The sequence below is a fragment of the Malaclemys terrapin genome, chromosome 6 (assembly GCF_027887155.1).
Source record: "Malaclemys terrapin pileata isolate rMalTer1 chromosome 6, rMalTer1.hap1, whole genome shotgun sequence".
Classification (NCBI taxonomy): Eukaryota; Metazoa; Chordata; order Testudines; family Emydidae; genus Malaclemys; species Malaclemys terrapin.
In genome coordinates, this window is record NC_071510.1 from 84886772 (window position 1) to 85150839 (window position 264068).

The following is a 264068-nucleotide window of genomic DNA, read 5'->3' on the forward strand; positions in this document are numbered from 1 at the left end:
CTGTACCCAGAACGGGGGGAACACTGAGTGACCGAGCTGGAGGGCTGAGTCATGAAGAGGGTGCTGTGGTTACTGGGATGAGAGAGGAGCTGCAAACCTGAGAAACAGACAGTGTGATGGCGTGCAACCACGGGAAGGGGTGTCGACCTCAAGAGTTAATCTCAAGAGTGACCAGAAGGAGGCGCCAGACAAGTTGTGAGTCTCCTGTGACATTCACCTTAAGATTGTAAATTAATTATAAAGAGGATTAATGATATCACCAGATCCCCAAGATGAAAATACAGCCTTGTGTGTATCATTTGAGTTTGTTAATTTGGGTACCAAGCAATTGGGTACCAAGTAAAAAATGGATCAGTAACATGAACTTTAAACATTTTTTCAGCAGTTGATACCAGTTACTGTCTTTCTAAACCTGTATGTGTACAGTCTAAATTCATTTAGCTATTTCTTTATCCAAAATAGTATATTTATGTAATTTTGCTGCAGCTAGGAAGCTGAAATGTTTTTGAAACACTGAGGGCCATGTGACATGGAGTCAGCTTTACACAGAACATCTTCTCATTTCACCTGACTGAAGATCTGGTGATATGCTTCCACCCTGCAGAATGTAAATATGCTTTCAGATTTTATTGTTACTAGTAAAGAAGACAACTTCTTTTCAGGTAAGAAAAGTGTAGGGTACAAGGACAAAGTTTTATTTGTTTTGTAATTCAAAATACCAACAAACAAGCTTCAGGGCAAGTTATTGTATGAACATCAACCATGTAAACTGTGAATCTGCAACCTTCTCCAAGAGCCATATCCATGAAGCTAGACCTGCATTTGTAACGAGCATGCTATTGCCCCCAATTTTACCTTAGATCTGCCAATTGTATGTGCTTGTGAATATCTAAGGAACGCAAAACATCTATGAGCCAGACTCAGCCCTCAGAGATAGACAAAAATGTATTTTTCTTCCAAATGGTAGCATCTGGCTCTTTGGGGTTTTAATATACCTACCAGCTCCTACCACAATGTTATAAATTGTCACAGTTCATTTTCTGTAATAGTTTATATAGTCTGTGGCAACATAATATAAAACACAAGACTATTGAAGCATATGCCTCAGCAGGCTACCTTAGGAATACTTGTATCATATACATATATTTAGGGTTTTGTTTATTTGTTTTACTTGGGCATAAGCTTTTGTGGGTAAAAAACCTCACTTCTTCAGATGCATGAAGAAGTGAGTTTTTTTTTACCCATAAAAGCCTATGCCCAAATAAATCTGTTAGTCTTTAAGGTGCCACCAGACTCCTTGTTGTTTTTGTGGATACAGTCTAACAAGGCTACCCCTCTGATACTTTGTTTTGTTTCTTTGTTTTTGTTTTCTTTAAGTAAACCTTATTGCCTAAAATCTCAACAGATAATTTGCCCACAGTTGTTAGTGCCTTCTGTTTAAAAAAAACAACACCACCACCACAACAGAAACATAGTCACCCATGTAATGCACCTTGTGCAATGGAATGCATTTCACAGCATTAATGCACTTAACCTGTTGTGATTGTGATGTGTGAAAAATCTTTAACCCTTGTATTTGGGAATCACTATCACTCTATTTTGTAAACATTAAGTAAAATATCTTTTAGATGCACCTTCTCCTCAGCTTCTGGGCCAAATTCTTGCCGGTAATACACATGTAGTATGCATACCAGAAAACCTGTATGTAGCAGTGGGAGAGAATGTTGGAGGTTGCCTGCCTCTGTGCAGGCTCCTCCCCAAAATTATAGAGACCGCTCAGCACGTCTGTAACTGAAATAGTGTATATGTGGGCATGAGTATAACAGGGCTTGGCTATGGGGAAGCTAGCATCAACCATATGTATTTGTGTGCCCATATGTATCAACACAGACCAGCGCAACCATGCCATGAAAAACTCTACTCTCAGCAGGAAAGAACTGTAGTCACAACTGGTAGAATATGGTTCATATTAGTGACACTTTTGCAGCATATTTGTGTCCATTAAGACTTTGTCTATTTTAGGAAAATTGCTATCAATTGTTCTGTACAGTTATTTTTTCCACTGAGTCTTCTGGGTTTACATGACATGGCTGTCAAAATGCCTGTGCCCAGTCTACAACACAATTTACATGGCTAGAAGCACCAGGGAAACTATACAGATGCAGGAAAATGGCTCAGAAATGTTATAGTGTATATGCACTGTTAGAGGTCAGTTTCATCACATTAGCCTGAATTTGGCATGCTCAATGTGTTTATTTGGACGTTTATTCATGTTAGAAACACATGGCTATATGAAATAGTTATAACAAGACAGGCAATATGGTCCATAATGAATAAGCAGGAGACACAGAATTTATTCTTGGTTTTGTCATTGATCTGCTCTGTAACCTTGGGCAAGTCACTTCACTTCTCTGTGCCTCTGTTTTCTCTCCCTCCTTCCTCTGTCTTGCTTACTTGGACTGTAAACTCACCTGGGCAAAGACTGTCTCTGTTTATACAGCGCCTAGCATAATGGAATCCTGATCTTGGTTGGGGCCTCTAGGCCCTACTCTAATACCAATAAATTATTATTACTATTATTATTATTAACACCTGAAATACTTGTTTGTTATAATGACTCCAGCGTGCTGTAAAAATAAAAACATACATTTTGGGAACACAGGAGTTGCTGCACTTCATGGTCCATTCAGCCGAGATTCCTGTGTTTGACAGTAGCCAGTGCCAACTGTTTCAGAGGAAAATACATTAAACCCTGCATGAAGTAGTAATGGGATAACCTCTACCCGGCTGAGAAGAAGCTTATCCTGTGGGCAGGTTATCTTTATACACTGGAGCATAAGAATTTACATCCCTTCCAAACTTATTGTAATTCTGGGTGTGTTCTTTCACAAGTCACTGGTGGAGCTCTGGCTCAAATTGTTTATGCAGGGACTGAGTTTTTTGTAGTCTATCCAAGGCATCATGGAAGGACCACATCTCAGGAGTGAATCCTATATCTACAGAGCACTGACTGTGTTAACAAAGGCCTTAGTTTCAGAGTGTTTGATTACAGTAATTGGTTTTAAAATAAAAAGACTAAAGGGAACATCTGAATTCTCCCTTGTAAAAACACACTACAGTATTCTATAGTAACTTCCCTAAGTTCTGCAGCAGTATTATGGTGCAATGCAGGAGTCTGGACAATTACTACTGTAGATTATGGCAGTACAGTACTTTTTATTATATGGGATATTATCTGTGTGAATGGAGATGGGACCTCAACCAAAATCCTCAGGGCAAGCATCCTCTTCCAGAAGGTGACCTGTGGCTCTGCACCTCATGACTGGCTCTATTTAAAATAGGTGAAACTGAAAGTTCATGCATGGAGGGGGGTGCGTATTTTGTGGCTAGGGTCCCTATGGAGTGGTGACTGTAGGGGCAAAAGAGGGTGCCCCGTGAAGGTACTGTTCCCATGCAGTTTTGGAGAGGAAAAGCCCTGTGCTACATGTCAGCTGAGGATGGGGGGGAGGAGGGTCAGGTTTGGCCTGAACTGTGCTCCTCCGCTGGCCTCTCTCTGGGGGCCTATGTGCTGAGGCAGGGGGTGGGGGTTGCACACCAAAGGCAGGGCGGTTTGCTGGGCCCCAGGCCCCCCACACCTTGCTCAGCCTTGGGCATTGTTTGCACACCTCGTCCCTTCTGCTTCCGGAGGCAGCGCCGGGGATGATTTGCTGCAGATGACATCAGCTGTGGATGCTGGAACAGCGGCAGCAGCAACGCGCCGGGATGTGCCGGGTCCCCCCTCCTCCCCGGGTCCCAGCCCTGCACCGTCTCGGTATAAAAGCGCCGCCGCCTCCCCGCCCGCCCTCACTCGCCTGCTGCCCGCAGCCCGGCACCACTCGGCAGCTCCGCGCCGAGGAGGGAGGCACCGCTGGAGATAATCCTTTCCCTCCCTCCCCCCAACCCCGAGCAGCAGCAAGAGGAGGAGAGGGGCTGGCAGGATGGCGACCGTGGTGGTGGAAGCGGAGCCGGACCCGTCTTGTAGCATCCCCAACCCCGCGTCCCCCTCGCCCAGCCTCTCGCACCGCTTCCTCGACAGCAAATTCTACCTGCTGGTGGTCATCGGCGAGCTCGTGACCGAGGAGCACCTGAAGCGAGCCATCGGCAACATCGAGCGAGGTAAGCTGCCCGGCCCGCCCCCGAGAACAGCCCTGCTGCTGCGGGTGGGGGTGGGAGGCACGGGGACAACCACAGGTTGCACAGAAGTCCTTGCTGTTGTCTCCTCTCCCCCTTTTATCGGCCATAAATGCCCCCGGCTCGGCACCCGCCCTTGGCTCCTCACCGCCTGCCACGAGCGGGGCTGCAGCTCGCAGCGTCCGGCGCCAGGAGTCAAGATGTTGCCTTCACTAACCCACAAGGAAAAAAGAATCTGATGCAACCACTCCCTTTGCTCGGAGGGGGAAAATCCTCTGCTCCGAGCTGCAGCGCAGCGCCAACAGTTGGCAACGGGGCTAGCCCAGCCCAACCCAGACTGGCTTCAGCCTCCTCGGCTGGCTGACACGCGCCTTGCAGGGGTCGGGAGGGTAGCCTGGGTTGGAACCGGCGGAGGGATGCAGCTGTGGTTCCTGAAGCGGTTTTGGTGGTTCAGTTTGGCGCATGGGAGGGAGAATTTTCCTCTTAGCTCAAGGAGCGCCCCACCTTGCGTGTCATCATTGCCCTTTTTACCGTTTCAGAAGGAAAACTGGGGAAAGCCAAACAGAAATCTCTGCCTGCTGGAGAGGGGGCTTCTTATTTTCTGCCCTTTTCCTTTACCCCCCTCGGACCTACAGCCTCCTAGGTGTCACTCCTAGGTGTCTATCGAGAATGTGCAGACATAAAGGACGGGGGACAAAGACTGCAGGAATCTGATCTTTGTGTTCAAGCCAATGTTAATCTAGTAGTTTAGGTGCAGTATCATAGGACATACATGGCTATTAAATCCATAAAGCAGCAACAGCAGCAGCGATGAAGGAGGAGACTCCTTCTATATCGCATTGGCTTCCCTCACACAAAGATCTGCAGTTGGCTTTTGCTGCACCCACGTAGCCTGAGACATAAGGAAGGAGAAGGTGAACGGGTGAGACAACAGACCTCTCCCTCCACTGCAACTGATCTGGGCCCTCCCCAACTATTCTTGCTTCTCTGTGTCCCCCCCGCCATTGTTACTGCGCTGTGCTAGTGTTTTTTTCTGCAGAGGTCGTTCCGGTCTTCTGCAGCAGCAGTAATGCCTCCCTCGCTTTCTCTATTCCCCTCTTGGTGCTGCTGGAGTCTGTCTGCCCAGAGATACCGGCTCGTGGGCGTGGTGCAGTCCGCACTGCGGTCCCTATGGCAGCCCATAGCGGACAAAGGGCGTTCACATAGCCAAGAAAAAATACATTTTAAACAGTTATTTTTAAAAAAACAAACTGCATTTCCTCACTGCAAAATAAAATCCAAGGGATTTGGGGAGTCGTAGTTCTGAATAGCAAGGAACCCCTGAGCAGGATCTCAGCTGCTTCTATTGTTTCTAACTTTTAGCAATAAGAATTTTTTTTGCTTTAGAGAATTTTACAGAAATAGATTTTATAGAAGAAAAACAACAAAGATTTAAGTGATTAAAATTTAAATATCTGAACATTCACTCTCATAATCCTTACATTATCCAGCTACAGGCTGCTGCTATGACTCAGAGTATTTTTGCTATATATATATTTTTAAAAGTCACAGCTCCATCAAAATATAAGTGAAAATCACGATTTTCTTAATCAGTCCTTGAGATTGTTTCTAAATAATAGATTTCAGTGAATTGGAAAATGCTGTGATTGCACAATATTGATATGCAGTACAAATAAAATCATTACTAGATGCATGGTTTATTAAGCTACATTACCAATGTTTTTGTAACAAATGTGATTTGTTTTATTTTTGGGGCTGATGAGGGTAGAGATTTCAGAAAATGTCCATTGTCAGAGAGAGATCTTTAAACAGTGAATTGGTTACCATTCCTGGCTTATAGGTGTGGTTCAGCAGTCCCAATAGGACTTCAATTGTCTCTTCCTATTGTTGCTTCAAAACCCACCATCTGTTTTACTTCATTATTTTTTTCCAAATTTATTTTTTACTCCTTTCTGATTAAGGATTAGCTAACCACCTTTTAAAATGACCTTTTTTATAGTTATAGCTGCCATTGTCTTCTAGTGAAAACTGCTAATGCTGTTGCTCTGCTCTGTAATTTAGAGTGACTTGGTCATTGTATTTTCCTAATTTTACCCAAGTTTTGATCGAGTTAAAGCTGCATTGGCTGCATTTTTAAATAAAATTATTAATAATTAATAGAGCAAACGGATGTGTCTTCTGCCCTCAAGACGTCTGATGTCATCCTTCCTCAAGAAATCCTCTTCAGGCTCTTGAAGCTTCTGCTGTGTAATTCCTGCTGTACAGTTTCCATTGCTGCCACCTAAACTCACCAAGCATAGCAGCTTTTAAAATTTTAGATATTTATAAGCAACCCTGTGGGCTGTCTACTCAAACTGTTGGATTAGAAGTCCCCTCTCTCCTGCAGGTGGCAGATGATCTGATTAGGAATTCAACTACTGGAGATATCACTGATCTGATATTCAGCTGCTTTGTTCTGGATTAACACACTGGGGGAGTCTGTAGCTATATATTTATGGAGTAAATATGGGCTTGATGAACCTCTTCTTTTCTGAGGAAAGCTCATTACTATCTGGAAAAAATAGTCCATTCCAAAACCATCCATTCTCAACAAGGCCTTCAAGAGTTCAGCGTCCCTGTTAACTCTTCTTCTTTGCTGTCTTATCTGGCATGTCTTTTGAGCATCATCATTGAAGATTGTGGATTCTTGTACAGTACTGAAGAGAAACAGAATCAGAGAAGATATTATCTGATAATTTACATCAGTGGTTTGGTCTTACCCAGCCTGGATGATTGCAGATTTAGTTGCCTTAAATTTTATGAAGAGAGGGTTTCTTGTTTTGAGTTTGCCAACTGTATTTTTAAATTCTGAAATATCTCTTTCTGTATAACTACTTGTTTTGAAATGGCAGTCTTCTAGTGGTCTAGGGTTGCCTTCTGATGTGTCAAAAAATGACTTCAAGATCTATCCACAGACTAAGGCTTGTGGGTGTGCCCATTCTGCTGTATAATTAGTCCAGGGGCTAGCGGCATCTGTATTCCTAATATCCCGGAAAGAAGTAATGATCCTAGTTCCATTGTACTTCCACTGACTGCATGCATAACAATACATATATTTATCTTTAAATTGTCCATGGTTTATAGTTCGAGATTTATCTCCATCTCACTTAAACCTGATATTATCACTTTTACTATTTGAAATATACTAATATCAGAAATGCTGAATCATGGACCTTCAAGTACAGAAAATGCTCTGTAAGATAAAGAAAATAATTAAGCTTATTTTCTTGAATCTTCTGTTTTGCACATTGACAGGCTGAGCGATCTGGCTCTGTTCCAGTATTGTATTGTAGAATGTCAATCTAGGCATAAATCTGCACTCTATACATTTGCATCAAAAGGATGTCCATGTACCGAATGATGGCAGGACAGACACTATGTACCTACAACATCACTGAATCAACGTCTGTGTTGCTTTAATAGGTCTACCAAATGCCTGTAGTCTATCCCTAAACAACACCATTGCTCATCATTCAGGGTTTGCTATTATAGGTCAATGAGCTGTTGTCTGGAGCTTGCCTGAGTTTAGAACTTGTTTAATCACCATTGTTTAGCTTCATGATCTATGGTCAGTGTACATTTACAAAAAGCATTTCTCTGGTGTGCTACTTATCTGGATGATGTTTGATGCTGGGTATAATATCTTTAAGATTATTCTTGATTTTAAGTATTTGACACATGGAAATAATTAAATATGAACACTGTTACTGTGGTATATTTAATTCCCAAATTCACTCACCAAAAAATGCACTGCATGACCAAGAAGTTTCTAGCAAATGAAGATAGGAAGACTCCTAGAAGAGGGTGACCTCTGATGCCTACATACAAAGATGTTACAATTCAAGTAGCGAGAGAGTCCCTCTATAGTTCAACTAAGTAATTTAGTTAGGGAATTATTTTAATAAACTATTATGAAATGTATGGAAAATTGTATATTTCTAAAACTTATCTTTTAAAAATGGTTTAAAAATTTCAGTTAATTAATAAAGTGACATACCCCAATATCAGGCACATTGATAGTCTGGCTGAAAAGTTATCATAAAGACACTTATGAAAAATCATCAAAAGTAGCTACTCTCTATGTGCCTTGTGGACCTGCTGCAGAATGAACATTCCTATTATGTCATTGGTGGCACAAAGTAGCTTTTGGATCAAAATAGCAAGCTAAGAGTTAAATCATCTCCTCCCCTGCAAAATCACATGGAAATGGGAGAAATAAACCTGTATTTCAACAGATTTGAAGCTGCCAAAAGCATTAGATGGATTTTCTCTCTATAGCAAAGGCCTCTGGAGTGGGCAGGGGGCAAGGCTCTTGAAATGCAGATCCTCAAACTTGTATGGGGAATCCAGTCATCAAACCTATTGATCTCAGGCCAACCATGCAGAGTGCTGAACTGTCTCTGTGACTTCTCTTTCTTTTCATCCCTACCATCCAGTGTGCCTCCCCAAGGAGTCAAGCTAGGACTAGTTTTTTTTTTTTTCTTTCCCCTTGAGGGAGAAGAAAGTGGGAAATAGTGCTGCTAGTTTGAGCATTAACTCCTAAGTCATGTTGGAATTTCCAGAGGAAATGCCAAGGGATGGTACCATATTGAGTGGCTGCCCTCACCCTTACTCTACCTCCTCCAACTGGATCCTCCCTCCCCAAATACTGCAGAGCCCCAAATCCACAGTTGCATGACAGGACATGTACAGAAAAGAAGGAAAAGCCAGAGAGACAAGTCAGCTTATGGGGAATGGGAAGAGGCAGATACCATTATAGGCTCTGCTGCTTTCCCTCTGCCCATCCACTTGCCATCCAGCTTGGCTAGTTTGTGCTTGTCTAATCACCACATCCCAGCAGAAGAGGATGAACATTTACATTTATTTTCAGAGTGGTGCGAGTGCCTGTACCTTATTGGAGAATAACTGCCTGCACACTTTTTCACTTTTTAAAAAATAAAGAATTTTTGAGTTGTAGAAAAATACAAAACATTCCAGACCATTTCATTCATTTCATATTTGGTTTTCTCATCCCTGTGATATTTAAACTGGTAACTTTATTCCCCCCTCCCAACTATAATCCTTTAAAAATATTTATTATGGAAACATAAGTTTCAGTGCCTTACATGTGTCAAGAATCTCCCTCTTTAAATAATTGAGAAAAGAAACTGGACAGCAAAGTAGTAGTACTGTTTCCAAGTTAAATTAAATTTAAGAGAGGAGATCAAGTAGTATATTTTATGTTTCAGAGAGACAGAATTTTGACACTTTTTGAACAAAAGGAATAAAGTAACAATTTATATTTTCACTTTAAGTGAGATGGCTCATTGCTAGCATAACAGCTCTTCATTAAGAGATCTGCCAATTTAATACTTAAAGTATTGGGACTATAATAAATGTAAGCTGATGTCATTTTTTCTCTCATGGGAGCAAACACAATGATCTTGTAATGTGTCTAAAATATTCCCCTGAATAATTTAGTTTTATGCAATTCAGTAGCTAATGATCAGTAAAAACTATGTATTATTATGTTGCAAGTCAGTTTGGGGGCATATAATATCAATAAATATGTCATGATGCTGCAGAATCAACAAGCAATTCTCAGATTGCAGGAGCCACCACGTTTTAGCACCAATGAACTGACTTCCCCTCATTTCTCACTGACCACTGTCTTCAGTGGTGTCGGAATGTTCAGTATCATACAAGATTGAGCTATACAGCGAGTGCAAATGAACAAAATAGCTGTCAAATGTGTGGATATGAGAGAGAGAAAGGATGGGACATAGGCAGGTTTTGGAATGGAGAAATATTTAACTCTGATGAATGAGAATCCAAAATATTCAGTTGAAAACTTTCAGACCACACATGTTAAATATGAATACATATTGTGTTTTGACTTGTAGGAATCCGATCATGGGACACAAATCTGATTGAATGCAACTTAGACCAAGAACTGAAACTTTTTGTGTCTCGCCATTCAGCTCGGTTTTCTCCTGAAGTTCGAGGTAAGTGTTCTTTTTAGTTTTGACCAGTGTTTGGCATAGCTTAAAAAAAAAAAAAATAAGTAGCCAAAAAAAACCCCAAATCTCCAAAATGGAAAAAACTACTGCATAACTCAGCTTAGATTTTAGTCTCTGACACAGGATGATTTTCTCTATTTAAAGAAAAAGCTTCAGACATTATATTCTTTTGTCAAAATATTCAAATATCTGATGTAATATATTTGATAGTACTTTGTAAGGTAAGCCAACTAAAACCTGTGCTTTAGTTATGTTGCATGTTCAACACTATGTTCAACTTCATTCCATATTGATATTTGGGTGCTACTAAAGTTTAGGCAATACTCATTATTTGAATGAGTGGTTGTTTTCCTTAAGGTAAAGTGACAGATAAACAGCTCTGGAGACTGGAGGTCTTTTATCAGAATAGGCACAGCACAATCCCAACAATGTGCCTTGATCCTGAATTGGATGGACTACTTCTAGAGAGGGAGGAGGGGTGGTTCATTCTCTAAAATCGTTCACTCATGGTTCTCTCTGAGAGTAAGTCTGTAACAAAAGGTGGAGGTTTGTGTCATGGAAATGTGTTCACAAGGAACTGAATTTAGCCTATCAACTCCTGCTGAACAGGTCACCAAAGAACTATTAAAAAGTAGTAACTTTTGGTCACTACTTACTTGGGCTGGAATTGAACTGATAACTGAAAGATGAAAAACTCTGTAGCCCTGTAACAGTTCTCTGCCCCATCCATTTCCTTACTTATGGCACATTTTGGGAAAGAAAGAGTAAGAAGTTTTTGCTTTCTCATGAAGTTCAAGTATTTCTTTGCATCAGAGCAGGCTCTGTTCAGCAAATTACTATCTTGGGGCACTTACTTTAAACAAGGTTACACCCCATCCCTCAGTTAATGAAAAGGGTTTTCAGCTGCCAGAAACCACAGATTCCCCTGAGATCTACATAAAACTCAGGGGAATCCAGTAGAAGACATGTGCCTCAGCACCAGTTCCACAGAATGGAATATTGTAATTTAAAGATTAATACAATTTTCAGCTGATTCCCCATAGTTGGTTGGGGAGGGGGCGAGGGCCCTGCTCCCCTTTAATCTCAAGTCCACCCCTTCTTCACACAGCACCTCAAACTGTTTTGGAGGGCCTTCTGTGGCATTTGGGTATGATGGAGGTGCACTGCTACAGAAATGACCCTTGGCCACCCCTTTGTTATACAGAAAGGGAGGACTATATATGGACGTGCAGGGGAATGCATGTGATCTGGCTTACTTTGGGATTCATTGTTCAGTCAAGTCAATTTCTTTTCCCTCTAAAAGTCAGTTTTTTCTTTTCCCCTATTTTGACTACACTATGACTACACCTGAACTGCTAATTTTGCAGTATGATAAAGCCCTTCAGAATTGGTATAATCCCTGTTCTGTGAACATGGCTTGTATAGTGTTGTGTTTGAGTGGCTCAGATAGAATTTTCCACTCCCCTGCTTTGAATGGTTGAGGGAATACTTTTCTTTCACTTTCATGGGAACTGTGGACTTTTATGGGAGGCATGAAACCTAAATCTTCTCTTCTGACTTCTCGGAAAGCCTGCTTTTCATATGAGGATTTGGTCCAATAAAAAATAATTTTACAGTTTGTTGTGAATCATACAGAATTAACTTCTGTCATTTCATGGGAATCTGATGATTGGTAAGTTTTCTAACTTTTTTTTTTTTTTTTTTTAAACAAATCTTGAGTTTAGGCATGTGCGCAATCAACCTTAGATGTTAATTAATACTATACAGTCTTCTCAAAGGAATGTAGGTTGTTTTCACTGGTGAAATATTTGGGATGTAAGTGTAACAACTAATGCAGCATAATATTGACTAAATAACATTAAAATTACTGGTCATGAGCATGGAGGGATGGTTATGAAATGCTGCTACTGCAGATTCCTAGAATCAATATCACAAATTGTAACAAAGAGATTCTGATGATTCTTGTCTTGCAGTATTCACTCTGTCATCTTTGATAACATACTGGAGCTTTTTCTGTAACTTCGTGCAGTATTAGTTACAACTGCATTTGTCTCTAATAAACAGACTGGTGACCAAATGTGCATAGACTTTGCCAGATTTAGAAAACCAAAATTTTTTGGACTTTTCCCCTTGGCCTGTAAAACAGCAGAATAAATTCAAAAAAATATGAACGTCTAGGTCCTGGTCTTGCCATCGTTGACTTTCATGGAAGCGGGATCAAATCCAAAGTACATATCTTGCAATTTGGTTTAAATTCATTGATCATGAACCAAATTCAGCTGCTTAGTCACACAAGTTTCCCTTTTGTTGCTTTGAGAGTACTTAGATGAGTAAGACTAGCAGGATTTGACCCTGAGGGTGGAACTATACATTACACCTAAATTTAATTTGTAAATGTCTAATTTAAGATTTCAGCTAAAAAATTCTATGCCTTTATTTTAGCAGAAACATGACCGTGCATTTCAGATTTTCAGCAAGTGCAGTTAAATGGCTTAACTTGGGACATTATTTTTGATAGGTTTACATGAATTAAAACCAAGCAAATCCTCTGATATCATTTAAATAAAAGAAATAAGATTACACACTCTATTTTTCAATGGAAAGATTATAAAATCATCTAGGAAATATTCTCTAGGAATTGTATTTTTAGCTGCCTTTTTTGTCTAGACAGCCTGTTTAGTCTGTCATTGTGTAGAATTACAGCTTAATTGTATGTGACTTGAATTCATCACCATCTCTATGACAAACAGTATAAATGTGTATTCTAGCACTGCTCAGTCTTTAAACAATAAGACACAAAAATCTATGTTCAAAGGCATTAAAGAATCTGTCTTAAACCTGAAAAAGTGAGGAAATTCAGAAGTGAAGCTGGCACTCTAGGTCAAATTCTACCCTCAGATGCTTGTATAAGACTCCCATTGACCTCAGTGAGATCCCGCTTCACAGAACTGAGGGCAAAATATTGGTCTCTATCCTCACTGCCTTGGTACTGAACCCATGTGAGACTCCATTGTGCTTTCCATTTTGTGCCATAAAAAGGAAGCCTTTTTTGGAGCCCTTTTTGCATAAAATGTCAAAGTAACTGATTTCTGTTGAAATTTCTGACCCTGGATTGAAATTTAAATTAACATTAATTTCACAACAGAGTTAACATTTTGTGTTAAGTGCAAAACCGAATAAATTTCTCCTCATCTTGAAAAATCCAGGTAGCTAAGACCCATGTTCAGTAAAACAAATATACAATAGTCATCATGGGGAAAAAAAAAATCAACCTGATGAGATTCCAGTAGGGCCCATCATATGTAAGATGGGGGTATAGTTAAATAACAAATGTCACCCTTAATTTTGAAATTCCCTGCTTTTGCCTGTTTAAAACCAAGCCCTTAGTGTGATCCAAACATAAAACCAGATAAACTTTTTGGGGTAGGCACTGTCTTTACTAATGTTTGCATAGAGCTTAGCATAATGGGGTCCTCCACCTGGTGGAGGCCCTCTAAGTGCTACCACAATATAAATGTGTAACAATAATTTTGTGCAGTCCCTGCATGGCTGCACAGTGACAGAGGCAAGAGAAATAAGTTTCTCCACATCTTTCACAGCAATTCAAGGGCTACGCAAAGCAACAATGCAAACAGGGTATGTTACTCCAAAAGAGGGTATGACAGAGGTGGGGTCACACTCAGAAGGTGCAAGGAGAGGCACTGAAGAGAATATGCCTCTCCTGAGCATCCTTACTTTTTACATTTGTATATCTGAGGAATGAGTTAATTTGAGGCCTAATTTTGCTCCCACTGCAGTGCATAACAAAACTCCCATTGATATCAATGGGAGTAGAATTAAGTCTCAACATAGTTTCTTAAATGTTATAAAAGAATAAATTCACTTGCTGGTGTTCTGTATGCTCAGGTACAGCCAGAATAGTACTTATAAAGACAATATATCATGCCCTCAAAATTGAGGTTTAGAATGGAAATGCTAACAGGCCCTTTCCTATGGCTTGTACAGTAGCTGAGTTAGCAGGCTTCTTAATAAAAAAAATCTTGCACTGATGTCAGGTCGTGATGAAAAATAAATAGCAAAGCTAATAAAATGGTTGCCAAGACAACAAGGAACACAACTTAAAATGAATACTCCAGTGCTTACTTCTTTGTTTTCTCCATCATGAACTGATGATAATTTCCATCGTATTTTGAAGTAAACTTCACAAGAAGAAAAAAATCTCTCTCACCCACACACCCACACATGCAACAATTTGTATCTCATGCTAAGATGAGGGTGGAAAACTACTGACTGGTGTTTTATTTTAAAATGGCGCTACTTTTAAACAATTTGTTAGTTCTTTTTAAATTAAAATTTATTTTGCAAGTGCATAATAGGTGAAATTCTTCTTCCACAAAACCAGAGTAAATAGGCTTTGTGTAGGGAATCAGTGTGGGATGAGTGTGATGGAATATATTCTCCTTCATTAGTCAGGCCCTCCACAGATGTTCTTCTGCCCCTCTCTGCCTCCTACACAGAGGCTTCCAGCCACTGGATCAGTGTGGATTCTAGGTCTTGTCCAAATAAAATCCATTTTAGCTAAACCAGCAAGGTTTTTGTGTAGACCAGTTCCTATTGTCTCCTTTCCTAGTTTGCCCCAAATGAACATGTCTTTGCCTATTCAGTACCAGGCAGGAGCTCACTGATGTGGAGAGGAAGTGGAGGCCCTGTTGGTGGCTATTTCATCCATATCTCCACCTACATCTTCAGACTTAAACAGTGAGGAGGGCTTGCTTTGGGCCTTCTGTAGTAGGGTGAATTCTACCCAAAATGCATTGTTTCTGTGATGGAGAAATTATTTGAATCGAGTAGCACATTTAGAAATAGAAAGACTAAAAGGTGATGTATCAGTTTAGTTTGCAGGTTCTCAGTGTGGTGGTTGTGAGTCCCAGTTAACTGACAAACATGTCCAGGGTGGGTTATCACCTTCCCTGCTGGTCCTGTCCTGGTTTTTTAATTCCTTCTTTCTCCTTTGTCTTTGTGGAGAAGTGTGTACACATACAAAATACGTAGCTATAGAGAGACATGCAACTACATGCATGCCAATTTGAATTCATCTGCTTTATTTTAATCTGTATTACTTTTGTAAGATGTTTGAAGAAACTTTCTTGAAGCAGATGTTGCTGCATAGGCATTGTTTGCACCACACTTTTAAATATAAACTTTCTGCTAAATGCCGTCTTTTAATACAACATGGCACAGATGCTTAATCAATAAAGGTCATTTTCAGAGATGTGCAGCTTTTCTTGTGTTAAAATACCCACAACATACCATACACACCTTTTTATTATTAATTATACTTGTTGAGTTGTTGCATAACAGTGCCGTCTGACTGAATACTATGTGTAGATTTTTAATTAAAATGACATAAGCACCTTTATTTGTCTTGTAATGGAGAATTTGTGCACTGCATTTTAGCCATTATTACTTGTATAGAAATATGTGACTTTATGTGAGAAATACAGTACTGACTCTCTTTATGTTAAATAAATCTCCAATACTGAGACCATATCTATGTTAGACAGAAATACAATGGGTCAGATCCTCAGCTAGTGTAAATAGCATAGCGCCCACTGACTTAATTGGAGCTATGCCAATTTATACCAGTTTAGAATCTGTTCTAATGCATTGTAAGATCAGATCCCCAAAATTACTGATAAAATGTGGTTATAAAGTTGTTTTTTAACTCTACTTTCAGCAAAGTTTATTTTTTTTAAAGTTAAAATATCCTGGCCTACATTTGGATCTCATTTACACCAGCATAAATAAGAGTAACTGGGATCATCATCTGGCACCAGGTGTGTCTATACTGCAATATCTGTCTAGTATATTGTGTTCTATGCAGAGAAATGGAGAGCACTGTCAATGTCTAAGCACTGAGCAACGTCTCTAAACACTTAGATACATTCATCTTCAAACGCAAGTAATCTGGCATGTTAACAAGCTCAGGGCTAGTCTATAAATATGATTCTCAACCTAGTAGAGACTTCTGTACCTTGAATAACTATCTGGGGAGAATCAGATGAGCTTGGAATATATTTGGAGAGTTTAGTTCCAGTTGGCTAAAAGATTTGTTTTTGTGCTATAAAGTGGTTGCTACTTGGAAGAAAGAAAATGGAGGCAGAGAGAGCTCGAGTGGAGAATTAAGCTGATTCATGCTGCTGGATCTGTGATTGGTGTTCCCTGTAGGGGTGTTGCTGCTAGCAACTTCACAGTAGAGTCACTGTCTCTCACTACAGAGTAGCGCTGAGGTAGGGGATTGCAGACAGCTTAGACGAAGGTGAAAAAGGATCCCTGAGATGGTGCTCACTCAGGAAAGAAATGCCATGATTTCAGAAAGTATAATTAGCTTTATTTTGTAGTGTACAAAGATTTCCATAGATCAGTAAAGGATTACAAGTAAAATACCTAATATGTCTGGCTACGGGAATAGATATGAATTACTTAATCTCTTCCTTTTAGTGGTAATCAAAATTCCAGAAGTGTACTACTAAGGGATTTTATTTGTTCAGTGAGTCAGTTGTTGCACTGACGTGACAATCATTCTTGAATAACTTGACACTTCTGTTTTTTTTTAGGAATGCTCTCAAAGACAATTAACATGAATTTACATTACTGCTAAAACACCAGTACATGCTGATATTAAGCTGCTAAAGTGAATCAGCAATAGTACTGAGAAGTTTATTTTTAAATGCCTTGCATCACAAGTAGATAAAATTAGCATGTTATTATAGAACTCTCCAGTTTCCATAGCAAAGGGTCTTGGCTTGTATGTGGAGGGTGGGCAGCAGTGAAGGGTTAGGTGAGCCTTAACTGAGAATTTCCTTTTAGATCAGCGGTTCTCAAACTGTGGGTTGCAACCCCATTTTAATGGGGTTGCCAGGGCTGACTTAGACTTGCTGGGCCCAGGGCTGAAGCCTGAGCCCCACTGTCGGGGGCCAAAGCTGAAGCCAAAGCCCAAGGGCTTTAGCCCTGTGTGGCGGGGCTCAGGTTACAGGTCCCCTACCCCTTGGGCTTCGGCTTTGCCCCTGGCGCTCCCAGACCTCCACCTGGGGCGGTGGGGCTCGGACAGGCTCAGGCTTTGGCCGCCCCCTCCTGGAATTGTGTAGTAATTTTTGTTGTCAGAAGGGGGTCACGGTGCAATGAAGTTTGAGAACTGCTGTTTTAGATCATTTAAATTCCCAATGTTAATATTTTTGTTGGAGGTTTTTGTTGTTGCTTTTGGAGGAGACGTGAACAATCTTAGCTGTGCATTCCCAAGATTTTTGCTGAGGGAATACAGTATTACTCTCCATATTTCTCTTCATTCAGTTGCTTCTTTCTAGACTCTTGGTTGTTTTTGGTTGCCACCTTTATTATGACTCACATTGATCTTTGTTTCGGTATTCATTTCCAATGTCCTCTAATTATTGGCCTTTGTTCTGTGTTATTAGCACATGACCTTTGTCTGATTTTTCATGTCTTCCTTTCTGGAATTGTTTTAAGTCTGTAACTAGGCTGACACTGCCATTTGTTATCTGCTTTCTGGTTGTCATACCTAGACTTTCTCCATCTAATTTCACCTACAATTTATCAACCTTTTGATGAGTAAGTTGCTGGGAAAGACTGAGCTGAATATTAATGGTTTCTGTTCAGTATCTATAATGATAAAGGGCTCGATCCAAAGTCCATTGAAATAAATGGAAAGATTCCCATTGGCTTTAATGGGCTTTGGATCAGGCCCTAACGGTGCAGAATTATTATAGACCAGTGGTCTCTCCAACCTTTTTATGCACAAGATCACTTTTTGAATTTAAGTGCAACCCAGGATCTACCCGTCCCGCTCACTCCATCCCTCCCTCCCTCCCTCCGTCATTCCCTCCCTCCCTCACTTTCACCGGGCTGGGATGGGTTTGGGTTTGGGGAGGGGGTGTGGGCTCTGGGGAGGGGCTGAGGGGTTCGGAGTGTGGGAGGGGCTCTGGGCTGAGCCTGGGGTAAGGGGTTGGGGTGCCAGAGGGGGGAGGGGTGCAAGCTCTGGGAGGGAGTTTGGGTGCAGGCTGGGGCAGAGTGTTCGGGTGCAGGAAGGGGTACAGGGTGCGAGCTCCGGGGGTCAGGGTGCGGGAGGGGGTTTGGGGTGTTGGCTCTGGGAAGGGGCTCAGGGCTGTGGTAGAGGCTTGGGGTGCAGGAGGAGGTATGGGGTCCTGGCTCCAGGAGAGGGCTCAGGGCTGTGGATTGGAGTGTGGGCTCCCATCGGGCGGCACTTACCTCAGGTGGCTCCCGGTCAGTGGCGCAGCGGGGCTAAGGCAGGCTCCCTGCCTGCCCTGGCCCCATGCCACTCCCGAAAGTGGCCAGTATGCCCCCGCACTGCTCCTGTCTACCAGCACCTCTTCCACCACCACCCCCCTTCCCCGCAGCTCCCATTGGCCACACTCCCCGTTCCCGGCCAATGGGGGCTGCGGGGGCGGTGCTTTCAGGCAGGAGCAGCGTGCGGCGATCCCTGACCCCCGCCAGGGGCCGCGGGGGCATGCTGGCTGCTTCCAGGAGGTGCATGGGGCAGGCAGGGAGCATGCGTTAGCCCCACTGCACCGCCGGACTTTTAGTGGCCGGAGATCAAGATCGACTGGCAGAGGCTCCAGGATCGACCAGTCAATCTTGATCTACAGGTTGGTGACCACTGTTATAAACCAAATATTTTCTACCATTTTTAGGGGTAAAATAAGTGCTTGATCTCATGGCTACCTGAAAGGAGGGGGAAAAGGAAATTATATTTCCCTATTATTGAAATGAAATGACACTTCGTTTCCAGTGAAAAACCTTCCTATGTATGTACAATAGTATAAAGAGAGCCAAATCTGCTACCATTGTAGTCAATAGGAGTTTTTCCATTGACTTCAGTAGGAGCAGGCGCAGAACCTATGTGGCTGTTAACTGTACAGGCAGAACTGGTATAGTTAGTTATGCGCAATGTTGACAACTCTCTCAATTCATTGAGAGAAATGCAATTTTGGCTGCTGCTGTTTTCAGTCTTGCAATGATGTGAAAAGCTCTAGCATCATATAATTTTGTGGAGGCAAAATCAGACAGAGCCTCCAGTGCCCTGTAGACTAGAGGAGGATGCACTAAACTGCAGGCCCATCAAGAGACTGTTGTTAATATTTCTGTGCACTTCGCAGACCTTATTATGAGCCAAGGTCTCATGTTGCTACCTTAAGGGGTAACTACCATTCACCCATTTCCCTGGTCAGGATTTAGACAATATAAATTCAAGCAAAGCTGGGACTAGAACTCAGTTCTGTAAGGGTACATCCACAGCAAAAAACTCTGCGGCTGCAAATCTCAGAGCCTGGGCCAACTGATTTGGGGTCATACTACAGAGCTAAAAATAGCTGTGTAGACATTCCTGCTCTGGCTGGAGCCTGGGCTCTGAAATCCAGGGATCTCATGTCACAACTCATCACTATGCTTTGCATTAGGTCAGGGGTCAGCAACCTTTCAGAAGTGATGTGCCGAGTCTTCATTTATTCACCCTAATTTAAGGTTTTGCGTGCCAGTAATACATTTTAATGTTTTTAGAAGGTCTCTTTCTAGAAGTCTATAACTATAGACTATAACTATAACTAAACTCTTATTGTATGTAAAGTAAATAAGGTTTTTAAAACGTTTAAGAAGCTTCATTTAAAATTAAATTAAAATGCAGAGCCCCCCGGACCGGTGACCAGGACTTGGGCAGTGTGAGTGCCACTGAAAATCAGCTTGTGTGCTTTTCAGGGCAGTGTGGCATGGGTGGTCTGACCTAATGGTTGGAGCAGGAGTTGGGAGTGAGGCTGGGTTATATACTAGTAGATCAGAGTCTGAGAGGAGGCAGAGGGCAAACTGAGAGTCAGGTGTCAGGAGGCAGCAGGATTGGGTTACCGGGAGATCAGAGTCAGGCAATAAGAGCAGGTAGTGCAAGGGAAGGAGCTCTAAACAGGGGAAAGAAACTTCTTGTTCCTGAGCTTGGTTAAAATACAAGCAGGGAAACCAATCAGGACCCACAGAATTCTGCTAGTCAGATCCCAGGACAGGAGTCCTTTGTCGGATTTCAGCTTCTAGTTCTGGCAACTTTTAGCAGGTCACTGTGTAACAGGTTGGAACTTACTGGCTCCTGATTTCCCTGTGGACCAAGATTTGAGAGCTGCAGACCCTGAAATATAGACCCTTTCTCTTTCTTACTGTGCTTGAACAGGATCTAGAACAAAGGGGCCCCAATCTTGATTGGGTCCTCAAGCAAGAGATCCTGCAGCAGAGGTTAAAATTGCCTCACACTCTTTAATTTAAGAGTTGCAACAATCTTAATTTTCACATCCATGGGGAGGGAGGGGGTGTTCAAAAAACAGAAGACAGACACAAAACCTCTGATTTAATCTTGTTTTAATTATAATTTTTTTTGAGGGGGGGGGGGTCTGACGCAAGTTATTTGAACTTTTGGGGTTGGCAATACTGGTGGTGTGAAAATTTGTCCCTGAGTAAAGCCTGACTATACAATATTTGTATAATACTATACCGTGCCCCAACCTGCCTGTTACTATCACACCTTTCAATAGCCCCTGATTATAGTAGCTATGCTGCAAGCCCTCCTTTATGCATAGTCAGTGGATCTATATAGTTCAGTGGTTCTCAAACTCTTGTACTGGTGACCCCCTTCACAGCCTCTGAGTGTGACCTCCCCCCCTTATAAATTAAAAACACTTTAAAATATATTTAACACCATTATAAATGCTGGAGGCAAAGTGGTGTTTGGGGTGGAGGCTGCCAGCTTGCGACCCCCCCCCCCATGTAATTACCTTGTGACCCCCTCAGGGGTCTCGACCCCAAGTTTGAGAACTCGTAGTGGATCCAATGGCTGTATTCCCAGAGCTTCCCTGGTACAATCATAACTCCCCCCTCTGCATTTCAGTAGAGACCACATGGTCTCTCTGATTCTGGCAACTGCCTCACACCCCACCCACACAGAAGAACCATCTCAGTTTTGCTTAATTTTTGGCATTCAGTAGCTTGCAGGATTCACACATTAGGAGCCAGCCGTCTGTTCTTATGCTGTGTAATTTTAGTGATATGTATCTGACCTGCTAAGTTTAAAAAAAAAAAAAAAGTACTAATTGTCTGTTTTCTCCATCTTTCTAATGGAGATAATTAGGTTGTATCTGACTAAAACTATGTATTCACTTTTTCAGTTGTTTGAAAGGTACATTAAAGAGAGAGGCTGTGTCCTCAAATGTGTCTGCAGACAGATTTAATACTTGTAGCAATCTACTAATCCAGTGGTGTTACTCATACTCATTTGTCTGGGTCTACTAAATTTTTTAAAGACATCATTACCACTCACCAGCTCAGATTCTGGAAGTTCATATGAGTTAAAAGATTTTAAATATTCTTCAATACCTAATATGGATTTTGAACAATAAACACATTCTAAAAAAATTGTTTTAATTTTTTATTTGTATTTTTGCTAATGATCCTACTGAAGCTGACAATTAAACTAAAAATATTTTCCAGTCACTGTTGTTTAAAAAAAAAAAAAAAAAAAACTTTAAATATATTATTTGCCATGGGCTCCAAGTCTACCTGCTGTATCTACTGAAAAAACAAATCTCTTATTTAAATGGAACACCAGGAAAAAATAGAGACGTCATTCAAAAACAATCAAAATGGAGCCTGTGTAGTACTCATGTGACCCTTTAAAATTCTTAGTTGTGATTCTTTGATTCCTGTCTCTTTTGAGTTGAATCACAGCATGATCCCTCAATTGCATAAACATTTTGTGACTGCACCATTTGTATCCCCAAAGAATTTCTGGTGGGAATAGTTGCTCTGCACCTAACCATCTCCTCTCTCCATTAAACCCTGTAATTACAACAGGAATTACAATTTGTCTCCAGCTTCAGTGGGATAATGTCATTGCATGTCAAGTAGGGGATTATCATGTGGAAGGAGACCCTGCCGACATTTTCATTTTATGTTAAATAGGAGAATGTGGTTATATTCATCTGTGAGAAGCAATTGTTGGCTTGCTGCAGTGGGGAAAACCCATTTACTGGCTCTATTAGTAGGCGCATGTGCTCCATAACCCTTTACTATCAGTTACAGAGGATATGGGACAAAAGCATTTCTCTAAAATCTGTATTTCCATAAACAGCAACATAAACTTGCTCTTCAGTATGCTGAACAATATAGGCAAACATACACTGTAGCAATAGTTGCTTAATGGGGCCTGATTCTGATCTTACACTAATTTTACATTTGTGTAACTCTATTCATGGCTTACACTGGAATAAACAAGAGCAGAATCTGGCCCACACATTGCTCTTGCAGCAAACCTGAAGGAAAATGTTCTGCAAGTGTTGGCAATTTCTTAATAGATCTCTACAGTTTTCCTATTTGCTATGTTGTACAACATGTTACAAACTTTTAGCTCTGGTCCTTTTATTTGAGTCCATTCCTTAGCTTTCATCTTTAGTCCTTCTGATGTCAGAGGAAACTTGTGTGGTACCTATAAAATAACCTGAATCCTCCAATTTTTTTTAGGCCTGCCTGAAACATCTGGTGTTAGAAATGTAATGGTATGGTGGAGGCATTTTCATTTTTAAAATCGAGACTCTTTTGCCTTGATTTTTTTTTTAATAGCAAAAGACACGGATTACTCTGATTTCTTTCTTCCATGGTAAAAGTGAAAGAAACTGAATGCTATTTCACTATGTGACCATGTAGTCCAACATTACCCCCTTTCTTTCTCTTTAGTTATGTTGTCTTCTCTTTCCCCTCTCCCTTTTCAAAGTAGAAGGTTATGCTTGAAGGAGACACATTGGAGAATATGATGTACTAATGTTGGTGGGTTTGATACTGCTGTTACGTTTTCAGAGTACAGTCTGACATGCACTTGTCTAAATTCCACTCATTGTTATTTTTCTCTCCTTATTTTATTCCTCCTTTATTCTTTTTTTATTTCAGAGGACGGCTAAATGAGATGTCAGTGTCCAGTGGCACCTTGTCAAGTGCTTCCGCCATTGCTGCCACCCATAGAGCTGCACTATTGTTAGCAGTAATGAGAATTTTTTCTAAAAAGACCCGAGTGTACAAAAAGCCATAGTGAAGATTCTTTGGGCTTACATTGATTTTTTGCTGTGTTAATACCATTCTAATACAGCAATTATTGCCTGCCAGTTAGGTGTTAATCCACTTAGAGGGCACCACTTATCCTCTCCCCATCCTTTTCTGCTCTTGATGATCAGAGAAAGAAAAAGTCAGTTTTGTCTATAATAGTGAAATTTTGAAAAATATCCCACCATTGCGATCACTGGTTCAGCTCCACCAGTGTTAGCAATTTGGGAGTCCTCATGTATAGATGGGTCATTGACTGCTGCCATCATTTTAGGGATGGTGTAATTAGATCTTTCCTGATCAGGTCAGATGGTACAGTGCTTAAAATTCATAGAACTACAATTCATAGAATATCAGGGTTGGAAGGGACCTCAGGAGGTCATCTAGTCCAACCCCCTGCTCAAAGCAGGACCAATCCCCAGAAAGATTTTTGCCCCATATCTCTAAATGGGACCCCTCAAGGATTGAGCTTACAACCCTGGGTTTAGCAGGCCACTGCTCAAACCACTGAGTCATGATGGTGGTATGTTTACACTAGAGCTTCCAAAGCTATTAACACTGGTGCTGCTGAACTACTGTAGACAGGCTTTAGGAGGGAAGAGAAAAGAGAAACCCTTGGTTCCCAGTCTTGCTGCATCTATGCTAGTGGAGACTGAGAAGAAGTAAGCCCAATATTGCTGTAGGATTGAAGAGCTGTTTGTTTCCTACAGCTGTCCTGCAATGTGAGTGATTATATGTCCTTCATGAAGGTATTTACGGATACAAATGGCTTCTGAAACTGCTGGGTTCTTAGTGGCAGTGAGAAGGAGGGTATCCTTTTCTCTGTAAAGGGTAAGCTCTTCAGAATAGAGATGATGACTTTTTTTGTGTTTGCTCTTCGCCATGTACATTGTGTATGCCATTGAAAACTACTATTGGTAATAAAGCTGCCCTCTTTATAATGAAATCCATGTTAGGGGAAATAAAATTCTTTGCTATAAGAGGATTATACCGTATTGTATGTCTTACGTATACAGCACGGTATCATACTGCTCCATCAAGTCCCTTCACTATTCCCGTCCTCTTCAGATTCAATCTCCTTAATGTCTGGTCCATTAGTTAGTCCTTACTTTTGCATTTGACCACAAAGAAGTGTTTATGTATATCCTTTATCTGCATTCAAACTCTAGCCTGTTTTCTCTCCATGGCACTACTCCTCCATGTTCCTTTCTTTTTCAGAAGATTTACGTGTTTAAGATGTGGAACAGATGGATCTATCCTTATTAAAGCTTAACTTCTACAGTTCTTACTTCTCTTGACATACGTCAGACCTGCCCTCAAGGTCCTCTTTGTCTTTCACCTTTGTCCAACATGAATCTAGAGGTAATCTGCTGGCTGAGGCCTAATAATTTTCTTGCTTAGATCTGTTCAGACATTGCCACTGATTTTGGCTTCACCTCTGCTACTCTAATCATAAGAAGTTAAAATGTCCACTTTACCTTTCCAAGCAACTTTCTTCAGATTTTCTTTCCTCCTGGGCACTCTTGGTCTCTCTGTCATTGAACATTCCCTTACATGCCATCTGTTGATACCCAGAACTCTAATTCTATCTGAGTCTCTTTGAACCCTACCAACTTCTATCACGTCCTGTATCACTTATTCAATCTAGTACATGACTCATCACCTGCAGGGCACTCCTCAGAGCATACTGCATGACCAGGGTCAAATATGAGTAGCTTTGTTCAGTTGTGATAATTTGTTTTAATTGCTGACTATGCTGTGCAGACTAGAGATGTTAAATACCCTGTGACAGGGCGCTAAGCAGAAAGCTGCTTAGCTAACCCTCTGTCACTCCAGCTCCAGTTCAGGGAGGTGAATTGGAGCTGGGTAGATCACCTGGCCCTGACTGGGGAAGCTGGAACAGCTGCTGCCTCATCAGGCTGGGGCTGGATAAAAGCCCCAGGGGAAGGAAGCCACGGGAGGAGCTGGGAAGAGGGGAAGCTGCACTAAGGGGAAGCAGGGAGGAGTAGTTGTCCCCTCTCCCCTGCTGGTAGACAAGCAGAAAGGGATTGTGTGTATTGTGGTGAAAAGGTGGTGGGAACACTACTTGTAAAATAAAGCACCAGGTGAGCACTGCAACAAAGGACTCTGAGTGACTTTCTCAGCCCAGCGGGGGCAGGAGCCAAGGGGCCCCAGCAGGACCCTGCTACACACTCCATATGTAACCGAGGCTAAGAATAAGATGAAGATAAATTTATTAAACTGATCAAACCATATGATATTCAGGATCCATCTACCATCATGGTGGGTTTAAATAAATTTGCACTGCTATTGTATTTGTGTCAAAAATAACTGTTTTAAGCTGTTTAGTGTACATATATTCTGCCACCAGTTGGCTATTTGTAGTCATAGCATGAATACATTCCAGGAGATTTGTGGTCATGGTTGCATAGTTAACAAACACATTCACAGTTGGACATTGCTGCTTTAAAGTGTTACAGATTTGTATGCCAAAGGTTTGCACTTCGAATATTAGCACAAAACATCCTAAGAACCCTTGTGTGTAGTTTGTTGAAATTTATTAATAAAGAAGAAACATGAACAAGAGGCTAACAAGCAAGCCTATACAAATTTTCTCACTAGTCTTCAAATATAATTCATATTACTTTCAAACTCCTATCTTATTCCAGCATTGTTTATATGGTAGCAGTAATTTTAAGGATCATGCATTTACTCCAAATAAAGTCTGCATAAGAAGTCCAACATTTAATTACACATTTTCAACTGTTTCAATCTTAAAATTGTTAACAGGAACAACTGAACGAAGACTATTAATTGTCATCCAGCCTATCCTTATTCAGAAATAGTGATTTGGAAAATTATGTTCATTTCTACAAAAACAACGAGGAATCCGGTGGCACCTTAAAGACTAGCAGATTTATTTGGGCCTAAGCTTTCGTGGGTAAAAAACCCACTTCTTCAGATGCATGCCCAAATAAGCCTGTTAATCTTTAAGGTGCCACCAGACTCCTCATTGTTGTTGTGGATACAGACTAACACGGCTACCCCTCTGATACTTGGTTCATTTCTGCTTTTTCACCAGTAGATGGCATTGGCAATTTCTGTATTTGTAACAATACAATAAACATACAGTAACAAATACCAGCTTTAATAATCAATTTTTATAAAATATGTAGCTTTTAGCACTTAATTTGATATGCATATGTCTGTAAAATATTTTGTACCAACATTTACCTGAACTTTAATTTCATATACTTTTACTTTGGAATGTTCTGTAGAATCTAAGGAACAAATCCTCCAGTTAGGAGTGGAGCAGTCCCCAAGTACATTGTAACCAATGTGGGAGAGGCAGGATATAGTTCATAGGTAGACTGTGCACCCCGGCCCCACATGTGCCTGGGAGCATAGGCCAATCTGTGAACTGTGAGCATGATGGAGATATCTGTTGGGTCTGTGATTGCTTGGATACACTGACTGGTCAAAAACTTTGTGTATCGCTACAACTTCATTAGTGGATGCAGAGAGTCTGGATTCAGCTCCCCTGTAACTTCTCCATGTAGTTCCCCTGCTCACTGCCCATTTACTTGGGTTATGAGTAGGGACCAGGATTTTCAAAAATGTTCAGAATTGTCCTAATTCTGTTCCATTAAAGAGCCAGTGGGAACAGAATAAGGCCAAAGGTGAGTGCTTCTGAAAATATTTTTGTGTGTGTGAATACAGATATCAGAGGGAATACATATTAAAAGTCTTACAAACATTATATTCTCTGTGTTGTAAGAATGCATCTTGAAAGATCTGAACTTTTCCCTGCTGAAGCTATACTATAACAACGTTAAAAAGGCATGAATTGCTGCTTCCTTCTCTCCCTCAGCTGAATTTAGAACACAGCATGAAATGGACTTGATGACCTCTCGAGGTCCCTTCCAGTCCTAGAATCTATGAATCTATGAAAGACCTGAGTCCTAAGCAAGTAGGCTCTGAATCACTTGTTGAGTTTAGTATAATTCATTTTTTTCCCCCATCTCAATGTGTGTTGTGCCTTTCTGAAAGAGACAGGAAAATGTCTGAGGCACCAGGGATACAGTACCATGTCACTTACTGAAGAGAATACTACTAGTTTGACTAAGCATTTTTAGAGCATTACAAGTAAAATACGTGTGTGTGTGTGTGTGTGTGTGTGTGTGTGTGTGTAAAAATAAAATTGTGTCAAAAGTTAAAATATATTTTTAGTGACCACAGTGCACATAAAACGTGCTATATTGATAGGCTTGGAATTTAGTTAGGATCCCCTCGAGTCCTAACTACCCACCAAATAGGTAGAAACTGCTGTCATGCTATGTTACCTTGCCAAATGGCATCAATCTTGACTTGGAAGGCCCATTTGTAAGGGTGAAAAGATTATTTATTCTTCATATCCTGCTTCAGTCTCACATTGTCATAACTATAAAGGGAAGGGTAACAGCCCTCCTGTGTACAATACTATAAAATCCCTCCGGGCCAGAGACTCCAAAATCCTTTTACCTGTAAAGGGTTAAGAAGCTCAGGTAACCTGGCTGACACCTAACCCAAAAGACCAATAAGGGGACAAGATACTTTCAAATCTTGGTGGGGGGAAGGCTTTTGTTTGTGCTCTTTGTTTTGGGGGGTTGTTCGCTCTTGGGACTAAGAGGGACCAGACCTCAATCCATGCTCTCCAAATCTTTCTGAACAAGTCTCTCATATTTCAGACTTGTAAGTACAGCCAGGCAAGGCGTGTTAGTTTTATCTTTGTTTTCTCAACTTGTAAATCTACTTTTTGCTATAGTGTTTACCTCTGTTTGCTGTAACTTTGAACCTAAGGCTAGAAGGGGGTTCCTCTGGGCTCTTTAAGTTTGATTACCCTGTAAAGTTACTTTCGATCCTGATTTTACAGAGATGATTTTACCTTTCTTTCTTTAATTAAAAGCCTTCTTTTTAAGATTGATTGATTTTTCCATGTTTTAAGATCCAAGGTGTTTTGGATCAGTGTTCACCAGGGAATTGGTGGAAGAGTCTCTCAAGGCTACCCAGGGAAGGGACTTAGCACATTGGGAGTGGTGGCAGCGGACCAGATCTAAGCTGGTAGTTAAGCTTAGAAGTTTTCATGCAGGCCCCCACATCTGTACCCTAAAGTTCAGAGTGGGGAAGGAGCTTTGACGCACATAATGGACTTTTCTGCTCAAAGGGCCAAGAATGAAGCCAGAGCAGGTGGTTTGTATTGTATGTTCTTAATTAAAACTCAGACTGAGACCACCAACTCTCTCTTTGCATAAGTCATCAACCAGCTGTCAGAAAGTAATGACTATAGGTCTCTACTTGGTTTGAAAAGAAACACAGAGATAAAAGACTCTGTATCTTATCATCTGAGTTACTCATTCCCTCAAGATATTAAGGGTGAGCTATTTCTAAGAGGTACGAACTGAGGTCCAGCACACTCAGTGTGCACCTACCCAGATTTGCATGGACAGATCTTTCGATCAGATGCAAAAATTGGAAGATGCACATGCAAATACCTACCTGTACATTCATTCAACTGATTTGCATGCACAGGTGCAGGCGCCTGTACAATTGTGCATGGATGTTTGCTTCTGCTTTAAAATCAGGTAGCCAGATGCTTATATTAGTTATATTCATGGAGCCAAATTTTGCTCCCATTTGCACAAATGTAAATTTTGAGTAATTTTACTGACTATAGTGGGATCATTCTGGATTTACACCAATGTAAATAAGAGCAGAACTTGGCCCACTATTGAAGAGTTCCAATTTATAAATCCCATATATGCATAATTTGGGGATTGGTTTTGGAGATAATTCTATATTTTGTTTGTAACATTTATTACATATAAAATATAATGCAGTGATATTGGGTTAAAGGTGCTCTGTTGAACAGAAAGTCCAATATGGTTTTCCCCCTGATTTTGGGCTTTGGTAGAGATAGCTATGAATCAGCAGATTTACATTAGATATAAACCTGTGAAGGTGAAATGTTTATGCAAAGCATAATACAAGCATACAGTGCAAGCTGGTGAAATATTGTCTGTCAGCTAACAAAGCTTTACTTCACATGAGAGTTAAATGCTTTGAACCACTGCCACGTGTCTCTGAAAATATGTTCGCTTTTTTCATTTCTGGAATGTATTGGCTATACTAAATTCAGAAGTGCTTACAGGATAAAAGTTAAAAAGCTGTGTGGAGATAAAATAAATGACATTTTGATCACCCCTCATATTTTGGTTTAGTTCCTAATGTGACCTTCAGCTCCTGCAGGGGGGAATGGTGGGATTGACTAGTTTATGCCTTTTATCATCTCTGGTGTGCCATCCCCCAGTCAGCATGACTGCTTATCTTCTGGCACAAGGTTAATTATAACACTTTTAAGATGAAGTTGTGGAGGGTAATTTAAATGCCACCTGTATGGATTATGATCTGGTCGAGTTTATTAGTATGCAGACAGAGTTCCAGTGCATATAAAGTGGCATATGACTTCAAGGCATTTTCTCACTGTCAGGTCTGTTGTGCCTTACAGGCCTGGCCCACATATTCATATTAGCACAGTTTATTTAGGCAAAGAGAGATATTGTAATATGAGAGATGAGTATTTTTTAAAATGTCTGTTTAGTTAGATAGGTTTGCCCTTTCAAAGATTCCAGGGCCATTGAAGGAACAATTAAATGTTAATTTCAAAAGAATATTAAAGAATTAAATTTGACAGACTAAGTAGTCTCTTTAATTCCCAGTATATTTTTGTCATACTATTTTATTTTAATATTTAGGCTTCATTAGATGCATTTGTTGCTCTTTCTTTTCAGAGTCTACTTATCACTGCTTGTCTCAGAATAAATTAATATAGGATTCAAAATATTTCTGGACAGTAGGCTAAAAGAAAGTGACTAACCTCAAACAGAAATATAGAACTATCAAGGAAGAGCTTAGGATTGTTTAGTTGCATTAGTTATCATAAGATAAGTATCATAGTCTAAGGTGCAAATTCAAATTGTGGAGCCTCCTAGATGCAAAGGCTTCAAAGGAACTATATTTAGGGATCAGTCTTGCAAACACTCATGTGAGTGGCCTTCTGAGCACAGTCACATAGGAGTCAACTCATGTGAATGAGGGTTTGTTATTTGTGATTTTGTGTTTCTTGCCTTTTATTTGTAAGGCAGCTCTATTGTTTAAAATCAGTTACAGTAGTGGTGTTTGCGGAGGACACATGTAACCACTGAGGAGCAAACAGGGGCAATGTGCAAGATGTAGTCGCTAGTGAGGATTCACAAAAGACCTGAAATAAAAACATAAACCAATAACCTTACAGAAAATGAAAGACCCATTCATATTAACTGATAATAAGAAATCATATGTGTATGGAAAACAACCAGTTGTCTTTCTCAGTTTTGCAGGACTTGATTTGATTAATATTATTACATTAGAGTGACTTTGCTATTTGTTTTTACTATATATTTAATTTGATCGTTTAATAAAATGTACAGTAATGTGTCTCTACTAAAATGTAGCCACTTATGAAAAATTTGGAGTGAGACAAAGAAAAGGCTTGGACAATAATCACTCAATTAAATGCTGTACCAAGGAATTTACATATTGATTTGCAAATATGGGTAATTTGACTAACCTAAAACAAAATCTTCCTTTCTACTGAACACCCAGAGCTTAAAGTGAATTTTGTACCTTTATAAATACATATAGTTATAATCTGTGTATCCAATACTGCTTCTGTTGAAGTCAGTGGGAATTTTGCCATTGATTTCAATGGGAGCAGGCTCAGACCCCATATTAGTGTTTGCCCCTATTCTGCATGTAAGTACCTTTTTCTTTAACTATGTCTCTGTATGCTCTTTAGAGCTATCATAAACTGTATCCTCATCAGTTTGCTAACTTTTTGCAAGAACTTCCCAGTTAATGTAAGTTTAGTCCATTAGGCTAGGTCTACACTACCCGCCTGAATCGGCGGGTAGAAATCGACCTCTCGGGGATCGATTGACGCAACAATCGATCCCCGAATCGACGCTCTTACTCCACCAGCGGAGGTGGGAGTAAGCGCCGTCGACAGAAAGCCGAAGAAGTCGATTTTGCCGCCGTCCTCACAGCGGGGTAAGTCGGCTGCGATACGTCGAATTCAGCTACGCTATTCACGTAGCTGAATTTGCGTATCTTAAATCGACTCCCCCCTGTAGTGTAGATGTACCCTTAGAGTGTTTAGTACACCAGCCTTTTAAATATTCTTGCTCTTAAAGAAAAAAATAACCATACCTACAACAAAAGATATGGGAAATTCCCAGTACAAATCTTGGAAGTCTCACATCAATCTTCTCATTTCTTTGCTGAAAGAAAATACTAAATCCCACAGGATCACAAAGAGGGGAAATTACATTAAATACAGAATGATTTTAATCTTTGGAAAGAGCATAAAGATATCCTGGTGAAATTAGCATGCACCTGTCATTCCTCTATTTTTTGACTGATGGTGATCTTAAAAGCTTGCTGTTCTTTTATTAGCTAGGTTAAATGTCTCACCAGCACTGACACTTTGTCACTCTAATGATGTATACTGGTAATTCATGAATCTGTAATTACACAATGTATGTGTAATCAGCAAGATTTCTAACTTTCACATCTAAAATAACATTTTCTGCATTCTGTGGTCTAATTTCATCTGACATTTTCCCAGTCGCATTACAAACTTTCTCCAAGAAGCAGTAGAGTATTGCAATCTCCCTTCAGGCACAAGGGATGGTGACTGAAAATATAAGCTGTTATAAATCTACTTCTAGTTATGCTAATGAAATATTACATCATGTACATCAAACTACTATAGATCTTGGATACTTTGTATTGTTTTAGTAATTTGCTCTATTTGTTATGCATGGAGAATTACTTTGATATCCCACGGAGATCTCTTTGGTATTGAACCAATGGCTACAGTTTTTACTTAACATAGGTCTCTATCATCTGTCAAAATGTTAGAGGGAGGACAGTGAATACATGTGATAGTTGAAGAGGCTGATTAAATTCAACATTGTTACACTCCTTGTTGCAGGAGTACAGGTCACAAATGCAGCCAATGGGAAGTACCAATATATTAAACATGTGGCAGTGAATCATACAATAAAAGCAATTCAGCCAACTTGTTTTAGAAGCACAAGTAATACAAAGTATTTTTCCATTGTAGAGATGGTATATTTTCATTAAATCATTTAAATCAATTTATTAGAACCCAGCATGACACTTAGTACTATGAATCTTAATAATGCCCAAAGGCTAAAATTCAGATTAATGCAGCTCATCTAATTTTAAATAGATTATTTTGTTCATTTTTTTTTTAATTAAAGCACACAGCTTTGCCTTTATAGATAGCACCTCAAATGCAGCATACATAATCCTGAAAGAAGTTTGTCTTTCCAGGTACAGCTTCAGGTTTTAAAGTCAGCTAAATATTTTAAGTATTTTCCTACAAAAAACCACATTTTTCTACTTTGATGAATAACTGCATGTGTCTTTCATGACATGAGAAGTACTTGTCAAATAAAGGACTAGGTCATCTTTTAAGCAAAACCTTTGCCAACCCTGGTAGTGAAAAGAAAATAACTTATTAAAATTGTGTTTATTATCTAACTCTGCAAAAAAAAAAAAAAAAAAAAAAAAAAAAAAAAAAAGGCGGTCCAGCACAATGTTCATTTCTATGTTGTTAGAAATTTAGTATATAAGAGACTTGCTTTGTCCGAAGAGGATGTGTGCTAGTGGAACTGCCTGTATGAGCATTCCCTGCTGGATGATTGATAGATCAGTGTTAATACAGCTTCCTTAAAGGGGACAAATTCCATGCTGTAAGGCAGAGGAGGGAATGAAGTATCAATGACAGCAGCTGTCTGGGGGAGTGGGGGTGGGGGGAAAGTCTGAGAACTATATCAAGGGGAACATAAGAGGTAAATAGATAGGATGGGTTTTCTCACGCTATTAAATCTCTGCTTGTCCCTGAGGGCAATAAAAGAATAAAATGGCAAAGATTTACTGTCATTGAATCATCATATGCTAAAAGAAGATGCTTTACCTGCCTGAAATAAGTGTATTAGCACTGAACAAGAACGTACATCTTTCTCTGTATCTTGATTTACTTAGAATGATTTGTCTACTTTACCAATTTCATAATCTCTGGACACTGTGGAAAAATATTAATTTCTATGGCTACTGGTAACAGAAGTTCTGAAATCTCAGAGACTGCTCCATTTTCTCATGTTTGTTGTTTTTGTCTCCAGTAGAATGCCAATAACCAGTCCATTTTTAGGAACAGAGTCTGTGATACGATTTAAGCTGCTTGAAGTATCTGATATTTGTATTCCTAGGGGGGATGTAAGTATGATCAGAGACTCCTTTGACATCCTGATGCATTTGACGTGAATTCTAAGGGATTGTGGCCCAAAGATATCAGAACGTTCATAGCTCACAACTGTTTTCACTGAAGGAGACACAAGGATCATACAACCGAAAGAATACACCCCTATCCTAAAAAATGGCATCAACCTTTCTCTCCCCGGACCCCCAAATTTTTTGAGGGAGAGTCCTGGCACAATGGTGAACTGAGAGAAGGAACTTGCTTGAAGAATTATTTGTTACAAGAGAGTAGGAACCATTTACCTATCCCTTCTCTAATTCTAGGTAACTATTAAATTAACATAATCCTTACCTCTAGTTCTGAGATATTCCTGCATCCTGCTGCAAGCCATATAAGAGTATTAGGTCAACCCTAGTTTGAGGGAAAGAAGAGCAGGCAATAAGATGCTATGGAGCTGGATCTTCTTCCCTGGGCAGCTGTCCAATACCCATGAAGCTTTTCTTTTTCTTTCTTTCTTTCTTTTACTCCTTCCATCCTGGGGTAGGGAGTGGGGGGTGATTTCTTGGCTATGTCAGGCTGCCATGTAACCCGTGTCTGCACCTTACTGTTGCTTGGAAAACCATAGAATATATTCTGCTGAATCTGGGCCTTCTGAAAAAAGGTTATTATGTCTTAGCAGATTTCCCTTGAGTTGCTTCTATTTCCAATCTAATATAGATTTTTCCCCCCCTAGAGGCAATATTTATTAGTAGCTTGCACTAAGACTTAGCCTGGGAAATTGCTTCCTACATTTTTCATGTAATAATTAGTGTAGTGTGTTGTATTTTGCATTTGCTTTTCACACATCTTCTCAGAAAAACATTGTTTAAAGACGAATTCTTACAGTCTAGACAACCTTTTTAACACGGCTGCTACTCTGAAATTTGTGAAGTAGTTAGCTTTTCAGTGAGGAGATATCTTCACATTGCTGTTCCCAGCCTATTGATAATCCAGATTCAAGATAATTTAATTAAAAGCGTTTTTTTTTAAAAAGTAATCTCCTGCATTTACCAATAATACAGTCACAGTATTGTTCTAACTTTACCAGTAAGCAGGAAGAATACAGAGTAAATCTTGACATGGGCAGATACTTCAGGAATTTAATTGCTTATTTTTACAATGAAGAAATCTGTTAACAAAAGGAAAAAATAAGAACCTAAATTTCACAAGTAAAATTAGGAATGTGCATCCAGATGGGAGACTGTTTTACCCATTTTGTGTACAGATGTCTATATGTTTTGTATGCACAATTACCTGTTGCATACATATTTTGATTTAAATGCTGGAATAGGAAAATTTGGCCCATAGTGTTATGAATTGTGTTTTAGTACTTAATTTCCTTTCTATGACTTTAATGGAAACATAGAGATTCCAGAAGACTGGAAAAGGGCAAATATAGTGCCCATCTATAAAAAGGGAAATAAAAACAACCCAGGAAACTACAGACCAGTTAGTTTAACTTCTGTGCCAGGGAAGATAATGTAGCAAGTAATTAAGGAAATCATCTGCAAACACTTGGAAGGTGGTAAGGTGATAGGGAACAGCCAGCATGGATTTGTGAAGAACAAATCCTTTCAAACCAATCTGATAGCTTTCTTTGATAGGATAACGAGCCTTGTGGATAAGGGTGAAGCTGTGGATGTGGTATACCTAGACTTTAGTAAGGCATTTGATACGGTCTCGCATGATATTCTTATCGATAAACTAGGCAAATACAGTTTAGATGGGGCTACTATAAGGTGGGTGCATAACTGGCTGGATAACCGTACTCAGAGAGTTGTTATTAATGGTTCCCAATCCTGCTGGAAAGGCATAACAAGTGGGGTACCGCAGGGGTCTGTTTTGGGACCAGCGCTGTTCAATATCTTCATCAACGACTTAGATATTGGCATAGAAAGTACGCTTATTAAGTTTGCGGATGATACCAAACTGGGAGGGATTGCAACTGCTTTGGAGGACAGGGTCATAATTCAAAATGATCTGGACAAATTGGAGAATTCGCTGAGTTAAACAGGATGAAGTTTAACAAAGACAGATGCAAAGTGCTCCACTTAGGAAGGAAAAATCAGTTTCACACATACAGAATGGGAAGAGACTGTCTAGGAAGGAGTACGGCAGAAAGGGATCTAGGGGTTATAGTGGACCACAAGCTAAATATGAGTCAACAGTGTGATGCTGTTGCAAAAAAAGCAAACATGATTCTGGGATGTATTAACAGGTGTGTTGTGAGCAAGACACAAGAAGTCATTCTTCCGCTCTACTCTGCTCTGGTTAGGCCTCAGCTGGAGTATTGTGTCCAGTTCTGGGCACCGCATTTTAAAAAAGATGTGGAGAAATTGGAAAGGGTCCAGAGAAGAGCAACAAGAATGATTAAAGGTCTTGAGAACATGACCTATGAAGAAAGGCTGAAAGAATTGGGTTTGTTTAGTTTGGAAAAGAGAAGACTTGAGAGGGGACATGATAGCAGTTTTCAGGTATTTAAAAGGGTGTCATAAGGAGGAGGGAGAAAACTTGTTCACCTTAGCCTCTAAGGATAGAACCAGAAGCAATGGGTTTAAACTGCAGCAAGGGAGGTCTAGGTTGGACATTAGGAAAAAGTTCCTAACTGTCAGGGTGGTTAAACACTGGAATAAATTGCCTAGGGAAGTTGTGGAATCTCTGTCTCTGGAGATATTTAAGATATTTAAGAGTAGGTTAAGATAAATGTCTATCAGGGATGGTCTAGACGGTATTTGGTCCTGCCATGCGGGCAGGGGACTGGACTCGATGACCTCTCGAGGTCCCTTCCAGGCCTAGAATCTATAAATCTATAGGGTAATCAATGATATTATACTCTCTTTAATAACTTTTTCTTCTGAAGTATACAATTAACAAAGGTACTATTATTTCACAGGCACATAATGAGCAGCTCTTTATATAATTCATGCATTATCAAATACTCAATTTTTTTTAACAATGTATATTACTGATGGTACAACTCTGTTAATCTGTATTGACCTCATACCAGTTAGACTGTAATATGGATCCCAACAAAATGCTGATAATATAATAAAAACAAAATTGTTATGGACCCATTCAGGGGAGTCTTATCCTCTCATGAAGTTTCCAGGTTTGCCCCTCTTTGTGACAGCAAGGGGTTTAGAAACCCTGAGATCTCTGCAGGTCACTGAGGATCTCCTGGAGACATGGGGCTAACCATTCAGAAGTCCTGTGCTTCTGCACTGGCTCTTGCTCCCTAGGGCTCTGTCTCAGTTCTCTGACAGCTAAGTTCCAATGAATTTCCCCCAAAACTCTCCTTTAAGGGAGTTTCTCCAGTGGAGAGTTTTTTCTGCATGTCCATTAATATAGTGTCTGGCTATGTTAATTTTATTAAGCACTTTCTGTGGGGTTGTTGAGGGACAAAGCATGGCCCCCTAATCTCAATCCTGGCTTTTCTTCCCTTTCCTTCCATTCACCACATAGTCCACATGGCACAGGAATATCATGCTATGGAGCTGACTGACTCCCTCAACAAAAGCGGGATGAAATCCATATGTGGAGTGTTTTTCCATTCACCGCCTATTTATGCAGGAGTGTTTAAAAAGCCTCCGAGCGAGGCACCACGCTTTATGAAAGATGTGGACAAAGTGGAGAGAGCAACAAAAATTATAAAAGGTTTAGAAAACCTGACCAATGAGGCATATTTAGTCTGGTCAAAAGAAGACTGAGTGGGGACCTGATAAGACTTCAAATATGTTAACGGCTGTTATAAAGAAGATGGTGATCAGTTGTTCTCCATGTTCACTGAAAGTAAGTCAGGAAGTAATTGGTTTAATCTGCAACAAGGGAGATTTAGATTATATATTCAGAAAAACTTTCTAACTATAAGGATAGTTAAATTCTGGAATAGGCTTCCAGGAGAGGCTGTGAAATCCAGATAATTTTTAAGAACAGGCTGGACAAACACCCATCAGGGATGGTCTATGTTTATTTGGTCCTGCCTAAGCGCACGGGACTTGATGACCTTCCAGCCATATATTTCTATGATTCTATTCAAATCCTTTCCCTTCTCCACCCCACAAAATGAATATATGAAATAAGAACAATAAACAAAATATTGGACTACAAGACTCTTGCTGGGCAACACTGCACTGTCATGTGTTCTTGTCTCATCCAATCCCCCCTTCCTTTGTATGTTTGTCATCTATTTAGATTGTAAAACCATCATCCTAGGGAGCGTAGGAATTTCCAAACTAGATGAGACCCTGGTCCATCTAGTTCAGTATCCTGTCTCCAAAGGTGGCTAGCACTAGATACTTCAGCACAAGGTCTATGAAATCCCAGTGAAAGTAGTCGTGGGTAATGTGCCTCCTATGATGATTTTATCCTAACAAAGATTGTTTTAGGCAGGGGCTTTCTTTATTTGTAAAGAAACACAGTTTGGGCATTCTGTAAATAACCTACCTAAAAAATGACACATTGTACTTCTATTTTTGCCCTTAAAAACAGTGAAACAGACTTGTAAAAATATTAGTTTAATAAAAGACTGTTCCCAGGCTTTGAATGCTTTTTTCAGAATCGAGCAAATTATTATAACTGAGGTATAAACCACTGAAAATAGAGGTTTATAAAGGAAGTGCTGACAGTGCATTAATGATAGCTGTACTAGCGGTTGCTGCTATAATAAGAGAGACCGTACAGAGGATATAATGTAGTTTTGACAGAAGTACCACAAAGAAACTGATACCGTCTGAAGTCTTGTGAGTAGAAACTTACCCAAGATCCCAAGGGGAAATGTAAAAAAACAAAATTTTGTCAGGAAATTGTATTATGGTTATGTCTGGTGTCTGGTTCTGTGAACTCTGACCAGACTAGATAAGCTTTTGCTGAGCTAGGAATAAAGTTTGCCTTATTTAGGAAAAAAAGATACTTTAATACAAGACCCAGACACATTCTTACATTCCTTCTTCTGCGCTGAATCTGAAAGCCTGAACAGGTGCTTGTAGTAGACATAATTATAGATTGAAAAAATTCTGTGCAGCAGTTTAATATTAAGCACTACCAGCATTCTGTCAAAAATCTGAGATATACCTTCTTGTATGCAAAGACCTAGGATAAGCATAGGATAATCATGCAATAAATTAAGGCCTTGATGCAGGAAGACACTTCCATATTTTAATCCATCCTTATTCAGGAAAGCTCTTAAGCATGAGTCTTAACTGTAAGCCTTAAGGTTTAAGTGCTTTCCTGATTCAACTTTTAAAGTCCAGATTTTTAGTCTTTTCTCTTCCTGTGTTCCCCTCAATTTGTAGGTACAACTGATATATTTTAGATGTTTAGATATCTGATCCAGGGGCACTATCACATGGAAGTTAGATACATATATGCCATTACTGTATCTGTAAAGAAACGCTGAAGCAAAACAGGAAGCCCGATTGAATGTGGGATTAAAGTGAGATACTAAATATTTAGAAGTGTAATAATGTGATTCATTACTTTGGTATTGGGTAATCACATATCTTGAGTGACTGTGTGGTGGGGCAGTTGCCCCACACAAGGAGGAAGGGTTAAAGCAGGCCAGGGGGAGCTTGCGCAGAACCCTCCAATTAGAGGCGGGCTCACTAAGCGAGCCAATCAGAAAGTGGCTTGTTGCAGCGGTCAATCAGGGCCAACAAGGCCATATATAAAGGGCTGCTCAACAGAGCAGAAGGAAGTCTCTCCCTGGCCTGCTAGGGAGAAGGATGGCTGCTTAGGAGCACCATGGCTGGGCAGGGTAGTAGTGCAGGAGGACCTTCTGGCTGCCAAACTGAGGCCCTGGAGGAAGGGCAGATAAGGTGCTAGGGCTGCCCTCACTTGCTCTGAGGGAAGTGGCCAACACAGACTGCAGTTTGTCCCTGGAGCAAGGGACTAGACTGGTGACTGCAGCAGGCCACTGAGGCGAGTGGCTGGACTATAGACTGCGGGTTCCCCCAATAGTGGGGGAGGCAGAAGAGCGGAGCACAGCTGGAGGGCTGTGCCCAGAAGAGGATGCCATGGTCCAGGGAGCAACACAGGTCACAGCGTGGTGGAGACAGCAAAGTGGGAGTAATGGCGAGGGAGACACCACCAGAGGAGGGCACCCTGCGGAAGGACTTGAGCTAATTTCAGAATGGCCAGCAGGAAATGCCACAGCAGTGAGTCTCGCACCGCTACAGACTGAAAATAACTGTCTAGCACAGAATATTGCTGGCTTATTCTTCATCAGTTAAAGAAATCAATGCAGATCTTATTTTCTGAAAACTCAGGACACGAGCTCATGTGATGGTGTATAAAAAGCTATCTGAATTAAACACTACAGCAGTTTTGAATAGGTGACTGAAAACTATTTTGTATGGATGAAAAGAGAACTATTTAGAATCTGATACACTTAAGATTGATACTTGTTTGTCCTGTGCCAGTGATGCAGGGTGGATTTGATTTAAATCGCTAGTCAGGAAAACTCGATTTAATGATGGATTTCAGCATAAAAGAGCATTCTTGTTGGTTGTTATAACCTTAATACATGTTCTTCACAACTCCGAGATAGATGTAGGTTTCATTTTTAAAAGGTACACACTATACATTTTTAAATTGATTTATTTTGAAAACTTTTCAGATTAGCTTTACAGCTATATCAGAAAATGAAGGATTGTTTGGTTATTTCATTTACCAAAGGTAATTGAAGCAGATATTTATGAAGTCATTGGGAGATGAATAATCTCCAATTCAACAGGTTAATCATTAATATTTGGAGGATTTTCTTCCAGGCTGTATTAGGAGGAGAATATCACCAGTCAGACATTTAAATTGTTTTATTTAACTAAAACAACAACGTTATGTATTCTGGATTTTTTTCTTTAACAACAAACATATAATATTTTAACAAAACAAGCATATGCATTTTTGAATTTAGTTAAACATTCACGTTTTTTAAAATGTGTTTGTTTTTGTTAAAATTGTTTTTAATTAAAATAGTTAAATGAAATATTAAAAAAAAATTAAATCAACTATGTCAGCCAGGTCAACATGAGAAACTTAAAATATTGGCTTCTGCAGCTAACTCAGTCGTCTTCACCTTCATTTTCCTGTTTGTTCATAATCTAGAAAAGAAAAACAAGCTTTCCTGCTTTTTCAGGTCCCAAACTATTTCTCAATTTGGAATGAATTAGTCCAAAGGAAGAAAATATTCTTTCTACACTGGCAGAAGAAGCTACTGCTGTTAAAAGTGAGATTACCACTTCAACAGTCTCTGAATCCAAGTGCTTAAGTGACTTCCACCAGTGTGACTTTCTTTAAAACATCATCAGCAAACATATATTTCTTGAATGGTTTACTCTTAGCTCTGAAGTTTATTATAGTTGGCATTATGGAGGGATGTCATAGCCAACTCCTCTTCTTCAGCAGTTAAGGTTTGACCCTGGTACTGGTACTGAGTATTCAGAATATTTGCAAGAAAATGAGCTGGAGATAGTGCTTGTCCCATTGTTTTTTTTCTAATGCTTGTAATTTAACTCTGTCATTGCATATTTCTCTTTTTAAGATCTCACTCAGTTCCTTCCAAATTTCAACAGCGTCAGCAATAAAACAGCTATTTCCCTGCATTTTGTTCAAGGCTACAGAAATAGGCTTCATGGTACTTAGCATGTGTTCAATATTTCTCTTAAGCCCAATGTTGAGAACTTTGGCTGTGACAGTGCCATCTATTTGTTCACGATTTTGTTCACAAACTGTCATCAGTTTAGGTCAGTTCTTGATATAGTCCTCAAAACAGTCCTCTACTGAGTTCCATCGCATGTCTTGTGGGAGAGTTACCTTGGTTCCTCCCACTTTTTTCAGAGCAGCTGCTGCAAAGTGGTTGTTACGGAAGTATTTTGCAATTTCAACAACATTAGCCTTTATTTCTGGAACACTGAAGTCTTTGGCTAGGAGGTGCATCAAATGAGCACTGCAACCGTATGTTATTAGCTTGGGACTCTCTTCACTCTCTTCTAAATTTGTTCTCATCTTGGATACATTTGCAGCATTGTCTGTGGCCAAGCTGCATACTAGACATTTGAATTTTTTTTCACAGTTTGTTACAGCTTTTACTGCTACTTCTTGTAAGTATTCTGCAGTGTGTGCATTTCCTGATGTATCAGTTGTTTCTGTAAGGAAGACATTCCCTTCTTCTGTTTTCACACAAGCACATACAACAGGATCATTGTGGATGTTGCTCCACCCACCACGACTCAGGTTAACAATTTCACCCTCTAGACCTTTTGCACACTGCTCAATTTCTCTTTCATACACTTTATCCAGCAATTTGCCTGAGACATCTGCTCTGTTGGATGGACTGTATCCTGGTCTTAATGACTGAATGTTAATGAAGTGTGGGTTCTCCATCATGCGGAAAGGAGAGTTTGTTGCATAAACAAACCGGGCAATTTTTTTTGTCAATTACCTCTTTTTGTAATCTGCTGGTTCTTATCACAAACTTATCTATGATTGTTTCTGGATGATGGAGATTTTTTTCTTCTTCTTGCTACAGGTGATATACTGGGGCTATGTGACATACACGATGTGACTGAAACACTATCATGGGCAGATAACTCAAACTATAGAAAATGATGGTGATCTTGAAGGTGGATAGTCTTCATTATCCTGTATGTTGAGGACGGATTCTCCTAAACAAAATAAGTCAATACAGTTATATAATTATTACCATACTGCTCATTTAGTATTACCCATTGCATTCACTGACACTCAGTACTACTTTAAAGGGGAAATTATAAAAGGAAGATCTGCCTATTTCAGCTATTTATTTTTTATCACAACTGCATCTAAAATGATAGTAACATAGAGTAACAACTATATTTTTTGCTCAAACATGAGAATTTAAGAATAGTCCAGAAGGAAGACAGGCAGTCCTTAAGAAAGAAGTATGAAATAAAAAAGTTTACCAACCTGAAGATCCTGCATGTTCAGACGTTCCTTTCATCATCTTCAACGCAGCATCCTCCTGAGAAGGAACACTTCTCATGATGTTGTTTCATTTGGGGAACCAGACCTTGCATTTCTTTGTTGCACTGTTTGCATTTTGCTCGCATGCCTGTCTTACCCACAGGTAGAGGAACTTCATTAAAATATACCCTTTTACGGCCTGCTGCTATTATAGATTTTCCTTTCTAGTGAGAGAATGGTATGATAGATCTCAAATCCATGAAGGCTACACTCAGAAAGACCTCAAAACTTCTGGAATATACTGCTCAAACAGTTTCACTTTTGTTTCTACTGCCTGTCCCTCCCTTCTCACATTTATCTCCAGACTTCTTTTCGTTGTCCAGATCTATTCCGCCCCCAACAATCTTCTATTCATTGAACTTTTTGAAACTTTGCACTTTTAGAGAGAGGTAAGGGATTGACTTTGTGTACACAAATTTGCAGAGGGACAATAGGGTTGAGGTCTGTTATTTTTCACCTCTATTTATTTGTTTGTTTAAAAACATTTTTGCTGTTAACTAGCAGGTTATCTCTGGAGATGCAAATCCACAGTTTGAGAACTGCAAAACTAAGCATCTCTGATGGAATCTTCTAGACTGAGCACTGAGTCCCATTGGGTAGATAGAAAGATTAACCTAAATAATTTATACAAAAGCCCCTGAAACCCCATAAGATTGGGTTCCTAATCCATGAACTATTGGAACTCATTTACAAAACTTTTCTTAAACGTTTCATGAATATATTGTCTCATACTTCAGAATTTATAATCCCTATTCCATGATGAAATATCTTTGAGCTATACTGTATCTTAATTAAAACTATCTTTAGATAGGTTTTTTCCTCAAAAAAATCAGATTTTTTTTTTAATCATTGATTTTTTCCCCCCACCCTGCACTGATGTTATTTTGTTTGTTTGTTCGTATCTTCCAGCAAGGACAGGTGATGAAATCACTTTTCCTTTGTTGAAGGACCCCTCCCCCCACCATGAGTTCTGAATGAATATGGAATGGGAATGGAAATTACTATAGTGACAGAGCACAAATCACTGCTGTGAAACCCAGCGGAAAGTACATTATCTGTGTACATTTATCCTGTTCATGCTGTGAAAAACAGAGTGTGCCCCATCCCATCTCATTGATTAGGGGCTTCATTCCCCATAACCTGTGGTTCCCTCCAGAGCCTCACAGATAATGAGAGCCATAAACGAGTTCAGGCCTCTGTAGAAGCCTTGTGCCTCCTCGCTGACTGTAGGGACCCTTTCCTACCCACTCTGTCTCCCAGACAACATGGCTCCAGTGGAATTGTATTGCTAGGGCTTCCTCAGCTGACAGCTGTGTGCACAAGGCATTGTAGAGTATGGAAAGTCAAGGCATCTAGAGATTGCTTTGACTCCTTCATGGATTCCCCATAGGCTTTGAGGGGTGAGGGTGAAACTATATGCTCCCTTAGATCTCTGACCCATACTGGGCCTCCACAGGTTTGAGTCAGTCTGTGGCAGATGGTACCAAGGAGATGGCTGATCCCCACATGCCTCTCTGTAAGTAAATGGAAAATTCCTTACATGGAGGGTCTCCTCTGCTTGCTCATCTCATGGCAACAAGCAGGCCTTAGGCATTTTAAAACAAATTCACTAAATGATATTTTATTCAAGCTTCAATTAAAATGGTTTGCTTTTATTTCTACATTCCTTTGCAGTTTGTAACTCATACCTTGCAGCACTGGGTTAGTGCTTAAGAACCAGATACTAACCATATGGGCAGTGAAACTGACTAATCCCTTTTCAGTGTCCAAACTGAGTGAAATGCAAAAAGTGAATACAGTGCATGCATGATGAAAAGTCAACTTAATTTTTTTTAAAATCAGCTTTAATATTCCAAAGTGGTGTTAGTAACCAATGTAAGGAAATCTTTTATTTAGTTAGTTTTTTTTTTTTTTAATATTCTGGGTAGTCAGCAATGCAAGTTATTTGCTTACGGCTTATAAGACGTAACAGAGAGGGTATGAGATACCAAGGTAAGAGAATGCAGCAGAGATGAAGGAGTTATAAGTTACAAGTACATGAACTGTTAATTAAAAATATTAATATGTTTTGAATCACTTCATCCTATTTGTTCTGTCTCTCCTCAAAGTGATTTTTATCCTGACAGCCACCTTTTAATCAGCAAAATGGTTTTGGTGACTTAAGAAACATGAGACGTGCTTGCCTATGCTATATAAATAATAATGTTTGTGTCAGCATTTGACCTTGTAAAACCTGATCACTCTAATGGAAAGAGAGGTTGCTGTTTCGAACAAAATAATTTGAAATATGCTGTCAGTGGGACACTCCCAATTCTGAAACCCAACAGATTGCTCCCTACTGGGATTAGATGAACCTGTGCTCCATTGCAAGTTTCACAGGAGGCAGTGTTGTGAGAACTGAATATGGAACTGTTGGAGTGGGATTGGATCCCTTTTTACTTCCACTGCATTCGACAGGTAATTTTGGAATGTGAGTTTATGCAGAGATTTAACCTGTTATGATCAGCCAGGCAAAAGAAGCCTGTGCCAAGTTTGTTAAATATACATAGAGAAAGGGAAAGTTGAACATGAGGAAATTAAGAATAAAATAAAAATTGACTCTGAAGAAATCCTGTTTTCCTATTTTTGTATTTAGAAAAGTTTTCTAAGTTTTAAAATTGCATTTAAAAACTTCCCTTTAGGTACAAGTGCCTTTTTAAGGTGGCAGGGAAAGGAAGAGTCACTTAAATGTTGAATTTTGTGATTTCAGCTCAGCATTCCGTGGACATTTTTAGATTAACCTTGCAGTTAGAACAGACATGAAAAATGGACATGAAAAAAGAATAGCTATTTCTGTTTATGATGTTTGTTTCTTTTCATGGACTACTACTTTCAGGACACAGAGACATGGCATTCTGTGGTCCTGGTTCAACCTCTCCTACTGGGGTCAGTATCAGGTTGGTTTGCTCTGATCTCCTACTGCCAGTTCTCTTCCAAACCTGGACAGAGTTGCTTGGATGTTTTGATCCCTACCAAGGTGCCTCTACAAGAGCAAAGTTATTTACAAAAAAATGAAATAATTTCTAATTATAGAAAAGAATGCATCAAAAAGAATAAATTGTAATAAAATATTAAACCTAGCACATCTGATGAAAACATGAGAAAACAAAAGAGATTATCTTCTGAAGTTTATTAGAACAGCATTGATATTACTTTGTATTAGCACAGCTACTGTAAGGGCCATATCCTGAACTTACTCAGTTTTTGCCCAGTCAAAATTTCCATTGAAAAGATCGAACTTCTCAATTTGACTCTCTGGTTCCAATTCTGCAGTGATTTAAGTGCACACTTATTTTTAATCACGGGTCATCATTTTATAGAGATTAAAAATAAACACTTTAAAAACTGGATTTTAAAATAACATAACCTTCTAGTTGCCACTCCCTTAGGACCAAATACACTAAAGGACAAATCTTACTTCAGTAAGACTACTCAAAATGCCTAAAATTTAGCATGTGTGTAAATCTTGGCAGGGACAAGACTAGGTTAGTAAAAATAAATTTTGGATTTGGATCATGTTTATTAGACTTGCAGGCTTCCAAAACTCTACTACTTGTTTTGTTCTTTCTACTGAAATGTTGATTTTTCTTTTTGCTATTGGTATAGATATTAATATTCCAATAGATGTGGCAGGGAGTCTATAGTGGCATAGCTGATGCAGACGTACTGTCCCAAGTCACACAGTCCACCTTCATTGATCAGAATTAATAAAGAAATGTTATATATAATTTCTTGGGTCCATTGCTGATATGCATGGTAAAGATAGAGGGCGAGGTTCTCATCTGGTGTAAATCCACATTTCCCCACTGATTTCACTGGACCCATCCCAATTTATACCAATTCAGAATCTGGGACCAGAAAGGACTTTCCAAGTAATTTGTAATTAGGGGATGACACTGCATGAGTGAGATACATGTTTTGTCATCCACGTTCACAACATCAGACAAAAAATTAGTCCAGAATCAGTCCATTCTTGGAAGCCATGGAAAAGTCAGGTTGTGTTGTTTGGCATATACTTTATTTATTGAAAATATTTCAATTATAATTTTAAAGGAAATTGTTAAACAGCAAATCATATCTGCCCCTTTCTAGGGATCCAGTCCAACTTCGTTGAAATCAATGGAAAAACTTCCATTGTGTTTAAAGGGAATTAGATCATACTATGTCTGCATAATTTAATAGGTCTCTTCTATCTCCAGCATCTATGGTAGATGGTAAATGAGAAGTCCACTGCTGATTTGGTATCTCTATATCTAATAATAATATCTTACATTGTAATATTGTTGTGACTAGAGGCCCTAATCAGGTCAGGGTTCCAATGCACTGGGTACAGCCATATATAAAATACAATCATAGAATATCAGGATTGGAAGGGACCTCAGGAGGTCATCTAGTCCAACCCTCTGCTCAAAGCAGGACCAATCCCCAACTAAATCATCCCAGCCAGGGTTTTGTGAAGCCTGATCTTAAAAACCTCTAAGGAAGGAGATTCCACTACATCCCTAGGTAACCCATTCCAGTGCTTCTCCACCCTCCTAGTGAAAAAGTTTTTCCTAATATCCAACCTAAACCTCCCTCACTCAACTTGAGACCATTACTCCTTGTTCAGTCATCTGGTACCACTGAGAACCGTCTAGACCCATCTTCTTTGGGATCCCCCTTTCAGGTAGTTGAAAGCAGCTATCAAATCCCCCCTCATTCTTCTCTTCTGCAGACTAAACAATTCCAGTTCCCTCAGCCTCTCCCATAAGTCATGTGTTCCAGCCCCCTATTCATTTTTGTTGCCTTCTGCTGGACTCTTTCCATTTTTCCACATCCTTCTTGTAGTGTGGGGCCCAAAACTGGACACACTACTCCAGATGAGGCCTCACCAATGTTGAATAGAGGGGAATGATCACATCCCTCGATCTGCTGGCAATACTCCTACTTAGACAGCCCAACATGCCGTTAGCCTTCTTGGCAACAAGGGCACACTGTTGACTCATATCCAGCTTCTCATCCACTGTAATCCGTAGGTCCTTTTCTACAGAACTGCTGCCTAGCCATTCAGTCCCTAGTCTGTAGCAGTGCATGGTATTCTTCCGTCCTAAGTGCAGGACTCTTCACTTGTCCTTGTTGAACCTCATCAGATTTATTTTGGCCCAATCCTCTAATTTTTCTAGGTCCCTCTGTACCCTCCAGTGTATCTACCACTCCTTCCAGTTTAGTGTCATCTGCAAACTTGCTGAGGGTGCAATCCATGCCATCCTCCAGATCATTAATGAAGATATTGAACAAAACCAGCCCCAGGATCGACCCTTGGGTCACTCCGCTTGATACCAGCTGCCAGCTAGACATGGAGCCATTGATCATTACCCATTGAGCCCGACGATCTAGCCAGCTTTCTATCCATCTTATAGTCCAATCTCTGCTCAAAAGAGCTTTTAGATTGAAACACAAAGATAGGGATTGCCTTATTCACTACTTGAAATTCAGCTGTAGCATGTAATGTTGCATCATTATTAAGGGTGCACTGCAACACTACACTGCAAGTTAGCACAGGAAGTGAAGAATATCTTATCCAATTGAAACGTCAAAGGAAATTTAGGTAGGCATAATGTAACTACCCAGATTGGAATTTGGTCAGGACACTGAGATTAACAACCCTACTTTTGTGGAAAAGTGCCATGGGATCTTTCATGATCAGGATTTTGGTTTTGTGTCCCATGGAAGATATGGCATCTGTATTTACTCTTTGCTCCTTTATTTCAGATTTGACATTAGTAGTTGGTCGTGGTAAAGATGGTATAGCACTTACCCATCCTGACAAGTATAAAACAGCACTGTAGCCTACGGACTTTCCGGCTCCCCAACAGTCACCTTTCTTGGGGGGAGACGTGCATTTCTCTCCCACCCGCTTGAGGTATTTCCAGGCTGCACAGTTCCCTGCCTACACCGAGATCCCTAGCAAGTCAGACTGCCTCAGCAGGCCTGGTTTACTCTCTCCTCAGAGGCTACAGTGTAATTGCTCACATGTACAAGTTACCCCACAGCTTTTTCTAAGCAAGCTTATTTATATTTATTCTTAAGGTAAAAATATGACTGGAAAACATTAAAACAATAACGAACCTGCACACGTTCTAATAAGCTTATGACAGATCACCCCAACTCCAGCAAGGACTTGTGAACAGTTCTTCAAACCCTATGCAGGGCTTTTTTTCTGTGATTACAAATTCATAACTCTTTTGTTTCTTTTTCCCCGTAACAGGAACCCCCATGAATAGGTCAAGTCTGTCCAACCCTTCCCAGGAAGAATTGGACAAAAGATCCATTTGATGGATCAGAAAGCAGGCCTTGAGTCAGTTTAAACTCAGACTATTTATCCAAAAGCCCTTTCTCTGTCTGCTGGTCTCTAGAGAATCTAGTTTGAGCCAGTATATATGCAGCCTCCCCAGGTGGTAGCAAGAGGTGTTACATATGTGCCAGGAGATTTTACAATCTAAGTAAATTTGCCTTAACACCTCCCTTAATTCTTGCAGAGCAGTGGTTTCCCTCCCACATGGAATTACATATACTCCCTGGCCCACAATTATACATAAATTTAATACAGTAAAATCTCCTAAAGATATTGCAAGAAATTGCCATATCTGTCACTGCATATCTTAAAACCATGTTGTCATAATGAAGTAATGACACTGGGTGGTTGTATTCCAAGAATAATTCTATAGAATGTTATTTATGTAGTTTTACAGGGATGTTGTAGTTTACTGTACAACTTTGCTCCATCAGCATGTTTTTTTGCTAAACTGTGAACTAATAATGTTGACTAGAATTGTGTCAATCATACATTAAACTAGTTTCCAGTGCATGTTTCCTTATTCATCGAAATTCAGGGTCAATACGGGAGAGAAATTACCTATGAGAGTGAGGTAGAAATAAGTAGGGGGCTTTTGAGAAACAAATCATGCTCATATCTAATAAATTCTATATTGTACAGCATTCCAAGTTACAATATTTTTATAAAGGGCAGGAGTGATAGTTTAAAGACAGACTTACTGGGCCTCAGTCTCTTCTCCATTGCACTGGTTTTATGCTTGTGTAATTCCATTTAACTCTATGGAGCTATATCAGCATGAAGTGGGGGCAACAGAGTAGAGAATCAGGCCCTTTATTAATTACAGAAAGCCTTTTTGGACACTCAGACACGTTCTTGGTTCTGCTGGGTAGTTTATTCAGAGTTAAGCATTGTCTAGTCCTGCCCAGACTGGCCATTATCATGGGTCTTGACAAGTTGTCCACATTTTGATACTTTTCCACAATACTGTAGCTGCTGAGCTCTGATAAATGAAAAGCTTCTGTTTTCTATGCAAATCTTCAATCTATTTTGTAGTTCATTGCTTCCACTGATTTTATTTGAAATGCAAATATCAGTAAAACACTAGGTCAACAGCTGCAGCTGTGGAAAGTGGAGAGCGCAGTCCAGGGCTCCAATGTAAATGTAGCACACCATCCAGGCTGCCCTCAGGCTTTGTCGGGGATAAGCCAAACAAGAACTCCAGTGACTATAGAAGGGAGTTTGTAGTTATTGAAAGGAAGCTGAAAGGAAGACTTGTATTTGGTCACTAAAAACAGATATAGTAGAACTGGCTGACATTTTTCTATCTAAATGTTTTTGATAGAAAATGGAAATTTTAATTTAAAAATGTCACTTTTTATATCAAAAATTTTCAGATTTTTGTAGAATAACATCACATTTGAGGGTTTGTCTTAAAAACCCGGAAAAAATCTAATTTTTTTGAGAAAAATAAAATATTCATTTTCATTGACATTTTTAATGGCAAAATCTCATTTCCTAATCAGCTCTAAGATAAATAATTACAAGTGAAATTCATGTAACTTGCACAAAACCTGATTAAATTGATTTTGCATGAGGGACAGTATTCTCCCCTCCTCCAAACTCGGACATAGGGTCTGAGAACCTGCACAGGTGGGATATGGCTACTGCTATAGCTTATAGGTAGTAATAACAGCTGTGGCCCATTATGCATAAGTAGCCCCATGTGGGATTTGTGACTAGTGGATCCTCTGGCTACCCAGATGTCACTCAGGCAGCCTGCTAATAATCTTCTGTTTGTTCCTGTGCAGAGTTACAGGATGCTCCTGCAAGACATCTCAATTCCTTGTTTATATGGGGCTGTTGGTGTGCGTTTCTTGTCCCAAATAAATTACAATATAATTAGACAAAATATAAGTGAGGGGTTGTGGAAAGGATGCAAACTCCAGGAACCTATTAGCCTGAAAATCATTAGATAAAACTTTCTACAGTCATTGGTACAAAGCAAACAGGATTTCACTGTGTGTAATATAAAGGACATTCCTTAGCTCAACAGTAGAGGAATGTAGAGGAAAGACCATGAGCCAAATCCTTAGAGGGACTGAGTACTTGCCACTTTCATTTAAGTCAAAGGGCAAGGCCACACAGAGGTTTTTGAGGGCCCAGGGCAAAATCTGAAACTGAGCTCTTCTCCCCCAGTATTCCAAAAAAATTACCCCCAACGGGGGAGAGGTAGGAGTATGTAGGTGTGGTTGTGGGCGGACCAGGGGGAGTTGGGCAGCAATTTGCATTGCACCCACATTGTGTCCCGTGGGCTGGGCCCGGCTCCCTACTTCAGGCACAGCGACCTGGCACACAGGATCACACTGTTACTCGGCTTTGGCCCAGCCACAGATTCGGGGCCAAATTTCAGTGAGTGGCGTTGCAACCCGGCATGCCGAATCACAGTGCCACTTGGTTGTTGGGCCCACTCAAATGTGTGGCCCAGGTTAAATTGGAATTACAGGAGGCCAGCACCTCCATGGATTTGGCCTCATAAATGCAAGTAGACATTAAGAAGATTAAAATGTAGATAGGCTAGTACTCATCTGTCAGAATGAGTGTGTCTAATATTCTTCTGTCTAAGCACTCAGTTCACATTAATAGGTGCTGTATAAGAACACAAATAGGAAAGAATAGAACCACAAATAAATAGTGCCTACAAAGTGCCAGAATTAGGACTCTGTTATGCATTTTGGATTTTATAAATTGAAGGAATAAAACCATGAAAATGCACTTTAATTAGGCTTACATAATTGAAGGATACATTTGATTTCACATAATATGTGATGCTGAGATAGACATAGAATATTGTTCCTGGAAGATTAAAGTGTCCGTCAGGAGAGAGCTATTTAGTCTTTGGGTATGCAAATGAATTTAGACAGGTGGTGTAGGGACTGTGTCTGACAACAATGGGATTAGCTGTGCTCAGGTGATAGGAGTTGGAAGGGAAAGTACAGGCTGAATAATGTTTGTATAAATTAATCAAATTGGCGAAAACTCAGAACCAAACCATCAGCTCCTCAGATGTTCTAATTTATGCAAGAAGTTGGGTGGGAAAAATCTCTGTTCTCCTAGAGTTTGCATACAACTATATTAATTTAATTAAAACTTGAAATTAAGCCTTAATGATTGATTTTATACTCTAGAACATATTCTTCCCTCAAATACAATCTGCATGCACATCTCTAATGAATATTGAACATGAGCTGTGTGTCTTCTTTTATATCTGAGGGTAGAATTGGGCCCTTAATATTTGTAAGGACTCCCTTGCCTATGTCTGAATGTTACTAAGTGCTGGTGTGTGCTGCATGCATAATACCAAGTATTGCAAAAAGCAAATGTGTGGTTTTTGGTATCCCCAAACAGTTCCCAGAAACATTTTGTGATATTCAAAGGAGACTGACAGGGACATTTTATAAATACATTAGAGCAAAAACAAACCATTGGGGCTTTATAATATATTATTTATAGAATATGAAGCCAAACGCTTTAACATGAGGGAACAGCAAAGGAGTGTTTGTGATTGTATACCAAAATAAAGTATTGACTAAAAGCAAACCACGTGAGATTTTAAATCCACTATTTACTGTTAGAGATGGGCCAATAAAGTTGGGTTTTAGTTTTGTAAAAGCAAAACCAGGGGTGATCCAGATATCATTTTGAGTGATCCAGATATCTTATCCCCTCAGAGTTCAGGGATTTTACCCCATAAATACATGTGTACTCTTCCATAGGCTTCTTTGTGATGACTAAAGACTATTCAATCTCTTGTTCTGTGGCGTGACAGAGAGCAAACATTTCCCTTTATTTGTAACTGGGGATTTGTTACAAATAATATTTGTCTGTGCAGTAGCATTCTTTAAGACACTCAAGTATATAAGCTATAGTAGACTCTAGTATCCATATTGGAGGATATTTGAGTCCTAATATTGGAATCTGCCTCTATTTCTGATGACTGAAAAACATTTGTGGGGCCTGGGTAAATTACGCATGGTGTTACTTAGGCTCTAGGGAAAGGAATGCCTCATGTCAATCAGCAGTGACTCCTCTGGCTTTTTCAGGACTCTGATGGATCCATATCAAGCTCCTTTCTGACAAAGGACAGCTGTCATGGCATGTGGCTTTGAGAGTGGGGAAAATAACAAAGGGGAAAACTGACAGAAATCCTGGAGACTCCATGAAGGTTTTAGGGGCCCTCCAATTTTGGATGTAGTGAGAGGAAACTGAGCATATTTGTATAACTTTAAAATATCCATCTTTATTTTTCTCTTAGCGATATGTCAAGAACAAAGTACCTTCTATATTTAGATTATATCATATAATCTACTGTACACTACAAACCTGGGTCTAGATCCTTGGGGTATTGTTCAGTTTTTATTCAGACAAACTCTCATTAAAACCAATGGGAATTTGCCCAGTGAGAAAGGATTTTAAAAAAAAATGAGTAAGAGCCCTTAGGATTTATTCCACTCTGAGGGCTTGTGTGGTGAAAAATGATATAACCAACAAAACCTTTGCAATAACCTGATATTTATTTTTACAAGCATTCAGAAAACAATCAAAGAACTATTTCTATGGCAGACCTTGGCAGGTCTGTTTTACATGGGGAAGGTAAGCACTTCTCAGGATTAAATGTTTCTTTTTTCACTCTAAATTGAATTTCGTGTGGTAATGAGAAGTTTGGGAATAAAGAAGATTCTGTGTCACTGTGGGCTATAAATTGAAAGGGTTATTTTAGATACAGGTTGGAAGTCAGAAGCGCTACTGTTACCATGAAGTTGTCTCCAGAAATGATCTTAAAAGGAAAAAATATATACTTAATGAGGAGTGTGCATATCCTTAGAAGAATGGACTCTTCTTATTTATTCTGAGGTAGGGCTACTCCATTGCTTGCAGCTCATTCAGAATGCAGTGGCATCACAGGCGCCGGCTTCTTCCATGTCCCAGGGATGCTCAATCCACTCTCTGCCCTAGGCCCTGCCCCTACTCCACCCCTTCCACCAAGGCTCCACCTCCACCTCACCCCACCTCTTCCTACCCAGTATCCCCTCCTCCACTGAGCATGCCCCCCCCATCTCAGCTCCTCCGCCTCCCCTCCCAGTGCCTCCTGCAGACCATGGAATATCTGATCACGGTGGGCGGGAGGTGCTGGGAGAGGAATTGATCTGTGGGGCTGCAGGTGGGTGGGAGGCACTGGGGGGAGAGGGAGTGGAGCTGGCTGCCAGTGGGTGATAAGCACCCATTAATTTTTTTCCATGTGTGCATCAGCCCTGGAGCACCCAGGGAGTTGACGCCTATGAGTGACATAACTCAGTAGTTTCCATTCATGCTCACCTGCATTCTTTACATTGGAAGCCTATAAAGATGCAGATTAATTTTAAATTGGCACTGCAGGTTTTAAAGCCCTTAACTATCTTGGCCCTGGTAACATTTGAGACCTTACCCATAAAAACAGAAAACAGGAGATCTGAGCTCTGACAAAAACCCACTCTTAAGGGAGAAGATGATTTTTCCTTGGTAGGCCTTATGGTCCTACAACACCTTAAAATCTTTCTCATTTTGTTCCTCGTCTATGCTACATAACACCTGGAAACTTTTCCACCAAGGTTTTTCACTAATCACTCTTGTCCCTATATTTATTACTTTATTTTCCCTTCCAATCTCTTCCTTTTGATATATTGTTTATATTACCATTAGACATGTCCGTTAGTTTATTTGTTTGTTATTTAACATAGTGAGGTTCTTTGTTTTTATTGCTGTATTTGCTTTGTGTTGTTGTGCAAACCTCCCTTTGACCCTGTTGTCTTATCTTCATTCCTGAGTAGCGAGTAAAAACAATGCAAAAAGATGGGCATTTAACTTCATATTAGGGTACAGACAAAACACTAAAGCTATTTAGCCACATAAGAACAGCCTACTTGGTCAGACCAAAGGTCCATTTAGCCCTATATCCTGTCTTCTGACAGTGGCCAATGCCAGGTGCTCCAGAGGGAATGAACAGAACAGGTAATCATCAAGAGGGGGCAAAAGACATTTCTGGCTTCAAGACTAAGCCTGATAAGTTTATGGAGGGGATGGTATGATGGGATAGCCTAATTTTGGCAATTAATTGATCTTTGATTATTAGCAGGTAAATATGCCCAATGGTCTGTGATGGGATGTTAGATGGGGTGGGATCTGAGTTACTACAGAGAATTCTTTCCTGGGTGCTGGCTGGTGAGTCTTGCCCACATGCTCAGGGTTTAACTGATCGCCATATTTGGGGTCGGGAAGGAATTTTCCTCCAGGGCGGATTGGCAGAGGCCCTGGAGGTTTTTCGCCTTCCTCTGCAGCGTGGGGCACAGGTCACTTGCTGGAGGATTCTCTGCACCTTGAGGTCTTTAAACCACAATTTGAGGACTTCAGTAACTCAGGCATAGGTTAGGAGTTTGTTACAGGAGTGGGTGGGTGAGATTCTGTGGCCTGCGTTGTGCAGGAGGTCAGACTAGATGATCATAATGGTCCCTTCTGACCTTAAAGTCTATGAGTCTAAGTGATCTATCCCTTGTCACCCATTCCCAGCTTCTGGCAAACAGATGCTAGGGACACCTTACCCGCCCATCCTGGCTATTAGCCATTGATGGACTTATCCTCCATGAATTTATCTAGTTCTTTTTTTAACCGTTCTAGTCTTGGCCTTCACAACATCCTCTGGCAAGGAGTTCCACAGGTTGACTGTGTGTTATATGAAAAAATACTTCCTTTTGTTTGTTGTAAACCTGCTGCCTAGTAATTTCATTTCGTGGCCCTAGTTCTTGTGTTATGAGAAGGAGTAAATAACACTTATTAACTTTCTTCACACCAGTCATGATTTTATAGACCTCTATCATATCCCCCCTCTTTTCCAAGCTGAAAAGTCCCAGTCTTATTAATCTCTCCTCAAATGGCAGCCGTTCCATACCCCAATCATTGTTGTTGCCGTTTTCTGAACCTATTCCAAGTCCAATATATTTTTTGAGATGGGGCGACCACATCTGCACACAGTATTCAAGATGAGAGCATACCGTGGATTTTTATAGAGGCAATATATTTTCTGTCTTATTATTTATCCCTTTCTTAATGATTTCCAACATTCTGTGTGCTTTTTTGGCTGCCGCTGCACATTGAGTGGATGTTTTCAGAGAACTATCCACAATGACTCCAAGATCTTTCTTGAGTGGTAACAGCTAATTTAGTCCCCCATGATTTTATATGTATAGTTGGGATTATGTTTTCCAATGTGCATTACTTTGCATTTATCAACACTGAATTTCACCTGCCATTTTGTTGCCCAGTCACCCAGTTTTGAGAGATCCTTTTGTAGCTCTTCGCAGACTTAATTATCTTGAGTAGTTTTGGATCATCTGCAAATCTTGCCACCTCACTGTTTACCCCTTTTTCCAGATTATTTATTTATTTATTAATTTATTTTCATCTCAGAATTCTGAGATGAAAATGGCCGCTAACCATAAGGCTTCTGGAAATCTGCAGGCAATGTTGACAATTTCTATAGGACCCCCATTCTGCCACCTGAGAGTCTGTGTAAATTTTTGGAAAATCTACAGGATTTTTTTAAAGCAAGTTAGCTCTAACCACACACGAAAGCACGAGCGATTTGTTTAGTAAATTATTTGCACTCTTTATTGAGTAGTTTTAACAAAGCTCTCCTTATTCTGTCTTTTGCCATCTTCCCCCATCTCCATCTATTTGAGATTTCTCTCTCTTGAGACGTTATTACCGGAGATCTTTTCTTTATCTCTTCCTATCACCTATCATCCAGAGATCTTCTAATCCCCCTGGATCTTCTTTCTTCTGCTCTCCTAGTCCCTTATTGTTTTTATCAAGGAAGCCTCAGAGTGTGGATTATTTCACTAGAGTAATCCCTGAGGACACAATTGAGAGCCTTTCAGACCTGAGGGCTCCACGACATGATTTCCAGGAGAAGGCAATTCACAAAGCACAGAAACACAGAGAAGGCAAATAGTCTGTTTGATGGGAGAAGCCACAAGTATGGAGAGGAGATTATGGTTACGGGGTAACTAGCCTCAAAGGGACAGTTTGGATGAAAAAAGAAAAAAAGCACCTAATCTAAACAGAACCTCTGAATCTTTTGAGGTTCACTCATCAATAATAGTACCCCAGAGCTATCAGTACAGAGAAAGTGTATCAGCTTAACAACTCATTATAAAATTTACAGCTGCAAATTATATACAGTACGTTCTTTAAAGAAAATCAGAATGTTGTATATTCCTTTTTGCTGCAGATTGTTCTATTTTGGCACATTATCCATATTTCCCTGTGTATATTTCAACATGTTAGTGCTCTTAAAAAAATTCTGCCAACACAACCCTATCATTTAAATTTAAGCAAATTTACAAGTGCATAGTCTACAGTAATTCTCTGTAAAGTCTCATCTCATAACTCATTGCTTCAGGCTACTAATGAAGGCATTAAAAATCAGTCTCTGTTGCCAAATATAATTGAAAAAAGGAAATCTATTAAAAGGAAAATTGATTACCTCTCCTCTCCTGTGTTCCACATTGGCAGACTTCAGAGATTCTTGCAGTTCACCCACTATAAGTGACACCAATTCACATATTTCATAATGGATGGGAGGCAAATTATGGTTCCCCTCCACATCTTGGCAGGGAACCTGTTCCAGTCCTCACTTGTTCCCCACCTCCCTTCTCCCAAAGACTCCAGTTTCCCTCAGCCCGGGAGTCTCCCTGCTCTCTTACCCACTCAGTGCATGAGCCGGTGCTGCCAGGAATCAAGTTCTCATCAGACTCCTCTGCTGTACTGAAATAGACTCCCCCTGCACCATGTCACAACACTATTTGGCTCAGCCGCCCCTCCATTTGAACACAGAAATCCAGCTGGAGGGGCGGCCGGGCCAAATTTCAGTGACATTGCAACCACTTGCACCCAGTCAGGCATGCACTGAAATTTAACCCAGCCACCCCTCTGTCTGTATGAAGGGGCAGCTTTGTCAATTTCAATGGCATTGTGACTATGTAGCTGGAGTGATGCTCTGGACCACTCTGGCACCAGCTGTATGGGTCGACTGCTTAAAGACAATTGGGCCATGTCCCGCTACCAGCTCCCCGGCCTATGGAATGTTAAGCAAGTGCATAAACCTTGGAGGTGGGTGCATTTGCCTCTCTCCACCCCTGTATTCCCACCAAGTTGGTGCCGTTTCCCACCATACTTTAGTTTGATTGAACAACCGCTCAGCACCATTGCTGGATGTAAACCTGGGAAAACTAGGAGGGGCCTGCCCCTTTTCCCTCCACTATTAAACTGGGGGAAATAGTCTCATATTATACACCTTGCTTTGTAATCTACATCATGGTAATATTGCAGCAGTAATACAGCAGACCACAGATCCTTTATGTAATGAAAGGAGTCTCCCCATTGTGATTTCCTATATGTTCTTTACCTACTTTGAAATATTAGTTGAAACATCTATATCAATATATCAATATACCAGACATATAGCTTTACTTTATTGGCCAAATTCTGTTTTCCCTTATGCCCTTTTGAATCCAGAGTAACTCCACTGGTTTAAATTGAGTTACTTTTGGATTTATACCAGTATAAGGGGCAAAATAAGAGCTCTATTAAGTGATGATGAGCAATGACCCATCTGCTTAGTTTAGAGTAGGAATGTGTAGAAATCATCTACAGCATAGTCAAAAGGTTCTTTTTGTTCACCGTGCTCTTCTTGTACAATGATACCTGCTTAAAGAAGCCATTCAATTGGCTGACTTAAACAGGTCTCTTAACTGAGGTGGTCGTCTATTGAAGATGGAGCAGAATTGCAATCAAGGGGCGAGATCATCAGCTGGTGTAAAACTGAGGGATTCCACTGACTTCAGTGGAGCTATGCTGAGGATCTGTCCCAATATCTTTCAGAATATTATGGGGCCTCCTGTAAAGACAAGGTTGGCTAATAACGGGGGTGGTTATGTAGTTTTCATTCTCATTATATCCTTTACAAGTTTCTGTATTTTCTGGAATGGCTATGTATTGATGATACAGTATTTAAAGCTAGTCTATGCAGCAGTTTTATTTTGGAGGGATATTAGTTGGGGTTGGTGATTATAGAAACTTAAAACATTCAGCCTTTGTAATGGTTCCACTGAAAAACATCACAGCATAACATGTTTTAAAATAATTTGTTTATAAATCCATGATTTCCATAATGTTGACTTGTTAAAAGGATCTTTATAGTTTAAATGCTTTAAAATATAATCCGTTGTTTAATTATAGATATTCAGACAAAATGAATATATGTTGTACTCAATGGGGGAGAAAGTGCTACAGAATCGAAACATAGTTGCTCACAGATTAATCTCCCAGACTGGAACTCGTCTGCATATGTATACATGTATTTGTAAAAGGGGTTTTCCAGTTGTAGGAAACCAGGTGGTGATGTATGGTTGATTTAAGGAACAAACACACATTTTGCTGACTCTCATAAATGCCGTTAGTGTGTAATGAGATTAACTCCCCATAGTTCTTGCAATATCTTTGAGGTTTGTCCAAAAGCAGCTCAGGACAGACCACCACATCTTAAACAATAAAGGAGTCTAAGCTTTCATTGTTGCATGCACATAACTTTTGTTGGCATTCATGGGACTTAAGCACACATTTAGAGAGAATAGACCCTAAAATTGGAAATCTTTGGTGTACCATGATTACAATTTCACAGAGGACTAGACCTGGATTGTATTACAGTTCCCATTGAGTAGTAATACATATTCTAAGAGACTTGTAGTTTGGAGGCAGAAGGAATGTTTAGCAGTTTTTATATTACAGCTAAGGCTTGGGAAAAGGCAGCCATGATATCAGTTGCAACAAACAAAATCTGAAGTAGAATCATACTTAACTAAATGCTTGTTCCTGCTTGTGATATGCTATTAGAACAGACCTTTGCATTTTAAAAACATGTTAGTTTTAATAAATACTGAAAACTTCTTCAGGTCACTTTTGATTTTCTCTGCGCATTAGGAATATTTATCTGGTTGAAAATTCAGCAACTCTCAATAGTCAAGGTTTTCTTGAACCGTATATGCAAGATTGGCGTATTTTTCTGGGCACAAAAGCAATTAAATTTGATGGTCATAATAGGACGGCTACCATCACCCTCCTTTGATGTGGGGAGGGGGAAAGAAAATATATCAAGGTAAACATAAAACTTTTGGAAGCAGTATCAGCCTCCCTTTTTGGTTGCAGTAGGTGCTGCTTCTTGCTGCCTTCCCTCTCACTGAGGTTGCCTGTTGTTGTGTCGTCAGCAGGGGGCACAACTTCTTCCTAGAAACAGGTTAGAGCAGGGGTGGGAAAACTATGGCCACGAGCCGCGTCCGGCCTGTCAGGCCTTTTAATCCGGCACATAAGCTCCCACCAGGGAGCGGGGTCAGGGGCTTGCCCTGCTCCAGCCTGGGTGCGGGGTCAGGGCCTTGTCCTGCTCCAGCTTGGGTGTGGGGTCAGGGGCTTGCTGTGCAGCTCCTGGAAGCAGCAGCATGTCCTACCTCCAGCTCCTATGTGTAGGGGCAGGCAGGGGTCTCTCTGCATGCTGCCTCTGCCCCAACTGCGGCCCCTGCAGCTCCCATTGGCCGGGAACTGCCTGCGGACAGGGCAGCGCGCAGAGCCACGCCTCCGCATAGGAGCCGTATGGGGGCATGCCACTGCTTCTGGGAGCTGCAGGGGTGGCGCCAGCAGACAGGGCAGTGCGCAGAGCTGCCTGGCTGTGCCTCCACATAGGACCAGAGGAGGGACATGCCGCTGCTTCTGGGAGCTGCTTGAGGGGTAAACGCTGAACCTGCACTCCTGAGCCCCCTCCATGCCCCAACCCTGATCCCCCTTCTGCCCTCTGAACCCCTTGGTACCATCCCACAACACCCTCCTACACCCCAAACCCCTCATCCCCAGCTCCACACCCCCAGCCAGAGCCCACACACACACCACACCCCAGCCCAGAGCCCCCTCCCACACCCTGAGCTCATTTCTGGCTGCACCCCAACCTCGAATTTTGTGAGCATTCATGGCCCGCCATACAATTTTTATACCCAGATGTGGGTATAAAAGTTTACCCACAACTGGGTTAGAGGGTGAGAAAATTAGATGATGATTACCAAAATGTGTTAACATTAAAGTAGATCTTTTTGGGGTAAAACCACTTTTTTTTTTTTAAGGGTGGGGGCAGAATGTCAGCAATTCAGACCTATACTCCACACTCAAAAGAGTCTGACCAATTTTGTCAAAGCAAGGAGCAGCTTTTGCTTTTACCTCTTGTCTTGCTGTCCCTCTGTTCCCACCCCCAACCGTAGTTTACATCTGTTATTCCTTCTGGGTGGGTTTAACACTTTCACATGCCAACGTCTTCAAAGCTAAAGTGCATTCAGTTTGTGACATCGTATTACTGTTCTGGAGGTGTGGAGAGACATCTTGCATGCCTGCATAGGTTGCACATCCTCAGAACTGTCTGTAATCCCATGTTCTCACTCTGTACAGTTCTGTTTCCTGTTGTGTTGCTTTGCATATAGTTGTATAAAAATTGCAATCGGGACTCATGGGTATATTTAAGGAGATACTCTCACAGAATATCTCTTGGAGGCACATTACTATTAATAGCAGATACTTTATAGACAATTCTGTCTGACTCATTAGCTGAGTAGAGAGCAAGGGTGCCAGAGCCATCCCAAAAGTGCGGGGGGAGGTCAGGGGGGCCCACCCCCTGAGGCTTTGCCCTGGCCAAGCTGGAGCAAGGGGGGAAGGGGCAAAAGCAGCCCCCTGCCCCTGTCCCCGGGCTCCTGCCCAGGGCAGGTGGAGGGACCCATGCTCCCCATGCGGTTGTCCCTGATCCGGATCAGAGCTGCAGCCCGGCCATGATAAGCATAGCACACACAGACCCACAACTGGCCCGAGCAGCCACAGGGCAGATGGACAGTTCTCAGCTCCCCACAGTTGCCTGCGGCAAGGCTCTTACCATGGCCACACTGTGGCTCTAAGGGACCTCTCCACCCTGCCCGGAGCCAGGTCGGGGAGAGCCACATGGGCAGCTGTAGGGAGCCAGCACGGAGTCACGGCAGACTCTCCACCTGCCCTGGACCAGAGGGGGAGGCCCCCTCCTGCATTGCAGGCAGGTGGAGAGTCTGCACGGCTCCCCGGCCAGGCTCCATGCTGGCCTGGCTGCGGGGTGGGACCTTGGGGGGGAAGAAGAGGGGAAGGGGATGGGGTCTGTCCCTGTGAAAAATGGGAGGGCCATGGCCCCCCGGGCCTCCCAGTTCCAGCACCACTGGTAGAGAGTAAAGTGTTTGGACATCATGCATAGCAAAACCCTTGTGTCATTCCAAGACCAGCTGTGGAGACAGTAGCCAAAGGATGCAGTCAGAGTGTTCCTGTGGGCAACGGGGTTAGTCACAGGTGTTGGTGCTGATGAAACATTACATGGATGTGTTTGAGAGAGATCTGTGAATCTGATTGTTTTTTTAATCTTCACTTATTGATAATTTTTAATTCTGTGCCTCTGTTAGGTTATATCAGATTATCCAGATTGTATCAAGTGTTTGCACTGGCACCATGTGGAAAATAATAGCTAATCCTCTAGTTTGAACAGAATAATTATTAGAGTTTGGATATTTTCAGGTGGGAGAGTTTGAAGGTAAAATTCTGCCCTCGCTGAAGTCAGTGGCAAAACTCCCATTGACGTCAGTGGAGCCAAAATTTTATTGCAGGTGTTTTACGGTGGTCAGATACTTTTCCAAGTGTCATTAGAATGAATTACGTAGGAATACCCAGTTTCTGGGGATTTGTTTGGGTTTCCATTTGGTTCTCCGCATAGCAGCAGAATCCTAAAAGGATAAGAATAGGCACCTAGAAGCAGGTACGTTGTTAGATACTTTTGTCCTATCATGACAATCAGGGGACAGAAAGTAGGGGTGGTGGTGGATGGGGCTGGGGTCCCCGGGGGGCCATCAGGGGGCGAGAAGCGGGGGCGGGGGGCGCGGATAGGGGGCGGGGGCCGGGCCACGCCTGGCTGTTTGGGGAGACACAGCATTCCCTAACCGGCCCTCCATACAATTTCTGAAACCCGATGCGGACCTCAGGCCAAAAAGTTTGCCCACCCCGATCTAGCAGCTGCACCTTCTGATTCCTTCCTTTTAAAATGTTTGCAGCTCCCTAGGTAATTTAGTTATAGTATGTATCTTTATTGTTAGTATGGGCACTTTTTCAAATTACATTTACCATTTTGGACAAAGACACCTTCTCAGCAGAGACTCCAATATTCAATAAAGAAACATAGAGCAAAGATGCTTCCAGGCTTTCAGCTAGGATTCCTCCCTTTTACAGCAAGCTTTCTGCCTTTGGGTAAAGCAGACAAGGTGGATGAGGTAATATTTTTTTATTGGACCAATGTCTGTTGGTGAGAAAGGCAAGCTTTCAAGCTTACACAGAGCTCTTCTTTGGGGTTCAGAAGTCACTTTGATGTCTCAAGTTAGCAAAGGTTTTGCTACTAGTGTATGACAGTGACTTCTATAAGTTAAGAAATTGATTATTAACACTTTATCTTAATATTTTTCACTGAGTGTTTATATAAACCAAAATGTAAGCTCTGGGCAATAGCTTCTGTAGAATTGGGAAGCTGGCTGGTTGCCAGGGAAAAAAATTAAGCCCAATTCTTAAAGGCTTACAAACAGAGCGTCTTGTTAGGTTTTACAGTGCTCATGAAGGCTCAAGGGGGGTTCCACAACTGGTAAATTGGAAGGTAATGATCACATACAGTATGCAGAGTGAGGAGTTCCTAAAAGGTTTATAAAGAAGTAAAAGCAAATGCTCAAAAATGTTTACAATACAAATCCTATAATTACATTTTGATTATGAAACAAAGCTAAAGCTCTGATGGTACTTGAAAAGAAGAGAAAATACATGTGCATGCAATAGGGTTAAAGTAGGACTGTGGCAAACAAATAATCAGGATGTGATGTTAAAGGATTTGGGTTTTTTTATTGTGTGTAATGAATTTTACAGTGGAGATTAAGTGGATAGGTTACAGAGATCCTAAGGAAGAATCTTTGTTGACTGGCAGACTAAATAAAAACTCAACCATGAATTATTTTATATACTATAAAGTTAACAGCTAAGCTGGAACCCAAGTCCAGTTGTAATATAGTTCACAGGAGATGCCAGCAAATCTTCTGTTATTCATTGGCTGTCAGAGGATTTTCTCTGTTTACTTGAGAGGAAGGAGAGACAGTCCATATAAACTGGAGCACTTTAATATTGGAATAAACCAGAGTCCATATAAAAGAATAGCAGTTTAAAGGAAAAGTGTATTTTTTGTTTACACCAAACTATATATGTATGTAACTCCCTGGAGACCTCCTATGGAGATGGCCGATGATCATATAACTACATTCCGATTTGCAGCATTGATTCCAGAATAGGAACTGCCTTCAAAACTTGTAATTGTAGCTCTGGGTTTGGCTCCAATTGCCATAGTGATGAGAGCCCAGCTCCTTAGAAATGTTACTGTAGACTAGAATTTGTGAAATAATCAAAATCTAGACACTTCCCCTGATGGAAAGTGAAGTAAAAGGCTGAAGTTAAAATCAGCCACAGATGTCTCTGAAGAACAGATATCTCAAACAGGTTTCCTAGAGTATTCTCTGCTGTCTCCAGTCTAAGTAATGCTGTAAGCAAAGACCTCAGGGAAAACTCTAGACCAGGGGTCGGCAACCTTTCAGAAGTGGTGTGCCGAATCTTCATTTATTCACTCTAATTTAAAGGTTTTGTGTGCCAGTAATACATTAATGTTTTTAGAAGATCTTTCTATAAGTCTATAATATATAACTAAACTATCGTATGTAAAGTAAATAAGGTTTTAAAATGTTTAAGAAACTTCATTTAAAATTAAAATGCAGAGCCCTCCGGACCAGTGGCCAGGACCTGGACAGCACGAGTGCCACTGAAAATTAGCTCGCGTGCCGCAGATTGCCTACCCCTGCTCTAGACAGACACAAAGTCTGAAGCAAGACCTTTATCAGGCCAGAGGCCTGGTCTTAACTTCCTCAGAAGTTCTTGTTTCTTCAGACACAAGATCTTGATGCAAAAGCAGAGAGACCCTTTGAGATACAAGGACTAGGTCCGGTTCTCAGAAGTGCCAGGGTCTCATTACAACCAAGAGCTAGGAAGCAGTCACTGAGTCTTGCAGCATATGCACATCTCAGTGCACCTGATCTTTTTTCTAGCACCCTGAGGTCCCTTCCAGCCCAACATTTCTGTGAGGTAGTATATTTTTCAGACTGATAGCAAACAGAGATCACTCAGAGACTGGGAGAATTGAAGAGTCTGTCAACCCTCAGATGAAATTTTCAAAACTCCATTGTTCTCCTGAAGAATTTATTGCTTTGCAACAGGTTCAAAAATTCAATTTTAAAAAATGATTAAGCCAAAATTTTCTCTGTTACATTAGTTTAAGTCTGGAGTAACTCTACTGAAATCAGTGCAATTACTCCAGATCTACTCCTGTGTTTGGTGTAACTGAGCAATCTTTGGCAGAGCAGTATTTTTGTGCTCAATCATCTTGCTTGCTTTTCCTCCATTGTGTGTGGTTTCTTCTCCCCTTCCCTCTTACAAAAGGGTTGTTCTCATCCTTCCTTTCAATTCAGTGTTTTATTCCCACTCCAGGAATTCTTTTGTGGCTTGCTTACTCCTGATGTTACTAGGCTGTGTTCCGTTTTCAGTGTATTGTGCTGGTAGTTATAGTGAAGTTCAGTGAAATCCTATATCCTGAAGCATTGGCACACAGTGGTGCAGAGGAAAGTACTCTGACAAATGTCACTTCGTTGACAGTCTGCACAGTGGGAGCGGAGCGCTGCACCACAGCTGGAAAGAGCAACACAAGAAGATAAATTGGAAAGTATAACATCCCACAAGATCAAAGCCTCTGAAGCCAACTCACCCTGGGCAGCTCCCTAGCATTAGAAGACCCTAAACCCTGAGTTAATGGAATCCGTGAACTAATGTCTGCATTCTGAGCTGTGAACCATCACTGAGAGTTACAATAAAAATGTTAAAAAAGAGAGAGAAATGATAATGTAAAATTAGCGGAGACTTTTACAAGTATATTAAGGGTCTTGAGCAATACTGTAGATTAAATTCCATTTAAGAGAAAGGAAATGTCAGTATTACCTATTTAGCTTTCATTTCAACAGTTAAGATATTTTACAGTCAGAGGGCCTGATCTAAAGCCTACTGAAGTCAGTGGAAATATTTCTATTGACTTCAAGGGGCTTTGGATCAGGCTCAGAATTAATTAATTATGATCCCAGCTATCACATGCTGTGATAAGGAATGGCCCTCATGCTTCTTTTCCATGTAAAACCACCCTTGAAATAAGCCCCAAGCATTGTTCCCCCCCCCCCCCCGATATTGAATTTGCTGAGCATCTTCATACAATCCACTAATAGTTTCCTTGCACCACTGAACAAGTATTGGCTGCCTAGTATAATAGGAGAATGCTTAAGCTACAAACCACTCCTGCTAACTATGGCATCAGATTCTTTTTTAAAAATACTGGCGTGTCAATTGTTGCATTTGTAGGTAATGATCCTGAAATAAGGCCCATAGAGATATTGAGCAAAGAGTTACCTATTTTTACAGAAAATGTTGTTTAGCTTTTCAGTGATTAGACCAATTTGAACTGTGAAAGATCTTTCATTTCTTGAATAATTACATGAGGTTAAAATATCAGATTATCTGAACAATTATAGAGGAGATTTCACTTGGAATTAGACTGCAACACTCATTTTAATTTCTGGGTCATAAATGTGTTCAGGTACTAACAGAAGAAATGTACTTTTTTGTCCTAGACAAGAGAGCATTTGACATTGCCACGTTACCTTTCCTTTCTCTAGTTGGTATTATTCCCAGTAAAGTTCCAGGCCTGGGACTTCAGTAACCTTCAGGATTGATGAGTCAGCTCCACATCACATCACACCACATGGTAGCCGCCAATTATGTGGGTAATAGGGCAATCTGCTGTGTAACTGAAAACCAACACTCCAAATTCACATTCACTTCTGCAGAAAAATCATAGTGTTAGAATGTTAGAGCTGTAGTATTCAGTGGAAATACTGAATACAGTTTCCCTGCCCTTGCCATTTTCTAGGGATTTAAAATTAGGGGGAATAGGGTTGGGGAAAGATTATTATGAGAACATGAAAGAATGATTGCATCCTTATAATGAAAGTTTGCTCATACAGTAAGATGAATTGACTGCAATAACCTCCTATGAGCATGATGCTTATAAAATGGAGGACTACAAAGCTTGATGACTATTTTAAAATGAAACATACCTTTCTGTCTATAAGAAGTTGATGAAAGATAAAGAGAGGATGAGATGGATTAGATTTGCTCCTGCTCTTGCAGTTTATGCAAAATATTAAATATTTAGCTGGTATTTATGCATAGGACAAAAATTCAGTGGGAGCAGGGTGAGGGTCTTGTTTCTGTTTTCAGCTGCCATTTTATTTAGAGTTTTAATATATTGAATAGTTAGGATATGTTTTAAAATGATGTATGTGTGTATAGTCAGGCACTCTGATAACTGCAATTTTTATTCCATGTATCTTGCCACTGACTGATCAGTGGACAGTAGCCAAAAAAGGTGACTTAGTAAGTGAATCTAAAAAGTGTCATTCATTGTTAGATTTTTAAATAGTCAACATTTTTTGATGCAAGAGATAGCGAATAAGACAGAGAATATCTTATTGCCTTTATATAAATCCATGGTACACCCACATCTTGAATACTGTGTACAGATGTGGTCTCCTCATCTCAAAAAAGATATATTGGCATTAGAAAAGGTTCAGAGAAGGGTAACTAAAATGATTAGGGGTTTGGAATGGGTCCCATATGAGGAGAGATTAAAGAGGCTAAGACTTTTTAGCTTAGAAAAGAGGAGACTAAAGGAGGATATAATAGAGGTATATAAAATCATGAGTTGTGTGGAGAAAGTGAATAAGGAAAAGTTATTTACAGTGGAGTTGCGGGGGTTAGGTTCTAAAGTCAGCGTGTAAGGTGAAAATCCCTTAAATCGCCCATAAAGTACAGTATACTGTACATGGTTGTGTATACAACCCTGTACAATAATATGTATGCAGTAATGTACAATATATAATAGAGTACATATGCAAAATTAAAAATACAGTACTGTAAAATTATATTAAGGGGGTAATTACAGGGGGTCGTCAGGGCTTGATGTTGATCCAGGAGATGGAGGTGACGGGGAGCTTGGGTGACAGAGAGCGAGTCGTAGACAAAGTGGTTGGCTCTGGTTCAGCTTGAGAAGTTGATTGCGTAGGTTCATCTGCTGCTGGTTGTTTCTTTGAAAAACATGGTGATCGGTAGCTGTCGCTGTTGTCTCTTGAGTGGCTCAAACATTTCTTGATACGGTCTCAAATAGTCCATAATACTACGTGTAATTTTGAGGCTTTGTTCCATAGAGGGATCATATTCAGAAATTAAATCATTCAAGTGTTTCGCTGCTTGGAACACTTCAGCAAATTTATGAAGATTCTAACTTGATGGCTCTTCCTGTTTGTCATCATCATCTTTGTCTTCTGTAGACTTTTATCAGTTCCTCTAACTTTGTTAGTCAATGTTTCTCTATGACTCAATTCTTCAATTTCTTCCTCAAGGATGTTGATTAAGCCATCACCACCCACTTGGCTGGCCACCTGAACAATGTGTTTCACTTCTTTGTCAATGGTCAGGAAGCACGTTCTTTCCAGAGGTTTCACCAACATGCATTAACTGCTTCAGGCTTGATTGCCTCCATTGCCTGTTTAATGTAAGTGATGCAATTGGTAATATTGAAGGATTTCCAACTCTATCACATTAAGATTGGGATCAGCATCCATAGCGCTATATATCCGTGAGAACGTAAGCCTCGTGTACGTGGCCTTGAAACAGCGAATCACGCCTTGGTCAAGAGGTTGGAGGTGGTATTTGGGGGGGGGGGGGGGAAAGAGACAACTTCAATGTCATGTGCAAACCAGAGTGCCACAGGGTGGCCAGGAGCATTGTCTATGATCAGCAACACTTTCAAGTCCTTTCTCTTTGAGGTACCGCTTGACCTCTGGAATGAAACACTTGTGGAACCTATCCAGAAATAATGCTGCCGTCACCCAGCAGGAGATTCCTGCCTGTGTTCTGGCAGATTTTTGTTCTTGCCTTTTAGGGCACGGTGATTTGCAGCCCTGTAGAGCAAGCCCAACTTTATTAAATGCCCAGCTGCATTGCCGCAAAACAACAGTCACATGGTCTTTAGCTGCTTTGAAGCCAGGGGCTTGTTTTTCTGACTTTGAAATGTAAGTGCGGTTGGGCATTTTTTCCAGAAGAGCCCAGTCTCATCAGCATTAAAAACTTGTTCCGGAAGATAGCCCTTTTCTTCTATGATTCTCTTTAATTGTTCAGGGTAGGCTTTTGCTGCCTCTTCATTGGCAGATGCAGCTTCACCAGTAGTCTGCACGTTTTTGAGGTTGAAGCGGTTCCTAAAATTGTTAGGCCAACCTTGGCTGGCTTTGAATTCCTTCTCATCAGAAGGCTGTCCCTCCTCTGCAGGCGGTTTGAACATCGCGTAGAGGCTAAGAGCCTTTTCTCGCAACGTGTTGCCATCAATAGGCATACGTTTGCAGTTCATGTCTTCCAGCAATAAATTTAATGCCTTTTCAGTCTTCACTAAAGTCTTATCACACACCTGGCTCGTCACCTTAGCATTTATTGGAGCACTTGATGCCACAGCTTGACAAATTTCTCTCTCGAATCTTGATGGCACAGATGCTAGATTCGTTGTAGCCATATTTATGCGCCACGTTGGAGACAGACATACTATCTCTCACTAAGTCCAACACAGCCAGATTTTCCTCCAGCATTGGAATAGATCATCTGGTGCTCAACCGAAGGAACAGTGAAGTAGTTGGCTTGCGTTTAGGGGCCATGTTGTATGAAAAATATGTATCTTTAAACACTAGAATCACACTCAGTGCGGTGAGAAGCTCACACTATGGGAGGCATGCGGGAACTAAGACGGACTGAGGGAACAGCAGATTCACGTCTCTCATCTCACGCTCACTCTGGGGCATACGCTCATTGCGTGGAATCGCCTGCACTATTTACAGGTATCTTGTTTCTTTTTTTTGCTGAGCGCGTATAGTTAAATGCACATATGATGCGACTCACCTGTACTTGTTCCCATAATACAAGAACTAAGGGCCACCAAATGAAATTAATGGGCAGCAGGTTTAAAACAAATAAAAGGAAGTTCTTCTTCACACAGTGCACAGTCAACGTGTGGAACTCCTTGCCTGAGGAAGTTGGGAAGGCTAGGACTATAACAGGGTTTAAAAGAGAACTAGATAAATTCATGGTGGTTAAGTCCATTAATGGCTATTAGCCAGGATGGTTAAGGAATGGTGTCCCTAGCCTCTGTTTGTTAGAGGGTGCAGATGGGTGGCAGGAGAGAGATCTCCTGTTACCTGTTAAGTTCACTCCCTCTGGGACACCTGGCATTGCTCACTGGCGGTAGACAGGATACTGGGCTGGATGGACCTTTGGTTTGCCCCAGTATGGCCATTCTTATGTTCTTATTGTGATGCTTCCATCAGATATACTTAACTTGTGGCTATGACACTGGACTTGGACTCAGGATTCTGTAGCCAGCTATGTCAGAGATGTCCTGTGTGACTATGGACATCTCAGTGCCTCAGTTTCCCAGCTATATAATATGGGGATAATCATATTTCCACACCTGAGATTCTAAAGATAAATTCATTAACATGTGAGTTGCTCAGATAATATATTGGCAAGTACAGTACTATTAAAATACATTACTACTAGTCTACAAAAAACAAGATGTAAGGACAATCCCAAACAAGATTAACTTGTTCCTTTTTAAGTAATCAACCACATACCTTTGAATGTTTTAAAGGAAAATCCAGAAAGACTTGTTTATATGGAACATAGACCTGCCATTTGTTACCATGAAACTGTTAGAAAAGAGCTTGCAGCACACAGAGAGCCAATAAGGGTTAAGATGCTTTTTAAGGATTAGGTGTCTACTTCTTATAGACTCCACCTAGCTTTCTTGCCTTCTCCCCTCCATGCTCTCACATTCCTTCAACAGGCACTCACACTCCCTCTCCTACGGACAGCCATGTATCCTCCCTTTTTTTCTGCCCAGATATGCTGGCTCTCTCTCTTTCCCCCCCATCCCTCTACTTACATGATCTTGCTGCTGCTTATATTGGGGTGTGCTCCTAATGCTGCGCTGACTTATTATACTGCCACTGTTACAACTTGCTGCTCGCAGTAGACAGCTGGTGGGCCTAGCTCTGCTAGTGCAGACTCTTTTCTTTGCTGGCCACTTCACCATTCAGTTTGCCACACTACTTAACAGTGGAATATGCGGCATCTGGGATCATGCCATATACTCTGTGGGCCATTTACCATTCATGCCAATCAATAAAGGAACAGCTGGCTGAAGAAGAGGTGGCACACTTGGACCCAGCAAAAAGACAGTTGTGACGTGACAGCAACCAGGAGAGAGCAGTGGCTAGCTAAAAAGAGGGGAAACAGGGTTGCCAGGTTATTGGCCACTTCCCAGTTTCACTACAACCAGCTGGGACATTGGGACTGTCCCGCATAATTGGGAAAAACTCAGTGAAAAGGGACAGCTGGTAAATCTGGTATGCATATGTAATCAGTTTGCATTAGAATTATTGATTTTTTTTTTTTTTAAGCGATTGCAAGCCCCTGGTGGCAGGGACGTTGTCTTTTAAACTCTCTAAAAGAGAGAGTATTTTAATGCTAGATAGAGAATAACTTGCAGTTGAATAAATAAATCAGTGCCTGATGACTGAAAATACTTTTTCCTTAAGCTGTGTCAAGAGTAAATTTATTTATCAGCAGAGTTAGAATTCCCACTCTTTGGAAAAGCAACATTTGTTGTATTTTGTTGTTGATCTTCATCTGTATATCTTTGTATTGGTTGTAAACTGCCACGCATCACCATAGTATCTGTAAAATTGAAAGCAAACTCTCTAGTATACTTCATGGAGATTCTGGTACTTCTCCATTTTGGGAATAAAATCTCTGCTTGAGGTAGGGTGTGTGTTTTTCTTTTATTTTTGATTTATTTTTTGTTTTTTTCTTTCTGGTTGATTTGTTTCATATTTGGCGGGGCGGGGAGTTTTAGGTTTTTAAATTTCTTTATTTCTTTGGTTGGGTTTTTTTGGCCTGAAGGGGTATCAGTGTTGTGAATGTCATTCTTATGGTGGAAAAAAGCTTAAAACTGAAATTTATGAGAAAAAGCTGTTTTTGAAGGTCAGAAATGCCTGTTGTGAGGGAGAATTTGCCCCTGACAGTAGCTAATGAGGTGAAAGGTCAAAAGTTTGCCTGTACTTGATATATGGCAGTAGTGTGACAGCAAGTTAAAGGTCACATAAAATTGGCAAATGATGCAGCAAATCAATATTTAGTGATAAAACAGTTGGTACAATTAGTTTGTTAATCAACAGTGTATGTGCAAAGAACTTGATTTAGTGCAGTCAATTTACTTCAAAAGATTTCACTGGGAATTTGTTGAAGTGGGTAAAAAAACACCAAAGTATTCAAGCAGTAGTGTGGTAATTATAGTAATCCACAGCATAGCTCATTTTATAAGGCAGAAAATGTTGTAGTTTAAATTTTGAGGCAGAAGATATCAATTCAATTTATGAAGAATTAGCAACAAACTGGTCAACTTGTTTTCTCTCACTGCTATTCAAGGGATTCAGAGAGAGGCCTGGAAACTTGGATCATGTGCAGTAAGTTTGTATGTTAGGGTGAACTATGCAGTTACTGTTCAATCTGCATCAAAATCTTTGCTTTAATCCTCTATTTTCAGGGCTTTATTACATGCAAGTGCAAGTCCAAATGAAATCTGCCTGATGAGGTGGCAGCTCAATGGTTAAAAGAAAAATCAGTTTGTCTGGTTTTGATTTTGGTTGTTAAAAATCATTTAAAAAAACTACAACACACTGCAGGGTATTACTGCTGAGGGATTTTTAGTTGACAAATTAGTCATAAGGGGAAGGACCTGAACCTCTAGCAAGTCACAAGACTGAGGCTGAACCATATGAAATTTGATTGTGTCCTCCATTTTGGGTGGGAGAGGGAGCTTAGAGAGACTATTTTGAGGGAGAATGAGTGCATCACAATAATTAGTTCAGAATAATAACAGTCCACACTTCTAAACAGAGAAACCATCAAACTGCAGGGCAGACTAACCCAAGATATTTAAAAGACAAAGACCTAACATACTGTGACAAAGTTCCTCTTCTATCTTGGTGGGTCCTGCGCTTATTGGCAGATTTTCTTGCCTCAGAGATTCACCATGTGGGTTGGGGAACAGCCCAGAGACCTTCCCCTCTGGAAGAACCCACAGTCCAGGTCAATTGAGAGGTTTGGGGGGAAACCCAGGCCCACCCTCTATTCCAGGTTCCAGCCCAGGGCCCTGTGGACTACAGCTGTCTATAGTGCCTCCTGTAACAGCTGCATGACAGCTCCAACTCCCTGGGCTACTTCCCCATGGCCTCCTCCAAACACCTTCCTTATTCTCACCACATGACCTTCCTCCTGGTGTCTGATAACGCTTGTGCTCCTCGGTCCTCCAGCAGCTCACCCTCCCACTCTCAGCTCCTTGCACCTCTTGCTCCCAGCTCCTCACACTCCCACCACAAACTGAAGTGAGCTCCTTTTTAAAACCCTGGTGCCCTGATTAGCCTGCCTTAATTGATTCTAGCAGCTTCTTCTTAATTGGCTCCAGGTGTTCTAATTAGCCTGCCTGCCTTAACTGGTTCTAGCAGGTTCCTGATTACTCTAGTGCAGCCCCTGCTCTGGTCACTCAGGGAACAGAAAACTACTCATCCAGTGACCAGTATATTTGCCCTCTACCAGACTCCTGTACCTCACTGGTCTGGGTCTGTTACAATACTTTTTCTTAGAGTTATACTGTAGCAACTGTGTACATATCAAAGTGATTTAAATTATGGCAGGGAAACAACACTTTGCAGTCAAATAACACTTTGCAGTCAATTTCAATCTTCCACATCTTTGTTGCTGTCACAGTTCTCAGTAATGCTTGCAGAGCTGACTTTTGTTCAAAGCTGTCTTGTCAACTCAGCATCCCAGTAAATATATATTTTGTTTTCATACAGAAGCCATATAAAGTAAAGTACTGCCACTCAGCTATTCAGATTTATTCCCATTGAAGAAAATTATTTTTTCCATCCATCGCTTAAGATTTGGGGAAACCATTGGCTCAAATTCAGCCCTGGAGGAAGTGGATGCATCTTTCCTTATTTAAATGGAGTTATGCATACCAGGGCTAAACTTAGCTTCATTTTCTCTTGTTCCTGTAATGCTGTTTCCTTTCTTTTGAAATTTCTGAAGACTCCTTTCCTTTTCACTATTCCCCAATCCCCAAAAGTTAAATTTTAGTATCACTGGAAGAGAGTACCCTTCGTCTGCCTCTGTGGGAGGGATTCTGTACTGCCCCTCAATGCAAAGAATGTTATCACAATCATCACATCCACTAGAATATTTTAAACTAATTTTTCCATCAAGTCTGCAGATCCTTTTCTCTCATTGCCAAATGGTTTGTCCCAAATTTTTAGGTACCCTGTTCTTGCTTGGGTCTCAACATAAAACCCAATGTATTTTTTTTAAACTTACCTATTTCCTCAGTTATTCTACCATTTTTTTTTAATCCTCAGTCTTTACATGCACCAGCCTGTGTTCCAGTTGGGCAATTTGGTTCTCCACTGCTGTCAGTCTTGCTGAAACATTTTTCATTCAGATTCTAATGAGGTTACTGATCAGTGTACAAAATCCAGTTTTTCACTCATGGACTCTCTAAGTACTCTCAGTGAGCTGTATTGTTGGTGGTAATGATGCAGTTTGGGTCACTAGAGGCCTGAAGTACTGTGTTCAGTCAGACCCTGGGGATGAGAGGGAAGGAGTGCTTCATGTCACTTACAAATGATTTCTACAGCTAATTAAGGATCTGCTGTAAAGAAGATCTTGATCCTTTCTTCTTCACCTGGAGGCGTTGTAGCTGTGGCGGGGGGCCTCAAGGATGCTGGCGCAGACGATTTTGGACTGTCTCACAATGTTAGCATTGCTTGATGGTGTGTGTTGTTTGGTTTTTGTGTTAAAAACACCAACAAATGCATTCTTTTACTCACTAAAAAATTCACTATTGGAAGATGAGCCTTCCAGAACTCATATTGTCTGCCTTGTGGATAATGGAAAGCAACTGTGTTAACCTAACACTGAGGTTTAAATGTCCTTTTGAGGGTCTCAATTTGAGATCCCCAACATCCAAAGAAGGTGGAAGAGTAAAAAGGTTCTATTTTCTGTTTGCTGTTTTAGGGACAATAGTTTGGAGCTATCCAAGGCCCAGGCCCCTGAAGATTTAAATATTTTTTAATGACTAAATAAAGATTCAAATTGGGGGAAAAAAAACACCATCGATCTTGGGGTTATGTTGCACTGTTGTTTTTAGGCCAAAATCCTCATTCTTTTCAAAGGGATCTCTTGCTTGGATCCTTGGAATCCATCCTCCTCACCTAAGGGTAGGGTAAAGCAAATTTTGCTGCAAGGATTCATGAGCTGGTTTCTAATGTAATAGTTGACATGTCCTGATATAGTCTCTTCTGCCAACTTCGTAGCTCAAATGTCCTAACTGATGTCATCTTTAACAGCTGAGATCTTTTGGGTAGACTTCAGAATATTTATTATTTCAATTTTTATTAAGGGAGTAGTTTGTCCTTTGGAATTTAACTATAAAGGAGGGTCTGAGTGTTCGCTGCCTGGCCCCTTTATGTACTTATTTACATGTGTGAAATGCTGTCACCTGTGTAAGTGTGTGTGTGTGTGTGTGTGTGTGTAATGTTGATTTAATAACATTTAAAACCATCATGCACTCACTCTGAGCAGGTGAAAATGACTATACATGGTGCAAGGCAGTAGAGAATCAAGCCCCTAATATCTGAATACATGTGTAATATCCATAAATAGGGCTTTTGTTTGTTCACAGTAACACTGAAAATATGTAGGGCCTTTTCCTTTGCTTGCATCCAAAGAAACTGAAAAGGGATTTACTGATTGCTGTTCTTCAAACATAGCACCATTCTGTTGGGGTGCATTGTTTTTCCCTGAAGTATTATTTTTATCTATAAAAATATTCTTCTGGGGGTTGGAGTGGGACACTTGAAATTAGTATGATTTGTGTTTTACTTTTTTCCTTAGTGTCTACAGCAATCCAGGAATGTTTCCGCAAGACAAAGGCATGTAGAGAGCTATGTGTATCAAAGCTAATTTTACAAGTACATAGAGGATTCTGAGAGTCTCTAGCTGCTGACAGTTTACTTTCTGTTCACTAGCAGTGTGGAAAAAAATCATTAGAGAGCTTTGCTCACTCTGTCATCTGTTAACCCTTTGTTGTGTAATGATGCCAGTAACATTTTATTCATGCCTTTGAAAGAGAAAAGAAACTTCAAAATTTTTCCGAATGAGAAATAGTTGTTTAAAAACTGCCAGGCAAAGACTGACTATTAATTATTACCTCATGTGTTGAACACTCCTTGTTTGCAAATGGATTGCATTCTTTCTCATCCCCTCTAGCCATATTTATCACTGGCTGTTTTTTATTACAGTTGTTTCTCCAGAGAATTTCACAGATGCTGCTTTTTAAAATTTCATTTGCGTAAGAAAGAGAATTGATTTACATGTGCAGCCAAGCATTGGTATTAATGATTGATGAGGTTAAGAGCTGATGGTAACATCTCTGCTGACCTGCTTGTTGGCAAAAACATGCATTCCTGATGGCTTAGTATTATGCAGCAAAGCTTGGTAATGATAAATACAGCAATAATTAGGCTCATAGCAGTGCCTCCTTACCCACACTTGCCTTTCATTTATAATTTTTATACGCAAATTTTATAAAATTAATTGTGATATAGCCATCCATAGAATAGGGACAATACGAATGCTAGCAGTTAAAGGGTTTCTGCCTAACTGACATGGTCAACCCTGACCTGGAGAGGTCAGTTCAGTGAGAGGGTACTTCAGTCAATTCTTTAACAAGCGCGACTACCTAACAATGCACCAGTAGTTGTAGTGGACCAAATCCTTCTCTCAGTTATACCAGTATAACTGAGATCAAGATTTGATCCAGTGGGTTTAATGATGTGGTTGCATGACCAGAACTGGACTGATACCAACTTAATTCATACACAGAGCAACTGTCACATGGTAATTACTTCTGATCACTATTGACTTGGTCCAGAATCAAACCAGCACCATATATGTGCAAGATTCTATATAATGATCTATATATATTTTAACCATATCTTTTATCTAATAAATTCAAAGATGATCCAAGACATAAAATATTTCTTCCAACACGATCAGTCTTACTTTCCTAATTTCTTTAAATAGAACATGAATCCATCTTCATCCATGGTGTCCAGTGACTAGAAGTAGGTAAAATGGCCAGTGTTTCCTCGCACTCACGCTGTGCAGTTGTAAATGATGCTTTCTTCCTCTTTTCTGACACTTTGGAAACAGGGGTAACTGTTCTATAAAATTAGTGGCCATTTGTTCTAAAAATCTAGTTGAGCTAATTTTTTAAAAATTAAACATTCAGAGTGGGCCACGTTCTCTTACATATATTGTTATTCACTTAGTGGCCTGAGATCTGTACCATGAAGTCGATTTCCAGCTTGACAAATGCCCATACTGCTTCTGCTCCTCTGCTGTCAATGATGTCAGTAGAGGAGCCCCTGCAAGATTTTAATGGCTTTTCTTCCTTCCTTCTAAACAAACATTATGAAAATTCTTGGCAAACCAGCACCAGCCCTCTTTAAGTCTGAACTGCTCTTTGAAAGTTTACATAGAAGCATATTAACAGCTGTAAGAGCAGTTATGATAGGGAGAAAGATTTTTGGAGTTTTACATGAACTGAAAGTTGGGAAAACCTTGTCAAGGATTATCCCATGACTGCAAAAAACTGGTTCATTTTTATATGCAGTTTTTTTTTTTTTCAGTCAACATCTTGGGCTGTAGGAATCCCCACAGCTTTTCATCAGTTTGAGGGCATTATGAAAAGAAAAAGCAGATAGTTTTTGTTTGCACAGGTACATCTAGTATAACCATGTAGGTCGGGACTCGGCCTGAGTTGTTGCAAAAACATCACTGAAAGCATTTTCCAAAGGTAGTAATAGCATTTAAAGAGGAACAGCTGCAGTGTTTTATAAAATTAGTGGCTATTTGCTCTAAAAATCTAGTTGAGCTAATTGTTTTTAAATGTTTTAAAATCTTGTGGGGCTGAAGGCATATAGACACTTGGCCCTCAACCTCGTGTACCTCACACCATATCCAAATCAGACATATTTTAGGTGTACCCATACCTCGGTCCCTAAATGTACAGTTGTATGAAATTTAATCAATAGGAGATGAGTTACTGCCTCATTTATCTCTCAGTATGTATATACAGCTGTTGTCGTTGTTTATATAGCATAGAGATTAAACATTTGTAGTGTGCTGACAGTCATCAGTGTTGATCAGCATTCTTTTAATTTACTTAGGGTATGTCTACACTACAAAATTAGGTCGAATTTATAGAAGCCGGTTTTATAGAAATCGGTTGTATACAGCTGATTGTGTGTGTCCCCACATAAAATGCATTAAGTCGGTGGACCGCGTCCACAGTACCGAGACTAGCGTCGACTTCTGGAGCGTTGCACTGTGGGTAGCTATCCCACAGTTCCCGCAGTCTCCGCCGCCCATTGGAATTCTGGGTTGAGATCCCAATGCCTGAATGATGTAAAACAGTGTTGCGGGGGGTTCTGGGTACATGTCGTCAGGCACCTCCCCCTCCGTCAGAGCAACAGCAGACAATCGATTCACGCCTTTTTACCTGTGTTACCTGTGCAGACAACATACCACGCCAAGCATGGAGCCCGCTCAGCTCAGCTCACCTCACCGTCACCATATGTCCTCTGGGTGCCGGAGACGTGGTACTGCATTGCTACACAGCAGCAGCTAATTGCCTTTTTGGCAGTATGACTGGTAGCCTTCATTAGCGATCTGGGTGCTGGCAGACGTGGGGCTGGCAGACGTGGGGCTGCATTGCACACAGCAGCAGCCCCTTGCCTTTTGGTAGAAGATGGTATATTACGACTGATATCCATCGTCGTTGTACTGCAGTGGCTGTCAATCATGAGCACCTGGGCAGACATGCTCAGTCCTATTGAACTGTCTCGACGATGATTGCTATCAGTTGTAGTATGCTATTTTCTGCCAAGCGCCCAGTATTTTCTGCCAAGCACCCAGAAGATGCCGAGGGCTATCAGTCATGCTGCACCGTCGTCTGCCAGCTTAAGATGTAAAAAATAGATTTGTTCTGTATTCATTTGCTTCCCCCTCCCTCCGTGAAATCAACGGCCTGCTAAACCCAGGGTTTTGAGTTCAAACTTTGGGGGGGGCCATTCTGTGTGACAGTTGTTTGTGTTTCTCCCTGATGCACAGCCACCTTTGTTGATTTTAATTCCCCGTACCTGTATGCCATGTCATCACTCGCCCCTCCCTCGCTCCCTCCCTCCGTCAGATACTAGTTTCGTGCCTTTTTTCAGACCAGACGCCATAGCACTGGGATCATGGAGCCCGCTTAGATCACTGCAGCAATTATGAGCACTATGAACACCACGCGCATTGTCCTGGAGTATATGCAGAGCCAGGACATGCCAAAGCAAAACCAGGACCAGCCGAGGAGGCGATTGCAGCGCGGCGACGAGAGTGATGAGGAAATCGACATGGACATAGACCTCTCACAAGGCACAGGCCCCAGCAATGTGCAAATCATGGTGTTACTGGGGCAGGTTCATGCCGTGGAACGCCGATTCTGGGCCCGGGAAACAAGCACAGACTGGTGGGACAGCATTGTGCTGCAGGTGTGGGATGATTCCCAGTGGCTGCGAAACTTTCACATGCGTAAGAGCACTTTCATGGAACTTTGTGACTTGCTTTCCCCTGCCCTGAATCGCCAGAATACCAGGATAAGAGTAGCCCTCACAGTTGAGAAGCGAGTGGCGATAGCCCTGTGGAAGCTTGCAACGCCAGACAGCTACCGGTCAGTCGGGAATCAATTTGGAGTGAGCAAATCTACTGTGGGGGTTGCTGTGACCAAGTTGCCAGGGCAATCAAAGACCTGGTGATATCAAGGGTAGTGACTCTGGGAAACGTGCAGGCCATAGTGGATGGCTTTGCTGCAATGGGATTCCCAAACTGTGGTGGGGCGATAGACGGAACCCATATCCCTATCTTGGCACCGAAGCACCAAGCCACCGAGTACATAAACCGCAAGGGGTACTTTTCAATGCTGCTGCAAGCCCTGGTGGATCACAAGGGACGTCTCACCAACATCAATGTGGGATGGCCGGGAAGGTACATGATGCTCGCGTCTTCAGGCACTCTGGTCTGTTTCGAAAGCTGGAGGAAGGGACTTTCTTCCCGGACCAGAAAATAACCGTTGGGGATGTTGAAATGCCTATCGTGATCCTTGGGGACCCAGCCTACCCCTTAATGCCATGGCTCATGAAGCCGTACACAGGCAGCCTGGACAGTAGTCAGGACCTGTTCAAATACAGGCTGAGCAAGTGCCGAATGGTGGTGGAATGTGCATTTGGATGTTTAAAAGCGCGCTGGCGCAGCTTACTGACTCGCTCAGACCTCAGCGAAAAGAATATCCCCATTGTTATTGCTGCTTGCTGTGCGCTCCACAATATCTGTGAGAGGAAGGGGGAGACATTTATGGCGGGGTTGGAGGTTGAGGCACATCGCCTGGCCACTGATTATGCGCAGCCAGACACCAGGGTGGTTAGAAGAGCACAGCAGGGCGCGGTGCGCATCAGAGGAGCTTTGAAAACGAGTTTTGTGACTGGCCAGGCTACGGTGTGAAACTTCTGTTTGTTTCTCCTTGATGAACCCTCCGCCCCCCACACCCGGTTCACTCTACTTCCCTGTAAAACCAACCACCCCACCCTCCCCTCCCCCCTTCGAGCACTGCTTGCAGAGGCAATAAAGTCATTATTACTTCACATTCATGCATTCTATATTAATTCATCACACAACTAGGGGGTTGTGTGCCAAGGTAGCCCGGGATGGGTGGGGGAGGAGGGAAGGAAAAGGACACACTGCAGTTTAAAACTTTAACTCTTATTGAAGGCCAGCCTTCTGATGCTCAGGCAATCATCTGGGGTGGAGTGACTGGGTGGCCGGAGGCCCCCCCCACCGTGTTCTTGGGCATCTGGGTGAGGAGGCTATGGAACTTGGGGAGGAGGGCTGTTGGTTACACAGGGGCTGTAGCGGCGGTCTCTGCTCCTGCTGCCTTTCCTGCAGCTCGACCATAGGCTGGAGCATATCAGTTTGATGCTCCAGCAGCCGGAGCATCGACTCTTGCCTTCTGTCTGCAAGCTGACACCACCTATCATCTTCAGCCCGCAACTTGCTCTGTTCATCCTGCGATTCAGCCCGCCACCTCTCCTCTCGTTCATACTGTGCTTTTCTGTAGTCTGACATTGACTGCCTCCACACATTCTGCTGTGCTCTTTCAGCGTGGGAGGACATCTGGAGCTCTGAGAACATGTCATCCCGAGTCCGCCGTTTTCTCCTTCTAATCTTCACTAGCCTCTGTGAAGGAGAAACATTTGCAGCTGGTGGAGGAGAAGGGAGAGGTGGTTAAAAAAGACACATTTTAGAGAACAATGGGTATACTTTTTCACGTTAAATTTTGCTGTTCACATTACACAGCACATGTGCTTTTGTTACAAGGTCGCATTTTTCCTCTTATATTGAGGGCCTGCCGGTTTGGTGTGAGAGATCACTCACGCAGTGCCAGGCAACAGATTTTGGCTTGCAGGCAGCCATGGTAAGCCACAGTCTTTTGGCTTTTTTAACCTTCTTAACATGTGGGAATGGTTTCAAACAGTAACACCCTCATTTCCCATTCCAAGCACCCGTTGGGTTGGCCATTTGAAATGGGTTTGCAATGTAAAAGGAGGGGCTGCGGTTTCTGGGTTAACATACAGCACAAACCCAACTAACCCTCCTCCCCCTCCACACCCAATTATTGGGGATGATCACTTCACCCCTCCCCCCACCGCATGGCTAACAGCGGGGAACATTTCTGTTCAGCAGAGCAGGAAGGGGCACCTCTGAATGTTCCCTTAATAAAATCGCCCCATTTCAACCAGGTGACTGTGAATGATATCACTCTCCTGAGGATAACAAAGAGCGATAAGGAATGGATGTTGTCTGCATGCCAGCAAACACCGGGACCATACGCTGCCACGCTTTGTTATGCAATGATTCCAGACTACGTGCTACTGGCCTGGCGTGGTAAAGTGTCCTACCATGGCGGACGGGATAAGGCAGCCCTCCCCAGAAACCTTTTGCAATGGCTTTGGGAGTACATGAAGGAGAGCTTTCTGGAGATGTCCCTGGAGGATTTCCGCTCCATCCCTATACACGTTAACAGACTTTTCCAGTAGCTGTACTGGCCGCGATTGCCAGGGCAAATTAATCATTAAACACATTTGCTTTTAAACCATGTGTAATATTTACAAAGGTACACTCACCAGAGGTCCCCTGTGTGCCCTCAGGGTCTGGGAGCACGCCTTGGATGAGTTCGGGGGTTACTGGCTCCAGGTCCAGGGTGATAAACATATCCTGGCTGTTGGGGGAAACCGGTTTCTCCGCTTCCTTGCTGCTGTGAGCTATCTACATTATCTTCATCCTCATCTTCCTCGTACCCCGAACCCGCTTCCCTGTGTATTTCTCCAGTGACGGAGTCATAGGACACGGTTGGGGTAGTGGTGGCTGCACCCCCTAGCATAGCATGCAGCGCCGCGTAGAAGCGGCATGTTTGCGGCTCTGCCCCGGACCTTCCGTTTGCCTCTCTGGCTTTGTGGTAGGCTTGCCTTAGCTCCTTAATTTTCACGCAGCACTGCTGTGCGTCCCTGTTATGGCCTCTGTCCTTCATGGCCTTGGAGACCTTTTCTAATATTTTGCCATTTTGTTTACTGCTACGGAGTTCAGCTAGCACTGATTCATCTCCCCATATGGCGAGCAGATCCTGTACCTCCCGTTCGGTCCATGATGGAGCTCTTTTGAGATCCTAGGACTCCATCACGGTTACCTGTGCTGATGAGCTCTGCATGGTCACCTGTGCTCTCCACGCTGGGCAAACAGGAAATGAAATTCAAAGGTTCGCGGGGCTTTTCCTGTCTACCTGGTCAGTGCATCTGAGTTGAGAGTGCTGTCCAGAGCGGTCACAATGAAGCACTGTGGGATAGCTCCCAGAGGCCAATAACGTCCACACTACCCCAATTCCGACCCGCTAAGGCCGATTTTATCGCTAATCCCCTCGTCGGAGGTGGAGTAAAGAAACCAGTTTAAAGGGCCCTTTAAGTCGAAAGAAAGGGCTTCGTCGTGTGAACGTGTCCAGGCTTAATTTGATTTAACGCAGCTAAAGTCGACCTAAACTCGTAGTGTAGACCAGGCCTTAGATACAAATCCAAATTGCAGTTACAGAAGTGTAAACTGGGGCAGTTTCACTGAAGTCAGAATTTGATTCTTTGTGTTAAACTGGAATTGTGCATCCTTACATATACTTTGGCATGAAACAGAAATTTCATTCATTGCCACCAAATTATCATATAGGAAATCTTTGCAGTAAGTGAAGGACAACCGTTTTTTTGTTCTCCTCCCAACACTAAAGGCCATATTCTATAGACTGGCTAATCTTTTCACTGAGGAAGCCAGCAGAATCCTTGACATATTACATTTTAGAGGGCCCTCTAAACTTTAGAGTCTAAAGCTTCTGTGGTAAAGGAATTAGATGGAGGTTTTATTGAAGTTAGGCCTAAATATGTGTTTCAGTTGGGGAGATACAGGTGAATGTATGAAAATCAAGTTACAGATTGGAATGCTAACCCTAAATCTTGCTGTCAAGGAGTGATGCCTGCCCCTCCCCCATTCACCAGTACATACTTTCATGCTCTCTTTCAAGTAACATAAATAGAAAAAAATAGCTGGCGCAATTACTGAGTTTCTTTAAGCTGTCCGTATTTGTGACAGGATCCCTGGGTACACCCTGGAACTGGGATACTGTTGTGCCTCCTTAACTTTCCAGCCTGGGCTGTCTCTCACGGTGCTTTGCTAGTGACAGGCAGCAAACCTCTCCGGGTGCTGCTCTCACTCAGCACAACAGCATGTGGAGCCACACATCCAACTAGATTGCAAAGATGGTCCCTGAGCCTCTCACAAATCACACACAGAAGGGCACCAGCAAATCTCCCAAGCCCCTTGCCTTGCATCCAAGAACTGAGCCATCTTGCCCTGGTCAGAAGCCTGACCAGGGTAAGTTCATTGCCCAGTCCACCCCTCGATGTGGAGAGGAGACACACGAACCTTTGTAAACTCAGCTGAGATTTCCCAAGCACTTCAAGCAAACCACACTGTTTTAGGTAAAATCTGAAACAGATTTATTAACTACAGAAAAGATAGATTTTAAGTGATTCTAAGTTTTAGGCACAAAAGGTCAAAGAAAATAAAATGTAAGCACCAGTCTAAATCTTAAACCTTATTAGACTAGGTATTTGGATCAAGCAGTTTTCTCGCCCCAGCAGATGTTACAGTTCTTAACACACAGGCTTCCCCTTTAAGCCTGGGACCAGTTTCCTCAGTTCAAGTCTTTGTCTTCTCAGCGTTAGCATAGGTAGGAGAAGAGAGAGGCCAAAGCATGATGCCACTGTCTCCTATTTTATATCTTCATTCCATGTGCCTGGAAGATACTAGCCTAGTGGGCTTTGCTTAGTCACAGGATTGAGCAATCCCCCTGGTGTGGTCTTGTGCAACTGAGTCATAAAGTTGAGCAGTCCCCATTGCGTGGTGCTTGCGCAACTGTCATTGAATTGTTAATCCCTTGTTTACTATTCTCCTGGTGGTCAATGGCTGGTGATAATCGTTCTATGCCCACCAGGGTGTTGGTCACCTCCTTTGTTGTTGTCACTGGAGAATTAGCATTGGGCGACTCCCAAACTCACAACATACTTCACTAACAACCATACAGCAAAATCTCATAACGTCATACACACTAACAATATACATATTTGGACAGAACAGTGGGTTTCAGCAGATCAGGATCTTTCACATGATATCTTACATGGCATGCTTTGTATGAAATATATCATAATTATATGACACAGGTGAATATGGGGTTTCCAGGATGCTGCTTCAAGGTACTTCCCCACAGTATTATTAGCCAAAAATCTTTAAATACAATCTCTCCTCTTAAATTATACTACCCATTTTGTATTTCTTTCCTTTTTTATTAGTTCTGTCCTCTTTTCATTGTGTGTCTTCATCTCCCCAGGATTTTGTATGTTTATTTTTTCCCTCCACAGCTTTTATTTCTGACACACATAGACTTTTTCTCTTTTCTCCTCTTTGTTTTTGGTTTTCTCTTTGCTTCAGTCTTCCATTGTAGTGGTCTGACAGGTTTCTCCTTTTACTACCCTTGTTCTAAAAATGATATTTCACAATCTGCCTCCCTCTAGCAGAGCTTCCTCCAGAGACTGTTGATACTACTCCATGACTCAACCTAAAAGGGCTACCAGACATGAAAGACATGGAAATGAGGATGAGACAGCCACATACTTATTCTCTCAGGGGCTGAATGCACTGCCTCTACAACACTCCTCACTTGCTGGCACAGAGAATGGAAGATCAAGCTCAGCCCTTAATTCTCCTGGTCTGCCACTAGCCTGATGCTCGAGTGTCTGTCCTCCTCCATTTGTATGCTTCATCCCTCTTCCATCAGCTGGTTGTATATTTCGGTTCACCTTTCTCTCATTCCTGTTTGTGCCTGTCTCATCCTCATTTCCATGTCTTTCCTCCCCTTCTGTGTCTCTTGTGTGGTCCCTCAGGATTGCTGCTTTTTCCCTAGAGGGGCCCACAAGAGAAACAGCAAAGTGTAACTCAGTTAAGTATTGTTAGTTTCATTCTTCTCTTCCTGCTGGGTCACAAGGATGGGAAGGATACGTGAAGAATCACCACAAACATGGTGATCCTCTGGTACTGCAGAAAGAGGAGCTTATGCTGGTAATGCTGAGGAAGTGCTATGTGCAGCACCAGTATATCAGTGGCACTCCTGTGCTGGATTCTCTTGCAAGGAAATCTTTAAAATGGGACGGTGAGGCTGCATGGGAAGCTACAGATGCCTGCAACCCAGGCTGAATCAACACCACCCTCTTAGGAAGTGTTTCCAGACATGCTGCTTGCTTCTGATTTATGTATTAATATTAAGGTTTTTAAGAGGAATTTTCCAACTTAGCCAATGGGCAGTTTACTCTGGGCTCCTTGCACATTTCTTTAAGCCATAATTAATTAATTAAATTGACACCAAGATGCTGCTTGCAAGAGACAGTTATTCTGGTTGTTGGACTAATTGCCAGTCAGGGTTTCTGGATGGCATTCCCTTCACAATAAGGCTGCTAATTAATCTTGCTGCAGTTCTCACAGAAAAAATGCTGATAAGCATATCACCAATTAACATAAGAAAGAAAATGTCAAGAGCCCTGTTGTGTTTTAGGGAACCCACTCCCAGGGAGATGAATATCACTATTAAATACGGAGACAGACTAACTACTAACTATGAAAGCCAATGTGCCATGACACAGCACCAAAACCACACAGACTTTATTCATTTAGGAACCTGCATATTGAATGTCTGTTCACTCTTATTTAATAACATTGACCGTTAGAAATTCTGTGTACAACCGAAAGATCAAGTAATATGGGACAGGAACATTGCAAGGATCCTGCATGTTTGATAAATAATTTCTCCCAGAAAATTATTCATAGAGTGTTCTTATTCATAGAGTGTATAGGTGAAGTAGCTTAAAAAACACATTAAAGACATGGGGACAGGTCCTCAGCTGGCCTGTAAAAGCTGGCCCACGATCCCCACTCAGAAGACCTTATAATTTAATTCAGACAGACCAACAGGTACACCAAGGAATAATTCAGTCAAAAAGGGAAGTTGGAAGAGACGGGTAGGTGCTACTGCCAGTTGGTGAAGACCTTCAGCAGTGGATCTGGCCCATCCAGGGGAACATTGGTGGCATCTCTGGATGCATGTAGGTGACACTGCCAGTGCCCTTGCTCTGGGTGCCATGAGAGATGGCCCACTGGAGGACATGTGCTTAGGTGAAATAAGTGTTGGTTTTAACTTACGAAGCTTTATGGTTCTTTATTCCTCTCCTGTGCTTACAGGTCAGAAAATCCTTCACCACAGAAGTGATGTCTTAGAAACAGTAGTCCTGATTAACCCTTCAGATGAAGCAGTTAGTACTGAGGTAAGTCAGCTGGAAATGTCTTATTGGATGTGTCATAAAAGCACCATAAGTGACTAAGAGGAAAGGGTATTCTGACTGTAGATAAATGAACATATGGGAGTGAATGTCAGTAAAAGTGTCAGCCTTCTCTTATCTCTTCCTCTTGTTTCCCTTTCCCATAATAGGATTTTAAAGAACATACAACAGGAATACTCATATCTCCTTTCTCAGGGTTACATTTCCAACAACCCACTAAAATCTGTTTTTGATCAAGTGGAGGCAACTGCGATGAGAGCTCTTGTGTTGCTGCTCCCGCACCCCTCCCTGGCTTGGTTCTGTATGTCTATTTTAAACTTGATATAAACCAGGTCCTCTGAGACCATTTTAGATCTTTGAGAAGGATTATCATGTATATAACATCTTTCCTCCAAGAAATCACATGCCGTGATCAACAGAGTTGGAGGCTATCACAGAACAAGAGATCTCCAAGTCCCGCATACTCTTTAGAAGAGAGTCAAAGCACCAGCCATGTATCTCAAGACCCCTCTTAGAGAGGCAAAGCAACATTCCATCCAGGAAGGTGTGGCAGATAAAAATAGGGATACTTATGCAGTTAACAAATAATTTTCAGTGAATATATGGATGATCCCCTCTGAACATATTAGAAGTATAAAACCTTCAAATGGGTATTTTGTTGCCAGGGATGTAGTTTTAATTGCTGTACACTACCAAAGAAGAGATTCTTACTAACATTGTGTAACATTAAACACACATAACTAAAAGGAGGATATGCTAATCAAAATGTTTAAACCTTTAAACGTCAAGTAAGTCATCTTTATTACAATTTCTCTTATTTCCTCTGCTGTTATAGAATCTCTTAAATTGCAGCACATTTATTTAATGAGAAAAGAGAGAGTCAGTTCAAGTGGCAGCTCTTAGGTTCTGCTGTTAAAGTCTGATCCCCTTTCTTCTTATAAAGGAAGAAAAACATCACGGGGGGGGGGCAAGAAAGAATGGCAAAAGGTAGGAAAATGCAGCTTCTGTCTCTGAGGCTTGCAGTTCAAATGATGGAAGATCACAGGAAAAGCAGTTGGCATGCAGGCCAGTTAGTAACTCCTGCACCCTGGCTTTACTGCCCTGGCTCTGGAAAATGTTTGGGTAGGTTATTCTTAATTTTCTCTAACCAGTCTGTGGGAGGAAAAGGTTTTTGTTGTTGTTTGTTTTTTCCTGAGATTTGGCTGTTCTTCAATGCTTTCATTCTGCCAAACTGGTAACAGCCAAAAGTTACAAGGTTAATTTTATCTTGGCTAGCTAAGCCAGACTCTCATTGGGCAAAAGTCAAAATGAGAATTAAGAAAGTGGAAGAAGGAAAAAAGTGGGAGTAGAAATTGCCATCTCACCCCACCATATGGCAATCAGGAACATTAAGTTCATATCGCAGGAGTAGCTCAGGACACAGCCAGGGAGGCGATGATGTCATTAGGTTCCATCTCCTTGTCTAGTCAGGATGATATATCTGTCAGAGTGGGAAAGAAGAAGGCTCATGGTGTGATTGTAAATCCTTGGGACCTGCCCTGTGGTAATGATGACCGATTAGTGATGCAGGTTTATGCATTGAGCAGGATGCTGCCTAAAAATCCTACCATGTTCAGTAAGCTGCAAATACTCCCTAGGAAAGAAGTGTCCAAAACAGGCAATATTCTTGTCCCATCAAAACTGCCAAAACAAAATACATTTCCTATAGTCTGTATATGGACAGTTTCTCTCATTTTAAGAAGATTCTGCTCTGTTGCTATAACAATTTTATAACTTTCTCACATCTGGAAAACTTCTGATTAGCTATTTCTTTGGGCCAGACAAACTCATTAAACACCATATATTTGACTTAATTCTGGGGTTTCTTTCAACAACATGCGACATCCTGATACTTTTCATCTACTTTGAACAATATAGGGCTTCAACCAAGGCTAGGGTTGAACACAACATATCTCGGTCCATTTTATACTACCTTATTACAATTTATTTTAAAAGTAATGGTCTTATATCAATGCACAGAATTCTGATAGTCCCCCATTAGGCCATCATTATACTCTTTTTATCTTTGTCTCTTCATTTTTTTCCATGCATGCTATGTATTATGTTCTAAAAACTGCAAGTATTTTTTGTTTTGTTTCTGTCATAGTTCTTTATCTCTGTAGAAACTCTTTAATTATCAGTTAATAAACAAAATTGAGGGGAATTATATGACAGTCATGTATCGGTGGTTCATGAGACAGGAAGTAATTTTGTGGCTGAAAAAGCTGGTGGTTTTATACATAAGCTGGCTGACTGCCCAGAACTGCTCCTGCAAAGAGAAAAAAAAATTAAAGAAGGAAGCCAGTTCTTTAATGAATTTTAATACAACTAAAACAGATGAGACTTGAGTGACATACATCAGCCAGCTGGGTGCACTTATCAATGTTCTCTTCTGAAACAGAAATCTTTGACCCACCAAGGATATTGTTGGATTTTATCATCCAACACAATTAGTGACAAGCCCGTATTAGGCCTGCTTTTAATTACGGGGTCCTTCTGCTGTTCAAACTTCGGGGCCATTTCTTTAATAAGATCAAAACGGAAGTCTTCCTGATCCATACTCTTCAGTGGCCCCTTTCAACACAATCTAAAAACAGAGTTGTTGAACAGAGATTTAGGTCAATACTGCATCCTTCCTGGCATGAGACAGAATAATTTAGGGCAATTGATCACTTAACAATCAATATATAAAGTTATAAAACTGGCTTGCTGGGAGTGCTGAGAGATGCTGTTTTGTGGCTTAGAAATATTTTGCAAAAAATGTATTCAAGAACACAGTTCTTTATACAAAACTCAGTTGGATTCCAGTCATATTTAGCCAGCAGACATCCCTCTAGCTCTACAAGCTTTACTTTGACAAAAGGCTGTCAAGTATTACAAGCAGTGACAGAGCAGTAGTAAAACTTAGGAATTATCAGATGTAGTGAAGGCTGTTTTGAAAGTGAAAATAATCTGTAAAGGTAAAGAGTATATATATATATATATAGAGAGAGAGAGTTTTAATATTCAGTATCTACTTTAAAACTTCAAAAACTTGTTCTACCAGTAGTAATCTCTTTGAACCAACAGGCATCCATACAATTTGCTAATGTCTATTCAGAATAATATACTGTGCCAGCACAGTACAAGTTCCAGTGTCCATTTTTTTCTGACTGTGAGCATCACTCAGATTGTGTACCTGACTATTTCCTATTGGTTAAAGTTAGGAATGGGTGAATATTGGAGCGCATAAGCGTTCATGAATTTGGCAGATTATTTTTAGTTCACAAACTAGTCCAAGTTTGTACAGTTTTTCATTAAATTTATACCTGTTTTTTTCTTCATGATAAATTTAGTTGTCAGTAAAGTTTTTCTAGCTACAGAGCAGGTAGTGCTATGCATTGCGGAAAGAAGAACATTGCTCCCATGTAGAGATGCATAGCTCCCGAATCGCCAGCCCATGGGCGCGGCAAACTGCTCCCATGGCTACGAGGCAGGAGTGACCTTCAATCCAGCGTTTGTGTTTGGGAAACTTATTTGGCTGATTTGATTGTACCCTCGCAGCTGGTGTTCACGCGCTCAAGAGATGGGTTCGTTATCTTATGTGCATGTATACTGCCTGGCTCTTCTATGCGCAAGAATGTAACCACTAAGAAGAGTTGTAAACAAAGTAAGGAGAGAAATAAAAACCCCAGGAAAAGTTTTCCTGGGAGGCTTTTTGCAAGAGGCTTGTAAAGCTCTCTAGCTACCACAGACCTGGCGTTCTGTTTCCTTTCCTGCGTCGTCACCACACTCCCAAAAAAATGGTAGGCGGATACAAATGTTTGACCTGTTACAGTGTAGAGGTCATGTTGGGCCAAAATTGTCCGTGATATAACTCCATTGACATCCAGAAGCAGTACACCAGGAATAAATTTGGTCCATTGTAACTTTTTTTTATTTTAATTTTTCACTGTCCTTTGCTCCTTTTTCAGTCTCTTCAGTTTTATTTGTTCATTGTACCTGTTCTCCACTCATTTTTATCCCCTCCCCTTTAATTTTTCCTTTACTGTTTTTTCTTTCTGCTTCTTTTTTAAGTGAGATAAGTTAGGTATTCTGTGTAACTCTCCCTGAGTGTCAATGGAATTACATTAGGGATGACTTTAGCACAACATGTTCTGTACACTATAACAGGTCAACCATTTGTCTGCCTACCTTTTTTGGGAGGAATCTTTCATTGGACTATCTTCTGTCAGTGGAAGACACAAGCCTTCAAGCTTTCCCAGACCTGAAGAAGAGCTTTGTGTAAGTGTGAAAGCTTGTGTCTCTCACCAACAGAAGTTGCTCCAATAAAAGATATTACCTCACATACCTTGTCTCTCTAATATTCTGGTACCAACACAGATACAACAACATCTTTTTTAAGTGTCCTTTATAAATAGAGTATGTGATGGGTTTGGTCACAGAGATCCCCTTGGGACTGTCACCTAATGTGCTGTAATGACCACTGAGCCCACGATTCCTGCCAGCTTGGGACTTCCAGAACCCTGTCTTGTTGAGCCAGACACACTAGCCTGCTGCAACACAGACCCAGGGTCTGGTCCACGCCCCCCAAAGCTACATCTTAACTGAAAACAGCTCAGCAGGTTACCTGTCTCCAGCACCCAGCCACCCAGTTCCCAATGGGATCCAAACCTCAAATAAATCCATTTTACTCTGTATAAAGGTTATACAGGATAAATTCATAAATTGTCCGCCTTCTATAACACTGATAGAAAGACATGCACTGTTGTTTGCTCCCCCAGCTATTTATCACTTACTCTGGTTTATTAATAAACAAGGGTGATTTTATTAAGTATACAAAGTAGGATGTAAGTGGTTTCAAGTAATAACAGACAGAACAAAGTAAGTCACCAAGCAAAATAAAGCAAAAACACACAAGTCTAAGCCTAATACATTAAGAAACTGATTACAGGTAATATCTCACCCTCAGAGATGTTCCAATAAGCTTCTTTCACAGACTAGACTCCTTCCTAGTCTGGGCCCAATCCTTTCCTCTGGTACAGTCCTTGTTAGTTCCAGCAGACATCTCAGGTGGTAAGCAGGGTTTTTCTCATGACTGGCAGCCCTGTTTGTCCTGCTCCACCCCCTTTTATAGCTTTGGCACAAGGTGGGAATCTTTTGTCTGTGCTTGTCCCCACCCCCCCATATCAATGGAAAAGAACAAGGATTAAGATGGATTCCAGTATCATGTGATATAATCACATGTCATGGTAAGACCCCTAGTCCATTCTTCCTGGGTTGGCCCATATGTAAACAGGAAGGTTTGCAGGTAAATAAACCATTTACAACCAATTGTCCTAGTCAATGGGAGCCATCAAGATTCTAAACCACCATTAATGGCCCATACTTTGCATAATTTCAAGAGGACCTCAGAGTTGTACTTCATATTTCTAGCTTCAGATACAAGAATGATACATGCATACCAATAGGAGGAATATATTCAATGGTTTATAACCTTTGTTATGATACTTTACAAGAGACCTTTTGCATAAAGCGTATTCCAGTTACATCATATTCACACTCATATGCATATTTCCATAAAACACATGGAGTGGAACATTACAGAGTAGAAACCCAGTAATGGGTGGGTGGGTTTGAAATTAGGCAAAGCAGGGTTTGGACCGAAGAGAGAGGCTGGAAATGTGGTAGCTGCATTTAATTTTTGTGCTTTTGTTCTTTACCTTAGGTGCGCTTAATGATCACAGATGCTGCAAGACACAAGCTTCTTGTACTAACTGGCCAGTGCTTTGAAAACACAGGAGAGCTCATCCTGCAATCAGGATCTTTCTCATTCCAGAACTTCATTGAGATCTTCACTGACCAAGAGGTTTGTCCTTAACAAAAAAATTTTCATAATGTTTTAGTATGATGACATATTTTTCGATGCATTGAAGATGGCCACCTTGATATACTTGAAACTAGAATTGATGCCTCAGTGTTGGTGTCCTTTGGCCCTCTGTACACAATTTTCTTCAAAATGTCTAATTCATTACTTTAGTTTTGATTTAACAACAAAATTAAATTTTAATTTGGCAAATTGCAATAATAACTTTACAAAATAAAAAAACAGGGAGCCTTTTAACAAATGGAAGGTAAAATTCCCATGTCTAAAATGTAAAGCTTATTTATTCAGTATACTTTTACAAGGCTTTTACTTTTACAAATAAGTTTGACACCTTGTTTACATCAGTTCTTGCCTGATAGCAACTACCTGGCAGATAACATTAAATAAGACACACAGCAATCTGTAGGATTAACAACTGATATGTTCAACACAAATCTGTTTATTTTTGCTGCATAGGGAAGGACAGAGTTCATAATATCTGAAACCAATGTGACATCTAAAAATTAGCATCATGTACAAGTGTGTGACAAGATATAAGCCACAATGTACTGCGTCCCTGTCTGATTAATAAAACAATGTGATTTTAAAAATGCATACAAAATTAGGGCCAAATCCTACCCTTACTTGTAGAAAACCAAACTGTGGGAAGGGGAATGGAGTAGTTAGTAATCTATTTTCAGTTGGGTAAATAAGTCATTCCTTTCTGGTGAGGAAATCTGTTGCTTAATCCAGTTCAGAAATCCAGATCTTTCCACAGGCAATGCTTGCCATATGATTTTCAACTTCTCCCTTACCAGATCACTGAAGACATCCAATTCCAGTGTCCTAACAGCAGCTCTTCACATTTTGAAATCATCATTACACATTGGCTGCCCCACGTATCTGATTCACTCTCCCTCTGAGCAACCACACTGATGCATTTTAACAAATCTATCGCTGTGTGAAAAGACAGTGTGAACAGACAGTGTTTTAAAAAACAGATATCTTTCCTTGGTATCAACTGTCATCTTGGATCTAAAAAGATAATAGGAAGTTACACCTTTGCAACATCTTCTGAGAGAGTGGGGTTGCACGAGGGTAGTTGTGAACAGAATTTGGTCCAACATCTCTCAACAGAGACTGTGGGCCAAATTCTGCTTTCATGGGCACCAGTGCAACTCCACTGAAGTTCATAGGTATTGTGATGGGTTAGATCACAGAAACCCCCTTGGGAGCTGTCAACTGATGTGCCAAGACTACTTCTGCCCCTGCTTTCCTGCCCTGTCAGCTTAGGACTTCAGTGCCCTACCTGGTTTGAGCCAAACTCGCTAGCCTGCTGCAAACCCAGACTCAGGTCTGAACCATGTCCCCTAACAGCTGTAGGCTTGACTGAAAGCAGCTTACAGAAATGTTCTCATCTTTAACACTCAGACGCCCAACTCCCAGTGGGATCTAAACCCCAAATAAATTCTTTTTACCCCGTATAAAGCTTATACAGGGTAAACTCATAAATTGTTCGCCCTCTGTAACACTGATACAGAGATATGCACAGCTATTTGCCCCCCCCCCAGATATTAATACGTACCCTGAGTTAATTAATAAGTAAAAAGTGATTTTATTAAATACAGAAAGTAGGATTTAAGTGTTTCCAAGTAGTAACAGACAGAACAAAGTGAATTACCAAGTGAAATAAAATAAAACACCAAATCTAAGCCTAATACAGTAATACAATTGAGTACAGATAAAATCTCACCCTAAGAGATGTTTCAATAAGTTTCTTTCACAGACTGGATGCCTTCCTAGTCTGGGCACAGTCCTTTCCCCTGGTACAGCCCTTGTTCCAGCTCAGGTGGTAGCTAGGGGATTTCTCATGATGGCTCTCCACTTTTCTCTGTTCCACCCACTTATATAACTTTTGCATAAGGTGGAAATCCTTTGTCCCTCTGGGTCCCCCCCCCATGGAAAAGCACCAGGTTAAAGATGGATTCCAGTTCAGGTAACATGATCACATGTCACTGTAAGACTTCATTACCCACTTGCCAGCACACATGTATACAGAAAAACTTAGAGGTAAAACAGAGCCATCTGCAGTCAATTGTCCTGGTTAATGGGAGTCATCAAGATTCCAAACCACCATTATTGGCCCACACTTTGCATAATTACAATAGGCCCTCAAAGTTATATTTCATATTTCTAGTTTCAGATACAAGAGTGGTACATTTATACAAATAGAATAATTACACTCAGTAGATTATAAGCTTTGTAATGATACCTTACAAGAGACCTTTTGCATGAAGCATATTCCAGTTATATTAGCATATTTTTATAAAATCATATAAAGTGCAACATCACAGGTATGCATTAACGTAACTGAGAGGAGAGTGCTGAAAACATACCAATGACATTAAAAAGTGGGAGAAACTGCCTATGCTCTTCATTAGCAAAGCTGTAATTCTGAAAGGAATAGAGTCTCCAGACTCTATACACCATACGCATGTTTCTTTTAAAGTTCTCAGCCTAATTTTTTCACAATTTATTTAGTGTGGCTAAAAGAACTCAAGAGTTTCCCATGAGATAGTTAAAAAAGGTCTTGGTAAAATGACAGACTAGGTCTATCTGATCTTCTGTTTTACTGTGTAGCCTACCATTTGAGAGACATGGTCAGATGGATTCCTAACATGTAAAGCACTTACTGGTACAATCCACTAGAGCTGTCAAGTAAGGAGGCTCTAATATGGCTCTCCCATTTTCCTCCTCTTACTCTTTCCTCTCTTTACTCCCTCCCTTTTTTGTCCTGTCTTTGCTCTCTTCCAAACAAAGCTATGTGTGATGTTTGGATAAGATTTATTTATACTCTTATATAAGTTGGTTTATATACTTAGTAAGGATGACATGTGAACATAAAACAGCTGTTCTGAGATTTTATTCCTTTCCTGCTTTTACTAGTTACCCATACACATTGGGTAGTGTGACAAAGTTCCTTCTCTATCTTGGTGGGTCCTGCGCTTTTTGGCGGATTTTCTTGCCTCATCACATATCCTCCCCCTCTGCTCAACACCATAGGGTTGGGCAACTTGGGATGCCAGGCAGTGTACCCGTGATAGACCATCAGTGTTGCCGTGGTGGCATCCAGCCCTGTGCCGTATGCGGAACTGGAATGGTTGGAGGAATAAGAACCACCTGGTGACCCTTGCATTCTTTTCCTTATTTCTCTGCATCCACTGGAGGGATGCATGGTCCGTCATGAGAGTAAATCGCCGGCCTAAGAGGTAATAACGCACTGTCTCCATGGCCCATTTGACAGCAAGGCATTCTCTCTCGACTACTGCATACTTCTGTTCTCTTGGGAGCAGCTTTCTGCTTAGGTAGAGGATCGGGTGTTCTTCTTCTCCAATCATTTAAGACAGAATCGCCCCCAACCACCTCGGAAGCATCTGTTTGTAAAATAAATTCCTTGTTAAAGTCCAGGGCTATGAGTATGGGGTCATTACACAGGGCCGTCCGAAGGTCTATGAATGCCCCCTCTGCTGCGTCGGTCCACTTCACCATGTCTGGATCTCGGGCCTTCACCAGGTCCGTTAGAGGACTTGCCCTACTGGCGAAGTGGAGAATAAAACGTCGGTAGTAGCCTACCCACACCTAGGAACACACGGACCTGCTTCTTTCGGGTCGGCTGGGGCCAGTTTTCAATCGCCTCTAGCTTATTAGTTTGGGGCTTTACTATACCCCTTTCTTCAATATATCCCAGGTACCTAGCCTCTGCTAGCCCTATGGCGCATTTAGCAGGATTAGCGGTGAGGCCAGCCCGCCTTAAGGTGCGTAGGACTGCCTCAACTTTCTCCAAGTGGGTTCCCCAGTCTGGCGTATGGATGATGACATCATCTAGGTATGCGGCTTCATAACGAGTATGGGGGCACAGCAGCTTATCCATGAGGTGCTGGAATGTGGCCGGGGCTCCATGTAGCCCAAAAGAGAGGACGGTATACTGGAATAACCCATCCGGGGTGGAGAACGCTGCCTTTTCTTTAGCTTCTTTGGTCAGGGGAATCTGCCAATACCCTTTTGTCAGATCCAGTGTAGTCAAGAATCGGGCACTACCCAGTCGGTCAATCAGTTCGTCGATGCGTGGTATGGGGTATGCATCGAATTGGGATACTTCATTCAGTCGGCAAAAGTCATTACAGAATCTCGTGGTACCGTCAGGTTTAGGCACTAGAACGATTGGACTGCACCACTGACTGTAAGATTCTTCAATAACCCCTAATTCTAACATTTTCTTTACTTCGGCCTTGATTTCTTCTCTTTTGGCCGCTGGGATTCGGTAGGGTCTCAGTGTTACCTTGGCTCTGGGGATCGTGCGGATATGGTGATAGGTCTCAGTCGTCCGCCCTGGTTTTGTAGAGAACACATCTTGGTTGCGATTAATCATGTCGGCTGCCTCAATCTTTTGGATTGGCGTCAAGTCGGGTGATATCCTCACTTGCTCATGTAAGTTATCCTCCTGGGGAAGGGTCTCCTGGGTGACTAAGCATGCCTCTCTATCATGCCAAGGTTTTAGAAGATTAATGTGGTAAATTTGCTCCGGTTTCCTGCGGCCCGGCTGCCGCACCTTATAGTTTACCTCTCCCACGGCTTCAATCACTTCATAGGGTCCCTGCCACTGGGCCCACAGCTTGCTTTCTGCTGTGGGCACCAGGACCATTACTCGATCCCCTGGTTGGAACCGTCGAAGCTTTGCTTGGTGGTTATAATGGGTTCATTGGGTCTCCTGTGCTTTCTCCAAGTGTTCCCGTACAATGGATGTAACTCGGGCTATCCGATCCCTCATCTGCAGTACATGCTCGACTATGTTCCTTCCGGGATTTGGCTCCTCTTCCCAGGCTTCTCTGGCTATATCCAATATGCCCCGGGGTGGTGCCCGTATAGTAATTCGAATGGAGAGAAACCTGTGGAGGCTTGTGGGACTTCCCGGATGATGAACATGAGGTAAGGCAATAGGGTATCCCAATCTTTCCCATCCCGGCTCACCACTTTCCTGATCATGGCCTTGAGGGTCCTATTGAACCTTTCCACAAGGCCATCTGTTTGTGGGTGGTATACAGAGCTCCATAGGGCTTGTACATGAAGCAATGCACAGAGATCTTTCATCAACTTGGACACGAAAGGTGTCCCTTGATCAGTCAGTATCTCCTTGGGTAGTCCAACCCGGGAAAAGATCTGTACTAGCTCCTTAGCTATTGTCTTGGAAGCTGTGTTGCGTAGGGGGACGGCTTCCGGGTACCGGGTTGCATAGTCTAGTACAACCAGCACATGTTGCTGGCCTCGAGTTGTCTTCTCTAGGGGCCCAATCAGATCCATGGCTATGCGTTCAAATGGTACCTCTATTATTGGAAGAGGTATCAAAGGGGCCTGCAAGTGTGGGCGAGGGCTATGTAGCTGACACTCTGGACAAGAGGTGCAGTATCGCCTGACATCTTCATGTACTCCTGGCCAGAAGAACCTCCACAGGATCCGTGCCTGGGTTTTCTCTACCCCTAGGTGTCCTCCAAACAGGTGACTGTGGGCGAGGCTCAATATGGCTTTTTGATGTTTTCGTGGCACCAGAAGTTGATGTATCTCCTGCATTTGCACCACACGGTACAGGAGATCTTTCTTCACTATAAAGTAGGGTCCTGGACCCCGGACCTTCCCCTCCACTGGTATCCCATCTATCTCAGCCACCTCTTTCCTGACGTTATCATATCTAGGGTCCTCTGCCTGGTCCTGCCTGAAATTCTCTCTCCCAGGACTAACCAGCCTGAGCTCCCAGGGGCCGGCTTCTGCTTCTTCCAATGGCTCGTCACCATCACGGCTGGGGCCAGCCTCCAACTCACCTTCCATGTTGGTAGTTTCTCTGTTGGCTGCTCGTGTCCATCTGCCTACTAGCGCGGTCTTCTGGCCCTGGGTCAGGATCCGGGTTCTCAAGGCCTTCGCGGCCTTCCTTTCTTTTTTTTTTCTTCCGGGCCTTTTGGGGGGTTGAGAATAGATCCTGAGAAAACTCAGAAAACATTGGGGGTTGACATTCCCCCAACGATGAATCGCTGCCAGCAGGGTCCTCACCTCCCTCCAGCCTCTCCGGGGGGGAGTAAATTATCAAATCCTGGATAGTCCCTCCCAATGACTACAGGATATGGGAGTTTAGGAACTACGCCCACTGTCACCTCAATGGGGTTCCCCTGAACCTCTATCTCCACTGGGATGGTGGGGGTAATGGCTCATGGCCCCATTCACGCATGTCACTGCTACGCGTTTGGCTTGTAGCAGCTGGCTACTTTTTACCAGCTTACCTGATACAAGGGTGATAGCACTCCCCGAGTCCACAAGCGCTGTAGTCTCTGCTCCATTTATCTTCACCGGCCTGGTGTAGTTATACGGGGCTAATGTGATGCCCGCAAGGTGGATAAGGGAGCACGGGACCTCCCAATCCCCCAAGTTGCATTGCATAGGCTCCTTGGTGCTGGGACACTGTGCTGCTATGTGTCCCCACTCCCCACATGCATAACATCTATAATTGTTTCCAATCATTCCCCTATCATGTGGGGGATTAGGGGGGTTAGTCCCAGGGTTCCCCCCACTCAGGCCAATCCCTTCCTTCTGGGGTCTCCACTGGTTTTCAGCCCCCCTCTTCCTCTACCTAGGACTCCCCAGGGGTTTGGCTGTCCCATCTTCCAGGGTTGGGATTGGGTGTTTGCTATGAAAGGGGCTTTCCTTGGGTAGTCGGGTCAATTGCATGACAGCCAGGGGTCTTTCTACCAGCGTGATCATCTCATCATAGGTGGACGGATCGTTCTGGCCTACCCATTTGCGGAAATCTGGTGGCAGTGCCCTCATGTATCGGTCGATGACCAGAACCTCTAGTATCTCTTCTGGACTCTGGGACTCTTTGCAACCACTTTCGTGCGAGATGGATGAAGTCATATAATTGGGACCGTAGGGTTTTGTCTTCCTGGTACCTCCACTCGTGATACCGCTGGGCCCGCAGTGCGGTCGTTACCCCAGATCTGGCCAGGATCTCTGCTTTCAGCTGGGGGTAGTCTGCTGCAGCCTCTTCAGGGAGATCATGGTAGGCCTTCTGGGCCTCCCCACACAGGAAATGGGGCAAGGATGCCAGACCACTGATCTCGAGGCCAGGCCTCCCGTAGGGCTGTCCTCTCAAAGGCCAGAAGGTATGCCTCTACATTATCCTCCCACGTCATTTTCTGCAGCCAATGGCTGGCCCGTATGAGCTGCAGCCCATCATGGCCACGGTTCAGCTCTGTAAGGGTCTTTACCTGGTTTACAAGTTCCTGCAACATAGCTCGGTCTTGAGCAGCCTAGTCCATCAGCAGGTGATTAGTCTCTTGTTGCAGCCGCTCTGCTTCTTGTTGGGCGGCTGCCTGGACACGGGTAGCCTCCTGCTGGGCTGCCGTGGCTTGTATCAGTGCCCGTACTACATCATCCATTGTGGTGGGAAAAAAAAATAAACCCTCTCCTTTTTTTTTTTTTTTTAAATCACCCTCCTTCTTCCGCCGCGCTGCGCACCCCAAAATCCCACTTCTGACACCAGCGTGACAAAGTTCCTCCTCTATCTTGGTGGGTCCTGTGCTTATTGGCGGATTTTCTTGCCTCATCACAGTAGATTATTTTTGTATGGCTAACATTCATCATCTCATTCTGTGTCTCTGTTGAATTTTACTTTCAGTAAATTCTGAAAATAAATTCCATAACAACAAAAATAGGAGAGCAAGACACAAATCTTCAGAGTTCCACTGAAATGAAACGTCTCCTAGACACACAACATTAATTATTATAGTACTCTCCATTCCTCTTGGTAATCCAGTTTATGGTCCAAAATTTTCAGTTTATTCAACTCTAATCTAGTCTAAATCATCTTTATCAAAGTCTTTCTTTTAGATGTAAATTACAATTGACTATCCCTGAAAAGTATTTTGTAATAGTTTGCAAGATGGTGAATATGCTTCAATTACATTTGCAGTGTTATTGTAGCCATGTTAGTCTCAGGATATGAGAGAGACAAGATGGGTGAGGTAATATATTTTATTGGACCAACTTATGTTGGTGGAAGAGACGAGCTTTTGAGCTCAACAGAGAAGAAGAGCTCTCTGGAAATCGAGAGCTTGTCTCTTGTACCAACATAAACTGGTCCAATAAAAGACATTATCTCACCGACCATGTCTCTCTCACAAATTACATTGACATTTGGTCTCCATATTCAGTTATTTGACTGAATTATTAAAAGAAAATGCTTGAACAGTTTTGTAATATCTTTGTCATGAGTGAGTTGAAGTCTCCTGCATATACTTTATTTACAATAAAACAAATAGAAACTGTGTATGCAGTGGGGATTACCCCATGACTGGGATTTAAATCTGGAGGCCCCACTGTGTATGTAAAAACCATTCTTGATTGTAGGGGGCAACTGTAATTCAGTCAGGTTCATGTAACTTATTGATCCTAGTGGGCAGGATTTTGTCAACTGCCAATGCAGAATACTAAGTACCAGGTTATTCAGGAGTTCTGAATCCCCCTTCTCTTCTGGTTACAGAGACAGTAGTGGGTGCAGTAACATTTTATTGCTGTTCTCCCAATAGGCCCCCAGTGGCGGCAAAGGAGAGACTTGCAGCACCAGGTCACCATTTAGCTGGCCTTTCCAGCCACAATTTGTTTTGGCTCACAAACAGAATATCTTGTGGTGTCTTTTAATAAATTATTAGTCACTATCAGATCCTAGTCTGGGAAAACCATTATCCACTTTCAAGATATAAGTTTTCTGTCTTTGCTAGATATGAGACTTTTGGAAGCCAAGGGAAACCTTTGATGCCAGATTCTATCTTCGGCTGCACATATGCAACTTCCATTGACAGCTTTGGGAGTTTTCATGTGTATCCAAGGGTAGAATTTGGCCCTGGTGTGTTTATTTCCATGCCAGTCCCCAGGACTCATTCAGTTTGGAGCCATTTCATAGCTGTGCTGATTTCTGAACTCTGAGAGCAAACTGAAAAGTGGAAATTTGTCAGTGAAGGGTTGAAATATTATGTGCTTTCTGTTTACTAATCTGAGACCACCAAACATATGTCTTTAATTCAGACTGGAACAGAATAATAGCTTTTAGTAGTGAACACAGGACTTTTTGTTCATAGAAGCCTTCAGTTCAGTGTCTATTTTGGGTCTCAGAATGTTATTCAACACTGGAGAAATCAGTGGAGTTATTCAGGATTTAAACTGGCAAAAGAACTCAGAATGTGGTCCATGATTTTTTTAATCAAAATGTTGTCAAAAGGATTTTTAGCCACAACACTCAGCTGTGGTTCTCTCTTTTGCTCTGGGTTTACATATATAAATTGATATTTAATGAATTATCTGTTATACAGAGATTAATTACTAAACATATGGTGTTAATACAACTGCCATTTAATAGCCTTTTAAATATCTAATTATATATAAATGCTATGAAGTCCATTGTTCCATTCAAAATGTGTATATTTGCAAAATTGCACACTAAGAATATGCAGATCTGCCTCTTTAATTCCCATATTTCAGAAACCTAATGATCTTACAAACGTTTTGTTCCCGACTCTTTTTTTAACTTTGAAGCAGTAAATCAGCTCCCAGAGGTGCTGGAACTGGTGGCGCTGCCGCACCCACTGGCTTGAAGTGGTTTTCATTATATACAGGGTTTACAGTTTGGTTCAGTGGCTCTGCGCACCTCCACTATACAACTTTTTCTAGCACTTGTCAGCTCCTCTTCTTGTCAAAAGCTGGCCAGCAGTTAAACTAGTTCTGGCATGATGCCTGCTATTTTTGGTGCCAGACCATTCAAAAGGCATTAAAATAATGAAAGAATTGTGGAATACAGCCCCATGTTGGGAATAATGTGCAGGCATCCCGCTCCAGCAAGAGCTCCAGGAAGTATTGTGGTTCAGATGCCTCCTGGAGCTTCTGTGGATGCTGCTGTATCACGACCCATAAAGAAGGTATAATGTGTGCTCCCCTAGGTGGGGCGCCAGCTCTACTGGCTGGTTAGGAGAAGTGGAGAAGTTCACAGTTCATTTGCATTGAGTAGCACTAATTGCAGCATCAGCACCATGGAATCCTCACATTATGCTCTGAGCATAAGGACTCCCATTGTACCCAACCTCTCTCTGTGAAGGATGCAAGAGGTGCCTTCAGCACCTAAGAAGGGACCAGGCACAGTCTGGTCCTTTGTATTTAAAAACAGTACAGCAATAATCTGATAATAACAGTTTCCTTTAGCACCTAGAATTGGCTACTGTCATGTGGAGAAAAAAATAAAAAGGAATGTTGTATCTTTAGTGTGAAGCTTGTACTGTAACCCAAGGACAGCCTTGCTATGTTATATTTTTATATGACATTTCTATTATAAAATATAAATTTACACCAACCTTTTGTCTTTTTGTTTTACAATGCTAGATTGGTGAATTATTGAGTACTACACACCCTGCCAACAAAGCCAGTTTAACTCTGTTTTGCCCTGAGGAAGGGGATTGGAAAAATTCAAACCTTGACAGACATAACCTTCAAGACTTCATCAACATTAAACTCAACTCAGCATCCATATTGCCTGAAATGGAAGGACTTTCTGAATTCACAGAGTATCTGTCAGAATCAGTAGAAGTGCCATCACCCTTTGACATTTTGGAACCGCCAACATCTGGAGGTTTCTTGAAACTCTCAAAACCCTGCTGTTATATTTTCCCAGGTGGAAGAGGGGACTCTGCATTGTTTGCAGTGAACGGATTCAATATGCTTATTAATGGGGGATCTGAAAGAAAATCTTGCTTCTGGAAACTTATCCGACATTTAGACAGAGTGGATTCCATTCTGCTCACCCACATTGGGGATGATAATCTACCAGGAATCAATAGCATGCTTCAACGAAAGATAGCTGAGTTAGAAGAGGAACAGTCACAAGGTTCTACTACCAACAGTGATTGGATGAAAAATCTGATCTCACCTGATTTAGGAGTTGTATTCCTCAATGTTCCTGAAAATCTGAAAAACCCTGATCCTAATTTTAGGGTAAAAAGAAGCATAGAAGAAGCTTGTTTCACTCTCCAGTATTTAAATAAGTTGTCTATGAAACCAGAACCTCTCTTTAGAAGCATAGGAAATACCGTTGACCCTATCATTCTATTTCAAAAAATGGGAGTAGGCAAACTTGAAATGTATGTGCTGAATCCAGTCAAAAACAGCAAAGAGATGCAGTATTTTATGCAGCAGTGGACTAGTACAAGTAAAGATAAAGCTGAATTATTGCTGCCAAATGGTCAGGAAGTAGATATTCCAGTATCCTATTTGACCTCAGTCTCATCACTGATCGTATGGCATCCAGCAAATCCTGCAGAAAAAATAATCAGAGTTTTGTTTCCAGGAAACAGTACCCAGTATAACATACTAGAAGGGCTGGAAAAACTGAAACATTTAGATTTCCTTAAACAACCAATGGTTACACAGAAAGACCTTACTGGTAACATACCTAGCCCAGCAGTGAAACAAGCAAAGCTGAAACAGCGAGCGGACAGCAAGGAAAGTCTCAAACCTGCCACAAAGACACTATCAACCAAGACTGTCAGAAAAGAATCTAAAGAAGAAGCATCTGAACCAGCAAAGCCTAGTCCTCCAGAAAAGCCTCAGAAAGTAGAAAGCAAGGAAAAGACTACAGTAAAAAAGGAAAAACCAGCAAAAGCAGAGACAAAATCTTCAGTAACAGAAAAAGATATGACAGCTAAGGAGGAGCAGCTAGTGAAATCCGAAATTGCTGAAAAACAAGCAGCAGATGTCAAACCAAAAGTTGCAAAGGAGAAGCATGTGAAAAAGGACGTGAAAGTAAAATCTGAAGAAAAGAGAGAGGAAAAAGAAAAACCAAAGAAAGAGGTTTCTAAGAAAGAGGAGAAAACACCTACCAAGAAAGAGGAAAAACCTAAAAAGGAAGAAATCAAGAAAGAAGCGAAAAAGGAAGTGAAAAAGGAAGAGAGAAAAGATTCTAAAAAAGAATTAAAAAAAGAAACTCCCCAAAAGGAAGCGAAAAAGGAAGCTAAAAAGGAAGAGAAAAAGGAAATTAAAAAGGAAGAAAAAGAATCCAAAAAAGACACCAAAAAGTTTCCAAAAGAAACAAAGAAAACACTTGCTCCTTCAACTGAAGCCCGAAAGCCTGTGACAAAACCTAAAGCACAAAAGAAAGAGGAATCTGTTAAAAAGGAAGCTGGGCCTGTTGGAAAACCAAAGGAAAAAGGCAAAATTAAGACAGTAAAGAAAGAGAGCAAGGTCAGTGAAACACAAGCTGCTGTGGCGGCAGTGGGAGCGGTTGCTGCAGCAGCAGCAGCTGCTGGAGTAGTAGCTAATGGAAAAGAGCTTGAAGCTGAGAGATCCCTTATGTCTTCACCAGAGGATTTAACAAAAGACTTTGAAGAATTAAAGGCTGAAGAAGTAGAAATAGTAAAGGAAACAAAGCCTCAGGTAGGGTTAATAGAAAGTGAAGGGAAACTAGCTGACTCAGAACAAAAGGAAGCACATGAAATCCAGAAAGAAAAAGTAGATACTGAAGGACCTGCTGACTCTCCTGATGAAGGCATAACGACCACTGAAGCTGAGGGTGAATGTGAACAGACACCTGAAGAGCTGGAGCCTGTAGAAAAGCACAGGGTTGATGACAATGAAAAATTTGAAGATGAAGGAACTGGTTTTGAGGAATCCTCTGAAGCAGGTGATTATGAAGAAAAGGCAGAGACTGAGGAGGCTGAGGAACAAGATGAAGATGAGGAAGAAAAAGCAACACTGGGCATCACAAAACGGGATATTGGCGTGGCAAGAGAAGTGGGAGAGACTGAAGCTGATAAACATGCTAAAACTAAAGATAAATATGTTGAAAAGGCAGAATCTGAGGCAGGGGATGAGCGAGCTGAAGAAGATATGGAAGAGACAGTTGAAAAGGCAGAAACTGAAGAGACTGAAGAAGAAGCTGAGGAAGAAGACAAAATGGAGGATGTCAGAGATGAAGAAGTGGAAACTGAAAAAGTTGAAGCTGAAGAAGACTATGTTATGGCTGTGGTAGACAAAGCTGCAGAGGCTGGTGAAGTTGAAGATAAATATGGCTTACTCATAATCACACCAACTAAACACTCTGAACCTCAGTCCCCAGCTGTTGAACCAGCATCTTCTATTCATGATGAGACTTTACCTGGGGGTTCAGAAAGTGAAGCAACTGTTTCTGATGAAGAAAATAGAGAAGACCAACATGAGGAATTCACTGCTACTTCAGGTTATACTCAGTCTACCATTGAAATTTCTAGTGAGCCAACACCAATGGATGAAATGTCAACTCCTCGGGATATCATGAGTGATGAAACGAACAACGAAGAAAGTGAATCACCTTCTCAAGAATTTGTAAACATTACTAAGTATGAGACATCACTGTATTCTCAAGAATATACTAGACCTAAACTCTCTCCACTTCATGATGCTTTCAATGGTTTATCTGAAGGATCAAAAACAGATGCCACAGAAGGTAAAGATTATAATGCTTCAGCTTCTACTCTCTCACCCCCTTCTTCATTAGAGGAAGACAGATTCTGCAAATCTTCCTTTCAAGAAGTGTACCATCAAAGAGAAAATGAAATCAAAAGTACTGCTAAATTACAAATCAAAGATACCTTTTCACAGGCATTTGATGAAAAGCATAGCTCAGCTAAGAGTCCAGTTCAGAGTCCATCACCTCCATCACCAGTTGCTAAAACACCACTAAGTGAACGTAGTGTGAACTTTTCCCTGACTCCCAATGAGATTAAGACATCAATTGAACCTGTAGTGCTCACTGCATTGCCTGATGAACATCCAGAAGTTATTGAAGAGCACGGTGTCAGCCCTGATGATAAAACATTAGAAGTGGCGTCTCCTGCGCAATCTGTTGCTGGTAGTGCAGGCCACACACCTTATTATCAGTCTCCCACTGATGAAAAGACCAGCCGACTTCCTTCTGAACTCATTGAAAAGGCAGCAGAGGCTCCGGTTAGTTTTGAATTTAGTGATGCCAAAGATGAGATTGCAAAACCCAGAATAAGCCCTATGGATGAGCCTGTGCCAGACTCAGAATCGCCTATTGAAAAAGTTCTCTCTCCTTTACGAAGTCCACCTTTGATAGGTTCAGAGTCTTCATATGATACATTTTTGACTGCCGATGTAAAGTCAACTGCCAGACTGACTGAGAGTCATTTTGAGGAGAAAAGTGAAAAAGAAGAGTCCCCTGTTCAGATAAGCCCAGTTTCTGAAGTCACCTCTGTGGATCTTTTCCAAGGACAGCAAGATGAAAAAAGTATGGCATTTATGCCAGCTAAAGGTTTTGGTCTAGAAAAGAATATGGAGGATATTGAAGCTACCAGTTCTCAGTCTCCACTGGTTTTGGATGAAAGGAAGCTAGCAGGAGATGTCTCTCCTACACAAATAGATGTTAGCCAGTTTGGATCCTTTAAAGAAGACACCAAAATGTCAATATCTGAAGGTACAGTCTCTGACAAATCTGCAACTCCTGTTGATGACGTTGTAGCAGAAGACACATATTCACATATAGAAGGAGTTGCTTCTGTCTCCACAGCCTCTGTTGCTACTAGTTCATTTCCAGAGCCAACTACGGATGATGTTTCTCCTTCTTTACATGCTGAGGTTGGATCACCACATTCTACAGAAGTTGATGATTCTCTTTCTGTATCTGTTGTACAAACACCAACAATTTTTCAGGAAACAGAAATGTCTCCATCTAAAGAAGAATGTCCAAGACCCATGTCAATTTCTCCACCAGATTTTTCACCTAAAACTGCAAAATCAAGAACACCAGTGCAAGAGCACAGATCTCCTGAGCAGTCAACTATGTCAGTAGAATTCAGTCAGGAGTCCCCTGAGCAGTCTTTGGCAATGGACTTTAGTAGACAATCTCCAGAACATCCCACAGTAGGCACTAGCATACACCATATATCTGAAAATGGACCAACTGAAGTAGATTATAGCCCTTCAGAGATACAGGAACCTACTTTTTCACATAAGATATCACCTGTGGAGCAGACATGTTATACTCAAGAAAAGGATCTTTCAGAGATTATTTCAGTATCTCAGATTGAAGCTTCACCCTCAACTTCATCAGAACATACACCTTCACAGATAGCTTCTCCACTGCAAGAGGAAACACTCTCAGGTGTCATGCCACCCAGAGATATGCCGCTGCATTCTTCATTTACCTCAGAAAAGATGCAGAGCCTAGGAGAAAAGCTTTCACCAAAGTCTGATTTATCTCCTTTAACTACAAGAGAATCCTCTCCTTTATACTCTCCTAGTTTTTCAGATTCACCTCCTGCGATCAAAGAAACAACTGCTGCTTGTCACTCACCATCACTATCACTTCATGTGTCCTCAGATAAAATATTTGGTTACCATACCTCAGTAACACATGACACAATACAAGACTCTCTAACAAAACATAGTCCAGAGCCTTTAGCCTCCACAGAAAAAGATGAAGCTGAAAAAATCACCAGGTCAGCTGAGGCCATTAGTTACTCCTATGAGACAACTGGGAAAATCACTAGATCACCAGAGGCCATTAGTTATTCCTATGAGACAACTGGGAAAATCACTAGATCACCAGAGGCCGATAGTTATTCCTATGAGACAACTGGGAAAATCACTAGATCACCAGAGGCCGATAGTTATTCCTATGAGACAACTGGGAAAACCACCAAGTCCCCTGAAGCTCCTAGTTATTCCTATGAGGCAGCAGAGAAAACCACTAGATCACCAGAGGCCATTAGTTACTCCTATGAGACAACAGAAAAAACCATCAGGTCACCTGAAGCCATGGATTATTTTTATGAGAGAACTGGAAAAACCACCAGGTCACCTGAGGCTAGTAGTTACTCCTACGAGCCAACAGAGAAAACCACCAGGTCACCTGAAGCCATGGATTATTCCTGTGAGAGAACTGGGAAAGCCACCAGGTCACCTGAAGTCGTAGAATACTCCTATGAACCAACAGAGAAAACCACCAGGACACCTGAAGCTGTGGAATACTCCTATGAGAGAACTGGGAAAACCACCAGGACACCTGAAGCTGTGGAATACTCCTATGAGAGAACTGGGAAAACCATCAGGTCACCTGAGGCTGTAAGTTACTCCTATAAGCCAACAGAGAAAACCACCAGGTCACCTGAAGCCATGGATTACTCCTTTGAAACAACTGGGAAATCAACAAGATCACCTGAGGTTGTTGGTTTTGCCTATGAGACACCTGGGAAAACCACGAGGTCACCTGAGGCTGTTAGTTACTCCTATAAGACAGATGTACATTTTGCTGCAGAAAAATCATCTCTAGCAGAAACCCGTCAAGATGTTGATTTATGCCTTGTGTCTTCCTGTGAATACAAGCATCCCAAAACTGAACTTTCACCCTCATTTATCAACCCGAATCCCCTGGAGTGGTTTGCCAGTGAAGAACAGTCTCAAGAACAAGAAAAGCCATTAACCCAGTCTGGAGGAGCCCAGCCACCTTCAGGAGGAAAACAGCAAGCACGCCAGTGTGACGAAACTCCTCCCACCTCAGTAAGCGAGTCTGCTCCGTCTCAGACCGATTCAGATGTTCCCCCAGAGACTGAAGAATGCCCTTCTATTACTGCAGACGCTAACATTGACTCAGAAGATGAATCTGAAACCATTCCAACTGATAAAACAATTACATACAAACATATTGACCCTCCACCAGTCCCAATGCAAGACCGCAGTCCTTCACCCCGGCACCCAGATGTCTCAATGGTAGACCCAGAAGCTTTGCCTGTTGATCAGAACTTAGGCAAACCTTTGAAGAAAGATCTGAAAGAAAAGACAAAAACTAAAAAGCAGGGTACTAAGACCAAGTCTTCCTCACCTGCCAAAAAAAGTGATGGTAAATCAAAGCAGGTGGCTTCACCAAAGCCAGGTGGCTTAAAGGAATCTTTAGACAAAGTTTCCAGAACAGCTTCTCCAAAGAAGAAAGAGTCTGTGGAGAAAGCAGCGAAAAATATCTCTATTCCAGAAGTAAAATCTTCCCGTGTTGAGGAAAAAGATAAGGAGGCCAAGAATGCAACAAATTCCACAACATCAAAGTCTGCAAAGACTGCAACTTCAGGTAAGGAAAGATCAGGACCTGTGTATATCAGGAAAAGATGTGGAGCCAGACTCTCAGCTGGTATAGTTGAACTATCTTGATATTTCATCATCTGATAATCTGGCCTGTGAGGTGTGCTTGAGGAAAATCCATGTTTATTAAAAAAATCTATAGTATAAGGTTTCACATTTAAATTAATTAAATTAACTGAATCAACTCTTTAATCTGGAAAAAGCTAATAATGATTTAGATGTGTTAATTGATATCAAACAATTAGAGAGGCAATGTATGAAATATAGAGTGCAATTATTATTTATCCAATTTGTTAGCCAGCTGGCTAAGCTGAAAATTGCTATATGAAAAGTTAAATGAACAGTAAGCAACTATTTTCTTCATTATAAACATAATTTAAACATAAAATTGTAAAGTGAACAAGCCCGTTAATTGGTTTGAGTTGTGTGAGTGTAATAGGAAATTAGATGTGCTTTACTGTTCCAGTGCATTATTCCTTATTAAGTATTCAGAAGGCTGGTAGTTATCTAAGCATGCACTTCCATGAAATCTGGCTACAATCTGATGGTGGTGGTTTACTAAACATATAGGGAGATCATTTCCTACAGACGTTCCTGTGCATTCAAAGAAGCTGGAAGTCCCATTTACAGGGTAGATAGTTGAAAAGGCACAGTTCCCCTGCAGACTTACCCTGAGGGCTTGTTGAACTTAGGGTGACCAGACGTCCCGATTTTATCGGGACTGTCCCGATATTTGCTTCTTTGTCCCGCGTCTCGACCAATGTTTGGTCGGGACACTGGACAAAGAAGAAATTTTCCCTTCCGCTCCGGCGCTCGGCCCCCCCCCCCCGCCCCGGCTCCGCTCCCTCCTTCCCCCATTGGCTCCCTCCCCAAATCCCCGCCCTGGCCCCGCCTCTTCCCCAGCATTCCTCCTCCCTCCCAGGCTTGCAGCATGGCGGTGCAAGCCTGGAGGGAGGGGGTGGCAGCGGCGGTGCCTGGATCCTGGAGCTGGTGAGTCAGCTCCAGCACCCGGGCACCGGGCGGGCAAGGGAGGGAGACAGGGGGGCTCAGCTGTGAGCCCCCCCGCCGCGCCAGAGGGCTTCTGCCCGGGCTGCTGCACCCGGGGCCGGGAGCGCAGCCTAAAGGCTGCTCCAGCCCTGCAGCCCGCGGGGCAGCGCGGTCAGTCCGGTCGGGGGGCAGCGCGGAGCAGGCAGGGGCCAGGTGGGCGGCGCGGGGGCCTGGGCCGAATCCCTGCTGCTGCCGGGGAGCCCCGCGCCTCTCCGTCCCGCTTGCGGCTGCGGCTCCTTCCCGGTGGGACGCGCCCCCCCGGCCTGCCCCGGCCACATGCGGCGCGCGTCCAGCTGCTCCTTCCCGGCGGGAGGGAGACTAGGCGCGGGGGACACGCGCCGCATGTGCCCGGGGCAGCGGGAGGCGCGTCCCGCCGGGAAGGAGCCACAGCCGCGAGCGGGAGGGAGAGGCGCGGGGCTCCCTGGCAGCAGCGGGGATTCGGCCCCTGCCGCCCCCCCCGGCTCCTGCCCGTTCCGCGCTGCCCCCGCCCAGACCCACTGCGCCCCGCATATGCCCGTGGCGGGCCAGGGGGCGGGAGGCTCTGCGGGGACTCGGGGAGGGCAGCGTGCGGGGCCTGCTAATGCCCCAGACCCCTTAAAACTTTTTTTTTGCTCTGTCCCCCCCCTTTTTTGCTCCGCCCCCCCTTTTTTGGCTCCGCCCCCGTCCCGATATTTTATAGTGGTAATCTGGTCACCCTAGTTGAACTCAAGGATAATCTGTAATACAATGTACTCTATCCTGCAGCTGGGAACCTGTAGACTCTGATATAAAATACTGTGGTTTTCAGTTGACAGTACAAAAATTATGGTTAAAATGGAAATCTCTCTGCATAGATATAGATAAAATTTAAAAATTCAGATATTGACCAATTTGTTGTATGTGGGATTTGATATGTTTTGTTTTATGGGTTAAGTAATTTTTTTCCTGGCTTGATCATGAATCCACGCTTAGCTTTATATTACTTGATTACATTAAAAAAACAAATCTTGAGTGGCTTATTATTATCACAACAGAAACAGAACATATTTCCACTAGACCATGTATTTCATCTCATATAGAGAAATTGCACCTTTTGAGCAAAATCTGTGCTATCTCAGGTGGAGAGAGGCGGGATAGAAAACCTTCTCCTTCCCGAGTTCACCTGTGCAGTAGCTGCAGGACGAGGATATGTCCCTAGCAAACCGGCACTCCTCCATCTCTAACCTTCCTATGCATATGCTGCTTCACTATCCCTGGCCTCCCACTGCAGATGAATAGTTGGTACATTCTTTTTTGAGCTGCAGTAAGAGGAAGTCCATAGCACACTTCATTCCCCACTGAACTTCTGCCTGGTGTCAAGTATGTTCTGAGAACAAAAAAAATCTACAGTGCATGTTGTAGTGCTGGAACAGAAACTAGATTTTTTTTTATGACATAAGATTATGAAATATCCAACTGCTACTGGAATATTGTGTCCAGTTCTGATGTCTGCACTTCAAGAAGGATGCTGAAAAATTGGAGTGGGTTCAGAGAAGAGGCATGAGTGATTAAAGAATTTGAAAACATGCTTTATATTGAAAGACTCAAGGGGCTCAATCTGCTCATTTTAACAAAGAGATGGTTAAGGGGTGACTTGATCACAGTCTATAAACACCTAAATGGGGAACAGAAATTTGATAACAGAAAGCTCTTTAGTCTAGCAGACAAAGGTGTGACAAGATCCAATGGCTGTAAATTGACGCTAGACAAATTTAGACTAGAAATAAGGTACAATTTTGTAACAGTAAGGATAATTGGCCTGGATTCTCCCTTACTAGAAATTTTTAAATCAAGTTTGGATGCTCTTCTAAAAATTATGCTCTAGTTCCAATGACAGTTATTGGACTTGAAGCAGAAATTAATTCAGGGAAATACTATGGCCTGTGTTCAGTAGGAGGTCTGGCTAGATGTTCACAGTGGGCCTCTCTTAAAAATCACTTAGTACTTTAACTGCACTCTTTGTAACACACTGAGATTAAAAGAACGGATTTTGTTATTGATCAAGTTATGATTCTGAGCTCATGCCATTATTCTGTGCATGATAATAGCAGTGTCTTTTATAATATTTTTGTTGGAATGTCAAGAATTTACACCTTTTTTCAATTAAAAACCTCTTTTTTGGGACATGTGCATCCTAAGACTTGGTAGCAAAATGAAGCTTTCCCCACACTTGTTAATATAGGGCCATTTTTTCAAATTTAGGCATACTTAATTGCATCGACCTAACATATGTGCATAAACGTTCAGTTGGGTAGCACAGATTAGATGTTTGTACGTGCATATAGTTATTTAGACATGTAACTGGCCCCATCTACACGAGAGCTGATTTTTGAGTATCTACACCTCCATCAAATCTTTGAGTACATAAATTGTTGGGTGCTCAAATGTATGGGCACAACTGTACATGCTGTCTTTGAAAATTAATTCTATATTTTATTTTGCATACTATTGCAGGAATTTAGAAAGATTACTTTTGACATGTATATATGCCAACTGTGTTCACTCCTTTCATAAGTCAGGAGCATATAGGGTTGGGCTGAGTTAGAATAAAGAAATGAAAACTAGAGGAAAATCTGTGCAGTTTCCTTTCCTCCACTCTCCATATAAAATAGTCTTTGAGAGGAGATGCTGTCCCTCATACTAACAATCCTCTCCAGTAGGCAACCCTCGGTCTTAAGTGACTACTTCAAAATGTCCCTGTGAGGTTTCTAGTACAAAGTAGTTCAGTGTTTTTAAAGACTATCTTTACTGTACAACTGATATTTTTTTCTGGTTCCCTTGGGTGTTCTCTTCAGAAGGTTTTAGTGTGCTCCAAGTTCCTCCCTCCCTTTCTTCTACCTTTGCGTCTATATAGTAGGCTCCTGCAAGATACCCCTAGGATATCAACAGTTATCTCCCATCCTTGTCATAATGATGCCTCAAGAGTCCCAAGACAGGTTCCAAACCTGCATACCATAACTGAGTGCCAAATGCTGTTTCCTTTCACACTCAGATAGTCCCGTTGAAGTAAATGGGACAGTTTGCATGAGTAAAGCAAGCAGAATTGGCCTTGAGTTACAACACTGATGTCTTGAAAAGAAAAAGTGTCAAAGAGTTGTGTTATCAGGCATGCAAGATAATTCCAAAGTCTAGAAAAAATAATCTTATTAATTGAATGGTAATTCAGTAATCACAGTGACTGGATAATTCTTGAATACTTAATAATGATCATTCTTGAATACAGTTCAAATGATTGCCCATACCTGTAATGAATTTTTGTTCTATCAGATAGCTAGTTAAGTTTATTCTGTTCTTTTTCTCCCAATAAAACATATATATGGGATATAAACAAATTAGAGCATGCCATTAGATATAATAGGATAACAACATAAGGGCATCAGAGTGCACTGGAATACAGCAATGGCTGTGTGACGCAGGTACTAACTCTAATCCTCTCAAAAAAGAATGTCATCTTTAATGGTATAATGGTAGCTATACAAATAAATGTGTGTTTCCACCAATAAGTGACAAGCTTTTATGCTTATTTTAAAAGGATCTGGAAATAGCAAACCAGCAAAATCCACAGCTGTGCCTCCAGGACCTCCAGTGTACTTGGACCTGGTATATATTCCCAACCACAGTAATAGCAAGAATGTCGATGTAGAGTTTTTCAAGAGGGTGAGGTCATCCTACTACGTGGTGAGTGGGAATGATCCTGCAGCTGAAGAACCAAGCAGGGCTGTTCTGGACTCCCTGCTGGAGGGCAAGGCTCAGTGGGGAAGTAACATGCAGGTAGGCTCTCTAACAATATTTCTGTTTGTGAATTAAAATCGTTATGAAAAGCAACCACAGGAAGCAAGAGAAGCTACTAAGCTCTGGCTGTTGTTTAGAAGAGTGTCCTTTTGTGTACTATAGATGAACTCTCCCTCATTTCTCTTTTAATAAGAGCGACATATGTGAGGATCAGGTTTTGGAATCCACCTAGCCTAGAGGCATGATGAAAGGTAGCCAAGCCAAAGTGATCTTCACAACAAGAGCAGGCTCAAGGGAGTTGGCCAATTTGAGCACCTAAATGTGGATCTAGGTTCTTTAACATAGACACCCAAGTTTTTAAAAATGAAGAAATACCATGGTAATATTATATATTCAAAAATCAAATGTGACATGCTGTGTGTATATGCAAGCACAGCAGCAGATTTTTCAAGGTACATAATGGAACAAGGCTTGCATTAGTATCTGATCCATAAAAACAGTGTGCTAACTCAATTAATTAAAATCCATTTGATACCTAATGTTATATTAAATTCTGTGGTATCTTCAGGTGTCCTTTGTGCAGAGTAGAATATAATTTATTCATCTTCAGCTTTGGTATTTTCCATTTAGCAGCAGCATGGTGACATGTGTAATACAGTAGAACCTCAGAGTTACGAACACCAACGTTACGAAATGAACAGTCAACCACACACCTCATTTGGAACCGGAAATATGCAATCAGGCTGCAGCGGGCGTGCGCGCACACACACACACACGCACACACACACACATAAGAAAACACAGTACAATACTGTGTTAAATGTAAACTACAAAAAAAAATGGGAAAAATTTTTCTTTTGCATAGTAAAGTTTCAAAGCTGTATTAAGTCAACAGTCTGTGTCTTTGTAACTCTGAGTTTCTACTGTATAAAAGGTGTTTGAAGAGCCATTTCAATGATGCAAGAATTCCCCTAAAGACTAACAAACAAACTGTCCTGTTTTGTAAAATTTTCCACAATAGCTGGTGTAATAAACATTCAGTTACAATGTTAATAACATTCTTATTTACAGTAAGCCTAAATAGGTTATTTATTTATACCAATTCCTTGTAATTGAGTAGCACAGTTTAGATAAAAGCAGTTTTATTTTTCTTTGTCCAGTTAATTTGATATCCAGATTCCTTTCCATAATTATTATTTCTAGTGTGACTGATATGGTCATATCCAGTTCTTTCTTTCTTTCTTTCTTTCAATATTGGCTCATTTTCTGAGTGCCAAAGCTGTGTCACCAAAATAAATATCAGAGAGGACCGGGACCTTTTTGTGCTCTTCATGTGGGGAAAACGTTGAGGAATAGTGGTCATGCATTGGGCAGCTCAAATGAATAAAAATATTAAACACAGTTTTATTAAAATGTTGCCTCCAGTGCCATCCTGTTAAACTTCTCCTTTCCTACAGAAAAGGAGAGTCTTTCCAGCTTTTTTATAAAACAGCAACTCAACATTATTTAATGGAATTTACTCAGCATATCAGGAGATCCATGAAGAGAAGGATAAATTTTAAGGAACAAGATTGTACTCATTGGAATTATTATTAATATTAGTCATATTTATTGCAGTATTTCTTAAGGGCCAACCAAAATAGGGCCCCATTGTGCTAGGCGCTGTACAAATACTGAGTAGTAGATGCTCCCTACCCCGAAGAGCTTACAATGTAAATAGAGAAGATAGACATTGGATGAGGGAAGAGGTTTAACATACAAACAGCGGGAACAATGTGATGGCAAAAAAAGTCATGTTAGTTTATTAGTTCCATGGGTACTAACGGTTTTGTTTGTTTAGTTTTTTAGGGTGGGTTTACTTAGAAGGGGATCAGCTAAATGGAAAGCAAAGGGAAGGGGAGGGGGCAGAGCAGGGGAGAAGATGGGTAGGTATGGAGTGAAGCTGAGGGGGAAGACTATGAAGGAGAGGTCTGGAGCAAACAGCACAAGGCAGAGAAAGTACAGTCAAAACTGTAGAAAGTTTTCGGAATGGCCAAAGGTCCCTGCTTTGGCTGCTTCCATCCCTACTAGCTGGAGTCTCTGGCTGGCTCCACCCTGCAGTTTTCTCCTAAGGTCACATGGGGAGTTGGGGGACAGAAGGGGAGGTACTACCTGATCCTAGTGCCCTCTTAGTGAGGGTGTCTCCCCTACATAGTTCTGGGTCCTGCCGAGCACTGGAGAGAGGGATGTCTTTGGCTGGTCCCCATTTGACACCCATCCTGTCCCAATGCAGCAATCTCTGCTTTGGCTGCTTCTGCCCTGCCCCTGCTTGCTGGAGTCAGTGGCTGCCTGACTGCACTCTGCAGTTTTTTCCCAAGTAGTCTAGCACAGGAACAGTCACATTTAGAAATACCTGTATTAAACTTGTGTTGCTTTTTTTGTCTTTTTCCAGGAGTTATTTGTTGTATATACAAAAGCTTTAGAAATTTGTTATTGTACAGTATTACTGTATGTGTACAAATTGTGATGTAGAAAAGATTTTGAAAAGTGTCTCATAATAATAATAATAACAGGTTTCAGAGTAGCAGCCGTGTTAGTCTGTATCCTCAAAAAGAACAGGAGTACTTGTGGCACCTTAGAGACTAACAAATTTATTAGAGCATAAGCTTTCGTGGGCTACAACCCACTTATGCATCCGAAGAAGTGGGTTGTAGCCCACGAAAGCTTATGCTCTAATAAATTTGTTAGTCTCTAAGGTGCCACAAGTACTCCTGTTCTTTTTGATGATAATAATAATAATAATAATTTCAAAATGCCCTAATTGTACTTCTTGCAAGATCTGGACCTAAGTGTTCTTAGCTATTGAAGCTGTGAATGCTGCCTGAATTTATGTAGCAAACATGTAATTCTAGGGCACCTCATTTGCCTTTCAGACATGATAAATAAAACACTAAACATGCTGCTTTAGTCCCAAAGGTCCCTCTGCAGTCTACAGAATTGTAGTGTGATGGCTGTCATTTTGGCCAACACATGGGGTTTGAAGTTAGGGACCTTCTGAGGTAAAAGCAGGAGCTGCTACAGTTTAAGTTAAAAGCACAAAGGTTCTGTGACTGGGACTATAGCTACTCATATCCTCTGTGGATCAGCACAGAAGGGGACATGAAACACGCTTACCGGTGGGTTATAGCAGCACTGTAAGTGCAATCTTCAGTTAGTTTTTTCATTTAGAGACCATTCATTTAGCTTCCATGCAACACAATACCTTGCAGACTCAAGCTTTTCTTTTGGTAAATTATTTCTTTTCCGTTATTATATCCTGCCTATTTTCTTGCTTAAAATATCCATTTGCTTCCAAAAAGAAAATCTACTTGTTGACTACGACTTTAGCATGAAGACTCTGTTCTCACATCAGTTGTTTTTTCTGTCCATTCCTAAAGAGTTTTCCTATTCCATATTGTAGGTGACCTTAATCCCAACCCATGATTCAGAAGTGATGAGGGAATGGTACCAAGAGACCCATGAGAAACAGCAGGACCTCAACATCATGGTTTTGGCAAGCAGCAGCACTGTTGTTATGCAAGATGAATCTTTCCCTGCATGCAAGATTGAACTGTAGAAACAAGGCCATACACCACAACATTAAACTTTATTTCCAGAAATTCTTCAGTTTGAAAATACCTTTTCTAAAAATTCAACCCATCTAATTCAACTGCTGAACTATATACCTGCCAAATGCTATACTGTGTCACAGTGATGCAAGTCACTAATATTTTTCAGTCTTTGCTGATTGCTAAGGGAAATAACGGTATTCCCAAAGTAGGGTTCAGATTACTGCAAAATTACAGATCCTGGTTCATCTCCGCTGAACATTTGGAAACCATGCACTAGCAAACCCAACTGACTTCTGCCAGGTAGAGGCATTTGCCCTCGAAAGAAACACAGAGAGAGAGAGAGAAATAGAGAGAGAGGTAGGAGGAGAAAGTATAAATAATTGGGTCTGCATTAGTCTCACGGCAATAGATGTATTGCTTACTGCAGTCTGCTTATGCTCTCACATGAAAAGAAAGTTTTAAATTTGTATCAGTCTGAGTTATAGGATAGGGGGCCTTAGTTTACAAAATTATGTGAACTAATAATAAAAGGAAACTGAATGTGGCTTTGAAGGGACATAAGATCTAAACACTCATTAGCCATTAACTAATTTGAACTCTGCATACTAACATAACATAATTATCATAGACTAAATATGCAAGTAGTTTGAACCCCATTCAGAACTCTAAAATTTTTCTTTTAACATGCAAATATGTTGGTCTAAGGCATGCTCCCAGTGAATATCTATTTAGTCCACTCAGAATCGACAAACCTGCATGCTTAAACACCTAAGTCAACAGCCAATTTACTGAAGCAAAATACCAAAGCAGTTGGGGAGTATATACAGTAGACAAATTGCCTTAGAAAGTGACTTGAATGTACAAAGATACTTAATGCACTTATTTTTTAATGTGAGACAGCAAGTTTATAAAACATCTGTTTAGGATTATAGTTACACCAGTAAAGAAGTATGAGTGTGCATGTGTGGTACTAGAAGCCTATCTGATTGGTCAAACAGCTTGGTACTATGAATTATGTATGTTGGCTGAACACTTCATTGGTACACCTGGACAGCTCAAAAAAACAAGACAAGCATTTTTGAAAGCTGCTTTTGTACTGCGGAAGCAAGATTGAAGTGGTGTCCAGTATCAGAAATGCAAAACTTAGTGAAACACAGTATATTGAAAAAGGTTCTCAGCGAGTCTGTACAGTATTTTACCTTCCTTTGTCTTACGTTATTTTATTTGTTAATTTAAGAGTGAATATGGGAACAAATGTATAGAAGAATTTTTTTTAGCTCTGTGTGAACTTTTAATAGATGACTTTTTAACAAAAGTTTTTGTTTACAGGAAAATGCAAAGAAAAAAATTTCAGGTGAAGGCAATTTTTTTTAATAGTTTTGTAAGAAATACATAATGTTGTTTGAGGTTCTGGTGAGAATGAAGTATGATATTGCAGTAACATATTTATTGAAAACATTTAACTGCCAAGAATTTTTGGGGAAAATCCCTAATGATTAAATTAATCTATTAGTGCTCACAAAAAATAGGAGCAGAAATGCCAGTTGACTGCTTTTTACAAAGTGGTAGTTAGACTCACAGTTCTCCCAAGATCTTTAAAAAGATTGAAAAAAGCAACGATTACCATAAATAAGCCAAGCAGGGTTTTTTTGGGGGGGGGGGGGTTGTTTTTTGGGGGATGAGAGGGAGGGGTGTTGGTTTTCTTTATGTGTGTGTGTGTGTGTGGTTTTTTTTTCTGTAAAGTGTTCCCAGTGTCTACACAGCATACAGATCAGTTCCACTATTAAAGAAAGTTTGGACTCTTAAGTCTTGGAAGATTTACCACTATAGAAAATATTGTTACATTTTCAGTTTGCAGACTTGTACATCAGAATTTAAATAAGGTAAAGAAAGGCCTCCTAAATGGAGATTTGTGCTGGTCTGTACAATTCACCTTTATGATAGGCTTTGAGTTCCACTAGGTAGTTAACAATGACCTCATTTTATTTTCTTTACATATTATGTATTTTAAATGTTAACATTGTTAGTTTATTTTTGTTTGATAGGTGTATGTTGCACTGCTAATTTTTTTTTTTTTTTTAAATCTGGGCCCTTGTAGCCCATTTAATGCTGTGAATTACTGTTTGTCATATGTGGGTGGGGGTTATTTTAATATTTTTGTTAGATATCATTAGCAATGCTATTATTTATTGGTCTACCTTTTAGATCCTTGAAAATAACTCAGAATGATTTTGATACAAAAGACAAAGGGAAATGTATTGTATTGTGAAAACAAGCGGAATTTGCTGAGCTCATAATCATTTACTTAACATTTATTTTGTCTTTGAAGTGAAAGGCAAAATATTTTATTAGTTAGCTGATTTGGCAGAATATTGTATTATTTCTACCACAATTCTTTCTGATTTGTCTACTCTCTCATGTATGTAAGATTTCAAACTTTTTGGGTTCGGGGAGCAAATTCCAGACGCTCCCAAAACTGGAAGTAGTTTGTTTCTCCACTTTGATAGAAAATCTAATGAGCAATGATCTCGAGACTGATCTTATACCAATGTAAATCAGGAGTAGCTTCATTGAAATTGAGGGTAAATTAGTATAAATTAAATCAGAAACAAGCTTTAAATTTCTAACACCCCAAGTAAATTTGTAACAGCTCAAATAATTGTTTTACTTAAAAAAAAAAAAAAAGCCAGTTTCAGCCAATCTTAAATTGTACATTGATTTTTTGCTGCTACAGAATTTTTTTTTTAAAGTCAGCTGTTTTGAATCAGCTGGCATTGTTCCTATAAGATATTGTAATACTTGTTCCATCCACTCTTCTAAATGACAACCAAGGCTGAGAGTTATTAACTTCCCAATTAGCTCCTCTTGCCCTTAATGCCTTTCCTGCCTGTGTAACTAATCTAATTGTGCTAGTCATAGTCATACACAATTAGTTTAGTAACAGTCATCAAAATGTACCATGTACGTTAATGGTGAGTGCTGTTGATCAGCACAGATTTCTAGGAGCATGGTTTGATATTGATTACTCTAATTATAAAGGTTCAATATTTGAGTGTAAAGAACACTCTACTTAAATGATGTTGTTACCCATGACAACATTCCCAATCATGACCTTTATGGTAGTACTGCACTGCTGAATAAAATTCAATGAAGAATTAACATTGGAGATCACATCCATTTCCAAGCCTAAACATCCCCTTGCATGCCTTCTCAAAGTCTCATGCTGGGGCTGACTACATTGTCTCTTTCCTTTAATTCCATCTCCCATAGAGTTCACTCTGGTGAATGGATCCAATTGTGTATATGGGTTTTTTTAAAATTGTCTCCAATAGCTTATATGGTTTAGGAGCCTTCCAGTACTCATTTGCTAAGATCTAATAGTTTTGTTAATGGAATTTTCCACCCTTCCCACTGCAAGAAATTCAGCTGCGAGGAACAATTACTGTGCATTTTTGAAATTTCTGTCATGTGCCTCTTTATTCATCTGTCACCGGAGGTACTTGCTTAGTGATGACATTTTGAGAGAAATGGTAATTTTTTTGGTCTGGATTTATTAGAAAAGGAAAAACTATAATGTTTACACTTGAAAGAAACTGTAAGCTTTCATCTTTTCATTTAATAATTGAACAAAAACACAAAGCAACCTAGTGACAAGCATTTCTTTGAATGCAATTATGTTATTCACCTGATTAAAAATGTTTGCTATTTAAACAAAAATCTGTTTGTTGTGACTTTACAAAAAAAATCAAATAACTAAATAAAAAGGCAGCATAAAAATATTGAAAAGGAAGAAAAAAGGGAAAAAAAGCTTCTCTGCACTTAGCTAGCTAGGCGCTCCAGAAGACAGGAGCTATCCATAAAATTCATTCAAGACTGGGCTGTAATCACAACAGTAGAAGAGCGATTATGAAGTACAATGTGCTTTCACATGTTTGCATGCAGCCATATATCTTCCAAACTATGGAAAGAAACAGTCTTGTTGCCAGCTGAGAAGCACCTCACACACTCCTCTCTCTTGTTCTGAATGGTGTTTGTATCAGTCTGCAGCTGTGTATGGTAATATGTCTTATAATCCTGCATCACTTCTATTCTATCCAGTCATATCTAATGTAGAAAAATAGTTTCCAGTGAAAGTAATATGTAGTGCTTTTATGATATTTGTGTGCAATATCCCCTCTTCCATTGAGGATATTTGATGTAAAGGAAACAAACTCAGTTCCACAATAAAATACAAAAGTGATGAAGTGGTGTTGGTATGTTTCTTGTCTTTGTATTGTGTGAATTTATGAATTTGCCAGGCTACCCGTTAGATTTTACAGCCAAAAATCTAACAAACGTGATTATAATTATTTCCATTTTACAGATGGGGAAATTGAGGCAGAGTGAAGTCACTTGCCCAAGATCACCCCTCAGGCCTGTGACAGAGATGAAAATAGACCCGAGGTCTCTTATGTCCCAGTCCAGTGCCCTACCTACTAGGCCATATTACATTATAAAAAACTATGTATTAGAATCCAATATTTTATTGAGTCCAGGGACTGTTAGCTTACTAGTTTAATGCTGGGATCTTTTCAGGTAAACTTTTAACTTAAACGGTATTTCTCAGATAGGACAGTTGCTTATTCTTAACCAAACAATTTGTTAATTAATCCAGAACCACATTAATGTATAACCAATAGTTCACCACTCAAATACAGACACAACCTGTTTGGAACCTAAAAAAGAATGAGACATTTTCCACATATAGAAGTATATAGATCTGACTCACAAGGCAGACAAATGTGCAGATTTTAATTAGGGGTGAAGAATAGATTATTCACAGTATATTTGATTTACAAGAAAACAGTGTATAGTTTGTAATTGGAGTGAAAATGTGGTTTGGATTTCTTGGGGTAACAGTTTGCCCAATTTGACCTTCAATCTTATAGGCTCACTTCTAGTTTGTTTAACTTGCAACTTACCCACCCATTTCTTCTTGATCCACTCAAAGTGCAATGGGTCACTTGCAGAGAAAAGTGGGGTATCACTCTTGTTTCATAACTTGGAGTTTTTTAGCTAGGCTGGGAGGAAGAAAAGGGTTTATACATATGCAGATAATGAAAGGATCTTGCCTAGCTGATAATGCCCCCATTTAGCCATTTTAGTTTCTATAGTTGGGCAGGGGAATGCACAACCTTGGCTGATCTGTGGCTCCTTAGACAAAGTGGCTCATGTGATATGTGATAAGTGCTGTGAACCATTTTCCTGTTGTTTTCATAGGAGGATCCTATTTTGGGCTATACAGGTGTGATAGCTTTTCTAATTTTTGAAGGCCAGAAGGCATCATTAGTTGTAAATCATTCAAGGCATATTAGTCCCATACAGTGTACATCTGTATTTGTAAGTTTTCCCTTTTCTTGAATCACACTCATCTAATACATGGGTTTGTTGTCAACATATGGGTGTCAGTGTTTGAATTTGAGATGTTTGTTCCTTTTACATATTAAAAAAAATGAGAATCTTATCTCTACTTAGAAATCAAAAAATATATACAGATATTACTTTTATACTGAACTATAAAACAGTTCTATATTATACTACAATGTGGTTTTTCTTGCTTCCATTGCAATCCATAAGAGTTTTCCATTATTGGGTACAGCATATGATAAAATACATTTTAAAATTACCGTATCAGGTAGCAAATTATGCTATATCTGTTTTAGCTCTTGCTGATTTGAAAAGAGGTGATCTTTTCAAAACCAGTTAGTTGTCTCCTAGACCAACAAAATAGTGTTTTAAAACTCTATGATAACTAAATTGATTGTTCAGAAGTCTCAATGAGAATTAATGGAGTCAATTACAATGACATTTTTGGGGAAACTAGAACTCAAGATGACAGTATCTCAAAAGAATCAAGATTATTTTTTCTGGCCCAACCCTTGTAAATGGTTGAGTGGTCCTCAACACCGAGGAGGATCAGGCCCTCCACTTTTAGAATATGTTTGCATTTTGCCAGTGTTATTTGCTATTGTAGTATGGAGTGCAACAGCAAAGGGGGACATGATAACCCTCTGTTTATTTGAAGGGTGTTCCACCACAGATGGAGTGGTAGAAGGGATGGGTAAGGTAAGTAGAAGTAATGGGCTGAAATGAATGAAAACTAACAAAGAAAATGTTCCTGATGGAGAGATCTATCAGACTGTGAAGTAATCTCCCATAGGAAGAGGAGGAAACTCCATTGCTTGAGACATTTAAATAAGACAAGACAAAGCTCTAGAAAATACACTATAGGGAACAATCCTCACTCTGTCTCAAGGGGATGCACTGGGTGTCCTAACAGGTCCTTTCTAGCTCTAACTTCTATGATTTCACCATTAAGCTATTATGTTCATAAAATATACAAATACATTTTCTGTAGCATGAGCTGGCTTGAGCATGGCAGCGTGAGAGCAAAATGAAGTCAATACAAGGAAAGTCAAATAATATAAATCTTGAACTTGAACCTCTAGAATGATATGCTTATATGTTCTTTGACCTATAGAAGTTTTTTTCATGTTACTGAGGTGGACTAGCCTGATGTTAACACATGTACACTGAAGAAGATGCAGGACCAAATTCAATTCCCAGTTTCACTGGTGTAAATCCAAAATAAGAGCACTGATTAAAGTGGCATTACTCTGGATTTATACTGGTGTTTCTGAGCCTAACGTTTGACCCAGAGTGTTTTGCTTGGTGATGCCTGAGGCCAAGTGAATCCATTTTCCACCCCGCTGCAGACCTCATGTTGTGTTTCATAGATTATAAAGCAGCTTTTACATTTTTACTGATGTTAACTAACACATTTCTCTTCGTTGTAAAGTATTTTAAAATGCCATTGAATAGTAATAGACTGGGGTTTTCATCTCCAGATACATCTACGATTGCTTGGGTGCAGCTGAAATGGGGAAGCCATTTGCGGCTTCTCAATCCTGCAGCCAGCCCAGGGCCAGTGTGGCTACTATAAATTAGAGTGGTCCTGCTCTAATCCATGTCCAGTTGTCTATGCCCCTTAAGGGGGGATGAAAAGTGCCATATGCTCTCTCCTAGGGAATGTCCTACTTTGACGATTATGGGGGGAGGCAGCATAGAAGTCGTCCATATGCATTCTAGGCCAGCTAGAGACTACCCCAAGTCAAGGGTTTCCCGAGGCTGTAAAATTTCAACTTATTGTCATAGGGTGGCTATAGAGATAAGGAGCCTGTTTTCATTGTTACCACACCATACACACTCTTGAAAAGAGAGCTCAATTAAAGTGCTATGCCAAGCACGAGCCTGCTGCTAACAGCCTGGCTGCTGACGCACAAATATGGAAAGAAACAAGGCAAAGCTGTACAGTGAGGCCTGTCTCTAAACATATTTTAAAGATTCAGAGGCAAGCCTGGATATTTTGTTGTCTTTCTGCTTTAGCTCAGCAAACATCTAAGGAGTGGTTAAAACTCGGTAGTGAATATACGATACTGGATTTTAATTTTTTTTCTAGTCCTAAGGAAAATATTTTTCACGTGGCCCAGTACTGCTTGAGCCTCCCTTAATGGGGTAAAGCCTCCTGTGAAGAGCTCCAGTCTGCCCCTTTGAGAAATACTGTCACAGAAAGAGAGACATTTTGTTATTGGTGAGAACCATAGTCCCACCTAGCCCCTCTTCTGCAGCTCAGCAGGCAGTTATACTGTATTTTTACTACCTGAGTAGCTTCCATAGTCTTCCTTCATGGTGATGATCTTCGGCCATGTTCTGCCCTCAATTCCTAACTCCAACTCCCCTGGAGTATGGCGTCCTTAGTGAAAAGCAGCCCCTAACCTCTACCCTAAACATCTGCCTCCATTTTGACATGCACATTTTTCTCAAACCCAATGTCTGCTAAAACAAAGCTGAACGCCCTCAACTTGCCTTGGCTTCACTGGAAACTTTTGACTGCAATGGGAATGCAGAGCACTAGGCAATTTGTAAGATCTGAACAGACCTTGGCTTCAGCATTTTAAGTATTTCTAAACCGTGATATGATTTTGTATTTCTCTTTTTTAAATGTTGAGAAGATGTGCTCTTGAACCGATAAATAATGCACAACTATATCAACAATCCAGAAAAGTGGCTCATTGGTTTGCTTGGTCTTGGTTCCTCACTGGTGTGCGAATAGTTTTCATAGGTTAATACCCCAAGGCAGCTGCTTCTGTAAAACCTTAACAATCACACACTGATACGCATGGAGTCAGAGTGTGCTTGTGTGTCTGCTATAACTTCACTAGCAGAAGGGTCACACAAATCATGGTTTACACCTGGCTCACACTGAGGAGCAATGATTGAGCAGATTGCAGCCCAATCCATCACCTGTATTCACAAAATATGCAGAAAGGATACCTGAAACAGGTGGAATTAATAATCCCAATAGCTCACTGTAAATACCTAACAATTGAGGTATGTGCTGTTTTTATGTCTCATATACCTGTTTAGATTCATAAACTGATTGCAACTCGGCTTTTATCCATTTGGTATTATCTCAAGCCAGCTGTGCTATTTATAACAAACAGCTGAAGGTAAACTGAAGCAGCCCTCCTAAATACTTTAATATTAACCTCATGCACCCACAAGTCAGGATTTCCAACAGGAGTTTATGGTTCCAAGCACTCACTAATTGTATTAGAGATGAGCTGGTCTCAATGGTTCCATTCCAAATTCAACTTAAGGCAGACACTTGACAAGAAGCTGAATAAACAAGCTATGCTGAAAGCTAAATTTTGTTTTGACGTTCAGAAATGTATAGCTGGAGGTTTGAGATATTGTTGCTGGCGGGGAAGAGGGCATCTGTATGTTAAAGCAGGATTTTTTAAATGAAATATTGAACTACAGTTTATATTTTTATAGCAATTTTCAAATTGGCTATTATGAATATACCTATTAGAGCTGTATGAATAATTTGTAATTACTGGAATGTTGTATATTTTTCTGTGGGCAGATTGTCCAATTCTCTTTGATCGATTCCCTATTTGAAATTATTCCCTGAGCTATTTTCTGTGAATAATTTTTGCTCTGTAGCTCACTCACAAGCAACTTATTGAAAATATTCCAATTCAGGCTGTGCCTCAGCTAAGTCAGAGGTAGGTGGTTGTTTTTTTTCCTCAGTGGGGGAGGTTAATTCTCACAATCAGGTTTCCTGTGTAAATGCTCGTGACAAATACATTTAAATTCACTTTCTGAAAATCTACTCAAATATTCACCTAGGGCTAGATTTGTCACTCTCAGTAGCACCTTACTACTCAGAAAGTCCCGCTGAAACCAATGGGCCTACTCGCAGAATAAGCTACTCTTCAGGGTGTGTGATCTTGCACCCATTGAAGTCAATGGCAAACCTCTCATTGACTTCAATGGTGCAGGATCAGACCCAGTGTGAGTACAAGGGGATCGATGGCTCTCAATATGTGCCCTTCCCTGTCAGTAAACTCCTTTGCTAGAATATTCACACACATAAGTGGGGCAAACACAGCCAAAGCAAAATCACTAAAATATTTGAACTACCGCTGGTGGAAATGTACGTAGGCTTTGCCCAGCTCTCATACCTACTTTTCATATACACAGGGCTGCCCAGAGGATTCAGGGGGCCTGGGGCAAAGCGGGGGAGCAGACATAAAAAAAGGCGCCACCCGCTGCGGCGCTTGTACTCACCGGGCAGCGCTCCGAATCTGCGGCGGCAGTGGGTCCTTCACTTGCTCCGCATCTTCAGCAGCACTGAAGGACCCGTCACCAAAATGCCGCCGAAGACCTGGAGCGACTGATGGGCCCGCTGCCGAAGTGCCACCGAAGACCCAGACCGCCGCCGGGTGAGTAGCCAGGGAAGGGATTCTCGGCCAGGGCTCGCGGGGCCCCTGCGGGGCCCAGGGCCTGGGGCAAATTGCCCCACTTGCCCCCCCCCTCTGGGTGGCCCTGCATATACAACTGTCATTACTAGATTGATCTTCAGGGTAAGGGTTCCCTTCACTGTAAACTGAGAAGTATTGTTTAAGTTGCCATGACCTGGGCCCAGGGTTCTGTGATTCCCTTTTAAACTGGTGACTTCAGAAGCACCTGTAAATTACCTGAAAATAGGGGAGAGGGTCTTGTTTAATGGATCAGCTTCCCTGCAAACCTCTGAGACTCTGGAGAGATGGCTCCAGCCCTTCAGGAAGGCTGATCCATAGTTTAATTGTTTCTTTACCTCCACCATAGCATCTGCTGCAGTCGACTCAGAGGAACTCTTTGGGTTCACAGCTGGTGACAGACAGTGGCGGATTAACTCGCAGGTCCCCAGGCTCTGTGCACAGGGGGTCCCAGAAAATTTGGGGACCCCTGGGGCATGGGGGGCCCAAATGTTCTTTGTGACCAGGGCCCCAATAAATCTTAATCTGCCTCGGGTGACAGGGTTAGCTGAGTGTTTCTCATGGAAAGGAATGTTAGCACTACTTTGTGTTGCAGATTAAGCGAGCTGTAGCAGGGGGAGCAGAGCTACGCTTGGTGGGAGCAAATGGAGTCTTCTCTGATGGCGCTTTGGCCAGGCTTGCTAGCTGAAGTGCTGCATGTGCACACAGGTTACGACTGGTGGGTGAGCTACCTGCCCATTGTGGCTAATGAATGCAAGTGCGGGCACACTTGGGCCATTGCTGGAGCTGATTATTAGTATCTCCCTTCAGGAAGAAAAGATGCCAGCTGCTTTTAAGAAACATTTATTAGATTCTTGCCCAAGAACCTTTCTCTTGACATTGACAGTCTCTCCAGTTCTCAGCTTGTTGCTATCACCTTCACCGGTTATTACCCGTTGGTGGTGGTGAAGTATTATTGAGAAGGTTATTGGAAAGCAGTGCAGGTAACATCTGCAGTTCTTGGGGCTCCTCAACCAGAGCCAGTTTAATTTTCGGCTTGGGTGCCAGTTGTACAAATTAATGATCCTGGCAATGGCTGAAGCTCAGGTAGCTACAGGGATTCATTTAGATCTGTCAGGTTGCCTTCATTACCATTGGCCATGAAGAGTTGTTAACTGACTTTAACCCCTGACCATGATCTACAGGGTCCGTTTCTTTCTTTCTGAGCGATCCCAGCACGTAGTATTGGGCAATGGCTTGTCAGCCCTGGCTGGGGATAAACAGGGTTTTCTTCTCTCTTTCCTTTTTGTCAACATGCATATGAGTCTTTTAGGATGATTAGTGAGGTGGTATTGGCAGCAGTTTCTCTTAGTCTTTGGACTAAAGACACCCAGCTTTATATGGCCTGATCTTCACCTCTTTTGACCCAGCTAGCCTGGCTGAGCGTTTAGTACAGGTGAGGGGTTGAGGACTGTTACCTGGCTGAGATCAGTCCAGATAAGACTGAACTGAGGTTTGCAGTTCATAAACTAGTAACTATGCTAGAGTTTATATCAACTCCCCCCAGTGTGGAAATGTTCCCACAGTTTGTATGTAGGCTCACAGCCTGGGTGGAGGGAGGGGGCTTCTTGGAGCCCCTTGCCAGCAGATATCCAGGTAACAGCAGTTGCCAAAAACGCTTTTCATTTCATGTGTTGCAGAAGGCAGCAGCATTTTCCTTCAGGTACAGAACTTGCCAGTTATCCCTGCCTTTGTCACTTTGAGGTTGGATTACTGCAGTGTGTGCTACATAGGCCCATAATTTAAGCCTATTCAGAAACTGCAGCTAGCATAGAAGGTGACTGATGCTTATTAAGTATCCTGGACTTTACACCTGTGCTAAATAATCTGCACTGGACACCAATTGATTTCCAGGTGATGTATAATGTGCTGGTTTTACCACATAAAGCTTTGAAAGGTTTGGGCTCTGCCTACCTTTGAGATTGCTACTTCCCTGACATGGTTTCATGGCAGGGCACTAGGGTTGGTAGAGTGCCCTACACAGGGCATACTCCATGAAGGGTCCTCAGTGCAGGAGCTCACTTTTTCCCCTTGGTCCTCCAGAACCAGTTTTGATTACTTTCAAGGACATAGTTCCCTAATCCTTGGATTTGGCCAGGCTGCACTCAGTGCGGATCCATCCACAAGTCAGAGCAGCTTCAGGCCTGTTCTGGTTTGCACTGGCTGATAAAGGCCACAGGGGCTTCATCCACGTTTCCTCTTGCCCTGATTCCTCTCCCCCTACACTGGGGATTGTGTGACACCAAGCAAATCCTCATTTTGGCTCGTTAAGACAGCTTTATGGTGCCAGAAAGGCACAAAGAGGCGGCAGAGGCGGTGAAGATCTAGGCACGAGTATGAGGTAAGGATGGGGTATTTTGTCACATTAAGTTACAGCCTAAGAGGAGGATCATTCTCCACTTTCTGTGTGGGGTATTAAGCGCATACATTTCTGGTCACCAGATGCACGTTTACATATTAATCTTACTTTAACAGGTTTATGTGTTACGGTAAGTCAGTTCCATGATGGAGTGATGCAGAGCAACATTTATCTGAGCTGCAAGGGAATCAATCTATAATTTTCCTCTTGTGAATAATGGATATTGCCCTTTAGTGTTAGGGTGCAAATGGTCTGTCAGTAAACGAGGCAGGGAGAGCTACAGATTTGCTTACCTAATAGCAAAAGTATTTGGTGTCTGCCATGAATTTGAATCAGTGCTCTGTGTTTCAAATTAAAGAAAACTTAACTTTAACCCTCAGAATGCTGGTATTTTCCAAACACTAGCCAAACTAATGCAGTTAGACATGAAGGACTAAGTTTTATTTTATTTTTTTAGAGGAAAGGTGCCAAGTCTTGTGTAACTATGTGTGTGCAATTAAATGCCTAGACATATACACAAACTTATCACAACTCTGCCTGTGAACTAGGTGATTGTGCTTGCAGTGTCTACTGAGGCTGGCTGGTTCCCTATTTGCATGCATGATTCAATGACTGTGCATTCAAATACAGTTCGTGCTATTGTGATGTTTTCTATACTGAGTGGCTTTGGCTGATCTGTATGTTTTGTCACTGGGCACAATAATTATTTTATAAGCCTTTACAATGAAGGCTAAATCAGCATGATTTAGAAACATACTGGCAAGGGAGAAAATGTGAACGTTAGGTTAGAAAAATCTCTAATTCATTCTGCAGCTGCAGTTAAGAAGAAAACAGGATGTGAGCATGCATGGCTAGAGAGAGACAGCAGTCATAAGCAGCAGTACAATTAGTGTCAAGAAAGACATAGGTCTGGCTTCACTAAAAAACTGTTTTCAGCCTTCTAACCCACTCGTAGTAGCTTCCATAGAATGTTTTTCAAATGGGGCAGCCTGGAGCAATGAGACTTTTTAAGCTTTGAAATGAGGCGGTCAGCTTGAGAACTTCATTTTATCACTGGGGAAGAGCTGACTACAATGTGACCACTATGCAACCCTTTGTAACTGATGAGGTGCTGAATTCATTCAATTAACAAACTTCATATTCATAAAGCGCACCCAGGGCTGTATTTTTTAAAAAGCAGCCTTGAGTTGACCAGGCCCACTTTTTAAGCAGGAGTAGCTGGTAAAATTTGCATACACAAAACCCATTTTATCCCTTGCCTAGATGCCGCGTACAGGTGCTGTCAGCTGCCGGTACGTGGCCATTGTCAGACATGGAGATGCAAATGTTTGTGCACACAGAAGAAGGCAGCGGTGAGACCATTTGAAAACCTGGGCCAAAATAGCTTATTTTGCAGTTGTTGAGCAGGCAAAGCTCCTGCTGATGTTACTAGGAATCACGTATCCAGATGCTAGAAAACTGACTGCAAAATCTATCATCTGGGACATGAGCGAGGAGTAGGAGGAAGTAAATTTTAACCTAGGGAAGCAAGGGCCACACAGAGTAAGTGGCTGCTGATACTCATCTTGTTTGCCAGCTTTACACAAAGGCAGTTATTAGACCTCTGGCCCTTGAGCCATCCATCAAGAGGACTCACTTCACACTGTATTGAGCAATGTAACTGTCCTTAGATCTCTGAATATTTTTTTATTCCGCCTCACAGTTTACCCACCCTACGAGGGATGGGAGAAAAGACACAGAAGCGTGTCTTTTGTGGCATAGTAGAATGTGTCAAAAACTATTTCTTTCCTAGAACAGGTACTGATTGCTATTTCCAAGAGAAGGGGTGAGACATTTAGGCAGGCTGCAGCCTTTAGCCGTAAATCTGTTTTAGATTCTCTGTGCTGTAGTTCACGGAGCAGGTGGTACATTAGAGATAGTGATAAGGCCTTGGGAGCGGGGGGGTAGCGACTGAGGGCAATAAGAGGTGCGGGGGGCCATGAAGGGAGATTGTTGGGTTGAGGAAACATGGGGGGCACTGGTTGGGGGAAAACATAGGGCGGGTCTGTGGGTTGGAGGCACTGAAGTTGGCAGGACAGGTTGCTGAGGGATTGGGGAAGAGATGGATGGGACACTGATTTGAGGATGACAAGGGGTTTGCTGGGATTAGGGGCATGAGGGGTTGGCAGGTGCTGGTTGCTACTTAGTGTGAGAGAGCTTGATGGGCTCACTGGGTTGGGAAAGCTGGACTAAACGTGAGTGGGGTTGTTAGAATGTCAGAGAGTTTTGGTGGTAACAGAAGAGGTTGGGGGGATTCCTTGGGTGAGGCGATTGTGGCTGGCAGGAGGGGGTTGTTGGATCAGTGTGGGACTGTGGGGAGATATATTTGGGTGGGGATTGGTGGAAACATGGGGCTCCAGATGGCGATTAAGTGGTTGGTTATGACTGCTAAAGCCCTAATGCCATGGCCCTGCCTTTGTGAGGGACCATCTTCCCCCATGCCTTACTGCCACAACTACGACTGGCAAATGTGCTCAAGCGGGAGCCCCCTCCTTATAGAAGAGGGACTAGCCTTAGGGCATCATTCCAGGTGATGGCTCCAGGACCATGGACCATAGTCCAAAACAGCCCAAATTGGGCGATCTTCCAGGGATGCTGCACAAGATCATTAATTTGATAGGGTTTAGTGGAGGATAGCGAGTTGGGGAATGGAGGTGGAAAGCACATTTCGTTGTAGCTGGCTGCATTATTTGTTCTTTGAGAGTTAGTTTTTTTTTTTTTTTAGATGATGCTTGTTATAATATTAACTAACTAGCTGGACACCTAGAGGTCTCAGCGAGGTCTTTTTTAAATATTTAACTCTAAATAAATGGAAGGCTGCTTAGTTGTGAGGGAAATGAGGAGTGGTCTTGAGCTAGGGACACTTGGGAAAGGCACTGGTCTGGCAGGCGATCAGAGTTGGAAGGAGGTGATGCTACTGATCTGTGGTGGGGGAAAGGGGGAGAATACCTGAGCCTAGAGGAGCCAGCACTGAAGTAGGGAAGGAGCACAGCTAGGCTTGCCAGGTGTCGAGTTTTCGACTGGAACGCCTGGTTGAAAAGGGATCCTGGCAGCTCCGGTCAGCACTGCTGACCGGGCTGTTAGAAGTCCAGTTGGTGGCGCTGGCAAGCTCCCTACCTGGGTCCGTGTGGCTCCCCAGAAGTGGCAACATGACCCTCAGCTCCTAGGCGGAGGCGTGGCCAGAGGAACTCAGCGCGCTGCCTGACACTCCAAGTGCTGGCTCTTCAGCTCCCATTGGCCAGGAACCATGGTCAATGGGAGCTGCGGGGCAGCACCTCTGGCTGCATCGCCACCAAGGAGACGAGGAACATGTAGCTTCAGGAGAGCCCCTGAGGTAGATGTCGCCCAGAGCCCACACCCCAAAACCCCACCCGCATCCCTGCCCCAGCCTAAGCCCCTAATTTCTGGCCCCATCCTAGAACCCACACCCCCAACCACACCCCTGCCTCAGCCTGGAGCCACTGCCCACACTCCAAACCCCTCATCCCTGGCCCACCTGAGAGCCTGCACCCCAGCCCTCCCCACCCTAGCACATCCTCCCACTCCCTGGCCCCACCCCAGAGCCCGCACCCACAGTCAGAGCCCTCACCCCCTCCCATACGCCAACCCCCTGCCCCAGCCCGGTGAAAATGAGTGAGGGAGTGAGGGTGGGAGAGAGTGCCCGACAGAGTGAGGGGGGATGGCATGAGCAGGGGCAGGGCCTCAGAAATGGGGTGGGGGTGGGGTGGCCAGGGTGTTCGGTTTTGTGCGATTAGAAAGTTTGTAACACTTAGCATGACAGGCTCCAGATAATTGGAGAATCACGGTGATGTATGGCAGTATCCATTGTGGCCCAGCTCAGCTTCAGCATGGCCTGTGTCCTGCTGTTATAGTGCCTGGGGGCGGGGGTGGGTGGTCACATGACAGTCATGTGATGGCAGGACTATAACAGCTGCCTAGGGCTCAAACCATTGGGATGTTGTCTTCTCACAGTGGTATAGGGGAGAGCCTAGGCCTCAGGGATGGCTAGGAAAGTCAAAGGGCTGGGAAAGCACCTCAAGGAAGGGAAGGTGGTTGAGCTGGTGTGGATGGTAGATGTGGCTGTCTACCAAGAGGCTGTGGAAGAAGTCCAGGGATAAGGGACTGTTTGTGAGCCCCAGGCCCAAGAGGCCCTGTGCTGAGGAGTGAAGGATTGGGTTTTTTTGTGAAGATTAAAACCTGTGGGGAACAGGACTGTTTGGCCTGAAATGGGAGCGGTGGTGCAGGCCTAAGGCCCGGTCTGTGCCACTGCTCTTAAGGAGGCTCAGTCTGGAGCTTCCAGAAGGGGTTGGGAGAAGGGTCCCTGGCTCCTTTGCTTCCCTGCAGCCAGAAGGAAAGACTTAGCCCAAGGAGAGACATGAACTCTAAGGAAAGGGACTGTGCACAGGAGAGTGAGGGACTACTTGGTTTTTATCTTGCATGGGCCGGGAAAGACTCATTGGTTTGGCCCTGGGACTAAACTCCAAATCATCTGCCAACTTGGGAGAGATTGTCTTCAGTGAGGGGAAATGGAGGTGTGGCTCTGCAACTTGATGCCGAGACTAGGTGAGTGACCTTATTACAATCTTATTGAACCTGAGAGAGAATTCAGGGCTGATTCTGAGCTGATGCGCTGGGAATAGGAAGGGTTTAATTTTCAATATACACCTTACTTAGAACCCTTTGCACATCTAAAATTTCACTGCACAGACAACTGAAGCAAATTTTTTAGGTTCTCATGCTGACTTCACGACAGGAGTTTTATGTCCAGACAACTGCACGCTAAAGCAGAAGATACTTATCAAACACTGTTAAAAAATAGTCAGGTGTAAATGCTATGGTAGATTGCTGTAGTCCACCAAGCCACGACGCACCAGGGCCCTCATCTGGGATTCCCTATTTCTAAGGAGGCAACTCCTGCCCTGCCATGAAGGAAGGAGGTTCTCTGGCAGTAGGTGCTCAGCTACTAGAGTGAGGGGAACATAAGTAGATAAGAGTCCTGACCCAGCCGCATCTTAGAAGAGTCCCTATCTGCCATGATTCCCTTGGCCCTAATCTTCTGCTCTGTGCTCACAACATGCCCCACTATCTGCTTATTAACCTGTTCAAAGACTGGCACCAGTGTGTGAGGAGCAGATGATATAAGCAGCTGAGGCCAGGGCAGAACTGGGACTAAAAAAAGGGCAGTAGTGCCCAGAAACTGAGGGGAAGTGGGCACACTCCCCGCCACCTTTTCTGGTGTGATTGCAAGTGCCTCTTCACTGATCTTGGTGGTGAGGTAGAGGGGGGCTAGTGAAGCTGGAGGGGGCTAACAATTTATTTATCGTACCAGTACAAATAGTAAACATACAGGGTAAGATTTGCAAACAAGGCGTCTCAAGTTAGGCTCCTAAATCTATATTTAGTGGCCCAATTTTTCCAAACCAGGAGTTGCTGGGTGATTAATATATTAATACTGATGGTTCTCAGGTTTAAAAGTAGCCACAGGTTTTCCTTTCTCTCATGGAGATGATCCAAATGCATCTTAATAAAAACAAAGGACAGGGAAGAAAAGACTGGACAAGCCCTGGGTGTTTTGGATTTGGTTTTTTTCAAACTTGCTCCAGTGTCAAAGCCCTATACAAATGACAAGCTGCTTTCTGCTTCACTGTTTCCGCCTTTGCCATGAGCACCCCATCCCCCTCATACACTCATTCTCCTTCTACCCTCTGTAAGGAGAGCTCATTCTAGGCAGGATCATAATTTTTAAACTGCACATGTACTCCAGGAAACAGGCAAGATGGATGGAAACGATCAGTTAGTTTAATTTGCATACAGCAAATGTCACATTTACAGCAAGGTTGCATTGCAGTATTAATAATGACATGTGCTTAAGTTTATTACCAGAAGAATAAGTAGCATAACAGCAGTCTCTGAGTTGCAATATTAAACAGATGCTTTAGCGAATTCCCTAGCTGCTTGCTCCTGCTTAGCCTTCTCTCTCATCTCTTTTTCTCTCTCCATCAGAAGCGCGTGCTCCTGCTCCCATTCTTTTAGCTTCTGCTCATATTTTGCAATGTCTTCCACTTCACATGCTGGCAGCTTTTCCTTGACAAGTTGGGTGGTCAGGGTCAACAGGCTTTCAGATTCAACCTTGCCAAGCGAATGCAGTTTAGAATACAGATCCTGTCAAAAAAAAAGTTTTGTTTTTTTTTAAAAATCCAGTCAGTCCCAAATGTCCACATTATTTCCCGGCCTGAAAAAAATGGCTGTTTTTATTTAACTGTTGACTGTGCCATTCTTAGGGGATAATTTAACTTATGCATTTATCTTGGCAAAGTGATTTCATTATAGTAACTGTCCATTTTTGCCATTCTTCCCAAACACACAACATCTAAATTAGTTTTCATTTGGCAATAACTAAGCTGAGACAATCAATTTTGAATTCAGTTAAGTGCTGGAGTTGACTGAACTCACAAAACTAAAGAGAAACACCATAAATAAAACTCTTACGTATCAAATGATAGATGACCAGCCAACTAAGATAAATGTAAACTAAACACCTCACTGGTGTGTTTAAGCCAAGGCTGATATAAGGCTTTGCCTTGGATTCCCTCTATTAGAATCCCTTTCAACAGATGCAAATTATTTAAATAGTCTCTTAGTAATGGCTTACTAAATAGCTCCCATGAGTCCTTGCAGCAATTGTGAACTACCGAATTCCATTACAGACGTTTTCCAACTAATGCGATCTGAAGCTCAGCTATGCTTATACAGACTTTGCAATAGTTCTTGCTTTAGCGCCGTTTATTCAGTGTAGTTACAGCAGAACTTGGTCAGGAAGCCATGCAGTATTTTTTTCTGAGCTTTGTTATATATCTAGTGCGGTATTTCTTGTGGAGTACCCTGCTGAAGCACACAAATGTTAATTTGCTTCAGTGCTTCAAGACTTAGATAATTCAACAGGGCCATTTGTGGCTTTCTGGAAGCTGAAGGTGTAGTATGATGTTGCATCATTAAGGCAGTAAAATGCCATTGTCAGTGCAACCTTCCAGAGAACAGGAGGAGAGGTTCTTCCTGGAGGAGGAAGATGACATGGCATCAAGCAGCTTAAAAAGCAAATGTTTACCCTTTGCTCACTCTTCTGATAGGATCTCATTTTCTCACACTGTGGTGGTCTAAATAAAATTCTAATATCTATTTCATAGAGTTGACCTCTATTAGGAGATCATGGAATAATGTCTCCTCTTCAGAGTGTGCAGCTATGTTTCTACCATAGCCCCCTGCACAAAAGCTGCAGTGTCTCTGTGTAATTCATCCCCAAACAAGAAGGCAGATATGGGGTACCTAGACAGCTGGGCTAGGGCTCCTGTTGCAAGCTGAAGCCCATGCCCCAATCTGTACTGTGTTCTATACAGTTCGCAGACCCACTGACCACATTCCTTCTTCTCCTCTGTCTGCTCAAAATCTTTCCCCCCTCAGCTCCTGCAGGGAGAGTTGCCATGGAGCTCAGCTCTGCAGTGCCCAGAAGACTGCACTGTTCCTTTAGCAGCCTCTGCACTTCTTAGACTGCCTGACCCTGATGGATGCTGGGGGGCAGGGGAGTGGGGTTGAACGCTACATACTCTGGTCCGATGGAAGTTTTTTTAAATGGTTGAGATAGTGGATTCTGTAAAATTCTGATAGATCAACAACTGTTTTGAAGTCACCAGACCATGCAAATATGTGCTCATAGCTGGACATACAGCTCTCTTATTTTGTTTGAAATATTGTTAGTAGACATACTGGCATGTCAGTGAGAAATGTGACGAGTTAGTACGTATCTGGTTGTGGGGGATGGCATTCCTGATAGCTACTTTCACACTGCCAAATTAGTTTTTTTTGGTTTAAATATAACTGCTAAAAATCACTCCAAAACTTTTCCTACTGCATACCAGGAGGAGGGGAGTGCAGAGAGATGAGGAGAGGGACACCGACATGCCAAGACATTAAACAAAAATAAATACAAAAGAATGAGGAACTAGATGATCTTCCGTCACCTATAACAACTGAACTTTTGGACTCTCCGGAAATACTCTAATACGTAAATGAAACTCATTTAGGAAAATAACAGGCTGTAGATGCCAGAAGGCATTTGTAAATAGCTAAATCATTGATTTGTTTTTTTTTTTAAAGCAATTCCCCTGGGCTCCACATGCAGACAGTCCAAAAAGGAACACTGCTTTTAGACAGAATGGTTTGTGTGTGGCTTGGTGCCTCACATGAGCTGTCTGTAGAGCCTTTATGTAACAAAAGCCCTGCCCACTGATCATTTAAACAGCTGGAAAGAGTTACTAGAGGAAAGTTGTACTGAACTGTAGGCCTTGGTGTGGTATCAGAGGACAGGTAATTATTACAATGACAAAGTCAGATACAGTCTAAATTATAACTCTAAGGGCCTGATCCTGGAAGGTGGTGAGTATCCTCTACTCCCAGTCTCTTTAGCAGAGATGGAGAGCACTCAGCACCTCTAAGGAGGCACTCTGCCAAACATCTTCCTTATTAGTCAGTCTGCAAAGGATCATTCATGCTGTTTCCAAAAACAGCCCCTTTGAATACAAAGTACAGAAATGAATCCAAAAGCATGTGTAGAAAAGCCAGGCAGAGCAAGCCCAAGCATGAAACAAACAGTCCTAGTAATTTCTTGAAGTAAACATGGAATGAAAATGTAGCACAGAGACACCATTGTCATCAGCTACCCCTATACAAACAGTATGAACAACAGAACTAACCAATTTCAGCTGGAAAAACACAAGCCAATATCATCTGAGCAAAAGGAGAAACTCTACTACCTGTGAGTAGTGTTAAGGCAGACATTGCCCAGACATTGCCAGACTGAGGGCAATCTGATAGAAGCCTAAGTCTGCAATACATTTGCATATAATTTCATACAATTTAAATTTTAAAAAAATCCACGCAGCCTTAATATGTGTATGTGAATCTTCTTTGTGGACACCAGTCTAATAATTTGTACTGTGCACATTAGTAGTAGTTTAAAGGCCAAAAAAAGGGGGGTGGGCCTGTAACTTCCTAGACTGAAGTTAGAAGCTATAACAGTCATATTTAATGATAACATACCTAATTGGCAACAAATCCTGGACAATGTCAGACCAATGGCATTTGTTTTTAACAAGCAAGAGCCCACATATGGTCAAATAATGGATCTGTAATGACACACCATTTTAGCTAACAGGATTTTGATTTATCAGTCTGACGTTATGAAAAGAGAAGATAAAATCCCAGCAGACAGACAAAATAGACAAGTGGCCTTGAGCATTTGTTTCTCTGAAGGCAATTTCCTGTGTGAGGCAGTAAAAATGTAATTCAGTGTCAGTTTTAAAAATGCCAGCTAGCGTTACTGATGCAGGTGGGGCTATCAGTCCATCAGCATAAAAGGCAAACATATTTATTTGCTGCTGTACATAGTGGAAACCTATTATAGCTTGGTTAAAACTGTAAAAAAGAAAATCTTACCTTAAATTGGGTAAGGTACTCAGGCAGTTTAGACTGCTCTGTTTCTTCAGATTCTATTTGCTTTGGCTTGTGTTCTGATACCTTGACTTCTTCTGATGGTTCTGGATCCGTTTTTACCTCAGGGACAGACTGCAAAATTGTCTCCAGAACATCAATCTGAACAAGAAATCAGAATTGTTACCATGTAGTTTGCAAACACAATCCAACATCATTTCATGAAGGTGTTCTAAGTATAAACATTGATTTTGAGATGGCTGTACTGTAAGTTGAATTAAAAAAAATTCCACAAGGAACACGATTTACTGTTTCAAGAATTAATGCTGTCTAATGTGTTTGGGAGTGTTAAGGTTGGAATTTTCATAAGTGTTGAAACTCTGTTCCCATTCAAGTAAATGGTAAAACTACCACTGACTTCATTAGGAGCAGAGTTAGGCCAATGCTTGTTGTAGGGAGGCAGTGGGATACCCCACAGCCCCGCTGAGGGACGAACCTCCCGAAATACCAATGTGGGTGGAGCCACTGAGTCCTGCGCCTGCCCCTCAGAGGTCACAGCGCAGACCTGGAAGTATAAAAGCCCGCCTGCAGAGCTCAGGTGAGAACCAGCTGCCGGAGAGACCAGACGTCTGTGCCCGAGCTCCCACTTGGGAGATGGCAGCAGGCCACGGCTGGCCTGAGGTCGCACCGGGCCAGCCGAGCCTACCCCTCGCTCGCTACCCCGAGGACTGCCCCTTTCCAGCTACCCCGAGGAGGAGCTGAGCCTACCCTTCGCTACCTACCTGGAGGAACCGATGCTGTTAGAGACCGCCAAGGACACTAGCATGACCCAGGTACCCTACAAGGGGGAGTGTGGAAGTAGCCCGGGGGCAGCAGACTCCAGTCTGGCTGCAGCACTGTCAGAGCCTATGTTGGTGTGTTGCGGCAGGATCCCCACTGACAGCAGCGAGTTTCCGCTGCTGCTAGGGCCCCGGGCTGGGACACAGTGGAGTGGGAGGCTGCGTCCCCCCTGCCACCCACTCCTTGGGTGGCAGACTCCCCCTTTCCCTGGCCTGGAGAGGCTGGGACCTCTTGCTTATTGACTCAGCCCCTGCTTAAGGGCCTGAGTTCCTGACTGTTTGGTTGCTGCCCCGCCCTGACCTAGGACCTGGGTGTCCTGTATAGAACTATTGGCTCAGCCCCGGCCTAAAGGGCCTGAGCCCCTAATCGTGTGTTTGCTGTCCCACACTACCGCAGGGCCAGGACTGACAGTGAACTAGAGCGAGGCGGTGGGATACCCCACAGCCCTGCTGAGGGACGAACCTCGGTCAAGCCCCATTACACTTGGTCTTTCTGAAAAATCCCACCCGGCCATTACTCTAATTTCTGGCTATAAATATTTCATGGTGAAAATAGTACAGACACAATATACCACAGCATTTATATACTGGGAGCTATTTCGGAATGCTTCTGTAATAGAATCTTCATAGGACATCTCAATTCATCTTTGGCTAAAGTGCACTGGGAACTCATGATCTGTTTAACTGGCAGAAAAAACATCTTTAGTTCAGCAATTCGATAATTTAATAGGAGGAACAGAAAGAAAACACATTAGCACATAGCATCCATAGTACAGACTTGGTTTTAATCTATGCGAGATCCTGGTTCTCTTTGTACTGCTTTCAGCTAGATGTACTTTGGCTCTCTGAGAGAACTGCCCTGTCTCATAATCTAATTGTAGCAGAACCAAAAGGAATGCATTAGGTTAATGAACTAACCCTATAAACAATTTTTGTATGTATGATCAATGCAAAGGATGGTACTGCTATCTTGATGCTGTTGTGGTATTCGGGGAAAATTCCAGATTCTTGTAAAAGTTAAAATTCTGTCTAGTGTGAATTTTTTCAGGTTCAACTGTTACAAATGCAAAGAGCCGTTATCCTACTGTGAATCTTAATTCTGCATGCATGCCACTAGGATGAAGTGGATCTATAAATAACCACTGAACATTCTAAGCTTCTGATACTTTCCACAAAGCAAAAGTGATCTTGATGCCTGCAGTTTGTTTATTTTTAAAGATCATTTTCCTACTGCCTGCATTTGTATAACACTTAATGAACCAACATCAGGCTAATTTGAAATAGAACATTTCTCAATTGCTGTTTCTTGAGACTGCAATCTAATGGGACCATAAACCAGCTTGAAACTACCAATAATGAAACAACAAGATGAGATAAGTGGCAAGAACAAAAATGCATGCTTAGAAATATGTGTACTCTCATTTGTGGAATTCCTTACAGTATCCAGAGATTTGTTAAGAGCACGTGTATCTTTTTTTGTGCACAGCAGCAGTCAAATAATAGTTACAGTATTTATAATGATAACAAAAAGGACACTGAGTTCTTAGAAGAATAAGCTCAGCAGGGAAACAAAGGTCTAGCTAGTCAAAGATTAATGGAAGCTTTAAACCTTAGTAGGAAATTAAATATCTTTCTAGACCACTCTAGAGTTTGTAAAAGCAGACAACCATATAGAACCAGTAGTTTATGACTTATTTATCAAGTTATACTATTGAGAGAGTTATTTTGAAGTTTCTCTTTAGATAACAAAATACCTCCAACCAGAAATACACTGCACACACTAAAAATGCATGGGACTAGGTTGTGGAATGAATTAGTGGATCTCTCAAACAACTGTACTAACTGGGGTCACAGAAGTGTGGGTGAATTTAGTGGTTTTGATATGGCCCCTATTTATTCACATCCCCGAACCACCCCACAATCAATGTAATTCTGCATGTCGGACAGTCTCACTCAAGGGAGCCAGGGCACTGTGGGAAAGAAGGTTTTACAGCACTTGATCCAGCTTCCAGTGGACTCGCTTGAAGATTTTCTGCTGATTTCAACAGCAGCAGGACTAGCCCCAGTGTCTCATCTGGTCAATGCTATTAGTTTCTCTCTTTTATGAACACTACATTCACTCAGAGATAATGATTAAAAATATCTAAAAGGAGCTAGCTCTTAAAATGAGCCTTTAAATGGAGATGGCCAGATCCTCTGCTGGAGTAAGTCAGCATAGCTCAGTTGGGTTTGAATATGGCCCAATATTTTGATGTATAGTGTCATGTTTATGATAATAAGTCACTGGTAACTGAGAGCAGAATTACTCCTCAGCAGAAATGAAATTTCTTGGTACTGAGTACATATACCTCATGGGTTCTACTAGTTCAGCCCTTGAGAATACTAGTCATGAGTCTACAGACGAGTGTCTCCGATTATGGCTGTGGTTAACAATCAGCACCAACTTTAATTTGTTAACCTAGGGGCTTGAGCAGCTATACTCATATGTAATCCCAGGTTAGGAATTGGTGAACCCTGGGTCCAGCATCTACATTATTCGGGCCTGAGTTCAGCCTCCCAAAATGAAGCTGTTCTAGCCCTTTGTTCATTGTGCAGTGGGAAAATTTGACTGTCCACCAAGATTGACTGTCCAGAGGACACACAGTTGGCTTGTGGGATGGTGGAACACTTTTGGTGGACTCCCTCAACACAAATCCAGTGGAGCTTCGTCTACACTGCAAAACAATAGGGCTTGAACTCTGGATCTGGCTCATGGAATCCTGGGACCCTGGGTTAGTGTGATTTGTGTGGAGACAAGGAGGGTTAGGCTTGAGCCTGAGTTTGAACTCTGGACCTACAGTGCAGTGTAGACATATCCTAAGTCACTTAAGTGCGCTTGAAAATTTTAATAACCACCCTGATGGTTCATTCACTAAAATCTGCACAAAGAGGGCTCTGCTAGATCAGGCCACGATCGTTATTTCATATGCAGATAAAAGAAATACAAATTTAGAAGTGACTAGATCAGATCTGAAGTTCTTAAACAGAGACAAAAGCTGGTTTCAGGGTTGTGGCATCAAGGGCCATGTTGTCATTGCCCAAAGCAGGCTGAATGGGTGCTTATTTACTGTGTGATTATAAATCTAAAGAAACAAACTTGCCAGGACCTACAAGGCTTCATACTTCAGGCTTGAAAATCAAAACCAAATGCACGCACCGCAATAACCGACCCTTTGTGGGGTTTGTTGGGTTTTTTATATTCCTTAATGACTCAGATCAGTGGTGTCCAAACTGTGACCAAAGGGCCATCTGTGGTCCTTGGGGCTCTGAGTTGTGTCTCTAAATGGTATTTGATTAGGAATTGGAAATGCGTCCCTCGAGCTGCACCCTGCAGTTTCCAAAAATAGCCTCAAACTGAGTCCCACCTCCTCACTGCTTCCTCGGCAGCCCCAGAAGCTGCTCTGCGGTGAGCCTGTGGGGTGCTTTGAGAAGCTGCTCAGCAACTCCCCAGCTGGCCATCTGCTACATGGCAGGGGCAGGTAAAGAGACGTTCTGGTTGTCATCTCCTGTTCCCGTCAGGCTGTGAGAGCACTGGGGAGAGCAGGACAGGAGCTTGGCTGGCTCTGCCTGTGCCTAAAGGAACTCCTAGCACAGGGAAGTTTCCCTCCCCCAGACAGCCATCCAGGGGAGGGTATAAAAAGAATAAGCTGAAAACCAACAGCCAGCTAAGGATTCCCTGCCCCAGCCCAGGCTGCTCTGATTTTCATCAGCTGCCAATGGTCCCCTTGAGGCCATTGGGAATAGACTGAATGCAGTGCACTCCAACCCATTCCCCCTTCCAGTCCCCTGAGCTGTGGGCTCTTAGAAGGGAGACATAAGAGTCGGCTCTGCTGGCTTTGTGCCCATTGTTGACTCTCTCACACCAGGGGAATCCTTAGCAGATGGCTTGGGACCAGAGCAGAGAATCTGTCCCTAAGTACTGACTGTGGACCCATGACCTCGTAATATGTCTGGCTCTCAGGCTGTGCACCGAAGGCTGCACTGAACAGACATTGCTTGCTGTCAAGGACTCATCAGAAACCTGTGGTGAGTCAGCTTTGTTCCCACTTTGCAGTTACCAAAAGAGGGAGTCCATGGATCACAGTTCAGGATTCCATGGGCTGCGTGTGACCCTCAAGGCTACATATTGTTCACAACTATGCCATGCTAAACTCTCTTTTACACTTACAGCTTCTTTGCAGAGCTTTATATCCCCTGGGAGCGAGGCCACATTGTCCATCACTTGCAAAGCTCTGTTCAGGTATCCCGGTGTCCACATCAGTGGCATTTGATGGTACACAGCTTGCAGTCCTTTGTGCAACTCCACTTTTCCTGTTGTACAATAATATCTAAGCGTTAATACTTTACTGTTTGAGCCCTGAGATAAGGAATGACAAAGGGCTGCACTAAAAAAGTGAAAGCAACTCTCGTGGTGTCTAAGGAAATAATAACTTGCTCCAGAGCCTTACAAACATTTACTAATTTGGCCTTACCATAGCCTAGTGAGCTAGGTAAGGATTAACATCTGTCTTGCAGATGGAGAAACTAAGACAGCTGTTAGGCCAAACTTTTCAGCAGAGGCCTCATGTTGGGTGCCCAACTTGACACGTTAAGCCTCATTTCTGGGAATGTTGAGCACCACAACTCCCAGTGACTTTCATTGGTGTTGTAGGTGCTCAGCACCTCTAGAAATCTGGCCCATTTACCAAGAGTTAATACATTATAAAACATGAAACACCTATGCTACATATAGAGAAATGAAGATCAACACTCCACAGCGTGGTAACATATTGGTAAATGCTGACCTACAATGGTAACCAGTCTAAGCTCTTGACTGTCATCGTTGTAACTAATGGTGTATTTTTGCTATACCCTTTTGATCCAGCCTTACCTTTCTTACTGCAGTTCATATAACCTTTAATTATACAACTTAGTTAGAATTATGGCTCTGACAATGCAAGCTATTAAAACACAGATTTTTCTTCCATGGAGGAGGATGATTGAGGAAAAGCACAGTAACAAATGCAAAGACAAAGCTTATTGGACTATGGCTAAATTTAAATTGCTAAAGTGCTCCAGGTCAGGCTATGCCTAGAGACATCTTTCACTCTTGCAGAGGTCTGTTCTGTTAGTGTTGGCAAGATTGTAGAATACGTGACATTGCAGTAAATTGCTTTTGATCCACTGAATGTCAATGTCATCGGATGAGGACTATTGCTTACAGACAACAGTAAAGTACATTTTCTAAATAGAACCACTTCCCAGCCAATCTATATGGCGTAACAAATCTGAATGTCAACCAAACAGCAAAAATCTACCTGTAACAATATCTCAAAGGTAAACTAACAGCCCCATGGAAAACTTGCTTTCAAATTTACTTACAACTTTTATCTCCCTTTTGATTGAGAGTGCAATTTTTTCTTACAGTCAGGTTAAATCAGAATCAATATCCTTATTCTGCCACTACGCATTTTACTTTGAAGTTATATTTTCAAAACATGTCTAGTTTTTATTACCTTTGATAGATTTCTAAAATAAACTGATACAGTGATGGAGCAATCATGTAAAGCTTGCTGCTAAAATAGGTGTTTACCCAGAGGTAAATGGCAGTTTTGCAGTGGAGAGGGAAGAAAATCACTATGCATTTTATAGTCTTCAGTGAAACACAGGAATTATGAAAGTTAAAAGAAATACAGAGGTGAAATTTCAAGAGAATTCAGATCGATCACTATTTATTTAAATAAAACATTGCCTAGCACATCACACCTAGTGCTACTTACACACATCCAGCATACTCGGTATACTGCAGAAAATGCACTTCCAATATCAGCATTCTAATGAAACGCAATCATTTAAAAGAATACTCTACTCTTCCATTGTAGCAGGGCAACCTGAAGGGGAAGCCCACAGGGAAGGGAAGGTGTGAAACTGACAGCAATTTTAGGCACAATTTTCAAAGTTAAATCTGTTACTCCATTCTTAGTTTGCATCATGGTGACCTCCCCACCCTGACTGATGCAAGCTAAAGATGGACTGAAAATCACTCAGATCTGGTTTGTCTTTGTATCAAAACTTTCACTTTATTTAAGCCTAATTCTATTGTCTGTGAATGATGATGACATTTTAATTTAGCAAAGAAATAATTTAATGGAACTATTTTTAATTAAATCAATAAGTACAGTGGAGGAAAAAAATATTGGTATGTAAGGAACTTAAAAACTTACCAAGGAATGTATAGCCATAAAGCTGGGAGCTAAAACCCACAGTGTTTGTCTGTTTTAGGCCTGTAAGCAGAAGAGAGGCTCCAAGATTTCTCTCCTCTTCCCACTGTAAACAATTCAAACCAGATAAGTCTTGCTTGTATAAAACATTAACTTACAATGGCAACAGTCAAACATAGCATGTCTTTGCCTTATATCGTACAACATGGGGAGGTAAAAAATCCTTAAATAGGTCAGTAATTCTGGAAATCACCCCCTATCAAAAACTCAAAGTTACAGTCTTAGCTTGCATTTAAGAGGATTTGCATCTTCTTGGAACAGAGTATTAAAACAAAGTTAGTAGCCCAGATCCTTAATTGGTATAATTAAGCATAACTCTATTGAAATCAACAAAGCTACCTTCATTTACCAGTTGAAGATCTGAACCTGTGTTCTGAAATTCATAGTATTCAGGATAATGTTATTAAAAACAAAATTGCACAGATCTGTGCACCGAAGCAGTCACTCCCAACCCACAAAAAAGGGGGTGGGGACAGGCCAAGGGATCAGAAATTAAAATGTATGAGTCTTGCAACCACAGTGAAGAGAATGCCAACAGGGTAGTAAATCACTGGGCAGAGAGAATGCCGCATCAACAATTGTGAAAGGAATATTAGGGCAAAACCAAACAAAATGCATCGCACCAACACACTTGTCTAGTTAGCAGTGCCCTAGGACTCACTGGAGACATGGCTCTGCTGTTAGGAAGAAGCACTGTATGAGCTTCCCTAAAGATCCAGACCACCCGTGAGGCTAGGAGACTGGGGCCAAATTAGTAAGTATATTAAAACCACACAAGTAGTATGACCTTGGGAAACATAGAGTATTCTCCTTCAGCAGATCAAAAACAAAGATGCAGACTTAAAGAGTTAAGGGAAAGAGGATGAACAGTTGACAGCCACAGACTGCTTTCAATTTGCTTCAGTTGTCTCTAAAAAAAGTTAATTGTAAGTGGATGCTTACAATATTTACAAGAGGAAGGAACACAAGCACTTAGAGGAGAGGAAGGTGATCAGGAACAGTCAACATGAATTCACCAAGGGCAAGTCATGCCTGACCAACCTGATTGCCTTCTATAATGAGATAACTGGCTCTGTGGATATGGGGAAAGCGGTGGATGTGATATATCTTGACTTTAGCAAAGCTTTTGATATGGTCTCTCACAGTATTCTTGCCAACAAATTAAAGAAGTATGGATTGGATGAATGGACTATAAGGTCAGGGCTGGCTCCAGGGTTTTTGCCGCCCCAAGCGGCGGGGGGAAAAAAAAAAAAAAAAAAGTTGTGATTGGCAGCGCCACCGCGCCGCTTTCTTCTTTGGCGGCAATTTGGTGGCAGATCCTTCCCTTGGAGAGGGACCGAGGGACCCGCCGCCGAAGAGCCCGACATGCCGCCCCTTCCCCTTGGCCACCCCAAGCACCTGCTTGCTGGGCTGGTGCCTGGAGCCGGCCCTGTATAAGGTGGATAGAAAGCTGGCTAGATTGTTGGACTCAATGGGTAGTCATCAATGGCTCGATGTCTAGTTGGCAGCCGGTATCAGGCAGAGTGCCCCAGGGGTTGGTTCTGGGGCCAGTTTTGTTCAACATCTTTATTAATGATGATGGGATGAATTGCATCCTCAGCAAGTTCGCAGATTACACTAAGCTTGGGGGAGAGGTAGATACGCTGGAGGGTAGCGATAGGGTCCAAAGTGACCTAGACAAATTGGAAGATTGGGGCAAAAGAAATCTGATGAGGTTCAACAAGTGCAGAGTCCTGCACTTAGGAAGGAAGAATCCCATGCTCCACTACAGGCTGGGGACCGACAGGCTAAGCAGCAGTTCTGCAGAAAAGGACCTGGGGATTACAGTGGATGAGAAGCTGGATATGAGTCAGCAGTGTGCCCTTGTTGCCAAGAAGGCCAATGGCATATTGGGCTGTATTAGTAGAAGCACTGCCAGCAGATTGGGGGAAGTGATTATTCCCCTCTATTCAGCACTGGTGAGACCACACCTGGAGTATTGTGTCCTGTTTTGGTCCCCCCACCTACAGAAGGGATGTGGACAAATTGGAGAGAGTCCAGCAGAGGGCAATGAAAATGATTAGGGGGCTGGGGCACCTGACTTATGAGGAGAGGCTGAGGGAACTGGGGTTATTTAATCTGCAGAAGAGAAGAGTGAGGGGGGATTTGATAGCAGCCTTCAACTACCTGAAGAGGATGGAACTAGGCTGTTCTCAGTGGTGGAAGATGACAGAACAAGGAGCAATGGTCTCAAGTTGCAGTGGGGGAGGTCTAGGTTGGATATTAGGAAACACAATTTCACTAGGAGGGTGGTGAAGCACTGGAATGGGTTACCGAGGGAGTTGGTGGAATCTCCATCCTTAGAGGTTTTTAAGGCCCGGCTTGAGAAAGCCCTGGCTGGGATGACTTAGTTGGTGCAGGTCCTGCTTTGAGCAGGGCATTGGACTAGATGACCTCCTGAGGTCTCTTCCAACCCTAATATTCTATGATTCTAAGCTACAACAGGAAAAGAACAGGTTAAAGAATATTTAGATAAGTTCGATATATTCAAGTCAGCAGGGCCTGATTAAATTTATCCTAGCCTAGGTAAGGAATTAGCTGATGCAATCTTGGCACCATTAGCAATTATCTTTGAGAACTCATGGAGGGTTGGTGAGGTCACAGAAGACTGGAAAAAGGCAAACACAATACCTATCTTTAAAAAGAGAAACAAAAAGGACCCAAAAAATTATAGACCACTCAGCCTAACTTTGATCCTGGAACAAATTATTAAACAATCAATTTGTAGGGACCTAGAGTATTATAGGGTGATGAGCAATAACCAACATGTATTTGTCAAGAACAAATAAAGCCAAAGCAACCTACTTTCCTTCTTTGACAGAGTTACTGGCTTAATGGATGGGAGTGAAGCAGTAGATGTGATATATCTTGATTTTAGTGAAAGTTTTGACAGTCCCTCATGACAGTCTCACAAGCAAACTAGGTAAATATGATCTAGATGAAATTATTACAAAGTGGATACACAACTGGTTGAAAAATTAGTTATCAATGGTTCGCTGTCAAACTGAGAGGGCATATTTAATGGGGCCTGACGGGGTCTGTCCTGGGTACAGTACTATTCCATTTTTTCATTAATGCTTGGATTAAGGAGAAGAGAGTATGCCAATAAAATTTGTGGATGACACCAATCTGAGGGGGGTTGCAAGTACATTGGAGTATAAGATTAGAAATCAAAATGATCTTGATAAATTAGAGATTTGATCTGAAATCAACAAGATGAGTGCAAAGTACTTCCCTTAGGAAGGAAAATTCAAATGCACAAATACAAAATGGGGAATAACTGGGTAGACAGTAGTACTACATAATAGGATCTAGGGGGTTATAGTGGTTCACAAATTGAATATGAGTCAACAATCTGATGCAGCTGCAAAAAAGATTAATACAACACTCACATTACTCAGAATTATGTCTAAGGCAAAGGAGGTAATTGTCTCACTCTACTCAGCATTGGTGAGGTCTCAGCTGGACTACTATGTCCAGTTTTGGGCAACTCACTTTAGGAAAAATGTGGACAAACTAGAGAGAGTCCACATGAAAGCAAGAAAAAATGATAGAAGGTTTAGAAAACTTGACCTGTGAGGAAAGGCTAGGCATATTTAGTATTGATAAAAGAAGATTGAAGGGGCAGGAACAGGACCTGATAACCGTCTTCAAATATGTTAAAGGCTGTTCTAAAAAGGACAGTGATTTACTGTTCTTCATGTTCACTGATGGTAAGTCAAGAAGTAATTGGCTTAATCTGCTGCAAAGGAGTTTTAAGTTAGATATTAGGAAAATCTTTCTAACAATAAGGACGGGTCAGTTTTGAAATAAGCTTCCAAGGGAGGCCATAGAACCATCACTGAAGGTTTTTAAGTACAGGTTAGACAAACACCTGTCAGGGACAGTCTAGGCATACTTGGTCCTGCCTCCATGCATGAGGGGTTGGACTAAATGACCTCTCTAGGTCCCTTCCAACCCTACATTTTTATTATTTCTATAAACACAAAAGAGAATGAAAGTAAAAGACAGTGAATTGAAGGGGCCCTAAACTCTTCAATAACTCTGTTTTATTGCATTGCACTCCAGTATCTTGGTGTGTGTCCCCCCCCCCCCCAACCCTTGAAAAAATATTAAACAAATTAATATCCTCATGAGGGGGAAAAAATTGAGCCAAGAGACTCCTGAAATACATGGGCTTTCAATAGCAGAGGGATTCAGCATCCTGTATTAACAAGTCATCTAGGAGCACATTTTCAAGACATGGCATTTGGGTGTGAATATTCTATCACCTGATGGTGTCTGAATATGCATATCAAACACACAATGGATTCTGTCATGTCGACTAGGATTTGTGGTCATGGTAACAGTGCAAGCGATGTATGTAGGTGATTTGCATATACCCAAATAGAGGATAGGATTTTTGTTCCCCTAGATTCATGATCATGCAATTAGGAAAGACAACTCAAATGACTGACTTTTATGGACGAGAGGGAGGAAAGGAGAATATGGCAATTAAACAAACAGTTATCATCAATGAAAAACATATGAAATGACTAACCAATTGATGAAAACCTTATGACATCTGTGGTTTGTTTTAATATGTTACTGAATATGTTTCAAGTAACAAAAATGGGGTCTTTAAGCACTCTTCTTATAGAAGAAGTGCTCCGCCCAGGAGCTGAGCGAGGGGGATGTCGCCGCTTCCGGAGAGACCCCCAGGTAAGCACCGCCCAGAGCCTGCCTCACCCCGTCCCATGTCCCAACCTCCTGCCCCCTCCCATACCCAAAATCTGCTGCTGGGAGGGTGTGGGGGGGGCGCAGTGGCCCGAGACTGCCCCAAAAGTGGTTGGTGCAACTGGCACAGGGGTTGCCTGAGCTGCCCCTGAGCCAGGCGCACCAGCCGCTGCAGAAGTCACGGAGGTCACGGAATCCGGGACCGCCGTGACAAACTCGCAGCCTTAGTGATAAGAGACTAACCTAATTAAAAAAACCTGAGTATTGTATATTGAATCCAATATTTCCAAAACCCAATAGGTGGCAGAAATCCTAGTGAAAAAACTTCACAGCATTAGACCCTTACCGCCATCATTGCCACTGAATAACATCCCTAACTGTGAGTAACACTTACATTCTTTTTCTGCGGTGCTTCCCAGACTGCATTGTTTAGCTAATAAATAGTAAATGTATCTTTTTATAGCTTTTCTTTATTTGCACTTATAAAACTTTTCAAACGGATTGGAGCCCAGTACTAGTCAATCCTGCAGATAAGAAAGAAACGATGCCTAATCTGCACCATAAACTCTCGTTCATCTTCATTTAATCTCCTAAACATCTAGAAATACCCAGCCTCCTTTTGAGAGACAGAGATAAAAGGGACACAGATTTTGCTTTTCCTATGCTGTTAAAATCAGCTGAAACGTTGTTACTAGATCACTTCATTTTCTAAGTTAACTTGGATGGGCTTTACCTAGCTTAGCGACCCCCTGGGGATGCAGTAACCCTTTGAACCAGAGGCACTGTAGATAGTTTTAATGTGCAGCGAACTTACTGTAAATTCTGATTTGGTTGCCAGGTATTGGTATAAGACATGGAGGGAGAGAAGTTGTGTTGAGAATTCATCAAAACTTTCCTGCAGCATGATCTCAGTAACTACTGACACAGCATCTAGGGAGGAAAATAAAATAACAATTTACAGGTTGAAAACACTGGCAAAACTCAGAGTGACTTCAATGGATGCAGAATCAGAGTCATAATGAGATAAGAGAAAAAACGAGCCTCCTTATGCCTAGTACTAGAGAACTACTATATACCATTCAGGCTACTCTGAGCCCTGGAATACACTACAATCTTATGTTGGTATAACTACATCGCCCTGAGGCACGTAGTAATACAACTTAACCCCTGGTGTAGACAACTACTATGTCTGTGGGAGGTGGAGAACCTGCACATACCTACCAGCAAACTGTGACTTCGTGATTAAGCTGTTTGCAATAAATCTGCTATTAAATGAGTATTCTGTCTCAGATATCTAATTAACACTCCCTATCCTCACCCCACCACATAATATACAATATGCTTGACTTCAAAAACATCGGACAAGATAATTTAGATTGAAGAGGAGTTAAAGATGGTAGAAAGCTGATGACTCCTAAGTGTTATGCAAAGACACCAAAGGAAACAGAGGAACCAAATGTAATCATGTGGAAAAGTCGATTGGGGGCAGGGGAGAAGATGTGTTAAACTCCAGAGGGGAAAAAAAGGGCTTTAAGAAAAACAATTTTGGATTTAATTCACTATGACTTTTAAAAATCCAATGTACCATTGTTATGAAAAACATAAAATTGATGACATAACTGATATTTGGTTTCTTACCTTCATAATTTTCATTCTTTATAAAATAATCCAACAATATATTGAAGGTAAAGTTATCTGGGAAAATTCCATATTGTACCTAAAAAGGAGAGAGAAAAAAAACACTGAAAAATATCATGAGTGTTCCATGTTTTGAATTGTGATTTTAATAAGTGCTAGAGGCATCTTGTATAATGTGGTGTTTATTTGTTTAAATTTAAACAACAAAGAACTAAAATCCATGGCCCAAGTCTGCAAACACTTATGCACCTGCGTAACGTTAAAGCATGTGTGTAAGTGTACGGAATCAGAGCCCATGTGCTTATAACCCTGATAACTAGGCTTCTATGACATGTCTTTTCCTCCACCCATTGGTGGTTTTCTATCCTCTTTAGATTTCTTCAGGACTGGGTAGGAACTGTCTTCCCAAATGTCTGTATAATGGCCAGCACTTTTTGGACACTACCACTGTGCATGCGGGGGGGTCAGGAGAAAAGACAACAAGTGGGGGAAAAAAAAAAAAAAAAAGCTGGGAAGAGCTTTATTTCAAGCTCTGTTCCATCTATATTTTTAAATCCAACAAAAGTATGTAATCCTGGACTGCAGTCTATGGAGAGACATTGTTTATGATAGGAATTCAGAATGAGCTACACTTGTCTAATGCTGATCAAATAAAATCTTGCCTTTTCTCTTAAAAACCTGACCTTGTTTTTTAATGTGTACAAGGCTTTGTCCTGTGCACCATATTTGAAGCACTGTCTGATCCAGCTGTGGATGGTCCAGTCTCTCAGGTACCAGCAGTTTGGACTATGCCGAAACCTAAAGGACAAAACAGAAGAGTCTTAAGTTACAATTAATTTCTTCCCAGAAGTCTCACAGGTGCAAGGGGCATAATTTAAAACAATCAGCAGTATTTAAGAACACCACCATCACCTGACCCCACAAAAAAAGGTGTATCTTTTTGTAGCTGCAGCAGTATGAAAGCTCTGCCTATACTTTGATGCCTTACGCTCAACTTATTAATATTAGAATAGTAAATATATGCAAATCTTTTATAAATTTATCTGGCCTACCTGAGTTTTGAAGTGTCAGATACTATGGGACCTGTCCCCCCCCATGATTTTGTAGTATTAGAAAGCATTGTCTGTGCTCATCAAAGAAAGGATCTAGCCAGTCCTTCCATTCTCCTAGGACCTAGAGGAATCTAACTTTATCATGTTATGAAGGGAACAGAAAGAAACTGAAAAGGATTACTTAATTTTAAAATTAGTTCATCTAGTTTGAGTTCTTGTATAACACACAGGACTTCCCCCAAATAATTCCTAGAGCAGATCTTTTAGAAAAACATCCAAACTTGTTTTAAAAATGGTCAGTGGGGGAGAATCCACCACAACCGTTAGTAAGTTGTTCCAATGGTTAATTAGTCTTACCATTAAAAATGTGTCTTATTTCCAGTCAGAAAATATTTTTGAGGTGCCTGGGCCTGATTCACATATCCCACCTCACATACCCCTGAGTACCTCAATTGTTTTCAGTAGCATTACACTGATTTACACCAATGTCAGTCTGATTAGTCTCGGACCCATAGAAGTGCCCACTGAATAAAAACAAACATTAAATTTAAACAAGTTAATTAATTCTTCCTGTATTTACTTTTTGTTACAATCATAACTTCAAATGAATTTCCTCTGGGGAGAAAACCTCACAAGCCAAGTTGCAACCCAGAACAAATCTCTGTGCCTCTATCAGTAGGGGGAGGTAGAGGAAAGCAGGATTTATAATGAAAGTGTTGAGACAACCTTAAATCCTGAGGTTTTAGAACTAAACGTATTTTCCAATGAAAGCCAATTCTTCCCCATCTCCCTCCCCACAAAAAAAGAGTAGCTGAAAATAATATTTTGCACCAGAGAATGAAAAACCTAGAACTCATGCTCCAGCTTATATAGTAGCTCCAATTGGTCTTCATAAAACTCAGAGCCAGCTTCCTGCTGCTAAATTTGTTAGTCTCTAAGGTGCCACAAGTACTCCTGTTCTTCTTTTTGCTGCTGCTGGTCATTTTCACAAAGGGCATCAGCCCATGATGAACAGCTGAGGTTGGGGGATGGTGCAGACCCAAAGTTGCAAGATTAAATGCTGGCAGGTTCATCCTTATTCACCCAAATATGTCTCACAATTTGTTCAGAAAATTAATGACCAAAACCTGCAGAGTCTTGCAGTAGTTGTAGTCTGTAAAATAAACTAAAAGCCCTGTATGGCAGGGTCCGTCTTGTTCTCGGGTTGAATTTCATATCTAAGTGTCAAGAGATACCTGAACCCTTTAATGTTTTAACTGTGCATCAAGAAAAGGTTTTATGCCTAAAGTACAAAAGCTACAGTTCCTGCAGAAAACTGCGATGGCTGAGTTGTACTAATGTGCAGCTGCTAGCAGCCTGGAGCCATGCTATATCACCATTTAGTTGCAGGATTGGCTCTTCCATCTGAATGAGCATGCTTTCCGGAACATTTATCAGATTATTGTAGCCACCAACCCTCTTCCCCCACCCTCCCCGTGAATTCCTACGAATGGTATCCTAAGGCTAAAGGCTATACAGATCACCAAGCTTGGAAACAGGGAGAAAATGTTCAAGTCTATAGAATCTGCAGAGTTGCTGGAGACTGGACTGCCAAAAGCAGTGGTTTTGAGACGTAAACAACTGAATGAGGTCTAAGTATAAAGTTATTTACGTGGCGCATGAGAGCACACTTTTTAAATAGATATAACATGCATTCTGTTGATCTACTTGCTTTCTACTCTTCTCCCTCTTTTCCCCCCAGCTCTGACTACCAGTAAGATCCTATATTTGTTTTAATGAAAGTCCTGCTTCACTAATGCTTACAAAAAGCATCAATTACAGACATTCAGACTTAATCATATCTCGATGAAACAATTATGTAATTGCTAAAGACTATTTCACCAGTCATTTAAAAAAAGAGGTCAGAATGAAAGCTTGACATCCACTGCCAGCATCATTCAAAGTTGCTTCATTTAACAGCTAACACCCTTTCCTAAGTGAAAAACTACAGTCCTGCACTACAAAGACATGACAGTAATACTTTCAGATACACTAAAAATATCCCACTGACATCTATTTGGTCTTTAATATCTTTTTCCAATCGGGTGGTAGTAAAGGATCAAAGGGAACATTAAAAAAATTGAAGACTAATAATGGATCTGAACATTCATCTTTAAGCAGAGCTGTGTTTCTCTTCTAAAAGATACCAGACACCGCGATGCCTCCATTATTTCTTCCTGCATGCTAGAAGCACTACAGCATATTGTAATGCTGACATTTTTCTTGATTCAAAAGTTAAATTGCAAGTGAACGGTAAAGGGCTTTAGCAGGAAATGGTATGTTGTCTGAAAACTGGAGTCAGCCTGAAATTAATCTCATTAGTTAAAGTTTCTGAAAATGAGTTGACCATCAAAGTCCTTGGAGGGTATACAATAAAGATGACTAAAACACTGGTAATTGTGAGCTGGGACTGGTTTTCCTTTGTGGGTGAACAGCACCCAGTAGGCTGTGGGCACCACCAGTGTACAAATAATTATTATTTGTATTACTGTAGCACATCGGAGCTCCGGTCATGGACCAGGACCCCCTTGTGTTTAACCCTGTACAAACACAGAACAAAGATTGTCCCTGCCCCAAAGAGCTTACTATCTAAGAAATAAATAATTACTAAACAGTTGTGCATGGGAAGGGGAGGCAGGGAGCAGTGCCAAATTTACTCACTTTGTCTCCACATCAGCAAGACTACACGTGTGTGTGCCTGCGCTATGCATGTGTGTGCAAGTATAGACCCCTTTGCACCAGCACATTTTTCCTGGCAGGGGGATGAGGGAATCAGTTATGAAAGGAAAATATATCAGATCTGTCTTTTCATCATTTCTGACTCCTACTGTGCTTGGGTAGGTTACTGTATTAGTTGGGGACCGAAGCCGATAGACCATTCAATTTTTATAACTAACCCAGATGAAATATCCAAATGTTGTAGCAGATGCTTTTGTCTGAAATGGAAGAGGGAAAAATACTGGTCATTTGGACAAGTATCAACATCCCCCTCTTCTCTGAAACACACAACAGGATATAATTAGGGAATGCAATATGTGCAGGGACAGACAAAAAGATAGGTGGTGGATAAACTACAGAAAGCAGGTTACGGCAAACCAGAGGATACATACTGAATTTAAAGAAGCCTCTAGCAATTCCTATATGTTCAGTGGAAAGACGAGGAGGTTATCATCCAGATGTCAGCTAAACAGATTCATTCCTTGCAGGTCTAATAAAACTTCAAGAAATATCAGATTCTTATGACACACTCAGAAAAGACAAGGAGAAGAATCTATACCAGTATTAGTGTAGCTCAGTGTTGGAATAGTTTAGTGTTAATGGCGGATAAATCAATATGGCGATTCTCATGGCCACTGAACTGAGAACATCTCTCCCTACAGAGAAACCAGACAGGAATATCTTTAAGACAAGGAGTCAGTGAACTAGAGAGATCATTGTGAAACTAAACATGTAGAATGCAATAATATACTATGATTCTACTACCAAAAGTAGAATGTCTCCTCCTCCCCCTGTGTGGACAAATGCTCAAATAACCTACTTTAGTAAGGTGACTGATTCAAACTATTGCTTAATTCTTGCAGAAACTAGTTATTAATATATCTTGGAGTTGGCAGCTATGAGGTACAGGACATATTCAGCACAACTGACATGACTTCAGCTGAGAATCTCCCTACTATCACTGATATGCAGATAAAGCCTGCATATTACACTGAGAATATAGTCCTAAACTACTGATTTCCTGCATCAGGACTTTGTTATTTATAGTAATACTGAAATATTTCAGTGTTTTAGATTAGAAGACAGTGAATAATGAAGAAATTTATCAGATGCTGAAAATGCATTAGGGCTGGCTTTTCTGCTCAAAACTGTAGGAAGTGTGGTGTAAATTGATTCTTTCCAGCACTGCAGAACCAGCTGAGTTGGTTCCTTTTTTAAAAATAAGAATTGCCCTTTTCAAATTTGTTTTGGTGCCACCAAGTGGTGAAATTATGTATTACCACATTCATATACAGTTTTTCACAGAAATTATAGTAGTCCTGAAGCTGACAACAGAATGGCAAAGAAGGCAGCAAATTCTCTTCAGTTTTTTTAAAAAAAGGTCAGACGCCAGAAAGAACTTGCATGCTCCAAAACCAGTTCACATAATCCGAGCAGCGGCAGATGGAACAGATCAATTGAGCTGTCTAGTCCTCTCTGCCCTCCAAACCATTCAAGATGGTTCCCTAGATAAAATTTCTAATTTTTTAATTCTACTTTAAAATGTCCGGTTGTTGATGGGGCTTCTGTCACTGCTTCCCTTGGGAGATTATTTCAGGATGGCCTTATGGTTAAGGCACTGGACTTGGACACTCAGGTGTGGATTCAATTCCCAGCTCTGCTAGAGACTTACTTCCTGTGTGCAATCTCTCTGTTTCCCATCTGTAAAATGGGAACAACAACTTCCTTGGTCTTGTCTATTTAGACAGCAAGCTCATCAAAGTGGGGACTGTCTCTTATGAAGTGTATGTGCAGTGTATAAGACAATGGGATCTCCGAGGCCTCTAGGTGCTTTTGTAGTAATCGCATTTTGTAGAAGATTTTTACTGAATTTCACCTGAAATTTCCCTTTTTTAAATGTCATCTTGTTACACCTAAATAACTTTGAACTACCCTAAATAATTTTTTCTCTCTCTCTGGCAATGACAGTCTTCACATATTTGGAAGATTTCTATCATACCTCCTATCTCTACCCATAATTGATGCTCATATCTTTCACTCATCTTAACTTTCCTCATAATAGTTAACCTATCAGCTTGGTGTATGTTTATCTCCCTTTCATAACATGGATCCTGTCTTATGTTAAATTCTTCCATTTAACTTTTAAAATGTCTTTTAGCTCTCTAGAACTAGAGCGAGGGATGGATCTGGATGCTTATCTGTTTTAATCAGGAAAAGGAACAGAGTCAGGCTTCTTCTCATCCACTTCAGAGTCTAAAAGGTCTTGGAGCAAAATAGAAATGGAATTAACAAGATGAAAAATGCCTCAACTCCTAAGAAACATCTCTAATTGCCAGAAAGAAGCTGCCTCTCTGGAATTAATCCAAAGCCACTCCACTTTCTAAATGCAAGTCATATGGAGATGCAAAGCTCCTTGGCAATGCCATGTTTTTTTCTTCCAAGGCACATTTTTCAAGCTACAGTGCATAATGATCCAATAGATTCCAGGCAGACTTAGCTTGGAAACGAACATGTTAAGAAAAACGTCACCTAAATGTCTCCTTTGTTTGTCATGTCAAGCTGTATATTCTGGGAGAAACTCGCCGTTTGAAATGTCCCAGAGGCAGTGATCATGTGTCAATGTCAAGACAATTGCCCTGCAAAACTTTGTGGTTTGGAAATTTCCTTTTAAACATGAGTGAGTGAAGGAAGCGTCAGTTTTCTCTCTCTTCAGCTATATCCATGTATGCGTTTGTCTGCACGAGTGTGTGTATACTCTGTTTAAAATCCAGTACAGTACGTAGTCATACCATTCATGCAAGAAATACACAAGTCATTTCTTAACATAATGACTCATTAACTTCTGGTAGGAGCAGAGGGAACATTTTTTTTTAAAACTTTTGAAGTAAAATAAAAACATTACATAGGATTAAGGTAGAATACCTTTGCTACAAAGTATAATAAATCAATTAGCAAGAGCAGTAATAGGAACAGGCTTTTAAAAACAGATTGATCAAGTCAGTGGGGGTGTGGGAGGAGAGCAGAATATTTGTAAGTGGTGGGGAGCAGAATAATTGCCAGGCACATCTGCTCTCTCCTACAAGTAGGCCACTATAGAAAAGCCTCACCGCACTCCCTGAAAATGGTCATGTGTTTAGGTTATCAACCATTATGTTTTAATTTTTTATCAACTTTCTCTAACGGAGTTTAAACTGGTTATCCTTTACCTATTCTAAGCATTTGTATTCTACCCACTGCCATAGCATCTATACGGTTGGCTTTTTTTTCTTCCCCAAGTAATACTTTGTAATTTCTGTAGCACCTTCCTTCTTAGCATAACAAAGAGCTTTCCAAGCGCTGATGAATTTAGTCTCACAATAAGACTTTCAGGTAGGGGGAAATTATTAATGTCTTTTAGAGATGGGAAACTGAGGCACAGAAGCATAGTTAAGTCACCCAGCAAGCCTGTGGCTGAACTGGGAATAGAACCCAGAACTCAAAACCCTATGGCCAGCCTTCACCACTTAATCATACTTACTGCTCCCTTCTCTACCCTTCCCATTCCACTGCCCTTTTATTTTTATCTTGTCCAAGGTGTGGTTGGTTGGTTGGTTTTTGTTTTTCACCCCCACGTGCAGTAATAATCATGTTTGGTAAAAGCACTTAGGGTGACCAGACGTCCCGATTTTATCGGGACTGTCCCGATATTTCCTTGTTTGTCCCGCGTCCCTGCGGTCGGGACACTGGACAAACAAGGAAATGCCCCGGAGCCTAGAGCCCGGAAGTGCTCGCACCCCCCCCCCGCCCGACTCCGCCCCCTCCTCCCCCGATTGGCTCCCTCCCCGAATCCCCGCCTCTTCCCCGGGCTCACCATTCCCCCTCCCTCCGCAAGCGCTGGAGGGAGGCCCGGGAGACGCAGGGGAAGCGCGGGGCCGGGGTGAGTAACAGTCCGGCTTGGCCCCGAGCAGGCAGGACTCAGTTGGGTGGTAGGGCGAGGAGGGGGGCGGCCCGCGGGGCCAGGTGGCGGCTGTTGTTGTCCCCCCGGGCAGTGGGACTCGGGAGCAGCCGCTGCTGCAGCTCCCACTGCCGCGGGGGAGGAAGCGGCTATGGCGCTCCGCGGCTGCGGCGCCTCCGAACCCCCCGAGCCGGGGCCTGCTGCAGGGACCCAGCAGCGCGTACGCTGCGCCCAGCCCCTGGCCAGTCGCGTCTGGGCTGCTGCCCAGCTGGTGCTATCCCGCGGCGGCCCCGGGGCGGAGGCATCGGCAGCCCAGCCCCGTTCGTTCCCCTGCGGGACAGGGTGTCTGGGGCCTGCTGCCCCCACTCCGGGGCCGCCGCGGGATTGCACCAGCTGGGCAGCAGCCCAGACGCGACTGGCCAGGGGCTGGGCTGGGCGCAGCGTGCGCGCTGCTGGGTCCCCGCAGCAGGCCCCGGCTCTTGGGGTTCGGGGGCGCCAGAGCTGCAGCCGCGGAGCGCCATGGCCGCTTCCTCCCCCCGTGGCAGTGGGAGCTGCAGCAGCGGCTGTTCCCGAGTCCCGCTGGCCGGGGGGGAGAACAGCCGCCGCCTGGCCCCGCAGGCCGCCCCCCTCCTCGCCCTACCACCCAACTGAGTCCTGCCTGCAAGGGACCAGGCCGGACTGTTACTCACCCCGGCCCCGCGCTTCCCCTGCGTCTCCCGGGCCTCCCTCCAGCGCTTGCGGAGGAAGGGTTTTTTGTTTTTGTTTTTTTTTTGGCCCCGCCCCCCGCCACGCCCCCCCCGCATCACCCCTCCCCGCGTCCCGATATTTGTCTTGGGTGATCTGGTCACCCTAAAAGCACTAGACACATTTGGTGTGGATTTTTGTTGGGAGAAGCACACTTGCATATACTGTCATTTAGGAGGAGTTTAGATGTGCATGGGTTTGCATGAGAATCTCATATGATCATGGAAAACAATCTCTTAACAGTATAAGCAATGGTATTTACCAGTCAACAATCCTGAAAAGGCTAACATTTTGCTCAAAACTATTCTGCTGCATAGAAAGAACAGCTTCAAAAGGTCTCTTTCTACCAGTGACTGAGGGGCAATCAAGCCATATGCTGGCAAGATCTGGTCTATCCATTAGTGACCCATTTAGTATATTTGACAGTCACTTATGTGAATTGCCTTACAAATGACTGACAAGCTGAATTTTTGATACAACAAGCACTTATGCCCAATGTTGTCAATCTCTAGCCTTATGTCATTTCAAATGCTCCTCTTTCTTTTGATAGATACAATGCAGCTCTCTGAACAAAACAGAAAAGAACAATCTTATGTTTAGAGAGAAAAACAGGATTGTCAAGCAGTTGCAAAAAATCATAAGAGTTGCTACTCATTTCATAACAATATATTAATGGAGACTACACAAAGACAAAGGAAATACTGTGTTTTCATAGAAACACACAAAAGAAGCATTAGGAAAGAAATAGTAACAGCAGCAGTTCTAGAATCTGCAGCAAAGCCCAAAGGACCATCGTGGCTCTGAAATTCTTGGCTCTGAAAAGTATATTACAAATTTAGCCATCCATCCACTGGCAGTGAACTTGATGGAAGTCGAGCAAGACAGGTCCTCCAACTTGTAAAACCAAGAGAGGGAACACATAAGGTGCCCCCTTCAGGATTTGATACTTTCTCAATCCATGGAAAACTCCCCTGGCTGTTACTGCAGTTCCTCCAGAATCTTCTAATGGCCACATCTCTTCAAAACAATATGAAACAATACAGTAGTGATCAGTCTTAAGATGTATCGACAAAAGTTTGGTTTTCAAAACAAGGTTCTCAGCATGCCTCAAGCCCTCCTCAACATGATTTTGATTAAGGGACTGTGGGTGTTTTTCATTCCCAGAATAACAGTTCCTCAGTCTCAGGCCATGTCTAGACCAGGATTTAAAGGTGCTAACTAACATGCCTTAAAAAGTCTAGAACAGACAAGACATATTGCCTTTAACGCAGATAAGTGACTGAATTAAAGCTAAGTCTCCCAGCTGTTTGCTGTGCAGTTTATATTGCACTTTGGGAGCCTACAGGAGAAAAGCACTGTGGAAATGTAAATACAGTACTACTAATAAACTCAGAAGATCATTTAGCCTTATTTCCTGTAGAATGTAAGCCAATTATTTTAGCAGTGTTTTAATTTTTTTTTTTTTTTAATTTAAACACAAACTAATCAACAAATATCTTTTGGATTTTACTTTTTCAGATTCTCTTCATGACAGAAAGATGCGTTAGAGAGAGATTAGTTTCACTCCTTGTTGCTCAGGGATAAACCCCTGATGAAAGACAGAGACCCAAATTTTAAAATACGGTCCCTATTGTCCCTGTCCTTAGGATGAACAGAATATCTGATTATCCATATCCTTCTCTCTCAATCCTAACGGAATACGGATAGGAGGAGAGAAGAAATCAGAATTTCTTGTCACAGGTATGAAGAACCTAAACTACTTTAGGTATAAAGCTGAAACTCCTTTGAGGTGCAGCAGTTAAGAAACTAAATGGAAAAAACCTTTTCTTAACATAAAAAAAATCTTACTGACAGTTAAGGACACAGCTCCTAGGAATTCTGCTTCTTAAAAATACATCTGGGCTTTTACAGTTGAAAATGAACAGATTTGAATACAAATGCAACTAATAATCTAGTGTTAAGATGCAGAGTACGATAGGCTCAGGAAAACATGGAGTATGATGGGGTGAGCTGTTGCTATAGTGACTCTATGAGAAGATATTCTCTAGTGCCTTTCTTAGTCCCAGTACAACCATAATAAAGTCTAATTTACAACCAACACTTGCATTAATTATACCTTCCCCTGGTATACTAGCATGGAAATACAGGTTATAAAATGATGAACTGAGCAACACTTTAGATTTCTTGCTTTTGGGAGGTTTTTGAATCTCAGCAATTGCAAAGTGTCAGGCTAAAACTTATTTGTATTAAGGTTTGACAAAAGGGCAGTTGTATGGAGCTATTGCTTATCTGTGTATCTCTGAAAATTAATTAGACACAAAGGCTATAAAACTACAGCAAATGTAAGTAAAATACTTTTTCCTTCTGCCCTTTTAATCATTCAACCTGTCTGGATGCTTGTTCCCATCCTGACTGATTCTCCATCTGTCTGAAACTTGGCACACAAGTTATCAGCCAGATACATTTTTCAAAAACAAGTAAACATGTTGTTGAAAATGTACTTAAATTTCTATTGCAGTCATCACCTTCCCATCTGGGCTCATTATACAATTAAAGAGAGAGAGAGAGAGGAAGCCTTCCAAAGCTGCCAACAAGCCAACTAAATCCACTCCCTGCCCCGCTAATCGCGTATTGCAAGTTATTGTTAATTTACAGAGTGTTAAAAAGGTATGTTTCAAACTCTATTTTACTCAATCACTAGCTATCAAAGGATCTCATTTTTAGAGGATGACAGCTTTATTTTTCAGTTCCTTGCTTGTCATTTGCTCAGATTGCCAATATTTAGGCCTATGGCCAACCCTCCATACTTAGCTGCTTTGAAAAGTTTTAATCTTAAAAAATGAGTTTTACAAGTGATGGCCTACTTTTTACTTTGTGGTAACAAAAGCTGTGCTGCCTAGCAGGAGGAAAGGAAGACCTAAGGGCTATGTCTACATGGTCCCACAGTTTAGACTACAGGGTGTGAACTGTAGCGCACACTACCATGCTGTGCTTTAACTCCCCTTTGTGGACACTGCTGGGGTGAACTAAAAGGTACTTAGTTTGCTTTAACTTAGGAATGGTCTATACCTAAAAAATTTAAGCTGAGAGGACCATTAAATAATTTGCTTAAGGCCAAAGAAAGAATCTGTGTTAGAGTTAGGATTAAAACTCAGGGGTTCCAGGATTCCAGTCCTGTGTTCAGACCACTACTGCATGCCTTTCTATTTCACATTATAAAGTAATACACTATAGATGCCATTAAAAAGTAAATATTGCCAACAAATACTGCATTGCACCATGACCTTCTATTCCAAGAACAGAAAAAACTGCAATAAATTACTGTGGGAAGCGCTTGTAAATACTGACTTTTGATGGTGGCTAATGTAAGACTAAACTTAGTCTGAGAGGGAGAAATGACCAATTTTGTCACCTGGAAAGCCTTCACGTTGTAATAGACGTGTTGCAAAATCTGCTTATTCTATTCAAATTACCAGTACTTCACATAATTTCTTTTTGGCACAGACTGGATGCTAGTTTAAAACTGTGCCACTTGCCACAACTGCTTACACATTAGAATATCACAGGGGCCAAAGTTGAATCCGTGCAGATTATGCAGTAACCTTTTCTTCTGGCTTCTGTACCAGAAACTTGAATTAGCGTGTTGAGACCAAGCCATTTATTCTGCAGTGTCATTCACTTTCACACCAGATGCTCCAGAGGCAGGCGCGCACACGCACACACACACACACACACACAAAGGCAGTGCTGCAACAACATAACTACTGAACAGATTTTATAAGATGATTTAACCTTTCAAAGGTGAACTTCACAGTTGCTGCCAAAAAAATTTAAGTGACACTGGATGAACCAATTTCCAAATTTAAAAATTCACTATGTTTATTCACTTCAAAATGTTTTAATCCAAAGTGGGTGATACCATTTCCCTGTCCATGCTCCCCATCTCATAACAAGAGTCCATGTGGCAGATGAACATGGTTTTTACTTTACTATTCTGTACTCACAATTCTTCACTATGACAATCTGATTCCACTATGCATTGCTACCCGAACTCAACATTAACAGCGTGGTGTCAGAGCTAGAATGAATGAGATGAACTGCTAAGGAATACAAATGAGATTTTCATATTAAACACACACGTAACATTGACCAATTGATTCAGGCTCATTTGATGTTTTGGCCACAAATTGCAGCTATTTCCAAAATGTTAGTGTAATGTTAGTAGATGCCTTAGCCTTCCCACCTAGGGGAATGCAGAGAAAAATTCACTCATAGGAGACAAAATCCTTATCTGACCACTCTCTCTGAAGGCTGCTACTGGGCTGTTTACCTTGAATCAGTGCTGTATCTCAACATTACAGTCATGTCTAAAGTTTATCATGTATAGTAAGTGAAGTAGAATAGCCTTATTGTACTATTAACTGAACAATATTACATTTCACAATATTGTCAAGGCCATATTGTATTATAGCTCCAGGTAATGGGTTCACCTCTCTCCTCTTCCTTCTTTGATACTGTTAACGTTACCACCTACCCTCACGTCGCTCAGGTCTATAATCTGGCAAACATCTTTAACTCGTTCCTCTCATTCGCTTCCCGCATCCAGGATGTACTCACTCTTGCTGGTTCTCCACATTTTGAAGATCCAGCCTTTCTGTCCGGCTTACAAAAAAATCTCATCCATGTTCCAATCAGCTCCCCACTTACTGTGCAACCCCCTCTTTTCCAGCCTCCCCAGCATCCACACTGTCTGCCTCTCTCCAGTCCATCCAGAATGCAGCTGCTAAAATTATCTTCCTAAAACATTCCTCTGACCTCACTAACCCCAATGAATCTCTCCACTAGCCCTCCCCTTTTCCTTGGTATAAATTGTAACTTCTTGTCCTTGCCTTCAAGGCCGTATATAATTTTGCCACTCCCCTACTTATCCAGCCTTATCTCTTACCATCTTGCTCCCACTCCCTCCACTCTGCCCATGGAGAGCACTCCTTTAATCCAATTCTCCCCCTAACACCTCCGTGCTTTTTTTTCCATGCCAGCTTCTAGTACCGAGCACCCTTTGTGAGCTGGTCTGACAGGCAATTAGCATTTCCTCATTTAAATCCTTCTGAAAACTCCCATTTTTTGTGATACTGCCAATAAGTGAGTCAATAACATTCATCACAGTCTTTATTTTAAAATTAGATCAACCTCAGCAACTGCCCGATTTTACTGTACTAACTCATCTTTCCACCCCCATCTCCTTCCTGCTGTTTGTCACACCACTTTTTGTGACAGGTATGATGTCCAGGTGTCAGCTCTGAGAGACTCAGACCATCTGTTTCTTATACAGCACCTACCACCCTATTGGGTGCTATGAAGTAAAAAACGGTTACTACCTTCTGTAACTGTTGTTCTTCGAGATGTGTTGTTCACGTCCATTACACATTAGGTGTATGCGCGCCGCGTGCACGGACGTCGGAAACTTTTTCCCTTAGCGGCTCCCGTCGGGCCGGCAGGGCCCCCCCTCCCGCCAGAGCGGTGCCCCGCTCTAGGGTATATATATCCCTGCAGGCCCAACCCCCTTCGGTTCCTTCTTGCCGGTGACTCCGACAGAGGGGAAGGAGGGTGGGAAGTGTAATGGATGTGAACAACACATCTCGAAGAACAACAGTTACAGAAGGTAAGTAACCGTTTTTCTTCTTCGAGTGATTGTTCACGTCCATTACACATTAGGTGACTCACAAGCTTACCATTGGAGACGGGTAGGAGTCAAGGTACAATTGATTGAAGCACAGCCCTTCCGACCACCGCGTCCTCTCTGGTCTGGTGATGGATCGCGTAGTGGGCTGTGAACGTATGCACGGACGACCAGGTGGCTGCTTTACAGATCTCCTGGATCGGAACCCATGCCAAGAAAGCTGCCGAGGACGCTTGGGCCCTAGTCGAGTGAGCCCGGATCTCTGGGGCTGGTACGTTGGCTAGCTCATAGCACGTGCGTATGCAATGCACAATCCATGCTGACAAGCGTTGCATCGAGATAGGTAGGCCTCTCATTCGTTCTGCAATGGCAATGAACAGCTGAGGTGTTTTGCGGAATGACCTGGTCCGTTCCAGATAAAAAGCCAAGGCCCTACGGACATCGAGGGTATGCAGGCTGCGGTGGCTAGGGTCCGTATGGGGCTTAGGGAAGAACACCGGTAGACAAATGTCTTGCCCCATGTGAAAATGTGAGACCACTTTTGGAAAGAATTTAGGGTGTGGCCTTAGTTGCCCCTTGTCCTTATGAAATAGTATAAGGGGGTTCCGAAGTGAGGGCTCTCAATTCCAAAACCCTCCTGGCCGATGTGATGGTCACGAAAAATGCCACCTTCCATGACAGGTGCATGAGGGAGCAAGAGGCTAGGGGCTCGAAGGGGGGGCCCCATGAGCTGAGTTAGGACCAGGTTGAGATTCCACGCAGGGACCGGTGTGTGCGAATAGGGAAACTCCCTCTCCAGCCCTTTGAGGAATCGGGCTACTGTGGGGTTGGAGAACACTGACACTCCCAATTCCCCCGGATGGAACGCCGATATGGCAGCCAGATGCACCTTAATTGAGGTGGGGGCGAGCCCTTGATGCTTGAGGTGCAGTAAGTAATCCAGAATTGATGGGACTGAGGCCTGCAGAGGCTGTATGTGATGAGGCTCGCACCAGTGGGAGAACCTCTTCCACTTGGCCAGGTAGGTCGCTCTCGTGGAGGGTTTCCTACTACCAAGGAGGATTTGCTGGACCTGGTGGGAGCACCTGTGCTCCGCATCGTTCAGCCAGAGAGATACCACGCCGTGAGATGTAGTGATGGTAGGTTCGGGTGAAGCAGGTGACCCCTGTCCTGTGTGACGAGGTCGCGATGGAGGGGGAGGGCAATCGGGTCTGCTATGGACAATTCCAGCAGGGTTGTGAACCAATGTTGTCGTGGCCACGCCGGGGCGATGAGGATAATCGTCGCCTTGTCCCTGCGGGTCTTGAGGAGGACTTTGTGGATGAGTGGGAACGGAGGGAAGGCATACCTCAGGCTCCCTCCCCACGGAATCGCGAAGGCATCTGCCAACGATCCCAGGCTGAGGTTCTGGAAAGAGCAAAATTGAGGGCATTGTCTGTTGTCCTTGGTGGCGAAGAGATCCACCCGGGGAAACCGTCTCCTCAGCCTGCAAGCCCAGATTGAGGGCTACCCGGCGGAGCAGGTCCTGGTGCGCCTGAAGATCAATCGGGGGAGGACCAGACACAGTTGTACCCGCTACGGCTTCGTCCGGTGAGTCCAGAATGGCCATTGACCCTGCTGGTCCCATTGAGGATGCCAAGAGGCTTCATAGTCTCTACTGGCCGGTGCCCTGTGGGCATATCCGCCGTACTGGCCCGTCAGTCTCCGACACTACGGACGGTGATCTGGAAGGCCACGGCGGTGCCGTGGAACGGTGCTGGTCCGGGGTTGGAGAGTAGTGCCTCCGCGACCGGGACCTGGAGTATCGCCTCGCCGATCTGGACCTGGATCGGTACTGGTGACCACGGGACCGGGAACGACTACGTGTGGTCGGTCTCCGGGATTGTGTAACCGACACGTCCCGGTGCCGACTCGAGCACGGCTGCTGGGTCGGTGCCTGCCTCTTATTGAGGCCCGACGGCTGTGGAGCTCTCTGCGCGGAGGGCAACCGGGAGTCCATTGAGGCGGAGCTCGACCGGGACCGATGCCGTGAACGGTGCCGAGATGGCGACCGTGATGGGCGCACCATCGCCGGCTTGCCTCTGGATGGCAGTTGCGGCAGAGCGTCCTTAGTCCAGGGAGGGCTCTCAACGGACAATTCAATTAGGTCCTTTGCTGCCTCAAATGTGTCCGGAGTGGAGGGCTGTTCCAAGAGCTCCTCCAGCCCTTCCTCCCCACTCGACGCGCCTATCCCGGGGCTCGACGGGCCTTTCGGTGCCGGAGCCACTGACACCGGGACCTGTGCCGGGGCCGTAACGGCCTTAGGCGCACTCGAGGTCTTCGCGGGCGCTGCCCTCTTATGCGGGGAGCGTCCTCGGGCCTTGGGTTGGCCCTTAGATTTCGGCGGCGAAGACGACCGATGCCGGAGGTGCCCTCGCTGAATCGGTGCCGTGGGCTTCGGGTGTCCCGCCAGCGCCGGGTCCCTGACCGATGCCGGGGCACTCCGCACCGAGGCAGACGGTGCCGTCGAAGTGGAGGGCTGTAACGCCGTCTTCATGAGCAGCTGCTTAAGGCGAAAGTCTCTTTCTTTCTTAGTACTGGGCTTAAAGGCCTTACAGATCTTTCAGCGCTCCTTTTGGTGTGTTTCCCCCAGGCAACGGAGACACGAGTCGTGAGGGTCGCTTAATGGCATAGGCTTACGGCATGTGGCACAAGCCTTGAAGCCTTGGGCGTGCGGCATGCCCCGCCGCCCAGGGCCAGTGCCGGGGTTGACCAAACACCTACTATTGAAGAACTTAAGCACTCTAAAGAACTGTTAACGGCTAAGCTTAACACTAACAACTAAAATCTGATAACTGTGCAGATAACACTAATGACTATGCTAAGGGACACTCTCAGATGAGAGACAGAGTTGTTCCAACGCCGCCATGGACGGTAAGAAGGAACTGAAGGGGGTCGGGCCTGCAGGGATATATATACCCTAGAGTGGGGCGCCGCTCTGGCGGGAGGGGGGGGCCCTGCTGGCCCAACGGGAGCCACTAAGGGGAAAAGTTTCCTACGTCCATGCATGCGGCGCGCGTACACCTAATGTGTAATGGACGTGAACAATCACTCAAAGAAGAATATAAGTAATGCAATCTAGTTAAGGATTTGATCATAGAACTGGACAGCAATCTATTTGTATCTCCTTCTTTACAAACCACTCATCTATTTAACTCTTTTGTTCAGTTACCAAACAAAACCCAAATCTTGAGTTCATCAAAAACCAAAACAGACAAATAAACAATCCAACCCCACATCCAAACTAAGTTATCCAGTAGATTTCCCAGTACATCCTGTCTTCTATGTGCCTAGCCTTTTCTTAAATTTTTTTGGGACAGGGGCTGTCTTTATTACTGTACTGTGCTGTGCCAAACTTATTGTGAATACCAAACAATTAATAATGATAGAGCTGGTCCAAGCATTTTGCCAAAAGAATAGGGTGTGTGTGGAGGGGAAATAAAGGTAAAAGCCCGAAAGTCAATATTAAGTCACAGTTAATACAACTTACAGATATGTATTGTTACTAATTTACTAATGGTGGGGTGGGGAAACACTACATTCTTGAATTTACAGCAACTGCTTAATATTCTGGTATTTCCTTATCAAATATTGAATTTAATCTAACAAGCATACTTACACAAGGAATATGGCTAGTTTTGCATTTTACACAGTTCTTTAAAAAAAAAGTCAAGGCTTTTATTTAAAAAGAGACAGTAAGAACCTAACTTGAAGTTCTGTATATATTACTGGATAAATGTTCAGAGTTGTCGGTTTTTGCAAGCTGTATAATTCCCATGAACATTCAATTAGACTGTGTGACTCAAAGAGCAGACAAATGACTTGAAAATGCAGGGGGATATTTTATTGTCCTTTCCTTTCCCATCTGAAAAGGAACACTGTCAAGTTTGGTAGTCAGAAAATATGACACGCTTGTTGGGTTTGTGATTGCTGATGAGCCTCAGAACATGGTGCAAGTGTGTGTATGCAAAGTTATTCCTCCCCACTGTGCTGGCTTCCTCAGCTCTTGTATTCAGACAGTGAACTGACATTTACAAGCATCCAGCTCTCTGAAGCATTCATAGTGCATAAGGCTTATAAATGTCATGTTATCCATTGCATACAAAAACAGAGCAGACAGGCAGAATGGGCGAAAGTACTACATGTGTTCATATCACATTCATGTGCCTGTGATCACAGCTAAAATATTATGCACTGGTGAGTCAAAACAGTTACTAGCACTGATTTATTTTCCAGGCAGGCTTTTTAAAACCTCCTAAGAACCATGGCTTTCCAAACAGATTAATAAAATCCTAAAATTAAGTTAGTAGCTACAATCTTTGGCCTGGATAAAGGAAACCATCTGGGTATGTGTGACCATTGCAAAATAGTAGCTTCAGTGGAGCATGAAGAGGTGTGGTCTTCCTTTTTAAAGCAATAACACTGTATTCCAGTGGATACTCAGGTGAACATTTTAAGATGTTCATGGCAGGCACCATGTCTTTCTAAGTGTATGTATGACCTTTAAATACTGTGAAGATCTAGATAGAGAGCACAATGGGGCCCTAGCCCTGACTGGGGCCTATGGACATTATTATTTATTTCTACTATAGTAACTTGAAAAGTGCAACAAAAATCAGTTAGATGTCTGAACTGGCTTCTGGACACATCTCTGCCTCTTAACAAGATTTTTCTGAATCTCATATTATGCTCATTTATATTCATCTGAACTACTTGCTCTCTACGTTTTTTGGCTGCAACTTTATTTTGTCTATGGCTAATCTCTTAAATTTTCTAAAATATAATTCACAACCCGTCTCCAGTAGGGCTTTTTGCTATTGTGGGTCCGAGCTCTAAAATAACCTTCAGACTGATATTGAATGCACTCCAGTTTAACTTTGGGAAGAATAAGAGCCAAGTCCTGAGACGTGCTGCAGCAACTCACAGACTCCAAAGCCAAAAGGTAACATTGTGATCATCTAGTCTGTCCTCCTGTGTAATACAGGATACAAAACTTCCCCAAAATAAGTCCTAGAGCAGATCTTTTAGAAAAGCATCCCATCTTCATTTTAAAACTGACAGTGATAGAAAATCCACCACAACCCTTGGCAAATTATTTTGTAATGGGGTGTCCATGCCACGCAAGGCAGAGCTGGTTAAAAGAGGCCAATTTACTTTATAGGCTGCACCTGGAGGAAAGCTTGGGCCTTATCAGGCCTAACGGCTTAGGAAGCCTAGCTGGGATAAGCTTATAAAGAGAGGAAACTGGTAATAAGAGAAGGCTATAAGAAGGAGCTCTGCAGTCACTCCTTAGAGAAAAAGGAAGGCAGCTAGATACAAGGAAGAGGTCTAGAAGGAGAGTAAACCCTGGGATCCCTCTGGCAAGAGCCCAGGGGGATGAAGTAACCACATGGAGAAGAAGCAGCCCCAGTGGTAACTCAGAGGGCCAGAAGATAGGGAAGAAAAGTAGGAAAAGGCCCAGGAAAACAGCAACAAGGTTAGAACTTGCACAGACGTTGGTTGCTAGGCAAAGAGTCCCTGGGCTGGAACCCAGAGTAGTGGACAGGCCCAGGTTCCCCTATTGGCCACTGGGCAAGTGGCACAGACTGGGCAGTGGATAGGAAGGCTGGGATTTTGGTACCCTGGAACAGAAGGACTATAGTGACCTGGCTGGAGAGCTGTTACCAAGAGGGAGCAACGGAGTCAAAAGTGAGAGAAATTGACTATGGGGCAAACAAGCAAAGGAGGGGGGGCATCAGACTCATGGAGAGCTAATCCCTAGATGAGCCAGAAGGAGGCACGCTTCTATGGTGAGTGAGCCTGTTACATATTTCAATGGTTAATTACCCTCAATGTCAAAACTGTATGTCTATTTCAAGTCTGAATTCATCTACTTTCAACTTCCAGCCATTGAATCATGTTATACCTTTCTTTGCTAGACTGAAGAACCCATCATTAAATATTTGTTCTCCACGTAGGTACTTACAGACTGTAATCAAGTCACCCCTTAAGCTTATCTTTGTTAGACTCAAGGAGCTCAATCTATTTAGCTTATCACTGTATAGCATACTTTCTAATCCTTTACTCCTGAAGCCTAGCCAATTTATCAACATGTTTCTTGAATTATCAACAGCAGAACTGGACATGGTATTGCAGCAATGCCAAATACAGAGGTAAAATATCCTCCCTCTTCCTACTTAAGGGTCTCCTGTTCATGCATCCCAGGATCACATTTTGGCCATAGTGTCCCTAGGAGCTCATGTTCAACTGATTATCTGATATGAGCCCCAAATCTTTTCAGTCACTGATTCCCAGGATAGTTGTATACATTTATCCAGTTTATCAAGTGATCCAAATCGCTCTGAATCAGTGACTTGTCCTCTTCATTATTTACTACTTTCACAATTTTTGTGTCATCTACAAACTTTATCATGATTTTATGTTTTCTTCTAGCTCACTGATGATAATGTTAAATAGCATAAAGTCAAGAATTGGGACCCTTAGGGAAACACACCCTCAGTGATGAGTCCCTGTTTAGTTACATAATGGGATCTATCCGTTAGGCAATCTTTAATACATTTAATATGTGCCGTGTTAATCTTATCATTCTAGGATTTTTTTAAATCAAAATGTCATGTGGTATGAAGTCAAACACCTTACATAAGTCCAAGACTATTACATTAACACTATTACCTTATCAACCAAACTTTTAATCTCATAAAAAAAAAAGCAAGCTAGTTTGACAGGATCTATTTTCCATAAACCCATGTTGATTTGCATTAATTATATTACCCTGTTAATTCTTTATTAATATAGTCCTGTATCAATTGCTTCATTATCTTGCCCAGAATTGATGCCCGGCAGACAAGCTTATTATTACCTGGGTCATCCTATTTACCCTTTTCCCCAATGATCCAAGATTTATTGACAATCAACATGAGCAGTCCAGCAATCTCCTCAGCCAGCTCTTTAAAAACTCTTGGATTCAAGTTATCTGGACCTGTTGATTTTAAAAATATCTAACTTTAGTAGCTACTATTTACCATCCTCTAGAGCAGGGGTCCCCAATGCGGTGCCCGCGGGCACCATGGCGCCCGCCAGGACGTCTAAGTGCCCCCACGTACTGGCCGGCGGACGAGCATCCACCAAAATGCTGCAGAGAAGCCAGCGGCATTTCGGCGGCGACACCTCTGGATGACGCTGCTTGTCGTCAGCATTTTGGCGGCTACGCCTATTGACGTTGCCACCTGTCGTCGGCATTTCGGCGGATGCTCGTCTGCCGCCACAGTCCTCCGTGGCTCGTAGGTTGGGGACCACTGCTCTAGAGATACTAGTGAAAGGGAAAGAGTGTTATCACCATATGATGAGACTATTTCATCTGCTTTCCCCCCTCAAATATAGACCAAACATTTATTGAACACTTCTGCCTTTTCTGTATTATTAGTAATAATTCTAGTTGCATCTAGTAATTGATCAATACCATTGTCATGATTATTTTGTTTCTAATATTTAAAATATGCCTTCTTATAGTCTTAACTCTGCTGGCCATAGACTTCGTGTCCCTTTACTTCCCTTATCAATTTTCTATAACTCGTAATTTCTAATCTTATGTTCATTACTATCAACTTACCCTTTTCTTCCATTTGTTTTTATTTATTTTTACAGCTGCCTTAACTTCCCCTCTAAATCAAGTCTATTTTTTAATCAGTACAGCCTTCTTCCTTGATATGTGGCTTTTGGGACATCTAGTAAGGAGTTCTTAAAGGATTCCCAATAATCATTCACATTTTTCTGATTAAATTCTTCCTTCCAACCGATCTGGCTCAGTTATTTTGAAACTGGACCTATTAAAGTGTCAAGGATATATATTCGTCTGGACTATATTCTGCTTGCACAATGTAAATGTGATTAAGTCATGATTACTTGTACCTGAGCTACCATTAATTTTTAATTCTGTGATCAGTTCCTCTATCTGTTAGGATGAGGTCTAATATAGAATTCCCTGGGTTGGCTGCAATACTTTTTGAATTAGGAAATTGTCATCTAAAATGGCTAGTAATTCCCAACGACTTCCACATGCATCAGAAGTAATCAGCACATCTCAAGATTTGACTGTAAAATGCCTCTTACGTTGCATTTCAACCTGTTACTGATTTCATCTAATATATAAAATGTTTTGGGATGCTGGCAGGAAAAAGATGTTTTGTTATTTGTTTTTGCAAGTATGGCAACAAATAGCTAGCAGAGTACGTGACAAGAAAATGTACCTAACCTATTCTATATTGAGTATTTCCCCTCTGGTATAAAACCAGCCTCTTTTCTCAGTCACTATGATGATTCAAGACACTTAAGGCCAGATCCATAGTTGGTGTAATCAGGCATTGCTCAGTTAATTTCAATGGAGCTATGCTAATTTACACTGAGGATCTGGTCCTTAATTTTCAACTCACTCTTCGGTCCCTCATTGGGAGTGACCATATTTATCCAATACTCTCCATTACCCAGTATTGGCATGAGGTGAAATCTTGGCCTTACTGAAGTCAATAGCAGTATGGCCATTGACTTCAACAGGGCAAGGATTTCATCCCTACTTTTTGGCTACATTTCTCATGTGGTTGAACAGCTCTGGAGTCTGTGAAATGACTGCTCAATTAACAAGGTGAGAGTCTTTCCTTTTATTAAGCTAAGTGACGCTTCCCCAGTAAAGGGTTTTTTCCACCTGAAGTTTGCATGAGCTCTCCTAGCCAATTATTATATACACACACAGTTTTAACCATTTGCAGGTCTTCAACTGTTAACCTCAAAACTTTACTTCCTAAAAAGCAACTAGTCTACCTTTTTTGGCCATTGTACATGTAATCTAGAAACTCCAAATTCAGTACATTCACCAGGTCTGAGGGAGAACTAATGTACAGGGCTAGACTGAGTTGATCAGATAATTGAAAAACTATGTGCTACAGGAAAAGAGAACTTTTCAATGCTGTTAAAGATTCTTCTGTGAGGGGGGTCTTGCACCTCTTACTTATGCAAACCGCTCCAGTGATTTAAGTGCAGCTACTCAGGTGAGTAGGGGCTGTAGCATTTGGTTCTTAGTGAGCACTGAAGATTGTGAGATTTGTAGACCCTGTGATTGAAGTGCTCAGGGTCCTGAAGGTTAGAGGCTGGTTACCATCTACAATGATTCCTGCAGAGTTTATGAACTCAGGAATGCAATGTACAAACTCTGAAAGACCATAGATGGTTGGGACCATGGCTCCTATGATGTTGCTATGACCCTGACTGGAGTCTATCGGAGGTGTGGCTTCATGGCATCTCAAGGAAGAATTAAGCATCTCACAATACTAGGTCCCTAGTTTGCATGGTAATACGTTGCAATAATGTTATGAAATACCACTATGTGCATACACTACAAAGTGAAACTATCATAGTAGTACAAAAATAATACACCTAGACAAAGTGCAGGAGCAAAATTTTTATTTAGTGCATGGTGATCATTTTATTAAGTAACATTCTGGGTGGCTCCAACTAACCTTCAGCTGCTTGACTTGCAGAAAAGTGTCTAACCTAATCTGTGGCAGCAAATACAGAGGCATGCATGCATGCTCACTTCAGATGAAATTTGTTTTGTAACATGTAATATTAGATCAGATCAATACTTTGGCACTGTGAGAAACAAAGTTAATTTCATGCATCTGTAGACTTTTGTGGTCCCGAAATGGTTTGAGAGCTGAAATTAAGCTTTAAAAAATGTAATTTGCTACCAGCAGAGCTATAAGAATAGAATACATAAAAAGCTCTATAGCTTGATATTGCATTATTTTGCAATTATAATCAGTTTTTTGTTTTTTGTTTTTTTAATCTTGTAATACACAGTCAAATCCATGGAAGTACCTGCATTTTTCAAAGGACAAAGTTTCATATCCCCACAGAGATATCAGACCAGCAGGGCCAATAAAACGCTCCACAAAAATTGTATTCTTACACAGTATATTCATGTTCCTGCTGCTTTAAGTCTCAGACATATCGTATCAACATTGTTCTTAATTTTAAACCAAAGCTGACTCATCTACAGTAGATGTAGGATGTTGGATTGGTACCTTTTTATATATCACATTTTCAACCTCAACATTATGGTTGTGTGCTTAATACAAACAAACAGCCTATAAAGTAAAAATTCCATGTTACTTCTCTGATACACTAAGACTCATTCTCTGCTAGCATAAAGCCTTAAATCAATGAAGTTATGACAGCAAAAAATTCAGCCCCAATATACTACTATTTACATCATCTGAAAACCGTCATTAACTGAGGAAAAGTGACATTTCAGTAAGACAGGACAAAGTGGGGCAAACAGTCTGCCTTTGATGCAGACAGAAAGTGTTTTGAATTCTGATTAGAACTTATGTTGGGATGCTAGGCGATGAAAGGATTTTAAGTCAGACAGTAACAAGAAAATAGGTATTCAAAAGAGAACAAAAAGAGGAGCACTGCAAGCCGCTGATGTCATGCTTAAAAATGGGATATTTTTGTTACTGACATTCCCCACCATGCAGCATAGTCTTTTCCACACAGCTATACTTGAGAGCGCAGGATATCGTGGTATGGCTAGAGACCCACAGTTCTAAAGCAGGTAGTTACGTAGGTCTAAATACATTAAGCATATTGTATTTCAGTACACTAAATATATTAACCAATGCTCTGGAATGTACCTATATTTACTGCATGTGCACTGTTTTGGCAATGTACAAAAAGTCCCTGTCTATGCAGTTTACAATTTAAAGGTCCAGTACTCCCATATGTAGGAATAACCACAGAATGGGAGTGAAAACTCTGTATATTTCCTTCTGATTCTTGCTCCAAAGACCTCTGCCTCTCTGCAAAAGGGACAGGGCTCCACACCCTAAACCTGCAGCCCCTTTGCAATCAAGGTCGGTCTTAGCGGATCGATGCACTGGCCAAGGGCATCTGAATGGCTTGCCACTGCGGGAGCTATGCTCCCTGGGCCTCAACTTTCCCTTATTGAGGGCAGTGTTCTGCAGCATGGAGGAGGCAGTGTTAATTATTGCAGACTCCATTGCTGTAACTTATGCTGCTGTGCCACTGGGATTTTTTGGATTTTGGGGGTGGGGGGGGGTAGGAAAATCCAATGGAGACCAGGTTGGTGCCCCATGCCCTTCACACTCCAGAGCCTCTGACAGGGTTGAGGGGGGCACTGAGGAGGCTCTCTTCCCTTCTGTGTCCCCATGGCCACATCCACAAATAGTCTTCCTTTATGTACATAAAGGAAGGGGAGCATGGGACACGAACTTAAGCATAGGCAGTAAAACCAAGCACAACTTCATATAAATGGTTCATCCTCTATCTAAAGTAAGCTCTATATGTAACATCAAGAGTGAGAGATGGTGGGTTCCTTGTATAAATCTACAGCAAATACACAGTGGGTTATTAATGAAAGGTCATGCAGAAGAAATGCAGAGGAAGGCGGGTGCTTGGCAAACAAGGAAAGGAAGATAATTCCAAGCATAGGAAATGGAACAGAAGAAGGTGCAAAGATTAGTACGATAAGGTGATGAAGGGTCAGGAAGGAGGTGAAAAAAGTGGAAAATGAGAACTGGAATATAGGAATTGTACCTGAGGGTCATTTTGCGTTTTTATTTCAAAGCTGCTCAGCTTCCTTTTTGAGAGTTAAAATATTAGTCATAAAAATTCTGGCTCAAGTATTGTCAGCCTGGCTGTATTTTATTTCCCCCCCAAAACGCTGAGAGATTAATAATAGTAAATTGTGTTTTGAAGTGCCACAAAAATGTTGAATTAGCATGGTTAAATGTTGGCATTAAACCCAAACACTGTCTACCTTGTTCTAGCTCCTTAATTCTCTTGTTTTCCCTTGTTGTGCTGGTTCTAAACATTTTTTTTTTTTGACAATGTGGTGTGTCCTGCCCCCTCCAGTTCTTCCCATTCCACCTTATCACTCCTGTTTTCCATCTCCCTCTACACACACACTTGTCCCCGATACATGCCACATCTATCCACATGATTCAACACACAATCCCCTTATATTAGCACTCCTAATTTGCACACACTTAATGCAATTATGTGCACAAATCAGCTAACAACACACAAACTGCTTCAAAGAAAGAGCACTGAGTCTTACTGAACGCAATAGCAAATCTAATAAGTTAAGGTTTAGTTATTAATGAGCCATGTTCTACCATCATCTTTGCATGTGAGATTTGCTGTGGATAAGCGATATGGTCTTTGTACCATTAACCCATGAATTGAAGTGTAATATGGTCCTTTCCACAGAATGAGTTTGACAGCCCTGTGTTGTGGGATATCAGCCATCCCTTTGGAAGTGCCACCTCCTCCTGGAAGTGGGCCCAGGGCGAGTGCCACACGAAGTGGCACTCCATGGAAAAGGATCCCCATTACTGATACAGGTTTAGACTCTAGTGAAAGGAATAGAGCTGTAGGGTAGGTGGTTTGGGAGCCCTCTGTTTACTTGCATTCATCCAGTGACACAAACAGATTAGTTATAATGAAATTTACAAGCCATTTACTCATAAATAGGTCCCAATCTGTAAATCTTATAAAGCACCAAAGAAAAATATTTTCCATTCCTTCCCTTTTTAAACATTTCCACTAATTTTTAAACAAAAGGAAAATTAAATGCACAGAGTTATTTTACAACATTACGGATGTGACTACCCAAAAAGAGAGAGTGCTAGTTAAAGTTGCTATTCCTCCTTTAACTCCCCTGCTCCCTTTATGCCTGATGGCAATGGCTGGCTGAACACTGTGCAATGTGCAGGCGCCTTCTAACAACCTCCCAGCTGCGAAGAGATCTCTTTATAAATGTGTCCTTTATGTGAACTCTAGCCTAAGTGAGAAATGTGCAGAACAATAAAGCGGATCCCGCCAATATCACTTCTCTACTTTCCTCAAGCTAGTGCATTTATTTTAATTTAAAAGGGAAAGTGATGTTATAATTGAGTTTTATTTACAATTTCACATGGATTACGACTTCTTTACTGTTGGGCTTCTTGTTTATTAATGGATTTTGAGAACAAATCATGTGACAAAACAATACAATTCTATTATCTTCTCAAAAGGTTAATCATACTAAAGTCTGAAACAGTGATAACCAATCAAACTGCATATGCAAATAACTACATCCCAGTTGATGTGATTTTTTTTTTTTCAAATAAGTAGCAAATACCTGTAACTGTTGTTCTGGACTGCTAATCTCTTCTTTAGAATGTAATCTGAAAAGATGTGGGTTTTTTTGTTTAATACAGGATCCTAGTTAGACCTGGGTGAGTAATAGGGGAAAATGGGATGACTTAGTTCATAAATGATCTATTCTCTCTCCTTTGCTATGGAAGCTTTTCCATGCTTCTAATCATTCTTGTCACCCATCTGTGAACCTCCTATTTCTTACAAGGAGGAAAAACCATAAGATGTCATCCACAGATGAACACTCCATTCTGGATATCCTGATTTCATCTGTATCATTCTGTGACTGCATAGTCTGCCCCACATCATTATTAGGATTATTATAATACCCTGCAACCTCTATCAGGACTGGGGAGCCCCCGCTCACAGGCATCCCCTAAGCTTCAACTCAACCAGTTTTGCAAGTGTTGAAGTCTACACTAGACTTTTTAGAACATGTTAGCTAACACATTCTCACACAACACCATTTAAATCCTAGTCCGGGCCAGACATTGTTCTCTTATATCATCTTCTATTCAAGTCACTTTTCAGAGAGCAAAACTGAATTCTGCTTAGCATGCAGTACCTCGCAGAGCAGGACAGAGCTCTAGTCTCCAGATTATACTACAGGATTACCAGCAGATCTCAAAGTCTCTTGGGGGGAGAGGGACTAAAGGTCCTTGTCAGGGGAAGCAAGCTTTATTAGCATGTTCTTTGTGTCCCAATTTTCCCCCTGCCCTTCTTATTTTCTTTACAGAAGTAGGGTGGGTAAGTATTATTGAATAAGATTTTTAATAAACTTTGAATCCATACATCTTTATGCTAGAAGCTCTGTACTCCTGCTGACCCGTCTCATAACAGAGATAGTAAGTATCAAATGTTCAAAATTTAAGACCTGAAGGCTTCATGTAATTGTGCACTTACAGCAACTGTGTGTACAGTTATTTGCTAAAATGACCATTAGCACTTCCAGATATCTAATTATCAATCATGGTAAAGGAACATGCAAATACAGACCTATATATTTGCCCAGGAATCTCTCCTCTCTACTTTTGAAAATGTAGGTATCAGAATGTATATAGCAATACATACATAGTACTGACTTCTTTATTTCAGTGATCATTAAGATTTATTTCCCCCTCAACATGAAGAGCAAGCTGTATTAACCTAAGGAGGCCAAATCTGCTTACTAGACACCTGATTTCTCTTGAACTAGCAAAGTAGTATGTTACTTTTTTTCACTTGAATGTTCACTGTATGTTAACCACACAGCTTATTCAGAACAATGAAAGTTGAAAGGGGATAAATAACTTATCTCCTATAGGCTGACTCAATCATTACCACAGCACCCTATTTCTTGACTCTTTTGATTGAGGAAGTAGACCGAGAAGCTGCCCTGAATCCTATATTTACACATGCAAACACAAAAATGGCAGATTTAATTATGACCTAGAGAAAGTCAACAGAAGGAAAAATCTGAGAGAAATATTTCCTTCATTTTATCATCTCTTACTTAAGGCATAACCAGTGGTATATATTAGTTGCTCAGTTGCACAAAATCAGCATGCTTGACTGGAGCCAGTGCCAGAGGATGGGAAACAGGTTATCCATACCAGCACCAAGAATATCAAAACGTCCCTCAATTAAGTTATAAGAACAACCGATACATGCTTTAAAACACAGAAATCCGAGTCAATGAGTGGGAAAGTGTCATTCCTATAAAGGGAAGGGATTTGATGTAAAGGTCAGGTTGGGCAAAAAAATGCTTACTTGTAAAGGTAATACTCAGCTTGATCGACCTCTTCTCGTGAAGAAATGTTGTCAATAAACTGATTTAAAAATAAAAAAAACTTTAGTGTACAGCAGTCACAATGCATATTAGAACATTAAAGCATTTGTTTTGGTTCACATTTAAGTATCTAGCCACAAAAAAATAAAAAATCTTCACTTTGTTTAGTAACTGACTTCATTTTTGCAGTGTTTTCTTAAATGCAAACACAAGTAAAACATCCAAGAGATGCTGTATAACCTGATGGTCTCCATCTGTGTCTCCTACAGTCCAGAAAGACTGAGAATGGTGTGGTGGTGAAGGCCCTGGACCAGAAATTAGGAGACCTGGATTCCATTCCTGGCTCCATCCTCTGACTTAGGTCAAGTCCCTTAATCTCTCTGTGCTTCCATTCCCTATCTTTAAAAATCATCCTTTTCTTCCACTTTGTCTGTTGTCTGTATTTATATTGCAAGATCTTACCGTGTTTATATACACTGCCAAAAACAACAGGGACCAGTCTTAGCTAGTCTCTAGGCATTAATAACAACAACAACAACGAGTCCTTGTGACACCTTAGAGACTAACAAATTTATTTGGGCATAAGCTTTCGTGGGCTAGAGTCCACTTCATCAGATGCATGAAGTGAAAAATACAGGGGCCGGTATAAATACATGAAAGGATGGGGGTTGCTTTACCATGTGTAAGGTCAGTCTAACGAGCTAAATCAATTAACAGCAGGATGCCAAGGGCGGAAGAATCTTTTTGAAGTAGTAAGAGTGGCCCATTACAGACAATTGACAAGAAGGTGTGAGTAACAGTAGGGAGAAATTAGTAATGGGGAAATTATGTTTAGGTTTTGTAATGACCCAACCACTCCCAGTCTTTATTCAGGCCTAATCTGATGGTATCCAGTTTGCAAATTAATTCCAGTTCTGCAGTTTCACGTTGGGGTCTGTTTTTGAAGTTTTTGTTGAAGAATTGCCACTTTTAGGTCTGTTGTTGAGTGACCAGAGAGATTGAAGTGTTCTACTGGTTTTTGAATGTTATGATTCCTGATGTGAGATTTGTCCATTTATTCTTGTGTAGAGACTGTCTGGTTTGGCCAACGTACATGGCAGAGGGGCATTGCTGACATGATGGCATACATCACATTGATAGAGGTGCAGGTGAATGAGCCCCAGATAGTGTGACTGATGTGGTTAGGTCCTATGATGGTGTCCCTGGAATAGATGTGTCCTTTCATGCATTTATACCTGCTCCTGCATTTTTCACTTCATGCATCTGATGAAGTGGGCTGTAGCCCATGAAAGCTTATGCCCCAATAAATGTTAGTGTCTAAGGTGCCACAAGGACTCCTCGTTGTTTTGCTGATACAGACTAACATGGCTACCACTCTGAAACCTGTCATTAGGCATTAATAGTTTAAAAAAGGGGGAGGGGGGGAGCTAGCGGGCCAAATTTTGCTCTTATTTATACCAGTGTAACTCCATGAAGCTATGCTGACCTATGCCAATGGAAAACTCTCTAATTTAGACAATCTTACAAAAAAGTCTTAAAATTAAATTCAGACAACAGGAGTGGAGAACAGGAGGAGTTGTGGGAATCTGTTACACTGAGTGGTTTCAATGCAATACACAATTTTCCAGCCTGAATTCATAGAATCAAAAATTGACAAACACTGTTTTTGTTCCCCAACCCCCAGTAATGATCTCAGAACTTATCTGCTTCTCGCAAGTTTGATATTGGGTCAGAAAGTAAAGCTCAACCCAAAGAAAGGCAAAGCTGTCTGATCCAAACGCCACTCAAGTCAATGAGAGTCTTTTCACTGACTTCTTCAACAGGCTTTCGATCAAGACCATACTATGCTGCAAAACTGTTTACAGGTTCTCCCAGTGGAAGCAGCTATAAGCAAGAGAACTACCAGAACTGAGGCCACAGAAAGTGTTCAGTAACTGAATGAAGTGTTTTTCTGAATGAAGTGGTATGAAAGCCCCACTGGTCATTCCAGTGATCGCTAATGGGTGAGAATAGTACTGCTGAGTTTCCAATATATCCAGTCAGCTTTTTCATTCTGACCTAGTTCTGTGCTTTGAAATTCTTTTAAAAGCAAGTGTCATATGTGCTACACTTACTAGCACTTGGTGGATTTTAAAGCTTTACTGCCACAGACGAAACACAAAAGCACAGGCAACAGCAGCTTTGCCGGCACTCCACTGGGATGAGTCTTCTCACCTCTGGTGCACAGGGCCAGGCTGGCACCGGGGATTGTAAGTTACACCCTTCTGTGCCAGTTTCAGAGAATCTGATCCAATATATAGATCTGTATTGTGGAATTATCTAGGGACCCCAATAGTGGGTCAGGGACCCCATGTGTTAGGTACTGTACAAATACACAATAAAGAGTTTTTGCCCTAAAAAGCTTACAATCCAAGTATAATAAGTAGTTAAAGCAGGTGGATATAGCAGACAGTTTTTAAAAAGCTAAGGCTTCAATTTAGCAATATAACAAGATGTTTACAATTTGAACTCTCAGCACAAATAATAATCCTTTAGGAGTTCACTTGATTTCTTAAGTATTCTCAGGTCACTCCCATCTTTGTTAATAGTGGAGTTTTTTCTTACCCGTGATATTGTCAAAGAGCTGACAGGAAGCTTTCTTTCATAGGTTCTGTCCATTAATGTGGCCAATTCAGCTGTAGAAACACATGAAAAATTATTTTCCACTAATCAAAGTTACTGAGAAACTGACAGTAAAAGATTAACTCTTATGCAAACTGGAACAGGGCATGCAGTCATGAAATTAAACACCAGTTCTTAGCAATGTATTTTATTTTCATTTGAAGTTAGAACAAAATTCATGGAGGATTTTTCAAAATGTTTAATAGTGGGAAAAGACCTAAAGCATTAGGTGAAATTAATAAGCGCCTGAACAAGCTGGACAGATGCCTTGAAAGTTCACTGTTGGTTTCAAGTTTGGTGTTTACTGGACAGTGCATCTGTTTTGTTTCTTCTTATTTTATAATAAATAAGTCAAACAACCAACAACTCCTAGAGGCCAAAACAGGAAGATAAACATGAAGTCAAATATAAACTGGGCTATATGTGAGTATTTTATTACCATCCCAGTAGCCCAACATGGTAATTTTTTTAACGGTCTGCACAGTGGTTTTAAACTTTGGGGCTAAATACTGAATTTGATAAATCTAAGTTGGTATTTTTTATTTTTTGCATTTTTCTTGAATAACCATGTCTTGGAAAAAGCTCTATTTCAGCATCTCTGATATGTGTCAAGGGTATCCCATCCATGATAAGACAGATTTACTGTCTCTCTATTCTCTTGTGTATCAACTCCATTGCAGAGTCAGGGATGCCAAATGCCTCTGTGGTTCTGGCAGCAGCCCCTTCCTGTCTCCCAGGTCTGGTAACTCGCAAGTACTCTCCTCAAGCCCCCTTTCCAAAAAGCTCTACTCACTGACCCCTTTGCAACTCACTTAGGGCCTGATCCAAAGCCTATTAAGCAATCAATGAGTCTTTCTATGGATATCAATGGGCTTTCGATCAGGCTCTTGCAGTGCAATCGAGAGAAGGAGTGCGTTGATTATTTTTAAATTTGTTTTCCACCGGTCATAATATACATTGGCCATAATTTCCAGCACAAGGGATGTTAAGTTCTATACTTCAGCAGAGCAGGAGGGGAGGTGGGCCACAGCTAGGACAGGGAGGAAGAATGGCTCCACTACACCTGATCCTCCAATGGTATAAGTATTGTATTTGAGGGCCCTACCACCAGAGGCATAAATCAGTCTGTACCTATGCAGCCTCCACTTACCCTAGGAAGCCCTGAATCAGAGCTACAGCTGGCTTCCTGTAGATCCCGTTTCCATTCCACCTGAGTTCAAGCTCTTACAGCTGGATTTTTAAAGGTATTTAGACACCTGATGATGCAGATGGGCTCCTAGGCATCTAGTGGGATTTTCAGAAATGCCAATCCACATCTTTAGAAATCTAAATACCTTTGAAAATCTAGCTCTATCTACCATTGTAGAAAGGAACTTTTGCCAAATTTTCTAAAAAAGATGGCTAAAGCCACACACCTAAATCTGTATTCTGGTATATAAGTAAGCAGCTTGACTTCACAAGAGCTAAGAAGGTGCAGCTCTCTCAGACTGTTCAACATCTCTGAAAATCAGGCCACTTATTTAGGTACTTAAATGTGGATTTAGGTGTCTAAACACAAGATATCTAAGTAGGAAAATTTAGGCCTTTCAACTCAAGACCATCTCTGAATGACTACACCCAGTGAAATGCTGTAGTTACCACAATTATTGTTAACTTCAACTATCTTTCTCAAGGGTTTGATCTAAGGGGGGTGGGGGGAAATGTTATACAAGATTCTTCTAGGGAAAGCATGGAAAACTGTCAACAACCTATTGCCTTGAGTCACTAAGCTTAAGGAATAAATGTATCTGCTGTACTTTTTTTAAAAAAAACTCCTTTGAAAATGTGTAGAAAAGGGAATGGAAGAAGGGACTGAATAATTCAATTCTCCTGCAGCTGATCAATTGATCTAGGTCTAGACAACTGATAACAGTTGAAGAGGCCATTTCAATTCTTCACAGCAGTGATAAAATTCAAACTGGAATGAACTACTCTTCAAGGGCAACAGATATAGCAGCAACATCAGGTTGACAGCAATTAGCAAAAGGCTAGTTACAGAAAGATGCTTATCTGAGCATAAGACTATCTAGAGTTCTTAATCTACACAGTGAATAAGACAGGAAAGTATACAATAAGAATATAGTCAGTATTTAAACAAACAATAACACAACATGGTTCTGTGGTGAATGAATATACAGCTTGGGAAACACATTTGTAGCTGTCATTTTTCAGACTTCATTGAGTTGTTGAGGATTTAATGCATCTCTGTCTGAAACTTAAAGATGTCTAGGATAGCTTTGAGTGTTGGTGTCCAATCCTGAAAGGCAAGTATTTGATGAGAGTTGCACACCCAGGACTTGCAGGATTAGTCCTTTGATCTGTCAATACTTTACCATAGAAAGTAAAGTTGCACCACTGACACAGCTCCCTCAGCCCCAGTATAAAAATCACACTAAAATTAAAGCTTAACGTATAGGTAACAGAAATCAGGTTAACTGAAAATTTAACTACATTGCCAGCCAAACTGCAGCTTCTACTGTAGTTACTAGAGATGAATGAATATTTTGCAGTGAACATATTCCAGCTTTGCTTCTGTCTGTAGAGCGTGAGAGCAGATTGAATAATTTAAAATAATGAATTTCAGAAAAATTAATGTTTTTTGTTTGTAAATTTAATTCTGTGGATTGCTATTTAATAAAAAAATAATGTAGCTGTGTTGCAAATTATAAATGTGTTGTGTGTAGGTGTGGCAAGCTGATCAATTGGCTGGTCAAATAATGTCCGTTAACCATGAATATTTGACCACTGTCAAATATTCCAGCAAGAAAGCCCTGAAGTAGGTAGCGGCCTACCTTTTTAGATTGCATCATAGTACCATTCTTTCATTCTTTAGAACTTCATTTCATTATGTTTTGCATTTTTTTAAGTTAAAGTAATTCAATTAAGTAACTTGTTTCTTGTAATTAGGCATAAGTATCTAAGGCTAAGCCTACTGGAGACCAAAAATTCTTACTCTTTTATTAGTCATCTAATGAATTAGTGCTTAAAGTATTTTTACCATTTTTTACACTGTTTGACAATATCTTACTGGTCAAATGCTCAACCCTATTTGTGGGATATCTGAATGCAAGTGCATGATTTACATTTCTTAGCTTTCATGGCAGTAAAACCTTACCATGTGTGTAAGGTTTTACTGCCATGAAACACAAACGGGGTGTTTACATGGCCAAGTGAATTTGTATTTAAATTCTAACATATCCACCAAAAATGTTTTTACACTATTTGTCCAGCAGTGGTAATTATCAAATAGGAGATTAATATGGTCATCTCTCATCCAAGGTTAATTTTTACTGAATTATCTTTCATAAAAAGGTAGTTTTTCACAGACTACAGAAGACAGTACAACCAGATAGTATGTCTTTTATCTTTTAAAAAAAAAAAAAGTGTAGGTCACTTAAATTCAAGGCATCACCTTCCCCCCCTTAGTCATGGGAATAACGGGCTCTTCGACATCCTGTTTATTTTTAAATCTGTTCGTGGAAACTAAAATTCCTGCTTCCTACTAGTGGGTGGCTCAGGGAAACTATTAATGAAAGTCTTTCTCCTCCCAAGTTACTGATTTCAAATACAATTCAGGTCAACAGTGGCTAACATCTGATTGCTGTTTGGTGGCCTGTGTGATATGAATGTGGTCTCAAAAACAAGGAGTCCGGTGGCACCTTAAAGACTAAAAGATTTATGTGGGCATAAGCTTTTGTGGGTAAAAAACCCACTTCTTCAGATGCAACATCAATGTGGTCTCAGTTCAGTTCCTAGTAGACATCTGTCCATCATACAAACCACTCTTACAACTGGAACCCTTATGGCAAACATATAATTGGCATAGAGTTTGAACTATTATCTCACTCACAGTGGTGATCATCAAGAACAAGGTTGAAGCCCACTGATGAGGCAACTTTGGGAAGCTGGTACCTATGACATACCTGTCCTGTGAATGAAGACCTACTTCAGTGCAGAATTGTCAAGTGCTAAAGTTTAGTTTTTATAAAAACAAAACGTTTTGGAGGAAAAAATGCTGTCCTGTGCTGGGAGACTGAATGACTGCTTGAGTCAAGAGCTCCCCCTACAACTTTAGTATTACATCAAATGCGTCTCTGCTCTCAACTGCCAATATGCAAATGATATGCAGCACACACAACTGGCCCTGGCCTCCACATTCCTGAATCCATCAGGAAAGGACTGATTTGTATAACAAAGGCCTTGAGTCACTGAAGTCTACAAAGAGAGCACTGCCATCTACTGTTCTGATAGGTCAGTTTTGATAACTAAAACACCAATGTTTTTTCAAACAAAATGAAAAAAAACCTAATTAATTAATGCTGCCCCATTAGTGCGGTCTCTACTTGCCATCAATCTACTGTCCGTTAACTTCATCTTTTTTGTTGATAAAGCAACTGAAATTTTAGAGAATGTAGGTCCATCCAATCCTCCTCCTTTTTGAACATCTAATTTTCAGAAGAAAGGGAAAAATCTGTTTAATAATAATAGACTATCAGTAGGCTATTTGAAAACCATAACCAGAACATGTCAATCTCCTCTTTTAAAAACCCGCTGTTCTTTGGTTAGTTTTGGATGTGGAACAAATGCTAATGTTCTCCTCTGCAATACTTGGATGTCTCAAAATCCTATCAGTCCAGGGATGTCTCAAAATCCTATCAGTCCAGGAACATTAACTTTAGGCTATAATCCTCATTATTTTTATGGAGTCAAGTTTGTAGCAATACACCATATAGATAACACAGTAAAGGAACAAGCCTGAAACACAACCATGTCATCAGAGCAGTGGAATAGAGGGAATCTGTGTAAGAACATTTCTCATTTCTTTATATCAAAAATACTACTTTCTTTAAATCATCATGAGATGTGCCAGATTGACAACTGTGGAGATTATAGGCTTCTACCAGCAGTACAGATACAGAAGGGGTAAGTGCCAATTTAATCTTCTTTCTCATAGTGTTCTGTGGGAGATGAAGAGGTTTTTTTTGGTTTTATAAAAACTAAAACAAAAGTCTTCTTAATATGAATAATTCATCCTAGTAGTAATTCTTTTTGTTCTTACACACACACGATTAAATATGCAGCAACACAATTAACAAAGACAGGCTACAGTCCAGATGTCTGCTGTCCTCTCCCCCAACATACTATTAGAAATGACATGGTTTTACTAACTTCTTTTGTTCCTTCCAGGAACAAGACACCAAAACACAAACCAAATGAATGAATTTGTTCTGATAACCCTGAGAAAGGGGAAGCAGTCTTGACTTTCAGAGGCAGCCAGGAGTAAGGTAACTGCTTTGGTCCAAGGTCTCAGGCAGAAAAGAGGTTGCAGTCTCCCTCCCCAAAAAGGGTCATAAAAGAGCTATATGATCAGGGCTATAGTCATTGCTATCCAAAAACTTTGGTAGCCTATGTACAGTAAAATGAGTTCGTATCAGTCCAGTTATTTATGAACAGATGAAAAAGTTATGTACTATAGAGAGCAGTTCATAGATCCATAAACATTAATGCTACAAGGGATCATGGTAATCATGACCTCCTGCACCACACAAGCCAGACACTTTCACCCAGTAATCCTGCATCTAGCCTATAACTTCTGGTTGAGCTACACCATATCTTTTATAAAGACCTCCAGTCTTGATTTGAGACATCCTCTTGCACTGGCAAGGAAATTAATAGGATACTTCAGTACATTTCCTCTCACCCTCTCCCCCCTAAACTTCTACAGTTGCAAAACCCTCACAAAAAAGAAAAGAAGAAAAATCACAACTGGCACTAATGGCTCCTCTGAGCCAATCATCTGGATTTATCAAGCATAATCGAGATCAGATTACAGCCTCATATTCATGGCTATTAAAATCCCTTTGCCCAAAGGAAGCCGAAAGCTTTCCATGAAACTACTATATGTCATGCAGGTCAGTCAGAGTAGATGCTGTGGTGCACGATGGGTAGGGCCCTACCACATTCACGGCCATGAAAAACATGTAGTGGACTGTGAAATCTGGTTTCTTATGTGCTTTTACCCTATACTAGACCAATTTCACAGGGAAGACCAGAGTTTCTCAAATGGGGGGTCCTGACCCAAAAAGCAGTTGAAGGGGGAGAGGGAGGGTGTCACAAGGTTATTTGGGGGGGGGGGGGTCATGGTATTGCCCCCCTTACTTCTGTGCTGTCTTCAGAGCTGGGTGACCGCAGAGCGGCAGCTGTTAGCCAAGCACCCAACTCTGCAGGCAGCAGCGCAGAACTAAGGGTAGCAAGACCATACCATGACATCCTTACTTCTGCGCTGTTGGCGGCAGCTCTGCTTTTCAGAGCTGGGCTCCCGGCCAGCAGCCACAGCTCTCCAGCTGCCTAACTGAAGGCAGCACTGCCGCCTGCAGTAGCACAGAAGTAAGCGTAGCAGTACCACAACCACCCCCCCCCAATAAACTTGCAATTCCCCCCACAACTCCTTTGTGGGGTCAGGACCCCTACAATTACAACACCATGAAATTTCAGATTTAACTAGCTGAAATCATGAAATTTACTATTTTTAAAATCCTATGACTGTGACATTGACCAAAATAGACTGTGAATTTGGTAGGGCCCTAACAATGGGAGATGTAGTCCAGCCCAGAAGCTCAGCCCAAAGGAGATAATACAAGTGCACAGACTACAACTCCCATGAAACATCATAGCAGATGGTTTAATGTTGAACCAACCCAAAACTAAGTTTCAATTTTCCTGACAGAAAATTAAAAAATCTCAGCAAAAACTTTAGCAGACACTGCGATTTCAGTCCGTCTTTTTGAAAGTGAAAATTATCCTCCAATAGTTTACAAAATGACATCTTGCACATCTAACACTTCTTACTCTTCATTGTAAGTAACAGACTGCCTTTTAATTTTTGATCTCAAAACTTAGAATGGGCACTTGAACTTTTTAGATTTAAAAAAAAAAAAAATCACATCCATAGAATGTGTATTTTGTGAAAGAAACAATTTACAGAAAAGACTTTTTCTAATTTTAACAAAAGATATAAAGTCTACCCTTGGGAGAAAGTATCTGCATATTTTTGTTTTGGATCAATAGTACAAACAGGCAAGACATTTCTAACTTACAGGATTGGATTCTGATCCTCTTACTCAATCTTAGTAGCACTTTACTCCACAAATACTCAGTATAAAGTCCTACAAAATGTGAGTAATGATATTAACTGTTCCATAATGATTTTAGGTTTTTCGGTTAGTCAAGATGAGTAAATGTAAAAACTCTTTCCTTACCCAAGTTGTGCACCTCTTTTTCTCTTTCTTCCCATTTTGAACTGTCCACGTAAGCTGCAGAAAGAATAGATCTTCTGCCTAATTAAAAAAAAAAAAAATCATTGTCTAAGTCAGATCACTTAATGTTCATTTAGTTAAACTGACACCTTTATTAGAACAAATGTTTATATTTTCCATTCATTGAATTAACTGTAACTGTTTTGTGAGCACTCCATATTTCAAGCAGTTAATTCATCATATATGCATTCAAACAATAGTAAAACAAGACATTGCCATGGTCACTTTCTTTTTCCTAGAAGCCTCTGTAGTCCCCTGCAACATGAAATTAACTTCCACAACACTTAACTTGATTTCAGCATTTGACAGAAAGCTTTGGTGCATTAAAACATGTATTGTTCACACACTTCTTCTTTTCTCTACACCTCTAATAAAAGCTTAAGGCCCGGAAACATTCATGAACCAAAGCAAGAAGTACAAACCCACATGGCATCAAACATGTACTTTGCTCCACATACTTCTCCGTTCATGCACATTTGTGATTAGGGCTTTAATTTTTCAACTGAAACTTTTTGGCAAAAAAAAAAAAAAAAATTGCAAATTGATGTCCGTTTCCCCAAATTGTTTGTTTCAGAAAATAAATCTGAAACTCAAAACATTTTGTTTCGATATTTTCCAAACGATGTTACAATTTTTCGGTTTGAAATGACTTTGGGTTTTGAAATGTCATTCAATTTTATTCAACAAATTCAAAAATGTTAAAGCTCAAAATTTAAAGGAAAAGTTTAGTTAAAAGTAAAAAAAAAAAATCCATTGGAGGTTGAACAATATATTTTGTTTATTTGCCTAACATTTTCATTTTAGAACCAACTCAAAAGGATTTTTTTTAAATTGCCAATAAGCCAAATAAACAATGGTTACTCTCCAAGCTCTATTTAAGAGACACTGGCAGCCCTGTGGAACATGAGCAAGACTGTCTTCCAGAAGTTATGAACAATGGTAAGTGCTGAATCCTGGAGGACAGGGAACACCATTGTGCAAAGGAATACATGAGAGGTGCAAGGGGCAGCATGTCATGTGTTGCTGAAGGGGAAAGAGGTACAGATATGGATGTAAAATGTTTTGAAAGACTTGGATGAAATATATATTGTAAATACAAATTACTATTATGGTTCCACATACTACATAGAACTTGTTTTCAAGTCCTCATCTGAAAGCACTAACAAACGTCATGAAATTTAAAGTCATCGTTTTTCATTTTACTCCTAGTTATTTTCCTGCTATAGTTGGAAGCTAGAAAATGAACCTCTTTCACTTCACCATCCTTCTTTTTAAAGATGTCCAGTTCTGCATTTCTTTGCAAATGTATGTCAAAAGATTTGGTGGCCTGGAGTCCTGTGGTCAAAATACATTATTGTATGTATTCAGCTGTACAAAAAGGTTTCAAATCACAAGCAGCATTTAATATCCTCCATTCTTCAATATAAGTGGTAGGTGTGTTAAACTGTGAATTTTAATTAGACATTTTAGAACAATTTTTCTTTGTCTGTGTGCATAGTTAGAGTTGGTTAAGAATACCAGTCCTAGAGGCTGAAATGTGATGTCTCCACAGAACACACAGTATAGACCCCATAATGCAGGGACATTATGCAAAAGGAAGTTGCTGGGGGGTGGGGGTCACAAGTATGCTCCTTGACAAAACAAAGAGCAATGGTCTCAAGTTGCAGTGGGGGAGGTCCAGGTCGGATATTAGGAAACACTATTTCACTAGGAGGGTGGTGAAGCACTGGAATGCATTACCTAGGGAGGTGGTGGAGTCTCCTTCCTTGGAGGTTTTTAAGGGCCGGCTTGACAAAGCTCTTGCTGGGATGATTTAGTTGGGAATTGGTCCTGCTTTGAGCAGGGGGTTGGACTAGATGACCTCTTGAGGTCCCTTCCAACCCTGATATTCTATGATTCTAAGGTTATTTTAGGGGGGGATCATGGCTAATCCTACTTTTGTGCTACCTTCAGAGCTTCAACCCTAACTGTGAGGGTAGTTCAGTCTCCATGCTACTTTACTTTTGTCACAAGGATACCCGTTAGTGCCAAATGAAAAGGTGGTGATTTTTGTGACATGGACACTGACCTACTATGAAGCAACAAGGAGAGATTTCAAATCAGTGAAATTGTAAACACACCCACAAACTCCATTAGCAGAGGCGTTTATGTACACTGTTTTAAGGGGAACTCTGGTTCAATTTTACCCAAAATTTTGCTTTTGTAAAAACAAGCTTTAATAAAAAATTCTTGAGTTGGATTGCTGTAGGTCAGTAGTCTACAACCTTTTTATGCCCAAGATCACTTTTTGAATCTAAGGGCAACCTAGGATCTACCTCACCCCTTCCCCGAAGCCCTGCCCTGCTCACTTCATTCCCCCATCTCTCTGTCGCTTGCTCTCCCCCACCCTCACTCACTTTCACCAGGCTGGGACAGGATGTTGTGGTTCAGGAGGGGGTGCAGGCTCTGGACTGGGGCCGAGGGGTTTGCAGTGTGGGAGGGGGCTCTGGGCTGAGCCTGGGGCAGGGGGTTGGGGTGTAGGAGGTGACCCTGCCAGCAGGCAGGGGATCTTGGGGGACAACTACTGCACTGGTGGGGTGTAAAATAAACTTTATTAAGAAAATGCAAAAACAGGGAAAATTTAAGTGAGGGGTATGGGGTTTAAGGTAGACAATTGGGGAGGGGTTTCTTCTACCCTGTTTCCCCGAAAATAAGACAGTGTCTTATATTAATTTTTGCTCCCAAAGATGCGCTAGGTCTTATTTTCAGGGGATGTCTTATTTTTCAGAAATGAAAAATGCCTTATTATCGGTGGATGCCTTATTATCGGGGAGGTCTTATTATCGGGGGGATGCCTTATATTACAACGAGAGGCAAAACTGTAAGTAGGCCTTATTTTCGGAGGATGTCTTATTTTCGGGGAAACAGGGTAGTAAATAGGGTAGGGGGTTTCAATGGTGGGGTACAATACAGTCGGGTACAATACAGTTGGTAACCAATTAACACTGAAGTATAAATGTAACAGGTAGCTAACAATTTCTATGTAAAGAGTGTGTCACAGCAGCATATAATCAACTAACAGTATGGGTAAAATGTGTTAAATAACCAACAACTTTATGTAAAAAATGTGTCAGTGGTGTAAATGTAAAATGTGAGGTGTGTTAGAGAGAAAAGGGGTAACCAATGGGGTTTTATGCTAGACTTCAGTAATACAATTGAGGTTTGGCAGCAGTGGGAATGGGGTGAGCATGTGAGGGAAGGGATTAAAAGAGAGAGAGAGAGAAAGAAAGTGGTAAAGAAGTGAGGTTGGGGGATGGGGGAAGAGGAGCACGTAGTAGAGCAGAGGCCAAAGGCAGAGGGAGATTTAAACTCAGGGAGACACAGAGAGCAGACAGGCTGCAAGTTTAAACAGCAGAGAGACAATTATACAGAACACAGTAAAATCTTATCTATGATTTAACTTAACCAAGACCATACAAATTAGCAAGTAACAAAACACAATGCAACAATTCTTTAAGCCTAACTTACAGAGTACAATGCAAGCAATTTCCTAAACTTAACTTAACCACAGCCATGCAAAATGAAATTACAACTTATCTAGACTAAAAGCTAAATCTAACCTAATGGGTGCACCTTATACTAGGGGTAGTTCCAGAGGGTAGACTGGTGTGTGCCTAGGATACAACTCCAAGGGGGGGGGGGGGGAGATTAACTAGTGGTGGCTGCAGCAGTGGGGTGACTGCAAGCTGGCAGCCCAGGATACAATCCAGGAAGGCACAGGCTTATTTCTAGCAGCAAAGGCACTGTGGAGCAAGAACCAGATTACAGATACGGACCAAGGAGTTAGCTTGTGTCTGCCTGCTGGGGAAAGAAAGCCAGCAGGTAAAACAAGGGGGGTGTTTTCCTTACCAATCCCCAAAGCAGCAGCAGGAACAGCAGTTTCAACATCAGAGGACACAGAGAGGACTCAATTCGCTTACAATAATCAGGAGATCTCCAGGCATAAATTGGTTGTTCGTGGGAGGGGAGTTTAAAAACGGGGGTACGCTCAAAAACAAACAAGAGCGGGGAGAGGGCCCCCCAAAGACCCCTAGCTGATCAGACCAGGTGGCAAAGCAAGGACCTTCTCTGGGGGTCTGATCGGAAAATGTCTGGTTTTAAGGGCAAACTCAGGCAGTTTCCCGCCAGTAACTTTGATTGGTTCCCCTTAATCCAGGGGAGGAGAGAAGGCAGGGAAACTGCAGGTAGGCACAGGACATGCCTGCGCAAGTTATGTCACAGGTGTGACTCATATGCTCAGCTATGTGGCCACTTTAGGTCTTGCATACCTGGGCAGACCACCTACACCGAGCCGGGTCCGAACAAAGAAGCTAGACAAAGGAGCGAAAAGCCCCCCCTCCCTGAGCAGAAAAATGGCTCCAGTCAGTCTGCACAAGCCATTTCCATGAACAGGGCCAGGCTGTGACTTTGGTTAGTTCCATGTCCGGGGGGGTGGGGGCGCCACACTGCACAAACAGAACAGCAGGGGGACAGCTGTAACAGACAGGAGGGGGTGAGGGGTGTAAGCTCTGGGAGGGAGTTTGGGTGCAGGAGGGGGCTCCAGGCTCAGGCAGTGTGTTGGGGTACAGGAACGGGTACAGGTGCTGGCTCTGGGAGGGGTCAGAGCTTGTGGTGCAGGAGTGGGTTTGGAGTGCACAAAGGGGAATGGGGTTCTGGTTCCAGGAGGGGGCTCAGGGCTGGGGTGCAGGAGGGGGTTTGGGGTGCTGGCTCTGAGAGGGGGCTCAGGGTGGGGCAGTTACACAGATCTCCTTGGGACTGTTGCCTGATGTGCTGAAATTACCTCTGACCCCATTTTCCCAGCCAGCTTGGGACTCTAGAACCCTGCCTTGTTGAGCCAGACATGATAGCCTGCTGCAACACAGACCCAGGGTCTGGGCCATGTCCTCAAAAGCTGCAGACTAACTAAAAACAATTCAGCAAGTTACCTGTCTCCAGCACCCAATAGGATCCAAACCCCAAATAAATCAGTTTTACTCTGTATAAGGCTTATACACAGTAAATTCATAAGTTGTTCGCCCTCTATATCACTGATAGAAAGAGATGAACAGCTGTTTCCTTCCCCGGGCATTAATCACTTACTCTGGGTTTATTAATAAATAAAAGTGATTTTATTAAGTATAAAAAGTAGGATTTAAGTGGTTTCAAGTAATAATAGCCAGGACAAAGTAAGTCACAAAAGCGAAATAAAACAAACTCACAAGTCTAAGCCTAATACATTAAGAAATTGATTACAGGTAATATCTCACCCTCAAAGATGTTCTAATAAGCTTTTTTCACAGACTAGACCCCTTCCTAGTCTGGGCCCAATCCTTTCCCCGGTACAGTCTTTGTTAGCTCCAGCAGACATCTCAGGTGGTAAGCAGGGGTTTTCTCACAATTGTCAGCCCCTTTTGTCCTGCTCCACCCCCTTTTATAGCTTTGGCACAAGGCGGGAATCTTTGTCTGTGCTTGTCCCCACCCCCGCCTCACCAATGGAAAAGTACAAGGATTAAGATGGATTCCAATATCACGTGACATGGTCACATGTCACTGCAAGACCCCTAGGGCTTGCCTACAGTGGCAATTTATAGCAATGCAACTTTCTCGCTCAGGGGGGTGAAAAAACACCCCCCTGAGCGCAGCAAGTTTCAGTGCTGTAACGTGCCAGTGTAAACAGTGCACCAGTGCTGGTAACTACACCTTTCGTGGAGATGGGTTTTTTAGAGCGCTGGGAGAGCTTTCTCCCAGCACTCTGCCATGACTACACAAGCCACGTTAAAGTGCTGCCAGTGTAGACTAGCCCCAGTCTCCATTCTTCCTGGGTTGGCCCACCCTACAGAGGAAGGCTTGCAGGTAAATAAACCATTTACAACCAATTGTCCTAGTCAATGGGAGCCAGCAAGAGTCTAAACTGCCATTAATGGCCCACACTTTCCATAATTACAATAGGACCTCAGTTATACTTCATAGGTCTAGCTTCAGATACAAGAATGATACATGCATACAAATAGGAGAAATATATTCAGTAGTTTATAACCTTTGTTATATCTTACAAGAGACCTTTTGCATAAAGCATATTCCAGTTACATCATATTCACACTCATAAGCATATTTCCATAAAACATATAGAGTGCAATGTCACAGTGCTGGCTCCAGGAGGAGGGTCCAGAGTGTTGGGGTGCAGGAGGGGGTACAGGGTGCTGCCTCTGGGAGAGGAGCCAGGGTCTGGGGTGTAGGAGGGGGTTTGAGGTACAGAAGGGTGTATGGGATGCTGGTTCCATGAGGGGGCTCAGGGCTGGGGTGCAGGATGTTTGGGGTGCTGGCTCAGAGGGGGCTCAGGGATGGGGTGCAGCCGCCCACCAGGCAGCACTTATCTCCAGTGACTCAGGGAGGCTAAGGCAGGCTCCCTGCCTACCCCGACCCTATACCGCTCCCAGAAGGGGCCAACGTGCCCCTGCAGCCCGGGAGGGCGGGGGGGGGGGGGGAAGACATGTGGCTCTGCACGCTGCCCCTCTCTGCAAGCACCACCCCCGCAGCTCTCCCAGCCCATGGGAACTACGGGAGCAGCGCTTGCAGGCAGGAGCAGCACACTGAGGGAGACGCCTGCCCCCTGGGGTCACGCTGGCGGCTTCCGAGAGCGGCATGGGATCAGTTAGGCAGGGAGTCAGCCTTAGAGGCAGCCACACTATGCCCCAAGAGATCACAATTGCCCAGTCGATCATGATTGACAGATTGGTGACCACTGGTGTACGTGGTGTTGTTATAGCCACGTTGGTCTCAGGCTATTGTAGAGACAAAGGAGGGTGAGGTACTATTATCTCACCCACCTGACTTCTCTAACTTTTGTTGCTGGATGGATAATGTCTAAGTGTTTATCCCTGCAGATTTTACAGTCCCAACATTACAGCAGGGTGCTAGTTCATCTTAGCCTGAAAAGCAGGTGACTGGGTACATGATAGTATGGTGGTGAATGTGGAATAAATCTGACTACATTGCCAAGCTGTAGTCAGAGCTGGTGCTAGGTATAAGCAGACTCAACAATTGCTTAAGGCCCTGAGCAGCTCAAGAAGGCTCCCTATTAATAATTAGAAGAACAGGAGTACTTGTGGCACCTTAGAGACTAACAAATGTATTAGAGCATAAGCTTTCGTGGACTACAGCCCACTTATGCTCTAATACATTTGTTAGTCTCTAAGGTGCCACAAGTACTCCTGTTCTTCTTTTTGCGGATACAGACTAACACGGCTGTTACTCTGAAACGTATTAATAATTAGTATGTAGTGTGGGCCCCCAAATTTCTGCTTAGAGCCCCTAGTGGGCTAGCATGGGCACTGGCTTTAGTAACCCCTTTATTCTGGGTGCAGGAGCCACAGGAGGCCATTCAGCTCTGACTCGTTCTTTGCACGCAGAGCTCCCAGAGCACTTTACACTGGCGGGGAGGGGCATGATTCTCCCCATTTTACAGGTCGCCCCAGCAGTGCGCTTCGGAGCCAGGAGCAGATCCCAGCTCTCCTGCATTGGCCTATGGCGCCTGGGCCATACAGGAGCCCTGCGCGGGCGGCGAGCTCGGGCCCGCTCTGGCTCAGCGCCCCGAGGGGCTCCTCCTACCCCGGGGCGCGCGGGAGGCGATAGGATCTAGCGGTGCCCGACAGCCTGATTCCCCCCAGGAGTCCGCACCCCTCAACGAGCCCCAGGGCAGGTGGAGCCTGCGAGCTGCTCCGGACCGTCACCCACCTGCCACGGTGCGGGCCACTCTCGCACCCCCAGCCCTGCCCCAGAAAAGCACGGCTCGCCGGAGCACGGGGGCCGCCATCTCGGAATGTACCAACTCCTGAAGCGAAGAGGGGAGACCCGAACAGCCACAGAGAGAGTACTCCCCTGACCTAGCTATTTAGCTACTGAGGACTCGTGCCCCTCCCTTCCCCTGGAGAGACACCGGTACTAGCAAGCGGGGGGAGGACGGGGTGAAGTCCATTTACAGGTGGCGTCTTTCCCACCCGCCTGCCTCTGGGCGCAGATGGTACGTTCCGAGGACAGAATGGCCGCCGCGGTAGCCGGAGGTTCTAATCAAATCCTGCGGGAGACAATCAAACGTTCCATACTGCGCTCAGCTGTCGCGGCGCCCGGCTGCTGGAGCTGCCCGCACGGAGGTACTCGCGGGTGCCTGGCCCAGGCTCGGGAGATGAGCGGGGGTTGGGGTGTCCTGTGGGCTATAGAGACGGCCAGCTGCGTACTCCAGCGACGGCCTCATGGCCTAGGAGGACTACACTTCCCAGCATGCACTGCAACGCCTTGGATTTAGTGGACTCGGCAAACTGGCGCTGGGGCTGCTGGGACGTGTAGTCCCTGCTGAGCTCCAGCTGTTCACTGCTGGGCTGGCGTGGAGCGGCCCCTTGGCCTGTCAGCGGCGTGCTTCGCAGCGTGTGCGCCCGTTGTGTTTGGGGTTAGGTTCCGCTGGTGGGAGCGGCTGCGGGGCTGTCGGAGCTGTCTGCCTGCCTGCCCGCCCTGCCCCCAGCAGTACAGGGGGCTAGAGAGCCGCTTGTGTTAGCAGCTAACAGCGCTCAGCAGGATCAAGCCCAAAGATAGAAGTGCCTGAGTTGAAACCACAGTTCTAACACGGGGCTTTATAGCCTCAGTTGTAACTAGTGGTAGGATACACTAGTAACTTCTTAGTAGTAATCACTGATTCTGGGTGGACGCAATGAAGGAACAAAAGACATTGTTTCACATGAAGAAATCTAAAACAGGAAGTGTTCTGTCAGCTCCAGAATTAGGCCTTTCATGGTGATTGGTCCAGTCCTATTGTTTCCCACTACACTTTATACAGTCACGACTACCAGGGCCTCTGTCTGCATTGTCATCTAAATGTTTCTAATTACCTAATGAAGAACTACCTTACACTCTTTGAACCCCTTGCTAATTTGTGTAGCTTTGAAAATCTGTGTATTTAGTGCCCCTTTACTTAACTTTTTACTGGGTTTTATGGTTAGGCTTTTCTATATTTGTCTATTTCTGCTGTGTCTGCCAACATGATATCTGGGTGCCATATATAAAGTAGACGTCTTGACTCTTCCTGTTTTGGATACTGAATCCTGGAGTACCATGGGGACTACTTTGTAAGGGTTTCAGAGTTTCTAGCATCTGGCTGTATAATCCTCTATTTTCAAATTATCTGCAATCTTGCATCTTTCCTTTGCAATCAATGTACATATCAGGTTGCCATGTACAGTTTGTTATTCCCCATTAAAATCAATTAAGAAAATGACAAAGCAAAGAAAACAATTTGGACTAGTTTTTGTGCTGTGGAGTTTGTTCTAGGTGAGTTTTATATCCAGAAGAAATTTGAAAACGAAGGGTAGTCAGAAATAATATTATTTATTATTTGTGTTGCAGTAACGCCTAGGAGCCCCTGTCAGGGACCGGGACCCCAACTCCGTTGTGCAAGGCTCTATCCAAACACCGAACCAAAAAAAAAAGTCTCAGCCCCCAAAGAGCTTACAGTCTAAGTGTATAACAAGAGAGAACAGGTGGAGGCAAGCAGGGAGATGGGGGAGAGAAAGGACAAAAAGTGACTAAAAATGGTATTGTGGAGTTCCGTACTTTTTTTTCCCTCCCTCTCTCTCCCTGATTTTCAAATCAAACCTGTGCAATTTACAAGTCAAAAGATGAGTTTTCTAAATGTGAGGGCTAAACTCAGCCAGGGATCTGGTAATCTAAATGTGTTCTTTCTGCCTTTCAACAGAGAAGTAAAGTTTAATGTGCAGCCCTGGGACACTATTGCCTCCTAGCTGACTGCACTCCATGCTTTGGACAGCTGTGGATATTAACATCGCTTGCTGTGGTGCAGTTTCTCACCTTCAGAAATTTTGTTAGTGAAAATCCCTAAATAAAACCTCAGATGCCTTAATTTCTCCAAATCAGAGGATGATACTTAATAAATAAGGCTACAATTTTGTCACGGAATCCGTGACTTCCAAAGACCGCCAGCAAGTGGCTGGGAGCTACAAGGTCCTGGCGGCTGGGGGATACCCCACAGCTCCTTGCCGTTGCAGGTGCTGGTAGCCTCTGAGCCACTGCTGAGGGGATCCCACAGCTCCAAGCCACAGGGGGAGGAGGACCCTGGAGCTCCGAGCTCCCCCATGTGATGATGGGGGGCCCCCAGCCAGCCCCCGCAGTGACTCCTCATTTTGTCATGGATATTTTCAGTGAAAGTCACGGACTGGTCACGGGCTTCCATGAATTTTTCTTTATTGCCCGTGACCGGTCTATGTCTTTTACTAAAAATATCTGTGACAAAATCTTAGCCTTATTAATAAGACTACCTCAAAATAAAGAATGTGTTGTAAGTTATTAAACTGATGATCTCTTGATGAGATGTTAGAAATGGCACATTTCAGGGGTGGAAGGAGGAATGAATATACCAATTTTCAACTTTCTAGTTCAGTGGGAACAGAAGAATTGTCATTTAGTCACCCAGTTATAACAGGTTAACATGAGACAAGACACATTTGAAAGAAATGAGGTGCGTTTATTTCAACCGTGTTAGGATGGTTTGCATTGGTGTATATTTTAATATGTATAGGTGGGCCTTTATTTTGTTATGTAAATAGAAATCTTAGGATTTTCTTTATTTTTTTGGTTCCTTAGAATTTTTGGTTTGTGTGTATATATAAATAAAAGCGTCCTTTTTTCCTACCGATATGAGCTGCTCCATTAGTTAGGCTACTTATTTCCTTTTTGTATTCCCCTAACTTATGATTAAGCCAACACACAAAAAGGATTAGAATGATTCCATAAGCAACCTAGACGAGTGGACTGTATCAGTTTAAACTATTACAATAACCATGTTAAAATTGCTTTGTTGCAGATAGTTTCTGTTACTGAAGAGATGTCTGTGATGGTAAAGATTTTGCAAACAGAATTTAGCTGACAATTAGCTGAAAAAGATGAGATGCAAAAAAAAATTGAGTTCAGCATCAAAGTCTTGAGCTTGTAAACCCTTTGAGGCAGGAACCATGTCTTCCTATGTATTTGAACAGAACCTAACACGAAGGCGCTCCAAACTTGATTGGGAAGTTTGGGTGCTATTGTGATGCATATAATAATACATGCTCATCTTTCAATTTTTTTCCCCCTTTTACAAAATTCTTTTGGTACTTCCTGGCTTACTCAAGAGATCCCAGAATGCATCATTCTATGACAGCACAAATATCAAAATCTCTTCTCAGCCGCTATTTGTCCTGTCATAGAATGGTGCATTCTATGGTCCACTCTTGAGAAAGCCAGAAAGGAACACTACTAAAGGATTTCACAAAGGGGGGAGCTTTTTTCCTCCTTTCTGCTTTGACTGCTCTCACTGATTAGTTAGTGGGGAAACACACATCTCAATTTTAATTATTTTTTTGCAGTTTACTTTAATTATGCATGAAGCAAAACTATTATACTGCTCACGCCTCCTTGTCTATATTTGCCCTGCAAAGCTGTAGGAGTAAATACTTATTTTTGTCAGTAAAGTAAGCAACTATGACTCAGAGACTCACAGTTGAGAAAGAAGGTGCCATGTTTACAGTCATATTTTGACTATGATGCACTTTAAGAGCCTGTTTTTTAAAGGCACTGAACACCCACAGCTTCCATTGACTAAGCTGCAGATGCCCAGCACTTCTGAAAACCAGGCCCTAAATCTTCTTGTGGTCCCGGATTACATGCTAAATAATAGCAGCAATTCCTAAATGCAAACTTCAATGTTGTCAAACAGTACATCTAATATTATGCTGAATCTTCCTTTTCCTTTCTCCCCATTTTTAGCAAAGCGATATCTGCTAACCGATAATATTATACAATTGCGAGAATTTCAAGAGAAGAAGATATTAACGGAACGTCGTCTTTATTGCAGTAAAGGTACAAGTATTTATTTTATTGAGCAATACCATCAATATTAAAATTAGCATTTCTGTTTGTTCCAGTCAGGGCCACCAAACCACAATGCAGCTTTGAAACTTTTTAGAACAGGTAACTGTTTTCTTCTACAGGGAAACTTAGTACACCTCTACCTCGATATAACACGACCCTATATAACACGAATTTGGATATAACGCGGTAAAGCAGCGCTCCGTGTGGGCGGGGCTGCGCACTCTGGCGGATCAAAGCAAGTGCGATATAATGCGGTTTCATCTATAACGCGGTAAGATTTTTTGGGCTCCCGAGGACAGCGTTGTATCGGGGTAGAGGTGTATAAAATTTAGTAAATGCTTAGGTATCCAGAAGAGGGTTATGCCAATAATTCTGTCTTAATCCACTTTGTAAATTAGCAATTTTGTGCTATTCAGCTATTTCCTTTCTCCAAACCTCTCAACTTGTATCTCCTCTGATTCCAGTGACACCTGTAAATGAGAAATATGAAAGATGAGTTCAGGATCTCCAAAATGAGTGTGGAGTAAAGTCTTGGATTGTTATTGTTAATAGACAAAGTCCTATTAAGGAAAATCTGTAGAGGTTCCTGGAGTTCATAAAGGTTATGCAAGACTTATCTTCATGAAGCTGTCTGATTATACACAGATTTTGTTTCTGTTAATCAACGTTTTATATTCACAAATGCAAGATTATCCCAAAGAACAAATGAGGTTTGTTGGGGGGGGTAGGATGTTCTGTGAAGATGTAAAACCCAATCTTTGTGGGGGGACAGAGTGGGAGCTGAGAGTTATTTCCTGAGATAAAAGATAGAAACAAGTGTTAAAAAATTTAATTGGCAGTATAGTGTTATAATGCAAAATAGGATAAGAGTGAGATACTCATAATTTAAACATGGGATGAATGGCATGAAACTGTGTCACATTAGCGCCCTGGGGGAGGGAGAGAAAAAGCAATGCAGGCGAGACATAATCTGCGGTTGGCCATTTGACCGATCCTAAAAAGAATCAATCAATTGACTGGTCATACATTGGTCAAATATTTTAAAGTAAAAAGAACTTTTATATATATATGTTCCACTCTATATGCATCCGAAGAAGTGGGCTGTAGTCCACGAAAGCTTATGCTCGAATAAATTTGTTAGTCTCTAAGGTGCCACAAGTACTCCTGTTCTTTTTGCGGATACAGACTAACACGGCTGCTACTCTGAAACCTATTTTAAAGTAGTGATTTATTAGAACACTAACAAAAAAAAAAAAAAAAAAAGGTAAAACTTTATGGTCCCCAATAGGCTTAGCCTTAGGTAGATAGTTATGACCAATTACAAAAAACAAGTTACTTAACAGTTATTTTAACTCAGAAAATTGCAAAATGCAATGAAATGAAGTTGTAAAAAATGAAAGAATGGCACCAGGATGCAGTCAAAAAGGTAGGCTCCCACCTACATTAGGCCATTCATGCTGGAATATTTGGGAACATTTGACTTTGGTCAAATAAATAGGTGACAAATGACATTATTTGAGCAGTCAGTTGACTGGCTTGCCAAGCCTAACATAATCACAAATCTGCTGTGGAAATTTGCTTTCTTTCAAAGCAGCATAATAAGTTTCTTCATACTTATTCATTTTTCTGGTACTTTGTGTAGATATACCATTATTTAAATGGTATTCTTTAAAAATATTAGGCAACATGGCAATTCTTAAAAGCTTTTCATGTTGAAAAAATAGTGCTGCTTCTTAAAACATCAAATGCTTGTTTTGTGTCTGATTTAATAGCGTTTATCAGATGAATTCTCCCTAGAATGTGGTTTTACACTCTGTGATGTTTACTTCGGGTTGCGCAAATTTGGACTAGTAGTCCCACAGTCGATCAGGGTTTCGCCACAAGGAAAGCAAAGGATTGGTGGACTAATTACAATACTACTAGTATTGATTTGCACAGATCTGTTAAAAGTACATGTTTGTTTTTTATGTTTAAAAGGGCTCTCTTCCCTTTCCATTTCCACTGCTTGGTTCACTCATAAGATCCCTGCTATGGTGGTGGAATTTCAGTATGCGGAGGATGTGGAATAAGATTCATAAGATATATATTGAATTTATTAATGTGGGTCAGGCACTGTTGCTAAATGTAGGAACTAAGCTTTATAGGGATTCAGATCATACTTCACTTCGTTTGTCTACTTAGCTGAGTTATATTATCCCCTGGGGACTAATGGATCTATAATATGTCAAATTCCTAGTTTATGGTGCATATGTTGGGTGTGTTCTTATTTCCTGCACCCACCATAGTATTTGAGAGACCAAGAGAAGTAATTACATTTTTTACCAAGTGTCACGGAGTGCGGGCGAGTCAGGGCCCTGCACCCCTCTCTTCCTGAGATTCATCGTGACTCTCAGGCTAGGTCTACACTACCTGCCTGAATCGGCGGGTAGAAATCGATCTCTCGGGGATCGAATTATCGCGTCTCGTCGGGAATGCGACAATCGATCCCTGAATCGACGCTCTTACTCCACCAGCAGAGGTGGGAGTAAGCGCCGTCGACAGGGAGCCGCGGAGGTCAATTTTGCCACTGTCCTCACAGCGGGGTAAGTTGGCTCCGATAGGTCGAATTCAGCTACGCTATTCGCATAGCTGAATTTGCGTATCTTAAATCGACACCCCGCCCCCCCCGTAGGGAAGACCTGCCCTCAGCCAGCCAGTAAAACAGAAAGTTTATTAGATGACCGGAACACAGTCCCAAGCAGAGCATGTAGGTACAACCAGAACCCCTCAATCAAGTCCTTCTGGGGGGTTTAGGGAGCTTAGCCCCAGCTTGGGGTTCCCTGCGTTGCACCACCCAGCCCAAAACTGAAACCCAACCAAAAACTCCTCCCGCAGCTCCTCTCTTCCCCCTCCCCCCAGCTCCTCCTCCTCCTTTGTTCAGTCTCCCTGGCAGAAGGTGTTATTTCTCCCAACCCCCCTCCTGGCTCAGGTTACAGCTCAGGTAGCTTCCTTCAAGGGAAGTCCCCCATCCCCAATGCAACCCCCCTGCAACATTCCCAAGTCAAATCTGTCCTGCTCCCTGCTCCGTCACACCAAGATCCTGTGGTTATAGCCTGTGCATTTCTGTTCTAGCTTTAGAAGAGTATGAGACATCGCTTCTCCTTGCTTCTTTCACTTATCCAGGACTATGAATCCCCCAGGCCAATACTGTTATCTGGTGATTGGTGTAGTCCCATGCCTGTTTGAGTCTACAACTGGGACTGGAAGAAAAAAAGAGGAGTGTCAAAGCTCTTGGGGGGTTTTTACTTTTATATCCCATACAGTACACGGTGCAGAAGAGTCTAGAAAAGCTTTAGATTTGGAGCCCTTTTTAAACTTGCTAAGTCCCCCTCTCTTTCAGACATTCGAATTTTCAAGGAAAACCCCGATATGTACTTCTCTGTGGGCAGTATTATACCTATTACTGGGGAAATCCTTTTAATGATATGACCTTGTCTACACTACAGGTTACTTTGGTATAACTTACGTCGCTCAGGGGTGTGGATTATAAGTGCCAGTGTAGATAGCAGTATGTCAGCAGGAGAACTTCTCCCACCGACATAGCTATCCCCTCTTGCAGAGGCAGGAGTTATTAAGCCAATGGGAGAGCTGTCTCCTGTCAGCTTAGAGCATCTCCACCACAAGCAATGAGAGAGAGAGAGAGAGAGCTATACCTATCTCATAGAACTAGAAGGGACCCCGAAAGGTCATCGAGTCCAGCTCCCTGCCTTCACGAGCAGGACCAAGTACTGATTTTTGCCCCAGATCCCTAAGTGGCCCCTTCAAAGACTGAACTCACAACCCTGGGTTTAGCAGGCCAATGCTCAGACCACTGAGCTATCCCTCCCCCAGTTGCATTGGTGCTGTAGTGTAGATGTAGCCTATGAAATTGTCATACTTCTGGTCAGAGTATAGTATACTGACTGAAGGAGCTGTGTCCAATAGACTACTGCAACAATTTGTTTACTTTCAGATTTATATTTTAGAAATATCAAAGAAAAATTGAAGAAAAATAGAATGATCCGCAGAGATGAATTAAAAGCATTGCTTCATTTGTGCCAGACACCAGACGATGTGGAAATAGCTAAAAATGTTATTTACAGGTAATTTAGAACAAAATCCAAAGCAAATTGTTTTCTCTGTCTCCTTGTATTTTTCATTTATGGTAATTTTATTTGTAATGTATGTCTCTAGCAACGATGAAACGTTGAGCTCAGTAAAAGGAAAAAAAGTTATGGAGAGTGAAAAAGCCGCTTGCACCTGGATGTTGCCCTGCAGAAAAAGATGGAAGCATGCTGGCATGAAAATAGCCCTGCTACTGCCTGTGCTGCTTTTGCTTTGTAAATAGAGGACTAGAGTATTTAGGGCTGTCAATCCAACACATTTTACAAGTAACATGTGTACTAAAAAAATAATGCAACAAAAATCAATACAAATAAATGCTGTAGGCCCACTCTATTGCTAAACTGATAGAGATTAGTTTGTGGGCAAAAGAAGTGAACAGTAATGATGTCATCTCTTCATTATTTACTAATTGGATGGAGCTGACAATGTTCTTTCCATGCAATGATCTTACTGTTGTTCTAAATGCCATTGACTGTATACAGACAGAACAGTCTGCCTAAGCCATTTCACATGCAGATTTCATTGCCTCTTGAAAGTCATAATTAGTTGCAATTTTCCACTCCTGATGTATTTACATTTTAAAAATCTTTTCTAATCAGGTACCATGCAGAAAACAGAAATGTAACCTTTGGTGAGTTTAAATTTGGACCCCTTTTTATGAGGCTGTGTTATGAGCTGGACCTTGAAGTACCTGCAATAGAGCTCATCAAAGATCAGGTAGTTTCCCTTTATATATATAATTTTAAAAAAAAATTATTTTCCACTTCAATTCTAATTTTGGTTAGCAATATGTTGCATGTCCTGACCTCCCGTGAGCTCAAAGTTATAGTAAAGTGGAAGATTTGTAGAAATAATGGGAATTTATTTTCTAAGATGCAGAGGCATGTGGGCTGATTAGCCAGTGCTGACTTTCCAGTCTCTGCTTTTCTCGATTAGGAACAACAATTGAAAACATTGAACCAAACTGGCATTTCTGTTGTAATTGGAAGGTTAGCTGGATTTCAGAATAATTACAACATTTTCTATAAAATGCATTGAATAGAAGTAGTTCTTCACTCTACCAAACTTACCTAACATTGGTAAACATATTTCACTGATGCATCGTTTGTTGTTCTCTATCATCATCTTTGGGCCCCACTCAGCCCCCCCGCCCACCGCTCTCCCCTGCGGGGGCAGGAGGCAGAAGCTTGGTCCTGCGGCAGCCAAGCTTCCTCCCCTCCCGCCCCCCGTTTCTTCCCACAACGTGGTGCATTCCGGCCCCTCCTCCTTCTCCTCCTCCCCCGTCTCCCTGCCGGCAACGGCCCTTGCGAGGGGGAGCAGAGCCGAGCCGAGTGGCAGCGTGCTCCCTGCTCCGTAGAGGAGGCAGAGAGAGGTAGGGACGGGCCTTGGGGAAGGGGGTGGAACAGGGCATATCCCTCCCAGCCCCCTGCCATGAGCCGCTCAGGGCAGGGGGCTGGGAGCACCACCACGAGCTGAGCACCCCAGCCCTCTGCCCTGCACCCCCCGCACCCTCCAAGCCTTCTGCCCTGAACCCCCCACACACCCAGCCCTGTGCCCTGACCTCCCCCCAACACCCAGCCTTATGTCCTGCACCCCCCACACACCCTCCAGCCCTCTGCCCTGACCTCCCCCCAACACCCAGCCCTCTGCCCTGATCCTCCCCCACACCCAGCCTTGTGCCCTGCACCTCCACACCCCCCCCAGCCCTCTGCCCTGATCCTCCCCACACACACCCAGCCTTCTACCCTGCACCTCCACACACACCCAGCCCTCTGCCCTGACCTTGAGTCGCCCCCAACACCCAGCCATCTGCCCTGCACCCCCACACTCCCTCCAGCCCTCTGCCCTGACCTCCCCCCAGCCTTCTGCCCTGCACCTCCACACCTCCCCAGCCCTCTGCCTTGACCTCCCCCCAACACCCAGCCTTCTGCCCTGCATCTCCACACATACCCCAGCCCTCTGCCCTGCATGCCCCCACACACCCAGCCTTCTGCCCTGCACCTTCACACACACCCCAGCCCTCTGCCCTGACCTCGTGTTGCCCCCAACATCCAGCCTTCTGCCCTGCACCTCCCCCACACTCCCCCCAACCCTCTGCCCTGACCTCCCGCCAACACCCAGCCTTCTGCCCTGCACCTCCACACACACACCCCAGCCCTCTGCCCTGACCTCGAGTCGCCCCGCTCAGCCCGCTGCAGGCCTAGGTGAACAGAACCCCAGGCTGGAAGCAGGCCGAGCAGGCTGGTGGTATAAGATCAGCATTTTAATTTCATTTTAAAGGAAGCTTCTTAAACATTTTGAAAACCTTGTTTACTTTACATACAACAATAGTTTAGTTATATAATGTAGACTTATAGAGAGAGGCCTTCTAAAAAACGTTAACATGTATTACTGGCATGCGAAACCTTAAATTAAAGTGAATAAATGAAGACTCGGCACAGCACTTCTGAAAGGTTGCCTACCCCTGATGTAGAGAGAGGATATTATCAGCCTGTTCCAAAGCCCACTGAAGTTGATGGAAAGACTCCCTTTGACTTCACTGGGATTTGGATCAAGCATTAATTTAGTAACATGGTTGAGCACATGCCTAGCTTTAAGCATGTAAGAAATCCCTTGAAATAACTGAGGCTGCTCACATGCTTATTCAGGCATGTCTTTAAATAAACATCTCTTCGAATTAGGACCTATGTAAGAAAGGCCCTGAGTTCTTGCAGTACTGATGAATGATATTAGATCATGGAAGGCAGATGTCACAGTTACCGGGCCAGCCACATCTTAAATAGCTTTGTGTCTTTCTCAAGTGCACCCCTCAGGTGACAGGCCTGGCTTCCTGCACCTCACTCTTGGTGGAACCATGTGATCCAACCACTCCTAGATTGAGTCTTGAGGCTGTAGCACACCTGTTTACCCAACCATGTTAATCCAATAGGCCCAACCAAGTTTGGCACCTGTAAGCCCCTTTTTCTCCAGGCACCGGTGCCAGCTGATTAAAGTGACTCAAAAACAGCATCTTCAAAACAAAGGAGCATTTAATTGCCAAAGGGAACACAGAGTTTAGGCAAATGGATCAACACAACAAAGAGTTGAATATATTCCCTTACATAAGATTAACCTCCCTATTCATAGCTCAGGTAGGTCTGACTTATTCCCATCTGTGGGCTGAGAGCCAGCTTGCTTGCTGCAGTCCCTGTGTATGTCTCCGTCAGTTTGGGTGTCCGCCTCAGGGTATGTCTACACAACAAAAGTGCACAGGCTAGCCTACTCAAACAACCTTGTCCGGCTCAAGCTAGGGTGGTAAAGATAGCAGTGTGGACATTATAGCATGGGTGGCTGCATGGGCCAACGACCTGAGCTCAGACCCACCATGACCACCTGGGTCTGAGCTCAGGGTGGTTAGCCTTTGCTGCCACACATGCCATAACATCCATGCTGCTATTTTTAAGATGCAAGCTTAGGTGAAACTAAGGAATGTCTGTCTACTTGGGCTGGTAGGCATGATCCCAGCCGCAGTGTAGACATACCCTGACAGACCAGCTAGCTCAAGCCTAAAGCACCGCTTAACTCAAGCTAGAGATTTGTGTGTGTAGATGGGAGTCATATTAAGGTGTAACACTCAAATTGTAACTCAAGCTGACTGTACTGTAAAGACATACCCTACGTTTTTGGAACAGCTTGATCCTAGGTTTTGGTTTGGGAACAATATACCTTGCCAGACCATCTGGAGCCAGGCAAGGGCTATTCCCAATCCATAGGTTCCCCATTGTTTCTCCCTTAACAACCTCCTTTGATTTAACTTCTGGCAGTCAAGCAGGTTAATGTGGAACAGATAACCAGAGGGACATGCCATATTTATAAAAAAACCTACATGTAATAAAGGCTATAATTTTTTTCACAGAAATTTTTTAAAATGTAATGGCAGAGGTGTGTGAAAACGAGGCCATCTCACGGAAAGGGGAAGAGCAGGGGGCCTATAGGAGAGATTGGAGAGTGAGCCCATCTCAGTGAGAAGGGAAGAACCTGAGGAAAAAGCGGGGCTGGAGAGGAAGCCTGCCTTGGACTCACCCCGCAGCAGCAGCTCCTGTTGTGTAGGGCTGGGCCTGGCTCCCTGCTCCAGGCATTGGTACTTGGCTCACTTGGACACAGCGCCACTAAGGTATGGCTCGTCTGTCCCTCCGTAGATGGAGGAGAGGAGGGCCAAATTGGATTGTCATTGTGACCTAGTCCATGGGTCGCAATGCCACTCAGGTTTGGTGTCTCCGCCCCTCTATCCCCATCTGCAGAGTGGCGGACACACCAAACCTGAGTGGCCCTGCGACCACGTGGGCCAGGTCACAACTCCCAGAAGGGAAAGGAGCTGTTGCTGTGACGATCAAGGATTTTATTCAGATTCATGATTATCAGAAACACTGATCTCCCCGCCAAAGTCGTAGCCTTGCATGTAACCTCTTTATTCTCCACAGTAGCATTCAGCTGTCACTAGTGCAGCCTCTGTGGATAGAAATTCAAACTTAATATACCTCTAGCATTGTGTTGTCTCTCACACATTCATTTCCCTGAATGCTCCATGTTCAGTATAATTTCAGTGAGGGAAAATACGCTCATTTTTCATTCTAAGGCGCGCTCTCTCGTTAAATTTTCTGCTCTTGATAATTACAGCCTTAGTCCTGGTCAGCTCACCACTTTTGTTCTGTGTTCAGCAAAAAAAACTCCTTCAGTTTGATGGTGCTGGCATTTTTTCCCTCAAAGACATCATTAATCAGTGTTCAGCTACAGGAAAACACAAACCTGAATTTATAACTGTTAAGCTTTCAAAGTAGCCTGTACCCAGTCAGTTCTGTTTGTACTAACTTAAAGGGCATATCCTGCCATCAATTTTTTTTGAAGTAGAACTCAGTGGGAATTTCTTCTTCAAAAATCAGTGACACAATATGATCTAAAGTTCAATGGAAAATTAAAGATTACTCCACTGGGGGACACAAGCAGAACATTGAGAGCCAAATGTATCACTTATGGGGACATGGCCAGTTCACAGCTGGAGGACATGCTGTATGTGGTAAGGAAAGACCTAATAGCAATTTTGTTTAAAACTGGCTCTGTTTATATGTTTCTTCACCAGACTCTGCACAGCTTCTTCTCTGATGGAACATCATTCAATATTTTGATGGATATGTTGTTTAAAAAAGGTCGTTATGAAAGTAAGTACTAAAATAAATGTGTCAAAGCAAATGCATTTTGAGCAAGGTACATGTCTTAAATATAACCATGAATCTATTTTAAAGCTATCGATAACACTGAACAGTGTGCTCCTTTTGGCTAGCTGAGCCATATGTGATCACTCTTGGATTTGAAAGCTGCACAGCAGTATGCAGCAGCATTTGAAGGGCTCCAGCCTCCCATTAGCAATACTGTACAATTATGGTTGAGGAAAGAGCCTTTTGTTTTAGACTCCTATTTTCCAAGGGGCTTAACTTCTCTAAAAATGTCCTTTAGACTGAAATGTCTCATGCTTTTTTCCCCTATACTGTTTTGTTTGTGGTATGGGGAAGGTTGAAGAAAATTTATTCAGGCATTTTTGTGGGCGTTAGAGCACGTGGAAAAAAATGTTTGTAAGAAAATTGTTCAGAGGCCCTGTTTGTTTGTTCTGAAAACACATACAATCAGAGTGTCTTCCCCACATCACTGCCATTGTCTTAAAACCACAATCTCACCCTTTATGAAGACCTGGGAAGCTCTCTCATGTGGCCTAGAAAGGTTTTTCTGACATGAAAATCTAAAGCACAATGTAAAGTAAGGTTGAGCCAAATCCCTTTTTTTGAATTTGAAGAATATCCAGCACAATGTCCTGGCATTTGGCAAATCTGATTTCAAATATTGCCAGGGTCAGTAGGTCAGGAAGGCAAGCTACCCTGGAAATGAGCATATTAGAGACTGGATACAGGGCCAGCATGAAGAGAAGCAACTGGGAGCTTGTGGGAATTCTGTATGGCGTTAGTGAAGGGAGTTTGGCCATATTTGTAAATGGCCACTGCGTGGTGTCTCTTGGGATCTGGGAGGATGATAAAGAGGCATATGATTTGAGAATCACATTTGTATGAATATAGATCTGACAATAAGACAGGATTTTCATACAAATTGAATCCAAATCAAGTATTCATCACATCCCTTTGGTAAAGTAACCGCTATTTCTACCTGGCACTGATGCAAGGTTTTTGAAAAGGTATCATTTATATGTAAATTCTCTTTTTAGACTAATAGTTCTTAATCTGCAACATTATTTTAATTGTATATTTTTTTGGGCTCACATACTGTAATCTTGTTTTTTTGGTAGTAGATGGGTTATGCATTAAGTATAAGAACCCAATTAGTGAAGTACTTAACTACTGAATGAATATCTGTTTTTTGGCAGGTGCCTTGGAAGTGCTGGGAGAAATGAAAAAACAACATGTAAAATTCATCAAAACCACCTATTTACTTGCATTTGCAATATACTACAAACTGGTAAAATGTTTCATTATTTCCATGAAGAAGTTTTGTGGTATTTTATTTTAATTAGATTTATCTTTAAAATTTCTATTTGATACCCTGCCGTTGTTTCTCATCTGCTGCAAACACTTCAGTTGGAAACCTAAGTCAATCATAGATCGCTTCTTTGTCAAGTGTACAATATATATTGCACACACCAAAAAAAAAATTAAGTTTGCAAAATTGAGCACTCATAAATTAGGAAATGCCAGAATTAAGATTTCCTGTGCAACTGTAATTCATCCCCCTTGTGCACATATATTATGATGCAGTCTATAATTGTATGATTACATACTATTTTTTCCACAGGACTCCTGCCTCATTCAGTGGCAGTTCTGCTATTATAATACACTCCAAACTTGGCATTCAGCACTTGTTATTTCCTGGAATATCTGCTCCTTGCAGAAATGTCTGTGTATGCTCAAATCATTCACTAATTTTGCATTATAGCAAACATTATCTAGGGACTAGACTGAGGCACCCAAATTGGTGTCACTTATGATCTCTGTTTCTCTAAATTTGAACCCAGTTCTGCAAAAATGAAATGTTAAGGATATTAACACAATATTTTTTCTGCTATTTGTGCCACCCTAGAAAAGATTTCCTCCTTTAGTTATAACTCTGTAGGAAATCCATACTTACAGTTTTCTATCATGCTCTTTGGGAATACAGCCACTGGCTCAGAATAATAACTGAATTCCATGGTGAACTCAGTTTCCAGAATTTTTCAGCTAAATGTAGGAGATATTTTTTATTTTCACTAAAGAAAAAGAGTTGGCCTAAAACACTATTGTGGTAGTGAGTTTTACAGTCAATCATTCTCAAACTCCAGTGGCCTGAGGAGTACCTTCAGGCGGTCCCATGGAGAGCTGGCTGGTCACATGGTGACATTATTTGATGGCATATAGGATGGGAGGTGGAAAGTGTTCAAGAATGGGAGAGGAGATTGTCCACTATGTAAAAAAGGTGGGTCCCTCTGCCTACAGGCAGATTGGAAGCCCAGACCTAATAATTTAAATGTAGAAAGTTAATATTTGGGAAGTTATGAGCACGTAAAAACTTGGGTTATAATCAAACTGTTTTGTAATCTAAATTATAGAGATTGCTACCAGGTATCTACTGTAATAAGAGTAATAATATAGGGCCAGATCATGGCCCAAGGAGCAACCCCCCATTAAAGGGCTTTGATCTTCACTCCTACCAGTCCAGCATCTCTAAGGCATCCTTAGCCCCTACCTGCAGTAGCTGGCATGCAACAGGTTGTGAGGAGTATCAGCAGCACATACAGTCCACTGCTTTGACACCCCTCCCCCAACAGATCAACATACGTATTTTTGGGCTAGAGGATCATGGACCTCTGCTGTACATACCCCTAAAATTCTGATTAATATCCTTGTATAGTCTGCTGCAGAGAGCTGCTGAAGAATTTAGTTTCATTGCACACAAAAGTGTGTAGCATCCTGCAAAGGTTCAGTGGAAATGCTTGGTTTCTACTGCCATTGACCCTAGTCATGATTTTAGGAGAACCTGGGCCATCCTCACTTATTGAACATAGCTGCTAAAGGAGGGTGAGCTGAGCAGTGGTTTCAAACAATTACCCAGTTAAAATTTAACAGCAATAATAGATTTCCCATTTCATTCAAGACAAGGTGCCTTTGATAAGGGGATATGCCAGGATAGCTCTTTATGCACTAAAGACGATTGAAAGGAGATTATTTGAAATTTTAGTCTTTCATTGGTTCTGCCACCCATCTTTTAAAGTGGTACATACCAAAATGATGGCTTGGGGTAAGCATATTACAGAAGCTCTATAGAAATGCAAAATATTATTGTTACTATTGCAATATAGGAAGCCTTAGGAAAGTAATAAGCACACTCTTACAAGGAGAATCTCTCTAAAGTTGACTGTCTTCGGATGTAAAATTATGATACTACTATAAGTAATAGTAATGTGTAATTATAGCTGTATAGATTTATTTTGAATAGCAATATGCGGAGCCTGCTCAGAGAGAGAGAGAGGATTTAAAGATGGGATTATTGCTCGTGGAATTATTGTTTAATCTTTGCACAGAAGTATTTTTAAGGTCAGACAACTGAATATTTCAAATCATTGTAAGGGATGGCTATCATCTGACTTCAGCAGGTGGTCTTTTCTGCTGCTGCCATGAAGGGCAGTACCTCTCTTATGGAGAACAAAACCTTTAGATAATAAGTCTGTCTGCTAATCATTGGAATAAGTCTCCAAAAACATACTTTTAAATAAAATTGTAAATAAAATAATACATGAAGGGTCATTAACAGTAGTGAAGACTGACTATCATAATAATAAAATAACAGCCTTAAACACTGAAAGACACTAATCATAAAACAGTCAGCAGGTACATCGCAGGTGTAATTCTTGACGCCATGGCAACAGAAAGCAGGAACAAATATTAGAAAAAAAAATTAAAGGTGATTAACAAAGCAGAAAATACATGGACAAACTCATCACACTTTATTATATGATCCCATTAAAAATAGTGATGTAATATCAATGAGTGCATTTGGCACATCGATCTGCACAGTAAGACCCTGATCCTGCTGACTTCAATGGGACTACTTGTGTGCATAAAGTTAAGTGTATGTGTGTAAGTCTTAGTTGCAGCTGGCCCTAATAGAGTACAGGTTTAAGGAATTAGTGGAACATCTATGTGATTATTTATTTCCAAGAAATAATGCAAGTTATCCATACTGAAGAACTAGCAAAAATCTAAACTATATTAGAATTCCTCCTACAGAACTATCTTTCAAAATGTATTCTGTAATAATTCTTATGGAAACAAATGAATTCTCAAGGGCCTGGGTACAGACTTCTCTTAGATGAATGCTATCTAGAAAGCACATGGGTTTCTGTTGAGATCCAATGCAGCTCACAAAGCAATGTAATGATGAAAAGTCAGTTTGTTTAGAAAGCATGCTGGGGGTGGAAGGGGAAGTGTCCATAATGCTAAGCACAATGGTTCATGGGGCCGTTTTAGCACTCTGAGCAGCCCACAATCAGGGCAATGCAAAGGTGGTTTAAAGTCACCTTTGCTCCCATAATCCTACCTCCCCTTGATTATACCTTTGGTGCTGTCCTTCTCAGGAATTGCTGCACAGAATTTGTCCTGTAGAATAGTGTAGTTTGGTTCAGGTGAAATGACCATTTGAAAAGATGTTTGTCTTGTTAGTCTGATGTATGAATTTTTATATGCAATAAATCTAGCAAATAAAATTCTGAAATCATGTGAAGCATTTGCTGCTTCTCTAAATTGACAATCACGATGTGGATTTAAATGTTTACACAGAACAGCCCAGAGTCTTGCAAAATGTGCACAAAGTTACTTGAAGAGGCTCAGTTACAAGGAGATAGCATACCAAGACGAGCATACTGCTTTGCTGTAGCATGTGCTCTGAAACAGGTACTGGGGTTTTATTTTTATTTAATCTTTGATTCTGTTGACTTTCTGTGCAATGTGGTAGCAAGCAGATGGAAAAGAAAAAGGTATGTCTGTCTTCCACTGTGATTAGGCCTCTGAAAAAAGAGAATAATATAATTGCCATTTAAAATGTGTGGGAATTTTGAAATCCTAGAATACATATTCAGTCCGGTGCACAGTTATTTGGCCCTTTTAATGCAAAATCCCAACACAGTATGAATTGAGATGGCTGCTAACAACAGTAGTGCCCAGAGGCCAAAGACGTTAACATGGACCCTGTCCTGAACACGTTGGTGAGGGTGTTAATGATGGCTTAACTCATGACTTCCTTGGTAAGGGGTTGGAGGGGTGTAAGAGAGAGAGAAAGAACTGTAAGTTAAATGTTGCTCTAGGAAATATTTTGGAGAAGTTCTATAGCCCTTGTTACATGGCAGGTCAGACTAGATGAATCAATGAAAAAGTTAACAAAGCTCTTTGGTAATAACTAAATACGCAGGAAAATAGTAACATAAATACAAAGACTGCTGTAAATTAGTTGCCTACTATCAGCTTTCAAAACTGAAAAAGAATACCACAAAATAGGAACATCACATACAGAGGCAGTGCAAATATCTCTACGCTGCCCTGACAGCATGCTCCAAACCTGACATAGAAGGGACCACCTTCAGTTTCTGAGGCAGCATAGTCTGGAGGATTGAGCAGAGGAATGGGGATTAGAAAATTCTGAGTTCTAATCCAAGTTCTGACACTAAATGGTTACGCAATCTTGAGCAATTCATTAACCCTCTGTGTCATTTTGTGTAAAATGGGGATGATACTTTCTGCCTCACCAGAGTATACTAAGGACTAATTAGTTGGTGTGTATATAGTGATTTGAATGTGTAAAGTGGTATTTAAATATTCAGTCTCCATGCTCATTCAATCCTTGGCCCCTCTGGTGCATCTCTGTGAGCATAGAGACCGAATAATAACAAGTGTACTTTATTAGTATCTGTTGTGGTGGTAGTTCTTGTGATGTGGACTTCTTTCCACAGTTTTTAGGTTAAAACCAAAATCTCATTCCATATACAAATATGGAGTCTCATTCTTTTGTATTCGTAATGCCTTTATTTTGCCTACTAAAATATTCCAAATTCCTGTTTTACAAATGGAACAGCACCCTTGGATGTACCTGTGTATTACTGAAGATATGGGGACTTTGACATCATGTCTCATTATGTGCTTAAGAAGCGTATGTAGTGACTTGATCACACATCTAGTGCTGCCGTATAATAGAACTGTAACATTGTATTGTATGATAAATTAGCTGATTTATATAGCATAGTAAATGTGCCTGGCTATGTCCACAATGTAAAAGCACTGAACCAGTTTCCCCCTAGTTCAGCAAGGTAATTAAGGAGGTGAGAGTTCTATTGTCTCCAAGCTACACACCCTTCAGAACATTTCTGGACTGGGGCCTTAAAGTCTAAAGGCTCCAGATGCTACCATAGGGCTTGTCTACACTACGAAATTAGGTCGAATTTATTAAGGTCGACCTGTAGCCTCCAATTTTACAAAATCGACGGTGTATGTCTCCACTATGCACATTCTGTCAGCGGAGCGCATCCCCACTATCATGGGTAGCATCGACTCAATGGAGAGATGCACTGTGGGCAGCTATCCCACAGTTGCTGCTGCCGATTGGAATTCTGGGTTAGGCTCCCAATACCTGATGGGACAAAAAAAATTTCGTGAGGTGTTTTGGGTACATATCGTCAGCCTTCCATGATGCACTTGGCTCCTATCTCCCTCCCTGAAAGCAATGGCAAACAATCACTTTTGTGCCTAAGCTGGGTTACTTGTGCAGATGCTATAGCATATCAAGCATGGACCCCGCTCAGCTGTACGCTGTTATTGTGAGCGTCACAAACATCTCGTGCATCGTCCTGCGGTATTTGCAGCGCTTAGCCAGGACCAGCTGCATGGAAGAATGTGATGCCATGCAAATAGCTGTGCTGGAAGCCATGGAACGGAGCGATTTGCACATTCTGGTAGCAGCAGCCGGACTTGTTGACACAGTGGAACAAGCTTCTGGGCCAGGGAAACAAGCACAGACTGGTGGGACCACATCGTGATCCAGGTATGGGATGAGGAGCAGTGGCTGCATAACTTTCGAATGCGTAAGGCCACTTTCATGGAACTTTGCTTTCCCGAGCCCTGAAGCGGAGAAATATCAAAATGAGACCTAACCTGACAGTTGAGAAGTGAGTGGTGATAGCCCTGTGGAAGCTTGCAATGCCAGATTGCTACCCGTCTGTCAGGAATCAATTTGGAGTGGGTAAATTTACCGTGGGGACTGCTGTGATCTAAGTAGCCAGGGAAATCAATTCACTTCTGCTAAGAAGAGTAGTAACTCTGGGAAACGTGCAGGACATAGTGGATGGCTTTGTCATGATGGGGTTCCCTAACTGTGGTGGGGTGATAGATGGAATGCATATCCCTATCTTGGCACCAAAACACCTTGCCAAAGAGTACATAAACCGCAAGAGGTACTTCTCAATGGTGTTGCAAGTGCTAATGGATCACAGGGGCTGTTTCACCGACATCAACGTGGGATGGTTGGGAAAGATACATGACACACGTATCTTTAGGAACTCCGGTCTCTTCAGAAAGTTGCAAGAAGAAACTTTCTTCCCAGACTGGAAAATTACCGTTGGTGATGTTGAAATGCCAGTAGTTATCCTTGGAGACCAGCCTACCCCTTGCTCCCGTGGCTCATGAAGCCATACCCAGGCAGCCTGAACAGCAGTAAGGAGCAGTTCAACCATAGGCTGAGCAAGTGCAGAATGGTGGTAGAATGCCCCTTTGGATGGCTAAAGGGGCACTGGTGCAGCTTGCTCGCTAGGTTAGATCTCAGCGAAAGCAATATTCCTATTGTTGCTGCTTGCTGTGTTCTACATAATATCTGTGAAAGTAAGGGGGAAAAGTTTCTGGCGGGTTGGGGGGTTGAGGCAGATAGCAGCCAGACACCAGGGCAATAGGAAGAGCACATCAAGGCACACTGCGCCTCCAAGAGGCTTTGAAAAACAGTTTCATGAATGATCCAACACTGATGTGTGACCGTTGTGTGTATTGGTCCTTACCAGGCTGCCCCCTTTTATGCATATACTGCCCTGTAAACTAAACCCCCACCAACCACAGTGTGCACAGTGAATAAAGAGCCTCTTGTCCTCAATTCATGCATTTTTATTATGCTAACAAACACTGAGCAGAGACAGCAATGAATAGCAATGATAACCAGGTAAGGGCCTGATAATACAGGGAGGGAGGGGCAAGAACGCATAGCTTATTACACTGCTCTACAACCAAAATGCTTCTGAAATAAATGTAGTCAAACTTTACTAATTCTGGGTCACTGAGAACGAAAATGATGCTTAAAATTATTGATTGGCTCTAGTTTTCAAGATATGCTATTGGGTCAGTATATACGACCCTTGACTTGGGAATGGCGGAGGATAAGTAAGTTATAAAGGGAAGGGATCTCAATTTAAACCAGAAATGACTAAAATACATCTTTGACTGGATCTATGAATAAATCTATGACTGGGTTTGGACAGTACTTGCTTTTTAGGCAAAACAATGAATGATGCAATCTGAAGCTGGTATTGCGTCGTACATGGTATGAATTGCATCATGTTATTCCTAGAAGTCATGGATGATGCAGTCATAACGAAGCTTACATCACTCTGCTGAACAAATTGCCCTATATCAGCTCTAGAAATCATACAGTGTCGTGCTCTTATTTGTCAGGGTTTGATTTTGCAAAGGGACACATTTCTGTTTAGCCAAAGTGGGTAGAGATGACTCGTACTTGTGTGAACAGTGCAGATAACTTCTGCTATGTTTGTGGTGAAGTGACCTTTGCATCACAAAAGCGCAGTATAACCACTATGGTTAAGAAAGCCTATCACCTTTATTTTGGCTGCAAAATTGGAGATCAGGACAAGAGGTGGGCCCCACACATATGCTGCAACACTTGTGCAACAAATCTTTGCCAGTGGTTGAACAGGAAAAGGAAATCTATGCCTTTTGCAGTGCCAATGATTTGGAGAGAGCCAACAGATCATACCAGCAATTGTTACTTCTGCATGGTGCCTCCAGTTGAGAAAGGTGTGTCAAAGAAGAAAAAGTGGACTGTGCATTTTCCAAACATTCCATCAGCTATACGCCCAGTACCCCACGGAGAAGGACTGACGGTTCCTGATGCACCAGAATCATTCTCACTTGAGTCAGACGAGGAAGAGGATGAAACTTCTGGTCCTGAACCATCAATGTCACAGGACCCACATTTTCTCCCATCCTCCTCCTCTGAACCACCCCTCATAACACAAGGTGAACTGAATGACCTTGTCAGGGATTTGGAACTACCCAAGAATAAGGCAGAGCTGTTGGGCTCCAGACTACAGCAGTGGAATCTCCTGGCAGGTGGTTAGGGTTTCCATGTTCCGTGACCATCAAAAGGATCTTGTCCCATTCTTCTTCATGGAAGGTGATCTTGTAGCCTTCAACAACATCGATGGTGTGATGGCAGCCCTCAACATCGTTCATGATCCAGATGAGTGGAGACTGTTCATTGATTCATCGAAGAAGAGTCTTAAAGCTGTTTTACTGCATAATGGCAATGTTTTGCCATCAATTCCAGTTGGTCATGCAGTCCATATGAAGGAAACCTATGACAACATGAAACAACTTTTGAGGCGCATAAACTATGACCAACATCAGTGGCAGCTTTGTGGTGATTTGAAGGTTGTTGCTCTCTTGCTTGGTCTGCAGACTGGATACACAAAGTACTGCTGTTTTCTCTGCGAATGGGATAGCCGTGCAAGAGATTCCCACTACATCAAGAAAGATTGGCCACTCTGACAGTCATTGGAGCCTGGGAGGAAAAGTGTTCAGCATCCACCACTTGTTGAATCAAGGAAGATTTTGTTACCACCCTTACACATCAAGCTGGGTCTGATGAAGAACTTTGTCAAGGCCATTGACAAAACACAAGCAGCTTTCAAGTACCTCCGTGGAAAATTTCCAAGGTTAAGTGAAGCTAAGATAAAGGAAGGTGTCTTTGTTGGTCCTCAGATTCGTGAACTTCTTCGAGATGATGCATTTGACCATGCACTGCGTGGCAAGGAAAAGACGGCATGGAAAGCCTTCCAGTTAGTGGCAATACATTTTCTCGGAAACAACAAGGCAGACAACTACAGGTTGTTGGTGGAAAACCTCCTCGAGTCATAAAAAAGCCTTGGTTGCAACATGTCACTAAAGATACATTTTTTGCACTCTCATCCAGATTTTTTTCCACCAAACTGCGGAGCAGTGAGCGACGAGCACGGCGAGCGATTTCACCAGGACATTGCAACAATTGAGAAATGCTATCAGGGCAAATGGAGCCCATCAATGCTTGCAGACTATTGCTGGACAGTGACAAGAGATGCTCCATTTAATGAATACAAGAGACAAGCCAAGAAGCGCCCAGTAGACACTGAATAGGACTAAACTATGTACATAATAGTTTTTTGCCTTTTGTTTCATAATAAATTTTATTTATATAAGCCTTTTGCTGATTTTTAAAGTGTTACATAAACAGGACAGGTGAAATCTTATCATGTAAAGCAACCATAAACACATGAAAAGAAAGACCTAGGTTTACAATTTATGATTAAAATTCTACTATCTACACAATATACATAGACATAAAATGTAAAAACTTAAATATCTTAGAAACAGTAGCCAATCAGTTGTTTTAATTGTCATATTTGAATTCAGCACATCAAAATATATAATAAATAGCACATTTTATCTCTGAAGCGAACAACTTCTCAAAAATTGTAGACCAGTGTTACAATTGCACTGTCTAGCAATCACAATTGTGGGAATGAGAGCTTTCTGCTCCATGAACCAACCCCTGGAGTTGAGTTCAAGGGATAACTGAGCTCTCTTCTCCTCCTCCTCTCCCCCCGTCCTCCCATTCTAGAATGTCTGGGAGAGGCGGATATGGAACTTGGTGAGGAGGGCGGCTGGTTCATCATTGGGTGCAGTGGGACTCTAAGGTCTAGCTGCCTTTCCTGCACCTCAACCAGAGGCCTCAACATGTCTGTTTGCTCCCCCATAAGCCGCAATATCTCTTGCATGTTACGCTCTTGTTCTCTGCTTGCTTTCCTGTCCTCTTGGTTGGTGCGCATGCTCTCAGACAGTCTGAGCCTCCACGCATTCAGCTGCGCCCTGTCAGCCTCGGAGGAACACATCAAATCACAAAACATATCTTCCCTTGTCCACTTCTTTCACCTTCTAATCTGGGACAGCCTTTGTGCTGGAGTGGAGGAAGCACTCGGAGAAAATGTTGCAGCTGCAAGGAAAAGCATACATTGTTGAAAACAAAAGGTTAACTGTTGCAATGAATGAAACAATTCACAGCAGTAAATACATTCCCTGAGGTACTTGGCCAAATTTTGTGTTTTAAAAGAAGAGCCTGCCAGTAAGGTACAACAAATGGCAGAGCACTGGGCAGCAGATTTCGGTTGCAGGCAGGCATGGTAAGCACACACGAAAGGGTAGGCGGTGTGAGGGCACACCTGGAGATATTTTTTGGTGTGGAAACTATTGGCACATAAAGAGGCTTTTCCGGGGAGCATCCTTTGCATGGCTGCACTGGCCGCCACTGTATCCCAATTGTTTACCTCAAATTAAACGTTAACCACAATTGCATTTAACCCCTGTAATGTTATTACAAGTGTGCACTCACCAGAGGTGCCTTCCCCACCATCACAGTCCTGCACCAGTGGATCCTGTGAGGGGATTGGCTCCAGAGTTATGAAAAGGTCCTGGCTGTCGGGGAGAATGGATCCTTCGCTTGTCTGCTGCGCATTCTCCTCCTCCTCCTCCTTCCTCATTAACAATGTCCTCCTCGTTGTTGCCCGGGTCCCCCGGGAGGTTTCCAGGGAGAGTGTTGGGGTACTGGTGGGGTCCCCGCCTAGAATCGCATGCAGCTGCTCATAGAAGCAGCATGTCTGTGGCTCAACACCAGAGCGACTGTTCACCTCCCTTGTCTTCTGGTACGCTTGCCTGAGCTTCTTTATTTTCACACGGCACTGCTATGTGTAGCCTTTTTCTCCCATGCCCATTGCGATTTTGGCATAGATGTCAGCATTTCTTCTGCTGGTTCGGAGCTCTGCCTGCACAGACTCTTCTCCCCACACAGCAATCAGATCCAGTGTCTCTTGTATGCTCCACACTGGAGCACATTTGCATACCTGGGCAGCTGTGATGGTGAGCTCTCCATGGTGATCAAACAGGAAATGAAATTCAAAAGTTCCTGGGGCTTTTCCTGTTTACTTGGCTGAAGTGCAGTGGAGTTGAAAGCGCTGTCCAGAGCAGACACATTGGAGCACTCTGGGATGCCTCCCGGAGGCCAAACAAGTCAAAATACACTGTGCTGTGTCTACACTATCCCTAATTTGACCTGGGAAGGTTGAATCTAGCACTACTCCTCTCGTTGAGATGGAGTACAGGCGTTGATTTTAAAAGCCCTTTAGGTTGGCGGGAAGGGCTCAGTAGTGTAGACACGCACATTATAAATTCGACCTAATGTGGGGTATGTCGATCTAACAACATGGTGTAGACCAGCCCATAGAGAGCTTCATGACACGAGAAACACTGTGCATGGTGTGTTTCTTACAGAGTGAATACTACATAGAATGAGTGGGTCTTTTGGAATATTTTGAAAGAGCATGGGTGGGGGAGTGTGGATGTTTAATTGGGAGGGTTTTAGGTTTTTTTAATAAAATTTGGTTTAGTACAAGCATAACTTGATTGGTTTGGTTTGGTTTGTTTTTTCTTCCTTCTAGAATGATGTGGTAAAAGCCCAGTCCTTTTATTCTCTGATCGGGCACTCACAGAGCAGACTATGCAGTAATCTTAATGTAAGTGTGGTTATTTTGCACGTTCACATAGGCTTGTGCAGAGAAATACACTAAAGGAGTTATGTATGCATTTAGACCCTGACTTTCTCTTGCATCTTGTGTAATCATAGAAGTGTAGGACTGGAAGGGACCTTGAGAGGTCATCTAGTCCAGTCCCCTGCACTCAAGGCAGGAGTATGTAATAATTATCGATGTCTATGTATGATAGCACTTTTAGTACCTTTAGCTGAAAGAGCTCAGAGGAATGTGGCACGTGGATTTAGGAATGTGGAAAACATGAGTGATTTTGAGATTGCAGATAGATCACATATATTTGTGCAAAATGAGCACAGTCTGGATGTAAAATGCCACCCCTCTGATTTGGTACTTATTATTTTTCTTTACTATTTGTAATACTGTAGCCTATAGGAGCCCAAGTTATGGATCAGGACCCCATTGTGCTAGGCACTGTAGTGCTTGCGGTGGAGAGGCTCTAAGCTAATGGGAGAGAGCTTAATAACTTCTGCCTCTGAGAGAGGTGGTAGCTATGTCGGTGGGAGAAGTTGTCTACATAGTGCTGTCTACACTGGCGCTTAGGTCGGGAGAACTTATGTTGCTCAGGGGTGTTGATTTTTCACACTCCTGAGTGAGATAAACTATACCAAAGTAACCTGTAGTATAGACAAGGTCCAAGAGAAGTAAAACAGTGTTGTCTTTACTTTGCCCTTGCATTGTTCAAGTGTGAATGACTACACAAGGTGCAAGGCAGTGGAGAAGAATCTGGTTTTTAGGACCCGATAAGTATTTTAATGATGCAATGGGCTGCTCCAAAAATGGGCTCAGCTATTTGTCAGGGTCACTTTTAAAAATAAGTCACATTCTGAATTGTTACAAAAATAGTTTGTTTTTATTGAATATTTGTAGTAACAGAGAGAGGGGCTGCATGACCTAGTTTGGTGAGGGTAGAGCTGGGACCCTATTCTCATACGGCCATTGCTTTTACTCTGGGCCGTTGGGCAAGGTACTTTAATAAAGCTGTTTTCTCCCATTTAAAACTGCAATTTTAAAACACCACCATTTAGACAAACAAAAACTCTTAAGTAAACTTTACAGCTAGCTCTGCCTAGTTCCACCCAAGCTCTGCCTCAGCTCAGTGCACATGTCCATGCAGTGTATCTTTCTTTAGCTGCACATTTTACCAGCTTAGTGAGGAAAATCCTTTGTATGTGATTTTTCAGAAGCTAATAATTCAGTAAAATCAAAACCAGTTTCCCCCCAGAGCAACAAACACAGCTGTCTGTGAAGACCACTGTCTCCATGACACGGTTCATCTTCCAAGGTCCAATTGTTACACTGTAAAGGCGCTTCTGGTTAGTCCTCCCCCCATGATTGGTAGAGGATCAATAGAGCATTTAAAAATGTAAACCTTTACAGTTAGCTTGTATTTAGTCCTGTCATCCTTGCCAGTGTCCTCCTTTTAACACCTTTAAAGCATGCTTTTTGGTGGTGTGTATGATTTTCTATTTTTTCCTTTTAAAAAGATTCTTGTCCTGGCCAAGTCTGGGGCACTAGAAGACCTTATGTGGACACTGGAGGACGCATTGGATATGGGTGCTTCAAAATTGGTGAAAAGAGCTGAGTTTTCTGAGCAGGTGGTGAGTACTCCATAATTTGGTTAATTAAAAATCATGGAATCATTAACACTGAGGGTGAGACTTATTAGGTCAGGGGTAGGCAACCTTTCAGAAATGGTGTGCCGAGTCTTCATTTATTCACTTTAATTTAAGGTTTCGTGTGCTGGTAATACATTTTAACATTTTTTTAGAAGGAGTCTCTCTCTAAGTGTATATTATATAACTAAACTATTGTTGTATGTAAAGTAAACAAGGTTTTCAAAATGTTTAAAAAGCTTAATTTAAAATTAAATTAAAATGCTGATCTTACGCCGCCAGCCTGCTCAGTCCGCTGGGTGGAGGTTCAGGGCAGAGGGCTGGGTGTTTGGGGGAGGGGGGACTCGAGGTCAGGGCAGAAGGCTGGGTGTGGGGGGGTTCAGGGCAGAGGGCTGGGTGTGGGGGGGGGGGGGGACGTCTCCAGGTCAGGGCAAAGGGCTGGGGGGTGTGTGGAGGTGCAGGGCACAAGGTTGGGGGGGGTTCAGGGCAGAGGCCTGGGGTGTGGGGGGGTTCAGGGCAGAGGGCTGGGTGTTGGGGGAGACTCGAGGTCAGGGCAGAGGGCTGGGGTGTGTGGAGGTGCAGGGCACAAAGCTGGGTGTGAGGGGCGTTCAGGGCAGGGCGTCCCGGTCCCCCGCCCCACTCAGCCCCCCCGCCCACCGTTGTCCCCTGTGGGGGCAGGAGGCAGAAGCTTGATCCTGCGGCAGCCAAGCTTCCCCTTCCCCCCCTTTCTTCGCACAACATGGTGCATTCCGGCCCCTCCGCCCCTGCCCCTCCTCCTCCTCCTCCTCTCAGCGGGCAGCAGCGTGCCACTCAGAATTGTCTCACGTACCGCGTTTGGCACGCGTGCCCTAGGTTGCCGACCCCTGTATTAGGTGATCATCTAGTCGATCCCTTTCCCCTGCCGGAGCAGGTTTTCTTTTCCTCCATCATGTTTTCTAGTGCTTCGGCTTATTTAAGTTATTCTTTTGGCATAGTTTGCAGATATTGAACAAAATAAGTGAAAGAACAAAGATTACTTTAAAAACCTCATTATTATCATCAGTGCTGTTCATTTATCTAGTTTATCATCCTTTCTCTATTATATTATAATTATTGTATTTAATGTTCTAGATAGCTTAAGGTACCATAACCAAGTAAGTGAACAAACTTGATGATCACTTTTCTGCTTCTGTTCAAACATAAAAGCTCTGTGGAATAGGAATGGGGATGAAGAATGATCTTGTTTAAAAACAGGACTGGTCATCATGAGACCTGTCTTATATTCATAGCTCTGGTAAAACCTTCCTTTATGACCTTAAGCTACTAACTTGCTCTCTCTGGGTAAAATTTTCAAAGTGCCTAAATAACTTAGGAGCCTAAATTCCATTTTCAGAAGTGACTTAGGCCCAGATCCACAAAGCAAGTTAGGCATTGCGATGCACAGTGTCACAATGCTGAAGTTTTAGGCTCCTACAAAATCATAACAACAACACTGTGGTCCACAAAGCCTGAGTTAGGCACCTGTGCTCCCCATACAATGAATGGGCAGAGATAGGCACCTTCGAATGCAATCCACATGCTAGGCAGGGAGTTACCTAAGGGTATGTCTATACTACCCGCCAGATCTTCAGGCAGCCATCGATCCAGCGGGCGTCGATTTATTGCGTCTGGTCTAGACGCAATCAGTGGACCCCCGAGCGCTCTCCTGTCAACTCCTGTACTCTACTGGGCCGAGAGGCGCAGGAGTCGTCGACCGTAGAGCGTCAGCAGTCGACTCACCACAGTGAAGACACTGTAGTGAGTTATTCATGTAGCTGAAGTTGCGTAACTTAGATTGATTACCCCCCCACACCCCACTGTAGACCAGGGCTAAGTTAGCCAGTGGGAGATGGCAATGGGAAAGGTGTGTGCTATGCCCCGCCCCTCTCAGGGAGATAAGCACCTAAGTCTGAGCTGCAGGGAAGCACCTGTCTCTGTAGGCGATCCACAACTCGGGGAGATAAGTGCTCCTCCGCCTAACTCGAATGCAGGGCCTGATCTGGTAGGAATGCTTAGAGGCCACCTGTCTCCACACAAAACAGCCGGAGGAAGAGGAACTTTTACAACCTTTATCCCAGTGGTTAGGGTACTCACCTGGGATGGGGGAGACCACAGGTTCAAGTCCCCACTTCATCTGAGCAGGGGTGGGGGCAGAGATTTGAACAGGGACTGGCCACCTCTCAAGTGGATTATCTAACCACGGGACTATAGGATATTCGTGTGGGTCTCCTTCAGTCTGTCCTATTGAAGTTGTTTTACTTTAATTGAATAATTAAATATTAATTGGGCCAAAGAAAAAGTGAGACTCACTCTATAGTCCAGTGGTTAGGACACTCACCTGAGAGGTGGCAGACAGCAGTTTGACACATCCCGGATGAGTACCCATAACCTTTTGCCCAGTGGTTAAAGGAAGCTGCTCCTCTCTCTCCTCCTCCCCTTGGCTGTTTTGTGAGGAGTTAGGCAGCCTGTGAGCACACTTGCTGGTTCATGCGAGTTGGGAAGAGGAATGCCTATATTCCTCTTGCTTATGGATCCCTCTGGAGCTGAGGCAGAAGAGAGGCATCTGGATACCTAGAGCAAGGTAGCAGTGTGCATGCCTAGAGACAGAACCTAGGTGCCTAGGGAACTTCTTACTGCAAAAACATAGATATCTACAGGGTCAGGTGGCAGCCAACTAGGGGTTTTGTGGATCGCAGTAGCATCTAAAACCAGGACTTAGGCTAGTAAGGCCTGAATCCACAAAAGTACTTAGGCGTCTAAGTCTTGTTTAACATGAGTGGAATTTAGTGTCCTAAGTCATGTAAGTGGATTTGAAAACACCCTGTGTCTTACCTTCCCCATCAGGATGCTGTGAGGCTTATTAATGTTTGTAAAGTATTTTGAGATTTCCTACAGAAAAAGTATTATCATTCCATTACTATATTAATCAGTAGGTAGAATATGTTCAAGGAGAACGCTGATCTAGTTGGGTTTGGCAGCACGGCTTTTTCTTTTTCTGCAAATGTTTAGCAGCATGTTGAACTTGTTCACTTTGAACACATTTACTGACTGAGCCATTGTAAGAATATAAAAATGCCTGCTTAACCACTTACCTGTAGAATTAATGGGGTGGTGGAGAAAGAGAGTGGGTATCAAACACAATTGTTGGTAGAAAGATGATTATGTAGTATATGTATCTTTTAAACTACTACAAACAATAAGATACATAAAATAAGGTTTTTAAAAAGCAGCATCCTGGTTTTGTAATTTGAGGTTTGGTCATGAAAACAATTGACTCCATGGGTTTTTTCCCCCCTCCATTTTCTTTACAAGGTTACAAATGTTGTTTTGTTTTTTAAATAAAGGTTTATAAACTTGTCAAAGACCAAACACAAATCTTACCCCTTTCCTGTGCAGAGTGCATTATTCATCAAGTCCATATAAAGCAGATTTTCTTCTGAGTTCATCTCTTTGTACAGATTTCATGGTGTTCAGAACTTTTGAGCATTATAGCAGCCTGATTTTTAGTGATTGCATTGTACGTGTAACATGCTAGATTACTTTCATTGAATTATAGTGTTGATCTGGGAAACAACACTATAATACAGGATACAATTATACCACTTGGGTTTAAAGAAGAAATAATTATTACAGTCTGTACTAGGACTGAAAAGAATACTTGGATACTTTACAGAAGCTTTTAATCTAATAAACTCTCTTTAATTGGTTTTCAACACATGTTCAGTGGTGTTGCCTTGTAACATGTACTGTTTAACAGTCTCTTGCAGATGATTATGCTAACCTTGCATCTCACTGTCACCACATAGTTTTTTTTTTTTTTATTGAATGGTTGTTTGTGTTATCTGGAAGGCAATGATTAAATGGGATTTGTATTTGCTGGACTGTTAAAATGTGTCATTATCTCTTCTTCAAAGCTGGTTACAGTCAGGGAAGAGTTGGAGGAAAACTCTGTTTTTTGTGCCAGATTAGAAGATATTTGTGCCGAGCTGCAAGCATCAGGACAGGTAACCAAGCTGACTCTGGATGACATGCTGTGCCATGTTTCTTATGGAAAGAAGCACCATATGCAGATATTAAAGCAAGCGCAAGTGAGCCATCGGACTTTCAGACCACTTAAATCTGTTCTGTTAGCTGAGTAGTTCTATATTTGACTGCAAATTGTACTAACAATAGCATCACTTTAAAAAATGTGTGAATAAAGCATCTCTTCTTCCCCTCCCCTGCGGACAGATGTTTTAAGCAATTTGTCTGAAACAGTGTTGTGTTTTCTGACTACTAGCCGTGCACGCCCAACCAGGGATCTGAGAGTCAAGCAGAGTTCTTTCCTTCTTGTGTGGTCTCCCCAGTAATAAAAGTTATGATTCCAAGTTATGACCTTGGTGATCTATGTATCTCTAGTGCTTTTGCACGTGTCGAAACAATTGGCCCTATAAGTGGAAGTTAGTAAATAATCCAGTAGACATACAAGAAAGAATAGAATCCAACTCAGTCTCCTCTGTGTTGGCTTTGCAGAAGTATCAGGAGTAAAAGCTTAGGCTCTGATCCTGCAATAAAATCCACATTGGCAGCCCCCTGCCCCTATATGTAGCCTCACTGAAGTCAGTGAGGCTTCATGCGGAAACAGGACTCTGCCCATGCAGGATCAACGGTGTAGTCATTCAAGTAAGCCAGCATGACTCTGAAAACACGTGGGGAGCAGGTTGTGTAAAACTGGCATTGTCTTATTCAACCAATCACTTCTTGGTGCAGAATTCCACTCGCGGTTCTGGCACTACAACACATTTTATAACTGACACACATGTTCACTCTATCAACTTGTCTTTTGTTCGCTAAGTCTCCTTCTGCTTTGTCCCCTTAGTATTGTAATCATTAGTTACTATGGAAACAGTATTCTGGGTATGGGCTTGGTTTTGTGACCTCCAGAAGTGAGGCATAAAGGATTTACCTAATCATTTGAAGTTCATACCATGATTTGAGAAATGTAGGAGTCTGTGTGCTGGTTTCATGACCACATGCATGTGGTCAAGATAAAATACCACACACACACATTTGTGTTGGTATTACAGTTGGTTTTGGAAGACTTGTTCTGATGCGCAACATGTTTAACTTTCTGTTAGATGTGTAATTCATTGGCTTACTGATTCAGGACAACTTTCTTCTTTTCCTCAATTGGGAATTTTCTTACTAGTTCTAACTCAATACGGACACTAAATAAGCTTAGAATATTTTCTTTTGAAATGAAAATTCTTACAATATTTGTAAATGTATTTCATAAAGACTGTGTTTCAATGCAGTTATGGCTAAACGTTAATTGAAGGTAGACTGAAAGGAGCAGAGTATTGTGTATGCACTCAGAATGATGCATTTGACATTTAGGAGAAAAATAGCTTGATGTAAAATGCACTTTTATGTATAATAAAAATAGTATGACTTGTCTTTGTTACATTACTAATGTCTCTTCAGTTTTGCTAGATTACTTTTGCTATGTTTAGTACAAAAATATGTACTCCTTGTATGGCTGCTGTTCCCCTGGTATGTATGTCGGTATTCTGCAGATCAGCTTTCCTGATTGGCCAGGCCGCTTTCGTTTTTCAAACCAATCCAGCCACTGTCCTGTCTGTGATTTGGAAGTTTTTTTTTTTTAATATTATCTTATGCCACTAAAGTCCACCATTAGCATAGGTCATGGCTGACTAATCCTCCACCTTTGCTCTTCTTTACTCTTGCCAGAGTGGAGGACAAAGCCACCAGGGCATGGTTAGTCACCAGCTTCCCTCTGCCCAGCCAAGTGTTTCTGTCAGTCTGTCTTCCCCCATCCCCGCTGCATTTATTAGGATGGAGGTGAATACGATGGCAATAGCATGAGGGGCATTTCTCCACTCTGGTTTTTCCCATCGCTCTGTTGAACATGGAGGTATGAACATAGAGGTAAGAGAAATGGGGACCAGAGAGAGGGTTGCTGAAACCAAGTTACACTCCCTTATCCTCAGGGGCGGGAGGGAAAAACCATGACTATGGTACCTCTTTTGATGGTTATTTGTAAGTGAGGCAAAGATATGATGATCTCACCGGGGTGGAATATGGTAACTGAGAATGTATAAAATGGGAAGCACGTGTTTACAGGAGGAGAGGCGGGAATCTTCTTTTGCAGATTACTAGGCCTAGAACAAAACAAGAATGAAAAAATGCCTAAACTAACTCTTGTTGGTACTTTAAAACACATGTACTTTAACTGTTAGATATCCCTTAGGTAATAAATAAAATCAAGCATACATCAGTATTAGATTAATAATCTCCTAGCAGTAGAAGCTGCCATCCCTCTCCCCCTTAAGTATACTATTAGTCTGTAATAAGTATTGATAGTGTTTTTGAAAGGTTTGAAAATCATGGAAAGAAACGTATGATGCAAAAAAGAGAGTCAATCTTGGAGAAAAGCTCTCCTAGAACTGCTACATACCACACCAGCAGCACCACCACCTTCCAAAAAACAAGGGAACTACCTGAGGGAAGTGTGGATTTAGTAAACATGAGCTGGTGTAATTCAGCACAGTAATAAAATTATAGGGCTTAATGATGGTGGCCCAAAATTGTGTGGTATAAAGAATAAATAACGCCTTAGTGGAAAATAAAGGAGGTAGCCAAATAAGAATAAATAGAAAGTTCAGAGGGGGAAAAAAAATAAAGGTAGCTAAAATTCAGAATAAGTTAATACTTGCCAAGATGTTTACTGTAACATTTCTATAAAAGTCTTAAACTGGGAACATATTCATGTATCAAGGAAGATAAGAGTACAAGCAAACCCTGTGGTTATGTTCTTATGCTTTGTTACATTCATGCGCAGTTATGTTTAAATGAAATGTAGTCAAGTTCTAAGCAAGTGGCCAGTGGTCTCAGAAATTGTGCATATCCTGGAGTTATGTGATCAAAAAACCTCAGTGTATTATATTATTCTCTATTAATTTAGGGCTCAGCCAAGCAAAGTGCTGACCGCTCTGGCTCTGATTCAGCCGCACACTTAACCACGTGCTTATTATAAGTATGTGAGTAGTGTTACTGAATGTGGGCCATGTGAGCCATCGGTGAAACTACTCATGCTTAAAACTAAGCACACGTTTAAAGCGCTTTGCTGGATTGGAGTCAGAATGCTCGGAATCCTGGGGAATCAAGCCTTTTGCAGGTACCAATGTACCCATCTGTTATACAATATACTGTACAATATTGCATTCAGACACAACAGCAAAATACCATACAAACTAAAAATAATTAGAATAAAAAATGTGTGAAGACAAGCCATAAAAACAAAGAGAAACCAGTGTCAACAAACTCAACTGGTAGTGATCTTGCTTGATAGATGATTGCGAAAGAAAGGAAATATTCTATTTCAAAGTAATAAATCATCGGATGACATTTCCTTATGTTTATCTTTATTGTGGTGTCCACGCAATAGATAAATGATGGATTATGCAGCTTTAACAGTTGATAGTCTAATGGCTCTAGCACGCATTATGTATTTTTATTTTTAAAATAAACTAAAATCCTTTTTCTACACAGTATAGAATGAAAGAAGAAAATCTGTATGCTTGTCTTTCACTAGCTGCTTAGAACTGTGCCAGCATACAACAGAGGGCGCTCCAGCTCATGCTTCATAGCAATGTAAAAGTCTGATTAAAAGTGGGTATTTTTAATTAAGCAGATTACATGTAAGGCAATGACAAAAGTGTTTGACCCTCTAGCAACCCAAGCCTGCTTAAACAATCTGAAATGGGAAATAGTGATTTTTTGTTTGGTTATTGGCATAGACTCTAAACTCGGATATCCATGGCATTTAATTGGAAAACTGCCTCATTAAATTTACTAAATCAAAATAATCTCTGACATTACTTCATAACAGTGGGTGTTTAAAGCATTCTGAATTACATGCATGAGAAGATAACTATCCATAATCAAAGAGGAGGGAATGATATATAATGTTTTCATTAGGAGTTACAGAAAACTTCCACATGTTTTATTGCAAATCATCAAATTTTGAAAATGTTTTTAGGCTCAGACACATCAGCACCATCTTGATGACTAAGGTTTGTACCTCTTGAAGTTCTACAGGGATTAATATTCACATGCTTTTCATAATAAAATAAGATGTGCACCTGTGCTGCCTTCTAAAGATTTTTCTTTTTACTGTCACTCTATACATTCTGTCATTTCCTCTTGGTTTAATATCTTTTTAGTGCTTTTTCCCTCTCCCAACAAGTAATTTGAGAGAGAGTATTTTAGGATTTCCCCCACTTTATTTTCCTTCCCAACAAAACCCTCATTTGTCATGTTATTGGTGGGAGAGAAGGACTGTTCCCAGGTCTCAAAAAATAAGACTTGATTCTGTTTTACACAAGGTCATAATTAGTTTAAATAACTTTTTAAAAACCTTCATTCAATCTTTGTAGTGTTGCTTAAGGAACATAATACATATGACTAGTGCCATCCTATTTAATAATTTTTTTTTTTTTTTAAATGAAAGCTGAGAGCTCCAGGATCTGGTAATCACGTGACTCCAAGAACTGAAACATTAAGAAAACACCAGTTCTTTGAGATGGTGTCAGCGTGGCTCCACTGTAGATGTTCATGCTATTTTTGAATACCAGTATTTGTTGGGGCCATGCTCCTCCTGTGCTAGAGTATAAAACAGGTTCTCAAACTGTGGTCCGCGGACCACCAGAGGTCCGCGACTCCATTCAGGTGGTCCACGGATAGTTCCCTCTAAGGTGCGCGCCTGGACGGCTGCACACGAGACAATGAAAGGCCACCCACCTAATTAGTGGAGCTGCGCAGGCATGGCTCCACTAATTTGGTACCTGGACCCTGGAGAAGATGCACATGTAAGGTGAGGTGGTGGTCTTGGGGGGAATAGGTGGCAGGTGGGAGGGAGCAGTGGGGCGAGAAGAGGGGGTGGTAGGAATTTGGGGGACACAGAGCTGCGGCAGCCAGAGAAAGAGGCGACTTTCCCCAGCTCCAGGGCTGCGGCTACCGGGGAGAGACGGCCCTTCTTCCCAGCCTCAGCTCGGAACAAACTAACGGTTTAGGTAATGGTACAAACATTTGGAAAGATCATTAAGTGGTCTGCCGAGACACTCACCAGTTTTCAAGTGGTCTGTGGAAAAAAAGAACCATTGGTATAAAAGATGGAGCAGCTGTGACCCTCAGTTTCCTCTTACTGCCCAGAGTAACGAGATGTAACCTGGCCAAAGTCCAACCTATTTTGAGCTTCAAACTCACCTTGTAGACTAACTGACTAAATCTTTCTTTACCCTCCTTATTTTTGTTAATTTTCTTTATTTGGACATCCCAAAACATAAAAAGATATCCCCCTATATACTGCATAATACAATGGGGCAAGGCACTTTGTGTGGATTCTAATCCTTCAAGGTCTAAACTGTTTCAGAGGTGCAGAGGATTCATTCCCCTGGTCAAAATTTTTCTCATTGAGGACTCGCAAGTTAAGAGAGCGATTCAACAAAAAGAGGGATGAAGTAGTCCACTCCCTGAAGAACTCAAAAGGACCACTCTGAGATCACCGAGGATACATCATTAACCCCCTTCAGGAAGCCCTCCAAATACTGGCTCCAACAAAAACAGAAGGCTCACCCATGCTGTTAGGGCAGATAGCCAGAGTATCCATTGTAGAAACAACCTCAATACTTGAGGAGTTATCTGTCAACTGCCTCCTTTATCACCCACCCCACCTCATCATCCAGACAAATAGGCATGTTGGGAGCCACACTGGAACCAATCAGGAGCTAGTCTTCAGGATCTGTCTTGTCCTGTTCCTCAGACAAATGGATGTTGGAGATAATTGCTGACAGTTATCATAGTTGCTTTCACACTCTCCCTCTACCTATCTTCCTTCCCCAGCCCTCTTCATGGACCCTTCTATTTATAGCCTACTAAAAAAGAAGTGTTTTTGCTTCACTGTAGAAATGTTCCTCAGGAGTACAAGAGAAGAGACTTCTGCTTGTGGTATTTCCTTATCTCGAAGAAAGGGGGTCTTTGTCCTATCCTGGACGTAAGGCGGCTGAACAAATATTGCCTCAGATTCAGGATGGTAACGCTTATCTCCTTCATTTTGTCACTTGAGACTCAGAATTGGTTTGTGCCTTTTGACTTACAGGATGCATATTTCCAAATAGTCTCAGGAAGTACTTGACTCACAGGGGGGTAAAAACATTATGAGGTACTGCCATTTGGACTTTCCACAGCTGAACTATTTGCCCCCCCACAACATTCCATAAGGCAAGGTAGTACTCTGACATATCTCAAATTTCATTCCTAAAGCACTCAGATTTTCATCTAAACCTGTCCTTCAATCTGCCTGTTGTCTTTCTAAATCCAGACTTCGTGCAGAGAGAAAAGAAAGTATACACACTAGATGTATCCAGGACTTTGCTTTATTACATTGAGAGGACCAAACCATTCAGACTGTTGCCTTGTCTGTGTATTGCCATAACTAGGCATTCAAAAGGTCAAGCCATCTCTTCACAGAGAATATGAAAACAGATGATAATGCATCTTGCAGTGTCACCAATTGGCTGGTGTACCTCTGCCACTGAACATCAAGCTCACTCCACAAGAGCAAAGTAATCATCTTCTACCAACTTCAGGAATGTGCCAATGTCAGAAACCTTGCAAGGCAGCAGCATGGAGTAACCGTCTGACTTTGGTGAACTTAGCTACTACACCAGATGCCAAGTCTGGGAGAGCAGCACTACAATTACTGTTTAACTGATGCAACTGGTACTCCTCGTTCTCAGCATCCTGAAGAGCATACTGCCTGCCAGTCACCTCGGTGGGACCTCCACAGACGCATACTTGAAGAAGAAAGAATGGTTACTTACCTAACAGTAACTGTGGTTCTTCAAGATGTTGTAGTCAGTGTGGATTCCACAGCCCATCCTTCAGCGCTGCTTTTGGAGTCCTCAGCTACTATGACTGTCTAATTGTGATGGAACTAAGGGAGGACTGCAGCCATGGGAAGGACATGCACATTTAGAGTGGGATCCTCATCATCCCCACTGATTGCATTGTTAAGCCCTGCAGGAACTGGGTTCAAGTAACCATTCTGTAGTGGGAGAGTTGGTGATGCAAACTGAACAAATACATTTTAAAAGTTGATAATGGAAGAGGTAACTGAATATATTGTACTCCTGAGACATTGAGGCCTAAATTGTCATGTACGTTAACAGTCCCTTGTAAATGACATTTACATTTAATATAACTTACATACACTTCAGTGCCTGATTGTGCTGTCAGAGTGGTGTAAAGAGACCTTAGTGTCAATAAGAATGAGGACCTTAGGATTTTTCAGTTGGTTGGGTTTTGTTTGTTTGGGGGGGGGGGGGGGGGCGCACGGTGGTATCTACTTAATCACTGTAAATGTCCTATCCAGTCCTGTGATGTGTTGCATATAGATGAAGCCCTGATACTATGCAGAGCCCTATTGAAGTAACGAGTCAGTAGGGCTTCAGTCAGGTGCAGAGATCTGCCCATGTATAATATATGGCAGGATTGGGGTCAAAAAGACTGCTCGGTGTAATTGGTTAGAATAGAAACAGGAAACTAGTTCACATAATTTCACTTTATCTAATTTAAAAAAAATCCCCAATACATTAAGTTGTTAGGAGCATTAGTAAACTTCTCAGAAACGTCTCATTGCTATTCCTTACAACATCACCTCAATGGCAAAAAAAGGAGAAATAAAAGGCATAGACCTAGGGAAGAACTTCTTCTTTATGTTTTAAGTTTTATCAGTTCTCACATCAGAATGACAGAAAAAGAGAACTATGCTGGAGAAAGGATGATACATGTACCAAATTGCATTAGTGGTAAAGTACTTTCAGGGGAAATTCAGACCACAGAATCTGTTGTGCTCTACTTTTACTACCCTTTGTAGAGGTTTAATTTTGTACATGCTGACAGATGAAAGCTTTCAAGCCACAAATATCTCACAAAATGGTAAAATACAATTACTGTCTATAGAAAAAAGAATCTGTTGTGTCATTTAATGACAGCCACAAAAGTGAAAACAGATTTGCATAATAAATTACACAGCCCAGTAAAGTTACACAAGTATTCACCATCACACAGGCTTTGTGAGTGCTGATGAATGTTTCAACAAATACTGGGTCTGACCTTGAGCTGCTGAGCACCTTCCACTCCTGTTGACATCAGTGGGAGTTGCTTGCCACCTCACAGACTCTGACCCAAGTTGTCCAGTCTCCTGACTGAAGTCAGTGGAGTTACTTTGCATTTACACGAGTGTTATTGTGAGCAGAAACTGGCTCATTAGTCCAATGTAAGGCATATTGCCCACAGAGGGACTCAGCAGTATTATGAACTTTGGAAATTGCTACGCCTTCTGTTCTCTTCCATCCCTCAGATATGCCCCTATATTAGCTCTTGGCCCCAGTCCATGCTCCTGAGGCCAGCAGCTGATTTATGGTTCCTCTCTGGCCTGGCTCCATGTATCTTCTTTCGTCTTTAGTGCACCTGTCCAGGGCCAGCAGTGATTTGCCCATTGTGATCTGTTTCTAGTACTGCTCTTTCCCTAAAATTGAAAGATCAGTACAATGTCTAAGAAAAACAACACTTCATGCTCGATTTGCAACTGGGATCATAATGCACGTTCTAACATTTTGCTCACATAAACATCTAGTCAGCTATGGCATGGGAATAAATATGCACATTTTTCCTTATAAATTTTCAAGGACAATTTTATAGGGAATGGGTCAGACCATTAATGTGTGTTTTGAGGAAGACTTATCAAAGTAATCTGGGCAGTTAATAAAAAGGCATGAATTACATGTTATAGAAATACTGTCCTACATTTTTAAATGATTTCTTCAATTAAGTATGAATAATCAGAAAGGGGCCCAATGAAGGGTGATGGGAAGAGAGGAATGTATCACCATCTGAGAACAAATCACACTGTTAATGTTCACTTCATCAGAGCTTTTGTTTCTTTGCCAAGATGCATTTGGATTTCTGCCTTACTGAATTAGGGTAGAGCACATGGTTGGGAATAAAAGCAAACCAGCATGTTCATAGGGACAGTGGGCATAGATGATTTAATAGCCATGATATCCTATTAAACAGCTCAATGAGCTCCTGATTAATATATTCTTTTACAAAAACATGGAAGATTACTGTAATTATAATTAATAAAATCAATTTCACTATTTAAAACAGTAATTGAGAAACATCTCCTGTAAATGGAATACTGGATGGAACAGCATCTCTCGCTTTCTCATCCATTCTGCCATGTTCATAATCAGTGGCTGTCATGAGACGTGAAATATTTTCTATAGCAGTGGATGAATTAGTTTGAGTGGAATAAGAACATTTTGAAGATCACAGATATGTAGTTAGCTTGTCTCCATGAGTGTCTATTTTTATGTACCTCTGCACTCAGTAATTCTTAGCACTTACACAATGCTTTAAAAACTTCCAAGCTGAACATTAGCCAATGAAGCCTCCACACATTCATGGGATGGAGTTATTATCTTTATTCATTTTACAGAGACTGTCAAACACTTGGGAAGCATCATAGACCGTGCTGAAGGATGCTCAAAAGATGTGGACACTTGTATGGCAGCAACTGCTGCCATGTTTTGAGCCCTTTAGAGGCTTCTGTGGGGATGATTTGACATCAAGCATATTATGAAGGTGTGGATTTGTAGAAAGCAACGCTATTATACTGCAGTAAAACATGAGTGCCAAGGAAGGCTGAAGAACAGCAGAATGATGATTTAGATTTTCATTTTCTTTGTCAGCTGCTCCATATTAAATGACAAGATGAGATCAGAAATGAAGATATTCGAAGCCAAACCCAGCAACCACCTCAATTAGCACTGGTTCCATTTCAGCAGCTTTCTTGGTATAGGCATATTATTAGGATGGCAGACCAATGAATTACAGAGAGTGTTTACCAAGGTATCTGAGAGTATCTGAAAGGAAGATACATCCCTTTGGGATTTGCCGCGATGATGATTTTACAGAGACCCAGAGAGATTTATAGCCAAATTTTCCAAAGTAGCCTCTCATTTGGGGTGCCTCTGTTTTTGGGTGCCTAGCTTTAGACACCCAAGGTCTGATTTTTCAAAGATGACTTCAGCTGGAATTGTGGATGTTTAGCATCTCTGAAAACTAGGCACAAGGTTTCTGTAGCTGGACATCCAAAAACAGAGGCACCTAAAATTAGAGGCCACTTTTGAACAATGCAGCCCTAGTACTTGCTGAGAGACACACACTGAGTCACTGGCAGAATCCTGACTAGAACTCAGTTGGTCCTTGCACCCAGATGCATGCTGTGTGTACTAGACTCATGTTGTCTCCATTCCATGATCCACTCTAGCACTAGAAGCAGAAATGCCATACTACCATGGGAAAGGACAAGTTCTCATAAAAATTCCATCTTGGCTGCAAGTAAGAAGTACCAGAAATCTTGACAATTTGAAATGTGTGAAATTTCCAACTTAATTTTTCAAACCCAAGACAATTTGATAAAGTTGATTTTTGCCTCAACATTTAATTATTCATATTATTTCATTAGCACTTATTTATATTGCAGTAGGACTCACAGCCCACATTCAGAATTAGGGACCCACTGTGCCAGATGCTGTAAAAATACATAGAGCAGATCTTCCGCTGGTACAAAATGAAGTCCATGGAGACATGACAATTTATATCAGCTGAAGATCTGACCAGTGGACTCGGCCCTGAAGAGCCAGTCCATATAGAACTAGTCCTTATAAAACTGATTACAAGACCACTATGAAGAGTCTTTATTAAATGAGGAGACATAAAATAAGTAAAAATGCTTTCTGTTTCCATAGGAGATCTTGGGGGTCGGGGGGGGAAATGAAGGTATAAAGCTGAAATATATCGGTGGTTTTGAGAAAGTTATTTTTAAAGTTAAAGGGCCAAATCCAGCCTTACTGTAAGTGAAAGGGAACCCATTTAACACAACTTATTTACACTTGTTTATATGAGAGCTAATTTTTGCCCAAAGAATCTTATTTATTCACCATATAATGGAAATAAAATGTTGGAATTTTCAAATATTTATGCCACACTGTTGTAAGCATCATTATTAGTGAGGTTGGTTTTTTATTCCCTAACAATTTTCATTTTTTTTTTCACTCTTTTTCCGGACAGATATTTTTCTCTGGGTTGAAAGATGTGTCATTTAAAGTTTTAAAATGAATAGCTAAGCATGTAGTGTGGACACAGTGGCAAAATGAGAACAAACACGTGCATGGAATTATGTGAGAGGTGCAACTTTTCTTAAACTTTTAACAAAGGAGAGGGGTGCTACCTAGCTGCAGCGAGTCCTTATTGGATATTTCGGGAGGCGGGCGGGCTTGTAGGCCCTTCCCCCAGCCTTGCAGGAGGGACCACTGGACACAGGCTCCAACTAAACATGAGGGACAACTAAAAAATAACAGGGCAAGGAGTGGAGGTCACAGGTTCAAAACTAGGGATCCAAAGGGGGACACCAAATTAGGGAGCGGGTTATATCAGACATAACTGGTTCAACATACTTCTTCTAGAGAGCCTTTCCATTGAAGATTTCAAAGCACTTCGCAAGCATTAATGATATAAGCAATTTGCCCAACTGCCACATAGGAAGTCTGTGTCAGCACTGGTAAAAGAAACCAAATCTCCTGTTTCCCTGTCCTGTGAAGTGGTTACTAGAGTCTAGACCAGGCTCATACACAAAGAGAGAGAGACCTGCAACTGGTGTAGGGAGACTAGAATCATTTTTAAGATGATGAAAATATTGACCTAATCCTTAGTTTCTTTGGTATTTCTTATAATAAACTTAACATTAGACACATTAATACCAAATGAGTTAACTATCATAAGTACTTCAATAGGATTTTCTCTATAATTCAGCATTAATTGAATGCTTTTACTGCTGCTGTACAGGGGACCAGATAGCAGGAGGGACATATTTATTCCTTAAGTTGCATATGCAGCAGATGCAACATAAAGTGAATTTGGGAATTATAACAAGAAATGCTTACATTTAAATTCATATGGAAATCACTTAACTATCTCATAGAGAAATGACTTGTGTCATGTAGGAGTAATAATACATGAGCTAGTGATGTCATGTTTGGCATCAGGATCTGAGGAAATAGCTGTGATGGCCTGGAAAGAAATCTGTCAGAGGTGTGTCAGAATACATGTCAAGGATTTATGTGTTTACATGGATATCAAGATAAAGTACAAATGGACATGGCAGGTGGAAATAGATGGCAATGGAGCACTGAGTTCTGCAGTGAACCAGAAATACAGAATGATTTATGTTAAAATGCATGCATTTGTGTGACTTTCCTTCATTATGCACACATATTGTGATATGTTAGGAATTTTTAAAAAGCTACATATGTAAGCTAGGTAACCAAAGTAAGTTACACAGGCAGTGTGAATACAGTTAACTGTGTTGCCAATGCTGAAATTGTTATGCTCTCAGTTTCGGTATTTGCAAACATGCCTATTGTTAATTTGCATAGACAACATGTTGTAATTAGGCATTCCATTACAGTAAATTTTAAAAAGTTTTTCAGATTCCACCTGTGTCAAATACTTAGTGTTTGGGGATAGGATCTGTGTTTGTACAATGCAGGCAAATTTCCCTGACCTACTATACCTAGCTTTGGCATAAGAGCTGGTTGAAATGTTTCCATCATAATTGTTTTTCAACAGAAAATTAGTTCTTTGACTAAAGTTTTTGTTTGTGAAAAGTATTACTTTCCACAGAAAAAAATTGATCTTTTGTTGAAAAACTGAACACCTGAAAATTGAAAAATATATATATATATATATATATATATATATATATAGGCCCAAAATTGAAATATCTTGATTCTGAAACGCTGCTGTGGTGCCTTATGGGAGTTGTAGTTTGGGAACATCATGCTCCCATTCTCTTCTGTAGGTCAGGATCCTCCACCAGACTACATCTCCTATGCAATTGCCATGATGACTGGCCTTCCCCACCATGAAAGGTGAGAGCATGGTGCATCATTGGAGAAGTTCTCCAGTCAGGAAACCTGAACAATGGAAGAGAAAGGCACCATGAGGTACTAAAGCACCATTTCAACATTGAAACATTTTAGTTTTCAGTCAAAATATTTCAGGGATTTTTTCCAGAATATTCAAAAAATTCCATGAAAACTTGAGATGCAAACAAATATAATTGAAGTTTTCTGTGGGTAAAAATATCACATTTTCCAACCAGCTCTGCTTGTCACAGATTGCTTGATACAGTGTCATGCTGTGGGCAACCTCACTGATGAGCAATGTTTACGAAGACACCTATGTACTAGAGGACAGTAAGCCTTTTTGTTCAAGGACAGCACTACTGCAAGTGAGACTTAAAATGAATTGTAAATTAAGGCTTTTGGAAAATCACCGGCCTGTTTGCCCAGGATGAATAGAAACAGGACTGAGAGGAATAGGCTGAGTGTGGCTGGGGAACTGCAGGCTTCTGCTTTAACAGAGTGGGAGGCAAAGGGAGGAGGAAGCCAAGTACCTTATAATAGATTGGTGGTTGGAACCAGCACAAATTGATTTATTTTGGATTGCTGGGTTGCTAGGGCTAAAGATTTGGTTATGGGCGGGATGGGGTCACAGAACTGATGTATTCAGCGGAAGAGGGAGTGAAGATGTGGCAATGTCAATGAAGTAGCATTGGCTTTGAGGAACATGGCTTCTAGGGGATGTGGCATCACAAGCTAGGTGGCTTAGTCTTTGGACAACTGGGGTTGGGGGGCACATTTCAATCTCTGTTGCAAACACTGAAATGCTCTCAGTTTTGTTAGGATAATATATGTATTTCAGGAAGGCAGTGCAGTTACATAGCATGCAGTGGGGTTCCTCAGAGGTGCTCCACCCCCGCTCTGCCATGAGGACCTGCCCCCACTCCGCTTCTTCCCCCTAAACCCCAACCCTGCTCTGCCCTCCCCCGAAGCCCTGCCCCACCCTTGCTCCACCTCTTCCTGACTCCACTCCTCCCCCATCCCCCCCACTACCTCCTGCCTGCCGCCAAATAGCTTGTGGAGGCGCTGGAGGGGAGAGGGAGGAGCTGATTGGCAAGGCCCGTCAAACAGCTGATCGGCAGGTGGCTGGTGAGTGCTGAACACCCACTATTTTTTTTTCATGCTCCAGGGCTGAAGCACCCACAGAGTTGGCACCTATGCTTCTGGCCTTAAAATCTATAATGCCAGGACATTTTATTTTTTCAGGTCCAGATAAGAGAGGAATGTGCTATTTCCTTTAGTTACACATTTTTTGTGCCAGCCTTCCTCACTTGTTCTAAGAAGTGTTTCTGATTTGCCCACATGCAGAGCAATGCACCTATTTGTGAAAACTCTGCTAGAAAATCCTTACATGCCTAAACGTGGTTTAGGGAAATCCCAGTGCAGTGACACACTACAGTAGATTAGAATGCAGTAGGATAAGGAAATCTCTCTAAACCTTGTGCATATCTAGAAATACACATTAATATTGTTTAAAATATAACTGTCTTGCTTTTATTATGAGAAATACTGAAGTCAAGATCCAGAAAATGCTCAAATTTATTAATGTGCACATTTGTTTTAAGTACATTTGGAACATGATGGATAGGGACGACACGGTGTTACTGAAAGTTATACTGATGGAAGACTGGACAGATGGGCTAGTAGGGTGCTCGGTCTAACACAGCCCATTTCCATGCCAATGACTTTGTTATTACTGTAGTGATATATGGGTATATGTGCTGGAGCATAATGGAATATCTGTGAAGACACAGTGATGGGATAGTTGATAGTGCTTGATGGAAATACGCACCTGATTGGGTATAGAGTTCAGATTTTTAAGTGGTGCCTCATAGAAATTTGCATTTTACTAAGGAAACAAATGGTAGTGGTGTCTGTGAGATTATGGGAACATTTACTTTCCCAGCTAACTGGATTATGCCAAGCATGATTCATTTAGATCTATGAAGAAGAGCTCAAAAGCTTCTCTAACCAACAGAAGTTGGTGCAATAAAAAGAAATTACCTCACCCACCTTGTCTGTCATGTAGATCTTTCAGTCTTGTATAACTGTTCCTTACTGTGATAATTCAGGGGCAAATGCTGGGACATGTCTGCGGTCAAGAACTACTTCACTGTCAGGTGATGATGCTAGTTAGCCTCCAGCAACATTTGGGAAACATTTTTTTTCTCCAAACTAATGGATAAGGGTAAACCACTATACAGGGACCTAAAAAAGACAGGTATCTGTTCTGTTACATTGGCTACTTGCATCTGTTTTGCCTTAATCATAGAGCTGAGTATCAGCACAACAGGGAGAAGTGTTAACCATACTCCTGTTTTGCATCACCACAGCCCTGCAGCCCCTAAGCCAAAGACTGCAAGACATTTTTCAGTGCAGGATTCCATATACAATCCCTCAATTCCTGAGCTCCATAGGCACCTTTTTCGGCTGAATTACAGAAGCACAGCCTCACAAAGCTCCCAGAATGTACCTGAAGAACCTAGACATAAAATTTCCTGGTAGTTTTGACCACATAGGCACAGCAGGATCAAAACCACTGGCTGGGAAGAATGGCAAACCCCCCATACAGTACAGTTCTTTAGAAGGTCATTAGGCACTTCCACAAAATATCACATTCTTTTTTGTTCTAAAGTTATTAACAAAGCAGATATATTTTCCTCTTATCAAATGGGTGATTTACCTAAATAACTGTAAATCAGCCCCTTTGTGTGTTTAAATGCAGAACTTTTATAGTGACAAAGGGACCTCGTCTTCCTAAGCCTATTTAATAGATTGATTTCCATATTTTAACAAGGAGTTGCATTTTCCCTCATTACGCCTCGGTTATAGCCCTGAGTATATACATGGACAGGCCAAACTCAGCGAAGAGCTACAAAAGGATCTCTCAAAACTAGGCGACTGGTCAACAAAATGGCAGATGAAATTCAATGTTGATAAATGCAAAGTAATTCACATTGGAAAACATAATCCCAACTATACATATAAAATGATGGGGTCTAAATTAGCTGTTACCACTCAAGAAAGAGATCTTGGAGTCATTGCGGATAATTCTCTGAAAACATCCACTCAGCGTGCAGTGACAGTAAAAAAAGCGAACAAAATGTTGGACATCATTAAGAAAGAGATAGATAATAAGACAGAAAATATCATATTGCCTCTATATAAATCCATGGTATGCCCATATATTGAATACTGCATGCAGATATGGTTGCCCCAACTCAAAAAAGATATATTGGAATTGGAAAAGGTTCAGAAAAGGGCAACAAAAATTATTAGGGGTATGGAATGGCTTCCATATGAGGAAAGATTAATAAGACTGGGACTTTTCAGCTTGGAAAAGGGATGACTAAGGGGGGATATGATTGAGGTCTATAAAATCATGACTGGTGTGGAGAAAGTAAATAAGGAAGTGTTATTTACTCCTCATAACACAAAAACGAGGGGTCACCAAATGAAAGTAATAGGCAGCTGGTTTAAAACAAAAAAAAGGAGTCTTTCTTCACACAACGCACAACCTGTGGAACTCTTTGCCAGAGGATGTTGTGAAGGCCAAGACTATAACAGGGTTCAAAAAAGTATTAGATAAATTCATGGAGGATAGGTCCATCAATGGCTATTAGCCAGGATGGGCAGGGATGGTGTTCCTATCTTCTGTTTGCCAGAAGCTGGGAATGAGCGATAGGAAATGGATCATTTGATGATTATCTGTTCTGTTCATTCCCTCTGCGGCACCTGATATTGGCCACTGTCGGAAGACAAGATACTGGGCTAGATGGACCTTTGGTCTGACCCAGTAGGCCGTTCTTATGTTTTTAAGATGGAGAGATCTCTAATTACTGACAAAAATTCAGATGGGTATTTTAAAAAGTGATGCCCAGGAACTTTTCTGCACAACTTCTGTAAGTGCCAGTGAGAAATATGCAGCAAAATCCCTGCATGTTGTTTTAAACATGTACTTGTAGATATCGAAGAACGAAGTCCCGCTTCTTGCTAATACAACAGTCATATTAAAATCCATGGGCCTGCTTCTCCTCTCACTTACACCAGAGTAACTGCACTGACTTCAAATGAGTTATGCCCAATTTATACAGATGTAAGTGGGAGGACAATCAAATCCCATTCCTGTGTTTGATATTGTTCATATGAAATATCTATAAACCAGTTAATACCCGTAAACCTTGGAGACATCTTACTGTGAAGAAGAGTAATTAGGTCTTAAATACTTAAATAAGTAATCTCATACTCCATTGCTCTGATGCTGTGTGGTTTATGAGCTGAATTAGATGGATACCTCGCCTCAATGTAGCATCTGCTGTGCTTGTGAAATGCAGGTTGTCATAACTGCTATTTATCACAATGATTTTCAGATTACTACAAAAAGGGGGAACATTTAGATTAAATAGAAGGAAATGACAGTGAAATAGAATCTCAGTCTTGTGTGACGTGGCTGGGGTTGTGGGATGCTTCAAATTATGAAATGGAGGATAAAAAGCAATTGTACTTTAGTTGTCAGTGGCTTATAGTTGTTACATTATTAATCAGTTTTATAACACAGTAGATGCACATAGCTCTGTACAGTGAAAGATAAATGGGTCTCTACGGAGAGCAAGAGCCGCTTTCTGCCTATGCAGTCACAATGCAGGATCAAGGGCTAAATCTTAGTTTTATAAGGAATTCAGCCTGTTCTTTAATAAACATACACATCAATATAAGAGACTTCAGGTCACATGATTTAATCACAAGAGCCATAATATACCTCTGTCACTGGTGGCTGTTACAGGAGGGAAAAATGAACAGCAGACTTCTGTAATAAGAGCAATGTATGCTAATATTGGAGTTAAACCCCTGGTCCAGAGGTATGTACAAAAAGGATTTTTAACTTACCTCGTTTGGAGATCTCTACACAACTGCGTCCTGGCCAGTGCAAAGTGCAACAAGAAATACATTCCCTCCCAGAACAATAACTCCTCTGGTTTGATCCTGCAGTAAGGTCCTAATTCTTGCTCTAGAAAAAGAAGATGGGATAGTAGGGAGGATGCACCTACCTAAGTTATTTGTGTTTAAATAAGTGACAAAGAGGTTAAGAAAAATGATGAGAGCTACTTAACTTTCAGATGCTTCAGGCAGTCGTACTGCCTGTGAGTGTCCCCCAGTATGAAAGCCCATTTCTAATAGCAGCAAAGTGCCACTGACATATAATTGCAAAAAGAATTCATTTAATATTGCCACTGTGCCACTTACGTTATCTTATAGAGAAACTAAGGCCCCGTTTATACTATTAACTTTTGCTGGCATAGCTTTGTTGGTCAGGGGGAGTTATGATTTATAACCAGCATAGCTACACCAGAAGAAGCCCTAGGGTAAACAGAGCTATACTCGTAAAACTGCACTTCTGCCATTATAGCTTATTTAGCTCAGGGATGCTGGTTTGCTGGTATAAGCTGAGTCCACATTAGGAGCATTTTGCAGATGTAGTATTTAGTGTACCAGTGTAGCTATACCAGCAAAGTCTTCCAAGTTTATACCTGGCCTTATACACTTAACTTTTCACACAAGTAGTCCCACTGAATTAATTGAGACTATTGGTATACATATAGTATATTTACATCCAGTTATTTGTGGGGTCAGAGTCATAGGATTCATTTTCCTACATACAATACTATGAGGCTTTGAAGGATTAGATGTTTATTGGTAAATGTTGATAAACATCAATATCACTGTACACATACAAACCCATGAAAAATATTTCCATCAATAATCATTGAAATTTACAGATAGGCAAAGTAAGAAAAATGCTGCTTGAGAATTCATTAGAGTTTGTATTTACTTTTTATATGTTGATATGTGCTAATGACATTTTGTGTTTTAACAGTTGTAAAGCTTTAACTTTTTGAATCTTAACATCTATTGTCACTAAAATAATTGTTGTCTGACCCTTGCCCTATAATTTTCTACAACTGTGAATTTTAAATGGATAAAATTAGAAAGAAATGCTTTTAAATGAACACTGATATTATTAGTTGAAATTATTTAAAAAAAATTCAATTCTGTCAAGCCTAAATACTACTAATAAAATAGAACAGTACTTTATAAAATACACATGAAAACTAAATATATGCCCCTTTAAGTGACTGAGCCCCATATTAAGCCTTGTCAGATAACTGGAGTTCATGCTGTACAAAAGTGCACTACCAACCCAAGAGTCTAAGTATGCTCCTATTTGCCATTAGAGATTGACATCAAAGCAATTTCACTTCTTTCACTTGTTGCAAATGACTGATTACTGTAAAGCTGGATCAGTGCTGGTGACAAGTTATAGTATGTGACAGATAAGTCTGTGAGTATGTGTTTGTGGCCTAGGCAAAGTAAATAATACTGTCTTGTGTAGAAGAGTTGCAGGCAGAATGAAATTTTTAGAAGTGCTTTGGAAGTATCTCTTGTAGTGACACCTGGGCCCAAAGATTGACAAGATTTTCCAGAGAATAGGTTGTCTTATGGTATATGGAACAGCTCCTCTGTTACAGCAATAATAAATAATAAATTAAACAAATGCTATAAGTGACCCAGGGTCCTAGATGAACTGTAGTGCATTAAGGGGGAAGGGGAAATTCCAGAAACATGCCCCCTATTAGTCATAGAAATTCAAGGAGCGAGTGATAGCTTAAAGGGTGGAAGCTGGTTCTGTTCAATAAGATTAGTTTGCACCACACATCATCTAAATTATTTTTACCTGAAGCACAGAAAACTGCAAAGATTAGAAAAATCTGGACTTCTTACAATGAACAGATCCAGTATAATACCTCTCCCGGGTAAGGCTAATGTACAGCACAGATATATGTATTATATTATGTATGAGGTATTACAAGAATCCAGTGAATATTGCAGAAAGATATTGTATACTTCACAAACAAATGTAGTCTCTATGAGTACTTGCCCATTTAGCTTTGAATTCACCTCCCCACCCCTATTTGTGCTGCATAAATATTCACAGAAAGCAAATGAAAAAGGACTCATAAGCTTGGCTAAAGCACATTCATTGAAATAGTCAAGCGACCATTCACAGAAATGTCTTGGAAGTGTTTGCACAACTCTACCCAGAACACTGTAATGGTAAGTAAGGCCCTGATCCTGAAAATGTTTAAGCACCTGCCTTAAGTGTGGGCATAAGGCTGCAAAGCTGCCAGTATTTACCTAGTCAATGCCTGATTACTGGGATGCCAAATTGTCAGGCAACAAAAGTTGCTGTAGCTGGGTCAGTTCCAGGATATTAGAGAGACAAGGTAGGTGAGGTAATATCTTCTATTGGACCAACTTCCATTGGTGAGACAAGGTTTTGAGCTACACAGAGGTCTTCTTCAGGTCTGGAAAAGGTACTCATAAGAATATAAGAATGGCCATACTGGATCAGACCAAAGGTCCATCCAGCCCAGATTCCTGTCTGCCGACAGTGGCCAATGCCAGGTGCCCCAGAGGGAGTGAACCTAACAGGTAGTGAGCAAGTGATCTCTCTCCTGCCGTCCATCTCCACCCTCTGACAAACAGAGGCTAGGGACACCATTCCTTACCCATTCTGGCTAATAGCCATTAATGGACTTAACCTCCATGAATTTATCTAGTTCTCATTTAAACCCTGATATAGTCCTAGCCTTCACAACCTCCTTAAGCAAGGAGTTCCACAGGTTGACTGTGTGCTGTGTGAAGAAGAACTTCCTTTTATTTGTTTTAAACCTGCTGCCCATTAATTTCATTTGGTGGCCCCTAGTTCTTGTATTATGGGTATAAGTAAATAACTTCTCCTTATCTACTTTCTCCACATCACTCATGATTTTATATACCTCTATCATATCCCCCCTTAGTCTCCTCTTTTCCAAGCTGAAAAGTCCTAGCCTCTTTAATCTCTCCTCATATGGGACCTGTTCCAAACCCCTATTCATTTTAGTTGCCCTTCTCTGAATCTTTTCTAATGCCAGTATATCTTTTTTGAGATGAGGAGACCACATCTGTACACAGTATTCAAGATGTGGGTGTACCATGGATTTATATAAGGGGCAATAAGATATTCTCAGTCTTATTCTCTATCCCTTTTTTAATTATTCCTACATCCTGTTTGCTTTTTTGACTGACGCTGCATGCTGCGTGGACGTCTTCAGAGAACTATCCACGATGACTCCAAGATCTCTTTCCTGATTAGTTGTAGCTAAATTAGCCCCCATCATATTGTATGTATAGATGGGGTTATTTTTTCCAATGTGCATTACTTTACATTTTTCCACATTAAATTTCATTTGCCATTTTGTTGCCCAATCACTTAGTTTTGTGAGATCTTTTTGAAGTTCTTCACAGTCTGCTTTGGTCTTAACTATCTTGAGCAGTTTAGTATCATCTGCAAACTTTGCCACCTCACTGTTTACCCCTTTCTCCAGATCATTTATGAATAAATTGAATGGGATTGGTTCGAGGACTGACCCTTGGGGAACACCACTAGTTACCCCTCTCCATTCTGAGAATTTACCATTAATTCCTACCCTTTGTTCCCTGTCTTTTAACCAGTTCTCAATCCATGAAAGGACCTTCCCTTTTAACCCATGACAGCTTAATTTACGTAAGAGCCTTTGGTGAGGGACCTCGTCAAAGGCTTTCTGGAAATCCAAGTACACTATGTACACTGGATCCCCTGGTCTTATAGATGGCTACTTTGGCCAGTGGTAGGAGGAAGTTGACAAGGAGGTCCTATGACTTTGTGGGGCCATGGTTAGGGTGTGTGTATATGAAAAGGTGAGGGGAAAAGTGCAGCCAGAAATGTACTGAGGCTGCTCTGTGCTGGGCCAGTTACAGCAACCCTGGTCTACTCTGACCAGTGATAGATGCCTGCAACTCCAAAGGGCTATTACAGTAGCCCTTGATCTCCAGGTCATAAGGAAGCTCTGTCTACAGCCCACTCACTTGCAGCTGGTGCAGCCAGGATCAGCAGAGCAGCCAGGATCAGGTTGAACTGTTCTTTTTCTCATTTGGAATCTTTGACCATGTGAATTGTTGCTCAGAGAGAAGGAAGTTTGCATGTCAGGAAAATTGTTTCCTATTGCAGTGTGAACAACCCAACTGGTAGCAAACTGGCTGTTTGCCATCTAAAATTGAACAGCCAATGTTAAACTGTGTCGGAGTTATTTTGTACTGCTTTAAGGCTTCCTAGCCACACATTGGAGCAACAGTGTTCTCAGATCATAATCTGCTCAGCTCAGATAGAATAGAAATAGGAATAGAAAGACAAGGAAGTTTGCCTGTCAGAAAATTTGTTTTATCTTCCATTGTAAATAGCTAACTGGCAGCTGGTCAGCCATTCAGAGTTTAAAGGTCTAGGGACACCTGTGTCACGTGCATCCCTTCCTTAGTCTAACAGGGCTGAATTCGTGTGGACTAGGTGACAGCTTTGATTGCAGTTAACACTTCATCTGCCATTTTCTATTTAAACTGTCCAATGGACAATCAGTTAACTGATGCTAATGGCCAGTCAGCTTCTTTGATTGGTACATCCTGAGAATAATTCTTGCTTCTGGACAAATAGCTCATGGGGTCATTTTAATTTTCAGTATATAAGACAAACTGGTGCTTGCTTTAAGGCCCAGTCCAATGCCCACTGAAGATAATGGAAAGACTCATTTTATCTTTAATGAGTGATGATCAGTACTCTAGTGTACTTCCCCCATCCCCCTCTGTGTATTATAATTGCATTTAATAGCATTAGGGAAAAGAGAAGAGATTTTTGTCCTAGTTTTCCATGTGTTGTCATTCCAATATGGTGACAAATCATCTCTTGAGTCATGGTGGATTTTTATGCAGTGGTGGATTCAGCATTTTAAAAAGGATTCCCTGGCATAGTGAAAGGTGAGGGAGTCAAAATTGTCATTTGAGGATGGAAAGTGCAATCAGTTGTGGAATCCATAGCAAATTTCAAGCTACTGTTACTCTCCTAAATAGTGAACCAGACCATGTTCTTGGATTCCAGGGACAGGAAAGAATGGAGGTTGTTGGGTATCTTTTCTAACAGTGCTCTGCCAGGGGTGCTGGAACAATTTGTATAGTGGGGGTGCCGAGAGCCATTGAACCAAACTACGAATCTTGTATATAGTGGAAACCATTTCAAGCCAGGGGGTATGGCAGTATCCCCAGCACCCCTAGTTTCAGCACCTACACTCTCTGCACTAGCTTTACAATCTGACTTGGAAGATCACTTTCCACTTTCTGCCTGGAGAGAGGATGTTGCAGTAGCATCTGTCTACAAGAAAGAAAAATAAACAAGTTGAGGGAGAAACGAACAGAGAAGAAATGGACACAGAAAGCAGAAATGGAGCATGATGTGGTGATAGGTATTTTAATCATTCACCAAATCCATTGCAATGGATAGTCCAACAACAGCAACAAAGGCTGGCAGCCATGGCCTTATGTAGAATTACTCATTAAAAAACTATGTGAATGCGACATTATGAAAGCTGTAAAGTCAAGCATTCAAAAGTTAAGAAATGCTAGTGTAATGCCGACAGAGCCCGGTCATTGGCATTGAATCTGGGACCTCCGGAGCTTCGTGCCTGAGCCTCTACTCTGCATGAGCTAAAAGCCAACTGGAGGTTAGCTAAGGCTCTAGAGCAGACTCATTTTCTCTCTCTCTTAAGCAGGGCCGCCCAGAGGGGGGGGCAAGTGGGGCAATTTGCCTCAGGCCCTGGGCCCCACAGGGGCCCCCACGAGAATATAGTATTCTATAGTTTGCAACTTTTTTTTATGGAAGGGGCCCCCGAAATTGCTTTGCCCCAAGCCCCCTGAATCCTCTGGGTGGCCCTGCTCTTAAGTAGTCTTGGTGCCACTAGATGGGACAGAACACCACACCCAGAAGGTGTGTGGGTTACATACTTCCCCTAGCTGAGGAAGCACCGTACAAGTCCCCACTTGTAACACCGACAGACCCCAGTTGTCGGCGGACGGGATCAAACCTGCGATCTCTGGAGCTAAATGAATGAGCCTCTACCGCATGAGCTAAAAGCTACCTGGCTATTAGCTAAGACTGTAGAGCAGACTCGATCTCTTTTTCTCTCTCTCTAAGTGGTCTCAGTGCCACTAGATGGGACAGAAACCACACCCAGAAGGTGTGTGGGTCACACTAGAAGAGTGGTTCTCAAACTACTGTACTGGTGACCCCGTTCATATAGCAAGCCTCTGAGTGTGACCTCCCTTATAAATTAAAAAAAAAAGCTTATATATTTAATATCGTTATAAATGCTGGAGGCAAAGCGGGGCTTGGGGTGGAGGCTGATAGCTCGCGACCCCCCCATGTAATAACCTCATGACCCCTGAGGGGTCCCGACCCCCAGTTTGAGAACCCCTGCACTAGAATTAAGGTTGCCTGTGCAACCTTAATTTGGTCCTCTTGTACATATGCATTATGATACAGTCTTTAATTATATTATCACATTATGTTTTCATATTATTATTGCTCATAGCAGCTCAGACCTGCAATTGCAGCAAAAGTCCTGCTCAGCTCCAGGCTAGTGCATGCCCAGTGTGGACCAAATCTTTTAGCTGCTAAAATCTAAGAACTCTCTACTGAGCTTGCGCAAACTATGATTTTTCAACTTGGCCAAATTTGGGTGGGTTTTCACAGGAATGGCACAAGGTTACATCCCTGACACAAAGGCCACCCTCCTGCCTAATCTCAAATTCTGCTCCAAAACATTGGAGGAGGGGGCGAGAGGGGTGTTACGTGGAGCTGTGTGCTACAGATTTTCAAATAAAAGGATGCCAGAATTTTTTAATGTGGGAAAAATGTATTTTTCATAACCTCATTCTTAGAAATAGCTGAACCATTTTGCCTGAAATTAAAAAAAAAAAAAAAAAATTCATCCGAAGCCAGTCAACCAACAGAGAACATTTCGTCCCAAATGATTAAAGTTTGGCAAAGTTATAAGCAACTGACAACAAGGTCTTTTAATGGAAAATATCAGGCAACCTTACTAATAGGTGGTGCTATCAGTCCTACCTATAATACCCAAAGGATTATCACTTTCCTATATGATGCCTATAAGCAATTATTTTAGCATTGGATGAAAATATTACTTAACATTAGCTGGGAGAAGCTAGAAAGGGTGAAGGAATCAACTAAGTTTAACTAAATTGAGCTTTTTCTCTCTGATCACTGATCCAGGACCAGTACTTAGAAAAGTTTACTGGTCCTGAAAGTATTCATGCTACACTGTGAAAGATTTCTACCCTGGGAGGTTATGAAATGTATGACATGCTTTTTAAAAAAATTCTAATTCCCTATCATTAAATAGGTGAGATAATAAAGAAAGGAACACATAAAGAAATTCCAAAATAGGGAAAGAGCATGTAATGGGGTCTACAAACCCCATCCTGAGCTTAGGCAGGAGTGGGAGGGGAGCCTCTCCTGTCTGCAGGCAAACAGCTCAGCGACACCCACATGCAGCTGCCAGAGCTCCCCATCATGGAGGCACAGCTGTGCCAGTGGAGGAAACAAAGCTAACTATAAAGGAGGGACTACAGAGAAGGTGGGGGAGCTAGAAAGACATAGAACAGCAAAAGGGCAATACCCTTTTAACCTTAGTTAAAAAATATTTGACTAATTGTATTCAAGTTGGTAGGGCCTATTGAAATTAATTCTGAGGGACTTAAGAAACTAACTGAAGTAATTTCAGAACCATTAGTGATTATCTTCGAAAACTCATGTGTGACATGAGATCCCAAACAATTGGAGCAGGGTAAACATAGTACCTATCTTTAAATATGGGAACAAATAGGACCTGGGAAGTGTAAATCAATGTAACTTTGACACCAGGAAAGCTATTGGAACAAATTACTGAGCAATCAATTTGTAAGCACCTGGAGGATAAGGGGATAGAAGGAATAGCCAGCATGGATTTGTCAAGAATAAATCATGCCAGAGCAACCTAATTTCCTGCTTTGTCATGGATACTAACCTTCTAGATGGGTGAAATCAGTAGATATGATATATCTTGGTGGGGGGTTTTTTGTTTTTGTTTTGTTTTTTGTTTTCTAGTGAGGCTTTTGGCACAGTCCCACATAACATTTTCATAAGAAAAGTGGAGAAATGTGGTCTAGATGAAATTACTGTAAAGTGGGTGCACAATTGGTAGAAATACCATACTCAAAGAGTAGTTCTTAATGGTTTGCTGTCAAACTAGGAGGGCATATCTAGTGGGGTCCTGCAGCAATCAGTACTGGGTCTGGTACTTTTCTACATTTTCATTAATGGCCTAGGTAATGGAGTGGAAACTGTGATTATAAAATTTGAAGATGACACCAAGCTGGGCAGGATTGCAAACACTTTGGAGGATAGGATTAGAATTCAAAATTATCTTTACAAATTGAAAAATTGGTCTGAATTCAACATGATGAAATTCAATAAAGACAAGTGCAAAGTATTACACATAGGAAGGAAAAGGCAAATATGCAACTACAAAATAGGAATAAATGGCTAGGCAACAGTGCTTCTGAAGAGGATCTGGGGGTTATAGTGGATTACACACTGAACAAGTCAACAATGTGATCTACCTGCAAAAAAGGCTAATGTGATTCTGGGGTATATTAACAGGAGTGTTGTATGTAAGACACAGGAGATAAGTGTTCCATGCTACTCAGCTTTGATGAGTACTCAGTTGGAGTACTGTGTCCAGTTCTGGGCACCATGCTTTAGGAAACATGTGGACTGATTAGAGAGAGTTCAGAGGAGAGCAACAAATGATAAAAGGTTTAGAAAACGACCTGCGAGGAAAGGTTTAAAATAAATAAATTAATTAAATAAAGACCAACCTGGGCATGTTTAGTCTTGAGAAGAGAAAACAGAGGGGGTGACCTGATAAGTCTTCAAATATGTTAAGGGCTGTTATAAAGAGGATGGAGATGCATTGTTTTCCATGTCCACTGAGGATAGGAGACGAAGGGGCTCAATCTGCAGCAAAGGAGATTTAGGTTAGATAATAGGAAAACTTTCTGACTCTAAGGACAGTTAAATTCTGGAATAGGCTTCCAAGGCAGGTTTTGGAATCCCCAGTATTGGAGGTTTTTAAGAACAAATTGGACAAATACCTGTGAAGTCACTGCTGAAGAGATGCCATGGTAATGAGCATTATAGAATTTCCTATACATTAATATATACATCAGTAAAACAACTTGCTCAGCTAGGATGGAAACCTAGAACATTTTTGTAGTTCGAGTGACTTCTACAAGTCACTGCCATAGGGTGACTGAGATCTGATTGTGATTGCTTCTACTAGGAATCAGCCTCAGAAGAAAGCATTGGTGACTCGTGCCCCCTGGAGAGCAGTGTTAATGATGTGTGAGACTCTGGGAATCAGGAATAAGACTTCAAAAGCAGAAGAGCATCTCTGAAACTTCAAAACATACAAAGTGGAATTTATTTGGAGTGTTTCTCTTTGTGCCTGAAGAGGAGACCAGGATTATTATTATTATTATTATTTTAAGTGAAACAACACTGGTGTACTCTTGGGATATAGTTCTCTGTGGTATGCCTGCTCTAATTAGGGGTGCCACAAGTACTCCTGTTCTTCTAATTAGGGGGTTATTGAAGGGTTCCCCCCCCTTCTTTTCAATCAGCCAGACTCAATCTTCTTATATACTAGAAATGATGTAGAGAAAAGCCAGAGTGGCTGAAAGGGTAGGCTAATCCAAATTTTATGTGTTTGATTTACATTAGTTTCCCCCAAAATTACAATGAATAGGATATTATAGCTGATCTTGCATGACCATAAAATCAGTAGATTTGCAGTTGTAGAACTCAGTCTGTGTACTACTTCTTAGCGTACACGCAACATGCCTCAGGCAGCACGTGACCAGGATTCATAACTGAATTTGTTCTGCTAGTTGGATCACTAGCTTCCCTGGGACAGGAGGGGTACTGAGGGGGAGTGCGACTTGAATGCTGATCCATGGCCCCTGGACTCTGTGTAGCTGGCTGAGACTGAGAAAACGGAGGCCTCACATAGTCCTACTTCTGTTCAGATTTCCTCACTGATCTTGGGAAAATAGTAAGGACAAGGAGGTGGGGAAATAGGATTTATTTATCATTAGGCTTGCTACCAACACAGAAAAACCTAGGATAGATATATAAGTTAGGGAGTGGCAGTTGAAATTAGTAGCCTGCCTCCACAAAAATAGATAATAATTTTGCCCAGGCATGTCACGTAGCCTCCTTTTGTCTGAAAAGCACCTAGCGTATTGTGGTGACTGACAGCACCAAGTTGTTACCACTACTATTAAGGATACAGAAAATTTTGTTATCCACAGAAATTTGCTTATGAGTAGATGACACTCTAATTTCAAAACTAATTAGAATAAAATTAACAAGTAGTCTTGATCATTTGAATTTGGGTCAAACAGCGATGTCAGTCCACTTTGTCAAAATAATTAGAACTAGGCTTGGTCCAGAATCTCATTTGAAGTGAATGAAACTTGGTTGGCTCAGCCATATTAGAGACTTGGGTCCTAGTCCTAGCTGTGACCTTGTACAACTATCTGTTGTTCCTTATGTAAAATGAATGGCTGATATTTGCCATCCTCCTAAGGTAGGCATATGCGGCTTTTGCTCAATAAGACGTGGGAAATATAGAGAATATTTGACACCAGTTGGAAGAGGTGAATTTAGAATTCATGAGTGGGGAGAGCAGTCGTAGGATCCATTTTGTCTGCCGGTCCAGTTCTGTGTGACTGCTTCTGACTGATGCAGGAGGCTCACGAGGGCCCAGGAGAATACACACTGCCGCTGGAAAAGGAAGGGACCAGCCTCCAGCACATTTTGTTAAGCATGTGCAAATGGTAATTTTTCCAGGATGTTCAGTTGGTCAAAAGGCTGCTCTCTGATCCCAGGGTGAGCAGGGCCGCCCTTAGGCATACGCAGCATACCCAGCTGCATAGGGCACCTGAAAATTTGGGGCACCACTGCGTCTTAGTGTCCACCCTCCCGGCTTTTCCTATCCCTGTTCTGACCCTTCCTGCAGGCTCCCACCACAGCTGGCTGCTGCAGCCTGGTGAGTCTTCCTCCGGAGGGGATCTAGTAACTTAAAAGTGAAAAAGCCTTCCTGCCTGCCAGACCTATAGCACAACGCTGAAGCTGTTAAAGAGCCATTCAAGTGGTAATGAAGCCATTTAACAGGCATTTGCCAACCCCCAGGTATATACTGTCAGTTTCTGAATTTACTGACAAAAACAGTTGTGCATTACTGTAATATTTACTCAGAACATGTTAGTCTCCAGGACCTTAGTTTAAAATTTGCTTTAAAAATATTTAATTAGTGAGTCGGTGAAGATTATAAAATCACATCTCTAAAAAATCCTTGCATAGATTTTTAGATGCACAATCATCTTTAGCCTTAAATGCTTGGATCTCCAGACATACAGTTTTTAAAATAAATCCTTCAAAAGACCACCCTTATCTAAAATACACATTTTAATTTTAATGACTATGGTAAAAAAAAAAAAAAACTTGCTTCCAAAGTCTACCTGTCCTTTCTGTCCATCCCTTTCTCCCTTCACACACATCCCCATATTGAAGAGAGCCCTTAAAGGGACAACACCCCTTTCCTTCCAGATAGCTGGACAAAGAATTTCCCTTTACTTCTGACTATCTGATGAACTAGTTTTAAGAGAACCCTCCAGCAAAATCAGTACCTTAGTAAGATATAAAATCCTTTGTTATGCCTAAAATCTTTGGAAACATATTTTTAAAGTTTGTGAAATGTCATAAACATGTCTATTGTTATGGAGATCACACAAAGTAAATTAGTGTTCTCTTTTTCTAAAAGCAATGAACATTATTATGAACACTAAACCTCTGTGACTAATTAATTTAAAATGTCTTTCAATAATGTCATTCAATCTGGAATGATTACTTTATGAAGGCTTAAGAGTACATTTAAAATATAAAATCAGCTTAGAAATATTGATTAAGAAAATGTAAAACAGAGAAGAGCTGCATCATGTATTCCATAATATTTAATGTTGTATTCAGCAAGACAGCTGACTCGCCCTTACTACAAAGTTTTTGCAAATAAATCTCTGACAAACTTCAGGGTATATCAAAAAACCTGTGACTGACATTTTTTATTCCAAAGTTTAGTGCTTTTAATTACATACCTTCTGCATGTCCAGTCTTCACCATCTGGCATGCAGTAGAAAACATGCTTCATTTTCTTTAGAAAGAAATGGCAGAAGAGGGTTTTTTTTTTTCTTCAAATGTCATTTGCTTCATTTGGGTTCAGGGATTTGGCTGGAAAGGGGTGGGCAGGGGAGGGAGACAGTGGGAAGAGGGCAGGGATGGGGCAGAATGGGGCGGGGCCTGGGACAGAGTAGGGGTGGAGTATGGGCAGGGCCACATGCAGAAGAGGTGGGCTGGAGAGCTTCACATCGTCCATGACAGCAGGTAAGAGCCGGTTGGCTCCCGCACACTCAGCATGCACTTGTAGTCTCCTTAGGCAGGGGCCATATTCACAGAGCCGAACGCACCGGCGCTGCACGTTCTGCATGAGGGAGA

General features: G+C 41.8%; 3 protein-coding genes across 5 annotated transcripts; 2 read left to right on the forward strand and 1 right to left on the reverse strand.

Annotated features, from left to right (window-relative positions):
- Positions 1–3812: 3812 nt before the first annotated feature.
- MAP1B (microtubule associated protein 1B) lies at positions 3813–123446 on the forward strand. The gene is made up of 7 exons (XM_054031973.1): positions 3813–4155; positions 10092–10193; positions 87623–87705; positions 93467–93607; positions 104075–110804; positions 115413–115651; positions 119052–123446. The coding sequence occupies exons 1-7, from the start codon at positions 3978–3980 to the stop codon at positions 119205–119207; spliced, it is 7629 nt and encodes a 2542-aa protein (XP_053887948.1). The 5' UTR covers positions 3813–3977; the 3' UTR covers positions 119208–123446.
- Positions 123447–137282: 13836 nt separating this feature from the next.
- On the reverse strand, positions 137283–201863 carry MRPS27 (mitochondrial ribosomal protein S27). Of its 2 annotated transcripts, none has more exons than XM_054031854.1 (11): positions 201845–201863; positions 193668–193745; positions 186313–186383; positions 183690–183748; positions 155203–155317; positions 154520–154598; positions 153696–153811; positions 148070–148172; positions 146035–146177; positions 140995–141150; positions 137283–137667 (listed from the first exon to the last, which is right to left on the reverse strand). In XM_054031854.1, exons 3-11 carry the CDS (start codon positions 186364–186366, stop codon positions 137428–137430), a joined length of 1065 nt encoding a protein of 354 aa, XP_053887829.1. In that variant the 5' UTR covers positions 186367–186383; positions 193668–193745; positions 201845–201863; the 3' UTR covers positions 137283–137427. The 2 variants fall into 2 exon arrangements, with proteins under 2 accessions (XP_053887829.1, XP_053887828.1); XM_054031853.1 differs by lacking the exon at positions 201845–201863 and adding an exon at positions 201477–201717.
- PTCD2 (pentatricopeptide repeat domain 2) lies at positions 201760–234848 on the forward strand. Of its 2 annotated transcripts, none has more exons than XM_054031856.1 (10): positions 201760–201892; positions 205551–205643; positions 209647–209776; positions 210398–210515; positions 214915–214993; positions 216205–216296; positions 219647–219760; positions 227659–227733; positions 229254–229367; positions 233315–234848. In XM_054031856.1, the coding sequence occupies exons 1-10, from the start codon at positions 201760–201762 to the stop codon at positions 233537–233539; spliced, it is 1173 nt and encodes a 390-aa protein (XP_053887831.1). In that variant the 3' UTR covers positions 233540–234848. The 2 variants fall into 2 exon arrangements, with proteins under 2 accessions (XP_053887831.1, XP_053887832.1); XM_054031857.1 differs by lacking the exon at positions 233315–234848 and adding an exon at positions 230493–230515 and having other exon boundaries at positions 201769–201892.
- Positions 234849–264068: the final 29220 nt, after the last annotated feature.

Coding starts and splice junctions, on each gene's coding strand:
- MAP1B (XM_054031973.1), top strand. CDS start 3,978: ATGGCGACCGTGGTGGTGGAAGCGGAGCCGGACCCGTCTTGTAGCATC. Junction 110,805..115,412: donor TGCAAAGACTGCAACTTCAG/GTAAGGAAAGAT, acceptor TTATTTTAAAAG/GATCTGGAAATAGCAAACCA. Junction 115,652..119,051: donor AGTGGGGAAGTAACATGCAG/GTAGGCTCTCTA, acceptor TCCATATTGTAG/GTGACCTTAATCCCAACCCA.
- MRPS27 (XM_054031853.1), bottom strand. CDS start 201,555: ATGGCGGCCCCCGTGCTCCGGCGAGCCGTGCTTTTCTGGGGCAGGGCT. Junction 183,749..186,312: donor GCTCTTTGACAATATCACGG/GTAAGAAAAAAC, acceptor TTTTTAAATCAG/TTTATTGACAACATTTCTTC. Junction 155,318..183,689: donor GCTGAGTATTACCTTTACAA/GTAAGCATTTTT, acceptor TTTGTCCTTTAG/GTTTCGGCATAGTCCAAACT.
- PTCD2 (XM_054031856.1), top strand. CDS start 201,760: ATGGTACGTTCCGAGGACAGAATGGCCGCCGCGGTAGCCGGAGGTTCT. Junction 201,893..205,550: donor CTGGAGCTGCCCGCACGGAG/GTACTCGCGGGT, acceptor CCCCATTTTTAG/CAAAGCGATATCTGCTAACC. Junction 219,761..227,658: donor TAGCATGTGCTCTGAAACAG/GTACTGGGGTTT, acceptor TCTTCCTTCTAG/AATGATGTGGTAAAAGCCCA.